This window comes from Cryptomeria japonica, chromosome 1, assembly GCF_030272615.1.
Source record: "Cryptomeria japonica chromosome 1, Sugi_1.0, whole genome shotgun sequence".
In the NCBI taxonomy this organism is placed as follows: Eukaryota; Viridiplantae; Streptophyta; class Pinopsida; order Cupressales; family Cupressaceae; genus Cryptomeria; species Cryptomeria japonica.
In genome coordinates, this window is record NC_081405.1 from 98,647,304 (window position 1) to 98,935,661 (window position 288,358).

A 288,358-nucleotide genomic window follows, 5' to 3' on the forward strand; every position below is an offset into this window, starting at 1 on the left:
GATTAGTGGTTGCTGGAGTAACTGTTGTGGCTTACCATGTGTTCTAGGAGAAGTGGGCATTTGTCCCACACAAAAGAGCTGACTCAAGTTGTATTCTTTAGGACCTTTCTCTGCTACTTTCATCTTAAGCTTTTCTTGCTTGGGTATAGGGGTGTTCGAACTGGCAAGAGAGGCGGGACTTACATATGATGTGGAGGAAATGGCTTCCCTATTATTAGGAACAGTAATCTCTGGCTGATGGTTGATATTATGACAGTATGCAAAGGGATTTGCATCACCCAGGATTGTGATCTCTACACCATTATGTGGGAACTTGATACATTGATGGTAGGTAGATGGAACGGCTTGCATGGCATGTATCCAAGGTCTCCCTAATAATAGATTGTATGGCAGAGGAAGGTCCAGAACCTGACAGATGATGTGCTTTACCACAGGGCCCACTCGGATTGGTAGTACCACAGCTCCTTTGGATGAACGCTCTGCATCATCATAGGCCTTGATGGTGATCTTCTTGCGAGGATCCACTGATTCTATTGCATATCCCAATGCTGTGACCAACTGTAGTGTACAAATGTTTAGGCCTGCTCCATTATCTATCAAGACTCGCTTGATCCTGTGTTGGTTGATAAAGCCTTCAATGTGTAGCGAAGCATTATGAGGTTGTTGGAAGGAAGAGTTGTCACTTTCGGAAAAAGTGAGACAAGGTGATGACTTTAGATTTCCAACCATGGCTTGAAACTGGTCCGTATTCAGGTTTGCAGGGACTGACGCCTCTTGGAGTGCTTGATCCAAGATTGTTTTATGAGATGGCGATAGGCGCAATAGCTCTAAAATGGATATAAGCGCAGGCGTTTTGTCTAATTGTTCCACAAGATTGTACTGCTTTGGGACGGAGGTGGTGCCTTGTGGAGCTGCCTTGATGGTGACCTTGCCACGACGTGTAACAACATTGCAATTTGAGGTGGGATTTTTGAAGGTTATGGTTGCAATTTGTTCACTGGCATCATACAGGTGATTTACAGTATAATTATATGCAGCCTGCGTATAATCAGTGGTATCAGTTTCTCGCCTAGAAGTGGAAGGACCCCTTTCATCTTGTGATGGAAGTGGATTCTTGAACATCTGATGATCATTATTGGTTGTTTTTGGGTCATGTCCTTCAACTTCAATTTCTCCTCGATCAATAAGATCCTGAATGAGATCTTTCAATCGGTGACAATTACTTGTCTTGTGTCCTCTTCCTTGATGGAACTCACAGTGTTCAGTATCTCTCCACCATGCCGGTTTGACCTGAGGCTCATAGTTTGATAGCTTAGGTAGAGTGACCAAATTTTGAGAGAGGAGTTGTCGCAACACTGTTTCAATGGGTTCCCCTAAGGGAGTGTATGTGCGTTTTTGTTTTTGCTGACGAGGTCTAGGTTCATCATGAGACGTGATGTGACCTTGATTGGAAGGAACATTTGTGTTATTCTGAGGTGGAGGATTTTGTCCTGCAAATCGAACCACAGGTTGTGCATTTTGGATAGTCCGAGCATCCACAACTCCATCGTTGACGATATTTTTTTTCTTGTTCCAGAAGTTCGGTTTATCGCTATTGAAGTGCGGGCGAGGACCATCTTTTGGTTCATTAAAGATTTTGATGAGTCCTTTCTTGATGAGTGCCCATTCACACTTTAAACCCTTGGTGATCATATCATTAAAAGAGTTTGTGTCTTTGACATCCAGGTGAAATTCCATTTCTTCGTTTAAGTTGGAAATGAATATTTCCACTAGTTCTCGTTCAGGTAACTGAAGAGAACGTCTGCTAGACATTTGGCGCCATCGTTGCAGGAATACTGAGAATAGTTCACCTGGTTTTTGTTTGGTGTTGCACAGATCAGCCATGGTGATGTCGCGTTCAATATTATAAGAGTAATGAGATAGGAACTTCTGGATGAGTTCCTCAAATGTTCTAATGCCACCTGGTAGTCGGGAAAACCATGACGTGGTTGTTCCTCCCAAACTTTGGGGAAAAAGGCGCATTAGGTATGTGTCTTCATATGCCACTTCAAGACAAGCGGAATGAAATTCTCGGACATGATCACGGGGATCCCCCTTTCCTCTATATTTTTCAAATTTGGGTGTTTCGAATCCTCGTGGAAAGGGTGGCATATAAAGATTCCTATCAAACGGATAGGGACAAATGTCGTTAAGTGAGAATTGATTGGTCTTAACACCACTATGAAGTTGTTGGGCGAGATTCTCGACTTGTTGCCGCAACATCTCCATTTCATTTGGAGGAGGAGGTGGTGGGTTACCTCGAGGAATGTTATATCTGATGTGATCTCTACCTCTTTCCTCCTCATGGTGACTTTGTCTTTCTGATGCTTGTCTTAATTGGGCAAGATCAAAGTCAGAGGGGAGTTTGGCTCCTTCTTGAGCGAGTTTTAAGAAGTGAGCATCCGCATTACTCCTGAGTATTTCGTCAAACAGTCTGTTAAAGAGAGGGTTATGCTGGGCCCTCTCTATTGTTGCAGGAGTGGGAGTATTTGGGTTTTCGTCATTCATATTTCCTCCAAGTGCCTCTTGAAATTCATTGAGATTTTCGTCTTCTTCTTCCTCAATTTCTATTTCTCGTTGCCTTGACCGTGATCGGGTTTGAGCCATTTTGTTTGCAAGTTTTGTGTGAAGTTGATTGAAGATGATGATGAGTTGTCGATGAAATGAAAGATTGATGGTTGGTGATTTGTGTTGTATGGGGATCTCTAGCACTTTAAGGTAGATGTAACCGAAATTCCTTCTTTGAATTGCTTGTTTGTTTTGAGGAGTTTGGATGTGATAAGGTGTAAAGAAATCTGAGATGTGTTACAGATTTTGACTACCTAGTAATGAGAAGATTCACTCATGAACTAGTTTTAACCTGCGTAGAAGTGTCTCTTAGGATGAGCTTATCCTAGATGTAGAAACAATCTAAAAAGTGATGTGATGTGTTTGATTTCAAGCAATATCTAAAAGAGAACTTGGGACAAGAACCTCTTAATGTTTTGAGAGTTGGGACGGATTGATGATGAAGTGATGATGTATGAGTGAGATGATGGATGAAAATGTTTTCAACTTCAATAAAAACTTTGTGTTACAAATGGGACAAACTCTATCTCTTCCCTTTCAGGCGTTGGTGGCACTTCTCGAGCTGTGTTGTAGGTGATACAGATGTTTGGGAAGAAGTTGGGATTTAATCTTTCCTCCTTGATTTTTGTGATAACTCAGAGCTCTATATTGCATAAAAGCTCTACGATTCAATGATTCTAAATCAAACTCGCTTGTTTTACCTTGAAGGTATAGACGCATGCGATGTAGAAAGACTCTATGTGAGACAAAGATTTGTCTATTGAGATAGAAGAATTTCCTTCGTTTGATCAAAGCCTTTGAGCTTAATGGTCTTCTTTTCAAGTTGATATTCTGATGACACTTCTTCTTTCGCAAGATGTGAAGAATGGTCATAAAATTTGTCTCTTTGTTGTTTGCACTTTGTTTTTGGTATTTTTGGTTGTGTTGACAGATGTTGGATGAATACTTTGTTTTTGGGATTGATTTTCTGATTTTTCTTTGACAAGAAAACAAAGCAAGCACCCAAACACAAAATTGTAGCCTCAAAGGCACAAATGAGTATGGGTCTAGATCAACCCAATCCTTGGACCTGTTTTTGACCCTTCCTTTAGATTTATTTTAAGGTGTATTTCCAAAGCCTGAAGTCGACTCAATTTGCACTAGGTCTGTAAAACGAACACACTTCAAACATTTTTTATCCCTAAGGTCAAATGGCCAGTTGTGATAAATTTAGCCCACATCTTGATATTTCTTCGACTTTGGTACTACATACCTTATGAATCCCGCCGTGGCAGGTAAGGATGTGATATACTAAGTCTTGCACGAGCATAACAAATAGATGATCCCTATGATGGGGGAGTCACCACTTTTATCAAGCCACAAGTGACTTTTCAAAAAGCTATGTTTCTACTCAAGGAAATATGTATGGTGAGTATCTTGGGAGCAAAACCATCTATGCTCTTGCACTAAATTATATCGCAAATATCCTCAATCAATAGAACAGGTGGGCTACTACTTAAAGGCATTTAGTCATGTTCGATGTTTTTGGACATAAGTTCATTCTGCAGTGACTCACTTAAGAGCCTTGTAACTGGTGGTGGGGCCCATTTGTCCTTTCGACCAGTTACACTGTAGGAACAGCTATACCCAAGGCTACAGCTTTCGCTCTCACCTGATTTCTATAGCGACTCGAAGGATTTACCGCTCAAGGTCGTTCCCAAGAGTGATGTGTCTCTTGGCAGGCCTCTCTTAAAAAGATAAAATTTTGAGTGTTACTAACACTTTTCTCTTGCACCTAGGACCACGAAAGCCAAGGAAGAGGATAGTGTGTGTTAGAAGTAGGACCACTCGACCAACTCTTTGCACAAATGTGCCAAGCACGAAAAACACTTGTTCTTTTTAATCTATCATTGCAATGTGATCTAACTATTTGGAGATGTTGCTCCAACAATCATGGTGTTCTTTTTAATTTTCAAAGGCAATTGTTTGAGTAAACTAGAATTTGAAAATCCTGGTCAACTTAATGAAAAATACGTTTGCATGAAGTAAAATTGCTTTAAAAATGAGACAAGTTGATTGTGAATTTTATTTGCACCAAAAATAGAAGTGTGGATTGTGAGTTTTATCTTGATGCAAGAAATAAATTTTGCCTTGTTTATTTTAAGCACCAAAACGAAGTTTGTTTCCTAACTTGCAAAAAAAATAAAAATAAAGTTGTTTTTGTGTAAGTTTGTGGTTCTTTTTACCTTGGAACAATGAAATTCTTTTTAAGAGCCCCAAACAAATGTGTGATTCTTTTTTTAAAAGCCCAAATTTGAAATGTGAAGTTAATTTTAAACCAAAATAAAAAGTGAATTCATTTTTAAAACCAACTTCAAAAAACAAGTTAGTAAAAAAATATAAATCTACTTTTTAATCTAATTTAAATCTGCACAAAAGAGAAAAAAAGTTAGTAAAATCCGCCTATTTGGTGGGCTTCTACAAGCCTAATTTTTTTTTTTTTTTTTGGTTACAAGGTGATTTGTACAACGTTTTATTACAATAGCACTAGTCTGCGTTTGAACAGAGGCACTATTTAACACAAACACACTAAAAGAAAGGGAAAGACAAAGAAGGGAAAAGCACTGAAACAGGGTGAATAGCGCCAAAATAATGTCAAACGCACCAAAACAGTGTCAAAAGCGCAACCTGTGTGACATTTTCAACATTCAAACATGTTATTGGTTAAAAAAAAAAAAAAAAAAAAAAAGTTGATCTTTTTGGTGTTTGGATTCACGTCAGGTTCACCAAATGATGCTCTGCAAAAAGGATTAGAAAATCTGTTTGATGGCAACACACACAAGAGCACAAGAAACAAACATTAGTGTTAGCAACAAAAGATTATCCTAAACAGGCATATCAAGAGAGATATTAAGCATGAAATAGAAAGCATATAAACATAGAATAAAATAGCTAATCAAGATGTTCATAGTTGCTCCTCCCTTGTTCCTCTCCTCTCCAAGTCCCAAATGAGTGTAGCTCTCAACAGCTTTTTGCATTATGGATGCTTATGGAGGATTGAGATTTAATATTAAGCTTCAAATATGAAATGAAAAGCTAAATACTATGCTATTGATGCTAAAATGATTGATTTTACCAAAAAGACAAGATTTTAGTTATGCTATGCTAAATGCTCTCTAAAAATGTCTATAGCCTAAATGCATACAAGTTTTCAGGATCTGGATTATGAAGGAATGGGCTCTATTTATAGGAAAAATGGAGCAATGGATGGCCAGGATTGAAAGGTTTAATCAAGGGTCAAGCTTGAAAGTTGGGGATCCATGTGCACAATTTGCACCAATGAAATGGTGACGAGTGTCAACATAAGATTGGGTTGAGAGAAGAGGTTGGAGGCATTAAATGCCTGAGGAGACCTCATGGTTATCTAGAAGGTAAGGGTCAAGCCTAAATTAGGATTACCCACTGGATTAAGAGTTAATGCAAGGATAAACCTTTGTGCAAATGATTAAGAGATAATCATGGTCAAAGCATTAAAGGCTTGATGAGACCCTTGGGTTGGGTAGAGGTTGAGTCAAAACAAATGTTTTAACCATGTGGGAGGGTTTGAGGTAACCATTAATGGTTATTGGAGACTTTGGGGATTAAGTGGTTGAAGGTTGAAAGCCTTCAATGGTTATCAAAGACTTTGAGCCATTTAGTGGTTGAAGGTTGGAAGCTTTCAAAGGTTATCCAAGACTTTGAGACATTTAGTGGTTGAAGGTTGAAAGCCTTTAATGGTTATCAAAGACTTTTAGGCTTTGAGAAGTGACTCCATTTTGCTTAGGAATGTGACAATAATTAGGGGATGGATTAACTTAATTAGGAAGGGGTTAGAAGAATCTAGAAGGGGATTAGATTTTGCAAGTGGATTTGGTGGGTGAGGGAAAATAAGATTTTATTTAAAATAAAAATTCATTTATTTCAATAAATGTGTGCAAGTTGTATTTGGATAAATATTCAAATAAATATTAATTTATTTAAATGAAAAAAAAGGAAGATAAAACATTAAAATGCTTGAAGACTTTGAGGGGAACCATTAAAGGCTTGAAGACTTTAAGGAAAACCATTAAAGTCTTAAGAAGACTATAGAAGGAAGCCATCAAGTTTGAAGACTTTAAAGCCATCAAGTTTGAATACTTTAAGGGAAACCATTAAAGGTTTCAAGTGGGTGAGGATAAATAGGATTTTAAATAAATAATTTATTGAAAATAGTTGTGCAACTTGCTTTTGTAGGAAAATACAAGTGGGTGGAGGATAAAGGTGATTTAAATAAATTATTTATTTAAAATAATTGTGCAACTTGCTTTTGTAGGAAAATACAAGTGGGTGGAGGATAAAGGTGATTTAAATAAATGATTTATTTATTTAAATGTGAGAGGTGGGATTTTGGAGGATTTAAATAAATATTAATTTATTTAAATGTGAGAGAAGATTTAATTAAACAAATATGATTTATTTATTTAATTAATGGTATGAATTTGGTTAAGTGAATTAAATCAAATAAATTGAATAATTTATTTAATTAATAGGAGAAGAGGGTTAAGATGAATTAATTAAATATTAATTTAATTAATTATTAATTGATGGTTAAATAATCAAATAAATACTAAGTATTCATTTAATTAAGTGGACAGATTTATGTGACTACAATATCCAAGTCCAAATGAATATTCATGCATGTTATGTTCTAAAGGAACTTTAATTCCTTGTTCATTTGCGCCACAACCATTTCCACTATAGCCACTCTTAGCCAAAATATGAAAACCACGACCATAACGATTAGCCACTTCAGAAAGAAAAGGTGGTTTTTCATAAGACCAAGAATCAAATTCTTCAGAATTAGAGGTGTGAGGAGAAGAAGTTTGAGAAGCGGCCACAAAATTATTGTTCATAGGTTCAGGTAAGATTGATTGATTTTTAGTTCCTTCCTTCTTTTCAACTTTAAGCTCTCTAGGAGGAACCCTATACTCACCTACAAAGGTGGGATTAAAATCAAGAGATCCCCAATCGTCTTCTACGAGAACCTTCTCAGGATCAAAAGCCTTCTCATGTGTAGATTCAAGTTGAGAAGAATCTTCTTCAGGAACTTCAGACTCATCCAAAGAATTTTGATTATCAGAGGGTGATGATTCATCCATAGGTATCTTGTTTAACGAGTCATCACTAGAAGAGGAAGGCTTAGAAGAACTCCCTTTGGAAGTAGATGTTTGCAAACAAGTTTGAAAATTAGTATCACCTATCAAGGTATATGTCTTATTATTATAAATAACTTTAACTTGTCTATGCAATGTAGAGGGGACAACTTGCATACTGTGAATCCAAGGTCTCCCTAATAACAAGTTGTATGTTAGATTTCCCGACATAACATGGATAGGAGTAGGCAAAGTAACAGGTCCCACTGTGATGGGTAAGGTGATAATACCTAATGAAGACTTAGCCACATTATCAAAGCCTCGAATGGGACGAGAGTCAGGCTCAATAAGGGATGTATCCACATTCATCTTATGCAATAGATTAATGCTACACACATTAAGGCCAGAACCATTATCTACCAGTGTTCGTCTTATAGCAGTGTCATTTATGATAACCACAATCATCAAGGGATCATATTGATGTTTAATTTCACTAGTAGGCAACTCATCTTGAGTAAACACAATTTGAGTTTTAGGATTCATCACAGAGTTAACCAAAGACACTATATTACTAGATGTATTAGGTGGAGGAACATTCACATCTTTCAAGGCATCTTGTAACATTCCATGATGAGCGGAAGAAGTTTGGATCAAATCCCAAAGGGATATCTTAGCAGGGGTAGCTTTAAGTTGTTCTATGAGATCATATTCCTTACCGAGAACTTGTGAAATACGTGGAGCTTGCGGAAGAATTGGTTGGGGATTAGGAAGAGACACTGGAGTAACAGGAGGAAGATTAGGCTGCCTATTATTTCTAGTATTATAAGTATGGGCAACCGCATGATAACTCTCTCTAGTCAGTTGCTTAGCATACTCATAAGGGCTCTTAGTAGAATAACCTCCTTGCACAGTAATAATAGGTTTCTTAGGAGTGCAAAAAGAATCATTAGCATAACCGCCTTGAACCACTAAGATAGGTTTATTTAAAGGTTGAGAATTTTGAGAAGGACAAGCATCTTGGACAGTGAAGAGAGGTTTGTTAGGTGTTTCATTCACATGTATCAAATTGATTAAGGATGGTTTAGAGGAATGAACAAAAGTATTGGAAAAATTATTGATAGTTTTCTCTTGCACTAAAATCTTATCATGGATTAAATCAATTTTAGGAGAGAGACAAGGGGTAGGCATTGATGTTCCAGTAGGAAGAGTAATACTAGGAAAGGTCATATCATCCTCTATCATCAAAGGATCTACATGGGGAATAAACTCTCTAGGAGAAGGATCAACATTACTCTCTAAAGTCTCGCTTTTAAGATTGAGATCTTTGAAAGAGATGTTAACCATCTCGTTTTGAACTAGGGTTTCCTTATGAGTAGAACCAAGTTGAGGAGAGGGAGAATAATTGAGATTCAAGGAAGGTGAGAAACTATCAAGGGAGTTTTTAATCTTGATTTCATCCCCTTTGGCTAGGGTTCTCTCACAAGGTAGAGAATAATCTATACCTTCTTCTAATGGTTCATCCCAAATAGTGAAGTTGTTGAAAGGAGTGTTTGAAGTATTGTCAATTTCGGGAGAGGAGATAACATTGTTTATTAATTCCTCATCCTTAGGAGGGAGAGCATCAATAGATGTGTTAAACTCATCCTCTTTCCTCAAAATATGTTCAATATGATCTTTAGGGGAGAGAGAATTAAGGAAATTGCTTATTATTTCATCTTCTTTCTCTAAGGGATGCTTATGGGTAAGACAAAATTTAGGAGAAGGGTAAGCATTTATCATTAATTCATCATCTCTAGTGGGAATTTTGTTGGAAAAGGAAATGCCATCACTAGGAAATGTAGGGATAATGTCATCTTCTTGCACAAAAGGATCCTCATGAAGGGAGCGTTTTTTAGGAGCCACAAGGTCATCAAAGGCATCATCCAACAAAGCATAATCATATCTATTAAAAGGCTTATCTTTTGATTCAAAAGGAGATATCTCTTCATAGAGGGGATCATTGAAAACAACCATGCTACTAGATTTAGTGGAAGAGTTGATAGGAATGTACCCTTGAGAGGAATCATTCGACTTATCTTTCTCATCACCACGAAATGGCATAGTAACAATGTTTATAAGTTTTTGGTAAAATGAAGGTTTGGTATCTTTAGGTTTCAAAAACTCATCTAAAGCTTCATCTAACTCATAATCATCACAAATATGAACATCTTGCAAATAAAAATCTGACATTTTGAAAAAAATTGCATAAAACTACAATGCAAAGAAACAAAACACACTCTTTCTTTTCCTTCTTCTTTTTTCCCTTTTTTTTTTGTTTTTTTTTTTGTTTTTTTATGAAAATGAAACTTAAATGAAACACACTAAATCTAGATCTAGATCTAACAAATTCAATGCAAGAGAAAGCAATAATAAATTCACGTCGGGTTCACCAAAATGTGTAGGGGAAAAAGCGAGACTAGGCTAACATGTCCTAATCCTACCTTTTGACACACATTACGGAATACGAAAGAGCCTAGAGGTATCACACAATTGGCTACTTCTTTTTGTGGAAGAGAGAGCCACGGGCTACCTATTAGGATTTCTATTCCTTTGTTGTAAATGATAGATAGAATGATGCAAGTTCAATCCCTAACCCCAAAGTGCAAGTATGAACTAATAACAAGATTGCAGAATTGAACTTAAACTATGGAAAGCTGTAAATACAAAGATAAGACAAGAATGCAAATGCATACCCGGAGTCAAAATCTGAGTGGAAATGTTCGGGACGGGGGCGCGGGCACCACTGTCCTGATTCTGCCTCTGGAACTGCCCCCGAAACTGCTGTTTTGCAACCTGGAAAACTGTCGGAAATGCCAAAAATTGCTATCTGTCAGGAGGACCAGGGCGCCCAGGGCCCCTGTCCTAGGGACCAGGGCGCCTAGCGCCCCTGTCCTGGTAGGACCAGGGCGCCCCACGCCCCTGTCCTGGTCTTCTGCTCTGAAACTTGGTGTGAAGTTTTGTCTCCGTCTGCTTCTTCCGGATCTGCAACTTGCGGCGTCGTCTGAATCCCGAAATCTGCACTTATATCTGAAAAGGTGTTTTGGGCGGCTATATAGGGTTTTGCCTTAGTCAAACCCCCGCTTTGGTGATTTCCACCTCCACGAATAGCCAAGTTGTATTGTAAAAGTAATGTGTGTGCAGACCTTGTGTGTGTGCAAGATCTAAAATGCAAGTAAGCAAACTAGAGCAACCTAGAAAGTAAACCCTAATTGCTTGTAAATGACAATGTAAATGCTCCAAATCAAGATGCAAAGTGATCTAAAGCATGAATACAAATGATGTAAGGAAGCTTATGCAAAGACATGAAAACAACATGAAATCATACCCAACCCCAAGGGGGGGTACAAGCCAATCTTCAGTCGGTGATCCCTTATTGTTCTTCAATGCCTTCAAAGCCCTAAATGGATGAATGAAATTGATGGATGCTTGATGGATGAATGTTGAATGTTGTTGAAGTCTTCAAAGATCTGCTCTTTTGCTGCATAGAAGGTCCCTTGAAACCCAAAATTCTTATCCTTTCAAATGAAGAAAGAGAGCTCTTATATATGAAACCCTAGGTCTTAATTTCAACTTTTGGCTGACCTAGAGATTGAATATCCCGCCAATTTCTTGGGGTTAAGCTTTATTTTATGATTGGATCGCGCTCCTAAAATTTCGGGAAAAATGTCCGGGACCATGTGCACGCCGGGCGCCATGGTCCCGACAACTTTTCACCAAATTTTCAGGGCCATCGGATATGATGATTTTAGAGCGAATCCCGAAGTTACAGGTGATTTCGAGATGTTTTGACCCCCGAAATCAAGCCCCCAAGTTCGAAATAGGACCTAATTAGGGTTTTAGATTAAATGATGTATTGGAAGAATAAAATGAAAGGGGCACACTTTAATGAAAAGGGCCCAACTTTATGATATGGGAGATGATAAAATAGAACCTTAGACCTAATTAATTTAATTAGTTAAGTGCTAAAGGGGAAATGCAATGCAAAATGCAAAATGCGCCAAGGCGGGTGCTAAACTAAGTGTGAAATTGTACCACCCTAGCAAGTGCGTACAATTTCCGACGCTACAACTACTAACAGTGAGTCCCCTTCTACATGTATATTTTTTATACCCAGACTTCTTGCAAGAATGAGACCTTATAAAAGGGCTAGTGATTCGCCTATATTATTTGTCCCAATAGGTAAAGAAATTGATTTGGCAACTGAGACAAGGCTTGAAGTGTCTCTTATACACATGCCAGCTCCAGATATTTTCGGGTTGCCTCTAGAGACACCATCAAATTTAAGTTTATGGAAGGAGGGCATAGGCGACAACCATCTAACTAAGGCCCTATCAATTTTGACAGTAGGAGGGACCTTGAGAGGTCCTTTAAAGGGTAAGGATATCCCAGTCCATGTCTTAAGTATAGAGTCATCCCATGAGGTGAAGATGGAAGAGAAATTCTTAGTGTTTTGTACATAAGCATTCATTGATTCTGAAATTGACTTTTCAATGTTAAACTAAACCTCTTGGATAGAAGCTTTCACTTTTTTGAATATCCACTTATTTTGTTCCCACCATAGAGACCAAATGACCACAACTGGTAGGATATGCCAAATGCATGCAAAGAACACTTCTTTATGAAGAATTGATCGTGCTTCAAACAGGTTCCAAACAAAGTCAAGCAGTGGAGTAAAAAAATAGAGTTTAAGGAGCATAGATTGCCAACAATTTTGGGCAAATCAACACTTAAGAAACAAGTGTGTTGTATCTTCTTGTATCTCCCCACACATAACACAAGAGAAAGGTTGATAAATCTGAAGTTTGTCCAACTTTTTGCTAGTTAAAACTTTTTTTTTAAGGACTAACCAAGCAAATCTGCCTTCTCTGGATGGAATCATATTACCCCAACAGAAGGAGTAGGCTCTATAAGGTTTATCAGGCTCATTATGAGACTAAGTTTTAAGGATTGCTTCATAACCAAGTTTAATAGTGTAATTGCCATTATTAGAGGGAGCCCAAATTAACCTGTCCTTTTTTCTTGACATGAAGACCACTCTATCCTTTAGTAGATCTTGAAGAAGCCTCTTCTGATCCAAGGTGATGTGCAGTGTGGAGAAATCTTTCCAGCAAACTTTCCCAGTCATCAATTTCATAGAACAAACAAAATCTATTAATCTACTCCCCCAATTATGAATGAAGATAGGCGTAGTTGTTTGCAACTCAAGGATATTTTGTGGGGGGGGAAGCCACTCCAGGAGTCTTGCCAAAATAAAATCTCTTCTCCATTATGTACCTCCCATGAAATATAAGAAGTAACTATGCTTTTGGAGGAGATCATATAGCTCCACATAGTTAATCCTGATGGAGGATTTTGAATGGTGAATATTCTAAAAGGATTATTTGAGTCTAGAGGTATTTGGATTGCACGAGTTTACACCAATTAGCTCCTGTCTTGGCATACATCTGCCATACTAATTTCCCACCAAAAGCTAAATTCCTCTTAGCCATGTCATGTAAACCAACTCCTCCTGCCTTCTTGTCCACAAACATGTGCTGAAGGGAGATAAGGGGGACCTTCTTTGAATCATCCATGTTACCCCTCCAAAGGAAGTTGCAGATAATTTTGCCAATTTGATCAGTAATGGATTTAGGACCTTTAAGGACAACAATGAAGTAGTTAGGAATGGTTGTAAGAATTGTTTTAATCAGTAAGATGCGGCTAGAGAAAGACAACCACCTTACTTTCCAGGAAGAAACTTTGGCTTTAATCCTATCTATAACATTAGACTAGAATGTTACAACCCATAAAGAATGGGATACCCAAATAAGAACCTGAGAGATCAGTAGTTTCGAAAGCTAGAGTGTGAACAATTCTTCTACTTATGGCTAGCTTAGAGTTAAAGACATAGATCTTCGATTTGTGTTTGTTACCAATTTAATTTTCCAAGGATGGATGATACAATGGACTATTTGAGTGATGCAAAATACTTCACCAAGATTGACCTCAAGAGTGGATATCATCATACCATAATCCAAGAGAGTGATGAATGGAAGATTGCATTTATAGCCCATGAAGGATTGTATGAGTGAATGGTCATACTTTTGGACTCGCTAACACACTTAGTACATTCTTGTGGTTGATGAATGAATTGTTGAAGAAGTTCCTAGGTAATTGTATCATTGTTTATTTAGATGACATTTTGATTTTTAGCAGGACAAGTGAAGAACATATCCAACGCATAAGACAAGTGAAGAACATATCCAACGCATAAGACAAGTGTTCTAGCGACCAAGTGAGGATAAGTTGTTAATCAACGTTAGGAAGTGCATTTTCATGAAGATGGAATTGGTTTATTTGGGGTTTGTGATCTATGTGATTGAAGATGAATGTAGAGGAGGTGAGGGCAATTGTAGAATAGCCTACATTGATAGACATTGGGGAGGTAAGAAATTTTCATGGTTTGGTGAGTTTTTACTAGAAGATCATTAGGAATTTTAGCACCATTTGCACATCAATGATGAAGAAAACAAGGGGAGATCAGAAAGAGTTCAAGTGGATGTCCAGGGCATAGAGGAGCTTTGAATTGTTGAAGCAAAAGTTGATGGAATAACTAGTACTAGCCTTTCTAGATTTCAACAACATATTTTAGGTGGATTTTGATGCCAATGGCAGTGCTATAGGAGTAGTCCTCTATTAGGAAGGAAGGCCAATTTATTATTTAGATGAGAATTTAAATGATGTCTGAAGGAGGTATTCAGTGTATGACTAGGAATTCTATTCCATAATTCAAGTGTTGAAGAAATCGAGACATTACCTATTATCAAAAGAGTTTGTGTTGTATACTAGCCATCAAGCCTGGGTCCAATACCTAAACAATACAAGAGGCACATGCAATGGGTAGATTTCATACAGAGCTACTCATTTTTCCTAAAGCACTAGAGTGGGAAGTCAAACTGGGTTGCGTATGCACTAAGCAGAAGAAGAAACTTGATGATGGAGATGGGGATAACAATAATGGGATTCGATAAGCTAAAACATTTGTATGAAGCTAATCCTAACTTTGCAAAGGATTGAAAAGAAAGTAGAGAACTAGTGGTGACAAGAAAAAGCAAGTGGTTGGATTATTTCACCTAATATGACATTTTGTTCAAAGAGAACTAGTTGTTTATCCCCAGGAGCTCAATGCAAGAGAACCTGAACAAGGAGAGACATGTTGGAGGATTAGAAGGGGATTTTGGCATTGACAAAATTGTAGCCTTGGTGAGTGAGTTTCTTTTGGCTTCAAATCAACAAAGATGTCATAAAGTATGTTCAAGAGTGTAGGACTTGTCAAGTGGCTAAGGGAGCTCATCAAAATACCAGGTTATACCAATCTCTTCGAGTTCCAAAAAAGACTTGGGAGGACATTAGTATGGATTTTGTGTTGGGGTTACCGAGGACTTGAAGAGGACATGAATCCATATTTGTAGTAGTGGACCGATTCTCCAATATGGCGCATTTCATTTCTTGCAGGAAGACTCATGATGTGGTACATATCACTAACCTAATCTTTAGGGAAGTGGTGTGACTGTATTGCCTACCAAATCATCAGATGCTTTAGGAGGACACTATGGAAGAAGATGCAAACAAAATTGGAGTTCAAATCCATATTTTACCCACAAACCGATGGATAGAATGAGGAAATGAATAGAAGCTTTGAGAACTTGCTTAGATGTTTGGTAGGAGACAAAATTGGAAAGTGGGATATGATCATATTGCAGGTAGAATTTGCATACAACAATTCAGTAAATCAGAGTACCAAAAGGAAACCATTTGAGATCTTTACCAAAGTATATCCTAAAGGAGTAGCTGAACTTAGAGATATCAACTCAGAAGATAAGAGGACGTGGATGCAAAAGAGTTTGCAAAACATATGAGATCCATCCACAAGGAACTTAAGAAACAATAGAAGATCGTGAAAGCTAAGTACAAGGAATGAGCGAATACCAAGAGGATGTAAAAGGAGATTGTGGTTAGAGATGAAGTCACGATGAACCTCTAGAAGGAGAGGTTTTTGGTAGGCACGTATAACAAGTTGAAGATGAGGAAGTTTGGGCCTTGCAAGACCATTCAAAAATTTGATTCTAGGAATGCTTATGAAGTGGAGTTACCAAAAGGCATTGACATCTCACTAGTCTTCAACATCTTGGACCTCTACTAATTTCATGGAAAACTAACCAAGGAGGATGACACAAAGACATAATTTCAGGATCAAACGTCGTAACTATCACTGAAGAAGATAGAACATATTCTGGACAAATATACTATTTGCAACACAGATCAATGAATTTAAGAAATATTTGACTAAGTGGAAGGGTAAGCTAGTGTAGCATCGTAAATTATACACCTTTGATTGAGGTGTCCAATTTCACACTCTCTTAGCATTGATTTTAGTATTTCCCATTCCTCTCTACATTATATGACCTTTATTGATTTAAATTAATATTTAATTTAATATTATGAGTCCTATTTCACTTTAACACATTAACACTTTATTATCTGGGCCCTTATTTTAAGTGTGACCTTTACATTTTTTCATTTCATGCTTATATGGGTCTTATATCATTTCAATGTTTAATGCACCTTTTATCCCATCTAAATATTATAACTTTTCATTTAAATTATGTTTTTGGTATCAGGGTCCTATTATCTCACTACCTTGAAAATTTGGACCTTTTTTTTAGGATATAAGTGCTTAGAGTAGCATTGTCTAACACTTTTTGGCTAAAATTTTGGGAGGATTATATGTTGGTCTTACCAATTCTAAAACTATCCTCGATGCAAAAGTATGATAATTCTAAGTCGGCCAAAAGGTGATTTTACTTTGAGATCCTTATATAAGGCGTCCTTCCTAATTTGTTTCATCATCTCTAATTATCATCTCATCATTATGCTATCTTTCCAATTCCAAGTGCAATTATGACTCAAGGAGCAACAAGCTACAAGGAATCTTCTATTATGTTTCAATTATTATTTCATGGCGGATTTTATGAAGATTTATCATGTTATTGCATCCACACATGGATGACTTATCCTAAGAAGTATTGCATCATCAATTGATGATATATCAATTTAGTCAATCATTTCCATTCAAGTATTTTAATTTCAAATCTAGCCTCTACCCTCTCAAGACACAATTTCTATTTCAATTTCAATTCTACTATAGGATTAATTCCAAACTTGGGTTTTGACCTAGAAAAAACCCTATCAACAACATAATTTCTCTTCTTTTGTGTGTAGGTGGTAGGTTTAGAAGACACAATTACAAATTCAGGCAAAGTAGACAAAGACACAAATCCATCTTTTGCAGAGGCAAAAATTAGAGGACAAGGTTGCTAGGAGAACCTATGTCATAAGTGCCAGGGTTTGGGTTTTAGGCATAGATTTCGAGCAACATCTTGATCCTAAAAATATATCTCTTTTGTCCACATCTGACACCCTGAGGACAATGTTTCCTGGAGCACCTATGTCCCACACGCTAGTATTTAGGCTTTAGACATAGGTCCCTCTCTACATCTCTTTCTAGATCCGTACTTTATGTCTACATATATGATCTAAAACTACTTGTGCATGTTGATTCTTATCAGTTTGACATTATTAAGCCTATATCTTATATTTAATTCACATATTTTTCATAGCTCATTTTCAACGCAATCAAGGAGTACTAAATTCACCTTGTGCCCAACCCCTTTCTTATCAAGTTGGAGGTTGATCCTATTGAGTTCATTCTCCTTCTAATGTAATTGTTGTGAAATAGGTTTAGTTCCTAGTTTGCATGCATAAATTAGTGAACCTTAATTACATCCATTACAACTGGCAGAAGATGAAACATGGATATTAGAGACAAAAATTGGGTGATTTGGATCACATTTGAAACCTTACAACATGTGCAATGCACTTTTCAAATAACCCCAAAGGTCTAATGAAGGAGCATCGTAGAGAACTAGAGGTCGGACCTAAAGGTGGGAGCATGTGGAACCTTTATGAACCTTGTGGATCTTGTGCAACATGCCACATGGTAGATATGGGGTAAGACAACCCTCAGATGGGTCTTCACCCATCCACATCAAGTTTTGAACCTTCTTCAACCATTTGGGGCTAATGCACATGTTACTAACAATTAAACCAGGGACCCAAGGAAGGACAACACTAATCATTTCTAGTAATTTATATATAGACACCTTTAACAATATTTAGATAGCAAATTGTAGTTAGGGTGTAGTATCTATGGGAAGGTATATCCAAAATACTATTTTAGTATTTTCTCTGTAATAAGCCTACAGAAACTTGTGCAACAGTATGTGGGTCCAATAGGTCAAATTTATTTGGCATGCGAAGGCATATGGGCATGTAATAATATGTTGTGATCAATAAAAATCATTTTTTTTTTTGCATTCATTATTTGAACATTGATTTATTGTGTGAAGTTTGGTTGCAAGACTAGACAGTCCATTTCAAACTCTCCATCCTTAATTGCATCATGTTATTGCTATAATAGCTCACTTGTATTTCAGTATTTCATCTTTAGAAAACCTCTTGGGAAATACTAAATGCCTAATTAGATTGGTCCACACATTTATATCTATAGATAGACAACCAAAAAAAGGTGATAAATCACATTATCATGCACCTTTAGCACATCCACAACAATGTCAATATATGTACATTAGATTCCAATCTACTTTACATCTAATATTTCTATGATAAAAATGGTGACAAAACCTTTTGAATATGCCTTAGATTTCAACTAGTGGTACCCCTCAATATATACTACTAAACATCATCAACTTTCATTGGAATGAGAAGTAGATAAGGCATGGAAGTTTCTATAGAAAATCTAGAGTGTATATCCACATGTATATTAAATACTCGTGCCAACAATATAAATACAAGGAGTGTCATTCCATACATCATACACTTCAATCCTTTAAAGTTGGTAATAAATCTTAGTTGCACCTTTAGAAGGAATTATTCAAGGGTTTACACTTGAAAATAAATCCCATACACTATTATCCACACATCATTTTGCAATAATTAGCGATAATGCCTTTTTTTCTTAGTCTCCCCAAATACTTAGGCTTGTACTACATATTTAATACTAAACTCCTTAAGCCTTATTTTCCTCCACCCTTAGAATCCACAACATTGTTTGAAATTAGATCATGTGCATTTATATATAATTTTGAGGAATGAAATAACTAACACCACAACCACTTATACTCACTATGATGCATGCCAATTATTTTTTGTAGTAAAGGCTAAACATTATCCTAATTAGAAGAAGTGTAATCTTCAACAACTCCATGTATAGATCCCATAGGTCATTGGAGATGAAATGATGACCATTTATCCTCAAGAAAGGGTGAATAATTTGAACTCTATATCATGTGTCAAGTTCATGAGTACACTTGGTATCACATAAATTTTCTATGCATAATACTTATTGCATATCCAACCACAATGTTGTTCATGCACAACTACACACTCTTTGCATCCATTGTTCATACATGACTATCTTTAACATTGTGTGTCATCACACATACTAAAATAGACTTATGTTTCACCACACATGCATATATTCTTAGATAGATCATACATATGCAACACTTGGTAGCATCCACAACATAAAAAAAATTACCATTTGAGTATGACAATGAGGAATGTCCATTCCACATGTATCATGCAACCATACAATTTCGGCATATGTCAATAAGGACATGAGACATCCCTAACACACCTCTTGGTAATTCATGTAAATATAATCATTGTATATCTTACACAATTCGAGAGGTACTAAAAGATAAATATCTTGATTCTCTACACAAATTTGTATCATATTCATTCATGTTTTTAATGCAAGTAGCATTCATTCATTAGAAGCCTTCAACACCTTGGATGTGTATTTTGTTGATTGTATTATATGTCTCATTTACATATTATATAATATTTCTTAGTAATAATTAATATGCCAAATTATCAACTATACCACATATGATATATATAAATTGCTTAAATAATAGTGCTTAGGAAGAGTCAAGTCACCAAGAATGAATTAGGGTTAGGGAGAATATCAAGTATTTAGGTTGAAAGAAGTATTTTAATTTATATATAGGACATTACCACATGTTGTAATGTCCATTTGGACACTTCTATATCATATAATTGTCTCGAGTGATGCAAATGTGTGAGCATGAATGAAATAAGATATTTGTAGTGTGAAAAATTATGTTTCATTAATATGAGGTGTTTTAGGGGTAATTTGTGTTGCAAGAGGGTTGAAATCACTCAAAGCTATGCTTATTACAAATATACACTAAATTGAGTGTTAAACAATATGAAAAAGTGTGAAGTGTGAATAAAGTGAATGGTAACATGTAATAGCGGGTCTCACTTTTTGGTCTAAGTTGCATAAATCAATATTAAAAAACAACTATATTTTCTCTCAATTATAGCAAATAAATTATTAAGAATTTGAAGATAATGTAAATGAATGATCTATGAAATTTTCAATGTAGATTATATTTCTAAGTTTGCTAAAACTAATATTCTTTCTCAATTTTTGTACAGCCTAAGTTGGCCTAGTGGTGGAGAACTTGTGCTCTTGAAAGAGAGGTCACAAGTTCAAATCCCACAGGGGGTAGGGTATGTACATCTTATCAGCTTCGGCCAATTATCGATAAAAAAAAACAAAAACAATTCTTTCTCATTTTAAAATATTTATTAATAAAGTGTTTCTTATACTTCATACTATGTTTTAACAAGTAATATATTAATTTAATGCGCGCACGCGCGCACGCGCGCACACACACACACACACACACACACACACACACACACACACACACACACACACACACACACATAGTAATTTGTTAATCATAGATCATTAGTATTGGTAGGGAAAACATATATTCTAATTATTTTTGGTAGCATATTTTATTTATTATTATTATTACTTAAATAAAAAATTATAAATTAGACACACACTTTATTGTAAAGTATAACTTATGCTATAATTTTGAAATTGAATTTTTAATTTTGTTGCAAGACAGACACCAATACAAAAAGGCATCTTATTTTTTAATTTTTTATCACTGTTTGCTAATTTTTCATGTGTGTCAAATAGAGGCCTTTATTTTTTATAATGTCATCCTCAAGTAATACGACATACACCAATTAAAATGGGTAAAAAATAGATTAACATGATAGTTTTGATATTTGGACCATGAAAATAATTACATTTATTGTAAAAAACAACTAAAATAAATAACAAAAATAAGCACTAAACATGTACAATTTTTAATATCAAAATTGTGTAGTATGCAATTGTCAACCTTACGACATTTTAAGAATGTCACTTGCTATGAACTTAATCATTTTTCTTTGTGCCTCATATATAAATCATATTATTTTACATAATTTGTTAAATTAACATATGAATCACAAATAAGACACATTAAAAAAGATGTAACTATTTGATATAATTGAATGATACATTTCAAAGGTCCCATAAACATTTAATTTAAAAAAATTAATAGTTATCAAACATGTTGCTACATTATACAATTAAATGATGTATTTTAAAGATCTAATAGTTCTAAATCATTTCAAAAGAACATCAAAAATCATCATCATCATGATCATATACACATACTATTTTGACAAGCAAGATTTAGAAGTTGAAGGTAAGCATGCAAAATAATACTTTATTTACCCATGATTCATTAGTTTGAAGATAAACAAGTATAAGTAATTGAAAGAGGAAAACTATCACCTTACAGAAATAACTAAGCTAATTGGATAATTAAATTAATAAAATAAATAATTAGTTTAGATAAGGGAGATGATTATATATATATACTAAAATTGAATGTAAAAAAAAATATAAAATAAATAAAATATTTAGTACAAAATTTGGTGATGGGAAAAGGTTGTGATAAATGTTATAATTTGTTTTTCTAAATTGACACTTTTTAGGCTTGCTCAAATGAGAATCTTAGATTCTACAAACTGATTATTCTCCTCTTTGATTCATCTATGCACACGAAGACCTAATCCTTGCAAGTGTAAATTTATATTAATGTGCTAACTCAAATTTTAACTCATAGATGCAAATTGACAAGATATAGAATCATTAATTGTGTTAGTATTTTAACATGCATGTTGTTGTAAGGACTAATGAAATTTAAAAAACCTTTTGGAATATGTTGATTTATGAGGGTCACATTCTCTTCAATTGAACTTTTAGATAGACTAACTTTATAACTCTAAGCCAAAATTTAAAGACAACAAGTGAGTGTGTAATGGACATAAGATGATGTATGTTGATAAAATTATCTAACAATGGTTAGTAAAATTGTTTAATTCCATTGTACAAATTCAATGGTTAGTAAAATTGTTTAATTCCATTGTACAAATTGAACTCTATATCTACTCAATACATTCTTCAATGATTTCAAATGAGTGAACGATTATATCTAAATTTAACCAAGCACACAAATCAACACAATCATGCTACGTTATCTTAAATGCTTAACAAACAGAGATGATACAATAAAATTTTTAGTCAAAACTTAAAAGTTAAGGAGATTTAAGTTTGTGAGTACAAAAACGATTAAGATCAACTCCATACTCTCATATATAATTTAGGGTGATAAAAAATCAATATAGAAATCATGATCAATCTCTGGGAATTAGTGTTGATGGGATTGAGATATATGAACGTTATGAGTTGAATTTATGGAAGAATATGTTATTTGAATGCTCATTATTACACTTAAAACAATCTGATCAAAGTAGTACAAAAATATAAAGAAAAAAAGTATAGATAGTGGTTTTCAACATTAACATTATGTATAAATTGCTGAAAGGGAAATGCATTGAAAAACCTATTAAAGGTAAAAATGCAAGGGATGAGGAAACAAAGAGTGAGGTTAGTGGTTTTAAATTTGACTCAGAAACTGAAGGCGAGTCAGAGGAGCTAAGTAAAAAGGGGAGGAACAAGGGAAAGAGGAAGAGGATTGTGGTGGATTCAAATATTTCGGAGTCTGAGGCCGAGTCCTTTGAAGGTAAATTCATCAAAAGAAAGAAAGGTAAAGGTACCGAAAAGCAAACCCAGAGGAAGAAGAACATCAGTAGGGGAGGTAACAAAGATATTAATCAAATTTTGATTGATTCTGATGAGGAGGTAGAGGAAGATAAAAATGATAATGGGCAGGTAAGGAGGGGGATGATATCCTAGTTGTGGGCAACAATGAGGATTTGAATACTCAAGGTCTGCAGAAAGAGGATCAAGAGGACAAAAGGGGCAAATCTAGTGATTGTGTTGGAGAAAATGAGAGTATTAAGGGTTTCTGTGATACCGTCAGCATAATGGTGAAAGACATAGGCAACCTGAGGAGGGATATGAATGTTGTCAAAAGAGCCACGATAGGAGACAAACCTCTGTCTGAAAATGTCAAAGAATTGGTAGTGGCAATTGATAATGCTGAAGCCATTGAAAACATGGTGAGTAAAATTATTGAAACTGAAAAAAAGGTTAAGGAGATGGAAGGAAATAAAGAGGTGAAAGGGATGGAAATTGCTATGAACAATCTGGGCAGCAGAGTTGACAGGATGGAACTCACAGTAAAGAAGATAGCTGAACAAAACTTCCACATTCTCAAAGCCTCGGTGGACAACATGAACATTTTGATTAACAGATTTGATAACATCAAAGATAAAGAGGGAGACAAGGATCAGCTGGACAAAAAAGGTCACAAGAAGAGGACTAGAGCCAACACCAGGAATAAGGGCGACATCAAGGGTCGAGAGCTGGATGATTTAAAGACCTCTGCGAACAACATGAAGCAGATGGTGGTCCACACTGAAGATATCATGAAAAATATCTAGCTGTCTCGGTCTCGGTCGTTGTCTTAGTCTTTGTGTTGTCTTTTTGCTTTCCTTTTGCTGTCTTTTTGTGGTTCTTCATGTTATGTGTGTTGAGATCCCTTTTTGTTCGAGTGGGATTAGTTTTTGTTGTTGGAGTGATCAGGCACGGTTCTTTCAAGCTCTATTGCTCTCTTGATTTGTAAAAGGTTCGGGTTCCTTTCAAAAACCCGTTTTTACTTAATCAAAATATTAACATTATGTTTGAATATATTAAACCAATGCAAGGAAAAGTTTAGAAGTAAAAATTAAGTGTGAATAATAACATTTTATTTACTTGAGATTTATTAATTTGAAATTAAAAGAGATAAGAAAAAGTATACGTAATAAGTTTTTAAATTATTAAACCCTATTGATAATCTTTAACTAGCTATTATTATTACTATTTTCTAACCAATCAAGACTTTTACCCCAAAAAATCTATTAAATACTTTTTTATTGTTGAACAAAAAAAATGTCTAATTTTTTAATAAGACATGATTAAAATATCATTTATCTCAAAGACTAGTAGATCAAAAACTTGAGTTCTTATTACAACCTAAAGACTACTAGATCAAAAACTTGAGTTCTTATTACAACCTATTTATAGATCAAGAAAAAAATCATGATGATTTAATAAATATAAAAATGACAAGGATTTTAAGAGTCTCAAATGTTATTGTCAATTTAATAGAAGCATAACTCATGCAAAGTTAGATCACCATTTAATTTTTTTTATTGGTTCATCACTATTTAAATATTTAATTAATTACTATTATAATTTATTTGTTACGACTGACAAGTGCCTAAAGTACTTATTATTAAACCATTTTTTTATTTTCTTAAATTGATATAAAAAATTATATTGTGTTACATTCTTCATTAATTATATAGCTTTCACTCAGCCTTCACTGAACACTGAATATATTTTATAATTAATTGTAATATTTTATTCATAAATCTGTTTAATTCATATATATGTTACATAATTAGATAGTATTTGATTGTTATAATGGTAAAAAGTAATATTTAATACAAATTTTAATGATTTGATAATGATTATAATTAAAATCTTAGAGAATAATATAAACAAGCAAAAGCATATATGTAATATAAAAAATTTCATCTCAATATTTTATTTGAATAAATAAATAAATTTATTATTTGTTTAGTATAGACATTATTATTTCTATTGTAAGATAATAATTAAAATAAAAAAATATTTGTTGTACATTTAATTGGTCATTATCAATTATTATTTCTAACAAATTACAACAATAAAGAAATATATTTATACATATATTGACATCTATGACTTTTAGCAATTAATTTCAACTTATTAATATAAAAAAAATTCCTTTGACTAAATCAACATAACTAAAAACATCCACTACATCAAAATCACCATAAATTGAACCTATCTTCTCTTATCAAATATATTAAAAAAATACCTAATGTAACACACCATCATAACTCCTTTTTTTGACAATTTATAGATTGTTCATATTACAAGAATCAATGACAAAGGGAGATTAAATCATAAAAGTGCCAGAAGTTCCTAAGTAGTGGTGTTGTCTTCTTTGGCCTTGAAAAGTAAGTGACAATAATGAGCCCTAGGTAGACATGTGATATTTTTATAATAGAGGAGGGGCCTTTAATGTCACAATATATGTGAACTAGCTTTTTCCAAGTCATGAAAGTTGGCCTTATATGGGTACTACCCACTAGTCCTTGTTTTTCTCTGTGTTTCAGAGTCACAAGTGATCTCATGCTTAATAATGACTTGCATGTGGAGTGGGGCCTAAAACAAAGACCTTTATGATACAATAAAATAGTTCCCATGTTGTCTTTTTTTAAGGATTACTGCAACCTCCAAATTAGTATTAGGAGATTTTTTAAGACTAAACTTTTAGTTTATTAGTTGTGATTTCAATGCTACTTGAAATAAATTTGATTTAAAAACGATTACATTTATATATGTATGCATGATTAAATTATTTAAATAATTTAGATAAAAAAAATACATCTTCACTTCCTTTTAAGCTACTAGAATAAAGTGTCGGTTGCAAATAAAAGACTTTAGTTTTGTGGTGGTCAAAAAGATTAAAAGTAAAAGCCTTTGTTTTAGGCTATACTTAGTCAAAAAGATGAAAAGTGAAAATATTCCATTTCACCCCTACGAAGTAGGTACACAATATTCTTACTATCAATCTAGAGAATGTATAACGAGAATTATACTCCCTTTTAGAAGTCTATGAAAGTGGCCTCACTCAATAAAATGAGCATATAAAGAATATACCATAACCAAAACTTTTTTTTCCCTGATTTCTATTGACTAATAAAAAGGAATATTATAAAAATCATTAAAAACAAAAAAAAAATATTATGAGTTTTAATATTGGGATTTCTCTTGGGGTGATCTATGTAGTACATCGGTTAAAACACTTGTTTGGTGAAACTGCCACCAAGGTTCAAATATCTATTGGGCCACTAGGTTTGCAAACTTGGTACTTTCAATTGGTTTGGTGTGCTTGCGAATTTGAACAACAATAGTGTTCGACACCTTAAAAAGTGCTCCATATCGATTAAAAAACATATATTGGGATTTACCCCTTTTGATATTAGGTAATTTTTTTTCGAGGTTTATTGAAATAAAGTTGTATAGGAGCAAAGTGTAAATTTTATAGCATGCATGCTAGATTAATAATGAGCGTTGATTTTTGTTTAAACATTAATAGCCTCTCCCTATAAAAGATGATTATGCTTTGCCAACGAGATGAGAGAATATTGGTTTTAATTTATGGAGCTTTTACAATAAAGTTTTTTAGATTTCATGTTTTTTTTTCGTAGTGAGATTACTGTTGTGAATGTGCATGCATGCACGTTGATTTGCAATTTTTGTGATTTCATGACAAATGTTTGTTAGAGTTACACCAGAATAAGGCACTTTGATAAGATTTTATGATTCTAAGTTATTCATTTTCCTTAGGAGTTTGCATTGACTTTGTGACACTGTGATGTGCTTTAGTTAGGGAAAAGTTTGGTTTATTTCTAGTTCAATTCATGCATGTTACTATTTTAGCATAGTTTTAGATTTACGATTTCTCTCTCCATCCCTATCACTTTTTGTCTTTTTTTTAATAAACTGGTTAGAAATATGATAAGCTAGCAGCAATACATTGAATATTAGATGTTAGATGATGTTTCCAGAATTCATGTTTATTTGAGTCGTGAGCAAGAAAACTCACTTTCAAGGTTTTGATATATTTTAAGTTGCTTTATCAATAAAACCTAACCATAAAAGTGTAGATTCCAAAATACCACCATAATAGGCCATTTGTGAAATTAAAAAAAAATAAAAATTGAGTGTCTAGGGTTGTATACTTAAGGGCATCATCCTAGAGCACTTTCATGATTAAATAACGATGAATAGCAATTTTCATTTACATGTATACAACTTCATGCTCAATTTTAGTTGCATCAAGTGGATTTTAATTCAAGACATTACCCTCCAAAATCCTATATTATTGAGTTTCAATCTTGTTGAAATAATTTTGGAGGTATGATAGTCATCAAGGAAGATTAATGTTTTTCTTTGTACATAACATGTTCTCAATGCTACTCTTTAGCATCACATTGCTTTCTAGATATATATACTTCCAAACAAACATTTTTTCTAGGTAATGAAATACAAAATCAATAGTGAATGTAGTCATACTACAAGACAAAATTGCACTAGTTGGGTTGAAATACCCAAAAAACACACATGCCAAATTGGCTTGTTCAATAATGACACAAATCCCTAAAAGGCTAATATGGAATATAAAAATAAATGTATAACAATTAAAACATATCTCCAAGGTAAAATCCATTTATCAAACCCCTAAGGCCTCCTAGATATCTCTAATATTTGTTGTTATCTACTAGTATTTTCCCATATCTTTAGTTTCACTCAAAAACTAATATTTTGTACATTATGTAAGATTTTTGTTTTGTGCATGTAGTGAAAGTATTTTCATTGTGACAATTTCCCTTTAATTTTGATGATTTTGACATTGGCAAATTGTTGATTTCATGTAAACTAGTAATTTTGTCTTAATAATTTTTGCATGAGTTTACATGTGAATTACTTTGAAAATATAAGTTTCTCTCGTGTTTTCTCTTCTCTTCCATCATATTTAGGTCCATAATTTCCACTACCACCACTCAAAAAATTCCTTGTACAAAGAATGCCAATTTATCTACAAATTTATAAGAAGCAATGAATCTATTTCTGAATTTTTCTCTAACCATTAATCAAACATTTTTCTTAATCAATCCCACTCCCCAACATTTTAATTCCCATGTGTCAACCTACCTTGTGTTGGAGATTCATTAATTATTTGATCACAAGAAAAAATAAGCATCATCAACTTTACTCTATATCTATATAGAATTAAACCAAGTGTAGATTTTCTTATATTGTGTTTTTATTACATTACATCCAAAAATATATTATAGAAATTAAACTAATAGGGTAAAAGCAGTTCTAGTTAGCTAAAGAGGATCATAAAGTGTCTTAGGAACTCTAATTAATTAAGATGTAAGGAATTATGGAGAATGGAAAACTATAAGTAAGCTAGGAGAGCATCTCAAGGAGTTTTCAAAATAACATGCAGACCTTAGAATGACCCTGTAAAACCTACTTAAGTGAATTCATCGCTTACCATAGGAAAAAAGGCTTCATCAAACCTAGAAAAAATATAATTCCTTGATGAAATCATAAACACTCCCTAGTGGAAGTGGCTAAAATATTGCAATGCAAATATAATATGGGATGCAAAGGGATTTGCCATTTGTTCTTAGTTTTTGGATGTTTAGCCTTTTATTTTAAAGGTTGAAGAAGCTATAGGAAAAATACACAATTTTTTCAAGATAAGGTGTCTCAACCTTGCAATCCTAATGTTCATGTTAATATTATGTATGCATTGTTGGAGAAAATATCATTTACTCATGCTTAAACCCAACTTAGGCTTTTATCATTTAATATTTTTGTTTACATTAATATTTGTAGATGGGTATTTGTCTCTACCTACCCTCACATATGATTGAGACACATATCCATATCATGTGATGTCCTAACTATATCATTTATCTTTCTTGGTGAAATACTTATCTCTTTCTCTCTTTCTGTGAAAGTTATTGCAGTCATGATCCTTGCATGGGAGCCTCACTCCAACATGGCATCAGATCCCATTCGATCTTGCATTAGCATTATATTAGGATACCCGCAGTCCCACATTCCCTAAGTGCGAGTATATCCAACTTTTTATATAACCACTCATCCAATCCTCTATTGTGAGCATAAGCTCATGAGGCCAAGGTAGACCCCTCGTGTGTGCGGTGTTATGGTGTGTGCTCCTGGGCACTTTGTGATTGGCTCAGGCTTATTGACTTTGGTGACATTATGCACTTCGAGATTATTTATTTGGAGCTTAGTTGGTGCATCTTTCATTCCAACTCATCAAAGATCATGCCCTACTTAGGCCCCCTATTATTTTTCTCAAATTTCCTAATGTTCCTGCATTTATATATGGTTTTGTTTCTTACTAAGGGAAGACAAGTTGTTTGTATGCATTGGAGCATGTTTTGCCTTCAAACACTTACCATTCTTGTAGGAGATTATTCATTATGGGGGGCTACATAGTCTCTCATTTTTCCTCCTATAGGGGGGCTATCAATTGTATTCTCATGATGGATGTAGTTCTTGGGGGTATTGGCGTTGAGACCTCAATACATCACTTCATTCCTCACTTGTACATAATTTGCATACCTCTATTTTGAAGAGGAGTTTTGTCCCCCAAGGTTTTCTCCTTTTCTCTGTTTGTAAGAGATTAGTTGCATGATTAGTGGTGCATGGGTATCTAACATGCTTTTGTTGTCGAGACCCATATTGCATTTACATAGTAGCATTGCATAGTAATTTCCTCCCTAATTCGCACTTAAGGGGGGTTGTGTGTTGGAGTAAATATTATTTACTCATGCTTAATTCCAACTTAGGCATTTATCATTTAATATTTTAGTTTGCATTGATGTTTGTAGTTGGGTAGTTGTCTCTACTTACCCTCACATTTGATTGACACACATGCCCATATCATGTGATCTCCTACTTAGCACCTTTGCCTTTATAAGAGAGGCTATTGTACACTATTCATCTTCTCAACAATATCATTTATATTTCCTAGTAAAATATTTATCTCTTTTTATGGAAGTTGTTGCAGTCATGATCCTGGCTTGGGAGCCTCGCTCTAACATGCATTACTATTTTATATTTTGTATTTTTAGGTTTCCATTTAGGAAATCCAATCTTCCATTTTGGAGTGGAATAGAATTTTTATTTTAGTGAATTTTCCTCTCACATGAGGATGTAAGCATCCTACTTTTTATCTTGGCATGTTTGGCCATGTATCAACATGTTGGGAGGTGTGTAAAAACACCTTGATGAGTCTTTACAAGGGTTACATTTGAAATATTATTATGATATGTATGATCATGTAGGAGGGAGGTTACATTGAGATTTGATCAATCATGTGATATTATATGAAACTTATCATTAAACATCAAATGTATGGGATAATAAGGATAAATTGGTTGCACTAGTTTGATTAGTCAAATATTATTTATTATATGACATTATGAAAACATGCAAGGAATATGATAATAATAGATGGGGGCATCTTATACATGGAGAGGAATTGGGATTTGATTCCAACTAACTTGGGTGTCACACCTTCTTTGGTCTTGTAAGTGGTTTCCAAAAACATCCCATGGTTTCACCTTGTTATATTTCTATAAATTAGAGTTTGGGCTAGATGTTGGATAAATTGTTTTGCAAGTTATTTCAGTAACAAAGAACCAAAAGGATTTAGAAGGAGAAGTTGTATTGATGTAACTTGTTTGAAAGATTGATAAAATCTTGAATATCTTTAGACATGGATTTTTTTTTCTCATAAGGTTTCCTCGACATATATCTTGTGTTATAGTTTACATTCTATTTGTAGCTATTTTTATTTTTATTTATGATCTATCATTGTTTATAAATTTGGATGCATAAATCTCAACAAACTATTTATTGTTAGGTTATATCATGTTTTTTGAAAAAAATTAAGCAGACATAATATGATTTTCAAGATGAAATCTTGGCTGGAAAATAGTATATAAACACTAGTTTGTAAATATGTAATATCTAATCAGAAAGAAGGGTCCAAAACAGGAGCTTTGGAAGATAGAATCTACTTTAGGGATATTAACTAAGGGTCGTGTCTCTTATTGTATCTATAAGTAGTTAGTATGATCTATTCACCAAAAGAGAATATATAGATGAGATGAGAAATATATAATAAAGATAGAATAATGAAATATAGTGTATTAAGGAGATATAAGCAATATAATACAAATTGATATATGAATACAAATATATCTCAATTCTGATTGATTATGTGTATATGGTATTTTATGATGATTTACAACTAGTATTAGATTCAAAATATCTTTCCTTGCCTCAATAGGATTGAGTTTGGGGTAGAATAGTACAACATGAGGAATACTTTAGGTACAAAACTCTAGTATGCATCAATTAGATTTATTTCTAACATTGGTTTCATTGCAGAGACCCTGCTTAGGTTATATCAAAGTTTACCACTAGATTTTTTTTTTAAATCTCAAAATATTACTGGATCGAGAAATAAAAAACAAATGGTGGAAAACATATGACCAATCATTTTTTTTTGTCTTATTGGTGTCTACCATGCGAGAGGAGGTTAATAACCAAGGGGATGGGAAATGGAAAGGGGGAAAAGGTCCAAAGAGACATATTAGAGGATTTGACCATTAATATAACTTCTATATAATCACCATGGAACACAATATAGGAGTATTGAAACCCCAAATCTTAAACACCCATGACCAAAGGAGACATGAGGAATGAAAGAGGGGTTGAGAAAAATGATTTAGAAAGGAAAGGAAGAATGACTAGCCCTAATGGAGAGAAAAAATGACAAAGACATGTGATGGAAAGAGAAGAAGGACATAGAAGTCAAAGTTAGAGTAAGCCATCGGGTGTTTTTGAGTGCATTGATGTGGGTGTTGTTGTAAAACGAGGAAAATATAGTAGGAAGAAAAAGGAAAAGACACTAGAGAATATGAATTTACTACTAAAAGGATCTGGAAGGTTGTCAATCAAATTTGGAATGATGATACAAAATCAAGAAACTAAAAACTTGCTATTAGAGAAAAGTTGAAACATGCCCTCAAGGATCCTATCCCGTCGAAACCTTCTAGAAAACCTAAACCTAAACCAAACTTAAATAATATCATAATTAAACTAGATGACAGGTTTAAGGAGTTCATAAAAACCTCTAGATAAGGTCTTATATGTTAATGATGGACTATTTGGAAAGGATAATTAACACAAGTATAAGCAAGTTAAAGGAAGAAGAAAGTAACAAGGAAGAAGTTAATTTTAAATTAAGCGTATAGGTGTGACCATTAACCAATAAAATGTCATTTACTAACAAAAGGGTGAAAATAAGTTATTAAGAGTCACAACCCTTGGACTAGGACCCATCCTCGCTTAGGTATAAAAGCAAGAGAGTTGTTTGTTGAAAGTATGTATTGTTGTGGTTGTCATTGGTGTCAAACTTGTTTCAGATAGTTGTTGGTTTGGAATGTCTATGGTGTAGAGATATCTTGCTATGATGGTGTTGAAGTTTTTCTTTTGGTAGTTCCGGAAGTGTTCGGGTCTGAAAAGTGTTTTTGACACTGTTTGATATTGTTATCTTCATTGGTTATGTTTTTAGCATTTTGGATATGTTAGTTTGGTGGTTCGGAAACATCTTTGTGTTCTCTAGATGTTTTGATGTTGTTCATAGCTAGTTGTGATATTCTATGCTAGACTTATCTTTGTGTCTAGATATGATTTGTGGAAGGTAATTTGATGTGTTATGGGTCTCACTGTAGCGTGTGGAGATCCATATTAGAGTTAATTGTATTAGAGGATATGGTTTGACCATTAATTGCTTATATGGATGTGTAGCATGTTGGTATGTTGTTAGTTATATTTTGGTGATTGTGGATCGGTGAATTAATCTTTGAAAGATGTGTTTTGGTCCCCTCTTTCTCCTGGAATGGATCAATGTGTGTGTGTTTTGGCCTAGAAGATATATTTTGGTTTAGACCGACTTGGTTCAAGTTTTGATGTTCTAACTTATATATAAGGAATTGATGATGACGATGATGAGGGTGAAGATCTGTGGAAGAAAGGATGAGAGGAATTATGTGATGTGAAGAGAATCAACAAAATTCAAAGCAAAGAAGAAGATTTGTGATTGAATGATATGCGAGTTGTCTGAGACTATGGCAGATGCATGAGATAGAGTGTTGATAGTTGAGGTCTGAGTTGTGTGTGTTGATTTTGGACGCTTGATGTAGAGTTCACAGATAACTTCATGATCAAGAAATCCTTCTTTTCAATTCATTTATGTATCTTGCCCTGTTGCAGTTAGTTTTAGGTTTGCAAGTCCTCTTTTGTATCTTTCCCCAAGAGTAGTTATCCTTAAAGTACCAATGTTTGATGGCACTAACTATGCCTTTTGAAGTATAAGAATGGAAACCTATTTGTCCTCATTAGGTTGTGATGTCAAGAAGATAGTTAAAAATGGTTAATATCGTTCCCCAAACTCCTCCTACTGACCCTGATGCTAAAAATGAATATGAGTATAATGCTAAAACCAAGCATGCCATCCCAAGTGGTCTAACTGATATAGAGTTTGTCAAGGTTATGCACTATATGTTTGCAAAAGAAACATGGGACAAGCTGCAAAGAATCTATGAAGGAGATGTGACAGTATGCCAATAGAAGTGTCTTGGAGATGACTATCGGAAGATTACAAATAATACCTACAATGTTCCTCAGAATTGTTTCGTTATTGCAAGTGAGATCAAGGACGTTGAACATAACATATGAGATAAAGAAGCATTGTTGAGTGCCCTAACCAATTCAGAGATGACTAATGTGATGGGATTGCAGACTGCTCATGAGATCTGCGAAAAGTTAGAAAATTTGTATGAAGGAGATAAACATGTCAAAGTTGCTAAATTGCAAAGTTTGAAAGGAATGTATGAGATGCTGAAGATGGGAGAAGATGAGAACATATCATCCTTTTTGGCTAAAGTGAACAAGCTTGTCATGAACATCAGATATGTCGGTAGAACTCTTGAAGAAGATAAGATTGTTGCAAAAGTGATAAGATTCTTGCCTCCTACGGGTATGTGCAAGATCATGGTGTGCCAAAACAGGCCCTTAAGTGGCAATGAAATTTCACAAAATCAGAGTTATGCAACTTGACATGAAAATTTGAATAAGTTGTGAACATTATTTTTAAAATATGTAAGAAGAGAATCTATAGAAAATTGAATGTAGTTTCTAAGCTACTAGTTGTTTTTTGGAAAAAAAATCCCTATTTGATGAAAATTTCAAATTTCAATGCAATGGTACTAAAATTTCAGGAAAAAGATAAGAAGTAGACGTATGTCTGACCACCCTAATCACAATCAAATCATAATTTTTTTTTTATAATATTTATAATATAAGTATTAGACTCATGTCCGGATGTGACACATATTTTTTATTTATTTTTTATAAAGTAAATAATTATTTATGAATTTTTTACTACAACTTTTCAAAAATTCAGAAACTCCTACGTCTGACCACCTTAACTTGGTCAAAACCTTATGATTTTTTTTAAAAAAAAATTTCCCTATAGTAGACGGAGCATAGGATGTGATGCATGTTTCAGATTCAAAAAATGTTATACCGTTTGAAAGTTATGAGTGTTTTTCAATCAGTCTATCAATCAAGACCATTGTTTGAATTCTATTAAAAAATAAATAATAATTATTTATTAAAGTCGAAATAAGACAAGCCTTATATTGTTGGGAAGCTGAGAACGTCCTTAAAAAACCCTTTTTGTTTTATCAATGTTGGCTACAAAAAAAGTCGTCAGCCACTAGTGTAAAGTCTGGAAAATCAAGGAATATTGAAAAAACACGTTTTTTCAGTTGACTTTCCAGGCTTGTCACATCCAAGCCAAATCCCAAAGCATTCCTGAGCCGAAATTTAAAAATTGAAATTTTTACAACACAAATCAGATATTCGATTATATTGGATATCTGATTTTAATAAGTAAATTCACTAACTAAATTTACACATAATTTATCTAATGTTTATTAATATATAATATTTTAATATATTAATTTATAAATAAATTAGTATATGATATTAGGGAGAGGGAGAGGGGGGAGTGGAGAGAGAGTGAAGAGAGAGAGAGAGAGAGAGAGAGAGAGAGAGAGAGAGATGGGGGAGAGAGAGAGATTAGGGGAGAGGGGGAGAGAGAGAGATTAAGACACCAAATTGTGTCGTTATGGGTCATATGGTGTCCTAAGGGGTCGTAAGACACAATATGATCCCTTAGGAAACCATAGGACCGTTAGCGACCCAATATGGTGTCATAAGGGGTCATATTGTATCCTAAGGGGTCATATGATGTCTTAAAGGGGTCATATGACAAAATATGACCCATTAGGACACAATATGACTCATAACGACACAATTTGGTGTCTTAAGGGGTCATATGGTGTCCTAAGGGGTTGTAGGACACAATATGACCCCTTAGGACACCATAGGACCCATAACAACCCAATATGGTGTCTTAAGGGGTCATATGGTGTCCTAAGGGGTCGTAGGACACCATAGGACCCCTTATGACACCATATGGTGTTGTTAGGGGTCATATAGTGTCCTAAGGGGTCATATGGTGTCCTAAGGGGTCGTAGGACACAATATGATCCCTTAGGACACTATAGGACCCATAACGACCCAATATGGTGTCTTAAGGGGTCATATGGTGTCCTAAGGGATCGTAGGACACCATAAGACCCCTTATGACACCATATGGTGTTGTTAGGGGTCATATGGTGTCCTAAGGGGTCGTAGGACATAATATGACCCCTTAGGACACCATAGGACCCACAACGACCCAATATGGTGTCATAATGGGTCGTATGGTGTCCTAAGGGGTCATAAGGGTTCATGGGACACCATATAACCCCTAAGGACAACATAAGACCCCTTATGACACCATATGGTGTCGTTAGGGGTCATATGGTGTCCATAGGAGTAATATGGTGTCTTAGAACACCATATGACCCATAACCACACAATATGACCCCTTAGGACACCATAGGACCCAAAGCGACCCAATATGGTGTCATAAGGGGTCATATTGTGTCCTAAGGGGTCATATGATGTCTTAAAGGGTTCATATGACACAATATGACCCATTAGGACACAATATAACCCATAACGACCCAATATGGCCTCTCTCTAAAATGTGACTAATAAAATCAGATATTGGATTTTATCGGATATCCGATTTCTTCGATTGCCATTAATGTGGCAACAGTTAAAAAAAAGGCGACAATGGGAAAAAAGTTTGGGACCACAAATTTATACGTTAACATTGGATATTTGATTTTTGTAAATAAAAAAGAGCCTTGTGGGCCATTTTGTGGATTCCAACGGCCCACAGTCTGCATATTCTGTTTTTTGTCGACGATCACGGGTTTTCAAACAGGTTGAGACAAATTTGTGCTTTTGGGAGATTCTTAAAGTCAAATCTTACATTGTCAATCATTTAGGAGCATCTTTGTGGAGGTAAATGGGGAGTAGTAGTCGTCGGAAGTCTAAACGCAAAAGAAAACTTTCAAATGACCAAATTGAAGTGTATAGAGAAAGAGATAGAGAAGGTCATAGGAAGAGAAGACAAGGTATGTTAAATATTGCTAATGTTACTTCAAGTGAAGAGGAAATTGAATTTTAAAATGTGTCACAAGTTATTGAACATGAAAATGTAGATTTTGAAAGTGAAAAATTTGAAAATGTTGAAATTGTTGAAAGTGATAATGAAAATGCTCAACGTGTGGAAAATTTTGACATAGGAGGTGAAAATATGGAAAACTTTGACATTGAAGGTGGAATTGCTCAACCAAGTGAACCATATGTAACACCTAATTACTTTAGAAATGAAGACCCTCTCATGGATGAAAGACAAATTCCAAATCCAAGACCTTCAAGAACCCCAAAATGGTTATTTGAAATCGATGAGAACATTATTGCGAATCTTGAAGGCAAGAGGTCAACAAGAACCGTTCGGTTGTGTGCTACACAAATTTTCGACCAAAATTTTAGCAATAAGACATTGACCGAGCAATGCCAACTCTTTGTTCAATTGCTAAAGATGATAAAGATGAGACTATTGCTAAACAAATTGAAGATTCGTATGAACAAGAAGAAGAAGAGAAATTCTATTATTGCCAAAAATCTATTTGACGCTCTCAATTCTATTGGAAAGAATACCAAAGAAAGAGATAAGAGAGTCGCTCAAAGAGTGATTACAACCTCCTTAGTAAGCCATCAATTGAGGAAGGCTCGTCAAATGAGACAAACTTGTGTTGATTTTAACATAAATCGTAAAACTTTGGATAGAGCACTTACACTTGCATGAAGACAAAGACTTGACGATCCACTTCAACAAGATACATGAGCTTTGGGTGGGAGGCTTCCACATGTTGATAGAAAGTTGACTGACAATGTGAAGGAGGAGATTCAACAATTTTGGCACTCTAATTCTAATGTGTCATCCAATGTAAAGGACGTTTTGAAATTAAGAATCAACAACCGAGACCGCACACCGCATCCCAAACATTTCTTGGAATCAAGCCAAACAATGTTGTACAATTTTTTTTGTGAAGTACATCCAACTTTGCAAATATCACAAAGGGCCTTTGAATCTTTGAAACCATTTTATTGTGTTCCTCTTAAGATTCACAATACTTGTTGTTGCAAGTACCATGTGGAGTTTTCAATCTACCATGAACTTTTATGTCATATTCGTTCTATGATGCATACTAATGAGATGTTGCAGGAGTGTGGTGCAATGCTATTTCTGAGATCATCAAGAGACTTGCAAGATCTATTTTTATGCCCTAGAGATGATGGCTGCTATTTCTATATAAATGATTGTTTGAATGAGAAGTGCTGAGAATGTGGTGGGTTGTCAAAGTTTGTTTCATGTTTTCATGAGGGCAGCGAATACGAGTTTGGAAAGAATTACGTTGAGAAAAAAAGATATGAGATAGTGAAATATACTTTGAAGAGTGGAGGTGAAGGTTCTAGATGCGAATTAGTCTCAAGAGAAGTGAGTATTGCTGATTTTATTTTGGATTTTAAGGAAAATATTTTCTACAAGTATGCAAGGCACACCCATAGGTCTCAGTGGTTGGATCAAAAGTTCAGGATGTGTAAGAACTCTTTCCCGATTGGCACTATTGTATCGGTGGTTGATTTTGTAGAGAACTATACATTGCAATCACAGAATGAGGTACACTCTCAGTACTACAATTCAATCTAGATTGCTATTTTTGCTCACATTACATATAGACATGCTCCTGATAGTACAAAAGAGGATAGGAAGATAACCAGGGAGTATCATTTTTATATGAGTGATGATAGATCACACTCCTCCGAGTATGTGCAACATTCTTTCGAGAATTTTTTTGAGTTCTTGCATGAGAAAGATATTGCAATTGATCGACATCTCATATGGTTAGATAATTGTACAGGTCAATTCAAGAATGTCCATATGTTTTATTGGTTGAGTAGAATGCATGTAGAGAGGCGTATACCTCATATTTGGTGTTTTTTGAGGCAGGGCATGGGAAGGGGGAGCATGATGGAGCAAGTGCATGTTTGAAGAGAGCTCTAGTTAAGGAGCAATTGAGGATTTCAGGTGAAAATTTCTCTGATGCACGTTCTATTGTTGATTTGTGTAGTTCAACATTGTCACATGGAGGTACTCTTGATTCAATAGTGACCAGATTCTTTTGGTTGGTTGAGGAGGGCACAGTGGGAGATAGATTGGATTGTCAAACAATTAAAGATTCTTCAAATATGCATTCATTTCTCAGCTCAGATGCAAGTACATGAATCATTTGGACACGAGCGTTGGCTTATTTTTTGTCAGAGTTGTGTTCGGTGTGATTGGGATCAGTGCGAGTCAAGTGAGTGGGTTGATACATGGGTTCCCCAATATCTAACTCCTATATCTCAAACAATATCCTTGTCAAACAATGACATGGAAAGTTCACTTGAGTATGACCGTTTATCAGATCTTGTACAACCAGGACATGTTTTTGCAGTTGTTGCACCACAAGGGAATGAAGAGAGATCAACATATTGGTTAACATGATGTGTACAGGGAAAACAAAAGCTAACACAACCAGTGACAGATGATGACGGGTTCACATATCCTACAGGTTCATTTGTTGTCATGGGAACTTGGTTGCGAACATACATGATTAGAAAGAATTGCATACCTGCATTTGAAGACTATGAGAGACACAAAACCATTATAATGCATTCACACCTTATTATAGCTATAAATGTCAAGTTGTGGAAGCATCAAGCAAAACCAAAGACCAAAGAGCTATGGATAGTGACTACTGCTAATCATGAAGCAATACTGGATACTCTTAAGCAAAGAGATGACCCTTCAGGCATACTTGAGTAGTAGGTCTTTAATGGTGCCTTATTTTTTTAATCATGCATTTCATTTCAAACAATGAACATTAAACCTTAATGTTCAAGTTTGTTACGTGTATATTTAGGATGTGTTCAAAATGCAGGTCTATTGATGAACGTTTTTTTTTGGCAACATGGTTTTTGCATGCACATAGCAGGTACACTCGATATAATCGGAAGGGATGTATTTTTGCAACACAACTTATTATCATGCATTTGATGAGCTTTACAATTTTTGTTATTAGAGAACACTATTTGACAATTTTTGATGATATAATTATCACAAAACCTTTATAATCATGCAGGTCTTTTTTTGATGATATACAACAGTATCACATTATCATTTTTGCGTCAACATAGTGGGTTCTATTGATATAATTCGAAGGGACGTATTTTTATGGTATATAATCCCACTTTTTCATTTATTATCATGCATTTCAGTTGAAGTGATTATCATAAAGCCTTTATGTTCATCCGTGCATTTTATGTGTAGACTAACAATTCTTAAAAATACAGGTTCATGCTAGATCATTTGCCGTTGACAAGACCCTCTCTTGGTGATGGTACATATTCCTTTGTGCATTAATGAGATTAAATTTTGTGCATAAACATTAAGTCAAGTGAATGTATTGCTATTTAGAAATGACCATATCTACCATCGTCTTCAACCATGCAGAGAAATGCAGTGAGAAGGGCTTTAATCAACATGCGTCTTTCTTCAAAGTTATGCTTGTATACTTTGCAGAGAAACTGGTAAGTTTCATAATTATACAATCTTGTACGTCTTAAAAATGTTTCAAATGATCTATTTATAATTTGACAAACTGATTTGTATTAAGTGTTATAATTTGTTTCTTGTAGCACATTCATTCCGCATAAAAAGGTTACTTATTTTGGTCTTCATTTATATGCAGGCATTGTTGTACGTAAGCTTTTCTCTTAGGACATGAGGATATCTGATGCAGATGAAGTGGGATGTTGTATTTGTATATGGATGTGAATAGATGTAACTTTGTTATGATGGTATACAATGTCCATGAGAAAATTGGTTTAGTTATATTGATGATATACAATGTATTTGTACATGAGTACATTAGTGTAGCTGTATTGATAATGAAAAGAAATCACATTTTCATATCCCTTCATGGATGTCACATGCAAGTGTAATGGTAATTATGTGTATACAATACATGAAAATATTGATGACCATTATGTGTCTATAGTGTAATGCTTGTTTATCTATATTTTTCATTGAACAAGTTAGGGCCATGGATTCCAAGATATGATTTTGTAGGGACCCCTCTCATGGCCCCATAGGTTCAAATGGATCGTTCGCAGGTACCACAGATTCCGAGTTAGGGCCTGTCAAAGTTTGACAATTTTTAGCACTTAGGGCGCTCAAGGGACGACACCGGTAGGGTATGACCCCATGCGTTCGACTGAGTGGGGGGAAAAAATAGGAGCATGCATAGGGTAATAATGCCTAACTGGACATGTCGGAGCCGACAGTTCATCATCGCGACGAGCATAACAAGAAATTGGCCACGCGACAAGATTCGATTGAATGAGACTGACATTTTTTTCTCCAATAAAAAAATTGCTGCCCTAATAAAACTGTAGGGAAACTTGAAAAACTGAGATAGGCTTTTTTAGGGACCCCTCTCGTGGCCCCATAGGTTCAAACAGATCGTTCGTAGGTGCCACAGATTCTGAGTTAGGGCCCGTCAAAGTTTGACAATTTTAGCACTTAGGGCGCTCAAGGGACGACGCCGGTAGGGTATGACCCTGTGCGTTCGACCGAGTGGAGGGGCAAAATAGGAGCATGCATAGGGCAATAATGCCTAACTGGACATGCCGGAGCCGACGGTTCGTCATCACGATGAACAAAACGAGAAATTAGCCACGAGACAACATTCGAATGAATGAGACTGACAATTTTTTCGCCAACCGAAAAATTGCTGCCATAATAAAACCATAGGGAAACTTGAAAAACCGAGATAGGATTTTGTAGGGACCCCTCTCATGGCCCCATAGGTTCAAACCGATTGTTCTTAGGTGCCATAGATTCCGAGTTAGGGCCCGTCAAAGTTTGATAATTTTAGCACTTAGGGCGCTCAAGGGACGACGCCAGTAGGGTATGACCCCGAACGTTCGACCGAGTGGGGGGGGCAAAATAGGACCATGCATAGGGTAATAATGAATTGTATCAAGTATTGTTCATTAAATGAATTGTATTATATTGTTCATTAAATGAATTGTATTGTTCATTATACAAACAACACTTACGATGAAATGAAATGAATTGTATTGTTAATTGAATAACTGTTATCCCCCTTCTTCTTCTTCTTCTCCTCCTCCTCCTCCTCCTCCTTCTTCATGTAGTCATCAAGGATATGAAGCCAAGAATTATCTATACATATACACAACAAGAATATGAAACTATCAATCTATGTCTAGATGTGTATAATCACTATAAGTTATTTAAACTATTCATTCAATTACCTTTCCCTTGTCTCCAACTGCACTACCAAATCCTAAATCACACTACCTCACACTCGTGTTGCTTGTGCCCTACAAGAGTAAAAAAATATATACATGCAAGTTACTACATAATCTAATTAATACCAATATAAATGATGAGCATGTGTGTACAATAAAATACAAACGACTAGGTGCAATAATATATGTACCATAAAGCTATCAAGGCCAAATGAAATGGCCAACAAGGTGCCCTCCTGAATCTGTCTCAACTCCTCCTCAGTCATCAACTGTTAAATAGACCATGTAAATAAAAATTAGTACTTAATATAGATAGAGTAGGAGAGACCATTGTGAAACTATTTTTGTAGTTATCAACCACACCCCCTCTAACAGTGAGGTATTTCCAGATAGTTACTTAAATTTTTCATGTTTTATGTTAAGACCTTTAGCTGGAAAACCATCTTCCTTTTCTACTATTTTTTTTTGTCTATTGTGTTTCCTTGCACATTTTCAAATGCGCGTGAGAGTCATCTTGAACCAGTTCTAGGGAGGTATCTAGCAGAGGAAGCTTCATAACATTAGAGTTTGTGTTAATATGTTCCAAACATAAATGTAAATAAAAAATTGACAAATATAGCTCAATTTTGAAATGCTTGGCATGAAGTTCCACACAAGCCTTAATGTTTCTAGAACATGTTAGTGTATGCTTTCATCATGGAAAAACATAATGCAGTTGATCATAACTAATGTAACAAAGTTGTATCTTTGAATGCCTTGTTCCTTGATTATAGATCTATGTGCAATTGATTTGAATTGCTTGATTAAAAAATTGGTAGATATGGGTTGGAGTTGATAGGGGTTTGAAATGAGAAATAGACTTGTATCTGTATGCAGCTTGCACCTTTTCGAAATGAACTTTTGAAAAAGTCCAAATTTGGAGAGGAAATTCCTACTATTTGCGAATCCAACATTCATCTTTCAAATTTTAGGTCCAATTTCCATGAATAAGGATTCCCAAGACCCTAGTCCTAGAAAATTGAGACATGAGGAACATCATGAATAAGGGAATGAACCAAATTTATGGAAACATTCTCAAACCTAAGTACAATTAGGCATAAATAAGGCACAACCACTAAAGTGAGTCCAAATCTAGTGTATATTTATAAAGAGATACAACTTATGATGCAATATTTAGCCCCCTCTTAGCAAGAGTATGAAATTATGCTCATGGACTCTTGGGAAAATATGGAGAAGCCAAATATTCTTTCACCAAGATATTGAAGAGTCAATATGACTACAAGTTTGGAAAGGTGGTAGGTCCCAAGACTTATGATATTGTCAATCTACAATATTGAGATAAAAGGGAAGTACAAAGTGAGTAATATGAGGAACATTGGTAACACACATGGAGCATGCAAAACACAAAGTTATGACATTTAGAACTAGCAAGATTCATATATTAGAACTAGGAACCATATAAAAAAGACAAGGCATAGATCTAGGACTAGTAAGATCCTTATATAGTTACTAGGAGTCATGTCAGAGACACATAAAAGCATGATACCCAATTTAGTAAGATCCTCTAATACTTAGTCATAGATCACATTCTAACAACAAATAGAAGGTCATATCTTGGTAACCTAACTAGTCCATGAGTAGTAGCTCAAAATGTTATCAAAGCTAGGTTAGGTTAGGAGCCCCAAGAACCTATAATGTGTCTTATAATGGGTGTTGAAAATATCTACACTCAAGCCAACAATGGAATGGTAAGAAAGGGGGTAATAGCTCAATGGTAGAGAAATTTATTAACAAATAGAATGCCTTAAGTTGGATTCCTAGCTATTTTATGAGTATTAGCTTAACATTTTCATTCGTAAATAACATCTACTCCCACCTCTACCATAGATCCAACTTCCACCATTTCTCCTTCCACAACCTCTAGTCACCTTCATGTACCAAAACCACTAGTGCCACACCTTTAGTACTTACATCCTTCAATTATCATCCACCATATGGCCTATTTATCAAATTTATTTCTTCTACATATAAAAGCCATACGCACAAGATGGAATGACAATTGGTAGATGCAAAAGCCATATTCCACAACCTTTGCTAATATCCTTCCTGCCAGTGCCAAAATGTGAGGTTTGTAACAGGATGTAAAATCCATCAAAGCATAATAGAGATGAGATTTCTAACAAGATGGTAGATCAAACAATGTAGGAAAGCATCGATTAAAAATAAATACAAGATTGCAGTTTATAGAGTTTAGTAAAAGGGGCAATGAACAAACATAACACTACTTTGGAAGGCTGCAGAGATGGTGCGTGGCACAATATAGAGACAGGCTATGCAAGAAACAAGAATAGAAAAGACCATAAATATAACTGCCATAAATATAATTGAAACTCTACCATAAATATAATTGCCATGTGTTTGATCAAATCAATAACTATCTAAAAAATTGAAACGCTGGGGAGAGACATTAAATGTGAAGAGGATTGATGTGCATGGAGATTGTTAATTGCATATTTGAATAAATATTTTATTGTAATCTTTATGTCAGTTCAATTTGTGTGCAAGCTTTACCCTGTTTGGAAGCTGCCATACCATTCAAATATTCATGTATTGGGACCTAATTGTGAAAGTTTGAGGTCCATTGGGAAAAAAGTTGTCATTTTGCCATGACAACTTTTGCATTTCTTGTAGCAACTTCTTAAAAATATGGTTGGAAAGTTAGTTTATGGTGGTTTGAGGTTGTAACCCACTTGGATGGGAATAAATAGGCCTTTGGCATGCCATCCAAGAGTTTTGCTTAATGAAATTGGGGTTTTATGTGCATTTTTCGATGTTTCGGTCTGATTCTCTTCATTTTTCATTGTGAAAATCATCATAATTTGATGGGAAGTCGATTGGATGTGGTAGAGCAGTGAGTTAGCTTCATTTTGTCTTTTTGTGGCATTGAACTTCATTGTGTTTTAAAGAAGATATCATAGTTTTTCCAAAAAATGTCAAAACCTTGCCTAGTGTTTACCGAGAGGAGTAAATAATGTATAGTTTGGTCTCCCATGCATATAAATTCACCCAAATGTGAGGGAATACCTTTGTTCATGCTATGTATCATATTATGTTGTGTGCAGGGCTCCAAATTAGATTTGGTATGTGTTTGGGCATGAGGACAGTCTGATATCTCTATGTATCAGACAGTAAAAGGCAGTAAGAGTGAAGAATTTGGTGGGAAGACCAAGCGATTGGTATTTTGAAGTGGTTGATGACAGAGAGAGGGGTGAGGGGACCCTATGCAACCTTCAGAAGGGTTTGTGGATCAAAACCAAATGAAATAGATTAAATTTTTATGACTGTCCTAAGGGTTTTAATTGTCACAGTCATAGTTTTACTAGTGATATTATTTTTGTTTTGACAGAGTTGTGTTTGTAAACCCAAGTGTGTACATGTAATTGAGTCACGAGATGTCTTAAGACTACATCAATACTTAACAACAACATAGTGTGTATGCACCTAAAATATGAAAGGACTACATATTGGAAGGAGACAATCATCCATACTTATCACAAGCTTCTGCAGCTCATGTATACTCAAGGTGAGTTGCAAAATGACCATCAATGAGTGTGAACCTTGTCTTCACAAATTATGATCAGTTTCCATGATACTTGACCCTATACTCATGGTGTTGGCTCAATTCATATTAGTTTTCCCAAGCCTAGAAGCCAATTAATATATCCAAGGGTGTCTAGAAGAATGGACTGTATGATCATTGACTTTGTATGTTGAAACCATTATACATGCCCCTACCTTTGCATCATACACATGAGTCAAGGATGATAGTGTGGTGTTCAAACATCCTATATGGATATGACACAGGAATCTGTACTAGATAGTGCTAGGTGAAATGTATTTAATATATTAGACTTACAGGGACATATGGGGAAGTTTGCACGTGTGATGATGCCATGAAAGGTCTGATATCCCTATGTATCAGACTGAGAAAACCAGTGAAAGACAAAAAAAATGCATTGAGAAGGAAAAAGGTTGAATTGCCTAATGGTTGGTGTTGAAGTGATGTGTGGGGACCCTGCCAAGTCAAATACCTTGTTGTAGTTTCAAAGGGTGGAAAAAGAATAAGCATTTTATTTACTGTCCTAATAGACCATCCATCATAACAATGATTACCAATGATGTATGTGTTGCAAACAAAGTTCTAGAGGAAGGCTCTTTCTATTGTAATACCAAGTGAGTGTTCAAAGAACTTGTGTAGGGTCCTCCAAGCCTAGAGTAAGGATTTCGAAGCCTAGATATATTGATTTGGCCTTGTGGCCATCAATGAGTGTTGACCCAATAGGAGAAGTCTTGAGACTGACAATTTTGGAAGTGTGGCATTGTTGAGAGCCAACACTTATGTGTGAACCCAGTCTTCACGTATTATGATTAGTTGCCATGATACTTGACCCTATCCTCATGGTGTTGGCTCAATTCATATTAGTGTGTTTTGTTGAAGAAACATGATGTGAGAAGTTTGATGCAGAGGCAAGGGTAGAACTCAGTATTTCATATTAGGACAACCACATTGATTAGGAAAGTCAAATAAGGTCTCTCCAATGTTTAGGATACAAAAGGGCAACATTAGTCATGTAAGTATGCATGAGCATGAGAATGGATAGTTACTTTCCTTTTAGACTAATTTGGACAGTATTGAGAGGATCCTATAAGGATGACTATCACCATACTCTCGATGACTTCACAACATTGATAATAATTCACATTAGACACTCATGGATTACCCCAATTAGACATTAGTCAACTTAAGATATGATACAAGGATTGCATACCACAAAGCCATTAGATATATTTTGAGATGAAAAGAAAGAGTTAAATGGTTTTGGTTCAATTTGCATAATTTCTATGTTCAAGTAATTTAATTTGGTATATTATACTGAAACATGATTTCATAACTAACATTTCAACTTCTATATAACTAGTTCTATAGCTCGATTGTCTTGCCTATGAAGAAAGACCATGTCAGACAATATCAACAAACAACAAAATAAGGAGACAATTTCTAGATTGTGGTCTAACTTGAAAAGAAAAGGTGACGGAAAATGTTATTGTCCTTGCAAAATTTGTAAGGGGTTAAAGACTAGAAGACTTCTAATCAAAACAACTAAGAAACATTGTAGGCTGCATGGTCACATTGAAGGTGGACATGATTATCATCCATTGATAAGTTTTTCATTATATCACTTTAACATTTTATATACATAAGAAATCACTTGATGATGAGATCATGATCATGGTTTATTTATGTTTATCAATTTTATATAGGTCGAGCACCCCATAGCACATGATATGGATCAACACAACCCAGACAATATGGTTTTCAAAGTGGACGAACATGGAGGTGTGAATATCGAAGCTAAAGATAATGATCCCATGGAAGATGACGATCATGAGCCACAAAACACAATTGAAGATGATGGTACAAATACATTGATCCATGACACATTTAGTATTGGCGCAGCTGATCATGATGATGAAGATGACATTGATGTTGTTCATGATGTCCCTCTACTTGAGAAGGCATCTGAGGCCCTTTACGAAGGCTCCCAGACAACTCTTCTCTCCGCTGTATTATTGTTCGTGAACTTGAAGGTTATGAATGATTTATCCAACATAACAATCTCAAGGTATGTCATATATGTCATAATAAATGGTGAATCATGTTGTACCATTAATATTTTTTATATTAGCAAATTATATTTTTTTGCTATAGATTGATAGGTGAGTTTTTGTTACCACCATCAAATATTCTACCTCGCTCATACCGAGAATTATTTGCCATTATGAAAGATATTGGAATGGAGTATCAGGCAATAGATGCTTGTCCCAATGATCATATTATATATCACAAACAACATAAATTTCAAACCGAATGCCTTGAATGTCGTATCAGTAGATATCGAACAGATCAAATAACAAAAAGGGCACCTCGCAAGGTTCTTCGCTATATTCTCATTATTCCATGTATACAATGATTATTCAAGTGCACTAGCTTGACACAATTTATGGATTACCATACACGCAATAGAAGTCGAGATGACATTATTCGAATGCCTGCGGATGGTTCAACATTTATGGACATAGAGGAAAAGTGACCATATTTTAAAGAAGAACCTCGTAATCTCAGACTTTCATTAGCAGCGGACGATGTCAATCCATTTGGAGAGATGAGATATGTTTACCTAGTGTGGCCTGTTTTTGTTATCAACAATAACATTCCTCCATGGATGTCAATAAAGAGGGAGCACATAATGTTGGCAATGATTGTTCCAAGTATTTTATCATTTAAATATAGTCGTCTACATTTAACTATAAATATTGTAGTAAAATGGTCATAATAATTATGTAATGTTTTTGTTCATTCAATTAAGTAAGTACCAAGTTAAAGATATGAATGTATATATCGAGCCTCTTATCGACGAGTTGCTGGAGTTATGAAATGGTGTCACTATGTATGACATCTCTAGACCAATAGGACAAAAACAATTTCAATTCCACACGATGCTTCTATGGACAATACACGATGCCCTAGGGCTAACACATTTTTGTGGTATGGTATAGTGTTCAAGTTGCACATGATAATTATAATTCAAAAAATTAACATATTTAATCGAATTATACATTATCTTGTAGGTCTTCAAACAAAGGGAAATTTTGCATGTCCACTTTGTGGTCCAAAGATGAAATCTCGTCATTCAAAAAGTTTAGGAAAGGTCTCTGATGAGTATAGGCACTTTCTACACAAAAATCATAAGTATCGAAATACTGAAAAATATCTTTTCAATGATAAAGAAGAGAATACATCAAAGCCACGAAGAATGACACCTCACCTGTGGAAGTTGGAATATAATATAATTAATCATCAAGGTAATGCCATTCCATCTAATGGTTTATGTCATAAAACATCTTTTCTATTGTGTTTTGTTTATTGATGACCATGAAGGTCGTGAAGGCATAAATGACCACCTTCTTAAGGGACTAAAAAGTTATCCCCGACAATTTAGTAGGTTGCCCTACTATGAGCAGTTGCAAATTGTGCATTTGTTTGATACTATGCATATTGGAAAGAATATAACAATGAAATTATGAAAAATATTGGATGGAAGGTGTGACAAAGAAAAAATTGTCAAAATTTGTAGTGACATTCAGGATTCCAATCATGCAATGAAAAATGTCATTCAATCAAATAGCCATGGAGACCAGATAAATATAAGTGAGCTTCCTTGGTTATTAACGGACCAACAAAACAATGCTATAAAAGAATTCATACGAAAAATTCGATTTCCCACAGGATTTGCTGTGAACATAAACAATCTCATATCAAAGAAAAGTGAATTTGGGCCAGGGATGAAAATGCATGATTGGCATACCTTCATCAAACCTTCCTACCTTTGAAATTTTCTTTATGTTTCAATTTTTTTTATTAATCAATCCTAAAAGTATGTATATCTAGAATATATATTTTTCGTAACCTTTGATTCATTAGAATTATTCTATAAGACCTAACTTATAACTTTTTTTTCATATGCTAATTTTACTCTCTTTGCTCAGTGGCATTAAATTTTTTGAAAATCCTATATGTGTTTTCATATCTATGTTTAAGATTTCACCCAAAAGTTAGCATTGCTTTGATAACTCCAAATTCATATCTAAGCTCATCCTAAGGTAACATGTTCATAGTCAATCAATAAGCTTTCTCTATGTGATTTCAAGTAAAATATTGATCTATATAGTTAATTTTGTGATTGATTTGAGGGATACATCTTTTGTCAAACCTTAAGAAAATTTTGTTCCATATCCTAGATTTATTTTGTTTTAATTCTCAATGAGTAATTTTCAATAGTAATAAAGCGGTATATATCCTTATATTTCAATGACAAAAGACCAGTTATTTGAATAAATACATATAAACATAAAACATATTATTCAAATCTTATCTATTATAGTTAAATATATATAACGATACCATATTATACATATCCCCATTTATAAATGAACAATAAAGACTTCTTTATTGTATTATATATTCATTATAGCTGATAATGCTTACCAAAAAAAAGAAAGATAAGAGTTTATATGTTGAACCATTCTTAAATAGATATGGTTGCAAATTGCTTTGATATATTATGTATAACGTATTTCTATAACGAATTTTTGTGGTATACTCTTGGATCCAATACTCATGATTTTGGATTTTAGATAGCATGCCTCACTAGATTACTTTGGACTATAGGTGTAGATTCATTGTGGTTTATGCTAAAAGAATTCAAACAATTGTACATAGTTTATGGGTAACTTCACTTAAGAAAATCATGTCTCATCTCAATTATGTTCAATTACATTGTCAATTTGAAGATTTGGTCAAGTTTGAGGTAGGAACTCAAATTCCTCCTTTGTTTTTCAATTGAATTGATTTTAGTTTGTTGCAAATGAATTGTTGAATGAATTAAAGTATTCTTCCAATTTAAATCTCTCCATTTGGATGATTATATGATTTGTATGAACCAAATTTGGAAATTACGAGTATATATGAGGTTATGTTGTTCAATTCTATTTGGGATGTTGAAATGACAAATCGAGGGAGTATTATATTGTTGAGTTGATTACAATTAAATATATATAACGATACCATATTATACATATCCCCATCTATATAATGAACAATAAAGAATTATTCACAGTATTATATATTCATTATAGCTGATAATGCCTACCAAAAAAAAAGATAAGAGTTTATATGTTGAACCATTCTTAAATAGATATGGTTGCAAATTGCTTTGATATATTATGTATAAAAGATTGCTATAACTGAATTTTTGTGCTATACTCTTGGATCCAATACTCATGATTTTGGATTTTAGATAGCATGCCTCACTAGATTAATTTGAAATATAGGTGTAGATTCATTGTGGTTTATGCTAAAAGAATTCAAACAATTATACATAGTTTATGGGTAACTTCACTTAAGAAACTCATGTCTCATCTCTAAGGGTTAAGAACGTTTCCATCAGATCATGTCATTTTTGGGTAACGCTCGATCATGTGTTTCATGTTGGTTAGAAAGTTACAAACCAGAGCAAACAAGGATGCAATCCTGTATTTCATAGTAATGCAACATTTCCAAAGCTATTTCAATATGAAACCAAAAGAACTGGTTTCGGTTAAAAGCTCTATCAAATTTTATTGGCCCTTGTTAATACATTTATAATGATTAGTTGGACGCTCTGGATATTTTGTCATCCTCAACATGGTGAGCTCATCTCTGATTCTTTTCACTTTTAAATGCAATTAGCTCCTAAAGAAGTGGGTCGTATTATTCAGCAAAGTTGTCGTCTCCATGGGTGAAGACCTATGCTGGCTTACAAGTTAACTCTAAGAATATATACAAGGTTCTCATATAATTTTTGATGCTGCCAATAATATTGGTGTAACAAATACTTGAAGGTATCCAAGGGAGAAAGGAAAAAAAATTCCATTGGTTGCATCTCCCCATTAAAGTCTAATAAATGGTAGGACAATTTGAGGTCGTTGATGCATATTTGATCAGTGATCTATCACATAATATATTATAACTTCATTTGCCTTCCTTGTGCTAAACATTTAAGGCATTATTGCACTTTCTAGACAAAATTTTGGGCAACCACATTCAGATTGCGATTGATTTTGCAATCGACAAATTCTTTCAATAGGATTCGATTTATGACTGATTTGCACGTTATATAAGTGTTGTAGAACCTTAAAATTAAAATTACATTCACTCTCTATGTATGGGGATAGTCATGGAGTAGCAACGTATATAAGTGTTGATGATAACACTTGATCTTCTTAGCTAACATTGATTTATAACATTGGTTTATGTTGTCGAAACTCATCCTAAGTATGCCATTAGATGGGTCACAGGCTGAAAAGTTAATCATCCTATCTCCAGTGAATAGGCACTCGTCGAAAAACACCTCCCTTGTGATTGTGGCAACCAAAAGAATATGTAGGCCTTCATGTCTTCTATTTCAACAACTGTTATAATTATAAATATTGTCCAAAACATTTTTCTCTTTGCAGCCTTATAATTTCTTTGGCATTCAATCCTTAGAAATCTTGATCTCTCTTTCATCAACATCCTTGATGGTTCTAGCAAGGGCTTTTACCATGGATTGAGGTTTCATAACTGCTCCTCTTTCATGAATGAAGAAATTACCTTGCCTAAAATGCTTCCATTTTGAGCAGAGAAGTTTTGTCCTTCTAGATTACCCTTTTCTTAATAGATATTTGACCAGACGGTGGGGTTTGTATCTAGTATTTTCTCTTTAAATCACTAAATTGTCGAAGCACTCCTGTTGCTTTTGCTTGAAAAGACATTGTTTCCACCCTTTGCATGAAGTAATGACACCAAATGAAAAGAAAGAAATATAAAGTTAGAAGACTATAGAAATGAAAGAGAAATATCTAGATTATTTTTATTGTTTATTTTTTGAAGAGTATTCACACCATATTTGAAAGGATGGTTTTCTTCAAAATTGTTTCCTTAAAATCAATTCGGGATGACTATTGAGCCTTTACAATATTTCATTTTATGTATTATATTATATCCAAAACCACTAGAATATGGTAAAGATGTAATGAAATGTCAATTTAGATTTTCAACTTGGTACATATAAGAGATTATATAATTGGATAAAAGATTTTAAAAAGTATTTTTATCACCTAGCTTGATGAAATTCTATCATTCATGAATATATATGGTTTCACGTATGGGAACCACTTTAAGAATGTGTCGATTCTATTATCTTATGAACCATTGAAACATTGTTACCAAGTCATCAATTGATCTTCCTTGAAGCTCTTGCCATTTTAATATTTTTAGATTTATATTTGGATAACTTTTTTTTTAATCTTACTAAACAAAAAAAAGAAGAAGATTTGTACAATTTATTAACAAAAGAGTATCCTATCCTCATCATATCAAAATGAACAAAATAAGTTGATATTCATGTGATTTATTTTATTAAATAGGATATTCATGTAGTCTGGAATGCATGATTATCGTTTTTGAATATATGATGAATATATAATAACATGTGACTACTTAGTATGAGATATATACATGTCATTCAATAGGTATATGTCATGTATTGACATAGGATGACACTTTTAACTTTAGTGTTGAAGTTACATGATAAATATCTATACTAAGAACTAAAGAAAATAGATTACATAATAATACAATTTGATGAAGTTGAAATATATGAGATTATCAATTTGGGATATACTTATAAGAAATATGTGCATATATAATAGATAGAGTCATTTCATGTATATATATATAGTAGATAAGTTTTGGTAGCTCCCAAGACTTATGAAAAGAACAAAGAAGAACAAGAACAACTAACTTAGATAAAATAGATAAAGTCATTTCATCTCCTTGATTGGGTTGCTCTTCTTCCATTGGTGCTGTCCCTTCCTTTTCCAGAAAATTGGCTTTAAAGGCTCTTGTATTTGGGTTAGCTAATTCCCTATTAGCACCATTTTTAATAGGTTTACCAGTACTCAGTGGTTCATAGAGTCCTCTTAGGAGTTGGACCATCTCAACCATGGTGCGCCTGATCATATTAGCTTGAAACCAGTGCGCCTCATATTCGCTATACATATCAATGTGGTGTGCTTTACGTCTAGATAATAATCAATTATTTTTTTAAAAAATAAATAGCCGTTGGAATTACGACGGAAACTAAACTTTGCATCGATGATGAAATCGTCAGACCAACAACATTCTCTTCGGTGCAAAGTTTCTGGCTGCCGTCGCAATTCCAATGCCAACTAAACAAACATTCGACAAGGATGTTGTATGTCCGACGACACTTCCTTGTCGGATGGTCGTCGATGCATATTACTGGACCAACGACCAAACCGTCAGACCAACAACATTCTCGTCGGTGCAAGGTTTCAGGTTGTCGTCGAAATTCCGATGCAAACTAAACAAACATCCGACGAGGATGCTGTATGTTCGATGATATTTTTGACCGGAAGAGCGATCATGGCCGCCGTCGGTAGAGTTCATGGTGTCGTCGTAATTCCAACATTCAAAGGCATTGTCGGAAAGTCCGACGATGAGTTTTCGATGACTTCATTTGTCGGCAGTCCAACGAAAAGTAGTCGTAATTCCGACAATCGACCGTCGGAAATTAACCCCGAATGTACTAGTGTGGTAGCAGTGATGCCTTGGACAAAATGTTGAAAAAACAAAAGCATGCCAAGGATATCAGAGGTTTAGGTTGTGGTGTCGGTGAGTGCTCCACTAGCAAGGATGTCTCCCAAAAGGACATTTAGTTTATCTCCTCAAATGGAAATAACAAAGGACAAACCTTCATTGTCAAGAGTGCTCCAAGGAAGAAGTTTGACCTGTAGCACCCCTACCCTAGTCTATTTCTAACCTTGGTTTAATCTGGATTAGTTTATCGTAATATTATGATTAGTGTCAGATGTTTGATTTATCGCATAGCTTTTGATGTGGTTCTCACACTAGTTGTATGCAGGTTATTCAGTGTACCTATTTCGTGATTTTAGTATCGGACTAACGCTTTCATTAGATTTTATAAATGTATGCATGTATGATCTTTTGTTGCAGGAGATTTCAGGTGCGAAGTCGCATGAGTGCGAGGTTCGTCGTCACCTGGTTTTGCAGGTTTGAGTGTACCCCTTTTAACCCCTAGAGTCGGATCAGGTGGTCGTAAGACCTTAGTCGTGCTCTAGTGAGCATCGCCAGTCGTCGTCGGTAATCCCTTCTTGTTTGGGTTTGCGAGTCGTCTGTTTGGTTGACTTCCTCGGTTTGCGTGCCTGGTGTGTTGGTAAATTGATTAATTAGTCCTTAGCATTATTTTGAGTATTTATGCGTTTGTGCAGTGAAGATTAATGGATTAAATTGATTGAGAATTCGTTATGCGTTTTTCGTTGTTAATGAATTGCTCGTTTTAAATTGGAAGTCAATTTGAATTAAATGACTGATTTCGATTATTAAATGCATTTTATTTATGCTGTTGAAAAAGAAAGTTTTGTATGTTATCCCAATAGAATTTAATTGAAAACTGTTGGATTATTATATTAGAAAGGTTAAATTTGTTTAAATGAGGAAATCGAATTTTTAATTGAAATAGCAAGTTATTTTGTTGTTGTATTTAGAAAAGAATTAATTTTGAGTATTATTTTTAAATAAAAGTTTTTATTCCAAAAATGGAATTTTTGGGTCAACTCTTCCATATAACCCAATTTGGGAAAAATTGGAAGGGATGGACATTTTGGAAAGTTTTGGATTGGAGATGGAAAATTGGAGGCTTTGGCAGCTGAGATTGGGATTCTTCAGCCGATCTTGCCAGGAATGCGAGATCAGGTAGGATCCAACTCTCATTTTTAGTTTTTGGTTTAAAATGAAAATGAAGATTTTATCTTGGTTTTGGATTCTCCTTCGAATGCCATGCTTATGATTTGTTTTGGTAAATTAACCAGCTTGGCTGGAAGTGTTTGAGGTGTTGTTAATTCCTCTTTTTCCTTTGGGCGTTTGAAACCCTTGAGTGTTTGTTATGGATGAGCAAAACCATCAAGAAAATGAGACATAAACCCAGTTCGTTTAACCGAACTCATTATAAATCGAAGCTCATGTTTAGTATGCAATTTTGTTGTGGGCGTTCATGTTGTTCCGCACCGAACTGTGTTTTAAAAGAATTATACTAAGTTTCGAACTGTGTTTGTTATTATCTTGCGCTGTGTTAAATGCTCTAAAACCGAATTTTGGGCGAGTTTTGTTTTTTTTAAACGAACTGTTATTAACCGAAATTCTTTATCCTTTTTTTCGTTGGGCGTCGGTGTTTAAACCCGAACTGGGCGGAGGTTTGTGTTAGACGAGCGGAGAGTTGGGGGTTTTCCCTTGCTCCTCCCCCCCGCACGCCCCCCCTCGCGCCTCCCTCCGTCCTCTTGCCTTCTCGCAGCCGTGGTGCCTGCGGCTCACGGCGGTGGCCGCAGGGGCCGCGGTGGCCGCAGGGCGCCGCGACGCCTGCGGGCACCGCCGCGAGCGCCGCCCACGAGGCTTCCCAATGTGGCGGTTGGGGTTAGGGTTACGGCCCAGCCCTCGCCTTATTCCCTTTTTTTTAAAATGCGCGTTTTGTTTTTAAAACATCGTTGTTTAACGTTTTTTTTTATGTATTTTTTTATATAAAAAAAATAAAAAATAAAAAAATGCATATGATATTTAAATGTTATTTTAATGCTTAGTCTTAATTAGATCGTAATTTTGATTAAGAAGGCAATACCTTGATATATGTTAATTTGGATATTAATGAATCCTATAATGGAATTCCTAAGTCAATTACTATTCAAATTCATTTTGGATTATGCACTCCCCTAATTAAGCTTTAAAACTGTTGATTTTTGAAATTGAATATTGTTGCTTATATTCTGATCGATCTTGGATTATTTAATCTAGATCTTACCTTCTAGCTGTTTAGAGCACTTGGCTAACTGAAGTAGTATTGTTTAAAGATAATAGAGAATAATGTATTATTGGAAGATCGTTGAAATACGATATTGTAGAGGTCGGTTTTAGACCAGTGTGTTAATGATGTTTTTGTTGGAGATTAAATATCTTATTTTAATTGTTTAATGGTTGTCTGGATTTGATTAATATGAATTGGTTAAAACTCTTCATGGCTTAATTTGCCTGTTCGATGCTTGAACCTTAGGAGTTAGAAAACCAAGAACAACTTAACCCTTGATGGGATAGATAACTGTAACCTGATTTGGATCTTGTAGAAAACTTGATCGATTTTAATGTTTAAATCAGTTTGAGAAGATATTGTCCTTTCTGTTTATCGCCCTGCGAGTTTAATTTCTGTATTCGCCTTTAATTATGAAATGGCAAGATTGCTTTGTTTAGAAGGACCCTGTCGTATGGATGATTTGGTGTTCCTGTTTCAGTCCTCGAATTTTGAGTTGACTATGGATTGTGATGTTGACTTAGTTGGTTCTATCCTCTTTGTGTGAGTCGAATGATGATTCATGGTTGACCTTAGTTGTCAGGTCTCTAGATAGAGTACCGTCAGTAAGTGATTACCTTTGAGTCGTGTTTGACCAGATGAATGTTTCTCTTCTTGAACTCCGTTCGTCTGACCATGTGTATTCCTTGGTTTGAGTTCGTTTGAGTATAGTCTAGTGTCGTATGGGAAAGTGGCTTTCGATTGGGGGCCGCGCCCAAAGTGGTTGCTGGATAACCCGTCGAAAGTGAGTCTAATAAGTGATAACCTAAGTAGATTAGAAAATAATCTCTAAACAAGATAATGTGCCTCACACATGGGACGAATGCTATCATAGATTCGACATGCTGTGAGAAGGCCTGAAATGGCAAACCATCTTCCTTGTCTTCACGAGAGGATGTGTGGGTCCACATGAGGCTTGGATGGGCCGGAAGTTCGGATTAGGTTGCCAGGGTTACCAGTGTATGGGTCGGGACCTATGAAGACTTGCCATGGTATCCATACCAGGTTGTGTGATGACACTTGTCCCTACGTTCGCTAGTGGGTTGTCGTTTGTCCTGTTTTGAGTACCTTTGTGAGTCGTCCTTTCTGTCTCTGCCCTTGTGAGTGTCGGTTTCATGTTAGACCCTTGGGTGGTGATGGTTCAGTTTTATGGATGCTCTCATGGACTCTTATGTTATTAGCTTTGATTATGTTCAGCTGGATCCTGTTCCGTGTAAGGATCGTTTATGTATTTATTGACCGATGTGGTCGCTTGTATAATGTTTATGTATCGCCTTGATGGCTGGATTGTATAATGTAACCTCTTGTACTCTTAACCTTATTAATTATCAGAAGGGGTCTTGCAGTTGCGCAGACCCGGAGATGTAGCCCTTTAGGGGTGAACTCCGAGATCATTATGGTGTTATGTGATGCGTTCTCTTATGTCTCTTTATTTAGCTTTATCATGTATGATTAATTTATGTTGAATGGTTAAGTGGATAATTGGAATTAACTTTAAATGCTTATATTCAATTCTATCTTGAATGCCATGTTGTTCGAATGCATAATTGGTTGAGATGCGATTTATCGTAATGCATGTGTGAAATCGTCTTTTAAATGTAATAAGTTGGAATATGGAATAATGTATCTTAGAGTAATAATTATACTCAGTGGTTGTTAAGGAATTTAAATATGCTTGGAAAGATCTCTTATGTTATGATGAAATCCTAGTGTGTTAGAACGTTAAATGTATGGTTTGTAATTCTAAATGAAAAGATTGAATGAAGTTTATGAATGGATCTTAAATGATGAATCTTCGCTTGTGAATTACATTTCCCTCTTTTGAAAGGAATTATCCTGAGTATGAATTATTTCGTTGTTAAGATAATTAGCTTTTGGATTAATTGTGTGAGTAAAGTGTATTGTGAAAATTTAAGTAATCTCGTTGGGAAACTCTTTAGGAGTTAGTTGAAGTCTTCCGCTATGTAATCTGAATCCTTGTTATCATGTTGCATCTTATGTGTTGTAACTTTAAAAAAAAAAATTTGCACTCTATTCTTGTTATTTTAGCTTATCCCTTCGGGGTTTCCTGGCGGGGCATTACATTTGGTATCAGAGCCCATGTTGCAAACATTGGGATCTCTGGTGTCGCGTGTGCCCTCTATGTGTGTGTGAGGTGTATCGACCTTATGTGTATGCTTGTCCTCCTTTTGCATGTGAGTGATTGAGCAGACCTTGTCGGGTGTGTAACGTGTGTGTTCACACCTTGTTTTCGCCTTCTTGATGTTGGTGTTTGAGTGCTTATGTGTGCCTTCCCTATTGAGTGTTGTACTCTTTAGACTAACCCATTTGGATTGGTCCGTGCTTGTCTTGAATCTGAAAGAGCAGGTCGTGTTTGTTTTAAATTATGATCTAGCTTAGTGTTGTCCTCTTGAAGGAATAGAATGGCATTTATTGTATGCTTATTTTGTAGAAAATTAAATGATTATCACCATTTCTCTCTTTCCTTCTAGAAATTAAAAGGATTAAGATATGTGTAATTATCTTTGATTTGAGTTCCTTATTTGCAAGAGAGAAAAAGGGTGTGACTTCTTGAACCCTTGTATGAGCTTTATGACGCTTATGTTTTTAGATTATCAAAAGGGCTATGGGTTTAAAAATTTATTTTGGGTGATGGGAGAAAACTACATGTGTATGTTTAAAGAATTTTCCATGTGTATCTTGTAGGAGTAGCATGATTAAATTCTACCTTAGTAAGGTGCATTCTTATGCGAATAGATGAATTATGTGAAACTGCTTGGGTTGTAGAAGTGTTAAAAAGAGCATGTTATTGTAGCTTTGAGAAAGTATTAATGTGTTCCCTGAAGGATTGTTTTAATGTGTTTTCCGAAAGATTGTCTGATGTGTTTCTTTAAACCAGTTGATTGAAGATATATTTTAGCAAATGCTCCATTGAACTCGCTTTTGGGTATGTGTAATTACCTTAATGAGTTAGAAAGTGCGAACGAAAAGCTTGTTTGATGTGCATGCATTAACATATTTATTTGGGTAATCGCTCTTTGCTTATCTTGATCGTAATGTGATCTTCTCTAATAGGTTGCAATTATGACATGTGTCTATATTGTGTTATTTTACGTGAGTGTTCTTAAGAGGTCTTGCATTATCGGAAATATTGCCTCTCTTGATCTCTGCTTTGTTTGTAAACTAGAACCTCCTATTGCAACCATAATTATTGGAAATGTTTATGTTAGGTTGATTTTCATCCTTCTAAATGGTAGCGAAATGGAAAACTGTGTAATTGAAATGATAGGCTTATAGTGAGAAATTTTGTATTATAGTGTGATCTTGATTGATCTTGTGTCTTTGTAGGAAATGGTTTGGCTATCAAACTCTCTTTCCCTTCTCTTTGCCTAATCATAAGAATTTTAGAAATGGTATTGAAGAATGCATTGATTGAAATAGAATGTTTATAAAACATGTGAAATTGTGTGTTTGCCTTTTGGCTTCATAGTGATAGACGAAAGTCTTAAGCTTTAGAGATGAATTTGCTTAGCTAGTAATTTAATTATGAATGCTTAGTGAGATTCGAAAAAGCTATAGGAATGATGTTAATTCCTTATATAATTGTGAATTGTTAATAATTTCAGTACTTGAATCTAGAGTAAACTTGATTTAGTTATTTATATAGAAAGCATAATTGGAATCTTCCTTGTATAGATGTTAGCGTACTGAAAAGTACTCCCCGTAAAAGTGACTAAACCAGTACTGGTGTATTTGTATGTATTGTAAGAAACCAGTGCTTATTATATGTGCCCATGGATTGGTGAAGTAATCAGCCATGGAGGATATGTTGCTTATGAGTATGGGAAACCATACTGTTTATGTGCTGTTGCTTATTTGTTTCCCTGCTGAGTACCAAACCTTGGGTTGTGGGTAACTCAGTATGTTAAGGGGTAGTATTCGAAGCGACCGTTCCTTGAATAGTATGGATTGGCGTACGAGTAATATCGACGCGAAGCGACATTAGCTTCTCTACTTCGAGGAATGATATAGTTGTTCTACTAAACTGTATCAAGGTGTACTCACTACTTTCCCTTTGATGAATCTATTTATAGGTTTATGTGTGTCAGCCTATTCTCTTCCTTATCTGAGCATATAGATGGTAGTTTTTGTGCATATTGTTGGATTCTATTGGAGTATCTGTTGCCTTGTCTTCTTGAGAGGCGTGTTATTATTCTTACATAAGTTGCCAACTGGCCTGTGTTGGTAGACTTGTGGGTAGACCATAGTCATGTATACCTCTGACTTACGGCGAGTATCCTTCTAGATACGTCGCTATGCGGGATGTGGCTTGCGCGTGCTTTTTCCGCGAGGTGCACTACCATGCGGGATACGTCCATTGTGTGTTTTCTCCACTTGGGGTATTGCCATGCCACGTGACGACGTGATGCGGGGTGATGTCGAGGTGCACACCGCCATGCCATGTGGATAGTGTGACTATGTCGCACCACATGATGAGCTACTACAATAGCTAGTCAGTTGTTCCTTCCTTCCTCGTTGGTGGCTAGATGCTAGTCACACAGTGCTGTTATGTGCAGTTGTGATATTCTTTATATTTCTTTGGGGATCAGCAATTTATTTTTCTTTGATTGTGAAGGTTTAGCCACGATCTTGTGATCTTTTGCACTTTGTTTTGGTGTTGAAATTCCGGATTATTTTCTTACCTTATTGTTGGAATTGATGATTTAGTATCTTTATTCATCTGTACTTTGGTGGCTGAACTGGTTTATTCTTATTGTTTTCGGATGCTGGTCTTGTGTCGAGATGTGAAATTCCTCTCCAAGGACGTATGATACGGAATTGGTAGAGTGTGTGCGAGGAAGTAGATATAGGGAACCGTGAGGATAGGGGGCATGTGAGGCTGTGACGCAGCTAGTACCCACTACCTACCTATGTGTGGTGACTATCTCTTGGAGGCTAACCACCTTGTTCAACAAGGGATATTCGCAAAGGTCTTGTATGGAAGGTAGCACCGCTATGGTGTACCTAGCACCATCAAGCCTTTGAGTGAGATATTGGATATTTATGATCATATTGTTGTTCTGAGATCAGGCATAGAGATGCTGATCGTGCATGTTATCATTGACCGAGCATTAGACATGCTCACATGTGGCCTTTTCTGTTATGCATTCCAGTTATGTGGATGGTTATTATTTGTATCATGGAGTAAATTGTGTTAACTTGTCGCTATGTTATGGGACATAGTCTTTGGAAAGGTTATCTTGTGCCTGGCAAGTGTAACCATTGAGTTATTTATGTTGCTCTTACTTTATGAAAGCTAATTTGGTTGTAGAAATTGATATTTTGAGCTAGTTCTATGTTATTAAACCTTATGAAAAAGATGGATTGGTAAAGGAAATTGATCATGATGGCTTGTCTTCTTGTCATTTTTGGGTCGATGATTGTGGTAACCGTTATTTTCCTCTTTGTAATGCTTTAATTGGTGCAATGGAGAGGAAGAATTTCCTGTTTCTCTGCTTTGAGTGTGGATAATTCCTAGAATATTTTAAGGAATGTATGGTTTTAGATGTAGTTTGCCAATGGATAATGGCGTTTGTAAAGGATTTTGCAATAATACTTCATTTATTTATGGAAAGATTTCTATGTGCAATTTGATCTTGTTGATTGAGTTTCAGGGCTGGTGCGTACGACATGTTCTTCATCTAGCCTTACGACTTCCAGGAGTAAGTCGGAACCTAGGGGGGGAGAATGTAGCACCCCTACCCTAGTCTATTTCTAACCTTGGTTTAATCTGGATTAGTTTATCGTAATATTATGATTAGTGTCAGATGTTTGATTTATCGCATAGCTTTTGATGTGGTTCTCACACTAGTTGTATGCAGGTTATTCAGTGTACCTATTTCGTGATTTTAGTATCGGACTAACGCTTTCATTAGATTTTATAAATGTATGCATGTATGATCTTTTGTTGCAGGAGATTTCAGGTGCGAAGTCGCATGAGTGCGAGGTTCGTCGTCACCTGGTTTTGCAGGTTTGAGTGTACCCCTTTTAACCCCTAGAGTCGGATCAGGTGGTCGTAAGACCTTAGTCGACCTTAGTCGTGCTCTAGTGAGCATCGCCAGTCGTCGTCGGTAATCCCTTCTTGTTTGGGTTTGCGAGTCGTCTGTTTGGTTGACTTCCTCGGTTTGCGTGCCTGGTGTGTTGGTAAATTGATTAATTAGTCCTTAGCATTATTTTGAGTATTTATGCGTTTGTGCAGTGAAGATTAATGGATTAAATTGATTGAGAATTCGTTATGCGTTTTTCGTTGTTAATGAATTGCTCGTTTTAAATTGGAAGTCAATTTGAATTAAATGACTGATTTCGATTATTAAATGCATTTTATTTATGCTGTTGAAAAAGAAAGTTTTGTATGTTATCCCAATAGAATTTAATTGAAAACTGTTGGATTATTATATTAGAAAGGTTAAATTTGTTTAAATGAGGAAATCGAATTTTTAATTGAAATAGCAAGTTATTTTGTTGTTGTGTTTAGAAAAGAATTAATTTTGAGTATTATTTTTAAATAAAAGTTTTTATTCCAAAAATGGAATTTTTGGGTCAACTCTTCCATATAACCCAATTTGGGAAAAATTGGAAGGGATGGACATTTTGGAAAGTTTTGGATTGGAGATGGAAAATTGGAGGCTTTGGCAGCTGAGATTGGGGTTCTTCAGCCGATCTTGCCAGGAATGCGAGATCAGGTAGGATCCAACTCTCATTTTTAGTTTTTGGTTTAAAATGAAAATGAAGATTTTATCTTGGTTTTGGATTCTCCTTCGAATGCCATGCTTATGATTTGTTTTGGTAAATTAACCAGCTTGGCTGGAAGTGTTTGAGGTGTTGTTAATTCCTCTTTTTCCTTTGGGCGTTTGAAACCCTTGAGTGTTTGTTATGGATGAGCAAAACCATCAAGAAAATGAGACATAAACCCAGTTCGTTTAACCGAACTCATTATAAATCGAAGCTCATGTTTAGTATGCAATTTTGTTGTGGGCGTTCATGTTGTTCCGCACCGAACTGTGTTTTAAAAGAATTATACTAAGTTTCGAACTGTGTTTGTTATTATCTTGCGCTGTGTTAAATGCTCTAAAACCGAATTTTGGGCGAGTTTTGTTTTTTTTAAACGAACTGTTATTAACCGAAATTCTTTATCCTTTTTTTCGTTGGGCGTCGGTGTTTAAACCCGAACTGGGCGGAGGTTTGTGTTAGACGAGCGGAGAGTTGGGGGTTTTCCCTTGCTCCTCCCCCCCGCACGCCCCCCCTCGCGCCTCCCTCCGTCCTCTTGCCTTCTCGCAGCCGTGGTGCCTGCGGCTCACGGCGGTGGCCGCAGGGGCCGCGGTGGCCGCAGGGCGCCGCGACGCCTGCGGGCACCGCCGCGAGCGCCGCCCACGAGGCTTCCCAATGTGGCGGTTGGGGTTAGGGTTACGACCCAGCCCTCGCCTTATTCCCTTTTTTTTAAAATGCGCGTTTTGTTTTTAAAACATCGTTGTTTAACGTTTTTTTTTATGTATTTTTTTATATAAAAAAAATAAAAAATAAAAAAATGCATATGATATTTAAATGTTATTTTAATGCTTAGTCTTAATTAGATCGTAATTTTGATTAAGAAGGCAATACCTTGATATATGTTAATTTGGATATTAATGAATCCTATAATGGAATTCCTAAGTCAATTACTATTCAAATTCATTTTGTGGATTATGCACTCCCCTAATTAAGCTTTAAAACTGTTGATTTTTGAAATTGAATATTGTTGCTTATATTCTGATCGATCTTGGATTATTTAATCTAGATCTTACCTTCTAGCTGTTTAGAGCACTTGGCTAACTGAAGTAGTATTGTTTAAAGATAATAGAGAATAATGTATTATTGGAAGATCGTTGAAATACGATATTGTAGAGGTCGGTTTTAGACCAGTGTGTTAATGATGTTTTTGTTGGAGATTAAATATCTTATTTTAATTGTTTAATGGTTGTCTGGATTTGATTAATATGAATTGGTTAAAACTCTTCATGGCTTAATTTGCCTGTTCGATGCTTGAACCTTAGGAGTTAGAAAACCAAGAACAACTTAACCCTTGATGGGATAGATAACTGTAACCTGATTTGGATCTTGTAGAAAACTTGATCGATTTTAATGTTTAAATCAGTTTGAGAAGATATTGTCCTTTCTGTTTATCGCCCTGCGAGTTTAATTTCTGTATTCGCCTTTAATTATGAAATGGCAAGATTGCTTTGTTTAGAAGGACCCTGTCGTATGGATGATTTGGTGTTCCTGTTTCAGTCCTCGAATTTTGAGTTGACTATGGATTGTGATGTTGACTTAGTTGGTTCTATCCTCTTTGTGTGAGTCGAATGATGATTCATGGTTGACCTTAGTTGTCAGGTCTCTAGATAGAGTACCGTCAGTAAGTGATTACCTTTGAGTCGTGTTTGACCAGATGAATGTTTCTCTTCTTGAACTCCTTTCGTCTGACCATGTGTATTCCTTGGTTTGAGTTCGTTTGAGTATAGTCTAGTGTCGTATGGGAAAGTGGCTTTCGATTGGGGGCCGCGCCCAAAGTGGCTGCTGGATAACCCGTCGAAAGTGAGTCTAATAAGTGATAACCTAAGTAGATTAGAAAATAATCTCTAAACAAGATAATGTGCCTCACACATGGGACGAATGCTATCATAGATTCGGCATGCTGTGAGAAGGCCTGAAATGGCAAACCATCTTCCTTGTCTTCACGAGAGGATGTGTGGGTCCACATGAGGCTTGGATGGGCCGGAAGTTCGGATTAGGTTGCCAGGGTTACCAGTGTATGGGCCGGGACCTATGAAGACTTGCCATGGTATCCATACCAGGTTGTGTGATGACACTTGTCCCTACGTTCGCTAGTGGGTTGTCGTTTGTCCTGTTTTGAGTACCTTTGTGAGTCGTCCTTTCTGTCTCTGCCCTTGTGAGTGTCGGTTTCATGTTAGACCCTTGGGTGGTGATGGTTCAGTTTTATGGATGCTCTCATGGACTCTTATGTTATTAGCTTTGATTATGTTCAGCTGGATCCTGTTCCGTGTAAGGATCGTTTATGTATTTATTGACCGATGTGGTCGCTTGTATAATGTTTATGTATCGCTTTGATGGCTGGATTGTATAGTGTAACCTCTTGTACTCTTAACCTTATTAATTATCAGAAGGGGTCTTGCAGTTGCGCAGACCCGAAGATGTAGCCCTTTAGGGGTGAACTCCGAGATCATTATGGTGTTATGTGATGCGTTCTCTTATGTCTCTTTATTTAGCTTTATCATGTATGATTAATTTATGTTGAATGGTTAAGTGGATAATTGGAATTAACTTTAAATGCTTATATTCAATTCTATCTTGAATGCCATGTTGTTCGAATGCATAATTGGTTGAGATGCGATTTATCGTAATGCATGTGTGAAATCGTCTTTTAAATGTAATAAGTTGGAATATGGAATAATGTATCTTAGAGTAATAATTATACTCAGTGGTTGTTAAGGAATTTAAATATGCTTGGAAAGATCTCTTATGTTATGATGAAATCCTAGTGTGTTAGAACGTTAAATGTATGGTTTGTAATTCTAAATGAAAAGATTGAATGAAGTTTATGAATGGATCTTAAATGATGAATCTTCGCTTGTGAATTACATTTCCCTCTTTTGAAAGGAATTATCCTGAGTATGAATTATTTCGTTGTTAAGATAATTAGCTTTTGGATTAATTGTGTGAGTAAAGTGTATTGTGAAAATTTAAGTAATCTCGTTGGGAAACTCTTTAGGAGTTAGTTGAAGTCTTCCGCTATGTAATCTGAATCCTTGTTATCATGTTGCATCTTATGTGTTGTAACTTTAAAAAAAAAAATTTGCACTCTATTCTTGTTATTTTAGCTTATCCCTTCGGGGTTTCCTGGCGGGGCATTACATGACCTAACTACAACCAGTGAAGACATGATGAGGATAAAGACCGGTGCTGTAGGAAGGAACAATGCAGATCCCAAAGGAAAAGGGAAGAAAATGAGAAGACTTGATATGCCTTTTGATCTTTTTAGATTCAACATTACCCATGCAGTGGGAGTTCCTGGATGTGTTTGGTCTTTATTAACTAGTTTTGCACATGGATCTTTAGGTTGCAGTTTCTTGGGTTGGTTATGTTGGTGGCATGAGTTTACTGATGGTGTATACCTTCGAGGTATGGGTGATTAGATGGATTAGAACTTGTTGTGGGTGCTATTTTAAGTTGCGTGGGTTTATCAGTTGGATGGGAGCATTCCGTTTGATTATTGTTCTAGCTGGTGGTTTATCTTGTTTTTTGGAGGATTACTTCACGATTGTGTTCTGGTTATGTTCTTTGAAGTTGATGTTGTTGATGCTTTTGTATAGATTGTGAGTGCAGTGGAGTGGTGGCAATATCCTATGGTCTTTTATATCATTGAGATCTTTTGTTTGTGTTCTTTAGACCGGTGCAATTTCACCTTGGCTTGTTCCTTTTCTTCCATAGGTGGCATGCTGGAGGATGGCAAGGTTTGTTGCCTAAGATGGTGGACATCTTGGATGTTATTGCATATATCTTGATGGAACATGAGAGCATGTTTGGGATCTATGTGGTTTCATGGTGCTAGTGATGATGTGGTTTCATTAGACAACTCTTAGTAGTGTAAACCTTGTGATGAGATGACTCTTGTAAGGTCTTCATCAAGCGAGAGATTGTTGGGATTAAGGTGCCTCAACCTTAGGAGTCCCAAGGAAATTGTTTAATTATTTTTAATGGTCCTATGTGCTGATTTTATTTATTTAATGGAATATATTAAGTTTCCAAAGTGCAAAGCTTAATTGCGGGGCCTGATGGCAAGTTGGGTGCAACAAGCTTTGAGGTGAAAGGAAATTGTGACACTTGGCACAAGAAGGGGACTATGGAGAAGTAAAATTCTTAGGAGCTTCTCAAACCCCCTTCCAAGTGACATGTGGCAATTGCATTATTTAGCACGTTTTTGGAAAGATTTTCAGCAAGACCAAATCTTCTACTTGGATAGGCTTGGAGTAAAATGGAAAGTTCCAAATTAGCAAAATGCGTGTTTATCTCATCTTAGATGATTTATGTTTATGGAATAAATAATATTTGTATTAAATATTATTTATGCAAGAGTTATGCAAAATGACATTTCTAATTATATTCACAGATACATTGAATGTGGACACTTGTGGGAGGCTATTGTTTTTTGCATTGTAAACTCTATAAATGTAAGAATCGCTAGAGGAGTTGAGAAGAGAGAGGAGTTCATTTTACAGGGGTTATGCTGTCGAATTTTCTCCAGGATGGAGAAGGATGTAAATCTCCATGTAGAGGCCTAAAGCCTGAAAATTGTATTGTAACTATATATTTGTTGTTGAATAATACAATGGCTCTTTGATTTTGGAGTGTGGGGTTTTTACGTGAAATCGTTTTCCCCACGATAAATCTATGTTCTATTAGATTCTGTCTTTTTCTTCTGTTTTATGATTCTGTGTTGTTTAATCTAAATGTATGCATGTTGTTGAAATTGCTCTTCAATCTTGCAAGATCTAAAATTGCAATCGCTTTCCTCTAAGGGTTAATGTGGGAAATAAATTGTGCCTGATTCTACTTTATGGCATAGTAGTGTGAGTTTGTATTTGATGCTGGATGCACATACTGATCTTAGATGGCTATTCTGGGATGACCAATTTCCCTTCAACAAATTCAATTTACTTTCAACTCGAAAAAATCATAGCACAACATTTTAGTGACTACAAAGGAGAATAACCTTTGAATAAATATATGACACAATTAATGCCAAATTTAATAAATTGCAATATCTTCAATGGATTGAAAATAGATTTCAGCATTCAAAAAATAAATAACAATAATCTTTCATACCATTTCTCTAAGCTAAGTGAAAAAATGCTACATTTCTCTTCTTTTCAAGTGCTACTAAATCTCCGCATTACTTGCATCCAATATATTTCCCACCATGGACTCTAATACCAACACTAGTAAGATGAAAAGTATAGAAACCCACATTACAAAATACTATCAATGAACACTCAAAATTATATTATGTGGAATATTGTGTAAACATTACATAAAATTACTTATTCTCATCTACCTGAATTAATTTTTTTGAGATATTAGCAAAATATTAACATTGGCCCAACAACTAAATTGATAAATACTCACAACAATCTTACTGGAGGTGTTGTTATTGTGTTTTTTAATAGTTTCTCATTAAACAAAAATAGTTAGTTGCATGTCCTTCTCTTACAACATGACTATATCCTAATTCTTTATTTATTTATTGAAAAAATGAAAATTACATGTTAAAAACTTGCAAGAGAACATTAAATAAAATCTAGCAAAGATTACAATATGACAAGCTGAAAACTTAATAAAATATTTAACAATAAAACAACTGAACGTAGACAACATTATACAAAACAACAAATAGAATTCATGACAAGGACCATACAATTTGACATTGAAGCACAAGGATTATTATTTTTTTTTTTCCAACATTCATTTTGCAAAATTTAAGAATGGACATTTATTTTTTATTTGTATATTATGTTGTAGTTGCAAAACTTTAAAAAAATAACAAAAATACTTGAAAATTATCAAGTCACCAAACATGAGCAAAGTTCTCTACTTTTATATTGCCTAGGGTTACCGATGCAAGAAAATAGCTAAAATGAGGAACTAACAAATAAGATTTTATTGAGAATTTATCAATGGGGCACTTCCATACTGAACATGAAGGATGCAAAATGTTTGTTGAAAAGTAAAAGGATCAGTTGCACAACTCCATCAAACAGACTCGTAAATTTCTACATCATTTGCTTCCATATAGCATTGATTTTAAGAGAATAAATAAAAACAAATAGTATTTTAATGACCAACAAAAATAGAAAAGGTAATAAATTTTACATCAACAACAAATAAATTTCATGCTAGCTATCTAAATTTTAGAGTACGAAATTTGAAGGTAACTCCATTTCAATTTGTTTAAATGGATGACAGAAGAAAAAAAAAAAAAGAAGGTATTTTTTAAATGTAAATCTTTGAAATGATGGCCGACCGAACGTCATATCTAACTTCTCATATTGCTACTTGTGACTACAAAATGAGCATCAAATTTATCATATAGTTCTGATCAATTCAACAAGTAAATAGACATCAAATTTAAGCCCAATTAATTGTATGCAAGATAGATTAATGTCTGTCAAATTTAACCTTCAAATGTGTACACTAACAACCAAACTAACATCAAACTTGACTCTTCTATGCTTGGTTGAGTTTGGGTTGCTGGTTATCAATGTTGAATCCTTTGGCAACTGTCTATTTTGGGTTTCAGATCCATGTAAAATCCAAGGGTTTCAGGTCCCGTCAAAACTTGTTGTAAGGGGTTTTAGGTCCCCCCAAAACCTATTTTATCTCTAATAATAAAAAACAAAAAATAAATTTAACTTTTAATACTTGTGTGACTGTCAAAAGAATATCAAATTTATTCGATTGATTTATCTTTGACATGCTAAATGCTAGTCAAATTTAATTCACTAAAGTTAGAAATGATGCTTGGACACACATCAAATTCAAACTCTCTTTTTTGAGATGAAAAATGAACGAATGTCAAATTTGATCTCATACTTTATAGATGATAGCCAATGGGCATCAAATTTAAATGAATACCTTTGGTGATGATGATCATATGGGTGTCCAATTGAAGAATTAAATAATTTAATGACAACCAAATTGACGTGGGCATCAAATTTAAATGAATACCTTTGGTGATGATGATCATATGGGTGTCCAATTGAAGAATTCAATAATTTAATGACAACCAAATTGACGTCAATTTTTACCGACACATGTACTGAGCGATGACAATTAATAACACCAGAATTTCAATATATGACCAATCTAATGAACATTAAATTCACAGGAACCATTAGAAAAATCCCAATGTTACTCTCAGATCACTCAGACTTGTAGACAAATCATTAAAAATATCAGATTTTTAGATTTTTTTATATCTTATTCTTTCTAGATGTAAAGCGGAAAAATCGAACCCTAGTTGTTCCTCCCACTCCACTCCAAGGAGAGAGAAAGGAGGGTCACTAGGGTTGACGGTTTTCACTTGGGAGAGACTTTACATTCAAAAGAGGGGTTGAAACCCACAAGATCCAATCCCACGCAATGCAAGACTGGATTTTAAATGAGTTTCAAGGGTTAAGACATCAAGGATACCCTCTTTTGTAAAGAGTGTAGATAGGAAGATTGAACTAGGAATGCATGTAAAGTAAGAAAGATTCACTTATAAACAGAGATAAGAACACAGGATGAAGCTACGGACTTGAAATTAGCAGTAAAATGTCGAGACGATGCTGTTCTGCAAATTTGAGCGAAAGTTGTCGGGACGATGGCGCCCGGAGTGCACACGGTCCTCCAAAAAATCCACAAAACGAAGGGGGATCTGTTCGTCTCTGCACAAGGATTCCAGATCTTCAATTACAGCCGCGTACCTGCAACCTACACACAGAAAAGAGAGGACGATTGGGGGGTTAGGGATTAGGGGTTTGCCTTTAGGTCAAACCCCGGTTTTGGAATTAACCAAGAAATGAGAATGCTGTAAATGTAAATGTTTGTAATGTAAACAAGTACTGATACCTTGTTGTAAGAATGTTTGTATTCTTACATGCGAAGGTGTAATGAATGTTGTATTTTGTATGTTGTAAGTGATCTCCTCTTCAATGGTTGAATCCTTGTCTTGAATGCAACACCTAGCCTTGAATGGAGACTTAGAATACTCAATTGCCTGAAGGAATGCTTGAATGCTTGAATGTTTGAATGTTGCTTTCGCGTCCTGCTCTTGCTTATTTTCTTCCTCTTTTCTCCTCCCTTTCTAGGAGAGGAAAAGTAGTTTATATACTTGTCAATTAGGGTTGAGAGACTGATTTTTTCGAACTTAGGCCGACCTAGAAACATTATTTTCTGAATTGCAAACTTAAAAACCCGATGCCCAACAAGAGACCGGGCCCAAAATAGGGCCAGGGACCAGGGCGCTGGGCGCCATGGTCCCACCTCTCGGGACAACAGGGTGCAAGGAAGGATCAGGCCAAGGTGCAGAAATATGCAGTTTTTGATGTCGCAAGCAGGTTTCGGGGTCTCCATTCAGGTTCAACGTTGCGCCGACATCGTGAAGACCCAAATGCAGTCGAAATTGCAAGTGTCACAATTTTAGGACGCTACATTTAGCCCCCACTTTAGCGGGAGTATAAGCGTACGCCCATACTTCCGGTAAAGTACAAGGAAACAATGTTGAAAGACTTCCACCACGTCAAGGAGGCAAGATACACCAAGCGCCCAGTGGACTAGGGATCTCACGACTTCGATTGACAAAGTAAAAGGGAAGATCACAAGGGAGAACCATGACTGTCAGTAGTAAGGTTCCCTCACTATGAGTCATGCAAGAAAAATACCAAAATTTTTCGAGGCAAAGCTAAGTTCGCCAAGAAACTTTCAAGTATCTTGAAGAGATATGGACGGGGTGTATGGCCCCCTACGTTAAAGCGATCACACACGCCTCATCGGGGGTGATTGCTTTAAGGTAGTGATACATATAAGAAATGAGAAGGGAAAGGAGCACGTTATCACAAGGATTTAGCCCCCAAGTGTGAGATAAACCCAAGGATAATAGACACAAAACACAAAGCACAAGGTGACTTCGCTTTCCTCGGGGTCAGTATGCTGTATGATCATTCATGTATATCATATGTATGTATGCATAATTGTTCTTCATTCCCCAATCAAGGAAGGTCACCTAGAAGAAGAGAACACATGTGTCTTTTGAGTCAACATGAGAGAGACCAAAAGAGATCTCAATGCTTTGCATCGTCCTCAAGTAGACAACACTAAGGACAACAAATAGAAGAATGAGAATAACACATAGAAGAAGTAACAAAAGAGATCAAGAGAGGAGGAGAGAGTCTGCTATGCTAATGAAACTAGTCTAGCATGTCATCCACCCCCCGATCTTGCTGATCAATATTTCGGGAAGGTAGGAAACACGCTAGAGGAGGACCATCCAACACAGCAGATGGAGCTATCACAAGATCCAAACAAGGGCTATGTTCATGTTCCAAGCCACGTTGTTCTTGTCTAGGAGCTAGGATAAGTGCTTTAGAAAATTCGTTAGATAAATGGTTATCAACATCAACGTATTCATATTCACTATTAGAATGAATAGGAGTAACATTTTCATCATGAATAACATTTTCATCTATATCATCATCAAGATTTATAAAAATACGATCTTTAACTCGCACAGTATCAAGACCATCATGCATCTTATGTTTAGGAGATTTTGGCTCAATTTTCGGCTGAGGAGAAAATGGAATAATACTAGCTGAAGGTGTTTTTGGGGATTGCAAATTTTGAGAAGCAGCTGCCTGAGCTCTAAGACGACGCTTTCGTCGGCGTTCACGTGCAGAACGATTTCGTCTAGTCTTAGTAGGAAGTTGAGAAAAGTGAGGAGGAGGAATGTTCTCATCCTTATCACTTGGGTGTTTAGGTTGTGGTCTCTTAGGTTGAATAATAGGAGAAGAGGAAGGTCTCTTCTCTCCATAAGAGGAAGGAGGAGGAACTGCTCCATATAAAGGAGGAATATTTGGTTTAGGAAGGAGACCAAGTCCATCATGACGAGGAGGTATAGGTCTACCTTTAGAAAATTTATTAGTCATAGACGTAGTCACATTCATAGGGATGGGTTGGGAATTTTCTTGAGGAAAGACATTAGTTTTATCTTTCAAAGGAAGGACTTCCTTCTCAAGAATGATAGGAATATCAAGTTTGGGTGTTCTAGGTTCACTTAGAGATAGGATCATATCTTTTTTCCACTTTTGATAAGATTTGAAAAGATGATCACTCCGCGGTGGAAGGGATTGGAATTGTTTAGGCCAAAAATAATCAATAGGAACGCTAGAAGTTCTTTCAGCTGGTTTAAAGAGGCTATGATTGATAGTAACAATTTCACCATTATGGGGAAATTTCAAACACTTGTGAATAGGAGAAGCAATAGCTTTCATGGAAGATAGCCAAGGATAACCTAGCTTCACACGAAATTGTTCGGATGATGGAATAATAGCAAAGTCCACATCAAGGGGTTTGTTATGGACCTCAATAGGTAATGTAATAGAACCAATTGCAGGAGAAGAAAATGTATCAAATAGTTTCACAACCACATTTGTTTCGTCATAGATCACTTGATTCAATTGCAAAGTAAAAAGAAATTCTTCAGTAATGACATTAACCATACAAGAAGGATCAATAAGCACTCCACGACAAGGTGTATTCTTGACTTTTGCAACTATATATAAAGGACCATTAGGTGCCCTGATAGTTTCACTAGAATCAAATGTGATGGAAGGTTCTTTAGGGATTTTCTGCTGCTCTACAAAGTTAATCACATTCGGAGTCATAGACACAAGATCATCAGGTGAGACAGAGGAATCATTAGTATCAATCACATTAGAGGTATGAGAAGGTAATGGATCAGTAAAAATCTTAAGATTTTGGTTAGGAGGAGCTACAGATGTGTTGCCTTTATCATCCACACCAGAAACAGAGATAGTATTATTATCAATCAAATCTTGAATTTTACCCTTTAAAGCAAAACATTTTTCAGTATCATGCCCAGGTTGACGATGAAATTGACAAAAAGATTTGTTATCAAAATAGGGTGAATTAATCTTTGCAGGATCTATTTGCCTTATAGGAGGAAGAGTAAGCACATTTTGTTCCAATAACTTATTCATAATACTATGCAATGATTCATTCAAAGGAGTAAACTTTCTTTCTTTCTTGAAAAACTTAGAAATAGGAGGCACACCTGATGCTGCATTCACATTGTTGTTGATGATGTTTTCATTGAACTTAATGGACTCTCTGTCCGGTTTAAACTTCCCAAATGGTTGTTGACTACTATCACCCTTATCACTCGGAGCCATAGGATTTGCTTGTTCCATTTGACTCACAGTTAGTTGATAATTGTGAAGAGTTGCGCACAACTGTTGGAAAGAAGTAAACTCAGAAAACAAGAGTTTTTCTCTAATATCTTTTTGTAAATCAGAAATAAAAATTCTTTGAATATCATTGTCAGGTACTGGAAAAGAAATCTGAGCATACAAATGCTTATATCTACCAATGAAATCAGTCACTTTTTCTTTAACACCTTGTTTACAATGCATTAAATCAATCAAAGTAACTTTAGGACTTATATTGTTTTGAAATTGTTGAATAAAAGCGTTTGCAAGTTGTTCGAAAGAAGTAATAGAATAAGAAGGCAACGAGCAATACCATTGTAGGGCTTTATCTCTTAATGTTCTAGTAAACAGTTTAGCAAGCAACCTTTGGTCATAAGCAAAATCGGTACATATTGTTTGAAAGGTCTTAACATGTGTTAGGGGATCACCCTTACCATTATAAAGCTCCAATTGCGGGATTTCAACATAGTTAGGGGGAATAGCTCAAACAATGTCAAGAGAAAGTGGGCTCGCAACATCAAATGTGGGCACACTAAACTTAGATTGATTCATAGAGGCAATTTGTTGCTGTAAAGAAGAGACAGTTTGTGCAAGATTGTTAATGGTCGCTTTAGTCGAAGAGTTCATATTAGACGTGTTAGATTGTGATGGAGGTATTACGTTGTTGAAAGAAGGTATTGATTGAGAGTAAGGTGGTGGGACACTATGATAGTTAGTCATAGGAGATGATTGGAAAGGAGTAACACTACAAGGAGGAATGGAAGGGTTAAATGAATTGCCCCCTTGCGCCAAGTTCATTTGTGGAGATGTAATAGGAACACTCATTGAAGGAATGAATGAAGAAGTTGGATTGAATGAAGGAAGAGGGTTGATTGAAGAGGAAGGATTTCCCCCATGACTGGTGATCATAGGTGGAATGTCTTGTATTGAAGTAGTCATTATGTTTGATGTAAAAGTAGGTATACTAGCAATAGAAGTCGTCAAAGGAATAGAATGATTAACTTGAGTAGGAGGTTGTGTATAACCTAAAGTTTCGGCACAACTTTTCATCAACATCACATTCGAATCCACAATGTGTGCAATACCATGCAAAATATCAATTCCATTCTTATCACTTTGAACCATACGTTTTAGACCCTCAACTAATGAAAGAGCTTGACTATCGGGATATTTTTGAGACATCCATCGCTGAAAATCATCAAATTGGTTATCCAATTTCGAAAGTTGTTCTACAGGGACCTCATGGAGAGCTTCTTCATCATTAAGAGGATTAGAGGAATTACCCATGTCCTCGTTAAAAAGGCCATTCAAATTAGGTTCCATCTCCTCGGTAATTAAACCTTGGAAAGACTTAATTCTAAGGCTTCGTCTAACGGGAATAGTGTAAGTAGGGCTTATTGTTGTAAAACTCATGCACTAAAGAGAGAGAGAAGATTTTGAATTTTAGAGGTAGCAAATTTCAATAAAATCAGCCAATCTCCTAGATTTAAGATGTTAAATACAATCAGGACAATCTCCCGAAATTTCGGAAAAAATGTCAGGGACCGTGGCGAACGGAGTGCACACAGTCCTCGCAACTTTTTTCGAAATTTTCAGGGATGAAAGCTATGATGATTTTAAAGCTAATCTGAAAAAATTGAGTGATTTTACGATCTGTAGATAGGCCAAAATAAAGTTGCAATCTCAAAATTGAACCCTACCAAGATTGTTGAAAAATGCAAAAATTTGAATTTTGAAAAAGAGAGGGAAACTGAAATTTTGAATTTTATGATTTTAGAGGGAATACTAAAAGCAGTGCAAGCTTTGAAATTTAAAAGTTGACTCAATTTCATGCAAAATCCAAATTTGAAAGTGGGAATCAAAGTTGATGCAATTAAACACTTAATTTCTAAAGTCACAAATTGCAAAGCATTGAAATTTCGAATGAATGCCAACACACTTTTCAGATTTAGGACAGTAAGAAACACAATTTTAACAAAAATTTCAATTTCAACAATTTTTGAATGATTATAAGCCTTTATCCAAGCAATCACTAGACCAACTTTGACTTTAATTTTGAAAGTGTTAGAATTGATAAAATCAGCCAAAATTATGGATTTTAGCAAAAAAATACAGTAAGATCTAGCTCCTGAAATTTCAGAAAAAATGTCGGGGACGATGGCGCTCGGGGTGCACACGGTCCTCGCAACTTTTTTCCAAATTTTCAGAGATGAAAGATATTGTGATTTTGTTGCGAAATCCAAAGTTACAGCCGATTTGGAGGTGTTTTGATCAGTGAAATTATCAGTCAAAGGTTGAATCAAGAGGGTTTTAAAAATTAGGGTTTTGACACTTAACCACTTAATTTCCAGAATTAAAGCACAAATATGAATTGACAATTTGCAATAGAAGGGTAGATCTGAAACAAGCATTAACAATTAAACATTTCACAAGCTCAATTACTAAAAAGAAAATTTTAGGGTTTTTATGCAATTAACCTCTTAAAATTTGCAAAAGATCAAACATGGAAATGTAATTAAGGAAGCAAATTTTTTAGATCTAACCATGAATAATCAGAATTAGGATGTTCATGTCGGGTTCACCAAAATGTAAAGCGGAAAAATCGAACCCTAGTTGTTCCTCCCACTCCACTCCAAGGAGAGAGAAAGGAGGGTCACTAGGGTTGACGGTTTTCACTTAGGAGAGACTTTACATTCAAAAGAGGGGTTGAAACCCACAAGATCCAATCCCACGCAATGCAAGACTGGATTTTAAATGAGTTTCAAGGGTTAAGACATCAAGGATACCCTCTTTTGTAAAGAATGTAGATAGGAAGATTGAACTAGGAATGCATGTAAAGTAAGAAAGATTCACTTATAAACAGAGATAGGAACACAAGATGAAGCTACGGACCTGAAATTAGCAGTAAAATGTCGAGACGATGCTGTTCTGCAAATTTGAGCGAAAGTTGTCGGGACGATGGCGCCCGGAGTGCACACGGTCCTCCGAAAAATCCGCAAAACGAAGGGGGATCTGTTCGTCTCTGCACAAGGATTCCAGATCTTCAATTAAAGCCGCGTACCTGCAACCTACACACATAAAAGAGAGGACGATTGGGGGGTTAGGGATTAGGGGTTTGCCTTTAGGTCAAACCCCGGTTTTGGAATTAACCAAGAAATGAGAATGCTGTAAATGTAAATGTTTGTAATGTAAACAAGTACTGATACCTTGTTGTAAGAATGTTTGTATTCTTACATGCGAAGGTGTAATAAATGTTGTATTTTGTATGTTGTAAGTGATCTCCTCTTCAATGGTTGAATCCTTGTCTTGAATGCAACACCTATCCTTGAATGGAGACTTAGAATACTCAATTGCTTGAAGGAATGCTTGAATGCTTGAATGTTTGAATGTTGCTTTCGCGTCCTGCTCTTGCTTATTTTCTTCCTCTTTTCTCCTCCTTTTCTAGGAGAGGAAAAGTAGTTTATATACTTGTCAATTAGGGTTGAGAGACTGATTTTTCCGACCTTAGGCCGACCTAGAAACATTATTTTCCGAATTGCAAACTTAAAGACCCGATGCCCAACAAGAGACCAGGCCCAAAATAGGGCCAGGGAGCAGGGTGCTGGGCACCATGGTCCTGGGGGACCAGGGCGCGCCATGGTCCCACCTCCCGGGACAGCAGGGTGCAAGGAAGGATCAGGCCAAGGTGCAGAAATATGCAGTTTTTGATGTCGCAAGCAGGTTTCGGGGTCTCCATTCAGGTTCAACGTTGCGCCGCCATCGTGAAGACCCAAATGCAGTCGAAATTGCAAGTGTCGCAATTTTAGGACGCTACACTAGATAAAATTATGTCACATTCTTCATTGTTTTGAGAGTATTTTCAGACATTCTTCTAAAGCCCCTTCTTATGCAACTATGACTTTGAATAAAACATACCATTGTGAATGAACTCAATGTTTTATTTATTTCAAGTGAAAATATTCACTGGATTGCCTTGAAGGTTTATACATTCAATACTTTGATATTTAACTCAAGATTCGCAAAGGAATAGTGCCAAGTTTTTTTTTCAATGTTATTTAGATGATATAAGAGAAAATATTGTAGAACATCCCTTTATAGCTTTGTTCATAATATATAGATCTAAAGGCTAAGATGAGTTGACTTGATCAAAATCCTAATTTCATGTTTGATGAAAGGATTTTGACAATACAAACATAAAACATGTTGTTTGTTATTAAATGCAACCGAATTCATGCACAATCTGATTCACATGTTGAGCTGGTCCTAATTGGCCTCTTCTATTACCATGTTTAGCACATAACTTCTTTCTATTCATAATCTTGTCTTCCATTACCATGTTTAACCTTTTTTCTTCTACCTTTTCTTTCCACGTTTTTTTTTGTTTCTATGAAAACTCCTCTATGAGTACTACTCGATAGGACCCTTGTATAGAATGTGAAATATTTTATTTTGAATGAATAGAAAAAAATATTACTTAGAGACTTCCTTTGCGTCATCTTTTAAATGGTTAGTCTAAATGTTGAAGTATATAGTTGATTTAACAATTTTTCCTTATTTGACATCTAGAATTTAGAATTTCTTAAATAAATATATTATGTATTTCTATGCCATGATTTTTTTTATTTGATTGATCATGTGGTCTTAATTCATAATCTTTCTCTTATCTATCTTAATGCCTTCATTTTGTACAAAGTCCAACCGCAATGTGGTATGTCCTAACTTTGTGCTCATCTATATGACTCTTTGGGGCCCTTAGATTGACTCAAATTCAAAGCACATTTCATGATTTTTATGTTCTAATATGGCTCTTACAAACTTATCCTCAATGGAGACTTCCTCCTCAAAGTTGAGCTCCACTAGTCCAACTATAGTAGAATCTACTTCTCGCCCTCAGTAAGATCTTTCAATACAATCACTCTTTTTATCCAAAAAATCTACAACTACGTCTTGTGTAAAAGGTGCTTAACATGTAAGCAAGGTTTGTCACACATGGTGCTCTCCCACATACACTATTTTCCACTCACCACCTTTCTTTGTGAGTCATAGCTCCATTAGTTTGCGATTGATTTGAAAGCATTTGACACAAACTATGTAAGTGGGTCAAATAAACAACTAACTAAAATTCAAGAAGATCAATGAAAAATTAGGAAAACATACTCAATATTTTATTTTGAATAAATGAACATCCTATGGGCCACTCCAAAATAGAAGACATCCAACAAAATTTTACTAGTTGAAACAATTGAGTATAATCATCCATCTTAGAGACTCTTTAAGGTATAGTCTATCTATTTTTATAAAAGTTTGTTTATACTTAAGAACCACTTTATTTACATTCTTGTCTTCAACCATTATTGTATGTATGCTTCATCTCTTCTTAAACCATTACAACCAGTTGTGAGTGACTCAATTTTCTAATGATGTGGAATAGTTTAACATGCATAGCATTCACAATCTAGTTTAACCACAACTTTGAAATAAGTGTAATACAATAGTAAATCCATGAATGGGAGAATGAAAAGTTATCTTTCACCTATCTATCACTAAATCTTCAAGAAACCTAATGCTTCAATTTCCATTATTCCCTAGCTTTTATTGAATTCCACTATAACAATAGTAAAAAGTTTGTAGAGTCAAACGTATTTTATGAGAATGACTTGAAATTTTCTATTTATTAGCCAAAGAATGTCTCCTTCATAATCTAATATCCAACAAGAAGAATTATCCTTTTTGGTAACACATGACACCTCGTGACATAGTCTACCAGTGTAGTTACATAAGGGTTGTTTCTACTATCACTTAAGGAAGAGCCTACTTTAGAATGTGTGTCTATATTTGAGTCTACTTTACTTAGTTCACCAACACATAAGCCTTTACGTGTATCCCAACTAGAAAGAGGAATCTCAATTCAACCTATACTAAAACCAAGGATCCCATCATCTTCATAGTTCATTTTTTTTTTATGACAAGACAAACACCCCATACTACATGTTGTGATCACTAGAAATGACATAAATATAACAATACATAACAAATAAGGTCATTATTATACATGTACACAGTGATTAACTCACACATGGTGCTCAGTTGATAATAGGAAGTGGATGCAACCTTATTGTATGCATCATCCCATTACTTGGTTCACTAATACTCACCCTCCAAATACATCCCAACTAGAAATAGGAATGTCAATGCAATTCTACACTACATTGTAGGTTTCATCCTTCTAGATTTATTCTTAGCTATGTTGACAAGACAAACATCACATAGTAGTTGTCATATCCAAGGTGTGCCTTTCAAAATACAACATATAGATATTAATGATATGTCAACAACTTGCTAAACATTTGATTAAATGGATCATAACTTCTACCACCTCCTTACAACTAGCAAAAATCTGTCTAAACTAGAATAAGGTAGCTCATACACACATCATAGGTACACATAATGGTTAAGTCATGCATATATCACATGTTCACATAGTGATATGCTACAAAAGTCATAGGGAAACAATATACTAAGATGTAATAACCAAAATAAATCATGTTTTATATCATTAGTATGCTCTTTTTAGTGTTTGAGATAAGGTTCTTACACTACTAATGATAAAAGAAAGTATTATAAAAGTAATAATGAATAATTAAAATGTACATTTATTTCACTTTTGATATCACAATTTCTTTTTACTTTGAGAATTTCAACATGCATATAATATGAACTATATAAAATATAATTCATTTACACACATCATAAGTACACATAGTGGTTAAGTCATGCATACATCTTATGTTCATATAGTATGCCACAAAAATCATAGGAAAACAATATGCTAAGATGTCATAGCAAAAAGAAATCATGTTTTATATCACTAGTGTGTTATTTTTAGTGTTTGAGATAAGGTTCTTACATTACTAATGATAAATGAAATAATTATAACTAGAACTATAATAAATAAGTAAAATGTGCTTTTATTTTCACCTCTGAATTCACAATTTCTTAAATTTACTTTGAGAATTTCAACATGCATATAATATGAACTATATGGAATATTATTTATTCACACATCATAGGCACACATAGTGATATGCCACAAAGGCAATAGGGAAACAATATGCTCAGATGTAACAAAAAAAATCATGTTTTATATATATCACTAATATATTCTTATTAGTGTTTGAGATAAGACTCTTACACTACTAATGATAAACAAACTAATTATAATTAAAACTATAATTTCTTTTTGATTTGAGAATTTCAACATGCATATAATATTATTTATTTTAAATGAATATATTTACACAAACTTCTCTTAGCTTCAAGATTTTTTTTTCAAACACTACTAACAAGGCCAACCACGTGAAGGTGGAAGCTTGTTTGGCCTCCCCTAATTGACCTAAGACAACCACAAAACACCACAACACACAAATACACACAATACTACATATGACACAACATGACACAATATATTTTGTTTTAATTATAATAAAAAATATTTACATAGTGTTAATATTTTGAGCCAAAATGTGTTTTTAAATAATTATGGTGAAATTCTTATGCTCTCTAAATGATATTTTTATAGTGAGTAAATTTTTTTTTTGCATTATTTTATTAACAATTCTTTTGAAATATTCATAAAGCATTTAAAAAGGGGCTTATGTTTTTTTTTTAAAATTAGAGGCATTCCTCATGACCCAACCCAACACATGTTCGATTTACTTTGGTCTTACTTATTGTCAAGTTGGGGTCAAGAAGAAATTGAGATGAAGAAATAATTATCAAATGTGCATTATTTTAATAACAATTCATATTTTTTTATATATGTATTCATAAAACATTTAGGAATGACGGTTATGTTTTTTTTTAACCTCTATAGTATTCTCGTGACCGCTTCAAGACCCGTCTGCATTACTTTGGTTTTACTTACTGTCAAGTTAGGGTCAAGAAGGAGCTGAGGCGAAGGAAAGGGGCATATGTTGTGAGGTGAAAGAAGGGGGCTAAAATTTATTTCAGAATTGTGATTTTAAATTTAGTGTTGAGATCAAAATTAATAAATTCTTAAATAAAACATAAACTAAAAAAATGAGACAAACTTAAAAAAAATGGTCTTTGCCTATTAAGAATTGGGCTTATGTTCTTTTTAAAATTAGAGGCGTTTCCCATGACCCAACTCAACGCTTGTCCACCTTACTTTGGTCTTACTTACTGCCAAGTTGGGGTTGGGAAAGAGTTGAGGTGAAAGAAGGGGGCTTATATTGTGAGGGTTATTTATAATTATCAATTGTGCATTATTTTAGTAACAATTCATTTTTTTTTAAAATATTCATAAAACATTTATGAAATGAGGCTTATATTGTTTTTACCTCTATAGTATCTTCGTGACCCAGCCCAAAACCCGTCTGCCTTACCTTGGACTTACTACCAAGTTAGGGCCAAGGATCTAAAGAGAAAGTAGAGAGTAACATTTATTTTCAGAATTGTGATTTTTTAAATTTAGTGTTGAGATCAAAATTAATAAATTCTTAAATAAAATGTAAACTAAAAATAATGCAAAAAAAAATGAGACACAAATCTTAAATACTTTTTTTAAATATTCATAAAACATTTATGAAGGGACCTAACGCTTTTTTTTTTAATCTCTAAGGTATCCCTGTGACACAATCTAAAACTCATTTGCCTTGCCAAAAAGAGGGCTTATGTTGCGAGGATTATTTATAATTATTGATTGTGCATCATTTTAGTGACAATCCATACATTTTTTAAAACTATTCATAAAACATTTAAAAAAAGGGCTTATCTTTTTTTTTAACCTCTAGAGTATCTCCGCAACCCAGCCCAAGGCTCACTGCCAAGTTAGGGTTAAGAAAGAGTTGAGACGAAGGAAGGTGGTAAAATTTATTTTCAGTATTGTGATTTTTAAATTTAGTGTTGAAATCAAAATTAATAAATTCTTAAACAAAACATAAACTAAAAAAATGCAAAGAAAACGAAACATCTTAAAAAATGGTTTTGGCTTATGAAAAATGGGGGATTATGTTTTTTTTTTAACCTCTAGAGTATAGCAGTAATCTAGCCCAAAGCATGTTTGCCTTACCTTGGTCTTATTTACTGTTAAGTTAGGGTTAAGAAAAAGTTGAGGCGAAGAAAGGGGGTAAAATTTATTTTCAGTATTGTGATTTTTAAATTTAGTGTTGACATCAAAATTAATAATTTTTTTAAAATAAAATATAAAACTAAGAAAATGCAAAGAAAACGAGACACATCTTAAAAAATGGTTTTGGTCTATTAAAAGGTGGGATATATATATATATATATATATATATATATATATATATATATATATATATATATATATATATATATATATATATATTAGAGACATTCTCTACGACCCAACTCAACGTCTGTCCGCCTTACCTTGGTTTTACTTACTGCCAAGTTGGGGTCAGGAAAGAGTTGAGGTGAACCAAGGGGGACTTATATTGCGAGGGTTATTTATAATTATCAATTGTTTATTATTTTAGTTACAATTCAAACATTTTTTAAAACATTCGTAAAACATTTACGAAGGGGGATTATATATTTTTTACCCTCTAGAATATCTGCATGACCTAGCTCAAGGCACGTCTGCCTTACCTTGGTCTTACTTACTACCAAGTTGGGTCAAGAAAGAGCTGAGGCGAAGGAAGCAGTGTAAAATTTACTGTCAGAATTATGATTTTTAAATTCATTGTTGAGATCAAAATTAAAATTGTTTTTAAATAAAACGTAAACTAAAAAAACGTAAAAAAAATGAAACACACATTAAGAAATTTTCTTGGTCTATTGAAAAGGGGGATTTAAAAAAAAAATTAGAGGCATTTCCCATGAGTCAGCCCAACGCTTGTCCGCCTCACCTTGGTCTTACTTACTGTCAAGTTGGGGTCAGGAAGGAGTTGAGGTGAAGTAGAGGGGCTCTTGTTGCGACGGTTATTTATAATATCGATTGTGCATTATTTAAGTAACAATTCATACTTTTTTTTTTAAATATTCATAAAACATTTAGGAAAGGGGGTTATGTATTTTTTTTTACATCTAAAGTATCCTCGTGATCCAGCACAATACTCGTCTGCCTTACCTTGGTCTTACTTACTGCCAAGTTGAGGTCAACACAGAGTTGAGGTGAAGGAAAGGGGCAAAATTTATTTTCAGAATTGTGATTTTTAAATTTAGAGTTGAAGTCAAAATTAATAAATTTTTAAATAAAACATAAACTAAAAAAAAATGCAAATAAAACGAGACACAAACATTAAACACAGGGTTGAGGTGAAGGAAAGGGGCAAAATTTATTTTTAGAATTGTGATTTTTAAATTTAGAGTTGAAATCAAAATTAATAAATTTTTAAATAAAACGTAAACTAAAAAAAATGCAAATAAAACGAGACACAAACATTAAATAATGGTTTTGACCTATTAATAAGGGGGGATTATGATTTTTTTAAAAATTAGAGGCATTCCCCATGACTTAGACCAATGAATGTCCATCTTGCCTTGGTCTTATTTACTGTCAATTTGGAGTAAGGAATGATTTGAGACGAACGAAATGGGATTATGTTGCGAGGGTTATTTATAATTATCGATTGTGCATTATTTTAATATCAATTCAAACCTTTATTTAAATATTCATAAAACATTTATAAAGGAGGCTTATGTTTTTTTTTGTTTTTTTTTACCTCTAAGGTATCTCTGTGACACAGCCTAAAACTCGTTTGCCTTACCTTGGTCTTAGTTGTTGTCAAGTTGGGATAAAAAAGGAGCCGAGACGAAAAAATGTGATAAAATTTATTTTCGGAATTGTGATTTTTAAATTTAGTGTTGAAATTAAAATTAATAAATTTAAATTTTTAAATAAAACGTAAACTGAAAAAAATGCAAATAAAACGAGATAAAAACCTTAAATAATGGTTTTGGCCTATTCAAAAAAATAAGGGGTTATATTATTATTTTTAATTAGAGGTATTCCCCACGATTCAACCCAACCCAATGCTTGTCCTTCTTACTTTGGTCTTATTTACTGTCAAGTTGAGGTCAGGAAGGAGTTGAGGCGAAGGAAGGGGGCTTATGTTGCAAAAGTTATTTATAATTGTCGAGTGTGCATTATTTTAGTAGCAATTCAAACTTTAAAAAAAAAAAAATATTCATAAAATATTTAAGAAATGTTCGTCTTACCTTGGTCTTACTTATTGTCAAGTTGAGGTTGGGAAGGAGTTGAGGCAAAAAAGGGGCTTATGTTACGAAGATTATTTATAATTATTGATTGTGCATTATTTTAGTGACAATTCATATATTTTTTTAAACTATTCATAAAACATTTAAAAATAGAGCTTATCTTTTTTTTTAACCTCTAGAGTATCCCCACAACCCAGCCAAGGTCCATCTGTCTTACCTTGGTCTTATTTACTGCCAAGTTAGGGTTAAGAAAGAGTTGAAACGAAAGAAGGGGTAAAATTTATTTTCAGTATTGTGATTTTTAAATTTAGTGTTGAGATCAAAATTAATAAATTCTTAAACAAAATATAAACTAAAAAAATGCAAAGAAGATGAGACATTTTAAAAAATGGTTTTGGCTTATGAAAAATGGGGGATTATGTTTTTAAATATCCATAAAACATTTAAAAATGGGACTTATGTTTTTTTTTAACCTCTTGAATACACTTGTAATCCAGCCCAAGGCACGTCTGTCTTACTCAGGTCTTATTTACTGTCAAGTTAGGGTTACGAAATAGTTGAGGCGAAGGAAGGGGGTAAAATTTATTTTCAGTATTGTAAATTTTAAATTTAGTGTTGATATCAAAATTAATAAATTTTTTAAATAAAACGTAAACTAAGAAAATGCAAAAAAAAACGAGACACATCTTAAAAAATGGTTTTAGTTTATTAAAAGGTGGGATTATGTTTTTTTTTTTTGAAATTAGATGCATTCTCCACAACCCAGCCCAACGTCTGTCTGCCTTACTTTGGTCTTACTTTCTGCCAAGTTGGAGTCAGGAAAGAGTTGAGGTGAAGCAAATGAGGACTTATGCTGCGAGGGTTATTTATAAATTAAAATTGTTCATTATTTTAGTAACAATTCAAACATTTTTTAAAACATTCGTAAAATATTTAGGAAGGGATATTATATTGTTTTTATCCTTTAAAGTATCTCTGTGACATAGCTCAAGGCCCGTCTGCTTTACCTTGGTTTTACTTACTGACAAGTTGGGATCAAGAAATAGCTGAGGCGAAGGAAGTGGTGTAAAATTTATTATCAGAATTATGATTTTTAAATTCATTGTTGAGATCAAAATTAAAATTATTTTAAAATAAAACGTGAACTAAAAAAATGTAAAAAAAATGAAACACGCATTAAAAAATGGTCTTGGTCTACTGAAAAGGGGATTTTTTATAAAAAAAATTAGAGGCATTTCCCACGAGTCAGCCCAACGCTTGTCCGCCTTACCTTGGTCTTACTTCCTGTCAAGTTGGGGTTAGGAATGAGTTGAGGTGAAGTAGAGAGGCTCTTGTTGCGAAGGTTATTTATAATATCGATTGTTCATTATTTAAGTAACAATTCATACTTTTTAAAAATATTCATAAAACATTTAGGAAAAGGGGTTATGTATTTTTTTTACATCTAAAGTATCCCCGTGATCCAACACAATACCCGTCTGCCTTACCTTGGTCTTACTGCCAAGTTGGGGTCAACAAAAGAGATAAGGCGAAGGAAGCGATGCAAAATTTATTATTATTAGAATTATGCTTTTTAAATTCATTGTTTAGATCAAAATTAAAATTGTTTTTAAATAAAACGTAAACTAAAAAAACGTAAAAAAAACGAAACACACATTAAAAAATGGTTTTGGTCTATTGAAAATGAGGATTTAAAAAAAAAAAAATTAGAGGCATTTCCCATGATTCAGCCCAACGTTTCTCCGCCTTACCTTGGTCTTACTTACTGCCAAGTTGGGGTAATGAATGAGTTGAGGTGAAATAGAGAGACTCTTGTTGCGAAGGTTATTTATAATATGGATTGTACATTATTTAAGTAACAATTCATACTGTTTAAAAAATATTCATAAAACATTTAAGAAAGGGGGTTATATATATTTTTTTACATCTAAAGTATCCTCGTGATCCAGCACAATACCCGTCTGCCTTACCTTGGTCTTACTTACTGCCAAGTTGGGGTCAAGATAGAGTTGAGGCGAAGGAAAGGGGCAAAATTTATTTTTAAAATTGTGATTTTTAAATTTAGAGCTGAAATCAATTAATAAAATTTTAAATAAAACGTAAACTAAAAAAAATGCAAATAAAACGAGACACAAATATTAAATAATGGTCTTGACCTATTAATAAGGGGGGATTATGATTTTTTTAAAAATTAAAGGCATTCTTCATGACTTAAACCAACGAATGTCTGTCTTACCTTAGTCTTATTTACTGTCAATTTGGAGTAAGCAATGATTTGAGGCGAACGAAAAGGGATTATGTTGCGAGGGTAATTTATAATTATCAATTGTGCATTATTTTAATAACAATTCAAACCTTTATTTAAATATTCATAAAACATTTATGAAGGAGGCTTATGATTTTTTGTTTTTCTTACCTCTAAGGTATCTCTGTAACACAGTATAAAACTCATTTGCCTTACCTTGGTCTTAGTTGTTGTCAAGTTGGGATAAAAAAGGAGCCGAGACGAAAGAAGGTGATAAAATTTATTTTCAGAATTGTGATTTTTAAATTTAGTGTTAAGATCAAAATTAATAAATTTAAATTTTTAAATAAAACGTAAACTGAAAAAAAATGCAAATAAAACGAAACAAAAACCTTAAATAATGGTTTTGGCCTATTAAGAAAAATAGGGAGTTATATTATTATTTTTAATTAGAGGCATTCCCCACGATCCAACCCAACCCAACACTTGTCTGCCTTACTTTGGTTTTACTTACTGCCAAGTTGAGGTTGGGAAGGAGTTGAGGCGAAAGAAGGGGGCTTATGTTGCAAAAGTTATTTATAATTGTCGATTGTGCATTATTTTACTAGCAATTCAAACTTTTTTTTATAAAATATTCATAAAACATTTAAGAAATGTTCGTCTTACCTTGGTCTTACTTCCTGTCAAGTTGAGGTCAAAAAAGAGCTGAGGCGAAAGAAGCAGTGTAAAATTTATTATCAGAATTATGATTTTTAAATTCATTGTTGAGATCAAAATTAAAATTATTTAAAAAAAAAACGTAAAAAAAAAGAAACACATTAAAAAATGGTCTTGGTCTATTGAAAAGGGGGATTTAAAAAAAAAAATTAGAGGCATTTCCTACGAGTGAGCTCAAGGCTTGTCCTCCTTACCTTGGTCTTACTTACAACCAATTTGGGCTCAGTAAGGAGTTGAGGTGAAGTAGAGAGGCCCTTGTTGCGAAGGTTATTTATAATATCGATTGTGCATTATTTAAGTAACAATTCATACTTTTTAAAAAATATTCATAAAACATTTAGGAAAGAGGGTTATGTATTTTTTTTTACATCTATAGTATCACCGTGATCCAGCATAATACCCGTCTGCCTTACCTTGGTCTTACTTACTGCCAAGTTGGGGTCAAGACAAAGTTGAGGCGGAGAAAAGAGACAATTTAAATTCATTGTTGAGATCCAAATTAAAATTATTTTTAAATAAAACGTAAACTAAAAACGAAACACATTAAAAAATGGTCTTGGTCTGTTGAAAAGGGGATTTTTTATAATAAAAAAGTTAGAGGCATTTCCTACGAGTCAGCCCAACACTTGTCTGTCGTACCTTGGTCTTACTTACTGCCAAGTTGAGGTCAGGAATGAGTTGAGGTGAAGTAGAGAGGCTCTTGTTGCGAAAGTTATTTATAATATCGATTGTTCATTATTTAAATAACAATTCATATTTTTAAAAAAATATTCATAAAGCATTTAAAAAAGAGGGTTATGTATTTTTTTTACATCTAAAGTATCTCCGTGATCCAGCACAATACCCGTCTGCCAAGGATAACTTTAAGAAACCCCCCCTCGAGCAACTATGTAAAATCCTGGTGAATCAGACATTATTTTCGGGGGGAAATTTTCATATCGATGGTGAAATTTTTTTTTAAATGACGAAAAAATTATTTTTTATTGGCGATTTTTTTCTAGTGTGCGAAAATGCCATAAATTTCTGGCGAATAATACCTTGTTCTATGGGGAAAATATTTATTGTGGGAGGCGAATAATTATTGTTAAAAGGAACAAATATATAATTGTATGAGCGAAAATTTTTACTCCGAAGGAAAAATTATTTAAATGTATTGGCGATTTTTATCCACCGCTTGAAAATTATTTAAATGTATTGGCGATTTTTATCTACCGCTTGAAAAAATTTTAATTTGTTTTGGCGAATATTTTGTTATTTATGGTATAATATATAATTCATTGGCGATTTCATAAATTCATTGCCATTAATAGACAAGGCACATCACATCACATCAGTACATCACATCACATAATACATTGAGTCCGGACTCTGCACGATGTATCAATAAGCGCGACCTCTTTGACACGTAAAGGGTGACACATACCTAAAATCTATCAATGATTTTAAACCGTTCGATGATCGTATATCAATGGCTGAAGTTTTATTTCGGCCCAATTTTCTGAAGAGAACATAGCTCACCAGAAAGTGCCCGGAATGGAATTGGATTCAATAGATACGTATCAAATGTCATGAATCACGATCAATAATTTCGTTCATTTAATATATATCTTTTCACTTACGGCAATCCACTATGTCCCCACGACTTCCAATGTGATACTTGCCAATTTGGTACTGGTTCATAGCTATTTCCAATTTCGCACACTCGTGCATTTATGGGAAAGATTTGCAGAGATACGAAAGATTTTAAAAAATTTATAGCAGTTAATACTGTTAAAGAAGTAATTATTACAATCAAGAGCTTCAACAATTTATATACGATCTCTGCTTCTTTCATCTTCAATTAGCCTTTGCCATTTAGTAGATAAATTGTCAGAGCTCACGGTATTTTAGGTTTATAGGCTCACTGCTCAGGTTGTTTAATTTGTTAATCTGTTTTCTCAAGATGGACACTCCCATCCGCTTGAGAAGCATTTCTGCAGAGGACCAGAGGGCCTTTCTAGGCTCCGTTAGAGACCCAACCCTCCAATCAGTCTGCAAGGAGGTTGGGTCGTTCACCAATGAAGCTGTGCGGATGGTGCTGGGCAAAGAATTTCTACGAAACGAAAATAGGTACCGTGTTAACACGAACCTTATATCTCGCTTCTTAGCGTCTCTTCTGGACTTGGGAGGAGATAAGGTGGATATGCTGATGCTGTTGAGGAAGGTTTTTAAGGAAGACTTCCTCGGAGATGACATTACTCTTGTCATTCTTGCAGAAGTAGGGTGGGGATCCCTTGGGCGAGTGATTTATCCAAGCTTCTCCTCCCTGACCAAACACTGTCAGTGGCCAGGCAACCGTTTCTCCTAAACTTGAATACGGAGCAGCTGACGCGTCACAGAAAATGGGCATGGATTGGCAGGGACTTCCTCCGGAAATGGTTCCTTCTGGACGACTTTCCAAACTACATGTGGCTTGAAGAATTCTCTCAGCTTATGCTGTCTGAAGAATTCTACATGGAAGGAGGGTCAGATTCATAGGGAAAAATTGTAAACAATTCCACTACCTATAGTTTTTTTTTCCTATGTCCTTGAACTCTAACAGGCTGAGTGCCAGAGGCTCACTCATTTTGGCTTTTAAGTTTTTGGGGGACTCAAGTCTCTAACGAAAAAATTGTAAATTTCAAAAGCATAAATAATTTAATGATAATTTTTCAAATTCCAGTTTGTTTCACTTTGTCTCTTACATTCTTATGGATATAAAAATACTTTCTATAATTCTATTTCATTTTTATTAATTAATTTCTTTCAAATGCTTTTTGTATATGAGCTACGTTATTTCAATTATTTGTTAAACAATGGAAATAAATTTAATACCGTGATCTTTTTATGTAATGCTATAAAAAAAAAAAATTCAATTCGTTCCATTAATTATTTGTACATTGATTATGGTTGATTATAATTTTATAAATATATACTATTACTTTATAGTAATTCAAAATACAAAATTTTAAAAGTTGCAAGATACAAAAGTTTATCGGTCAAGGTTTTTTCATTCAATTAATTGAAACGTTTCAAGATACAAAATTTGTCCACAACTTATAGCAAGCAGACAAAAAAACTAGTTCATTGCCAATAGGCTGTTCACTCAGTCTCACTATCCCCCTGGTCCTCCCAGTCTCTTCCCTCCTCAGAGGTCGATGCTTTGGCTTTCCCTTTTGCCGCTTCAGCTTTCATTTTTGGAATGCAGTTTAGGAACCCGAAGTCGGGGTCGCCCTCCAAGCTTGCCAGTAGCTGTATGGCCCTTTCTTCTTCAGCCCTATCTCTCAATGCCCTACTAACCTCCATCCTTGCCACCACATGCAAAGCATTCAGGACTTCATCCACCCTCGTTAATTTAACAAAGAGTTTCATCGCTTCCCACCCCACTCGGACTCGTTCATGACACTGGTATTTGATTTCATCCTCTGGGCCACGAATAAAAGGAAGCAATTCCTCCTGGTCGTCCCCTTCCATAATTCGAATGCCAACTCCCGGCACCACCCACTCCAAGATTGAATCCAGGTTAATCAAAAACTCCCCATCAATCAATTTGACCAATGTGAGTTTTACCTTTTTCACCTCTGGTTCGAATTCACAGGCCCACGCCATAATTAGAGAGTAAACCTCCATGTTAGTTCGATACCGATGACTGATATGTGCCACCTCCTCCGCAAGCGTCAGTCGAGCTGCCGCCCACAACTTCTCCTCCTTAAACCTGAATAGTCCTTGCATTCGTTTATCAGATACTTTGCCCAAAAAGGGCACCAATTTCTTATCTGTTCGAAGTGTGAAATTGGCCTCCATTGTCTTACAGAAGGTATGACTCTACGAACTACCAACTACAGATTTGTTCTGCACTTGCAGCTGCTTCAAAGTAAAAAGTGGTACACAGATGAAAAGGTAAAAAAATCTGCCTCCGTCTTAACTCTTATAGGCCGAGTAATGAATGTGCACAATAAGACATTAATGCCATGAGATCAGGAAAAAGATTTCCTGCCATCCTCCCCTTCCTCCTTTCGTGCAGCATGCCGCAAACAACTTCTTGTGCAACAATTAATCGCCACCTTGGCATTTGTACTTTCCAAATTTTCTCGCCTTAACAGGTTGAGGACTGCAGTTGCACATTTTTAAAAATTAATAGACTAAATTTATGTTGAAATTTTATATATATTTTTAAACTATTTTTGAAAATGATATATCATAAACATATTTTCAAAGAATTTTGTTAAACGTTAAATTAATATTTTAGATTTAATATTGAATGTTTTCTTTTTAATATTAAATTTTTACCTTTCAAATTGCATATCAAAATTTATATTTTTATTTAGTTATTTGTTTTATTCTAGAAACTAAGTTTCATGTTTAATACTATTTTTGAATTTAAAATTTTTTCAAATAATATTAACATTATTTTTAATAGTTATCTCAAACTATTGCCCAATGCCCGGAATTGAATATTTTAAATTTAATTAAATAGAATTAAGTGAAAGTCTATACTTATAGTCTATGACTCTATAGACTATAAATCTTTTTTTCGGGCGGAATTTTAAAATGATTTAGTAGACTTTAAAAACAGACCAGAAAAGTAACACGAGTATGGTGACGTGCCAGAAAAAATGGTAGAAGTCGTGGGACCCACTTCATTGAAAAATAGGTACCATCGACTGTTGGATGAACAAAGATCAATGGCTAGGATGGATTTCGGCCCGAATGTGGGAAGCGAACACCTTTCTAAGAACTTCGCCCGGAATTGGACATTTTAAATTTAATTAAATATAATTAAGTCTAAAAATCTCTTTTTTAGACGAAATTTTAAAATGATTAAATAGACTAAAAATCAAACCGGAAAAGTGACACGAGTATGGTGACGTGCCAGAAAAATGGCAGAAGTCGTGGGACCCACTACATCTTAAAATAGGTACCATCGACCGTTGGATGAACAAAGATCAACGACTAGGGTGGATTTCGGCCCGAATGTGGGAAGTGAACACATTTGGGAGAACTTCGCCCGGAGTTGGACATTTTAAATGTAATTAAATACAATTAAGTCTATAAAGCTTTTTTTCGGGCGGAGGTTTAAAATGATTAAATAGACTAAAAATCAAACTGGAAAAGTGACACGAGTATGGTGACGTGCCTGAAAACTGACAGAAGTGATGGGACCCATGACAACTGACAACAAGTACCATCGTCTGTTGGATGAGCAAAGATCAACGGCTTAGGGTGGATTTCGGCTCGAATGTGGGAAGTAAACACATTTGGGAGAACGTCGCCCGGAATTGAAACGTTTTAAATTTAATTAAATATAAGTAAGTCTGTAAAACACTTTTTCGGATGGAAGTTTAAAATGATTAAACAGACTTAAAAAACACACCCGTAAAGTCACAACAGGTACCTTGGTCCCTCGTCCGTTGGATGAGCAAAGATCAACGACTTAGGGTGGATTTCGGCCCGAATGTGGGAAGTGAACACATTTGGGAGAACTTCGCCCGGAATTGAACGTATTACATTTAATGTCCTTAGAAATTCAGAATTTATACTTAAGTATTGAATGTTTTGTCCTTCGACATCGAATAGTTATTAATAATAATTAATAAAATTACAACATGATTCTTAATGTCCTCAGAATTTATACTGAAGTAATGAATGTTTTGTCCTTCGACATCGAAAAGTTATTAATAGTAATTAATAAAATTACAACATGATTCTTGATATTTTGCCCTTTAGGTTTTACTTTTCTACTTTTTAGAGTTTTCAAAATAAGAGACTCGTAAATCATAATCGTCTTTCATTTCTTGGATAAACCTGTAAATTGAGGGAGATTCAGAAACAGCTATTAGATTGAGGAATGCAAGTTGCAACAGAGACTGTCTGCGCCAATCTAGTGAAATAGAAATTCCAATTTCCGGGTAAAATCTAGAACACCTACATCCCGCCTTTTTTGCTTTTGGTAATCTCGTGGTCCAATTTGAGGGTTAGCATTTTCAGGTTTTTATCTAGCTGCCTAGCATTATTTTGAACTATTAACAATAATAGTGATGGGAAAAATGGGAAGCAGTAGTTCAACAAGAAGCCAAGTGAAAAACAAAATGTACCATAACCTAACCGAACTGGTTAAAACACTAGGTTTCACTGATGAATACCATGATATTTATGACCCTGCTATCCATGGTGAAAAGCGTATCATAGATATTAGATATACATTGTCTAGTAAGGCGACAGATGCATCCAGGGCAAAATTTACTGTTTTCAACCTAATGTTACAATAAAAAACAAATAAAATCGCATCGTGAGATGTTGGATTGGGAAGCATGGTGTTACCTGAAGTATTCCCTTGCCCTGATTTTGTCATGGTCTGCGCCGAAAATTATGATGAAGATAAAAAAGCAATTGTCAATAAAAATACAAAAGAGGAAATTCTATCCATAAACGAGGGAGAATTTGCTCGTTTGCTAAACCTAGGATTTGAAGCCCAAAATTCAAACGTCCAAATGGACCTTGAAAAGCTGGCAGAGAATTATGAGAGTCTTGATCCAAGTTGCAGAGATTCATTTATCAAAGGTCTAATAAAGATTGGTACTAGTATTGTGTTGGATCAGAATCATAAGCCTCCTTATAATTCTAAATTTTTTGTTCCATGGGTTGGGGATACTATTTCCTTGCTGTCGTTTTGCCTGGGATTGGAAAATGATAGGGAAGTGGGTGCAAGCCTTCTTGATATGATTTATAATATCCATTGTGCAAGTCAGCCAGTAAGATATAATTTTATTGATCACATTGTAAAATCCATGCAAAAACAATTACTTATGATCAAAAAAGGTTCCTATAAGACATTTAGGTTTTCATCCTACTTGTGCTATCTCCTTCTATCCAAGTATCGTGCAATATTTGAGAACAACAAGCTTCAGATTGTGAGCTATAAGATTGATGAGAAGATTGGGAAGAGAACAGATTGTCCAATATATGATTGGAGCCCAAAGATAAGGATGCATGATAATAGAAAGAACTACAACCATTTTGTAGACTTCTTTTTGGCACCAATGTATAGTGAAATTACAAGCACTCCAATGCCTAGGTTGCCTATGTCTTGTAGAGATTGCATTCAACTCGGAATTCAAATAAAATTGGCTGACTGGTTCTTCATCGAAGAATTCACTGTGTTAAGGTTTTACAGATCGGCAGTAAAACCATACAGACTTCCAATACATGTGACAGAGAGGGTATTTGCATTAGAGTATGTACGGCAATTGGAGAGCACAGATAGGCACTTCTATGGTCAGCAAAAGAAAAGCATATTTCCTTCCTTGCCTTTCTCATGTAGAGGGTTCACATTTGAGAGAAAAGCATTCATTGTGGCACATGATTTCTTGACGGTTTTTAACTTTGGTGACGAGGGTCTCTGGCAGTATGATCCAATCGATGTAGTTCAAGCAAGGCTTAAGAAAAATGGGAACTCTTCAGCGTTATGTCAACTTGAAAGTAAACCATTGCTAGAAAAGCTTAGAAACAAGGACTCCTGAGATGAGGTTAAAAAAGAGATGGAGAAAATTGCAACTGACATTAACATTTCAACAGAAGAAATTTCATCACAAATTATGGAGGGCCAGGGCATCCAAAATAGGAGGTCCTACAATTTCTACATAAAATATGCTAATCCATCTAAGAAAACTATTCCCAAATCAATTCTGCACGAATGTAAAGAGAATTATTGGACTCAAACCAAAATAAATGATTTTTGGACTATGAGGAGGAATTTCGATGAACCAAAGACAAGTGCAGAATTTGATAGCATCGACGAGGATGAAGAGTTTAGCAAATTGTGGAATATGGAGCATCCCACAACATCATATGATAGGAGTGAAGATGTTGATCAGTATGACCCTGAGGTTGAGCCCACTCAAACAACTACTACAGTCCCTAAAATATTAGGTGCAGTCAATGAGACAATGAAAGAGAAATATATCAAAGGGTCAAGCATTGTGGAAAAAATGGGATTTGAAGGTGATGGTCTAGGTCCCAGAGGAGAGGGCATTTGGTATCCACTTTAGGTACAAAATCCATCAGGGTCAAAATCAAAAGGTCCTTATAGACTAGTCGTTGGACTTGATTCTTCAGATTCATCAGGGATAGGTACTACTCATTACCCTCAGGGTCCACCTACATTTGTTTCTGGTTCAAATCCACAACCACCACCACATCATGGTATTCCCATTGGTGGTGAATTAAGGGCCACTACCACTGGTGGGGAATCTGGGGATAGTATTCTTATTATTGTTTAGTCAAGTGCCGCTATGATTGGTGTTGGACAAGGGCAACAACAAAATATCTCTCACAAGAGGCCACTAGAGGTAGATACTCAATCTCATACTATTGAGAATCTTATATCAAGTGCCACTGACACTACAAATCAATCATTTGCAGCTTCAGATCACACACCTCAAAAGACTATGAAATCTACACATGAAAGTGTCAGTGGGAGTGGGACAACATTAGGAACTGTTGTTGGTAATCCTATTTCTGGTCAAGCATTAGTTAAAACCACATGAATAAGTGGAACTGGAGCCTATGGTATTCCTATGTCACCTTTCAAACATTCAATTGTTTTAGCAAGCCCAGATTTTCAATTTCATGATTACTATGAAAAATTTGAACACTCGACAAAAGCAAATAAAGAAAAAAAGAAATCATTTCATAGGAATTCCGTGTCTGAAGTTGTAAACGAACAACCTGCAAGGAACAAGGTATTTCCAACATATGACCCACAGAAAGATATGATGGAGTTCATGGTTGTTATGCCCCCGGGCCCATCTAAAGATAAAAATCCACCACACAGTCAAATAGATCCCTCTCAATTTCAAGTTAGCACCCTCCAAATGGATTTCTCCAAAGTACATAATGTGGACAAAATTAGTGTGTCAAAAAGGACTAACGAAGTGGTCTACACTTCACTGCTAAAGGTGGAGAGAGAAAAAAATAAACTGGAGAAACAAATAGAAAAGTTACAGGCAGACCTGGAAAACGAGAAATCAAGGAGGAAAGCAGTAGATAGCAAGTGCAATAAATTACAGAAAAGGATAAAAAATTCGGGCTCTGTAGTAGAAATTGCAGAGCAGGACAAGAAGGATGCAAAATTGAAGGACCTGACACAAAAACTGGCTCAAAGCAATAATAAAATTGTTGAGGAAAAAGCCAGTTTTCAAAAATTATACAAAAGTTATGAGTCTGCTGCCGCCGAAATGAAAAAATTACAGGACCTATTGGATCATGGGAAGGAAAAAGAAAAACATTTGCAAGAGGAAGTAGAGGAAGAAAGAAAAAAATGTGCACAAATGAAAGAAGACCTGCACAATGCAAATGATAAAATAAAAACTTTGGATGATAGATTGAAAGATAATATGAAAAATACAACGAAGTATATACCAGAAAACATTTGGCGGCAAATAATGCAGAGGAGTGAGAAGTTGTGTAAATGGTTTCAATTGACTGAAAGTATGAGACAATTTTTTTTAAATCAAAGGGCACTATGAGAAGAGCACACATGTTTATTCAAAAGAGGAAATGGCAAAAAAGATTCTGAAAGTAGTTTACAGTTCCAGTGACAGCTACTTGGCATCCAAGGGAATTAAGTGCCGCATTGATGCCACAATTAAGACATCATCTATCATTCAAAAATGCCAGAAGCTAAGGGAAACATCAGAAGTTATGGACAGTTGTGGAAAAAAGATAATGAAGCTGCAAGAAAAGAAAAATAATTTGATTAAACTTGGTTTGCCTAAGCCTGTTGACACAGAAAATAAATTCATTGGAGAAGAAGCTTACAAAAAAATCATGGAGAAAAAAATGAAGTCTGATTTAGACTTGCTTCCAAAGGACACAACTCCCAAAAGCTTTCTGGAATTCATCCAACCATTTACAACTCCAAATTCGCTATTAGATGAAACAGTGATGTCAAGTAAATCTTCTAAATATGGAATGTTGACGAAGTTGGAGTTGACTTTCCATAGTTTACAGAATATTGATCTTCCATCAGACGAAGAGTAGAGCACCCTACAAAAACTGGCACAGAATTCTTAAGAATCATAGTATGTATTGCACAATTTTCTTCTTTTATTCTTAATTTCAAGGTTTTTTTTTTTTTTTTTTTTTTTTTTTCTGTTTGCTATTTTGCTAATCCAGCCTATGAATCTAATTTATGAACAGGAAAAAAACAACACTCGCTATTGTTATTTTGCTAATCCAGCCTATGAATCTATGATGCACAATGCAAAACTTCAGCCAGTAAATTTGTTTTCTCAAATTCTCCCTTGCTTTAACATTTATGCATTTATCTATTTCTGATTAGTAGGTTTTAGGCACTGCTACAGCTATTATCTATGTTTAATTTGTCATGACTCATGGCGTGAATTAATATTTAATTTTGAACTTTGTTTTTTGAACAGGAGACATCAAACATGTAGCAGATGTTAAATTGCTAATACGGCCTGTGATGACCATATAAATATGTGCTGAGCTTGTGATTTTGATGTTCAGTGTTTACATGTTGCAAAATTGCAATTCGACCTGAAGCTGTTGTTGCTCCCTTGTTTCTATAAAAGGGAATTCAGGGTCATTTGCAATTTTGCAAAGGGTTCTGAAACTTTGTATTCACTTTTGCATGGACATTGGAGAATCACACAGGAGTTGTTGTTGCTTTCTTGTTTCTATAAAAGGGAATTCAGGGTCATTTGCAAAGGGTTCTGAAACTTTGTATTCACTTTTGCAATTGGCATGTAGAATCACACAGATTGGTGTATTACTATTGAATGAATTGTATCATATGGCTATATTTTGAAAGAATTAATGAAAATCTAAGTTTTCGACATGTGTATTACTATTGAATGAAATTTATCATATGGTTTTGAAATATATCACACAGATTTGAGACTCAAACATGTATAAATAAACAATAAACATCTCTGTATCAATAAACACATTATGGTTTTTTTTATTATGCTATTTTAAATCTGGAAATAGAAAGTTGAAAAATAAAATTACAAATCAATATTAAATTCTAATTGCAAAAAGTAATATGCTTTTGTAATATGAATGATGAGATACAGTAATAAGATTAATAAATACCAATCTCTTACAGTTGTCATTCATCCTCATCAAATTTAGAGCTTTCTTAATTCTCGTCTGTGGTTTCTTTACTCTGAGTCTGAGTCTGCATATCTTCGCCGAACTGCATCTCAATGCTACCAATAGGTCCACTAGTCCCACTGGCACTTTGGTTTGAAGTGTTGCCCAAACCTCTTCTTTCACATTTGGACCTCCAGATTTGCAGTGCCCTATCGTAAGGAAAAGTGTGGACATTATACCTAGATGTATAGAGCCTCAAGCAATTTTTCAAATTTTTGTCTAGTTTGTTTCTTAGCTTTGATTTTAGGAACCCCAAAGCACTAAAAACTCTCTCATCTTCCACCGAACCCAATATCATGGTAAGACATAAAGCAACAAGCTTCACATATTCTGGCATTGAATCACGCAAGGATGTGTTCTCAGCTATATATTTCCAAACCCTTGTTACTGATCCCTCTTCATGGGGGTTCTCCATTTTGGCATATTGTTGTTTCATAGTGTATGCAAAACGAGCTGATTGCTCTTGAAGATGAGTTTCTTCTAATATTCCATTTATAGTTACTCCATTCAATTCTCTGGATATGCAAAATTGTTTTATCAAAGTCAGTAGCTTACTTCGAAAATCAGATGCACTGTTGAGGCTCCAATAATGAAGAAACATAATAGACATGGCTTCGAGTAGGTTGTCAGGAGGGAATCTGCTTCTAATTTCTGAGGGAAGATCATATGCAATTTTCTTCACAGAAGTAGTTACAGTCTCAACAATCTTGTCAAAATCTTCCTTTGTAATTCTTTCTAGTTTTTTCCTGGGGCGCTTTCCTGGTTCCTCGGGGTCAACCGTGGCATAGAAATGCATTGGTATCTCAACTCCCCGTACATTGGCACATACCTCCCCGTCTGCACCGATTTGTAAAAAGTTATCAGGATTGTTCAAATCTGTGAGTGTCCACCACTTAACAAATTTTTCATCAGATAGTGTTGGTTGATTTCGATAGAGATTGTCGAGGGTCATGCATGTCATCTTACGCAGTGTAGCATATTCTGCAATATACAGAGCTCTTTTTTGGGCAGCCTTCATAATATTCCTCATTTCCTCTAGCATGGGCAGAAGAGTTGCTAAAGTTAAGAGTGTCTCTAAATTACTTAACCTGCCAAGAAGTTCAGGAAATTTCGATTGATCTGATTCGTCGCGAGTTGTGTGAAATAGTCCAATCAAGGATGGATATTCTGAAAACACTCGATGCACTAGACCATCCAAAGAGATCCATCTGGTATCATTATCCTTGAGAAGCTTGTTCCCATCAGTTAATCCATCAGCAAAGTGTTGAAATTCCATAAATCGCTTGGGACTTCGACAGAAGTGTGAGTAGAGCTCTCTGATTAAAATTTCAATTTTTTTAACCGAAACAAACTTGCTCACAATTCCAAAAGCTAGATTCATTCTGTGAGCCATGCAATGAATTGCAATAATGTAGGTGCAAATGAAGTTTCAATCTTTGTACAAAGACCGTACCTGTGACCTTGCATTACTAAAGCTCCATCTGCTCCAACACAAACCAATTTTTTGGCTACCGTCATGTCATCCATACCTCCATATTCAATTAAACTTCTCTTTACTAGTTGAAATAAATTTTTCGCTGTCACACTCTCCTTCATTTTAGCAACAGATAGTAGATGAGGTTGGCGGGTATGATTCTCTACAGTATAAACATGCATGGATACCCATGAAGTATTGTCTACTGCCGTAACTTTGTCTAAAGAAAATGCAATGAAGTTTGACTCTCTTATTTTTTCCTGTACATCTTCTATTTCAACCTTAGCAAGACAACTTGCCCATTCCCATCCACTGTTTACTGACCAGTGTCTATTAGGATAGTTAGGAACTTTCAAAAAGTGTAATAAACCACTAGTTGATGGGAAATCTGTCATAGCACGCCCTCTGCTCAAAATATGAAAAACAATGCTTAACTGAACAATTTTTCCCAGTTGTTCTATTTGCATTGCTTTTCCAAAAACAGCTTCAATAGAACCTTTAACTTCAGCAGACTTCATCTATAATTTCTCATGAAAATAATACTCTTCGGCATTCCTTACATGCTTACATTCATCTTTTGTTTTCCATCTTATCACTGATTTTTCAACCCTGTCTATCATTTGTTTTTCATAAACTTTACCCATATGCTTTTCTATGATGTCAAATTTTAGCTGCAACTTAATTTCCTTCTTATTTTTCCAAGTGCAAATCTTACACCTGCATTCTATTGGAGGCTCGCCTTCAATTGGATTCTCCACTGGTTCAATGAATGGATACTTCGATGCCCAATTAATTTGAAAATTCCTGACTGACATATCCCACTCCCGATCCTTTTTTGATTGTGGTTCACCGTTTTTTGATATGGTTTTTCTTTTCCCCTTCCGTGCATTATCATCAATGGAATTATCACCCAAGTCGATTATATCATTCCGGCTAACTTGGGTATCTACCAAATAATCTTCTTCAAGATCATCCTGATCTGAGATATCAGGTTCGTCGCCATCTTCAACATGCGGTGCAGGTGGCGAATTTTGTACTTGTACTTGTAATGATGTACCTTCCTGATTTTCACCAGTACCACAATCTTTTCCAATGCCAAAGTACGAAGACAACGTTCTGCTTTTTGTTGGCCTCTCCTAGCCTTCCCTACATTCAGGTTTCCTACCCCTCTTCTTGTTCGACATCTCCAACAAAATAAAGGCTGCCAAAAAAATATCAATTTGCTGAAGAAGCAATAATAGACTATAATGTATAATATACCACTTCAAAAATATGATCGCTCACCTTTAGGCTTTAGGTAACTAGCAGTCGCCAATACAGTCAACAACAATGATTTTCCTTGGTCTGAAACTTCTCTATTGATCAGAATTCAGAGCCTAGAACCCACCAGATTGTGTTGAGATAGATCTGATCTTTGCATGTATTTATACCAATCCTTATATAGTGAATTCCGCGGGAATTTACCAGTATACAAATATTTGGCGAATCCCGTGTAATTATAACACGACTTATGTAATTTTTGAGGTGATTATAGGTCGTCCAAATACGACTTATGTAATTTTTGAGGCGATTATAGGTCGTCCAAATACGACTTACGTAATTTTCGAGGCGATTATAGGTCATCCAAATAATAAGCAAATAACGAATACAATATAGTTGGCGAAAGTTGGGGTGACTGGAGACATGCGTCAGCAAGATGTTGGGCGAATTGGGTCCCCCTGGATAACAAATCTTCACATGCCTATAGGCGAATTAAGGTCATCTATTAAGGCAACCTCGGAGAGTGTAGGCGAAATAATTAAATTTACCGTGTGTCCACCATATATTGTATTGGCGAAATCATCGCATAGAAACATTTAATTGCATAAAACATATGGTGATCGGACTATGACGTTGATGGAAATTGATAATGTTCTGGTGACATGGCCACCCCCAGACGGTACAAAATATTCGCCATTTCTGACGTGAAAAATTCGCCATTGGCGAATATTCGCCACTAAAGTAATTTTTACCGTCTGCCTTACCTTGGTCTTACTTACTGCCAAGTTGGGGTCAAGAAAGAGCTAAGGCGAAGGAAGCGATGTAAAATTTATTATTATCAGAATTATGATTTTTAAATTCATTGCTCAGATCAAAATTAAAATTCTTTTTAAATAAAACATAAACTAAAAAAATGTTAAAAAAACGAAACACACATTAAAAAATGGTCTTGGTCTACTGAAAAGGGGGATTTTGTTTTTAAAAAAATTAGAGGCATTTCTTACGATTCAGCCCAATGTTTGTCCGCCTTACCTTGATCTTACTTATTACCAAGTTGGGGTTAAGAATGAGTTGAGGTTAAGAATGAGTTGAGGTGAAGTAGAGAGGCTCTTATTGTGAAGGTTATTTATAATATCGATTGTGCATTATTTAAGTAACAATTCATACTTTTTAAAAAATATTCATAAAACGTTTAAGAAAGACGATTATGTATTTTTTTTTTACATCTAAAGTATCCCCATGATCTAGCACAATACCCGTTTGTCTTACCTTGGTCTTACTTACTACCAAGCTGGGGTCAAGACAGAGTTGAGGTGAAGGATAGGGGCAAAATTTATTTTCAAAATTGTGATTTTTAAATTTAGAGTTGAAGTCAAAAATTAATAAATTTTTAAATAATACGTAAACTAAAAAAAATGCAAATAAAACGAGACACAAACTTCAAATAATGGTCTTGACCTATTAATGAGGGGGGATTATGATTTTTTTTAAAATTAAAGGCATTTTTCATGACTTAAACCAACGAATGTCTGTCTTACCTTAGTTTTATTAACTGTCAATTTGGAGTAAGGAATGATTTGAGGCGAACGAAATGGGATTATGTTGCGAGGGTTATTTATAATTATTGATTGTGCATTATTTTAATAACAATTCAAACCTTTATTTAAATATTCATAAAACATTTATGAAGGAAGCTTATGTTTTTTTGTTTTTTTCACCTTTAAATTATCTTTGTGACACAACCTAAAACTCATTTGCCTTACCTTGGTCTTAGTTGTTGTCAAGTTGGGATAAAAAATGAACCGAAAGAAAAGATGGTGATAAAATTTATTTTCGGAATTGTGATTTTTAAATTTAGTGTTGAAATCAAAATTAATAAATTTAAATTTTTAAAAAATTGAAAAAAATGCAAACAAAACGAGACAAAAACCTTAAATAATGGTTTTGGCCTATTAAGAAAAATAGGGGGTTATATTATTATTTTTAATTAGAAGCATTCTCCACGACCCAACCCAACCCAACCCAACGCTTGTTCGCCTTACTTTGGTTTACTTACTGTCAAGTTGAGATTGAGAAGGAGTTGAGGCGACGGAAGGGGGCTTATGTTGCAAAAGTTATTTATAATTGTTGATTGTGCATTATTTTAGTAGCAACTCAAATTTTTAAAAAAAAAAAATTCATAAAACATTGAGGAAATGTTCGTCTTACCTTGGTCTTATTTACTATCAAGTTGGGTCAAAAAAGAGTTGAGGCAAAAGAAGCGGTGTAAAATTTATTATCAGAATTATGATTTTTAAATTCATTGTTGAGATCAAAATTAAAATGATTTTTAAATAAAACGTAAACAAAAAAAACGTAAAAAAAACGAAACACACATTAAAAAATGGTCTTGGTCTATTGAAAATGGAGATTTAAAAAAAAAAATTAGAGGCATTTCCCACAAGTGAGCTCAACGCTTGTCCTCCTTACCTTGGATCTTACTTACAACCAATTTGGGCTCAGTAAGGAGTTGAGGTGAAGTAGAAAGACTCTTGTTGCGAAGGTTATTTATAATATCGATTGTGCATTATTTAAGTAACAATTCATATTTTTTTTAAAATATTCATAAAACATTTAAGAAAGAGGGTTATGTATTTTTTTTTACATCTATAGTATCACCGTGATCCAGCACAATACCCGTCTGCCTTATCTTGGTCTTACTTACTGCCAAGTTGGGGTCAAGACAAAGTTGAGGCGAAGAAAAGGGATAAAATTTAAATTCATTGTTGAGATCCAAATTAAAATTATTTTTAAATAAACGTCTAAAAAAATGAAACACACATTAAAAAATGGTCTTGGTCTATTGAAAAGGGGTTTTTTAATAAAAAAAATTAGAGGAATTTTCCACGAGTCAGTCCAACGCTTGTCCGTCTTACCTTGGTCTTACTTACTGCCAAGTTGGGGTCAAGAATGAGTTGAAGTGAAGTAGAGAGATTTTTGTTGTGAAAGTTATTTATAATATTGATTATTCATTATTTAAGTAACAATTCATATTTTTTTAAAAATATTCATAAAACATTTAGGAAAAGGGGTTAGGTAATTTTTTTTTACATCTAAAGTATCCCCGTGATCCAGCACAATATTCGTCTGCCTTACCTTGGTCTTACTTGCTATCAAGTTGGGGTCAAGAAAGATCTAAGGCGAAGGAAGTGATGTTAAATTTATTATTATCAGAATTATGATTTTTAAATTCATTGTTCAGATTAAAATTAAAATTGTTTTTAAATAAAACGTAAACTAAAAAAACGTAAAAAAAATGAAACACACATTAAAAAATGGTCTTGCTCTATTGAAAAGGGGGATTTAAAAAAAAAAAAATTAAAGCATTTCCCACGATTCAGCCCAACGTTTCTTCGTCTTACCTTGGTCTTATTTACTGCCAAGTTGAAGTCAGGAATGAGTTGAGGTGAAATAAAGAGGCTTTTGTTGCGAAGGTTATTTATAATATGGATTATGCATTATTTAAGTAACAATTCATACTTTTTAAAAAATATTCATTAAACATTTAACAAAAGGGGTTATATATATTTTTTTACATCTAAAGTATCCTCGTGATCCAGCACAATACCCGTCTGCCTTACCTTGGTCTTACTTACAACCAAGTTGGGGTCAAGACAGAGTTGAAGCAAAGGAAAGGGAAAAAAATTATTTTCAAAATTGTGATTTTTAAATTTAGAGTTGAAGTCAAAATTAATAAATTTTAAAATAAAATGTAAACTAAGAAAAATGCAAATAAAACGAGACACAAACATTAAATAATGGTCTTGACCTATTAATAAGGGGGGATTATGATTTTTTTGAAAATTAAAGGCATTTTTCATGACTTAAACCAACGAATGTTTGTCTTACGTTAGTCTTATTTACTGTCAATTTGGAGTAAACAATGATTTGAGGCGAACGAAAGAGGATTGTTGCGAGGGTTATTTATAATTATCGATTGTGCATTATTTTAATAATAATTCAAACCTTTATTTAAATATTCATAAAACATTTATGAAGGAAGCTTATATTTTTTTGTTTTTTTTTACCTCTAAGATATCTCTGTGACACAGCGTAAAACTCGTTTGCCTTACCTTGGTCTTAGTTGTTGTCAAGTTGGGAAAAAAAAGGAGCCGATACAAAAGAAGGTGATAAAATTTATTTTCGGAATTGTGATTTTTAAATTTAGTGTTGAGATCAAAATTAATAAATTTAAATTTTTAAATAAAACGTAAACTTAAAAAAATGCAAATAAAACGAGACAAAAACTTTAAATAATGGTTTTGGCCTATTAAGAAAAATAAGGAGTTATATTATTATTTTTAATTAGAGGCATTCCCCACGACCCAACCCAACGCTTGTCCGCCTTACTTTGGTTTTACTTACTGTCAAGTTGAGGTTGGGAAGGAGTTGAGGTGAAAGAAGGGGGCTTATGTTGCAAAAGTTATATATAATTGTCGATTGTACATTATTTTAGTAGCAATTCAGACTTTTTAAAAAAAAATATTCATAAAACATTGAAGAAATGTTCGAACCTTGGTCTTACTTACTGTCAAGTTGGGGTCAAAAAAGAGTTTAGACGAAAAAAGTGGTGTAAAATTTATTATCAGAATTATGATTTTTAAATTCATTGTTGAAATCAAAATTAAAATTATTTTTAAATAAAACGTAAACAAAAAAAACGTAAAAAAAAATGAAACACACATTAAAAAAATGGTCTTGGTCTAATGAAAAGGGAGATTTTAAAAAAAAAGATTAGAGGCATTTCCCACGAGTGAGCTCAATGCTTGTCCTCCTTACCTTGGATCTTACTTACAACCAAGTTGGGCTCAGTAAGGAGTCGAGGTGAAGTAGAGAGGCTCTTGTTGCGAAGGTTATTTATAATACCAATTGTGCATTATTTAAGTAACAATTCATACTTTTTAAAAAATATTTATAAAACATTTAAGAAAGAGTGTTATGTATTTTTTTTTACTTCTATAGTATCCCCGTGATCCAGCACAATACCCGTCTGCCTTACTTTAGTCTTACTGCCAAGTTGGGGTCAAGACAAAGTTGAGGCGAAAAAAATGGACAAAATTTAAATTCATTGTTGAGATCAAAATTAAAAATTATTTTTAAATAAAACGTAAACTAAAAAAATGAAACACACATTAAAAAATGGTCTTGGTCTATTGAAAATGAGATTTTTTATAAAAAAAAATTAGAGGCATTTCCCACGTGTCAGCCCAACGCTTGTCTACCTTGTCTTGGTCTTACTTACTACCAAGTTGGGGTTAGGAATGAGTTAAGGTGGAGTAGAGAGGCTCTTGTTGCGAAGGTTATTTATAATATCGATTGTTCATTATTTAAGTAACAATTAATATTTTTATAAAAATGTTCATAAAAAATTTAGGAAAGGGGGTTATGTATTTTTTTTTACATCTAAAGTATCCCCGTGATCTAGCACAATACCCGTTTGCCTTACTTTAGTATTACTTACTGCCAAGTTGAGGTCAAAACAAAGTTGAGGCGAAAAAAAAAGGACAAAATTTAAATTGATTGTTGAGATCAAAATTAAAATTATTTTTAAATAAAACGTAAACTAAAAAAACGAAACACAAATTAAAAAATGGTCTTGGTTTATTGAAAATGAGATTTTTTATAAAAAAAAATTATTGGCATTTCCCACGTGTCAGCCCAACGCTTGTCCGTCTTACCTTGGTCTTACTTACTGCCAAGTTGGGATCAGGAATGAGTTGAGGTGAAGTAGAGAAGCTCTTGTTGCGAAGGTTATTTATAATAAAGATTGTGCATTATTTAAGTAACAATTCATATTTTTTTAAAAATATTCATAAAAAATTTAGGAAAGCGGGTTGTGTATTTTTTTTTACATCTAAAGTATCCCTGTGATCAAGCACAATACCCGTCTGCCTTACCTTGGTCTTACTTACTGCCAAGTTGGGGTCAAGAAAGAGTTAAGGCGAAAGAAGCGATGTAAAATTTATTATTATCCGAATTATGATTTTTAAATTCATTGTTCAGATTAAAATTAAAATTGTTTTTAAATAAAATGTAAAAAAAATCGAAACACATTAAAAAATAGTAAAAAAAATGAAACACACATTAAAAAATTGTCTTGGTCTACTAAAAAGGGGATTTAAAAAAAAAAAATTAGAGGCATTTCCCATGATTCAGCCCAACGTTTGTCCGCCTTACCTTGGTCTTACTTACTGCCAAGTTGGAGTCAAGAATGAGTTGAAGTGAAATAGAAAGACTCTTGTTGCGAAGGTTATTTATAATATCGATTGTGCATTATTTAAATAACAATTTATACTTTCTAAAAAAATTCATAAAACATTTAAGAAAAGGGGTTATGTATTTTTTTACATCTAAAGTATCCCCGTGATCCGGCACAATACCCGTCTGCCTTACCTTGGTCTTACTTACTGCCAAGTTGGGGTCAAAACAGAGTTGAGGTGAAAGAAAGGGACATAATTTATTTTCAAAATTGTGATTTTTAAATTTAGAATTGAAGTCAAATTAATAAATTTTTAAATAATACGTAAACTAAAATTAATGCAAATAAAACGAGACACAAACATTAAATAATGGTCTTGACCTATTAATTTGGAGTAAGGAATGATTTGAGGCGAACGAAAGGGGATTATGTTGCGAAGGTTATTTATAATTATCGATTGTGTATTATTTTAATAACAATTCAAACCTTTATTTAAATATTTATAAAACTTTATGAAGGAGGCTTATGGTTTTTTTTTTATTTCTAAAGTATCTTTGTGACACAGCCTAAAACTCGTTTGCCTTACTTTAGTCTTAGTTGTTGTCAAGTTGGAATAAAAAATGAGCCGAGACGAAAGAAGGTGACAAAATTTATTTTCGAAATTGTGATTTTTAAATTTAGTGTTGAGATCAAAATTAATAAATTTAAATTTTAAAAAAAAATGTAAACTGAAAAAAATGCAAATAAAACGAGACAAAAACCTTAAATAATGGTTTTGGCCTATTAAGAAAAATAGGGGGTTATATTATTATTTTTAATTAGAAGCATTCTCCATGACCCAACCCAACGCTTGTCTGCCTTATTTTGGTTTACTTACTGTCAAGTTGAAGTTGGGAAGGAGTTGAGGTGAAGGAAGGGGGCTTATGTTGCAAAAGTTATTTATAATTGTCGATTGTGCATTATTTTAGTAGCTATTCAAACTTTTAAAAAAAAAATATTCATAAAACATTTAAGAAATGTTCGTCTTACCTTGGTCTTATTTACTATCAAGTTGGGGTAAAAAAAGAGCTGAGGCAAAAGAAGCGGTGTAAAATTTATTATCAGAATTACGATTTTTAAATTCATTGTTGAGATCAAAATTAAAATGATTTTTAAATAAAACATAATAAAAAAAAAATGTATAAAAAAACGAAACACATTAAAAAATGGTCTTGGTCTATTGAAAATGGGGATTTAAAAAAAAAAAATTAGAGGCATTTCCCACGAGTGAGCTCAACGCTTGTCCTCCTTACCTTGATCTTACTTACAACCAAGTTGGGCTGACTAAGAAGTTGAGGTGAAATAGAAAGACTCTTGCTGCGAAGGTTATTTATAATATCGATTGTGCATTACTTAAGTAACAATTCATACTTTTTAAAAAATATTTATAAAACAATTAGGAAAGAGGGTTATGTATTTTTTTTTACATCTATAGTATCACCGTGATCCAGCACAATACCCATTTGCCTTAGCTTGGTCTTACTTACTGCCAAGTTGGAGTCAAGACAAAGTTGAGGCGAAGAAAAGGGATAAAATTTAAATTCATTGTTGAGATCCAGATTAAAATTATTTTTAAATAAAACGTAAACTAAAAAACGAAACACACATTAAAAAATGGTCTTGGTCTATTGAAAATGGGGATTTAAAAAAAAAAAATTAGAGGCATTTCCCACGAGTGAGCTCAACGCTTGTCCTCCTTACCTTGATCTTACTTACAACCAAGTTGGGCTGACTAAGAAGTTGAGGTGAAATAGAAAGACTCTTGCTGCGAAGGTTATTTATAATATCGATTGTGCATTACTTAAGTAACAATTCATACTTTTTAAAAAATATTTATAAAACAATTAGGAAAGAGGGTTATGTATTTTTTTTTACATCTATAGTATCACCGTGATCCAGCACAATACCCGTTTGCCTTAGCTTGGTCTTACTTACTGCCAAGTTGGAGTCAAGACAAAGTTGAGGCGAAGAAAAGGGATAAAATTTAAATTCATTGTTGAGATCCAGATTAAAATTATTTTTAAATAAAACGTAAACTAAAAAACGAAACACACATTAAAAAATGGTCTTGGTCTATTGAAAAGAAGATTTTTTATAAAAAAAATTAGAGGTATTTCCCACGAGTCAGCTCAACGCTTGTCCGCCTTACCTTGGTCTTACTTACTGCCAAGTTGGGGTCAGGATGAGTTGAAGTGAAGTAGAGAGGCTCTTGTTGCGAAGGTTATTTATAATATCGATTGTTCATTATTTAAGTAACAATTCATATTTTTTTTTAAATATTCATAAAACATTTAAGAAAGGGGGTTATGTATTTTTTTTTACATCTAAAGTATCCCCGTGATCCAGCACAATATCCGTCTGCGTTACCTTAGTCTTACTTACTGCCAAGTTGGGGTCAAGAAAAATCTAAGGCGAAAGAAGCGATGTAAAATTTATTATTATCAGAATTATGATTTTTAAATTCATTGTTCAGATTAAAATTAAAATTGTTTTTAAATAAAACATAAACTAAAAAAAGGTAAAAAAAATGAAACACACATTAAAAAATGGTTTTGGCCTATTGAAATGGAGGATTTAAAAAAAATAAAATTAGAAGCATTTCCCACGATTCAGCCCAACGTTTCTCTGCCTTACCTTGGTCTTACTTACTGCCAAATTGGCGTTTGAAATGAGTTGAGGTGAAATAGAGAGACTTTTGTTGCGAAGGTTATTTATAATATGGATTGTGCATTATTTAAGTAACAATTCATACTTTTTAAAAAATATTTTTAAAACATTTAACAAAGGGGGTTATGTAATTTTTTTTACATCTAAAGTATCCCCGTGATCCAGCACAATACCCGTCTTCCTTACCTTGGTCTTACTTACTGCCAAGTTTGGATCAAGACAGAGTTGAGGCAAAGAAAGGGGGCAAAATTTATTTTTAAAATTGTGATTTTTAAATTTAGAGTTGAAGTCAAAATTAATAAATTTTTAAATAAAACGTAAACTAAAAACAAAGTAAATAAAACGAAACACAAATATTAAATAATGGTCGTGACCTATTAATAAGGGGGGATTATGATTTTTTTTTAAATTAAAAGCATTCTTAATGACTTAAACCAATGAATGTCTGTCTTACCTTAGTCTTATTTACTGTCAATTTGGAGTAGGCAATGATTTGAGGCGAACGAAAGGGAATTATGTTGCGAGTGTTATTTATAATTATCAATTGTGCATTATTTTAATAATAATTCAAACTTTTATTTAAATATTCATAAAACATTTATGAAGGAAGCTTAAGTTTTTTTGTTTTTTTTACCTCTAAGGTATCTCTGTGACACAGCCTATAACTCATTTGCCTTACCTTGGTCTTAGTTGTTGTCAAGTTGGGAAAAAAAAAGAGCCGATATGAAAGAAGGTGATAAAATTTATTTTCGGAATTGTGATTTTTAAATTTAGTGTTGAGATCAAAATTAATAAATTTAAATTTTTAAATAAAACGTAAACTAAAAAAAATGCAAATAAAACGAGACAAAAACCTTAAATAATGGTTTTGGCCTATTAAGAAAAATAAGGAGTTGTCCGTCTTACTTTGGTTTTACTTACTGTCAAGTGGAGGTTGAGAAGGAGTTGAGGCAAAAGAAGGGGACTTATGTTGCAAAAGTTATTTATAATTGTCGATTGTGCATTATTTTAGTAGCAATTCAAACTTTAAAAAAAAAAAATATTCATAAAACATTTAAAAAATGTTGGTCTTACCTTGGTCTTACTTACTGTCAAATTGGGATCAAAAAAAAGTTGAGACGAAGGAAGCGGTGTAAAATTTATTATCAGAATTATGATTTTTAAATTCATTGTTGAAATCAAAATTAAAATTATTTTTAAATAAAACGTAAACCAAAAAAACGTAAAAAAAAATGAAACACACATTAAAAAATGGTCTTGGTCTAATGAAAAGGGGGATTTTAAAAAAAAAGATTAAAGACATTTCCCACGAGTGAGCTCAACGCTTGTCCTCCTTACCTTGGTCTTACTTACAACCAAGTTGTGCTCAGTAAGGAGTTGAGGTGAAGTAGAGAGGCTCTTGTTGCGAAGGCTAATTATAATATCGATTGTGCATTATTTAAGTAACAATTTATATTTTTTTAAAAATATTCATAAAACATTTAAGAAAGAGTGCTATGTATTTTTTTTTACTTCTATAGTATCTTCGTGATCCAGCACAATACCCGTCTGCCTTACTTTAGTCTGTCTTACTACCAAGTTGGGGTCAAGATAAAGTTGAGGCGAAAAAAATGGACAAAATTTAAATTCATTGTTGAGATCCAAATTAAAATTATTTTTAAATAAAACGTAAACTAAAAAAACGAAACACACATTAAAAAATGGTCTTGGTCTATTGAAAAGGGGATTTTTTATAAAAAAAATTAGAGGCATTTCCCACGAGTCAGCCCAATGCTTGTCCGTCGTACCTTGGTCTTACTTATTGCCAAGTTGGGGTCATGAATCACTTGAGATGAAGTAGAGAGGCTTTTGTTGTGAATGTTATTTATAATATCGATTGTTCATTATTTAAGTAACAATTCATATTTTTTTTAAAATATTCATAAAAAATTTAGGAAAGGGGGTTATGTATTTTGTTTTACATCTAAAATATCTCCGTGATCCAGCACAATACCCCTCTGTCTTACCTTGGTCTTACTTACTACCAAGTTGGGGTCAAGAAAGAGCTAAGGCGAAAGAAACGATGTAAAATTTATTATTATCAGAATTATGATTTTTAAATTCATTGTTTAAATCAAAATTAAAATTGTTTTTAAATAGAACTTAAAAAAAATGAAGCACACATTAAAAAATGGTCTTGGTCTATTGAAAATGAGATTTAAAAAAAATAAAATTAGAGACATTTCCCACGATTCAGCCCAATGTTTGTCTGTTTTACATTGGTCTTACTTACTGCCAAGTTGGGGTCAAGAATGAGTTGAAGTGAAGTAGAAAGACTCTTGTTGCGAAGATTATTTATAATATCGATTGTGCATTATTTAAGTAACAGTTTATAATTTTTTTAAAATATTCATAAAACATTTAAGAAAGGGGTTATGTATTTTTTTTACATCTAAAGTATCCCCGTGATCCAGCACAATACCCGTCTGTCTTACCTTGGTCTTACTTACTACTAAGTTGGAGTCAAGACAGAGTTGAGGCGAAAGAAATGGGCAAAATTTATTTTCAAAATTGTGATTTTTAAATTTAGAGTTGAAGTCAAAATTAATAAATTTTTAAATAAAACGTAAACTTAAATTAATGCAAAAAAAACAGAGACAAAAACATTAAATAATGGTCTTGACCTATTAATAAGGGGGGGATTATGATTTTTTTTAAAATTAAAGGCATTCTTCATGACTTAAACTAACGAAAATCTGTCTTACCTTAGTCTTATTACTGTCAATTTGGAGTAAGGAATGATTTGAGGCGAACGAAAGGGGATTATGTTGCGAGGGTTATTTATAATTATCGATTGTGTATTATTTTAATAACAATTCAAACTTTTATTTAAATATTCATAAAACATTTATGAAGGAGGCTTATGTTTTTTTGTTTTTTGTTTACCTCTAAAGTATCTTTGTGACACAGCCTAAAACTCGTTTGCCTAACTTTGGTCTTAGTTGTTGTCAAGTTAGAATTAAAAATGAGTTGAAACGAAAGAAAATGATAAAATTTATTTTCGAAATAGTGATTTTTAAATTTAGTGTTGAGATCAAAATCAATAAATTTAAATTTTTAAATAAAACGTAAACTAAAAAAAATGCAAATAAAACGAGACAAAGACCTTAAATAATGGTTTTGGCCTATTAAGAAAAATAGGGGGTTATATTATTATTTTTAATTAGAGACATTCTCCACGACCCAACCCAACCAAACGCTTGTCCGCCTTACTTTGGTTACTAGTTGTCAAGTTGAGGTTGGGAAGGAGTTGAGACATTATTTTAATAGCAATTCAAACTTTTTAAAAAAAAATATTCATAAAACATTTAGGAAATGTTCGTCTTACCTTGGTCTTATTTATTGTCAAGTTGGGGTCAAAAAAGAGCTAAGACGAAAGTAGCAGTGTAAAATTTATTATCAAAATTACGATTTTTAAATTCATTGTTGAGATCAAAATTAAAATGATTTTTAAATAAAACGTAAACAAAAAAAATGTAAAAAAAAATGAAACACATTAAAAAATGGTCTTGCTCTATTGAAAATGGGGATTTAAAAAAAAAGAATTATAGGCATTTACAACGAGTGAGCTCAACGCTTGTCCTCCTTACCTTGATCTTACTTACAATCAAATTGGGCTCAGTAAAGAGATGAGGTGAAGTAGAGATACTCTTGTTGCGAAAGTTATTTATAATATCGATTGTGCATTATTTAAGTAACAATTCATACTTTTTAAAAAATATTCATAAAACATTTAAGAAATGGGGTTATGTATTTTTTTTTACATCTAAAGTATCTTCGTGATCCAGCACAATACGAGTCTGCCTTACCTTGGTCTTACTTATTGCCAAGTTGGGGTCAAGACAAAGTTGAGGCAAAGAAAAAGGACAATTTAAATTCATTGTTGAGATCCGAATTAAAATTATTTTTAAATAAAACGTAAACAAAAAACGAAACACATTAAAAAATGGTCTTGGTCTATTGAAAAAGGGATTTTTTATAATAAAAGAATTAGAGGCATTTCCTACGAGTCAGCCCAACACTTGTCCGCCGTACCTTGGTCTTACTTACTGCCAAGTTGGGGTCAGGAATGAGTTGAGGTGAAGTAGAGAGGCTCTTATTGCGAAGGTTATTTATAATATCGATTGTGCATTATTTAAGTAACAATTTATACTTTTTTAAAAATATTCATAAAACATTTAAAAAAGGGGGTTATGTATTTTTTTTGCATCTAAAGTATCCCCGTGATCCAGCACAATACCCGTCTGTTTTACCTTGGTCTTACTTGCTGCCAAGTTGGGATCAAAAATGAGTTGAAGCGAAAGAAAGGGGCATAATTTATTTTCAAAATTGTGAATTTTTAAATTTAGAGTTGAAGTCAATTAATAAATTTTTAAATAAAACGTAAACTAAAATTAATGCAAATAAAACGAGACACAAACATTAAATAATGGTCTTGACCTATTAATTTGGAGTAAGGAATGATTTGAGGCAAACGAAAGGGGATTATGTTGCGAGGGTTATTTATAATTATCGATTGTGTATTATTTTAATAACAATTCAAACCTTTATTTAAATATTTATAAAACATTTTTTTTTAATATTCACTATCGTGGAATCTGGAGGTGTCCTCGCCGAAGCGAGACTAATCCCCTAGTGTGTACGACCCGCTCACAAGGTAGCAACACACACAGAGTTAACACAGTCGGGGGACTCGAACTCAAGAACATGGGGAGCATACCCACGCCTTAAGTTGCGATCCACGACCGGGCGAGCTAGGGCCGAAGCCCTATATTTATAAAACATTTATGAAGGAGGCTTATGTTTTTTTGTTTTTTTTTACTCTAAAGTATTTTTGTGACACAGCTTAAAACTCGTTTGCCTTACTTTGGTCTTAGTTGTTGTCAAATTGGAATAAAAAATGAGCCGAGACGAAAGAAGGTGATAAAATTTATTTTCGAAATTGTGATTCTTAAATTTAGTGTTGAAATCAAAATTAATAAATTTAAATTTTTAAATAAAACGTAAACTGAAAAAAATGCAAATAAAACGAGACAAAAACCTTAAATAATGGTTTTGGCCTATTAAGAAAAATAGGGGGTTATATTATTATTTTTAATTAAAAGCATTCTCCACAACCCAACCCAACCCAATGGTTGTTCGCCTTACTTTGGTTTACTTACTGTCAAGTTGAGATTGGGAAGGAGTTGAGGCGAAGGAAAGGGACTTATGTTGCAAAAGTTATTTATAATTGTCGATTGTGCATTATTTTAGCAGCTATTCAAACTTTTTTTTTTTAAATATTCATAAAAAATTTAAGAAATGTTCGTCTTACCTTTGTCTTATTAACTGTCAAGTTGGGGTAAAAAAAGAGCTGAAGCGAAAGAAACGGTGTAAAATTTATTATCAGAATTACGATTTTTAAATTCATTGTTGAGATCAAAATTAAAATGATTTTTAAATAAAACGTAAACAAAAAAAACCTAAAAAAAACCGAAACACACATTAAAAAATGGTCTTGGTCTATTGAAAATAAGATTTAAAAAAAAAAATTAGAGGCATTTCCCACAAGTGAGTTCAACGCTTGTCCTCCTTACCTTGGATCTTACTTACAACCAAGTTGGGCTCAGTAAGGAGTTGAGGTGAAGTAGAGAGACTCTTGTTGCGAAGGTTATTTATAATATCGATTGTGCATTATTTAAGTAACAACTCATACTTTTTAAAAAATATTCATAAAACATTTAAGAAAGAGGGTTATGTATTTCTTTTTACATCTATAGTATCATTGTGATCCATCACAATACCCGTCTGCCTTACCTTGGTCTTACTTACTGCCAAGTTGGGGTCAAAACAAAGTTGAGGCGAAGAAAATGGATAAAATTTAAATTCATTGTTGAGATCCAAATAAAAATTATTTTTAAATAAAACGTAAACTAAACAAATGAAACACACATTAAAAAATAGTTTTGGTCTATTGAAAAGGGGGATTAAAAAAAATAAAAATTAAAGGCATTTCCCACAATTTAGCGCAACGTTTCTCCACCTTACCTTGGTCTTACTTACTGCCAAGTTGGGGTCAGTAATGAGTTGAGGTGAAATAGAGAGACTTTTGTTGCGAAGGTTATTTATAATATGGATTGTGCATTATTTAAGTAACAATTCATACTTTTAAAAAATATTCATAAAACATTTAACAAAGGGGGTTATGTAAATTTTTTTACATCTAAAGTATCCCCGTGATCCAGCACAATAACCGTCTGTCTTACCTTGGTCTTACTTACTGCCAAGTTGGGGTCAAGAAAGAGCTAAGGCGAAGGAAGCAATGTAAAATTTATTATTATCAGAATTAAGATTTTTAAATTCATTGTTCAGATCAAAATTAAAATTGTTTTTAAATAAAACGTAAACTAAAGAAACGTAAACAAAACGAAACACATTAAAAAATGGTCTTGGTCTATTGAAAGGGGGATTTTTGAAAAAAAAAATTAGAGGCATTTCCCACGATTCAGCGCAACGTTTCTCCACCCTACCTTGGTCTTACTTACTGCCAAGTTGGGGTCAGGAATGAGTTGAGGTGAAATAGAGAGGATTTTGTTGCGAAGGTTATTTATAATATGGATTGTGCATTATTTAAGTAACAATTCATACTTTTTAAAAAATATTCATAAAACATTTAACAAAAGGGGTTATGTATTTTTTTTTACATCTAAAGTATCCCCGTGATCCATCACAATACCCGTCTGCCTTACCTTGGTCTTACTTACTGCCAAGTTGGGGTCAAGACAGAGTTGAGGCGAAGGAAAGGGGCAAAATTTATTTTCAAACTTGTGATTTTTAAATTTAAAGTTGAAGTTAAAATTAATAATTTTTTAAACAAAACGTAAACTAAAAAAAATGCAAATAAAACGAGACACAAACATTAATTAATGGTTTTGACCTATTAATAACGGAGGATTATGATTTTTTTAAAAATTAAAGGCATTTTTCATGACTTAAACCAACAAATGTCTGTCTTACCTTAATCTTAATACTATCAATTTGGAGTAAGGAATGATTTGAGGCGAACGAAAGGGGATTATCCTACCTACATTATAATATCGATTGTTCATTATTTAAGTAACAATTCATATTTTTTTAAAAATATTCATAAAACATTTAAGAAAGCGGGTTATGTATTTTTTTTTACATCTAAAGTTTCCCCGTGATCCAGCACAATATCCGTCTGCCTTACCTTAGTCTTACTTACTGCCAAGTTGGGGTCAAGAAAGATCTAAAGCGAAGGAAGCGATGTAAAATATATTATTATCAGAATTATGATTTTTAAATTCATTGTTCATATCAAAATTAAAATTGTTTTTAAATAAAATGTAAACTAAAGAAACGTAAACAAAACGAAACACATTAAAAAATGGTATTGGTGTATTGAAAAGGAGGATTTAAAAAAAATAAAATTATAGGCATTTCCCACGATTCAGCCCAACGTTTCTCCGCCTTACCTTGGTCTTACTTACTGCCAAGTTGGGGTCAAAAATGAGTTGAGGTGAAATAAAGAGGATTTTGTTGCGAAGGTTATTTATAATATGGATTGTGCATTATTTAAATAACAATTCATACTTTTTTTAAAATATTCATAAAACATTTAAGAAAGGGGGTTATGTATTTTTTTCTACATCTAAAGTATCCCCGTGATCCATCACAATACCCGTCTGCCTTACCTTGGTCTTACTTACTGCCAAGTTGGGGTCAAGACAGAGTTGAGGCGAAGGAAAGGGGCAAAAATTATTTTCAAACTTGTGATTTTTAAATTTAAAGTTGAAATCAAAATTAATAATTTTTTAAATAAAACGTAAACTAAAAAAATGCAAATAAAACGAGACACAAACATTAAGTAATGGTTTTGACCTATTAATAAGGGGGGATTATGATTTTTTTTTAAATTAAAGCCATTTTTCATGACTTAAACCAACGAATGTCTATCTTACCTTAATCTTAATACTGTCAATTTGGAGTAAGGAATGATTTGAGGCGAACGAAAGGGGATTATCCTACCTACATTATAATATTGATTGTTCATTATTTAAGTAACAATTCATATTTTTTTAAAAATATTCATAAAACATTTAGGAAAGCGGGTTATGTATTTTTTTTTACATCTAAAGTTTCCCCGTGATCCAGCACAATATCCGTCTGCCTTACCTTGGTCTTACTTACTGCCAACTTGGGGTCAAGAAAGAGCTAAGGCGAAGGAAGCGATGTAAAATTTATTATTATCAGAATTAAGATTTTTAAATTCATTGTTCAGATCAAAATTAAAATTGTTTTTAAATAAAACGTAAACAAAAGAAACGTAAACAAAACGAAACACATTAAAAAATGGTCTTGGTCTATTGAAAGGGGGATTTTTGAAAAAAAAAAATTAGAGGCATTTCTCACGATTCAGCGCAACGTTTCTCCGCCCTACCTTGGTCTTACTTACTACCAAGTTGGGGTCAGGAATGAGTTGAGGTGAAATAGAGAAGATTTTGTTGCGAAGGTTATTTATAATATGGATTGTGCATTATTTAAGTAACAATTCATACTTTTAAAAAAATATTCATAAAACATTTAACAAAGGGGGTTATGTATTTTTTTTTACATTTAAAGTATCCTCGTGATCCATCACAATACCCGTCTGCCTTACCTTGGTCTTACTTACTGCCAAGTTGGGGTCAAGACAGTGTTGAGGCAAAGTAAATGGGCAAAATTTATTTTCAAAATTGTGATTTTTAAATTTAAAGTTGAAGTCAAAATTAATAAATTTTAAAATAAAACGTAAACTAAAAAAAATGCAAATAAAACGAGACACAAATATTAAATAATGGTCTTGACCTATTAATAAAGGGGGATTATGATTTTTTTTTAAATTAAAGGCATTTTTCATGACTTAAATCAACGAATGTTTGTTTTACCTTAATCTTATTTACTATGAATTTGGAGTAAGTTGATTTAAGGCGAACGAAAGAGGATTATGTTGCGAGGGTTATTTATAATTATCGATTGTGCATTAATTTAATAATAATTCAAACCTTTATTTAAATATTCATAAAACATTTATGAAGGAAGCTTACGTTTTTTTTTTTTAATCTCTAAGGTATCTCTGTGACACAGCCTAAAACTCATTTGTCTTACCTTGGTCTTAGTTGTTGTCAAGTTGAGAAAAAAAAAAAGGAGCTGATATGAAAGAAGGTGATAAAATTTATTTTCGGAATTGTGATTTTTAAATTTAGTGTTGAAATCAAAATTAATAAATTTAAATTTTTAAATAAAACGTAAACTGAAAAAAATGCTAATAAAACGAGACAAAAACCTTAAATAATGATTTTGGCCTATTAAGAAAAATAAGGAGTTATATTATTACTTTTAATTAGAGGCGTTCCCCACGACCCAACGCCTCTCCACCTTACTTTGGTTTTACTTACTGTAAAGTTGAGGTTGGGAAGGAGTTGAGGCGAAAGAAGGGGGCTTATGTTGCAAAAGCTATTTATAATTGTCGATTGTGCATTATTTTAGTAGCAATTCAAACTTTTAAAAAAAAATATTCATAAAACATTTAAGAAATGTTCGTCTTACCTTGGTCTTACTTAATGTCAAGTTGAGGTCAAAAAAGAGCTGAGACGAAAAAAGCGGTGTAAAATTTATTATTAGAATTATGATTTTTAAATTCATTATTGAAATCAAAATTAAAATTATTTTTAAATAAAACGTAAACAAAAAAAACGTAAAAAAAGATGAAACACACATTAAAAAATGGTCTTGGTCTAATGAAAAGGGGGATTTTTTAAAAAAAGATTAGAGGCATTTCCCACGAGTGAGCTCAACGCTTGTCCTCCTTACCTTAGATCTTACTTACAACCAAGTTGAGCTCAGTAAGGAGTTGAGGTGAAGTAGAGAGGCTCTTGTTGCGAAGGTTATTTATAATATCGATTGTGCATTATTTAAGTAACAATTCATACTTTTTAAAAAATATTCATAAAACATTTAAGAAAGAGTGCTATGTATTTTTTTTTACTTCTATAGTATCGCCGTGATCGAGCACAATACTCGTCTGTCTTACTTTAGTCTTACTTACTGTCAAGTTGGAGTCAAGACAAAGTTGAGGCGAAAAAAAAGGACAATTTAAATTCATTGTTGACATCAAAATTAAAATTATTTTTAAATAAAACGTAAACTAAAAAAACGAAACACACATTAAAAAATGGTCTTGATCTATTGAAAAGGGGATTTTTTATAAAAAAAAATTAGAGGCATTTCCCACATGTCAGCCCAACGCTTGTCTGCCTTGTCTTGGTCTTCCTTACTATCAAGTTGGGGTCAGGATTGTGAGTTGGGGTTAAGTAGAGAGGCTCTTGTTGCGAAGACTATTTATAATATTGATTGTTCATTATTTAAGTAACAATTCATATTTTTTTTAAAATATTCATAAAAAATTTAGGAAAGCAGGTTTTGTATTTTTTTTTACATTTAAAGTATCCCCGTGATCCAACACAATACCCGTCTGTCTTACTTTAGTCTTACTTACTGCCAAGTTGAGGTCAAGACAAAGTTGAGGCGAAAAAAGGGACAATTTAAATTCATTGTTGAGATCAAAATTAAAATTATTTTTAAATAAAACGTAAACTAAAAAAACGAAACACATTAAAAAATGGTTTTGGTTTATTGAAAAGGAGATTTTTTAGAAAAAAAAAATTAGAAGCATTTCCCACGTGTCAGCCCAACGCTTGTCTGTCTTACCTTGGTCTTACTTACTGCTAAGTTGGGGTCATGAATGAGTTGAGGTGAAGTAGAGAGGCTCTTGTTGCGAAGGTTATTTATAATATGGATTGTGCATTATTTAAGTAACAATTCATATTTTTTTAAAAATATTCATAAAAAATTTAGGAAAGCGGGTTATGTATTTTTTTTTACATTTAAAGTATCCCCGTGACCCAGCACAATACTCGTCTGCCTTACCTCGGTCTTACTTACTGCCAAGTTGCAAGAAAGAGCTAAGGCGAAAGAAGCAATGTAAAATTTATTATTATCAGAATTATGATTTTTAAATTCTTTGTTCAGATCAAAATTAAAATTGTTTTTGAATAAAACGTAAAAAAAACGAAACACATTAAAAAATGGTAAAAAAAATGAAACACACATTAAAAAATGGTCTTGGTCTATTGAAAAAGGATTTAAAAAAAGAAAAATTAGACGCATTTCCTACGATTCAGCCCAAAGTTTGTCTGCCTTACCTTAGTCTTAATTACTGCCAAGTTGGGGTCAAGAATGAGTTGAAGTGAAGTAGAAAGGCTCTTATTGCGAAGGTTATTTATAATATCGATTGTGCATTATTTAAGTAACAATTTATATTTTTTTTTAAATATTCATAAAACATTTAAGAAAGGGGGTTATGTATTTTTTTTGCATCTAAAGTATCCCCGTGATCCAGCACAATACCCGTCTGCTTTACCTTGGTCTTACTTGCTGCCAAGTTGGGATCAAAAATGAGTTGAAGCAAAAGAAAGGGGCATAATTTATTTTCAAAATTGTGAATATTTAAACTTAGAGTATAAGTCAAAATTAATAAATTTTTAAATAAAACGTAAACTAAAATTAATGCAAATAAAACGAGACACAAACATTAAATAATGGTCTTGACCTATTAATTTGGAGTAAGGAATGATTTGAGGCAAACGAAAGGGGATTATGTTGCGAGGGTTATTTATAATTATCGATTGTGTATTATTTTAATAACAATTCAAACCTTTATTTAAATATTTATAAAACATTTTTTTTTTATATTCACTATCGTGGAATCTGGAGGTGTCCTCGCCGAAGCGAGACTAATCCCCTAGTGTGTACGACCCGCTCACAAGGTAGCAACACACACAGAGTTAACACAGTCGGGGACTCGAACTCAAGACCATGGGGAGCATACCCACGCCTTAAGTTGCGATCCACGACCAGGCGAGCTAGGGCCGAAGCCCTATATTTATAAAACATTTATGAAGGAGGCTTATGTTTTTTTGTTTTTTTTTTACTCTAAATTATCTTTGTGACACAGCTTAAAACTCGTTTGCCTTACTTTGGTCTTAGTTGTTGTCAAATTGGAATAAAAAATGAGCCGAGACGAAAGAAGGTGATAAAATTTATTTTCGAAATTGTGATTCTTAAATTTAGTGTTGAAATCAAAATTAATAAATTTAAATTTTTAAATAAAACATAAACTGAAAAAAATGCAAATAAAACGAGACAAAAACCTTAAATAATGGTTTTGGCCTATTAAGAAAAATAGGGGGTTATATTATTATTTTTAATTAAAAGCATTCTCCACAACCCAACCGAACCCAATGCTTGTTCGCCTTACTTTGGTTTACTTACTGTCAAGTTGAGATTGGGAACGAGTTGAGGCGAAGGAAGGGGGCTTATGTTGCAAAAGTTATTTATAATTGTCGATTGTGCATTATTTTAATAGCTATTCAAACTTTTTTTTTTAAATATTAATAAAAAATTTAGGAAATGTTTGTCTTACTTTTGTCTTATTAACTGTCAAGTTGGGGTAAAAAAAGAGCTGAAGCGAAAGAAATGGTGTAAAATTTATTATCAGAATTACGATTTTTAAATTCATTGTTGAGATCAAAATTAAAATGATTTTTAAATAAAACGTAAACAAAAAAAACCATTAAAAAAACCGAAACACACATTAAAAAATGGTCTTGGTCTATTGAAAATAAGATTTAAAAAAAAAAAATTAGAGGCATTTCCCACAAGTGAGCTCAACGCTTGTCCTCCTTACCTTGGATCTTACTTACAACCAAGTTGGGCTCAATAAGGAGTTGAGGTGAAGTAGATAGACTCTTGTTGCGAAGGTTATTTATAATATCGATTGTGCATTATTTAAGTAACAACTCATACTTTTTAAAAAATATTCATAAAACATTTAAAAAAGAGGGTTATGTATTTCTTTTTACATCTATAGTATCACCGCGATCCATCACAATACCCGTCTGCCTTACCTTGGTCTTACTGCCAAGTTGGGGTCAAAACAAAGTTGAGGCGAAGAAAATGGATAAAATTTAAATTCATTGTTGAGATCCAAATAAAAATTATTTTTAAATAAAACGTAAACTAAACAAATGAAACACACATTAAAAAATAGTTTTGGTCTATTGAAAAGGGGGATTTAAAAAAATAAAAATTAAAGGCATTTCCCACAATTTAGCGCAACGTTTCTCCACCTTACCTTAGTCTTACTTACTGCCAAGTTGGGGTCAGTAATGAGTTGAGGTGAAATAGAGAGGCTTTTGTTGCGAAGGTTATTTATAATATGGATTGTGCATTATTTAAGTAACAATTCATACTTTTAAAAAATATTCATAAAACATTTAACAAAGGGGGTTATGTAAATTTTTTTACATCTAAAGTATCCCCGTGATCCAGCACAATAACCGTCTGTCTTACCTTGGTCTTACTTACTGCCAAGTTGGGGTCAAGAAAGACTTAAGGCGAAGGAAGCGATGCAAAATTTATTATTATCAGAATTAAGATTTTTAAATTCATTGTTCAGATCAAAATTAAAATTGTTTTTAAATAAAACGTAAACTAAAGAAACGTAAACAAAACGAAACACATTAAAAAATGGTATTGATCTATTGAAAGGGGGATTTTTGAAAAAAAAAATTAGAGGCATTTCCCACGATTCAGCGCAACGTTTCTCCGCCCTACCTTGGTCTTACTTACTGCCAAGTTGGGGTCAGGAATGAGTTGAGGTGAAGTAGAGAGGATTTTGTTGCGAAGGTTATTTATAATATGGATTGTGCATTATTTAAGTAACAATTCATACTTTTTAAAAAATATTCATAAAACATTTAACAAAAGGGGTTATGTATTTTTTTTTACATCTAAAGTATCCCCGTGAGCCATCACAATACCCGTCTGCCTTACCTTGGTCTTACTTACTGCCAAGTTGGGGTCAAGACAGAGTTGAGGCGAAGGAAAGGGGCAAAATTTATTTTCAAACTTGTGATTTTTAAATTTAAAGTTGAAGTTCAAATTAATAATTTTTTAAACAAAACGTAAACTAAAAAAAATGCAAATAAAACGAGACACAAACATTAATTAATGGTTTTGACCTATTAATAACGGGGGATTATGATTTTCTTTAAAATTAAAGGCATTTTTCATGACTTAAACCAACGAATGTTTGTCTTACCTTAATCTTAATACTATCAATTTGGAGTAAGGAATGATTTGAGGCGAACGAAAGGGGATTATCCTACCTACATTATAATATCGATTGTTCATTATTTAAGTAACAATTCATTTTTTTAAAAAATATTCATAAAACATTTAGGAAAGCGGGTTATGTATTTTTTTTTACATCTAAAGTTTCACGGTCTAAAGTTTCCCCGTGATCCAGCACAATATCCGTCTGCCTTACCTTGGTCTTACTTACTGCCAAGTTGGGGTCAAGAAAGATCTAAGGCGAAGGAAGCGATGTAAAATTTATTATTATCAGAATTATGATTTTTAAATTCATTGTTCATATCAAAATTAAAATTGTTTTTAAATAAAACGTAAACTAAAGAAACGTAAACAAAACGAAACACATTAAAAAATGGTCTTGGTCTATTGAAAGGGGGATTTTTGAAAAAAAAAATCAGAAGCATTTCCCACGATTCAGCGCAATGTTTCTCCGCCCTACCTTGGTCTTACTTACTGCTAAGTTGGGGTCAGGAATGAGTTGAGGTGAAATAGAGAGGATTTTGTTGCGAAAGTTATTTATAATATGGATTGTGCATTATTTAAGTAACAATTCATACTTTTTAAAAAATATTCATAAAACATTTAACAAAAGGGGTTATGTATTTTTTTTTACATCTAAAGTATCCCCGTGATCCATCACAATACCCGTCTGCCTTACCTTGGTCTTACTTACTGCCAAGTTGGGGTCAAGACAGAGTTGAGGCGAAAGAAAAGGGCAAAATTTATTTTCAAACTTGTGATTTTTAAATTTAAAGTTGAAGTTAAAATTAATAATTTTTTAAATAAAACGTAAACTAAAAAAAATGCAAATAAAACGAGACACAAACATTAAGTAATGGTTTTGACCTATTAATAACGGGGGATTATGATTTTTTTTTAAATTAAAGGCATTTTTCATGACTTAAACCAACGAATGTCTGTCTTATCTTAATCTTAATACTGTCAATTTGGAGTAAGGAATGATTTGAGGCGAACGAAAGGGGATTATCCTACCTACATTATAATATCGATTGTTCATTATTTAAGTAACAATTCATATTTTTTTAAAAATATTCATAAAACATTTAGGAAAGCGGGTTATGTATTTTTTTTTACATCTAAAGTTTCCCTGTGATCCAGCACAATACCCGTCTGCCTTACATTGGTCTTACTTACTGCCAAGTTGCGGTCAAAAAAGATTTAAGGCGAAGGAAGCGATGTAAAATTTATTATTATCAGAATTATGATTTTTAAATTCATTGTTCATATCAAAATTAAAATTGTTTTTAAATAAAACATAAACTAAAGAAACGTAAACAAAACGAAACACATTAAAAAATGGTATTGGTCTATTGAAAAGGAGGATTTAAAAAAAAAAAAATTATAGGCATTTCCCACGATTCAGCCCAACGTTTCTCCGTCTTACTTACTGCCAAGTTGGGGTCAAGACAGAGTTGAGGCGAAGGAAAGGGGCAAAATTTATTTTCAAACTTGTGATTTTTAAATGTAAAGTTGAAGTCAAAATTAATAATTTTTTAAATAAAACGTAAACTAAAAAAAATGCAAATAAAACGAGACACAAACATTAAGCAATGGTTTTGACCTATTAATAAGGGGGGGTTATGATTTTTTTTTAAATTAAAGCCATTTTTCATGACTTAAACCAATGAATGCATGTCTTACCTTAATCTTAATACTGTCAATTTGGAGTAAGGAATGATTTGAGACGAACGAAAGGGGATTATCCTACCTACATTATAATATCGATTGTTCATTATTTAAGTAACAATTCATTTTTTTTTTTAAATGTTCATAAAACATTTAGGAAAGCGGGTTATGTATTTTTTTTTACATCTAAAGTTTCCCCGTGATCCAGCACAATATCCGTCTGCCTTACCTTGGTCTTACTTACTGCCAAGTTGGGGTCAAGAAAGACTTAAGGCGAAGGAAGCGATGTAAAATTTATTATTATCAGAATTAAGATTTTTAAATTCATTATTCAGATCAAAATTAAAATTGTTTTTAAATAAAACGTAAACTAAAGAAACGTAAACAAAACGAAACACATTAAAAAATGGTCTTGGTCTATTGAAAGGGGGATTTTTGAAAAAAAAAATTAGAGGCATTTCCCACGATTCAGCGCAACGTTTCTCCGCCCTACCTTGGTCTTACTTACTGCCAAGTTGGGGTCAGGAATGAGTTGAGGTGAAATAGAGAGGATTTTGTTGCGAAGGTTATTTATAATATGGATTGTGCATTATTTAAGTAACAATTCATACTTTTTAAAAAATATTCATAAAACATTTAACAAAGAGGGTTATTTTTTTTTTTTTACATCTAAAGTATCCCCGTGATCCATCACAATACCCGTCTGCCTTACCTTGGTCTTACTTACTGCCAAGTTGGGGTCAAGACAGAGTTGAGGCGAAGGAAAGGGGCAAAATTTATTTTCAAACTTGTGATTTTTAAATTTAAAGTTGAAGTTAAAATTAATAATTTTTTAAATAAAACGTAAACTAAAAAAAATGCAAATAAAACGAGACACAAACATTAAGTAATGGTTTTGACCTATTAATAACGAGGGATTATGATTTTTTTTTAAAATTAAAGGCATTTTTCATGACTTAAACCAACGAATGTCTGTCTTACCTTAATCTTAATACTGTCAATTTGGAGTAAGGAATGATTTGAGGCGAACGAAAGGGGATTATCCTACCTACATTATAATATCGATTGTTCATTATTTAAGTAACAATTCATATTTTTAAAAAAATATTCATAAAACATTTCGGAAAGCGGGTTATGTATTTTTTTTTACATCTAAAGTTTCCCCGTGATCCAGTACAATATCTGTTTGCCTTACCTTGGTCTTACTTAGTGTCAAGTTGGGGTCAAGAAAGATCTAAGGCAAAGGAAGCGATGTAAAATTTATTATTATCAGAATTATGATTTTTAAATTCATTGTTCATATCAAAATTAAAATTGTTTTTAAATAAAACGTAAACTAAAGAAACGTAAACAAAACGAAACACATTAAAAAATGGTATTGGTCTATTGAAAAGGAGGTTTTTAAAAAAAAAAATTATAGGCATTTCCCACGATTCAGCCTAACGTTTCTCCGCCTTACCTTGGTCTTACTTACTGCCAAGTTGGGGTCAAAAATGAGTTGAGGTGAAATAGAGAGGATTTTGTTGCGAAGGTTATTTATAATATGGATTGTGCATTATTTAAGTAACAATTCATATTTTTAAAAAAATATTCATAAAACATTTAACAAAAGGGGTTATGTATTTTTTTTTACATCTAAAGTATCCCCGTGATCCATCACAATACCCGTCTGCCTTACCTTGATCTTACTTACTGCCAAGTTGGGGTCGAGACAGAGTTGAGGCGAAGGAAAGGGGCAAAATTTATTTTCAAACTTGTGATTTTTAAATTTAAAGTTGAAGTCAAAATTCATAATTTTTTAAATAAAACATAAACTAAAAAAAATGCAAATAAAACGATACACAAACATTAAGTAATGGTTTTGACCTATTAATATGGGGGGATTATGATTTTTTTTTAAATTAAAGGCATTTTTCATGACTTAAACTAACGAATGTCTGTCTTACCTTAATCTTAATACTGTCAATTTGGAGTAAAGAATGATTTGAGGCGAACGAAAGGGAATTATCCTACCTACATTATAATATCGATTGTTCATTATTTAAGTAACAATTCATATTTTTTTTTAAATATTCATAAAACATTTAAGAAAGCGGGTTATATATTTTTTTTTACATCTAAAGTTTCCCAGTGATCCAGCACAATATCCGTCTGCCTTACCTTGGTCTTACTTATTGCCAAGTTGGGGTCAAGAAAAATCTAAGGCGAAGGAAGCGATGTAAAATTTATTATTATCAGAATTATGATTTTTAAATTCATTGTTCAGATCAAAATTAAAATTGTTTTTAAATAAAACGTAAACAAAACGAAGCACATTAAAAAATGGTATTGGTCTATTGAAAAGGAGGATATAAAAAAAAAAAATTAGAAGCATTTCCCACGATTCAGCCCAACGTTTCTCCGTCTTACCTTGGTCTTACTTACTGCCAAGCTGGGATCAAAAATGAGTTGAGGTGAAATAGAAAAGCTTTTGTTGCGAAGGTTATTTATAATATGGATTGTGCATTATTTAAGTAACAATTCATACTTTTAAAAAAATATTCATAAAACATTTAACAAAGGGGGTTATGTATTTTTTTTTACATCTAAAGTATCTTCGTGATCCAGCACAATACCCGTCTGCCTTACCTTGGTCTTACTTACTGTCAAGTTGGGGTCAAGACAGAGTTGAGGCAAAGTAAAGGGGCAAAATTTATTTTCAAAATTGTGATTTTTAAATTTAGAGTTGAAGTCAAAATTAATAAGTTTTAAAATAAAAGGTAAACAAAAAAAAATGCAAATAAAACGAGACACAAATATTAAATAATGGTCTTGACCTATTAATAAGGGGGGATTATGATTTTTTTTTAAATTAAAGGCATTTTTCTTAACTTAAACCAGCCAATGTTTGTTTTACCTTAGTCTTATTTAATTGTCAATTTGGAGTAAGTTGATTTAAGGCGAACGAAAGAGGATTATGTTGCGAGGGTTATTTATAATTATCGATTGTGCATTAATTTAATAATAATTCAAACCTTTATTTAAATATTCATAAAACATTTATGAAGGAAGCTTACGTTTTTTTGTTTTTTTATCTCTAAGGTATCTCTGTGACACAGCGTAAAACTCATTTGTCTTACCTTGGTCTTAGTTGTTGTCAATTTGAGAAAAAAAAAAAAAGGAGCTGATATGAAAGAAGGTGATAAAATTTATTTTCCTAATTGTGATTTTTAAATTTAGTGTTGAAATCAAATTTAATAAATTTAAATTTTTAAATAAAACGTAAACTGAAAAAAATGCAAATAAAACGAGACAAAAACCTTAAATAATGGTTTTGGCCTATTAAGAAAAATAAGGAGTTATATTATTACTTTTAATTAGAGGCATTCCCCACGACCCAACGCCTCTCCACCTTACTTTGGTTTTACTTACTGTCAAGTTGAGGTTGGGAAGGAGTTGAGGCGAAAGAAGGGGGCTTATGTTGCAAAAGTTATTTATAATTGTCGATTGTGCATTATTTTAGTAGCAATTCAAACTTTAAAAAAAAATATATTCATAAAACATTTAAGAAATGTTCGTCTTACCTTAGTCTTACTTACTGTCAAGTTGAGGTCAAAAAAGAGTTGAGACGAAAAAAGCGGTGTAAAATTTATTATTAGAATTATGATTTTTAAATTCATTATTGAAATCAAAATTAAAATTATTTTTAAATAAAACGTAAAAAAAAATGAAACACACATTAAAAAATGGTCTTGGTCTAATGAAAAGGGGGATTTTTAAAAAAAAGATTAGAGGCATTTGCCACGAGTGAGCTCAACGCTTGTCCTCCTTACTTTAGATCTTACTTACAACCAAGTTGAGCTCAGTAAGGAGTTGAGGTGAAGTAGAGAGGCTCTTGTTGCGAAGGTTATTTATAATATCGATTGTGCATTATTTAAGTAACAATTCATACTTTTTAAAAAATATTCATAAAACATTTAAGAAAGAGTGCTATGTATTTTTTTTTTACTTCTATAGTATCCCCGTGATCGAGCACAATACCCGTCTGTCTTACTTTAGTCTTACTTACTGTCAAGTTGGAGTCAAGACAAAGTTGAGGCGAAAAAAAAGGACAATTTAAATTCATTGTTGACATCAAAATTAAAATTATTTTTAAATAAAACGTAAACTAAAAAAATGAAACACACATTAAAAAATGGTCTTGATCTATTGAAAAGGGGATTTTTTATAAAAAAAAATTAGAGACATTTCCCACGTGTCAGCCCAACGCTTGTCCGCCTTGTCTTGGTCTTACTTAGTATCAAGTTGGGGTCAGGATTGAGTTGAGGTTAAGTAGAGAGGCTCTTATTGCGAAGACTATTTATAATATTGATTGTTTATTATTTAAGTAACAATTCATTTTTTTTTTTAAATATTCATAAAAAATTTAAGAAAGCGGGTTTTGTATTTTTTTTTACATCTAAAGTATCCCCGTGATCCAACACAATACCCGTCTGTCTTATTTTAGTCTTACTTACTGCCAAGTTGAGGTCAAGACAAAGTTGAGGCGAAAAAAAGGGACAATTTAAATTCATTGTTGAGATCAAAATTAAAATTATTTTTAAATAAAACGTAAACTAAAAAAATGAAAGACATTAAAAAATGGTCTTGGTTTATTGAAAAGGAGATTTTTTATAAAAAAAAATTAGAAGCATTTCCCACGTGTCAGCCCAACACTTGTTTGTCTTACCTTGGTCTTACTTACTGCTAAGTTGGGGTCATGAATGAGTTGAGGTGAAGTAGAGACGCTCTTGTTGCGAAGGTTATTTATAATATGGATTGTGCATTATTTAAGTAACAATTCATTTTTTTTTTTAAATATTCATAAAAAATTTAGGAAAGCGGGTTAAGTATTTTTTTTTACATTTAAAGTATCCCCGTGATCCAACATAATACTCGTCTGCCTTACCTCGGTCTTACTTACTGCCAAGTTGCGATCAAGAAAGAGCTAAGGCGAAAGAAGCGATGTAAAATTTATTATTATCAAAATTATGATTTTTAAATTCTTTGTTCAGATCAAAATTAAAATTGTTTTTAAATAAAACGTAAAAAAAACGAAACACATTAAAAAATGGTAAAAAAAATGAAACACACATTAAAAAATGGTCTTGGTCTATTGAAAAAGGATTTAAAAAAAGAAAAATTAGATGCATTTCCTACGATTCAGCCCAACGTTTGTCCGCCTTACCTTAGTCTTAATTACTGCCCAGTTGGGGTCAAGAATGAGTTGAAGTGAAGTAGAAAGGCTCTTATTGCGAAGATTATTTATAATATCGATTGTGCATTATTTAAGTAACAATTTATACTTTTTTAAAAATATTCATAAAACATTTAAGAAAGGGGGTTATGTATTTTTTTTGCATCTAAAGTATCCCCGTGATCCAGCACAATACCCGTCTGCTTTACCTTGGTCTTACTTGCTGCCAAGTTGGGATCAAAAATGAGTTGAAGCGAAAGAAAGGGGCATAATTTATTTTCAAAATTGTGAATTTTTAAATGTAGAGTTGAAGTCAAAATTAATAAATTTTTAAATAAAACGTAAACTAAAATTAATGCAAATAAAACGAGACACAAACATTAAATAATGGTCTCGACCTATTAATTTGGAGTAAGGAATGATTTGAGGCAAACGAAAGGGGATTATGTTGCGAGGGTTATTTATAATTATCGATTGTGTATTATTTTAATAACAATTCAAACCTTTATTTAAATATTTATAAAACATTTTTTTTTTATATTCACTATCGTGGAATCTGGAGGTGTCCTCGCCGAAGCGAGACTAATCCCCTAGTGTGTACGACCCGCTCACAAGGTAGCAACACACAGAGTTAACACAGTCGAGGACTCGAACTCAAGACCATGGGGAGCATACCCACGCCTTAAGTTGTGATCCACGACCGGGCGAGCTAGGGCCGAAGCCCTATATTTATAAAACATTTATGAAGGAGGCTTATGTTTTTTTGTTTTTTTTTACTCTAAAGTATCTTTGTGACACAGCTTAAAACTCGTTTGCCTTACTTTGGTCTTAGTTGTTGTCAAATTGGAATAAAAAATGAGCCGAGACGAAAGAAGGTGATAAAATTTATTTTCGAAATTGTGATTCTTAAATTTAGTGTTGAAATCAAAATTAATAAATTTAAATTTTTAAATAAAACGTAAACTGAAAAAAATGCAAATAAAATGAGACAAAAACCTTAAATAATGGTTTTGGCCTATTAAGAAAAATAGGGGGTTATATTATTATTTTTAATTAAAAGCATTCTCCACAACCCAACCCAACCCAATGCTTGTTCGCCTTACTTTGGTTTACTTACTGTCAAGTTGAGATTGGGAAGGAGTTGAGGCGAAGGAAGGGGGCTTATGTTGCAAAAGTTATCTATAATTGTCGATTGTGCATTATTTTAGTAGCTATTCAAACTTTTTTTTTTTAAATATTCATAAAAAATTTAGGAAATGTTCGTCTTACCTTTGTCTTATTAACTGTCAAGTTGGGGTAAAAAAAGAGCTGAAGCGAAAGAAACGGTGTAAAATTTATTATCAGAATTACGATTTTTAAATTCATTGTTGAGATCAAAATTAAAATGATTTTTAAATAAAACGTAAACAAAAAAAACTTAAAAAAAACCGAAACACACATTAAAAAATGGTCTTGGTCTATTGAAAATAAGATTTTTTTTAAAAAAATTAGAGGCATTTCCCACAAGTGAGCTTAGCGCTTGTCCTCCTTACCATGGATCTTACTTACATCCAAGTTGGGCTCAGTAAGGAGTCGAGGTGAAGTAGAGAGACTCTTGTTGCGAAGGTTATTTATAATATCAATTGTGCATTATTTAAGTAACAACTCATACTTTTTAAGAAATATTCATAAAACATTCAAGAAAGAGGGTTATGTATTTCTTTTTGAATCTATAGTATCACCGTGATCCATCACAATATCTGTCTGCCTTACCTTGGTCTTACTTACTGCCAAGTTGGGGTCAAAACAAAGTTGAGGCGAAGAAAATGGATAAAATTTAAATTCGTTATTGAGATCCAAATTAAAATTATTTTTAAATAAAACGTAAATTAAACAAATGAAACACATTAAAAAATAGTTTTGGTCTATTGAAAAGGGGATTTAAAAAAATAAAAATTAAAGGCATTTCCCACAATTTAGCGCAACGTTTCTCCGCCTTACCTTGGTCTTACTTACTGCCAAGTTGGGGTCAGTAATGAGTTGAGGTGAAATAGAGAGGCTTTTGTTGCGAAGGTTATTTATAATATGGATTGTGCATTATTTAAATAACAATTCATATTTTTTTAAAAATATTCATAAAACATTTAACAAAGGGGGTTATGTAAATTTTTTTACATCTAAAGTATCCCCGTGATCCAGCACAATAACCGTCTGCCTTACCTTGGTCTTACTTACTGCCAAGTTGGGGTCAAGAAAGAGCTAAGGCGAAGGAAGCGATGTAAAATTTATTATTATCAGAATTAAGATTTTTAAATTCATTGTTCAGATCAAAATTAAAATTGTTTTTAAATAAAACGTAAACTAAAGAAACGTAAACAAAACGAAACACATTAAAAAATGGTCTTGGTCTATTGAAAGGGGGATTTTTGAAAAAAAAAATTAGAGGCATTTCCCACGATTCAGCGCAGTGTTTCTCCGCCCTACCTTGGTCTTACTTACTGCCAAGTTGTGGTCAGGAATGAGTTGAGGTGAAATAGAGAGGATTTTGTTGCGAAGGTTATTTATAATATGGATTGTGCATTATTTAAATAACAATTCATACTTTTTAAAAAATATTCATAAAACATTTAACAAAGGGGGTTATGTATTTTTTTTTACATCTAAAGTATCCCCGTGATCCATCACAATACCCGTCTGCCTTACCTTGGTCTTACTTACTGCCAAGTTGGGGTCAAGACAGAGTTGAGGCGAAGGAAAGGGGCAAAATTTATTTTCAAACTTGTGATTTTTAAATTTAAAGTTGAAGTTCAAATTAATAATTTTTTAAACAAAACGTAAACTAAAAAAAATGCAAATAAAACGAGACACAAACATTAATTAATGGTTTTGACCTATTAATAACGGGGGATTATGATTTTCTTTAAAATTAAAGGCATTTTTCATGACTTAAACCAACGAATGTTTGTCTTACCTTAATCTTAATACTATCAATTTGGAGTAAGGAATGATTTGAGGCGAACGAAAGGGGATTATCCTACCTACATTATAATATCGATTGTTCATTATTTAAGTAACAATTCATTTTTTAAAAAAATATTCATAAAACATTTAGGAAAGCGGGTTATGTATTTTTTTTTACATCTAAAGTTTCCCCGTGATCCAACACAATAGTCGTCTGCCTTACCTTGGTCTTACTTACTGCCAAGTTGAGGTCAAGAAAGATCTAAGGCGAAGGAAGCGATGTAAAATTTATTATTATCAGAATTAAGATTTTTAAATTCATTGTTCATATCAAAATTAAAATTGTTTTTAAATAAAACGTAAACTAAAGAAACGTAAACAAAACGAAACACATTAAAAAATGGTATTGGTCTATTGAAAAAGAGGATTTAAAAAAAAAAAATTATAGGCATTTCCCACAATTCAGCCCAACGTTTCTCCGCCTTACCTTGGTCTTACTTACTGCCAAGTTGGGGTCAAAAAATGAGTTGAGGTGAAATAGAGAGGATTTTGTTGCGAAGGTTATTTATAATATGGATTGTGCATTATTTAAGTAACAATTCATACTTTTTTAAAAATATTCATAAAACATTTAAAAAAGGGGGTTATGTATTTTTTTTTACATTTAAAGTATCCCCGTGATCCATCACAATACCCGTCTGCCTTACCTTGGTCTTACTTACTGCCAAGTTGGGGTCAAGACAGAGTTGAGGCGAAGGAAAGGGGCAAAATTTATTTTCAAACTTGTGATTTTTAAATTTAAAGTTGAAGTCAAAATTAATAATTTTTTAAATCAAACGTAAACTACAAAAAATGCAAATAAAACGAGACACAAACATTAAGTAATGGTTTTGACCTATTAATAAGGGGGGATTATGATTTTTTAAATTAAAGGCATTTTTCATGACTTAAACCAACGAATGTCTGTCTTACCTTAATCTTAATCCTGTCAATTTGGAGTAAGGAATGATTTGAGGCGAACGAAAGGGGATTATCCTACCTACATTATAATATCGATTGTTCATTATTTAAGTAACAATTCATTTTTTTTTTTAAATGTTCATAAAACATTTAGGAAAGCGGGTTATGTATTTTTTTTTACATCTAAAGTTTCCCCGTGATCCAGCACAATATCTGTCTGCCTTACCTTGGTCTTACTTACTGCCAAGTTGGGGTCAAGAAAGATCTAAGGCGAAGGAAGCGATGTAAAATTTATTATTATCAGAATTAAGATTTTTAAATTCATTGTTTAGATCAAAATTAAGATTGTTTTTAAATAAAACGTAAACTAAAGAAACGTAAACAAAACGAAACACATTAAAAAATGGTCTTGGTCTATTGAAAGGGGGATTTTTGAAAAAAAAAATTAGAGGCATTTCCAATGATTCAGCGCAACGTTTCTCCGCCCTACCTTGGTCTTACTTACTGCCAAGTTGGGGTCAGGAATGAGTTGAGGTGAAATAAAGAGGATTTTGTTGCGAATGTTATTTATAATATGGATTGTGCATTATTTAAGTAACAATTCATACTTTAAAAAAAATATTCATAAAACATTTAACAAAGGGGGTTATGTATTTTTTTTTACATCTAAAGTATCCCCGTGATCCATCACAATACCCGTCTGCCTTACCTTGGTCTTACTTACTGCCAAGTTGGGGTCAAGACAGAGTTGAGGCGAAGGAAAGGGGCAAAATTTATTTTCAAACTTGTGATTTTTAAATTTAAAGTTGAAGTTAAAATTAATAATTTTTTAAATAAAACGTAAACTAAAAAAATGCAAATAAAACGAGACACAAATATTAAGTAATGGTTTTGACCTATTAATAAGGGGGGATTATGATTTTTTTTTTAAATTAAAGGCATTTTTCATGACTTAAACCATCGAATGTCTGTCTTACCTTAATCTTAATACTGTCAATTTGGAGTAAGGAATGATTTGATGCGAACGAAAGGGGATTATCCTACCTACATTATAATATCGATTTTTCGTTATTTAAGTAACAATTCATATTTTTTTAAAAATATTCATAAAACATTTAGGAGAGCGGGTTATGTATTTTTTTTTACATCTAAAATTTCCCCGTGATTCAGCACAATATCCGTCTGCCTTACCTTGATCTTACTTACTGCCTAGTTGGGGTCAAGAAATATCTAAGGCGAAGGAAGCGATGTAAAATTTATTATTATCAAAATTATGATTTTTAAATTCATTGTTCATATCAAAATTAAAATTGTTTTTAAATAAAACGTAAACTAAAGAAACGTAAACAAAACGAAACACATTAAAAAATGGTATTGGTCTATTGAAAAGGAGAATTTAAAAAAAAAAAATTAGAGGCATTTCCCACGATTCAGCCCAACGTTTCTCCGCCTTACCTTGGTCTTACTTACTGCCAAATTGGGGTCAAAAATGAGTTGAGGTGAAATAGAGAGGATTTTGTTGCGAAGGTTATTTATAATATGAATTGTGCATTATTTAAGTAACAATTCATACGTTTTAAAAAATATTCATAAAACATTTAACAAAGGGGGTTATGTATTTTTTTTACATCTAAAGTATCCCCGTGATCCATCACAATACCCGTCTGTCTTACCTTGGTCTTACTTACTGCCAAGTTGGGGTCAAGACAGAGTTGAGGCGAAGGAAAGGGGCAAAATTTATTTTCAAACTTGTGATTTTTAAATTTAAAGTTGAAGTCAAAATTAATAATTTTTTAAATAAAATGTAAACTAAAAAAAATGCAAATAAAACGAGACACAAACATTAAGTAATGGTTTTGACCTATTAATAACGGGGGATTATGATTTTTTTTAAAATTAAAGGCATTTTTCATGACTTAAACCAATGAATGTCTGTCTTACCTTAATCTTAATACTGTCAATTTGGAGTAAGGAATGATTTGAGGCGAACGAAAGGGGATTATCCTACCTACATTATAATATCGATTGTTTATTATTTAAGTAACAATTCATATGTTTTTAAAAATATTCATAAAACATTTAGGAAAGCGGGTTATGTATTTTTTTTTATATCTAAAGTTTCCCCGTGATCCAGCACAATATCCGTCTACCTTACCTTGGTCTTACTTACTGTCAAGTTGGGGTCAAGAAAGATCTAAGGCGAAGGAAGCGATGTAAAATTTATTATTATCAGAATTATGATTTTTAAATTCATTGTTCAGATCCAATTTAAAATTGTTTTTAAATAAAACGTAAACGAAAGAAACGTAAGCAAAACGAAACACATTAAAAAATGGTATTGGTCTATTGAAAAGGAGGATTTAAAAAAAAAAAAATTAGAGGCATTTCCCACGATTCAGCCCAACGTTTCTCCGTCTTACCTTTGTCTTACTTACTGCCAAGCTGGGGTCAAAAATGAGTTGAGGTGAAATAGAGAGGCTTTTGTTGCGAAGGTTATTTATAATATGGATTGTGCATTATTTAAGTAACTATTCATACTTTTAAAAAAATATTCATAAAACATTTAACAAAGGGGGTTATGTATTTTTTTTTACATCTAAAGTATCCCCTTGATCCAGCACAATACCCGTCTGCCTTACCTTGGTCTTACTTACTGCCAAGTTGGGATCAAGACAGAGTTGAGGCAAAGTAAAGGGGCAAAATTTATTTTCAAAATTGTGATTTTTAAATTTAGAGTTGAAGTCAAAATTAATAAATTTGAAAATAAAACGTAAACTAAAAAAAATGGAAAATAAAACGAGACACAAATATTAAATAATGGTTTTGACCTATTAATAAGGGGGGATTATGATTTTTTTTTAAATTAAAGGCATTTTTCATAACTTAAACCAACCAATGTTTGTTTTACCTTAGTCTTATTTACTGTCAATTTGGAGTAAGTTGATTTAAGGCGAACGAAAGAGGATTATGTTGCGAGGGTTATTTATAATTATCGATTGTGCATTAATTTAATAATAATTCAAACCTTTATTTAAATATTCATAAAACATCTATGAAGGAAGCTTACGTTTTTTTGTTTTTTTATCTCTAAGGTATCTTTGTGACACAGCCTAAAACTCATTTGTCTTACCTTGGTCTTAGTTGTTGTCAAGTTGAAAAAAAAAAAAAAGGAGCTGATATGAAAGATGGTGATAAAATTTATTTTCGGAATTGTGATTTTTAAATTTAGTGTTGAAATCAAAATTAATAAATTTAAATTTTTAAATAAAACGTAAACTGAAAAAAATGCAAATAAAACGAGACAAAAACCTTAAATAATGGTTTTGGCCTATTAAGAAAAATAAGGAGTTATATTATTACTTTTAATTAGAGGCATTCCCCACGACCCAATGCCTCTCCACCTTACTTTGGTTTTACTTACTGTCAAGTTGAGGTTGGGAAGGAGTTGAGGCGAAAGAAGGGGGCTTATGTTGCAAAAGCTATTTATAATTGTCGATTGTGCATTATTTTAGTAGCAATTCAAACTTTAAAAAAAAAAATATTCATAAAACATTTAAGAAATGTTCGTCTTACCTTGGTCTTACTTACTGTCAAGTTGAGGTCAAAAAAGAGCTGAGACGAAAAAAGCGGTGTAAAATTTATTATTAGAATTATGATTTTTAAATTCATTATTGAAATCAAAATTAAAATTATTTTTAAATAAAACGTAAACAAAAAAAACGTAAAAAAAAACGAAACACATTAAAAAATGGTCTTGGTCTAATGAAAAGGGGGATTTTTAAAAAAAAGATTAGAGGCATTTCCCACGAGTGAGCTCAACGCTTGTCCTCCTTACTTTAGATCTTACTTACAACCAAGTTGAGCTCAGTAAGGAGTTGAGGTGAAGTAGAGAGGCTCTTGTTGCGAAGGTTATTTATAATATCGATTGTGCATTATTCAAGTAACAATTCATACTTTTTTAAAAATATTCATAAAACATTTAAGAAAGAGTGCTATGTATTTTTTTTTACTTCTATAGTATCCCCGTGATCGAGCACAATACCCGTCTGTCTTACTTTAGTCTTACTTACTGTCAAGTTGGAGTCAAGACAAAGTTGAGGCGAAAAAAAATGACAATTTAAATTCATTGTTGACATCAAAATTAAAATTATTTTTAAATAAAACGTAAACTAAAAAAATGAAACACACATTAAAAAATGGTCTTGATCTATTGAAAAGGGGATTTTTTATAAAAAAAAATTAGAGGCATTTCTCAAGTGTTAGCCCAACGCTTGTCTGCCTTGTCTTGCTCTTACTTACTATCAAGTTGGGGTCAGGATTGAGTTGGGGTTAAGTAGAGAGGCTCTTGTTGCGAAGACTATTTATAATATTGATTGTTCATTATTTAAGTAACAATTCATATTTTTTTAAAAATATTCATAAAAAATTTAGGAAAGCGGGTTTTGTATTTTTTTTTACATCTAAAGTATCCCCGTGATCCAATACAATACCCGTTTGTCTTACTTTAGTCTTACTTACTGCCAAGTTGAGGTCAAGACAAAGTTGAGGCGAAAAAAAGGGACAATTTAAATTCATTGTTGAGATCAAAATTAAAATTATTTTTAAATAAAACGTAAACTAAAAAAACGAAACACATTAAAAAATGGTCTTGGTTTATTGAAAAGGAGATTTTTTATAAAAAAAAAATTAGAAGCATTTCCCACGTGTCAGCCCACCGCTTGTCTATCTTACCTTGGTCTTACTTACTGCTAAGTTGGGGTCATGAATGAGTTGAGGTGAAGTAGAGAGGCTCTTGTTGCGAAGGTTAATTATAATATGGATTGTGCATTATTTAAGTAACAATTCATATTTTTTTAAAAATATTCATAAAAAATTTAGGAAAACGGGTTATATATTTTTTTTTTACATTTAAAGTATCCCCGTGATCCAGCACAATACTCGTATGCCTTACCTCGGTCTTACTTACTGCCAAGTTGGGATCAAGAAAGAGCTAAGGCGAAAGAAGCGATGTAAAATTTATTATTATCAGAATTATGATTTTTAAATTTTTTGTTCAGATCAAAATTAAAATTGTTTTTAAATAAAACGTAAAAAAAATGAAACACATTAAAAAATGGTAAAAAAAATGAAACACATTAAAAAATGGTTTTGGTCTATTGAAAAAGGATTTAAAAAAAGAAAAATTAGACGCATTTCCTACGATTCAGCCCAACGTTTGTCCGCCTTACCTTAGTCTTAATTACTGTCAAGTTGGGATCAAGAATGAGTTGAAGTGAAGTAGAAAGGCTCTTATTGCGAAGGTTATTTATAATATTGATTGTGCATTATTTAAGTAACAATTTATACTTTTTTAAAAATATTCATAAAACATTTAAGAAAGGGGGTTATGTATTTTTTTTGCATCTAAAGTATCCCCATGATCTAGCACAATACCCGTCTGCTTTACCTTGGTCTTACTTGTTGCCAAGTTGGGATCAAAAATGAGTTGAAGCGAAAGAAAGGGGCATAATTTATTTTCAAAATTGTGAATTTTTAAATTTAGAGTTGAAGTCAAAATTAATAAATTTTTAAATAAAACGTAAACTAAAATTAATGCAAATAAAACGAGACACAAACATTAAATAATGGTCTTGACCTATTAATTTGGAGTAAGGAATGATTTGAGGCACACGAAAGGGGATTATGTTGCGAGGGTTATTTATAATTATCGATTGTGTATTATTCTAATAACAATTCAAACCTTTATTTAAATATTTATAAAACATTTTTTTTTTATATTCACTATCGTGGAATCTGGAGGTGTCCTCGCCGAAGGGAGACTAATCCCCTAGTGTGTACGACCCGCTCACAAGGTAGCAACACACACAGAGTTAACACAGTCGGGGATTCGAACTCAAGACCATGGGGAGCATACCCACGCTTTAAGTTGCGATCCACAATCGGGCGAGCTAGGGCCGACGCCCTATATTTATAAAACATTTATGAAGGAGGCTTATGTTTTTTTCTTTTTTTTTACTCTAAAGTATCTTTGTGACACAGCTTAAAACTCGTTTGCCTTACTTTTGTCTTAGTTGTTGTCAAATTGGAATAAAAAATGAGCCGAGACGAAAGAAGGTGATAAAATGTATTTTCGAAATTGTGATTCTTAAATTTAGTGTTGAAATCAAAATTAATAAATTTAAATTTTTAAATAAAACGTAAACTGAAAAAAATGCAAATAAAACGAGACAAAAACCTTAAATAATGGTTTTGGCCTATTAAGAAAAATAGGGGGTTATATTATTATTTTTAATTAAAAGCATTCTCCACAACCCAACCCAACCCAATGCTTGTTCGCCTTACTTTGGTTTACTTACTGTCAAGTTGAGATTGGGAACGAGTTGAGGCGAAGGAAGGGGGCTTATGTTGCAAAAGTTATTTATAATTGTCGATTGTGCATTATTTTAGTAGCTATTCAAACTTCTTTTTTTTAAAATATTCATAAAAAATTTAGGAAATGTTCGTCTTACCTTTGTCTTATTAACTGTCAAGTTGGGGTAAATAAAGAGCTGAAGCGAAAGAAACGGTGTAAAATTTATTATCAGAATTACGATTTTTAAATTCATTGTTGAGATCAAAATTAAAATGATTTTTAAATAAAACGTAAAAAAAAAAAACCTAAAAAAAATTGAAACACACATTGAAAAATGGTCTTGGTCTATTGAAAATAAGATTTTTTTAAAAAAAATTAGAGGCATTTCCCATAAGTGAGCTCAACGCTTGTCCTCCTTACCTTGGATTTTACTTACAACCAAGTTGGGCTCAGTAAGGAGTTGAGGTGAAGTAGAGAGACTCTTGTTGCGAAGGTTATTTATAATATCGATTGTGCATTATTTAAGTAACAACTCATACTTTTAAAAAAATATTCATAAAACATTTAAAAAAGAGGGTTATGTATTTCTTTTTACATCTATAGTATCACTGTGATCCATCACAATACCCGTCTGCCTTACCTTGGTCTTACTTACTGCCAAGTTGGGGTCAAAACAAAGTTGAGGCGAAGAAAATGGATAAAATTTAAATTCATTGTTGAGATCCAAATTAAAATTATTTTTAAATAAAACGTAAACTAAACAAATGAAACACACATTAAAAAATAGTTTTAGTCTATTGAAAAGGGGGATTTAAAAAAATAAAAATTAAAGGCATTTCACACAATTTAGCGCAACATTTCTCCGCTTTACCTTGGTCTTACTTACTGCCAAGTTGGGGTCAGTAATGAGTTGAGGTGAAATAGAGAGGCACAATATCCGGGTTATGTATTTTTTTTTACATCTAAAGTTTCCCCGTGATCCAGCACAATATCTGTCTGCCTTACCTTGGTCTTACTTACTGCCAAGTTGGGGTCAAGAAAGAGCTAAGGCGAAGGAAGCGATGTAAAATTTATTATTATCAGAATTAAGATTTTTAAATTCATTGTTCAGATCAAAATTAAAATTGTTTTTAAATAAAACGTAAACTAAAGAAACGTAAACAAAACGAAACACATTAAAAAATGGTCTTGGTCTATTGAAAGAGGGATTTTTGAAAAAAAAAATTAGAGGCATTTCCCACGATTCAGCGCAACGTTTCTTCGCCCTACCCTGGTCTTACTTACTGCCAAGTTGGGGTCAGGAATGAGTTGAGGTGAAATAGAGAGGATTTTGTTGCGAAGGTTATTTATAATATGGATTGTGCATTATTTAAGTAACAATTCATACTTTTTAAAAAATATTCATAAAACATTTAACAAAGGGGGTTATGTATTTTTTTTTACATCTAAAGTATCTCCGTGATCCATCACAATACTCGTCTATCTTACCTTGGTCTTACTTACTGCCAAGTTGGGGTCAAGACAGAGTTGAGGCGAAGGAAAGGGGCAAAATTTATTTTCAAACTTGTGATTTTTAAATTTAAAGTTGAAGTTAAAATTAACAATTTTTTAAATAAAACGTATACTAAAAAAAATGTCAATAAAACGAGACACAAACATTAAGTAATGGTTTTGACCTATTAATGAGGGGGGATTATGATTTTTTTTAAAATTAAAGGAATTTTTCATGACTTAAACCAATGAATGTCTGTCTTACCTTAATCTTAATATTGTCAATTTGGAGTAAGGAATGATTTGAGGCGGGCGAAAGGGGATTATCCTACCTACATTATAATATCGATTGTTCATTATTTAAGTAACAATTCATATTTTTTTAAAAATATTCATAAAACATTTAGAAAAGCGGGTTATGTATTTTTTTTTACATCTAAAGTTTCCCCGTGATCCAGCACAATATCCGTCTGCCTTACCTTGATCTTACTTACTGCCAAGTTGGGGTCAAGAAATATCTAAGGCGAAGGAAGCGATGTAAAATTTATTATTATCAGAATTATGATTTTTAAATTCATTGTTCATATCAAAATTAAAATTGTTTTTAAATAAAACGTAAACTAAAGAAACGTAAACAAAACGAAACACATTAAAAAATGGTATTGGTCTATTGAAAAGGAGGATTTAAAAAAAAAAATTAGAGGCATCTCCCACGATTCAGCCCAACGTTTCTCCGCCTTACCTTGGTCTTACTTACTGCCAAGTTGGGGTCAAAAATGAGTTGAAGTGAAATAAAGAGGATTTTGTTGCGAAGGTTATTTATAATATGGATTGTGCATTATTTAAGTAACAATTCATACTTTTTAAAAAATATTCATAAAACATTTAAGAAAGGGGGTTATGTATTTTTTTTGCATCTAAAGTATCTCCGTGATCCAGCACAATACCCGTCTGCTTTACCTTGGTCTTACTTGATGCCAAGTTGGGATCAAAAATGAGTTGAAGCGAAAGAAAGGGGCATAATTTATTTTCAAAATTGTGAATTTTTAAATTTAGAGTTGAAGTCAAAATTAATAAATTTTTAAATAAAACGTAAACTAAAATTAATGCAAATAAAACGAGACACAAACATTAAATAATTGTCTTGACCTATTAATTTGGAGTAAGGAATGATTTGAGGCAAACGAAAGGGGATTATGTTGCGAGGGTTATTTATAATTATCGATTGTGTATTATTTTAATAACAATTCAAACCTTTATTTAAATATTTATAAAAGATTTATGAAGGAGGCTTATGTTTTTTTGTTTTTTTGTTTTTTTTACTCTAAAGTATCTTTGTGACACAGCCTAAAACTCGTTTGCCTTACTTTGGTCTTAGTTTTTGTCAAATTGGAATAAAAAATGAGCCGAGACGAAAGAAGGTGATAAAATTTATTTTCGAAATTGTGATTTTTAAATTTAGTGTTGAAATCAAAATTAATAAATTTAAATTTTTAAATAAAACATAAACTGAAAAAAATGCAAATAAAACGAGACAAAAACCTTAAATAATGGTTTTGGCCTATTAAGAAAAATAGGGGGTTATATTATTATTTTTAATTAAAAGCATTCTCCACAACCCAACCCAACCCAACCCAACGCTTGTTCGCCTTACTTTGGTTTACTTACTGTCAAGTTGAGGTTGGGAAGGAGTTGAGGCGAAAGAAGGGGGCTTATGTTGCAAAAGTTATTTATAATTGTCAATTGTGCATTATTTTAGTAGCTATTCAAACTTTTTTTTTTTAAATATTTATAAAAAATTTAAGAAATGTTCGTCTTACCTTTGTCTTATTAACTGTCAAGTTGGGGTCAAAAAAGAGCTGAAGCGAAAGAAACGGTGTAAAATTTATTATCAGAATTACGATTTTTAAATTCATTGTTGAGATCAAAATTAAAATGATTTTTAAATAAAACGTAAACAAAAAAAACCTAAAAAAAAACGAAACACACATTAAAAAATGGTCTTGGTCTATTGAAAATAAGATTTAAAAAAAAAAAAATTAGAGGCATTTCCCACAAGTGAGCTCAATGTTTGTCCTCCTTACCTTGGATTTTACTTACAACCAAGTTGGGCTCAGTAAGGAGTTGAGGTGAAGTAGAGAGACTCTTGTTGCGAAGGTTATTTATAATATCGATTGTGCATTATTTAAGTAACAATTCATACTTTTAAAAAAATATTCATAAAACATTTAAGAAAGAGGGTTATGTATTTCTTTTTACATCTATAGTATCACCGTGATCCATCACAATACCTGTCTGCCTTACCTTGGTCTTACTTACTGCCAAGTTGGGGTCAAAACAAAGTTGAGGCGAAGAAAATGGATAAAATTTAAATTCATTGTTGAGATCCAAATTAAAATTATTTTTAAATAAAACGTAAACTAAACAAATGAAACACACATTAAAAAATAGTTTTCGCCTATTGAAAATGGGGATTTAAAAAAATTAAAATTTAAAAGCATTTCCCACAATTTAGCGCAACGTTTCTCCGCCTTACCTTGGTCTTACTTACTGCCAAGTTGGGGTCAATAATGAGTTGAGGTGAAATAGAGAGGCTTTTGTTGCGAAGGTTATTTATAATATGGATTGTGCATTATTTAAGTAACAATTCATACTTTTTAAAAAAATATTCATAAAATATTTAACAAAAAGGGTTATGTAATTTTTTATACATCTAAAGTATCCCTGTGATCCAGCACAATACCCGTCTACCTTACCTTGGTCTTACTTACTGCCAAGTTTGGGTGAAGACAGAGTTGAGGCAAAGAAAGGGGGCAAAATTTACTTTCAAAATTGTGATTTTTAAATTTAGAGTTGAAGTCAAAAATAATAAATTTTTAAATAAAACGTAAACTAAAAACAAAGTAAATAAAACGAAACACAAACATTAAATAATGGTCGTGACCTATTAATAAGGGGGGATTATGATTTTTTTTTAAATTAAAAGCATTCTTAATGACTTAAACCAATGAATGTGTGTCTTACCTTAGTCTTATTTACTGTCAATTTGGAGTAGGCAATGATTTGAGGCGAACGAAAGGGAATTATGTTGCGAGTGTTATTTATAATTATCAATTGTGCATTATTTTAATAATAATTCAAACCCTTATTTAAATATTCATAAGACATTTATGAAGGAAGCTTATGCTTTTTTGTTTTTTTACCTCTAAGGTATCTCTGTGACACAGCCTAAAACTCATTTGCCTTACCTTGGTCTTAGTTGTTGTCAAGTTGGGAAAAAAAAAAAGAGCCGATACGAAAGAAGGTGATAAAATTTATTTTCGAAATTGTGATTTTTAAATTTAGTGTTGAAATCAAAATTAATAAATTTAAATTTTTAAATAAAAGGTAAACTAAAAAAAATGCAAATAAAATGAGACAAAAACCTTAAATAGTGGTTTTGGCCTATTAAGAAAAATAAGGAGTTATATTATTATTTTTAATTAGAGGCATTCCCCACAACCCAACACTTGTCCGCCTTACTTTGGTTTCACTTACTGTCAAGTTGAGGTTGGGAAGGAGTTGAGGCGAAATAAGGAGGCTTATGTTGCAAAAGTTATTTATAATTGTCAATTGTGCATTATTTTAGTAGCAATTCAAAAAAAAAATTTAAAATATTCATAAAACATTTAAGAAATGTTCGTTTTACCTTGGTCTTACTCACTGTCAAGTTAGGGTCAAAAAAGAGCTAGGACGAAGGAAGCGGTGTAAAATTTATTATCAAAATTATGATTTTTAAATTCATTGTTGAAATCAAAATTAAAATTATTTTTAAATAAAACGTAAACAAAAAAAACAAAAAAAAAAACAAAACACACATTAAAAAATGGTCTTGGTCTAATGAAAAGGGGGATTTAAAAAAAAAAAGATTAGAGGTATTTCCCACGAGTGAGCTCAATGCTTGTTCTCCTTACCTTGGTCTTACTTACAACCAAATTGGGCTTAGTAAGGAGTTGAGGTGAAGTAGAGAGGCTCTTGTTGCGAAGGCTAATTATAATATCGATTGTGCATTATTTAAGTAACAATTCATACTTTTTAAAAAATATTCATAAAACATTTAAGAAAGAGTGTTATGTATTTTTTTTTACTTCTATAGTATCCTCGTGATTCAGCACAATACCTGTCTGCCTTACTTTAGTCTTACTCACTGCCAAGTTGGGGTCAAGACAAAGTTGAGGCGAAAAAAAGGGACAAAATTTAAATTCATTGTTGAGATCTAAATTAAAATTATTTTTAAATAAAAAATAAACTAAAAAAACAAAACATACATTAAAAAATTGTCTTGGTCTATTGAAAAGGGGATTTTTTATAAAAAAATTAGAAGCATTTTCCACGAGTCAGCCCAACGCTTGTCCGTCGTACCTTGGTCTTACTTACTGCCAAGTTGGGGTCAGGAATGACTTGAGGTGAAGTAGAGAGGCTCTTGTTGCGAAGGTTATTTATAATATCGATTGTTCATTATTTTAGTAACAATTCATATTTTTTTAAAAATATTCATAAAAAATTTAAGAAAGAGGGTTATGTATTTTTTTTTACATCTAAAGTATCCCCGTGATTCAGCATAATACTCGTCTGCCTTACCTTGGTCTTACTTACTGCCAAGTTGGGATTAAGAAAGAGCTAAGGCAAAAGAAGCGATGTAAAATTTATTATTATCAGAATTATAATTTTTAAATTCATTGTTCAGATCAAAATCAAAATTGTTTTTAAATAAAAACGTAAAAAAAACGAAACACACATTAAAAAATGGTCTTGGTCTATTGAAAATGGGATTTAAAAAAAATAAAAATTAGAGACATTTCCCACGATTCAGCCTAACGTTTGTCCGTCTTACCTTGGTCTTACTTGCTACCAAGTTGGAGTCAAAAATGAGTTGAGGTGAAATAGAAAGACTCTTGTTGCGAAAATTATTTATAATATCAATTGTGCATTATTTAAGTAACAATTTATACTTTTTAAAAAATATTCATAAAACATTTAAGAAAGGGGGTTATGTATTTTTTTTACATCTAAAGTATCCTCGTGATCCAACACAATACTCGTCTACCTTACCTTGGTCTTACTTACTGCCAAGTTGGAGTCAAGACAGAGTTGAGGCGAAAGAAATGGGCAAAATTTATTTTCAAAATTGTGATTTTTAAATTTAAAGTTGAAGTCAAAATTAATAAATTTTTAAATAAAACGTAAACTAAAATTAATGCAAATAAAACAAGACACAAACATTAAATAATGGTCTTTACTTATTAATAAGGGGGGATTATGATTTTTTTTAAAATTAAAGACATTTTTCATGACTTAAACCAACGAATGTTTGTCTTACTTTAGTCTTATTACTGTCAATTTGGAGTAAGGAATGATTTGAGGCGAACGAAAGGGGATTATGTTGCGAGGGTTATTTATAATTATTGATTGTGTATTATTTTAATAACAATTCAAACCTTTATTTAAATATTCATAAAACATTTATGAAGGAAGCTTATGTTTTTTTGTTTTTTTAAACCTCTAAAGTATCTTTGTGACACAGTTTAAAACTCGTTTGCCTAACTTTGGTCTTAGTTGTTGTCAAGTTGGAATTAAAAATGAATCAAGACGAAAGGAGGTGATAAAATTTATTTTCGTAATAGTTATTTTTAAATTTAGTGTTGAGATCAAAATTAATAAATTTAAATTTTTAAATAAAACGTAAACTAAAAAAAATGCAAATAAAACAAGACAAAAACCTTAAATAATGGTTTTGGCCTATTAAGAAAAATAGGGGGTTATATTATTATTTTTAATTAGAGACATTCTCCACGACCCAACCCAACCCAACGCTTGTCCGCTTTACTTTGGTTACTTACTGTCAAGTTGAGGCGAAAAAGAGGGCTTATGTTGCAAAAGTTATTTATAATTGTCGATTGTGCATTATTTTAGTAGCAATTCAAACTTTAAAAAAAAAAATATTCATAAAATATTTAGGAAATGTTCGTCTTACCTTGGTCTTATTTACTGTCAAGTTGGGGTCAAAAAAGAGCTGAGGCGAAAGAAACGGTGTAAAATTTATTATTCGAATTATGATTTTTAAATTCATTGTTGAGATCAAAATTTAAATGATTTTTAAATAAGACATAAACAAAAAAAAGGTAAAAAAAAAATGAAACACACATTAAAAAATGGTCTTACTCTATTGAAAATGGGGATTTTTTAAAAAAGAATTAGAGGCATTTCCCACGAGTGAGCTCAACACTTGTCCTCCTTACCTTGGTCTTACTTACAACCAAGTTGGGCTCAGTAAGGAGTTGAGGTGAAGTAGAGAGACTCTTGTTGCGAAGGTTATTTATAATATCGATTGTGCATTATTTAAGTAACAATTCATACTTTTTGAAAAATATTCATAAAACATTTAGGAATGAGGGTTATGTATTTTTTTTTACATCTATAGTATCACCGTGATCCAGCACAATACCCGTCTGCCTTACCTTGGTCTTACTTACTGCCAAGTTAGGGTCGAGACAAAGCTGAGGTGAAGAAAATGGACAAAATTTAAATATTCATTGTTGAGATCCAAATTAAAATTATTTTTAAATAAAACGTAAACTAAAAAAATGAAACACATTAAAAAATAGTCTTGGTCTATTGAAAAGGGGGATTTAAAAAAAAAAAACATTAGAGGCATTTCCCACAATTCAGCGCAACGTTTCTTCGCCTTACCTTGGTCGGTCTTACTGTCAAGTTGGGGTCAGTAATGAGTTGAGGTGAAATAGAGAGGCTTTTGTTACGAAGGTTATTTATAATATGGATTGTGCATTATTTAAGTAACAATTCATACTTTTTTAAAAATATTCATAAAACATTTAACAAAGGGAGTTATGTAAAAATTTTTACATCTAAAGTATCCCCATGATCCAGCACAATACTCGTCTGCCTTACCTTAGTCTTACTTACTGCCAAGTTGGGGTCAAGAAAGAGCTAAGGCGAAGGAAGCGATGTAAAATTTATTATTATCAGAATTAAGATTTTTAAATTCATTGTTCAGATCAAAATTAAAATTGTTTTTAAATAAAACGTAAACTAAAGAAACGTAAACAAAACGAAACACATTAAAAAATGGTCTTGGTCTATTGAAAGGGGGATTTAAAAAAAAAAAAATTAGAGGCATTTCCCACGATTCAGCGCATTGTTTCTCCGCCCTACCTTGGTCTTACTTACTGCCAAGTTGGGGTCAGGAATGAGTTGAGGTGAAATAGAGAGGATTTTGTTGCGAAGGTTATTTATAATATGGATTGTGCATTATTTAAGTAACAATTTATACTTTTTAAAAAATATTCATAAAACATTTAAGAAAAGGGGTTATGTATTTTTTTTTATATCTAAAGTATCCCCATGATCCATCACAATACCCGTCTGCCTTACCTTGGTCTTACTTACTGCCAAGTTGGGGTCAAGACAGAGTTGAGGCGAAGGAAAGGGGCAAAATTTATTTTCGAACTTGTGATTTTTAAATTTAAAGTTGAAGTCAAAATTAATAAATTTTTAAATAAAACGTAAACTAAAAAAAATGCAAATAAAAGGAGACAAACATTAAGTAATGGTCTTGACCTATTAATAAGGGGGGATTATGATTTTTTTTTAAATTAAAGGCATTTTTCATGACTTAAACCAACGAATGTCTGTCTTACCTTAATCTTAATACTGTCAATTTGGAGTAAGGAATGATTTGAGGCGAACGAAAGGGGATTATGTTGTGAGGGTTATTTATAATTATCGATTGTGTATTATTTTAATGACAATTCAAACCTTTATTTAAATATTCATAAAGCATTTATGAAGAAGGCTTGTGTTTTTTTATACCTCTAATGTATCTTTGTGACACAACTTAAAACTCGTTTGCCTTACCTTGGTCTTAGTTGTTGTCAAGTTGGAATAAAAAATGAGCCGAGACGAAAAAAGGTGATAAAATTTATTTTCGGAATTGTGATTTTTAAATTTAGTGTTGAGATCAAAATTAATAAATTTAAATTTTTAAATAAAGCGTAAATTGAAAAAAAAAAACAAATAAAACGAGACAAAAACCTTAAATAATGGTTTTGGCTTATTAAGAAAAATAGGGGGTTATATTATTATTTTTAATTAGAGGCATTCTCCACGACCCAACCCAACCCAACGCTTGTCTGCCTTACTTTTACTCTCCCTAGAGTAAAAGTTGAATACTTCAGGAAGAAACTTGGTATGATTGAAATGTAAGTTATTGAAATAATTTCTAAATTTCTATTGTATTAATATAAATAAAGATGTTTTAAGTGTAAACTCTTTTGTCATATGTGTGACTCTATGACTTATGGGCCTACCCTGTGTACATTATTGAAAGGTGACGATCTTTCAAATAATGAACCCCTGTATTGGTCATTGTAAGGTGACAACTTTACAGGATCTATCCACTATCATGATGAATATCATGTGACTTGATATTCATGGACACATCATGATAGTTTATATCTCTTGGGCTTAGTGATAGATATCATGAGACTTGATATCAGTTGAATAGCATTATGCTTCTTATGAGATGATCATGGTGGGTATTATGTGACGTAATATCCATGGACATGCCATGACCTGTTATGATAGACATCATGAGACGTGATGTCAGTGCACATATCATAACTAGGATGTTTATGTGAAGAATGTCATGTGACTTGATGTTCTTAATGCATCCTTCAATATCACGAGTTAGGTGATATCTCCATACTTAATCATCTTCCCTAGCTAAGAGGGAGTGTTGATGAATTATAGCATCGGTCAGACGTTGGAATGACGAATTAATATGAATCCTACATAAACATGTATGTATGTATGTATGTATGTCAATCCACCATGTGAACTGACATACATACACACATACTTCATTCTTGTGTAAATAAAACATAATCATATTTCATGTCGTCTTTGTATGCCTGAACGAATCTCCATTCTGATCTATATGTGATCAGATCCTTGTCTTTTCTCTTGCCTTGAGTCGTGGAAGGATATCCAAGGCTTAATACATCCAACGAGTTCAAGGTTGCATGATCGTATTGATTGATCAAACATTCATGTTCGCATTTATTAATATCGAACTTATAAATAAATTGGCGGTTGTGTTTGTGAATTAGTTAAACGATAGTTAACAAATCTTTAGGCAAACACATCCCTTGGGACATGTTGTGTGTGGACATGCCTACACGTTGTGGAGACATGTCCCCACATAACGTGCCCCTATTGAAGATATAAAAACAAACCGATTTCAAAGGAGATAATAATAGAAATCGAAAATTATGCTCTCCATTGAATCAACAAATACAGTGTTAGAAATTAAACTCCAGCACCATTAACATATTGTTGACTTTCATCTTGAAGGATTAGAATTCTCGATATTAAATCTGCACATTGAACAAATAATATTTATCTGATATAAATTTAATCCTATTTTAACATTATTAATATGCCCACTTCAACTATAGCCGAGGATAACAATTAATTTCAGTTCCAGAAGAAATCGAATAATAATTTTAAAAGGCACACAAAAAAAAACGCAGCTTGTATACTGAATATGATGTTTGAAATAATTGCTTTCCACTTCTTGTTGTTGCACAGACGCGTCTACAAAAATAATAAATATATGCATATGTATAGGAGCTAAAAGGTCCTCCACTCTCCTTTTGAACGGACATGCATTGAAAAGTCAATACGCAACCTTGGCTATTTCCAAATAAACATACAACTACCCGAACACTTCCAGCGATGCAAGAATACAAATCCGATTGAATACAAATCCGATTTTGAATAAATAAAGAATGTCTCCACCACACATCATATACACGAAATAAACAAAACCGTGCCTCAAAAGAATATAGAGAGAATTAAAAGACATCTGACTTTCGTCAGACACAGAATTAAAAATGTCGCTTGCACTTCACAAAATATTATAGACAAAACATTACACTAGAAAAGTCCACCTAATGATGTGTCATGTCAAACAGACTTGACAACCAAGTAGGATGCATTATGGCACAAAAACAATTCCTTTGAAGAATATTAAAGAGAGCACAAGGAAATTCGAAAGAATTAGATAAGAAGCACTCGGTTGATGTTGTGGCAAAGTAGTGTATGACAAAGTTGTTGACCATGACAAGTAGGCACACAACCAGTTGATACAGACAACCAGGCAGCTCAAGCAAGCACACACACACACCTCAAGCACCTCAAGCAACTCAACCAAAATTGCAAAAATCTAGTGAATAAACAGTAGCTCAAAAAGCACTTCAAACTTGGTCCAATTTTATTTTGAGTGATCCTCTAGCTTGAAAGACACAAGCTTGTCAACGACCACTTGACATCAATGACAAAATTTCTAACACAAATTTGAGTCAGGTGGACTCCTTTGGAAACCCTAATCTGTGAGGTCCTCATCAATTTTCATGCACCATGCCCGAGGAGCCTGTTTTAAACCAAAGAGTGCTTTCACCAGTTTGAGCACCTGGTGTTCTTTTCTGGTAACCTTGAATCCAGAAGGTTGTGTCATGTAGACTTTTTCCTGTAATTCACCATTCAGGAAGGCACTCTTGACATCCATCTGATGGACCTTCCAACCACACTAAGTTGTCGTGGCTAGGACTAATCTGATGGTGCTCATCTTTGTTGTCAGAGCAAAGGTCTCCTCGTAATCAATTCATTCTCGTTGAGAGAAGCCTTTGGCAACGAGACGAGCCTTGTACTTATCCAAAGTACCATCTGCCTTGTATTTGACCTTATCGACCCATTTGCATCCAATGGGTTTCTTCCCTGGAGGAAGATCTAACAAAACCCAAGTGTTGTTTTTCAACAGACTATGGTGCTCACTAGCCATAGCTTGTCCCACTCAAGTATCCCTTTCGCCTCTATGTATGTCTGAGGCTCATACACACTGTGAATGTTGGCCATGAGAGCAAAGTTGACCAAATCAGGATGTTTGCTCTTATTTCGAGCAGTTCTACTCTCAATGAGCTCATCATCATGAAGATCTCCAATAGTCTTAAGCCCACCATTTAGGCCAAAGAGTAGAAGTGCTAACATTAGATGCAAGAGGTGCAACATGATTAGGTTCATCAAACAGAAGATCGTAGGAATCCTAAGGAAAATCAGGTGGGAGAGCTTCTTGTCAAGGTGACCCTGCAGGAGATGGAACTGGTACGAGAAATGGAACGGTTGGAGTTCTCCCATCAGGTGGATCTAATGGAAGACGAACACCCAAGTCTGAAGCCTTCAATGGCTGATCCTTTGGATCCAAAACTGGAGAGCTGAAACGACCCTCGTTCCTCATCAAAAACCACATCACAACTAAAGATGAGACAATTTGGCTTGATGTCAATCAACCGGTAGGCCTTGTGAGTATCACTGTAGCCGGCTAGCATAAGCTTTTGGCTCATGATATCCAACTTGGTGTGTTTAGCATTAGGGATCCAAACATAAGCAGTGTTGCCAAAAACTTTCGAATGACTAATTTTGGGCTTGTGGCCTGACCAGGGCTCTTCCGAAGTCGTCTTCTTCACAACCACAGTAGGAGACCGATTCAGAAGATAGACAACAGTGTTAATTGCTTCAGCCCAAAATTTCTTGGGAGCACTCTTGTGTTCAAGCATAGACCGAACCATTTCAGTTATCATGCAGTTTTGTTGCTCAACGACACCATTTTGCTGAGGGGTGTAGGGTGTTGAGTTGATGTTTGATCCAATGGTGTTCACAGAAATGAGAGAAAGCAGAAAAACAGAACTCCCCCCATTGTCTGACCTGAGAGTTATAATTTGTTCACCAGACTCTTTTTCTACTAAGGCTTTGAACTTTTGAAATAAACCAAACACCTCTGATTTTTGTTGAAGAAAATACACCCACATTTTTCGACTGAAATCGTCAACAAAAAGCAAAAAATACCTAGACCCATTAATAGGAATATTCATCGGTCCACAGATCTCAGCAGGGACCAATTGTAGTACCTTAGAAGCCCTCCAAGAGACTCTAGGTTTGGATCTCCAACAGTCCAATGACAAGATCTTCTTGAACAAGCTGAGAAAGATAGTACACATTTAAGTGCCCATTTCGCTGATGTCAAAGTGTACTAACAGAGGAGCGCTTGGCTGCCATGGCAAGCTCCTAAGAATCACCAAAATCAACTAGTCTAAAAACACCATGATTGTAAAGAACCCCTACGAGTTCTAACCCAAAATTTGCATCATAAATCTTACAAACATAGCATTGGCATTCCAACAAATACTTGTTAGTGGTCACTGACTGTAATATTCACCATTCCACTAGTTCTAATTCAACATTTGATACAAACAAAAGAGTACTGTTCATGCACTTAATCAGACACTTGACTGATCATTATTTTCAGAACCAAACATTGAATCCTCGGAGGCATTATGGCGAACACTAATCAGATCTCCCTATGCAGCATCAACTGAAACTTCATCACAATTTATCAGTCATTGTGTTCAAAGATTTGGTCAAACAGTAGACATTCATTAAAAACTCTGAGCAATTCATCAAACAATTGTATTATCTAATCATTCTCATCTCATCAAATGTATTGCAGAGACATAACATCAAACACTTTGCATGAAGACCTTATCGGCAAGGAAATCACAGTTCAATGCTCATATTCAACCTTATGAATTTCACTGTAAAAAACAATTGTAAACCCCTGTCTATACTGTCCTCAAATTTTCAGTTGTCTCTTAGGCATTTCGTCAATCAGTTGGTGTGCAGGGTCTGAGCTGGAATTTCTGAGTTCTTATCAGTCTGATTTATGATTGAGTTTCGGTGCCAATCTTCATATAAGCCTCTAAGGTTCACAAAAACACATTGCAGTTGAATCTACTAATCCACTCAATTTGCTAGATGGTTACACAGCTGAATGTTCTAAAATTAACTGTCACATAACAAATATATTGCATACAGTCCCAAACAACCAGAGATAACATCATCTCTTCTTATACTAACATTTAAGAAAACTCATAACATGAAAGCTAACATTCAGTCCTTATTCCTTATTGAGCAATTTGTCAAACAATTGACAGACCTAGTCACTGCATTGCAGACTCGTTTGGTTGCTCCGAACTGCTGTTATGGCTCCTCTATGCTAGCACAGTAGACCACGGTCACTTCCAGAATTGTATGATTCAATTCTGATACATTATATGACTGTTGCAGAACCTACACTGTGTTCATGGACCTGTATGGCAATCTCCAGTCATGCACGTCACCCTAGCGTGATTTCCAAACAGTACGGCACTGCTGCAAGGAATCTTGAACATGCACGGCAATCTTGAAACTCAATGCTCAGTCTGTTCACTATTGTTGAAGATGATCCACATTACTGTAGCGGTTCATTATTCACACCACTGTAGCGAATGTAGCGAATTACTATTCACGCCACTGTAGCGAATTACTATTCACGCCACTGTAGCAATTCACTATTCACGGTGCATGATAATCCTCCCAATGCTTTCTTATTTTTTAAAATCTCCCAGACCTGGTCTTTCACAGACGTGAGAAATGTCACAATTGAGGGGCCACGTCCTCAAATGCCATTAAAACTCCAGAGAATACCTCCAGATAAAACAAACTCCCAAAAAAACACAATTACCAAGATGTCCTCTTAAACATTAAAGCTCTCATTTATAACTTGGTATTGGCACGATTCTCAATGTACCACAAATGTGGGATTAAACAAGTTACAATAAAATAATAGTATCCCCCTTATGTCTCCTCATTAAAGGGATCTTTTAATTTTTCCCTTTAAACATTAATCCCAGCATTAATAAAACATTAAAATTAAATATTTAAATTTAACTTTAGAAACCTTAAATTTAATCGCCCAATAAATTAATGGCTCGTTAAATTTTCAAACCTGATGACAAATATTGACCACCGTAAATATTGGCAATATAAAATGCATCAAATATTTCCTGTCACTGAGCCACAACTAACTTACTATAAATAGTAAGTATATGGAAACCTTGCCAAACAACTCCGATTAGCCTGAAACTGAAATTGCCTAGGCCAAGTCCCTTTCTGATCCCTGTAAAGTTCTGGTTAGCCCTTGGGACCAAGACAAAACGGGCTAACAACACATCATCTAATGTCAGGCTAAAATGGGGACATTACAATGATCCTCAAGACCCACGACAATAGTAGACTGAGACTCTCGATTAATAATACTACACTGATGTGAACTGAAAGTCACGTCGAGCCAAGGTGAATGTCTAAGTATCTGATTGATTGAGAGAAGGTTGAGTTCCATTCCTAGAACATAGTACACATTGAGGAAAATCAATTTCCTCCCTCCAGACTGAATTTACACATTGCCCTTTTCAACAACACTGTAGTCTTCCCCCCCTCCAAAAATAACAGAATCTGATTAAGGCTGAAACTCAATGAACCAATCCCGACAATGAGTGAAGTGGCATGAGGCACCTGAATCTATATACCAATCAGAAGACTTCACATGGTTTGTGGGTCTTTTAGCCACGAAGGCATAAAAGGCAAACTCATTCTACTCAATGTGCTCTGCTACATTAGCTTTAGGTTGTGAACCACTTTGCTTGGACTAGGCAGCCAAGCATTTACGACACTCAAGTTTCATATGACCATAGTTATGGCATAATTGCACTTAACACTTTTTTTCTTCGAGACTTCTGATGACGGAGCAGATGGTTTCTGCTAAGAAGACTAAAATTTGCCTTTATCTTCATGAGAGGATTTGGCTACGAAAGCTTGTTTTGTAAAGGATGAACTGGTACTACTGCCAAACTATTGCTTCCACCGATCCTACTGCAGAAGTTTGGTGCAAAGATCAACGAATTTGAGATCAACACCAGTTGAGGTGATGTTGAATATTTTGACAAAATGCTCATAAGACTTCGGCAAACTCTTGAATGTGATGACAACCATGTCCTCCTCACTTCTAACTGATCATGGATGTCCTTGATTTGATTGAGATGCTCCTGAAAGGATTTTCGCTCATCTGTGACTATAGAGAAGAGCATATTTTTCAGAAAGAAGGCTTTGCTCTTATTAGAACATCTCATGCAACGTCTTAAGATGCTCCCATGTCTCAGCAGCTATTTTGTCGGTCGGGATCTGAGGAAGTTGATCGTTGGTCACATATAGCTTAATGAGCATGACAGCTTCACGATTTTGCTCATCAAACTTGGTCTGATTAGGATTGACTGCAGAGGGATGGGTGGCCTTTCCAAGAAACAACTGATCGATGACATAATACTCAAAAAATTGTGAGCATCCGCTACTTCTAGGTATTGCAGTTTCTGTCGTCGAATTTCTGACTTCCATCAAGCAGAATATTTGTCAAGGATGCCATCACGAGATCTGAGGTCAAGGATGGTTGACCGAATGACTACAGGAATATCAAGGTAGGAGGTTATCAACACCTGAAATCACGTAAACGCGACACATAATGTATAAAATTGAGGCCAAAAGTCGGCACAAATTTCGAGGCAGATAAAAGAAATCTGCTTGCACAGATCCAATGTACGGAGTTTTGAAGACCTAGAACAATCTGCCAAAAAACCCAGAAAATATCAAACAATTGTTTCTGTAATTCAGATGCCCTCGCCACAGAAAGAAAAAAAAAAAAAAAAAGAGGGTTGAATGGAAACCCTAGGCGACATGAACAGAGGCAAAAAGAACTCCGTCAAGCTGGGGGGTCGCCATGCTAACAAAAAAACCCTCAACGGGCAAAAACAGGGCGTGAAAATACACCCTCGCATCGGAAAACAACCTACAGGGGCGTGAAAAACAGATGGAAATGGGTGCCGGAAAACATTGTTGAAAACAAACGCAAAGTGCACGAGAAAAACCCTTTCGTTGCTTCCCACAAACCCACAAAAAATACAGACACAAAAGGAACTGGCGCCACCAATCGTCGCCGAAGACCTTGGGAGACGTCTGGGCGTCTTCCCTCTCGAGAGAGACATGCAGATGTCTCTTGAGGGACGGGGAGATGTCTCTCAAGGGATGGGGAGACACCCAGACGTCTCTCGTCACCCCACAGAAATGCAATGCGTAAAAGTTAAATTTTTTTAAAATGCGGCTTTTGGGGGGGTTAAGGGTTACCTAATTGGACGTGGGTCCCACCCTTTCCCCCAAAACAACACAAAACCATGTTTTTTTGTTAATTTCACTCTCATTTTGAAAGACTGATTTTCATTTTTTTTCCAGCAAGCTGAAGAGGAGGAAAAACTTGAAGAAGATTGATTGAAGGGGTCAAAAAAGTGATTGCAAGTGTGATAGGAGCTAGAAGAAGCAAGAAGAAGAGGAAGAAGAAGATTCTACTGCATTTTGGAGAGATTTTTCAAGCACAAGGTAGGGTTTTTCAACTTTTTCTTGTTTTTTTGGTTTTATTTTCTTATTTTCATTGTTCAATGTCATTTTTGGATTTATTTTTTCATTCATCATTTTGCCATCAAGATTTAACATCAAATCTCATTTTGAGATGAATAGGGAAAAAAAAAATTGTTAAACTAGGCTGATTTTATTTATATTTTTATTTTGTGAAATGCAGAATTTCACAATGAGCTCCCAAGGCATGAGTGAAGATGAGATGAAAATCCATTCTCGTAGTGGGAATGATTCAGAATATGAACCTGAAAATGAGGGGGGTGACCATGGGGCTGATCCTGGACCCCAATCTAGTTCTATGGCGAGTGCACCAGCTAGTACAGGTTGCCCTACAGAGTTGTTGGCACCGTATGCTAGGGGTCATTTTGATCCTAAGTCTCCTCTCAAACAGTTTGCTTCAAGAATATCAATACAAGGCACATCACATTCAAGCGGGGGAACAAGGAAGTGGAAGTGCAACATTTGTGACATTGAATGGTCTGGTAGCATTAGTAGGGTGAATGCACACTTTCTTTTTTGGAGAGGAAAAGGTGTGAGACATGGTAAGTTTTTGGAGGAAGCTAAAAATATACAATACAGAATTGAGTTTAACAGGCTTTGGGGGGTTCCAAATGACACAAATATTTCAATGCCTACTACTTTGTTTTCTAGGGCAGCCCTTCAACACAGCCAGAATCCGCCACATACTTCTCATGCTTCGCAGATGGCAGGAATGATGTTTGGATCTCCATCCACTTCCACTTCTACTACCGCCAGGGCAGGGAAACGTAGGTTGAGGACACCATAGAGTAGCCCCATTGCTAATATGTTTAATGTGCAGCTAAGAGATGAGATAGATGAATCCATTGGCAAGTTCTTCTTTGCCAATGGCATTCCATTTCATGTTACACGATCTCCTTATTATAGGGAGATGATGGCTATGGTGGCAAAGGGAGGACCATCTTATGTGCCACCAGGGGAGACGAAAATGAGGACCTCGATCTTGGATAAATGCTATTCCAAGATCAATATTTTGATGGAAAAGATGAAGGCATGTTGAGTGGCATCAAGGTGCAACATAGTTATGGATGGGTGGACGGACATTAGCCATCGTCCACTCATTAACGTCATGGTCACATGTGCAGAGGGCCCATACTTCCTTAGAGTAGTTGATTGTACAGGGCATCGTAAAGATGCTGATTTCCAGTTTCAGGTCCTCAGGGAGGTTATTGAGGAGGTTGGGCCACAAAATGTGGTCCAAGTACTGATAGATGCAGCCCATGTGTGTATAGCAACAAGGAGACTCGTTGAGGCAAACTATAGACACATTTGGTCGACTCCATATTGTGTGCATGCCATGAACAATGCACTCAAGGACATGGGGAAGATTGACTAGATTAGAGGATTGGTCACCAATGTGAGAGATGTGCAAATGTTTATTTGCAACCACCACACTTCACATGCACTCTTCAAAACCTTCGCGAAGGAGTTCTTGAAACCTGTTGAGACTAGATATGCATCCTATTTCATTCTCTTGGAGAGAATGATTGAGTTGCAAGAGGCATTGCAACTCACGGTTATGACAAATGAGTGGAATAGGTGGGCTGAGGCCAAGACAGAGTAGGGGAAAAGGGTGAAGAAGATAGTGAAGAGTGATGTGTTTTGGACTGATACGAAATACATTGTCTCCATCATTCCTCCAGTATTCTAGGTGATCAAATATGGGGATGGGGATGCACCTAACCTTGGAGAGGTGTATGAGTGCATTGACTCTATGCTTGACCAGATGAGGGTTGTTGTGCGAGTGAAGGACCTCTCTCTAGCATTCTACAATGAGCAAATATGGCCTATCATTCAGCATAGATGGGACACTTTGAACACTCCTTTGCATATTGATTGAAGGCTAGATCGGGTAGAGTGACACCGATTCAGGATGATGAGGTGAAGGTGGGTTTCTTTAGGTACGTAGAGAAGATGTTTGATTCCAGAGATACCAGCACAATTCGCACTGAGTGGGGAAGATTTTCCACTCTTAGAGGTTATTCAAATGCGGCAAAGATGGATATAGACACTATGGCACTGGAGGACCCACTTTTGTGGTGGAATTGTCATGACCCGAAATCTTTAACCACCACTCTAGCCATCCATCTGCTATCCCAGGTTTCCAGTTCTTCAGATGCTGAGAGGAACTAGTCTACATATAGCTTCATCCACTCTCTTAAGAGCAACAAACTTACCTCTAAGAGAGGAGAGAAGCTTGTGGCTATACACAGTGCTTTGCATCTCACGGACCACAAGACACTTGTGTACAAGGAGAGTCTAGCGGCATGATGGGATGTAGAGCCAGAGGAGCCTTCACAGACTGATGAGGATGATCCTACCACTTCAGATGCATGGCTAGTTGGTGTGAACTTGAGGGATCTTGATCTTGAGGAGTCAAACAGTTCCAGTGAGGAGGAGTTCGCAGCTGATTAGAGGCCTCCATTAGCTACATTTTGAGTTTTGTCATTTTGTCTTTGACTCTAGTCTCTTTTGTAATGCTATTGCTACACGTATTTGTATTTGGCTACTCATTGTAATGATGAATCATGTAATCATCTTTATTATTATAGACTTTGTAGGCATCAAATATTCATATTTTCGTTTTCTTTTTTAGATATACTAGAAATCTCCAATTTGACAATTTCATTTGTCAAATTTTATTTAGCAATTACTAATTAGCAATTAGCATTGAAGAAATCTTGGTATTTAGATTACTAACAACAAAACTCTCAAAGTAATCCTGTCCAGAATAAATTGAGGAAAAAATGATTATAAATTGAATGGAGGAAAACATATATCAGAAAATGATCATCTAGAAAGAGACACTATTGGAAGATTGATTTTCAAGAAAAAGAGGATTCAAAATTTTGGATATGCAACCGTCAACAGGTTTAAACAAAAAAACACTACTGAAGCTCATATGGTGAACTATTACAAAGCTAGATATATGCATCAAGAGCTTCTATATTGTGAATGATAGACTTACTTTTACTGTTCCATTAGCTTTCTTGGAATATAACTAGGACCTCACCTAATATTATCTCTGAAATTAAATAGGGCTGACTGCGAAAGTTTGAAAGCATTGCTGATTTTGATAGAAACTGATAAATTACTGTGTTTTTTACAAAATGAGGAGAACCTCCACTTATCAAATGTGAAGTCAGACAGGGATATATGTAACGATTTGAATTTAAAGATCCAAAAGGAAGATGTGCAAAGGGCCAAGTGATCATGCAAAGAAGAGAAGAACCTGAGAGAAACTTATTCAGGTCTCGAACACATGAAAGAAAAGAACTTAACAAAAGAGAGAACTTAGGTGGACATAAACTTGCACACGAAATTGAATTATGTATGCCTCTCAAAGTATGCATGAAATATAGATTTTGACTTATGCTCTCAAAAAGACATGACTATGCATAAGTGAGAAACAATCAAAGAGTAAAAACAAAAGAGAACATACATGTAACATGCCCCCAATATGAACTGGAGTTGCTTTTGCCTCAATCTCCAAACCAATAGGAGCAGCCCGAAGATGACTGATACTAAGATCCACTCCTGCAACTGGTTGGAATCCACAAACCACAAAAGCACCAAGACTTCCAAGACTCTCAGCAATGAAGGCTGATATACCTCCATGAAGAACTCCATGTGCCTGTCAGAAACACAGTGGTCTGAAAGTGAAGAAACAAACATAAAGGAAGATTCTACAAATGCTGTGTATCAACATGTTACTCTACTACTGGCAAAAGTCTTTGCATAAATGGTAGATAATATGACCACACAACTGGAAAGTTAATAATCAAGCAATCATTCATGATAAAATATAAATCTCAGCAAGCAGAAAGTCACATGTTTTCCATAACTTTAAAGTCCTGTCCTCACCTATATTAATGTGCCAATCAGACAATCATCTGTAATAAAATGCATATCTTATTATCTTGTAAAATATCTTGGATAAGATCTAAAAGATGGCATGTCCGTCAAGGGTAATAAACTGGAGAGATTCCATACAGGCTTGTTTTCCTAGCTCTATTATTTCCACGTACTGTGAACTCTTCATAATGTACAAAATTTAATTCTTTACCGGCCTCCAAGCTGTGTCAAACCTTTTTTGGATCACTCCAGGGCAGAATTGCTTTTGTTGACCATCTAGAACTCCCCAAATGCTTCCTTTGCTTCCTATATATCATCCGCTAATTGTTTTTGTGTATTTTTGCTTAATATTTGACTTTTCTACCCTAAGTTACAACTTCACCACTCGATTTAGGCGGCGATCTTTTACTCTTGCAAGCAGCAACTTCACACAAAGCAACAAACTCATCCAGTTTATCCAAACAAGTGATTAGCTTCAAAAATACAAGTTTCCCTTCAGTTCTTCCTCCAATTGTGAGTATTTTAGATCTGTTTATCATGACTTTGATTCCAAATCACTAGGGGTTTTACAAATAAACAATTCTTTGCCATTTCACAAGTGCAAACTTTGAGAAGCAATAAAACAACAGCCCACTGTAATGCTTTCCTGATACCTTTGTTTATCTACAAATCAGCTATTTTTCAGCTATATCCCTATCTTATTTTATAAAAGCCCTGCCTTACTTTGGAGATAGACCCATTCTCTGGCTATTGCAAGTAATGGGGGGAAACAAGCTGAATCTTGAAGCTCTAAGAACACTACTGCCAACTTCATTTTAGAATTTGCTCTATACTTGCAGCAACCCACCTCCAAGAATGGAAGTGTATTGTTTTAGTTAAATTTTGATATTTCTTTGACAGTTTAGGAAAATTTACCTATAAAATATTGTCTGAATTAACATAGATTTAATTTATTAGTTTCAAGTTCAACTTTTGAATTCGCTAGAATGAAAAAGTTCAAAGAAGAAGACTCTCTAAATTGAAAAGCATATACTCTCAAGAAACAACATAGAAAGAGAAACAATACAGAAAGAAAACTTAGATACCCAAGAGGATCGAACTATAGTGATTTCCTGGGAACCCTCTGAGATTTTTCAAAGGTAAGCTCTAAGGGCACATTGGGGTTTTTCTCAATGGAGTTTTAGTTACCTTCAACAACACCTTTAAAAATTAATTCAATGGCAAGATTCAAACATTAATCTGGCAAAAAAGCTTCAAAGCTTTGAATTAAAGTTCTCTTATTTGCATTAAAAAAGAAGCAATTTATTTCTTGTTGGAAAAGAGGGTATGCATATCTTCTTGTGATAAAGTGATTGAAAAGTGCCTATTTTGTTATTGTTTGTTTTGCTTTTATTGAAAATACCAAAAGAAGAAATTAGTTTTCTTGTTTTCACTGCTCTGCACAAAATCCATAAAAGCAAATTTCTTGCTTAGAGAAAGATTAGGATAATTGCATTCATTTAACTGATTAACTTTATTAAATAATATTATCATTTATATTAATTAGTTAGTTATTTTATCTGGTTATCCCATAATAATACAAAAACAAAACAAATTGTATTTAGTAAATTTAGAATCATTTAGTTTTATTTAAAAATTTGATTAGATCAATTCATTTTAATTGCTTAATTAAATTAAAAAAAATAAAATCTTATATAAAAAACAAAAGAACCTTTAAAAACAATACAATAAACTCTTATATAGGTCAATCTGGTCATCCCTTACAAGGGCCACTCTTGAAACTCAAACCAATCCAAAAGAAAGAAATGATGATGCACAGAAATTGTTCCCACTTGCAAACAAAGAAGCTGAACCTTGATTCTTCCTAAAAATAATGGTGATGCTCCTTCATCTCACAGATGAAAGAAATTGAATCAAACAAGAGTGTTACCGCTTTACTTTCATCTCACACATGAAAGGAATCAAACCTCAATATTAAATCATAATGATGGAAATTAGGCATTAGATAATGCGAATATTATTAATTCACACATATCCTAAGGCTGACCACAAGTCAATGGTCATGGGAAAATTAATCCCATAGGGGCATACCAAGTGTTCAATCTCTAAGTCCACCTCTGCTATGCAAGTCCATCTCCTGCATCCTATGAATGCAAAAGATCAACAAATCAATTGAATCTTGGAAAGAGATTACTTTATATTCAAACGTATTGAAAATATATAATAATGCTCTTAAAAGCATCAAAGTATATATCCATGTGAAGATCTCTGAACAAACATTATAATATGCTTTAACAACGGACCTGACCAAAGTTTGGATACAAAATTTATGACTTTTGTAAAGTTCAAAACAGCCTTGTGATAGCCATATGGATATCAAATTAAGCTGAATATATAGAGCCCTAAATGGATGAATATTTCACTGAACAAAAACAGAACCCCTAATAGTTTTTTGTGAAATTTTCAGATCGATAGGCAAATTTGCCTAATTTGCATATGCACCCGATAGAGCAAGATTCTTTTGAATCAGTGTTGGGCATTTCAACTCTAATACACTGAAGAATTTACTAACCACATGTAACAAAAACAAAGTGTTTTTGCTCAAATCAAATTATAGAAATGAATTATTTCAAAACAAAGGGAGTAAATGAAATAATGAAGAATTGGAGAGAAAGCCATGATGCCCCTAGACACCAAATCATTGTGAATAAGATGAAATGATGAGAGAAATAGGATAGGCCTACTTGGTCAAGGCACATATCCCAAAATTAATGTTACACATTGTTGTGACCTTTTCACACATCGCCCCAATGCTAACGGGGACCCCCTCTTTGCTGGCTTTCTGCGTTGTTAGGTTAGGGTTTTGGCTACTTAGTGGGCAATTTTGCGTTTCCCGTGCCCGAGTCTCAGAGTTTTGATCATGCCTAGTGCCGTCTAGGGTTTTTGAAGTTATAGGATCATGTTGCAAACGTTGATATTTTAATGATCCTAAGTTTTGTCTAAGTGTAGACCTTTCGAGCTTTATCGTGTTTTTAAACACGCGCATCAGTGATTTTAAAGTGCCAAGGTATTCACAGACCTTTTGGAGTTGTTTTCTCGCTCCTGAGGTATTATTTAAATTGATTTTACACTTTATTCCAATATTTTCCTAGCGTTTTGCTCATATTTTTGGAAAATTTGCCTAAGTCCAGTTTAAATTTAATGTTTCTAAGCGATTTTGAGTGGTTAAAATGATAAAATCCTAAGGGAAATTCTATTCCAAGGGTTAAAGGGTCAAATTCCACGCTAGAGGTGTTTTTCCCCTCACATTCCAGACTACCCAACCAATTCCCACACACAAAATCCATACTACACATGGGTTTCCCATGAAATCCATACTGTCTACTATTTTCCCCCACTGTTTATCCATACCCAAATCGATTTTTCCCTCGAAGTGCTAAAATTTGGCTAACTGTCAAGATTTATCTAGACTGCCATCGATTTTTCCAAATTTGGCATTTTTTGGTGAAAGTTAGCGATTTTATGTTTGGAGGCTTAGGCGATATTTTCCTCCATCATTTCCTTGCTACCCAGACCTCCATTGTTGCAGATCAAGGCTGCCATTGACAACATTTTCAGAATTTTAGTATGGCGCCATAGTTGGAAAAATCCGATTTTGCTTTGGGAGTGGTTTGGTGCCACATTTTGGTGGATTTTCATGCATTCTTGGTGGCTGCCATCATCTTCAGCCTGCTGATTCGCTTCAGATCTGAGGTTTGCTTCAAATTTTGACCTCCATTAATGGCCGCCATTAATTTTCAGACTTAAGTTTTTATTGCCCAGCCAATTCCAACTTAGGCAATTTGCATTTGGAGGTATTTTGTGGAGTTTTTTATGCATTTTCAGAACCATCTTATCGCTGTTGCAGGTCTGAAAACTCCATTGTTAGCCAGTTGTCCTCAGAAATTTTCATTTCTAGCCACCTAACCATTTTGGCGATTTTGCTTGGAGATGATTCCTTGGCCATTTTTCATCATTTTCAGGGATTTTTAACTACTTTGCAAGGTGCTGGTAAGTCTGAAGTATTCAATTTTCAGACTTGTCCTCAGAAATTAAATTTTTACCAGCCACACTTACATTCCTGAGTATGATTATTCTCATCATTAGAGCAGATTTTTATCGAGTTTATGCACATTTTTTAAGATTACAACATGTTTTAAAAGTCTGATTTTCAGGTTGTCTTCAGAATTGTTAACCTCCATTGTTAGACATTCATTGTGTGAAAACACAACCTTTCACACCTTTCCTTAGTCATCATTTATCCGGTATACTCCTCTGCATTTTACCTTGCATATTTTCTAAACATAAGGAGGTATTCATGAATTTTATGGAAGGTTTCCATGCCTTAGTGTTGTCACACTTTGAACTTAATTGCTAAATTTACCAAGTGTATGGATTATTTTCCCGACTCCATGCTCTAAATTAGCTAAAATCTTTAGAAAGTCGGGAATTTTATTAAGAGCATTGTTTATTTTCCTAAGTCTAACTTCGAGCTTCGTACAGATGCAATGTCAAAGTCAAGATATAAGGAAAGGAAAGAATTATTGAAGATGTTGGAGACTGGATTCTATCTAGAGCTCAGGATTTCATCCAGATGGAAGGAGATCACTGATACAAAAATGAATTTCCTAGACTTCGACCAGATGCAGCGTCGGATGTTCAAAGTCGGAGATCAAGTTCATTCCCCAGCATATGCGACTATTATGAAAAGTGGCATTTTCCATGCCGCTAGATTTCCACAGTCCATACAGTGCAGTGACCTTATCCTGGAGTGTGCACGATGTTACGATCCGCTCACAAGAATGATTAAGACTCCCAAGGGCTTTGTCATCGCCTACCTTGCTGACGATGCTATTGCACAGGTATTCGGAATTCCACGCGGAATAGATATGAAGGATGTGACCAAGGAGGATTATGCAGAAAGATACACGAAGAAGATGGGTGTATGCAAGAATTTAATTAACAAAGAGTGGATGATTGAGCCTAGGTCTCATCATTCCAAGGCTCCCAAGACACTCATGTGCATAGATTTTAAGGAGGAATATAGTTATTTGATATTCCTACTCAACAGAGTGATGGGGATGCCGCAGGGAGCAATATTTGATGGATGGATGTTCTACTTCATCCAGGATTGTCTTAGAGGAACACTAATAAATTGGTCGAAGATTATAAGTGACAACCTGGATTTTCAGCTGAGGAATGTAGAGCGGTCCAGGTCATTCGCCATGACTTCTTACTTGGTGTACCTGCTTGCACAGTTTGTTTCATATAGAGGATTAATATGCAAAGGTGAAGTTGGGAATGGGCAAGGACAGTTCAAGAGTCATGAATGCTACCCTCAGTTGAGCATGCATAGAATTGAAGACTATAAGAGAGTGAATGATGCATTCACTATGTACATCACACGGATGCTGCAAGGCAGAATCCACAAAAGATTGTCTAAGGAGGCAACAGAGTTAATAGAAAAATATAGATCGTGGTATATACAGTTTCCCACTTTCACATACCTAAGGACTCATGGGTTTCAATCCGAACCCTACAGACTTCCTAGGTATCCAACCGACAGAATGATATTGTTGGAAGTGGTAAGACAGCTTCTAGAGTTCGATGTCATCCAAAGAGAGAAGCATAGGACGGGAATGACATTCCCTATTTCAATTGGGAAGACGTCAGAGGTTTGCCAGTCCGCCATAGCCGCCAGCACTGCGAGTGAGGAGCTTGCATTCTATCGATTTGCTACCTATAAGAAGAGAGAAATATTTGATCCAGACAAGAAGGTCAGAAGGATCAGGGGAGAGAAGTTCACTCACAAAGTTGACATAGAGGATTATTGGGCTAACCTAATGGATGAGCAAGCAGTGAAGAGAAGAATGTGGTCCAGAATGTCCGTGGATTTTATGAGGAAGTGTGGACTTTTCCTCATTCTTGATCAAGTATTAGATGACGGAGATCATACATATCCACAATATGAGAGTGAAATGAAGAAGGCAATCCTATTGCCTAATTGGTCAGAGTCAAAAGAGATTGACCTGAATATATTGATAAGAGAGGTCTTGAATTTCTCCCGCCTATGGGTGGATATGCAGATGAATAAGTTAGATGACATGGGTGTTCCCTTCACTTACGAAAGGATGAAGCCGGAATAGTCTACTTCCGAGGATGATCAAAGGACTAACAGTGATGTCAGGATTCATGCAGACGAAGAGAGTCAAGCTCCCAAGAGAAGGATGAACATGTCAGGAGAAGTCAAGGCCAGAGGGAAGAAGATTGAGGAGGTAAAAAAAAGAAACAGAAGACTATCATTTCGCCTATCATTCCTTCACACCCTCCCAGTGTCTCATCAATCGAAGTGATTGAAGTAACAGAACAAAACAAGGAGACTCAGCAGTGTTCCAACATAGTGATACTACCAGAAAATATTCAGGAATTCCATGCCACAGCGACATCTGCACCTCCTGATGAGAATAATGATCAGCCGGAATCCCCTACTGTCCTTTTGGAAGTTAGTTTGGGAAATGAGGTATATGATTGGACCAAGAATAATCCTGATGATAATGATGATGTTGTTTCGGCATTGAAAGGACTTGATCGAGAAATATGTCTCGATGATGGTATGGAGATGGCTGCCATTCCTGAATGGCTGATGAGAAGTATGGAGAAAAGTAAACAAATGATAGAGGTACAGCTTATTGATGATATTGATGACTACCTAGCTAGGAGTGCTAAGGGGAAGGAGCCCAAGAGAGCGGAGATTTTGTCACACATAGCTAGAGATGAGACAGGAATGAGGATTGCGCAGATTGTTGTTCCTATTGCAGGCATGACAGCAGACATGGCTACTCCTATGGATTTCCAGATCACTTCAGTCGCCCTTGGTCGTACATCTAGAAAACAGGAATTCCAGGAGATTGGTGAAAACCTCCAAGCAATCGATGCGAGGTTAGGCAGAGAGGTTGCAGAGAAAGAAACGTATCGAGAAGAAAATATTAGACGCAAAGAGTATATTGCAGGGACAAGGCATGGAAATCCCACCCTTATTTCCCCTATTGCAGTTAACCATGGAATACATTCACACTGTGAGGTAGCGAGAGGTACACACTCGGAGGTGGAAAAGTGGATTGAGAGCACAAGAAAGCAGGCAGATGATTTCCTCACTCAGTTTGTCCATGCATTTGATAGGACAACAGGGCTTGTATTCAGAATCCAGTATTTGGAGGGAGTTTGGGAATAATTCCGGCCTATCCAAGAGATGACTATTCCGCGCCTCCAGGCTTTGAAGAAGATTCCTAATTCCACCTTGGTCAGCGAGAACATTGTGCACAATGGAGACAGATACGATTTCTATGGCTGGTATTGTTCATTAGCCGTGAAAAATCAACTTATGAGAACGCCCAATCGAGTTGTATGGAGATGGAAGGATTAATTCAGGACATTCAGATGAAGATCCTTGCCTCGATTGAGGAATTATTGGGTGTTGATGTTAGTGATGCTAGTGGTTTACACTTAGCCGAATTAAGAGACAAGATGAAATTTATGTATTTTTGCCAGTTGGACTCTTTGAAGAAGAGTCGGATAGATGACTTGGTCTCTTTGTTGATTCATGTTCATAGTTCGCAGAAGCTCATGCCAGAATGGGAGAACACTATGAATGCTTGCTCGGATTCACTGGACGTGATTTATTTACAGCAGGATACCTTGCCTGGCATTTCCATGGAGTTAGATTCAGTATTAGTTAGATTCTTGGAGTATGCTAGGAGAGAGAGAGAGATGCAGGGAGGAATCTTTTGGAAGATTCCCTATTTGATGACTAGGTATCTTTTCATTGGGTCATATGTTTGTGGCACCATTTTTTATGTAACCCTAATTAGGGCAATTCTAGGGTTTTGTTGGCATGATCTCAACTCCTCCAAGTTAGATTAGAATTTAGATTAGAATTTATTTTCATGTATGTTAGATTGAGTGGAAAATTTGTTGAATTTATTTGTGTGGAATCCTTAGTCCATACCACTAGCCTCTTGCCGCTGGTAAGTGCGCCTTGTGTGGTCATCTGGAATTTGAGTAAGCATAACTTCAACTATTACGCGTCCGTTGACAAGCATCAACTTTGATGGTGTCTACATTTGATGGTGATAGCCTGAAAATCTTTAAGTATACGTTAGACGATTGCACTAAGCTTGTGTCAATACCTGATTGTGAGACCTTGTCTAGTTTGATTCTACTAAATCCATTCATCATTTCCTACATTCCTAGGTTTAGAATAGACTTCCTAAACCCTATTCCTTTTGTCCTTTTTTTAGTAAGAAGTAAATCCAAAGCCATATTGATAAATCTTAAGTTGTCAACACACCTATTCCGCATCATTCATAATAATCCAAACATTTGCGTAAGTCCCCAAGTGAACACAGCAATTCACATCAACCACTGAACTTACCCACTCGTCAAGACCTGACATGTAGAAACCTTGGAATCATTTTAGTTGATCTCATTCTTAGCATCTAAGGTGATTTTGTTCAAGAGAGGGTAAATTATCTTGGTAATTTATTCTGTAATGTTATGTGCGTAAAACACACATCAACACACATGTAGGCCAGTTAATAAGTGTGATCTGACTAACATATGTAGGCCCTATGCGAGGTACCGTTGTGACCATTTAACACATCGCCCCATCAAGATGGCGAGCCCCATTTTTTTGCTCAGGTCCTAGTCTCTTCATCTAATATCTCCCTCTCACAGGTGAAATGAGTGTTTGTAGCTTCTAGATATCATGGGAGTCAAGTTGATCATGAGTTCAACCGAAGAGTGTGAAAGATTGCAAGTTATTAATACTTTAAGTGCTCGAGGTTGAAGGCGAAAACTTTAAATGCTCCTCATGAGGAGAGAAATTCACTTTCAATGCCCTTAATTGAGAGCAAAGTTGTTCCATAAGCCTTATCTTGCAAGTTTGAATGGAAAGAGTGAAGCAAGGTGAGTGAGCAAACACATAGTGTTCAATTTCAATCCACTTCATGTGTGTAGCATTTGGAGTGAAATTCTTCCGAACACTTCATAATGAACATAGCATCACACATCAAAGTTGAGAGTGTGAGTGAAAGTGAGCAAAGGTGAGTCAGAGTTCCGATTTGAAAGTCACTTCATGTTCAAGGCGAGGATAGTGAACTTCAGGTCTTGAGGATGGAGAGCGAATTTCCCCTAGGAGCCTTGTTTGAGTGTGTGTTTTATGTTGAATTTGAGCGTTTGAATGAGGATAACTTGAAAAACCTAAGGATTGAATTGATGAAAAAATGAAGTGATTGGAAGAAAGTTTGTTTGAAACGAACTTCATGATCAAGCCTGGGAGAGCGAACTTCAAGTTCAAGCCTGGGGGTGCGAACTTCATGTGCAAGCCTGGAAGATCGAACTTCACGTGCTTGCCTAAAGGAGCGAACTTCATGAGAATGAGTTTGAGAGAGAACTTCATAAGATGGCCTCCAAGAGCGAACTTCATATACAAAGGTAGTGAAGTGAAATTCATTTCATGTATTCCTAAGTGAGAGCGAATTTCGTTCATATGCCCGAGAGATGATGTGAGAGTATTTACCTTGAGCCAATCTGATTTTGAGTTGAAAGCAAACTTCATCTTCAAGCATATAGGAGCGAACTTCATGAATTAAAGGAGGGGAGCGAACTTCATCTTCAAGCCTACAAGAGCGAACTTCATGAATTAAAGGAGGGGAGTGAACTTCATACAAAAGCGAACTTCATGATTTAAGGTAGAGGAGCGAACTTCATGAATTGAGTTAGGAGAGCAAATTTCCTTGAAATTTCAATGCACTTTAAAGATTAACTAAACACTACTTTGACACCCAAAAACAAAATCCAAATTTGAAAGATGTAAGTCAGCCAGCATTAAAAGGTGATTTGTAATTTTATTTCTATCAAAACCAAGTCAGCCTTTATAGGAAAAGGCACAACCCCCTGCCTTGATTGCCTATAAGAAGGAATTCGAACCTTCATTTCAAACCATCAAATCAAACAGACTTCTCTATCTCTTGAGCGAATTTCATCAGAAAAGGCGAATTTTATTAGCAATATTAGCAATCTCGGTCAGCATCGAAAGTAAATTCAGTCATTGGAGGTGCAGGTTCAGTGATCAAGCAAGGCGAATTCCATCACTAAGCAGGGAAATTCACCAAAGAGAGCGAATTTGCTCAGGGAGGAGATATATTCACAGTGAACTACATCAGTATCACACCAAATTCGTCCTCAAGAGAACTGAATTCACCCTTCACAAGGCGAAATTATCCAGTTACAGCGAACTCTTGGACATTAGCATTCACCTCATCGATCAGATTTAAGGTCAAATATGAAAAATCAGAGGTAAAGGCATCACTTTGATTGATAAAGGATCAGGTACAGGTCTGATTAAAGTCAGATATTGATTGTCTTAACACATTAGACCTCCTTGTTTCATTGAGAAAGTGCAGATAAGAGTAAAATCAGTTTTATTTAGCATTCAATTTCATATTCATTCAGATGTAAGATTGATTTAGATCAATATCATAGGTAGCCTACTAAGCGAATAGGCTTCATTGTATCAACATTTCACATACCTTTCACCATTATCCTAACTTACATATCTCTTATAGGTGAAAGATGGCGGCTCCTAAACCAAATAAAACCATGACCCATCAAGCACTCATCAAGGAAGACTCGAGGAATGGTGCATTAGAAACCAGGATCACGTCTCATTGGAGCAAAATAGGAGACACCAATCTCGGGAAATTCGACACCAAGAAGTTCCGGAACCCGTTGTACACGAGTGAACCTACTGCTACAGCAAAGAAGATGATTGATAGTGGGATCATAAATGCAGCTGGCTTTCCTCCTGTGGTACAATGCTATGAGTTAATCGTTGAATGTGCTCAGCATTATGATTTTCCCTCAAGAAGAATATTGGCGAAGGATGGAATAGTACTTGCATATCTCTCAGAGACCGCAATCGGTGAAGCATTTCATCTACCTGAGCCTAAGGACATGGTCTACATAAGTGTGGAGGGAGCCAAGTCCGCCTACGACAGTGATCCAAAAGCTTGTTCAAAGATCATCGACAAGTTTTGAATAAATAAGAGTAGAGGTGGTAAAAGCAGATGGCCTGACAAATTACATAGAGTGGACTTCAAAGATGAATTCAAAGACTTCATCACCCTACTTAATCGAGTGGTTGGTGCACCCGAGGCTTCATATTTCGAGGACTGGATGTTATAATTCATAGAGACGGTTACTCATGGCAAGGATGCAATCAATTGGGTGAGGTTCATCAGCAATAGACGGTTGATGCGCACTAGAACATTCTACATGAGCTCCTATGTCATAGATAGGGGTATAGTCGGAAGAAGACCAGGAGAAATAAAAGTGCATGAATGTTATACGCAGCTTCATCATCCGCCTAAACAACACTAGGAAAGTGAATGATGCATTCACTATGCACATCACAAGGGCGCTTTGAGGAGGACTTCAGCAAAGACTCTCCAAAAGCACAAGCATTGGATCAACAGCATGGTGCATGGTTCATCCAATTCCCTAAGTTCACTTATATCAAAGTTCAAGGATGTCCTTCTCCTCCCTACATGTTGCCACGCTACCCGACAGACATAGTGGTTCTACTTGAGGTGGTGAGACAATTGGTGGCATATGTCAAGGCATACAGGCATAAGCATGGAACCAATGTTTATTTTCTTATTACGCTTGGAGACTCTATTGAAGTGTGTCGTTCCTTTCAGGTAGCTGAGGATGCCGAGAAAGAGTTAGCACTCTATTCACTCAAGCCATTCACTCCCAGAGATCACACTTTGATCCATATAATAATGTAAAAGGAATTTTGGGAAAGAAGTATCGACACCAATGGCAATTGGAGGACTGTTGGATGAACATTCAAGATGATGTAGAAGTGAAGAAAAAGATGTATTCTAGACTGCCTCTTGATTTCATCAGGAAATGTAAGTTGTTCAATGTTGCTGATCAAGTCCAGGATAGTGGCAAATATCTTCAATCAGCCTATGCCAAAGAAAGCAAGGAGATCAACATCAATTGGGTTGACATGGAGGACGTAGATTTGAAGGAGTTAATGAAACAAGTCTTGGAATACACTCGCATATGGATAGACATACAACATCACAAATTGAAAAAGAAAAACATAACAATGACATTCCATTAGAAGCGAGGAAAGAAGGTGAAGACGAAGCAGGCACGAGCGGGGGTGCTTCTCAACCATCTCACTCGAGAGGTACGAAGAGAAAAGAAGATTGTGGAGAAAAGAAATCATCAAGGAAAAAGCAAAAATCAAGTTCCAGTCGTCCCTCCTCTAGGCATGCAGAAGAGCTGAACCAAAATGAAAGACACGATGAACAGAGGGTAGAGAAGGAATTGAGTCAAGGAGCAAATGAATCAATGGAATCCACAGTTCACGATGATAAAGGCAAAGAGAAATCATCACAAGGACAAGAAGATCTCACCCATCACATTCGAGAGATCGAAGGAGATGAAGAAGACAATGATGAGACTACTTCACCACCTAGAGATGAGCAAGTGCATGAAGAAACACAGGTTCAAGAAGGGAGATCCTCTATTCCTGAATGGCTTAAGGAAAGACTAGCCCAAGAAGTGATAGTAGTTGATGAAGAACCAACATACGACATCGGGAGCCTTCTAAGCCGGACTCGAGAAGTCACCGAGAAAAGGAAAGCTACAAAGATGTCCACGGTGATTAGAGATGATTTGAGATCTAGGAAATTGCAAATAGCTACTCCAAGGGTTGATAAGTATGAAGGTGAGATCACAGCAGATGAGTATGATATGGAGACTATTGACTTGGGTCCACTCACCTCCGAGCATGCCATAGGTGATGCAAATGATTCATTGAAGGCAATTAATGATATGCTAAGAGCCGAAGTAGAAAAGAATTGAAGGTTAGAAAAGGAGATAAGTGCGTGGAGGAACTACTTCCAACAATTCCAGGAACCATTGAGACATTAGAGTCCAACAGCTACACCACCACCCTTGCTTCCTGCGGGAATCAGTTGATCATATTGGAGAAGATGAGGAATTCGGCACAATTGATGGATACATAGATAGAAGACTCGTATACCAAAGTTCGTAAGTTCATGAAGGGCATAATGAAGACACTTGACACAGTCATAAAAGTCCTTGCAAGAACTCATGTTCTCATAAAGGCCTTTGAAGCATTTGCTCATGCCTGAGTTGTTATCATTCCAGTATTGCAAGTAATAAGGAAAACACCCAGGGAAGTCTTATCAAGAGAGAAGATAAGAAGAGAAGGATCTATGCCCAGCTTTCTACAATGGAGTAGTCTACTTAGCACGAAGAAGATCATTTTTGAAGAGATTGGAAACGGGTGCAGTCAAGTTCAAGATGATATGCATCGTATTCATGATAAGATAGTAGAAGTAGCACAAATCATTTTGGAGAGGAAGATTGATCCTCGGATGATTATAGAAGTCAGAGAGTTGCAAGAAAGAGAAAATTATCTTTCATGGGATTGATGGAATGATCACAAAAGGACAGTTGGATGATACGCTTGAACTCGTAGTGTTAGCCAGCAAGACTCAAGAGCTCGAACCTGAATGGGAGAACGCCATCATCAAAGCTTTCGATGAAGTCATGCACATGGAGGAACAGTTGAAGTCTCTACCCGAAATGCCAATGACTGAGATAGAGGGCATAGTGAGCAGATTCATTGAATATGCCAGAAGGGAAGGAGAGAAAGGAAACAAGATTCTAGAAGACAACTCATTATGATCCTACTTGGCAATTCATTTTCTCATTGGAGGATGCTTCCTTGATTTTCGTGCCAAGACATGTTATTTTCTCATTGGTTGATTTCATGATAATGCTTATCTAGATAGGGTTCCATTTGTATCAAACCATAATTAGGGTTTAGGTGGCAAAATCTTGGCCTTTGATCTTCATTTGATCTAGACCCTTCATTGTATTTGGGAGTACTATATAAACTCCACTCATTTCATTTGTAAAGAGTTAGAAAGTTAGATATCAGCTAGAGAGATTAGATATTAGCTATAAGAGATAGCGTTCAAGAGTGATAAGAGAAGGATTTGAAGAATTGTTGTTATTTGGCTTTTGGATTAATAAAACATTGAAGTTATGGTGTTTCTATTCAATCTTTGATATTAGTTTAAGTATTTAGAATGAATGATGGAATGTTGTACTTGATTTATTGTGAAACTCATAATCCATACCACTAGCCTCTTGCTGATTGTAAGCATGCCTTTTGTGGTCAACTAGAATCATTGAAAGTGCTCAAGTTCAATTGTTACTCAATCATGGGTATGCATTCTAGTGATGGTGTTTATGCTTAGTAACGATTTGAAAATCTCCAAACATCCTTAGAAGATTGCACTAGTTTTGGTGGAGTTGTTCTTGTATGGCGATGCTAAGACTAGTAGAGTTTCACTTATGTCGTCCCGCATCCATTCATTCCTAGGATAGCTTAGAACCTCTCAATCCTCATCTTTTGCCATTTTTTTAAATAAGCATCCAGTAGTAGGAGGAAAGAACTTCATTGCATATCATCCGCAAAGTACTTCATAAGTCTCTTCATACAAAAAAGGCCCCTTGATGAAACGGCAATCACAACGACCACTCGTTCTTATCCACACGTCAAGACCTGACATTTATGAACCTTGGAGTTGTCTCAAGTGATCCTTAAGCCAATCTTCAGCATTTGGGAAGCTTTGTTCAAGAGAGGATAAGATACTTTTGGGTATTTTATTTTGTGTTCGTATGTGCGTAAAAACACATCAACAGGTACAAGGTACCAAAATAAGAGAATACGTAACCCAAAGGTGTGCCAGATTTTTATAATTCAATAGGAAGCATAATAAAAAGGCCCAAGTCAAGATTACAATCTCCATCAACTTCTACATAGTAGCTTCATGCCACTCACTCTAACTAAAGAAAATTGTGCAACAGAAGCATCCAAATTAGGATACTTCGGCACTACATCTCAATGCCTCACCACCCATCCTTGTACTCAACTTGCTTGTGTGATATGAAGCACAAGTTAGAATGCACATACACTAAATCATTTGCCTTTTGGATACCAATTGGCTACACTCAAATAAGTGGAAAAAAGAAGTATCTACTCCATTTTTGCTTAGCTAAAGAGGAACTTGCAACCTATTGCAGCAAAGTCAATACAAAATTACAAATTACAAACTATAAAGGTAAAGGTGGCCAAGGAATTTCAAAAATAAAGAGAATTATTTTTTTTACATACCCATGACACAACTTGAATAGCAAGAAGCTGTAAATGGTGCCTCAGTAATGGAGGCTATAAATGTATTTGTGCTTATCCCAAAGAATGTTAAGGTTGTGACTTGTTCAAGCCATGAAATTTCTAAACTGTCCAACTATATCCTCTATATCTAAATCAAGGACGAGTTCAATAAATGCTGCCTTATACCCATAACTAACCACAACAGTCCAATAGGGTGGCACCCTCTAGGCAAAGAGAGTATCTCTATGCTCTAATATTTTGGAGTCAAAGCAAAGGTAAGGAGATGCAAGAGGGAGTTATTTTGTTTTACTGTCAGATTCAAATTTGATCCACCTACTTGTAAAATGTTTCAAAAGGGGTGAGCTTTTCTGTTGCTATAATGCCCCTTATTTACTCGAAAATTGAGTCGATAGTGATCTAATTGTCAACCAAACTTGGCTAATTTGTATCAATAAATCTATCATACTTGTGATGAATTCAATGAACATCAACAAGTAATCCACAAAAGCCCATCAATTATCATCCAGTATAAGCACTTTGCCTTTTTGGACCCTCTTTGTGTTTGATTGTCTCCATATAAACAAAAGTTTTGGCTAACCATGGTGCACAATGTCTCTCACACCTTCACATGTTGTCTCAAGATGATTATGTGCAAGGCAAATTGCACATTAGAAACCTATTGGGATATTAAAAAAAATATATCAATTTCTAAGTTGTTTCAAAAAATTTAAATTAAAAAATCTACTTTGTTTTTTAATTTAACATTTAATAAACAAATTAGATAACATAGAAATTAGATCAAAAAACAAAACTAAATTCAATAAAAAATTCTACTATAGTAAGTTACATTCAACAACTCAACTTCATTAAAAACATGCAGATGGCTTTTGATTTATACGATAATTGGTTACAAACCTATAAATCTCATTAGCCTTTCTATAAACTATAAACTAGGTTTATGCATTTAAATTGGTTGCAAAACTTTTGCATAATCACATTGAGTGGATAAAAAATTAAAAAACAAAGTAGATCATGTAAAAAGTATAAATTACACATTAAAATCTAAATTAAATAAGAATAAAAGATAATTTTACCATATTAGCTTCAGTCACTTCAACTTTGAAAGGATTTAATGGTGGCTTATGAAATATGATGATTTATCAAATAAATCTAAATATCATTACCCTCTATATAAACTTATTTTATACATTAAATTTGGTTGCCCAACTTTTTGATCAAATTAAGTCAATGGCAACATATGATGTAGTACAATATATGTGCCTGCATCTTGTCTCAACCAACAAACCCCACAGTTCCAAAAAATTGAGGCCAGCCAAACTCAATAGGTTCTTGCAATATAAAAATAATAGGCTATTCCCACGAAATAGCCCATTTTCTTTCTTTTGTACTAATTATTAAAACAAATCAGATAAAATAAGTCTAAATGGCTGCAATAATATGAACAAACAATTATCTAAGCTATCAACAACTAGAACAAAACGCTAGGAAGTGATAATGAATCTTTAAAACTGAGAAATGTAAATGGTAATGGCTACTAGAAAGGAACTACAAAAAGGAAAGTTTGCACTTGGTGTTTGTGTAATGTCTCCTTTTCTAAGCAACATGAGATGAGTAGGGGTTGACCTAACATTTGAGTTCCCGTAGGTCAACGGTTTGGTTAGGGGACTCATTTTGACGGTCACAAAGCTTTGCAGGGGCTCTGTGAGCCGTTTTGGACCTTCAGACAATAGTTCCTACTTTTTAGGGACGTCTCCTATTTTTTAGGGAGAACTGACAGTTCACTGGATGACCACTCGGGGGACCAGGGAGCATTGCAAGATCCTTTTGAGCAGTTGCAAGTGTTTGAAGAGAGGTTCCTATTTTTTAGGGTGAGTCCCTACTTTTTAGGAGGAACTGTCAGTTGGCTTGCAGGACTCGGACAACATCGGTGATCACAGTGCTCCAAACAGAATTCAAATCTGAGTCGTGGATTTCATTTTATGAATAAATTAGGAAATATTAAAATATAACCTAAGTTGGATTAAATAAATAATAATAAAGTGATTGTATTATCACTTTATATTAATAAAGTGGCCCCTTGGCACATTTTTCTATAAGTTATAACTTAAATATGTGGCCATTTTTAATGAGGAATTAGACCCTCAATGGGTCAAACCACTTAGGGAAAATATTTTTTTAATAAAAATAAACATATTAACATGTTGGCATTGTGTTGTCATTGATGTCAACTGGTATGGGTTGACTACCAGTATGAAAGATGTATGTTCCACACTGTCATGGACGAGTACAGGATGAGATATCTTTGATATCAACTTGTGTTGCAGAATACCGGTAAGGTAAGGAAGAGAATATCATTCAAAAGAATGATCACTGGAATCACCGGTACACAAGTTAGTGCCTAACTTGTGTGGATGAGATGAATAGGTTGCCAGTACAATGCATCACCGGTAAGAAAAGGATGTCAACTGGTAAGTGATGTGTTGACATGGAGAAGACAGATCAACCACGTGAGTAGCTGCCAACCGGCAAAGCTCATGACCACTGAACAAGCAAGATGGGCAAGGTGCTTGAGTTGTTGTTTGTGATGAAGAGGCGGAATGCTACCTAAATCACATCAACACAGGAGGAGAAGGATGAACAGATCATCAGTATACTATGAGGTTGCAGAAGAGCAGGACTCCCACCGGATGAAGATCTAGTCATCATGAGAAGCAATGACTGACAGTGAATGTGCCCACACCGGATCACATGTGCATGTTTGAAGGTTTCTTGCACAAACAAAGAAGCCACATGAGTGCACTGCAGGATGTAGATGACAAGGACTCATTCCCACCAGTAAGTGGAGCTTATCTCCTATTATGCATAGTGTGCATCATAGTTCCATGAGATAAGGTAGATGAGGCAATGGCAGGTGTTTGAAGGCTTACACCGGATCTACCGGTGAATCAAAGGAATGCCTTAAGTGCATGAAATCAAGGATATGCACTGGACTGACTGAGAAGACATGTTGAGATGCTGATACAGATGAAGAGTGATGAGTTTGTCACTTTGACAAACCGGTTGAGATATGGTCCGAGCTGATCAGGGAGAAGGCAAGGCTGAGCAGATGGAGCCTGTGGAAGGTTGATGGCATGGTGTCATCAAGAGTGTTTACCGGTATGTAAGTCCACTGGTAATATGGACAAGGTGCAGATGCAAAAGACTCCCCATCTAATGAAGTTGTGCATAAGGCAGGTTAGCAAGAGTGCTGACCGATTGAGTAATCCATCGGAAGAGAAGCAGGGTGCAAGGTTGATGACAGACCGGTTTGAGGGTTTAACCGGCAGGGTTAGTAAACTGGTTGAGTGTCTGATCGGTGATTCCTGAACCGACAAACTGATCCAAGTTGGCAGTTGGTCGACTTGGATGCCACGAAGAGATGAAGTGGCAAGAATGCAGAGGTTGGTGGAGTGTCGTGTAGAGATAGGTGTCTCTACAGGTGTGCATTTAATATGGATCCCGTGATTTGTGGATCGGATCAAAAGAGTGCGGCTCGAAGAAAGAATGACAAAGGAAAATCAGGGAGTTGTTGGCGCCTGGATCAAAGCAAGAAAATTAGTGTGTCAGAAGACCTCGAGAAGGAAATAGCAGAGGTAATAATGGCGTTTTGATAGATGCAGGTCGAGATGCAGGGTCGTGTTTTCTATATTTGGAAAACGTGAATTGGAAGGCACGACAATGGCGGAGATGTACAGTTGGTTGTTAGGGAGATTAGATCAAACAAGATCTTATTGGATTTGGTTTGCCTCGAGGTTGAGGAGGAAACCCTAACCCCTGAGATTTGAATTGGCTTTTGGCGGGAAAACCAGGCTATAAATATGCAAGCCAAAGATATTGATAGTGTTGCTGAAGAGAGGAAGATAGTGTTGTTGTAAAGTGATTAAGTGTTACTTCTGCATGTGAAAGCAAATCAGTCAAGTGCTCAACAAGTATCTAAGAAGACTGAGGGTGAAGGAGAACCGGGTTGAAGTGTTCAACCGGTAGTAGTGCAGAACCGGTAGTGTCCATACCGGCAGAACAGAAGTGAAGGAAGTTGCAGAGAAGGCAGACACAGAACCGACAGAGTATAGTATCGGTAAAGAGCAGAGCAGAGAGGAGGAGATCCAGTAGAGCATAACAGAGGAGAGGTAAACCGGTAGAGTTTACGGGCAAGCAAAGTAGCAGATGAGAGCAGCAGAAGAGTGAACCGATGTATAAGAGATGGTGTCTCACCAACAGAGTAAGGTATATGAAATGGTTACAAGACTCACTTGTAACAGAATAACTACTTTTGTATTTGAATGTTTATTGTGATCACTGGGTTGTAGCTTGGTGTTGGGGTTGTAGCTCCTTTGGGTTGTAGCCCATAAATCAGTTAGGGGTTGGTGCTCCTTGGGTTGGTGCCCTAAATCAGGGGTTGTAGCTCCTTGAGTTGTAGCCCTAAACATTGTAACAGAGATTTTATTGTCAGGATGGATTGGAACAGTAAACTCCAGCAGCATTGCTCACAGAGGTTTTTCCCTTCTTAGGTTTTCCTCGTACATACAAGTGTTTTGTGATGTCCCTCTATGTGTTTACATTTGTGGTGGTCTCTCCTCTAACCGGTAAGTTTGTATTGTGTTAGATCTCATAACCAGTATGCACACATAAGTTAGTTAAAGGGAAAAAGATTAAGAACCATTGATTCACCCCCCTCTCAATGGTGCATTGTGTCTAACAATTGGTATCAGAGCATAGGTTCCCTATTTATCAAGCTTTCTCTCGCTTGGGTTGATTCTGGCTTAAGAACACAATGGTCCGTTTAGTGTCAATCCCAACTCCAATGTTCAATGGGTCTAACTATTCCATTTGGAGTTATAGAATGGAAGTTCACTTATCCTCTCTAGAGTATGATGTATGGATGTTTGTTGTAAATGGCTGCCCTGGTAAAGTTAGTCCTCCCACCGATTCAGATGTAGAAAGAAGAAACCAGTGCAATGAAGCAGCAATGAATGCTATACTTTGTGGGTTAACAGATGATGTTTCCTCACAGGTGGACAGATGCAGATCGGCAAAAAGCTTATGGGAGAGATTGAATAAGCTCTATGGAAATGCATCTACTACTGCAGAACTGGCTTGTGATGAAAGGATGAGAAATGCACCTCATGAATCTGTAGATGATGAAGGCAGATCTGCCAGCAGCCGCAACAATGATGATGAAAGAACCCATCTCTTCATGGCTCAAGAATCAGAAGATGAGAGGCACACATCTTAGACTGATCATGCAGATCACTCCTACCGGCAAGATGTGTTTGGCAGTGAAGGTGAAAAAGGAGACAAGGCAGATAGATCTAGCCATCAAGATCAATTTGATAGTGAAGGTGAAGAAGAAGAGGAAGCAAAAGTTGATCTTGAAGGAGAGCTTGTAAATGCACTTGAAGAACTCAACAGAGTAAGAAAGGAATACAAGCTATTCAAGAATGCTGCTATAGTGGAGCAGAACCGGTTGATCAAATGCCTTGAAGAATCTGAGAAAAGCATCTCAGAGGTGATGACTCACAAGGAAGACACCAGGGAGTGTCAGTGTAGTGATCTAGCTTCTGACCTAGAGGTAAAAGATAAAGAATATCTACAACAGTGATGGCAGCAGTGATGCCTTGGACAAAATGTTGAAGAAGCAAAAGCATGCCAAGGACACTGAAGGTTTAGGTAGTGGTGTCGGTGAATGTTCCACTTGCAAGAATGTCCCCCATAATGACATTCTGTTTGTCTCAAATGGAGAAAACAAAGGCCAAACCTTCACAGTGAGAAATACTCCCCGGAAGAAGATTGATCTAAACACAACCAGTGAGGACTCGCAAACAAGAAAGAAGAACCGAGCTGCAAGAAGGAGGAGCAATGCAGATCCCAAAGGCAAAGGGAAGATGGGAGAAGACAGCTTCACCGGAAGCGAGAAAATGAGAAAACAACAAAGAGGACCTCCTACCAGCAGAGGACAAAGAAATGCTACCACCCACAGGGCAAGACAAGTGTGGAAGCAGAAAGGATCAGATGAAGGAAATACAAAGAATGGACAACCAAGGATCCATCCTCAAAGGAGGAGAAATGGAGATGCCCAACCGGTAAGATCTCCCCAAGCATGGCAAAATAAATTTGTAAGTCATATGCCATCCTTTACCGGTTATTGTTTTGCATGTAATAATTATGGCCATAGGGCAGAGGGCTGTAGAAAGATATCTAGAAGAAATAATCTAGGATCTCATAGATATCATGCATATGAGCAAAATGTATCAAGGAGTAGATACATGCATGTTCCCTCTCCCGGTTATGTAAATATTATTTGTCATAACTACAAAGGAATTGGCCATAGAGTGTTTGATTGCAGGAAGAGGAACTTGCAGTCATATGGAGGCCAATATAACAACTATGCTCTGCAGAAAAGTGGGTACAAACCATATGGAAGTCAGAGACCTGCATGGAACCAAAGGAGGAATATCCCTGCATGAGCAAGAAGTCCACTGGTTTCGGTTGCTAGACACAGCAACATGACCAAGAGAAGATGGTCAAATCGGTACGTTAAGAGATTCCCCAATCATGAAGTTGGGATGAATGTTGTGTTGCTTCTATAGCACTGCTTATGTGTGTGATGCAAAATCCGGAAATGGAAGAACCCATCAGCAGAAGAAGGAAAGACCTGCTCCCAAACCTGAAAATGGGAAGAAGAATAAGACCAAGTAGGTATGGAGGAAGAAGACCATGGACCGGCACTATGCATTCAATGCACAGGTGATATCTCCTAAGGCTTAGAGGAGATGCAAGATATTAGGGGCAGTAATACACTGAACTCATCATTCACCCCCTCAGTGAAGAAGAACACTTGGAAGATCAAGGTGTTGCTGGTATGAAGGATGAAAATGAGAAGATAAGTGTGTGTAGTGGTTGCTTTGGCTACACACCTTGAGATCAATGTTGGATCACTACTGCTGTGTAAAAGTATGAGGAGACAACATTTGGAATCAAATGCCAACTGACACAAAATGTCAGGAGTCACAGGAAGGTGCTCCGGTAGTGATGATGGACCGATACAAGAAACCGGTTTGTGTAGGATGTTACCGGCATGAATGCTAACAGATACTTGCAAGTTATGTAAGTCAATGAGGTTGGAGATCATTGCAATAGCCCCGGTAGCATGGAATGGGATTTTATGTCTCAGGTGGTGTTGATGAGGACCTGAATGACATATGATTGGCCCGGTTATTGATCAGGCAAGCATGCATGTCTTTGGGCTAACCGGTTTAATTTATGGCATGGTGATGTCATTGTATGGCATTGTGTGGTTTCAAGATCATGTCATAGGCTGTGGTGAAATAATGGAGTTGAAAGATCATCAGATGATCACAGTTGCACAGCTCAACCGGTACATGGAGATGATTGAAGCCCCGGTCTTGGACCTGATCGGAGATAAGGACCTGAGATGTATGACTCAGGGGGAGTTCAAGTGGTTATGATGCAAGGTCGGCATGCTTGAACTTGAAAATGTAATTGCACTGATTGCCCAAACTGCAGATGATGGAAGTTGCAATAGGAATACCCAAGAGAGTTTCATTGTTATGGGTATCTACTTGTCTTTTGGCTGGTTGTATTGATAGTACAATCACACTTGATTCTAAAGAAATTTGGGATCAAATGGGAGGTGATGCAGTTTGACTGATAGGTGAGTAGTATTCACTGACACACATCCCTCCACAATTAAGTATTTTAACAAATGGTATACAATTTGCATGCTCAATTGGTGTCAGTTGATGAGTGAGTCCTCCATCTCAAGTGTTGTGACTTAAGAAGATGTAACAATTTGTAACAATTGACATCAAAGGAGAGACATCCGATAAAGAAAAAGGGGGAGAAAGAATTTTGTCAGTGCCTGGTAAATGCAAGGAGGAATGACACCCTGACAGTGCCCTTTGTCATTGTTGTCAAAGGGGGAGAAGGATTTTGTAGTATACAGCATACTACATGTGTTGAGAATCCATGGATTACAAAAAGGGAGAGAGAGATTATGTAGTATGTCGGATACTACATGTGTTGACATCAATGCCAAAGGGGAAGATTGTTGGCATTGTGTTGTCATTGATGTCAATCGGTATGGGTTGACTACCGGTATGAAAGATGTATGTGCAACACTGTCATGGAGGAGTACTGGATGAGATATCTTTGATATCACCTTGTGTTGCAGAATACCGATAAGGTAAGGAAGAGAATATCATTCAGAAGAATGATCACTGGAATCACCAGTACACAAGTTAGGGCCTAACTTGTGTGGATGAGATGAATAGGTTACCGGTACAGTGCATCACTGGTAAGGAAAGGATGTCAACTGATAAGTGATGTGTTGACATGGAGAAGACAGATCAACCACGTGAGTAGCTGCCAACCGGCAAAGCTCGTGACAGTGAACAAGCAAGATGGGCAAGGCGCTTGAGCTGTTATTTGTGATGAAGAGGCGGAATGCTACCTAAATCACATCAACACAGGCGGAGAAGGATGAACAGGTCATCAGTATACTATGAGGTTGCAGAACAACAGGACTCCCACCGAATGAAGATGCAGTCATCATGAGAAGCAATGACTGACAGTGAATGTGCCCACACCGGATCACATATGCCTGTTTGAAGGTTTGCTGCACAAACAAGGAAGCCACGCGAGTGCACTGCAGGATGTAGATGACAAGGGCTCATTCCCACCAGTAAGTGGAGCTTATCTCCTATTATGCATAGTGTGCATCATAGTTCCATGAGATAAGGTAGATGAGGCAATGGCAGGTGTTTGAAGGCTTACACCGGATCTACCGGTGAACCAAAGGAATGCCTTAAGTGCATGAAATAAGGGATATGCACTGGACTAACTGAAAAGGCATGTTGAGATGACGGTACAGATGAAGAGTGATGAGTTTGTCACTTTGACAAACTGGTTGAGATATGGTTTGACCTGATCAAGGAGAAGGCAACGCTGAGAAGATGGAGTCTGTGGAAGGTTGATGACATGGTGTCATCAAGAGTGTTTACCGGTATGTAAGTCCACCAGTAATATGGACAAGGTGCAGATGCAAAAGACTCCGCATCTGAAGTTGTGCATAAGGCAGGTTAGCAAGAGTGTTGACCGATTGAGTAGTCCACTGGAAGAGAAGCAGAGTGCAAGGTTGATGACAGACCGGTTTGAGGGTTTAACCGGCAGGGTTAGTAAACCGATAGAAGAGAAGAACCGGTTGAGTGTCTGATCAGTGATTCCTGAATCGACACACCGATCCAAGCTGGCAGTTAGTCGACTTGGATGCCACGAAGAGATGAAGTGGCAAGCATGCAGAGGTCAGTGGAGTGTCGTGTAGAGATAGGTGTCTCTACAGGTGTGCATTTAATATGGATCCCGTGATTTGTGGATCGGATCAGAAGAGTGCGGCTCGAAGAAAGAATGACAGAGGAAAATCAGGGAGTTGTTGGCGCCTAGATCAAAGCAAGAAAATCAGTGTGTCAGAAGTCCTCGAGAAGGAAACAGCAGAGGTAATAATGGCGTTTTGACAGATGCAGGTCGAGATGCAGGGTCGTGTTTTCTATATGTACAGTTGGTTGTTTTGGAGATCAGATCGGACAAGATCTAATTGGATTTGGTTTGCCTTGAGGTTGATGAGGAAACCCTAACCGCCTAAGATTTGAATTGGCTTTTGGCAGGAAAATCAGGCTATAAATATGCAAGCCAAAGATATTGATAGTGATGTTGAAGAGAGGAAGATAGTGCTGTTGTAAAGTGATTAAGTGTTACTTCTGCATGTGAAAGCAAATCAGTCAAGTGTTCAACGAGTATCTGAGAAGAGACTGAGGATGAGGGAGAACCGGGTTGAAGTGTTCAACCGGTAGCAGTGCAGAACCGGTAGTGTCCATACCGGCAGAGCAGAAGTGAAGGAAGTTGCAGAGAAGGCAGACACAGAACCGACAAAGTATAGTATCGATAAAGAGAAGAGCAGAGAGGAGGAGATCCAGTAGAGCAGAACAGAGGAGAGGTAAACCGGTAGAGTTTACGAGCAAGCAAAGTAGCAGATGAGAGCAGCAAAAGAGTTTACGGGCAAGCAAAGTAGCAGATGAGAGCAGCAAAAGAGTGAACCGGTGTAGAAGAGAAGGTGTCTCACCAACAGAGTAAGGTATATGAAATGGTTACAAGACTCACTTGTAACAGAATAACTACTTTTGTATTTGAATGTTTATTGTGATCACTAAGTTGTAGCTCGGTGCAGGGGTTGTAGCTCCTTTGGGTTGTAGCCCATAAATCAGTTAGGGGTTGGTGCTCCTTGGGTTGGTGCCCTAAATCAGGGTTTGGTGCTCCTTGGGTTGGTGCCCTAAATTAGGGGTTGTAGCTCCTTGGGTTGTAGTCCTAAACATTGTAACAGAGATTTTATTGTGAGGCTGGATTGGAGCAGTAGATTCCAGCAGCATTGCTCACCGAGGTTTTTCCCATCTTGGGTTTTCCTCGTACATACTGGTGTTGTGTGATGTCCCTCTGTTTGTGTTTACATTTGTGGTGGTCTCTCCTCTAAACGGTAAGTCTACATTGTGTTAGATCTCATAATCAATATGCACACATAAGTTAGTTAAAGGGAAAAAGATTAAGAACCACTGATTCACCCCCCTCTCAGTGGTGTATTGTGTCTAACATTTTAATGATGCCAAAAGTCCAACCCTAACCCCAAATTCAAATTAGGGTTTGAGGAATGTTAAAAGAGCATTTGGGAGCTCATTTTTGGATTATGTGATTGAGAATTTTTTAGAAGAAAACTATTTTGCAGGTTTGCAACGAATTTTGCAGGTGTGTGGATTGGAATTGGGGACATAGACCTCCATTTCGGAGAGAAAGAAGGAAAACCCTTTCATATTTTGTCAATTTGGAATGTTGGGAAAGCTTGTATCTATCCAAAAAGGGAATTAATCAGAAGAATTTTGACACTTACAGCAGCAATTGAATATGAGAATCAGAACTGAGCAGTTAGAGGGCAGATTTTGGTGAAATTATGCAATTTGTGGCCAGCCATGTCTTTCCTAGCCTAGCCATACACTTCTAGCTTGCCTGGGGTTTCAATAAAAATAATCTGGAGGGTTTACATCTGGTTTTTTTGTGCAAATTTCATTGTCAGCATTACGAATAAAGAATAAAATCAGTCTTTCAGGTTTATGATGTCCTTGGAGTGAGTTATGAGCAAATCAGTGGGGAAAATTGGTCATTTTCAGTGAAGTCTCCTGGGAGCCTGAAGGAAATAGCAGCAACTTCATCTATTCATGCAAGATTTGTTTTTGAAAATTATTAGTTGGGAGAATAAAACTCATTGGAGCAATTAGGACTCATTGGAAGCTCCTGTAGCAGCATCTAGATTCATTTAAGTCAATAAAGCAGCCCTCCAGGCAAGGCGTGGGACTCCCGCTAGGCTAATTTTGGCATATCATTGTTGAATTCCACTATTTGTTGGCATTTGTTAATTGTTGTTAGTAAATCAGTCAATCTGAAATTTAATTGCAGTCATTAGTTTATCTTTTATCATTGTTATTCAATTGCATTGTCTAAATTCCAAGGCATATATATTGCAAAAAACACAAAAAAAGCATAAAACCACAAAAAACAAAAATATAAAACCAAATTTTCTCTACCGCTGACCAAAGAAATCAGAATCAGAAAATTAAGGCAGATTGCTACATTCAGTAGTTGGCATCTTTTGGTTTGTGAACTTTGTGACTAGAAATGTGTTGTGTAGTTCCTGGATATGCTCTGTGGTGATTTTGGAGACTTTTTTAGAACATTTTGGAAACAAGAGTGTGGTTGCACCCAACCCTGGGTGTGTCAACACCCCAAGCTAGGCACGAGGGACCTCCTTGGGTGCTAGTGCTCTTGTCAAGTATGGATATGAAACTTTCAAAGCTACTCTATAGTTAATATTATCTATAGGCTTTATTTCTCATGTGGAGTCCTCTATTCACTCCAAATCTCTTTGTATCTACTTTAAAGCATGGGGACAAAAAACAATTGGTTACTGTGTTTGGGTGACTGCCTCAATCAGTCCCGTAGGAGGTACATTTCAACCAAACAACAGCATTGATATAGGTTAGGTGCTTGTTGATTGTGGTGTATGCTCAATAATAGTGCTCAAAATGACAAAACCCTGAGAGGCAAATTAAATACAAAAGTGTGCAAAGTGATGGGCTCAAATGGGTAATGGTAGTGATCACAAAAGATTATTAAAGAGTGTAAAGGTTTTGCATTTGGGGGTGATAATGCAAGCAGCTTTTTGGTGGCCATGGCTATGGAATGAACTCTCTCATAGTTCACAAACTCGGAACTCAACTTGGACTCAAAAGAACAGAAAAATTTGGAAACAACAAAATCTCATCATCTTAAAAAAATACTTAAATTTCATAAAATGTACAAATGTTATACAAAATGTTTCAAATGGATCTAGAACTTATTGAGAAATTGTTTTTAATGCGGGTGTGTACAAAACCACATCATCATGCAAATACAACAGCTAGCTCATAATCATTATGAATTTATGATGACTATCTTTGAAAATCATTATCATAAATTGCATAGTTACAAATTATGAGATTTTACAATTTTCTCTTCCCCATTATAGTAAAATATTAGGGAAAGGGTCTAATCTTCACAATCAGCTGCAACTCCTCACTTGGCCTAGTAGGCTGCACCTATGATGACACCATGATACTAGATGGCAGTGAGTCCTCTACCTCATGTTGGACATCATCTACAATGATGTCTTCCAATCTAAACTCTCCTACTTCTATTGCATTTACAGCTTGCCTCTTGAAATCAGCAATACCATCCTTTGTAAACATATGGGTCTCCTCATCCAGTGCAATCCAATCACTATAGGGATTGATATCATCTAAAGCTCTTGTGTAAACATGTCTAGCCAAAGATTGTATTTCACAAAAGCTATGTCATTGGGGCATTGTTGAATCAATTTATTTTGATTCTTCATGTGAATGGACTAAAACAAACTCCAATTATGCTCACATCTAAAAGTCTTACAAGGTTGAGACAAAATTCAAAAATTTGCAAGTAAGCACTATTACCAATTGTAATTAACTTGCACTAGTAAAGACTCTATTTTTTGTTACCTAGTGTCTCTATGGATCTCCTTCAAAAAGCTAGTGTCGAAAAAAAGAGCTTTTGTTTAGCTTTCTTGTAATTTTGCAATTAAGTCCCTTACCTCAACCTTAGGTGTCATTCTCTTAATGCATGTTGAGAGGCGCTACATAACCTCCCCTTTAATATCTATGAAGCTATCGAACTAGAAAATCTTAGGGTTGAAGTACTTCCCTGCTGTATAAAAGATGGGTTAGTGGAGTTGATTGTTTCACCTCCAATCAATGATCTCCCAAATGTGATCACATATGTGTCTCTATTCCCTTGTAATAGTTTTTGATGGCCTCTTTGGCCCTATCCATGGCCCCATAAATGTATCCCTTTGGGTTTTGACGATTTAATTCCCCGTTCTACATTTTGCACCTCCAATCAATGATCTCTCAAATGGGATCAAATTTGTCTCTATTCCCTTTGTAATAGTTTTGGATGGCCTTTTTGGCCCTATCCATGGCCCCATATATGTATCCCTTTGGGTTTTGATGCCCATCTGAAGAGCACACAAGCAATATTGTGAGGGGGAAATGGGTGGTGAATCGGTATTGCAGATTTTTAAACTAATTAAAACTTGAAACCACATAAAACATGAAAAGAGAAATCATCAAGACACATACACCAAATTTCTCATGGAAAACCCTTTCGGGTAAAAAACCACAGCATCAAATAGCTTTCATTAACATAAATGGGCACCAACAATAATTACAAAAGTGAGCTACAAGTCACACATAGAGCACCAACTTAGTAATTTGTATATCAAGACTAGACTACTTATCATCTCTACACACCACTTTTTCTTTCCTTTCAACTGAGATGGATTTCACACACAGCCCCCTGATAAGGTACTTTTGAATATATATATATATATATACACACACACACTAGACTTATTCAATATCCACAACTAAGACTTTTAACAATGCACCCGAAAAGTGTCCTTGTTGGCTTCAGTAGTATCATATATATACACACACACTAGACTTATTCAATATCCACAACTAAGACTTTTAACAATGCACCTGAAAAGTGTCCTTGTTGGCTTCAGTAGTATCGAATTAATGTATCATTTTATGCAACTAACACACTCAAAAATCATATATCCCCAAAGGAGACACGTCACTTCTACCTGCAACAAAACCTCAAAAAGAGTCTTAAAAAACAAAATGATAAAATAATAGGTTGAAAACAAATCTCAGAAAATACCCAAGAACTCTTGGCAAGCTTCCATTCCAAAAATGTTAACAGCAACCTTCAGCATTGATTCCTAAGGCTCATATTATGGTGGAAGTCTCCCAAGGCAATGGTGAAAGAAAAGATTTTCATGTAATTAACCCAGTCATTCTTCAAGCTTCTCTAAAAGGAAAACGCCCACATATACTGGTTTATGGCAATCCAAAAATATTAAAAAAAATACCTCTAAGAATCATCTCCCATACTTCTTAAACATGACTCCAATGGATAATAAGCATCTGCAAAAGGTTTAATAAAACCCAACCAGGTTTCACCACTGTTTTTTTTTAAAAGCAGCCCACGATATATTCTCCATCTCAAAAGAAAACGTTTTTTTATTGAATCCGTATTAAAAAGACGACCTTTCTTCAAACACAAAACAATTAATTCTAACAATCCTGTCTTTACCCGCACTACCCCAATTTTCAGCAGCGTTGCACTTTTTTAGAGTGCACCTATACCAGACTTCGCCAGATGTAAGGAAATTTGTCTCCAAACGTAACAATCATTGCTGCCAATATTTCAAACCCAACAACCACATTCTTCAAAATACAATTCTCTTTTTAAAAAACCGTTGAAAACTTCATCCACGTCACAGCAAAGGAAACGCGTAGGCTAGGCTTGAAATAGACTTTTCAAAAGCAAATCTCACTTCCATCAAAAATACCAAACTTAGAAAAAGCGTTATATACTAATAACATGCCACTCCAAAAAAGAGAATAACCACAACCTCCAATCCTTAAAATCTGACACTTTCTAGAAACCGTGAGTACTTGGAATGAAGGCATATTAAGATTTTCTGCCATGAGTCAAAGACAATCACTGCCCAAAGTAATCGTGCCAATATTAGCCAGCTAGTCTTCAAGAAACCACCTCCAACCGATGGCATGGCAAATAAAACTGACTTGGCAAACAAGAAGACAAGCAAGCAGCTAGGTGAAGTAGACACACCAGCAAGTGAAGCAAACAGCCAAGCAGCTGAAGCAACCAAGTAAGCAGCTGAAGCAGGCAACCAGCCAGCTCAACCAAACACCCAAGCACCTCAACCAACCAACCAAACAGCAACCAGCCAGCTCAACCAAGCACCCAAGCACCTCAACCAACCAACCAGGCAGTTGAAGCAGGAAACCAAATCGCTGAAGCAACCAACCAAGCACCTCAAGCAACTCAAGCTGATTTTCTATTACTTAGAGTAATCGTTTGAGATTTATATGACCTTGATCATCAGCCTTTGAAATCAATGACAAAATATCCAACACCATACACTAAGGGCATAACCATCATCAAAAGCTCTAACATGTACAAGTACACACAAGTTAAAGTTACAAACTTAAAATGAAAGTAAATAATTTCAAAATTTTAAAAAAAGAACTCAATTTGAAATCTAAATTGAAGTTTGAAGTTACCTTGACAATCTCTATAGCTATTTTTTCAAAAAGATTATCAAAAATTGTCTTTGTGATCTTCTCTCCATCAGCCTTTTTTGAATATTTTAAGTTTAGCCATGCTTGACTCACAACTATCTATTTCAATGATGGCAACACGCTAATAATGTTTTGTGATTTTAAAAAGTTAGTTGCAAACCTTGTGAAACCCAATCACACAAACTCTTTCCCCTTGGTGTGTTCTTGGTGTGTTCTCTCATCAAGTTGAGAACCCAAGAGTGATTATAAATATATTATGTGATGATTCTTGAATCTTCTTCAATCTCAGCCAATCAAGTTTTCCTATGTCCTCCAAAAGAAGATCAAGGAAATGTGTTCTATGAGGAGTTCAAAAAAATGATGGATGCCTCTCCTAAAACAATTTTCTAGCCACCATGTATGTTGTCGCATTGTCAGTGACAACTTACACCACTTTCTCTATGCCCACATCTAAGACAACCTCCTCCAACATTAAACTCAAAGTGTTTACATTCTTTATTTTGTTAGAAACATCAACTGACTTCAAAAAACCATATCAACATTTGAAGCCACCTAAAAGATTGATGAAGGTGGAGTTCCTTCCATTGATCCACCCATTTGAAAGAATAGTGCATTCAACCCTTTTGCCATAGGCTCTTTTGTTGTTCCAAAATTGACTTTGCATCTACAAATACATCTTGATGCAACTTTCCACTAAGGTTCTTTGAAGAGGGCACCTTGTATCCTTTCTTTGCAACTATAAATGTTGTCACCAAATTTTCACAATACACAATACAACCATTCACCACGTTAAAGAGAATCTTGTTGTACAAAAATTAGAAATTTGCACTCCTTACCTACTTCTAGGTGTACCTCCTTCTTCCACCTTGTACCTTGCAACAAAGGTTGTGGTCTAGGTACAATGCAAGGAAAAAAAAGTTGTCTAACCAAGCTCTAATTGAATTGGATAAGGTGGATGAACCCCATATGCATGCACCACAACTAAAGCCCACAATGCTTATCATATCTACCTCCGTTTCAATTGGCATGTCAATATCATTGGCTACTTATGTCTTCACCATCTCTATTTGATCCTCATCTGACAATGCAAGCATGCCTACATCTCTCATTTTGCCTCCTTTGTGGTTTTCTCACACAACTAGGCATTGCAACAAGGTATGTAAGTAATATGGTACTTGAAGTGGTTGATGCCTCCATTAAATTTCTTTGAGCATACAAGACAAACCACACTCCCTTATACCAGTTACATTACAGCATATTTCCAAGTAGAGTAGTGTCTTCCAACGTGACATCTATTTAAAATAGAGTGAACTATTGTAGCAACAATACAAACTTCATGCACAAGTTTTAATGTTCATGTATTAACCAAATATGATAATGGAAAAGGTAAAGCACACAAAATCAACAAACCACAGAAGGAAAAAACACCACCAGCAAAGAGAGTCCCAGGTATGTATTAATCTTTACAAACAAGAATTACATTTGTGAAACACACTTTTCTCTAAATTCCAATATCATTCTAGCAAGACCTATAAACTTGCAAACTTCTCATCCAAATCACTACACCTAGGCTGCAATTTGTATGCAAATGTAGAACAAAAAACTATAAATGGTTTCCAATATAATGGAATCAAACTGTGAGTCATCTAGTCTACATGAAAAAGATACATCATCACGTGTCTAGAAGTTACAAGCATCTTTCCAAAAGCTTCAAGACTTTTCTCATGAACTTGGTTATCCAACTTTACTAAAGTACAAAAACAGTCCACAAAATAACAACACCCCAAGTCCAAAAACACAACCAACTTTTTACACATCATCACAATTTTTTTTCCATCACAGATTGACATGATTGGAAAAAAAATGAATTAACCTAAGAACCCAAAATTTCTCTGCATGCTTCTATGAAACTTGTCACTACAATTGCTCAAAGATACTCAAAGGGTGCAAAAACACTATGTGTGGAAGATGTGTGAGCATGAGGGGTTTATAAATAAGTTTTTTCTTGCTTACCCAAAGCTATGATAGGAAATTTGGAGCTGATAGCTTCTATCCTTCTATCTATCATTTGATGAGGTAGAGAGTGAAGAATGCCCATCAATGTCACCTCTTTCCCCTCATGCTGAAAACTAAACTCCATGGTCTGATAATTTTGAGAAATTTCACCCAATGAATATAACCATTAAACTCCAAGAACTATGTCAAATGTCAGTCCCACCTAAGCCAATAACATAAACATCGTCACAAATTGTGTGCTCATCAATGAAGATGTTAAGATTATTGATATTCTTCTTACAAGGGATGGTAAACCCATCAGCCACCATGGCATTGAAGCCTTCAAATTCATCTGCATGTAGATCCCTTTTTACCACTAATCCCTTGTCAATGTAATTGTGAGTAGCACCACCATCAAGAAGTACTATAACTCTACATCCACAAAAAACTCGTTGAAATTTGAAGGTATACAATGGTGTGCCAAAAAGAGAAGCAAGTGTACCTCCCTTAGTACCTGTTGTGACCATTTCACACATCGCCCCATTGCAAATGGGGACCCCTGCTTTTTGCTTTCTAGGGTTTGTCTTTTTAGGTCTTTTAGGGTTTTGTCTGTTAGCCTTTGCATTTTGAGTGTCGCCAAGGGGATCACCTGGATAGCAGGTCCTGCTTGAGTGATGTCCTGATCCTGAAATTTGGCTAAGTCCGGAATGTCCTGATCCTGAAATTTGACTAAGTCTGGAAAACTGAAAATCTTCCAAAAACTAGATTTTGCAATATAGCTCCTGGAGGTCTGAAACCACTCTCAAACATCCTTAACTTTGGTGGAGATTAGATACACAACTTTATCCATGCAGATTGTCCGAGTTCACAAGACCAGGGCAGTGTCGAGTTCACGAGACAGAGGAGCATGATGAAATGCATTGCTTGAAGTACTTATCAAAGATGGAATCGGCAGTGCAGGGAAAAATCTTCTTTTGGGATGTCCCCAAGCCAGAAACAGAAGAAGGCAGCTTCAATGTCCCAGAGAGCAAGGATCCTCTTCTAAGCTTCATGTGGATGATCACGAGTCAGCTCATTTTGAATGGTGAAATGCATTTAGAGAACATATTGCTACCATTGTGGTGTAGAATTCACAACTCACCTCACTCTGAATTTACTTGCTCAATATGTGAAATGGCTATCAATCAAGTCAGAAACCAGTTTGGAATGCCAACTTTGTCCGAGGAAGAATGTATGGTTAACAGATCTTGGGGTGCACATCTCGCAGTTGAATTCAGGAGAACCTATGAACAAGACATCGTTCCAGCATCTGATTGTGAGAAGGATCAGTTGTATGTTGACGATACAAATACACCTGAGGAACAATGTATTACAGTGGATAGCCCGCCATGCCTTGCACCTGAAAAGGAATACCATGAAACAAAAGTTGAAGAATCAGTTGAGAATACTCAAACAGTAATAAAGGAAGATCCAGGAGTTGAGCAAGCAATTAAAGGAGAAGATGACTCATTCTTTGAAGAATTCTCGTTTATGCTACAAAAGGGGATCCTTGAGATTGAATTGTAGGATGTTTCAAATGGCCTCATTGAAGAAGACAATCAAGTTGAGATGTTGAACAAAGAAATACAGATCATCATAAGTGAGACCAGGTATGAAGAACAATTCAAAGGGGTGCTTGAAGATTTCATCACCATTATGCTATTTGAGGAAGCATTGAAAGATCTTGTAGAGGAAACACAAGTGGAATCACTGCCAAATTTTTTTCTAGATAAGCAAGTTACTGTGAGTGATATGATCCATCACCAGCTCCGACCTCCTGAGACTATGCTTGAAGACCAGACATCACCTGAGATTATCTTTGATCGACTAGAGGAAACGTTTGAGGCTCAATCCATCAGGGAGTGCTTGGTTTTTGAGGATATGCTAACAAAATTTCATGAAGATGCCTGGTTTATGCAAGATGTCTCAGTGAAAGCAAAGAATGTTGAGCTATTCAAAGGGGCGCTGGGCTTGTTTCTAGAAGAACTTCCAAATCAGGACCAACATACTGCAAATGCTCGTGGAATGATTCACCATCAATGGCGACCTCCTGAGGCAACTGGTGACCTTGCTTCCGATAATACAGTTCCGTCTAAGCCAGAAATATGCCAGGTTGTCTCTTTCCTTAATCCTAGCTTTGAAAGTTATTATGATTTTGATTATGGGGATTTTGGGAAAACAACTTGCATCTGGATTGATCATGGTCCTAACGAATTACCCCAGTTGATCATTTTGAGTGAAAATTTGCCTGAGTATGAGAGATGCATGGTGAGAGTTTGCCTTTCTGTATTTAAGGATGAATTTGCTCGGTTGAGAACCATCACGTTTTCCATGCTCCTGTTGCACAACCTGAGAAATCATGTGAAGTCATGTATATATTTTGTTTCTTTGAGTTGTGATGAGTCTAGGAGTCTTGTATATAGGTTTAGAGTAGGTTTTCTTTTCGTGTCTTTAGTTAGAAGTCTTTTGAGCCTTGTTCTTAATTTGCCTTGAGTCAACTCATGATCTAGTGTGGCTCAGTTAATTTAGTTGTTTGCTTTCTTTCGTTGGCTTTTGGTGTGCGCTTTAGCTTAGTTTGCCTTGGGTCAGTCTGTCGGTCGTTTGCTTTAGTTTAGGTGTCTTGAGTGGGAGCCTCCATCTTGTGAGAAAGGCGTCTGTGTTGTTGCTCACATACTGGCAATATCTTGGATCTTATGTTAGACTCATTTCTTAGATATCTATTCATGAAGCGCTCAGAATCCGAGGTTGTTCCTCTCCAGCTTTATCATCTAATTAGGACCTGTATTTGACTTGGAAGGGAATCATTTTCTGTATCTTGATGCCGACATTTGTTGATTACTATATCTCCACACATAAATAGACTCCGAGTCATTATGGTTTTCAGGCAAAGCTGTGATTGGTGAAAAATCTAAAATCTAACTTCAGTGCCACCGCAATCCTCAAACCCTAGTAAGCTTCACTACTTACGAGCCAAAGGAATTGACGAAATGAAAAAGCAATATCAAAGGGAAAAAATGAGAAAAATGAAAAGAAAAATGAAATGAAATGAAATATCAAAATTGGCTAACGGGAATATATGGATAACTCCATCAGGGCTATAGAAGCCTGGTTGGCAATGGAGCAATGTTCGTGAGCTTGCGGTGATAACCTCGTCGGGACTATGGACGTCTGACTGGCAGCGAGGCTCTATCCAGGATGCATTTGAGGTTCAGATAAACTACGTAGCTAGTCACAGGGGAACCTGAAGGTCATAAATGTCTTGTCGAGAGGAATGAATACACTTGCACACACCTGGGTAATCAAAGACTAAGCATTTTGATATGGTTAGGGATTCTTCTTCTACTTTGAGTGCATTTTCTAGTCTCTTGATAAGTTGGGTTGAATTTTCCAGAGGTTCTAAGTGTCAATTGAGCCTTTATCTCTGAAATGTTCAGGAACATTTATTCAAGGTGGCGCTAAATGTTGTGACCATTTCACACATCGCCCCATTGCAAATGGGGACCCCTTCTTTTTGCTTTCTAGGGTTTGTCTTTTTAGGTCTTTTAGGGTTTTGTCTGTTAGCCTTTGCATTTTGAGTGTCGCCAAGGTGATCACCTGGATAGCAGGTCCTGCTTGAGTGATGTCCTGATCCTGAAATTTGGCTAAGTCCGGAATGTCCTGATCCTGAAATTTGACTAAGTCTGGAAAACTGAAAATCTTCCAAAAACTAGATTTTGCAATATAGCTCCTAGAGGTCTGAAACCACTCTCAAACATCCTGAAAGTATATATGGAATATACCTCACTTATACTTAAATGTTATATTCCATAAAATTATCCTGACGAAGAGTCTAAAAATGTCAAATTTCGCTCCTGACCCTTCCAGAGGGTCCAAAGCGAATTTCGCTCCTGGCCCTTCCAAAGGGTCCAGAGCGAAAATCTCCATAAGGCATTCTAGTTTGACCCAAACTTAGAACCAACTCGTTCCCAAGCATCTTTGAGGGCAAAACACTTGTTTGGATGGAAAAATGTGAAAATGAAGTCAGGATTTTGGCCAAGATTAGGAATTTCGCTCCTGAGCCTTCCAGAGGGTCCAGAGCGAAATTCATCATAAACTTCATTTGCCACCTTGTTTGAGCTTGGAACCTTGTTCCTGGCCTTGAAAATGATCTAACCTTGTCCTGTGAAATGATTTCAAACTTGAAAATTGAGTAGTTTAGCCTGGGATGAAGATTTCGCTCCTGACCCTTCCAGAGGGTCCAGAGCGAAAATCTTATTTGAGCTTATTTGTCACTAATTTTGGCTAAATTTTTATGTGCAGGGTCTCCTAGAAGGAAGATTGGATGTCACCTGATGCATTTGGAGGTTTGAAAGCATGAAAAATGGTGAATTTTGGGCAACAAAGGTAAATTCGCTCCTAATCCTTGCTGAAGGCCCAGGACGAAATTTTGAATTTCCCTTATTTTGTAGTGAAAAAGAACAAGTCTTAAAACATGAGTGAAATAAAGACATCTCCCTTTACCCACCTGAGAAAGTGTCAATTTGAAAAAGTGAAGGATTTTGTTGAAAACTTAAAATTCGCTCTTGACCCTTGCTGAGGGTCCAGGGCGAAAATCTTGTGGGAGATGTTTTTTCCTCAGTTGTGGTTGAATTGAAATGCCAAAGGTATGATGAATAGTGAGATGAACTTAATAGAGCCCCTAATTCACTTGAAGATGAAGGAATTTTGCCCAGAGGAGGAAATTCGCTCTTGACCCTTACTGAGGGTCCAGGGCGAAATTCTTTATAAACACAGTATTTTACCTCTCTTGGACATAAAATCATATTCATAGCATATCACAGGGTGAGATCTTACTTGACAAAGAGGTTTCAAAGTGAAAAGTAGAACATTTTGGTTAAAATTGCAAAATTCGCTCCTGACCCTCTCAAGAGGCCCAGAGCGAAATTCTAAAAAACACCTCTTTCTTGCAAAGACAAAATGATTTTTATGGTTGGAGTGAAGGTGAAAAGGTATGTTTTATCCTGTGAAGACAATATGGATGGCCAACAAAGGAGCAATCAAGCTAAATAAGGAAAATCGCCCTTGACCCTTGTTGAGGGCCCAGGGCGAAAAACCTAAAATTGGACTTTTCCTCCAGAATTGAGCGAAGTTAGGCCTAGGTATAAGCTTGAAACGATGTTTGAATTGATTTAAAGTGAAAAGGGATTGTTAAGAATGAAGGTTTTAAGGATAAGGAGGAAAATCGCTCCTGACCCTTCCTGAGGGTCCAGGGCGAAATTTCCAAGTTCTCCCCTTTTTTTGCAAAATTAAGACAAGATCTTGCTATTCATGATTTGGATGGGAGGGAGGCATGATGTTCTTTGCCTTAGAAGTGATGTCAAGTTAAAAGCATGAAGAAATATGCCTAAAACTCAAAATTCGCTCCTGACCCTTCCAGAGGGTCCAGGGCGAAAATATCAAAAAATCTATTATTCAACCTTGTTTGATTGAGTCTAAGGCAAATTACAAGATTGAGAATACAAAGGCATGGAAATTTGCAAATATTGGTTGAGAAAATTTCAATTTTATCTAGTGAGCAAGTCTAGACAAGGGGTTCAAACCATCACTGTGGATATCTTGATGCTTAAGGAGTCTTGATCAAGCTTTAACATTCCTAAGCTAGCCTATAGCCTTTCATTAAATTTGCCTATTTCAAGACATTTGGAAAACTAAAGAAAGTTCGCATAAATTAAGGCATTCATAATTTGATTAATTAAATTCTAAGCCTTAAAACAAATGAAAAAACCCACCTTTGAAGCCTTGAAATTAATTTTCAAATTTTAAATGAAGGTGAGCACTCAAATACATTTATTTGCTTTTACAAGCAAGTCGGCCTCCTTTTAAGTGGGATTTTATCTTATTTTAAAGCTAATTTGCCAAGTCGGCCATCCTTCAAAAAGGGGGGTTTTATTTCATTTTTATTTCCTTTTGTCAAGTCGGCCTCAACAAGAATCAAGGTGAGCGCTCTATATAATGGGAGAGGTTCTTTAGCAAATTCAAATCATTCTTGCATTATCTCTCATGCGAATTTAAAGAGCATATTTGGAGGTGCGAAATTGGGCAAGCTGAAGGATAATTTCCAGATTTTGGAAGGTGCTGGAAGGCGATTTTTTGCCAAGTGTGGAGACTAAAGAAGGTGAAATTCATTTTGAAGGCTAATGGAGGCGTAATTCATCCAAGGGAGGACTATAATCTAAGCCTTGTCCATCAAAATCCGATCTTCTTTCATCATTTTTCAAGGTTTTATAGTTAGGCTTTAAAAAAAGGAGGTATGAAGAATCATTTTGAAGTTCTTATTTAAGATTTATTTTGATTTCATTGCCATTAATTTAGAAAAATGAAGAATTCTGGATTTATCATGACATTTTCAAATTAATATCTTGAATCTTCCCTTTGGAGAGTCTTAATTTCATGCTTTAGGGTTTGATGCTCAAAGACTAACTTTAATCTTTTGTGTAGGCATCAAATGGAGACCCCGGAGTTGGAAGATCAACCACTTTGCGGACTCTCATCAAGGAAGATCAAGGCATCGACAAGGGCGACCTTCTCCATCTATCTTCCAATCTAGCATTCCAAGGCAAGGTACATCATCATCCTACACATGAAAGACAAAAGAAGTCAAAGAAAGGGTTCGTTGAAGAAGCAAACAATTTCAGCATCGAATTGGATATCTACCAAGTTGCAAGTATCAGACAAGGTGGCATCCTAGTCATCACTCCTTCAATCAGATTGGTCCACCTCAGCATGTCCAGATTCAATGTACCTAACTCATTAAAGGTGGCACAAACTTCGATGTACCTACCCAGCTATCCATTGGTCGAATATTCCAGAGAAGACATGTGTCCAATAATACAATTATTTCATTGGTCAGAATTGAGTTTGTTGTAACAAACCCTAATTAGGGTTTTCATTGTAGAATCTTGGCCATTGATCTCAAATTGATCTTAGCCATTGAATTGTATTAAGGGCACTATATAAGCCTCGGCTCTTCATTTGTAAAGGCTAATAGAAAATAGTTAGTGAATAGGAGTCAGTAATAAAGAGTAGTTAGAAGAGGAATAGTTAGCTAATAGTGGATGGTCAGTTGATAGAATAGCAATTAGAGTAGAATATAAAGAGAAGGCAAAGATTGTTGCCAAGATGTTGTTGTAAAAGACTTGTAAAACTTCATTGAAGAAATGGTGAAATTTATGGGTTGATTCAACAATTTGCATGGTCTCTATACTTCTCAGTTTTGATTTCATGTTATTAGATGAGTGGAAGAAATGTATTTGACTGATGGTGAAATTCGTATATCCATACTACTAGCAGTTTGTTGATTGCAGACTTGCCTTGTGTAGTCAACTGGAATCATTCAGCTTAAGCTTAACTTCAATTGTCGCTTCTTCATTGATATGCATCAGCTTGATGGTGTCTATGCCTGCAGTGATGATCTGAACATCATAAAGCTTTCCTTCGAAGATCGCACTAACCTTGTGGAGATGGTCCTGGGATGTCGAAACAAGACTTAGTTAGAATTTCATCAAAGATCATTCATTGCTCCTACATTCTTAGTGTTAGGATTAGATCCTTTCCTCGCCCTCGTCTTTTTTCCTTTTTTTTTCAAATCAAAGCTAGTAAAATCCTGTGTTCCAGCAATATTCAAAGCAAATCAGACGTTTAGGTCGTCAAATGTAAGTCCCCTTGTGATTCCAGCAAATCACATCATACCACAGAGAGCTTATCCACACGTAGAGATCCTACAATAAAGAACCTTGAAGCCATCCTGATTGATCCTTTTCCGCGATATCTTCAGCATTCAGAGGCTTTATTCAAGAGAGGATAAGGTACCATTTGGGTATTTTATTCTGTGTTTGGCTGTGTACAAAAAACACATCAACAATACCCTCATCCGAGATCCCATTGTTGATCTTGATCTTTTCCCAAATCTGCTAGATCTATAGTCTCTTTCTCCTCATTAGAAATCGCCTCAACATAAAGTATCTTCCCCTTTCCAAGACATCTATGACCTTATAGTTACCTACATTGGAAACACATCTTCTTCCTTCTAAGTTCTTCCCTAGATTCATCTTCTTTGTTTGTCTTGGATGGTAAACTCCTAAGAGGCTGAATTTGAGGTTCTTCTTTTTGAAAGGGCTTCTTTTGTTGTCTTGCATGTGAATCCTCTAAATTAAATTTACGCTTAGGTGTAAAAAACTACTTGTGAAATGTTTTTCTTATTGCATCATGCAGTGTAGGTGGTTCAAATGCCTTAACCCAACCACATAGTGGCTCTATCAATCCTTCCACAAATTGAATAATCAATCTAGGATCAAAAATATCGATGACCAAATATGAGAGTTTCAGGAATTCAAATACATAGTCTCTTCCTTCTAAATTCTTCCCATTGTTGATGTTGTTTTCTTCCCAAATCTGTTGGATCTATATCTCTTCCTCCTCATTAGAAATCACCTCAACATGATGTATCTTCCCGTTTCCAAGACACCCATGACTTGGAGTCCACAATTCCTACATTGGAAATATGACTTCTTCCCTCTATGTTCTTCCTTAGATTAGTCTTCTTTGTTTGTCTTGGATGGTAAGCTCCGATGAGGTTGAATTTAAGATACTATTCTTTGAAAGGGCTTCTTTTGTTGTCTTGCATGTGAATCCTCTAATTGAATTTACCCTTTGGGGTAGAAAACTCCATGTTACGTGCTCTTCTTATTGCATCACGCAAAGTAGGTGGGTCAAATGCTTTCACCCAACAACATGGTAGCTCTGTCAATCCTTCCACAAATCGAACAATCAATCTATGCTCTGAAACATTAATGACTATAACTGCGAGTTTTTAGAATTCAAATACATAGGAGTCAAGTGATTCTGTTGAAAATGTAGCTAGGTCATATCCCTTGATTGGGCCAACCTACCTTGGTAAATTTTAATGTGGCCTTCGGCCTTAAAATTTATTGTGTATGGGCCTATTTGGGATATTGTGTAACTTGTAAATTCAATAGGTCAGGACCTATTAATATGTAACTTGTAAAGTGTTATTGGTTAGGTCCTAACCAATGTAACTTGTGATATTGGTCTGACCCTATAATGGTGAATGTAACTTGTGGCTATAAATGGGTCTGACCCTATAATGTAGCTTGTGAATTTGTAATTTGGCACCAAAGCCTACCTAGGCATAAGGGTTAAGGGCATGTATATAAAGGAAGTGACTTGAGGTCACAAGTGAAATAACTCAAGCGAATATCATCTGCCTTAATGTGATCTGTTCTGCTCCAAAGATCAGCAAACTACATTCTGAAGTTAGCGATCTAATCATAGGTGCCAGCGAATCTCATCTAGAGATCATATTCAGTGAATTATCTCCCTAGCTGCAATCAGCGAGTTTGTTCTGCACATTATCAGCGATCTAGAACAGCAAATTAACTTGGATCATCATCCAAGTATAGCGAATTCTTGTTGAGAAGTGGAGGACATTATACCAGGTTGACGTATCATCTTCGAGGGCAGGCAAACCCTTGCTAAGACAGTGAATTGATAAAACCTTCAGTGTACTGTGGCATCTACAACAAGATAAGTTGTTCTTGTTGTCCAAGTTGTATATCTATCATTGAGATTGGTTCAATATAATCTAAGATATTAGTTGTTGGATTTTTCACCTCCAAGAGGGAGGTTTTCCCAAGGTATCATCATGTTATATGTTTACTTTACTTTGCATTCTTATTTCCGTTAATTACTGCTAATCTGATCACTAAAACTAACAGATTCCACCTATTTCAACTATGCCAACTCTCAAGATTGCACCTCCAGTTCCTTTTTATCAAACTATCAATCAATCTCCATGTGAAATCTACATAAGTGATATTGTCATGTCCCAAGGTCACCAAACCATGTGTGATGAACCCTTGTTGGTTCAACTCTTCAACCTGCTGTAATTTGTAGATCTTCTTTGTAATTTTGATTATTAAGATGGTCTTTCAGAAATAGACAAAAGTTGCAGAAGAGGATTTCTTTAATTTGCAACACATATTGAAATAATACATGAATTTAATCAACTAAAACAATAAATTGGAGAATTTATAAGCATACCCGTAGGTCCTTAGCCAATTTATTGAAATGAAAGATTAAATCAGCAATTTACAAAGTTCTAATTTTTATTCTGAAACAATTCAGATCTGCTCTTATTTAATACTAAGACACCCAAACAGTGGAAGATGGCGCCAATAAATGAGCAAGTTGTGTGTTTGGGAAAGGAAACCTCCAAACCATAGAAAAATTAACAACAAAACAGTAAATAGGGAAACCTACAACAAATTTGCCTGTAAGAAGCCAAATCTGCCCCAATTCAATTCAATTTGACTTTTGAATGAAGCCAACCAAGCTGCAACAATTCGATTGATCTTTCACAATCTCAAAGCTACTGAATTTTGAAGAATGCACGCTCTCCAAAATAGGTCCAAACCCTAGCCGCCATAGCCAAGTGCTCTGAAGAAATGTCAAATGCTCAATATCAATGAATGAGGTTTAATTTCTATCTTGGCTGCCTAAATACCCTAAAGGTGCAATTTTTGGCAATTAGGGATTTAAAAATTATAATTTGCTTTTAGGGTTTCCAACTTAACCCTAAACGCAACGCCTAGCTTAGGAGATATTAAATTTTCACTTAAATAAATTTAAGTGATGCACTTTGTGATTTTATATTAATATTTCATTAAAATATTAATTGCATGTGGAACCACTTAAAAATTAATATCTCTCTCATTATTGCTCGGAAACTGAATCTATTAGAAGCTAGGGCCACAGTTCGCCATGCCAATGAAAATAGGACCATGTCTATTTTTAGCAATTTTTCCCTAATAATTAGGAAATCCTCATAAAGTGTCAGAAACTGATGAAACGAAGACCAAAACTGAACTCAACACTAAACTAGAACAAATAGACAGACCACTCCTCAAGATACTGCATTACTAACCCCTTTATCCATACCATGTTAGCCTACAAGGGTCCAAAAATAGGCTAACTCCTCAAACCCAAGTCCCTGACTAGGATGGGGACATTACATCATGGTACCACCACTCTTGAGCCTCCCTATCCAAATGAAGTGAGGCATACTTAATGGTTTTTTTCCTAACATGGGGTTAAGTTGGAGTCTAATTTATGAACCCATGAACATGTAGTACACTTGTTGGAACCATCGTAGCTAGGAATGGACAACTTGCCCACTCTACGTTGCAACTCCTAGATAGGTCCTTGTCCCCTCTCTCCTCTAAGCCTATCCCTGTACTTCACTTGGCAAAAATCTCCAAGGGCATGGTTGCATGAAATTCATCACCTAATATTAGTGTTGTTCTACTAGCTGCCCTGGAGTTCTTGGTAGGAATATTAGTGTTACTTGCCTCTCCATGGTTGCCATTGTTTCCATTGTTGTCATTATTACCTACATTATTCTAGTTGGCATTATTGTTTTGCACCGTTTGAGTGATCAAATGAATCAATTGTTGTCCTCTAGCCAAGTCATTTAAAATTTGCATAATACTAGAATTTTGTCGATCATCCTCGAAATGATAATTGAATGTTCTTACTATTGAATAATTACAAAGGAGACGAAGGCTCCTTAAATGAGCAAATACAAAAGATCTTTCCACAATAAAAACAATTGAGAAATAAAGACAAACAGAAACATTCTAAAAAGAAACTAAATGACTAAGATGACCATTATAGCAAGATTACAATATTACTTAATACCCTCCCTTAATGGTCATTCTACTAACTACCCTACAAAAGACTTGACATAATCTACTGGTCATTTGGCCATGAATGCATATAAGGTTGACTCCTCTTCAAAACACAGTGTGACATGAGATTGTTGCTGAGATCCTCCTTGGTTGGACTTCTAATCAGCCAACCACTTTCTGTAGAACTTCTTGATATGACCAAATTTACCACAATAGTGAACCTTTGAATGCCTCCAACATGATGTTGGGTAACGAAGTCATCCCTCCCTCTATCTAGAGGCACGAAAACCAAGACAAAAATAATAGCTTCTTAAATACCTTCATACGTTTGAAAAACAACAATTTTCCCAAAAATCATGAAAAGCAGAACACCCACAATTTTGTAAAATATTCATCAAAAACTTTTGCAGAAGAACATCGTTCGCCCTAGAAACCCTAGGTGCAACCCACAAGAAGTTGTAAGAAACCACGATTTTGTGGAAAAATCGTCAAACCCTCGATTCGATGCTGACATCACACACGATTTTGTGAAAAAATCAGCAAAAACCTTTGTTTTGTGGAAAACCCACAACCACGATTTTTAGGAAAAATCATGAAAAAAACCTGCTGTAATGTCCCTACTAGTTAGAGATCACTGTCCTGCAAAACAGATTGTTACAAATACAACAAAAATACATATATAACTAATCTAACTTGCAATTTAGCCTTAAAATACTTAATTAACACTAATCACAATTCTTATCTAATAAAAAGGATACGAATACCATACGGAGATATGTCCTTAGGCGGCTGTGAAGCTCGCCTTCTTGGAACCCATCTTGGTTCCAAGCCATCCAGGAAATCGAAGGTGAATTTGATTCCTGTCTTGGATGTAATTTCTTACACCCAAGCCATCCAGAAAATCAAAGGTTAATTCGATTCCTGTCTTGGATGTAACTACTTACACCCAAGCCATCCAGGAAATCGAAGGTTAACTCGATTCCTATCTTGGGTGTAATTTCTTACACCCAAGCCATCCAAGGAAGACCATATGTCAATTCCTTGCCTTGGATGATGCATCTCATCATCCAAGTCTACCAGAGGGGACCGGCCAAATCCGTCTCTTCTTGGATGAGCTTTGTCAACCAAGGCATACATATATGCATATAGATATTCAGTATATACTGCCTACCAGGGATTATCATAATCCCTGAATTAGACTATCGGGATTTCCTCCCAATAGCCTCCATCATATAATCACATTATTGTCATTCATTGATATCCAACATTTCATAACCATTCATATTATCAATATCATCTAATTTATAATTCATATTATCATTATTATTTAAATTATAATCTTGTGACATACACATTGAGATATAATTCTGTAACATACACATTGTAATAATGACGACATAATTCTGTAACATACACATTATAATAATCATGACATAATTCTGAAACCTACACATTATAATAATCATGACATTACTATCAAAACTACAAGTATATTTATATGTGTGTGTGTGGCACACACATCCACACACATATACGTACCTTCAGTGTCTCCGCTATCTTCCCCCTTTCTCTTGCCTCTGCCTACGCAGCTATCCTTTCTAATCAATGGTGATCTCACTAGATATTTTTGATTCCTTACCTTTATATCTCTCAATATGAAGGAGAGGTCACACCTCTTCTTCATGTATGCCCTTTGGCAAGAGACATACCCTTTCACCATTAGCACCCTTTGAAAGAGTGCAACTCTTCATTATTTCTACCCTTTGAAAGGGACACAACCTTTCATAATCAGATCTGCACTTCTCATTTCCAATTTATCCTCCCTCTCAAATGAGGTTCTCTTCTCTTTTTTATATCTCATTGTTGAGGGAGTCACAACTTTTCCTTTCATGTCTTTTGACTTTTCATTAACTTAATTAATTTTTAATTATATTATTTTATATTTTAATTTAATTTTTAATGTTTTATGTTGAGGTTATTAATTCCTCCTTTAGTCACTCGATCCTTCTAATATAATCAATTTGCTTATATATAAATTGCTGGGTGAAGATGCACAGCAAATGATCTTTATAAATTACATAGCAATTGTAATATCCTGATTTCACACGTATATTTTCTGCATTCCACAAACAGATATATATGTGTTAGAAGAGAACAGCATAACCCTCTATATCGTAAACACTAAATTTACATCAGCCTCTCCTATGACGTATATGTCTGATCACTATTGGTCTCTCACAACCACACGCCTAGCAATTGCCCCCGATAGAAGATAAATACTCGTTCAATTTCGGTGAGGGGTTGTGACCTCAATCGGGGTGGCATACCAAATGCGGAGGTGCGATGTGTAATCACTGATAGGCAAACAAGACATAATACGTGCTAACTAAACATAAATAATTAATGAAATCAATGTGCATATTGGTGATTAGAATGATATATATATTATTAAATGTTGAAGGCCTTAAGGCCAATTTAACATTCAATTTTATCCGATTGAAGCTATAAATCATCAACATTTTAATTTTATTATTATCATTTATTATTAAATTCTATTTCGAAGTGGGGACATTACAGTCCACCCCTCCCAAATTTGCTTGTCCTCAAGCAATGTCGATTTTAACTTTCCCAAACTAAGTCATCTACCAAATGAATCAAAACACGAGGCATACACATGAAAAACACGAAGCATACACATGGATAATTGCAAACACGAAGCGTACACGTGAATACACGTATTGTCGAATTTCTTCTTATTGACTGGAATGATCAATGATTACCCTACAGGATGGCAGGATCATAGCTCTGATACCACTATAATGTCCCTACTAGTTAGAGATCATTGTCCTGCAAAACAGATTATTACAAATACAACAAATATACATATATAACTAATCTAACTTGCAATTTAACCTTAAAATACTTAATTAACACTAATCACAATTCTTATCTAATAAAAAGGATACGGAGATATGTCCTTAGGCGGCTATGAAGCTCGCCTTCTTGGAACCCATTTTGGTTCCAAGCCATCCAGGAAATCGAAGGTGAATTCGAATCCTATCTTGGATGTAATTTCTTACACCCAAGCCATCTAGGAAATCAAAGGTTGATTCGATTCCTGTCTTGGATGTAACTACTTACACCCAAGCCATCCAGGAAATCGAAGGTTAATTCGATTCCTGTCTTGGGTGTAATTTCTTACACCCAAGCCATCCAAGGAAGACCATAGGTCAATTCCTTGCCTTGGATGATGCATCTCATCATCCAAGTCTACCAAAGGGGACCGGCCAGATCCGTCTCTTCTTGGATGAACTTTGTCAGCCAAGCCATACATATATGCATATAGATATTCAGTATATACTGCCTACCAGGGATTATCATTATCCTTGAATTTGACTATCGGGATTTCCTCCCAATAGCCTCCATCATATAATCACGTTATTGTCATTCATTGATATCCAGCATTTCATAACCATTCATATTATCAATATCATCTAATTTATAATTCATATTATCATTATTATTTAAATTATAATCTTGTGACATACACATTGAGATATAATTTTGTAACATACACATTGTAATAATGACGACATAATTCTGTAGCATACACATTATAATAATCATGACATAATTCTGAAACCTACACATTATAATAATAATGACATAATTCTGAAACCTACACATTATAATAATCATGACATTACTATCAAAACTACAAGTATATTTATATGTGTGTGTGGCACACACATCCACACACATGTACGTACCTTCGGTGTCTCCGCTATCTTCCCCCTTTCTCTTGCCTCTGCCTACGCAGCTATCCTTTCTAATCAATGGTGATCTCACTAGATGTTTTTGATTCCTTACCTTTATATCTCTCAATATGAAGGAGAGGTCACACCTCTTCATCATGTATGCCCTTTGGCAAGAGACATACCCTTTCATCATTAGCACCCTTTGAAAGAGTGCAACTCTTCATTATTTCTACCCTTTGAAAGGGACACAACCTTTCGTAATCAGATCTGCACTTCCCATTTCCAATTTATCCTCCCTCTCAAATGAGGTTCTCTTCTCTTTTTTATATCTCATTGTTGAGGGAGTCACAACTTTTCATTTCATGTCTTTTGACTTTTCATTAACTTAATTAATTTTCAAATAGTCATATTTAATTATATTATTTTATATTTTAATTTAATTTTTAATGTTTTAATTTTATTATTATCATTTATTATTAAATTCTATTTCGAAGTGGGGACATTACACCTGCCAAACCCTCCATGATTTGTTTTTGGAGAAAATAATCAAACAACCCACCATTATTTTTTTTGTTAAAAAATCATGATTATTTTGGAAAAAAATTTTAAAAACCATGATTTACAAAACAAAATTGTTTCAAAAAACTTCTAGAAATTTCTAGGTAAGTGAGCCACGAATTTGCTTACTAAAAAAAAAAAGAACCAAGGTTCTAATAACATGAAATGATAATTGAATGTTCTTATTACTGAATAAGTACAAAGGAGACGAAGGCTCCTTAAATAAGCAAATACAAAAGATCTTTCCATAATAGAAACGATTGAAAATAGAAGACATGAACAGAAACATTCTAAAAAAGAAACTAAATGACTAAAATGACCATCATAGCAATATTACAATATTACTTTAATAATCCCTATCACCCATCTTTCCTGCAGCTCTCTTGCCAAACAAATCTGCAATAGCAATTTCTTCTTCAATCTTTGGTTGTTCTGATGGATCATTTGGTCTTTGTTTGCCTCACTGGGTAAACAGAAGGAATACAGTAGTAATGCAGAAATAAACAATGCAATAACAGCATGAATACGAGAATAAGCTTTCCATTAATAACTTAAGAGTGTATACAATGTTCATAGTATTATCTGTCGTAAAACAACACATCCTTCAATACCGCAGGTGGTACAATATATAACAGCCGAAGGGGTGCGACACAACCGTCGCGACTCCAACTACCTACCCGTCGGCTAACTAACTACTAACAAATGACATTACTACCAAAACATAAGATATACATATTTCCCGACAACATCATCCCCCCCAAAAAAGAAGTCGTCTCCGACGACTAACCACAAAAATGGAGACAATGCAACCCATACAAAATATACATCCAAGACAAAACTAAAGAGGGGGCTGGGGAAGCGTCCCTGAAGTAGAAGGCTGAGATGCCAGTGTCCGGGCCGCCAAGCGGGCGCGGAGCTCATAAACCTGCTGAGTACGTGCAGTCACATCACGCTCCGCCACCAACACTTTCTCCAAAGCCATCTTCACCATATGCACGGCTTCCAGCAACTCCTCTTTCGTATCCGATGTCTCCGTCATACAAACCAATCGATCCTGCAAAAGGCTCCTCTCAGCAGTGACTGCATCCAACTCCTGTTGTACGAGGCTCCGCACACTCTGCTCCGCCGAAAGGTGAGTCTCCACCTCAGCCTTCTCTGCTCGGGCCATCTCAAGCTGCGCCAACAACTGGGCCCTCTCTGCTGCCCACGAGTCTTGCTGACTGGCCACATCCCTCTCCAACTCGACTCGAGCAGCCTCGCCGAACCGCAAACTCATGCTGCGTACGCCTTAATGCATAGTAGGCGTCTTAGTAGACCTGGTTAATCTCTCGGACGACTGCCATCACCCGACTCTCCACAATGGGCTGACGCACAATCCAAGCCTGTAGCATCTCATCCATCTTAGTAGTCGGCCATCCCGGAGACTCAAAGCATGTAGCAAAGGCTGCGGGGCAGCCCACCCGCATAAACTGTAGGACCCTCTCTAACTCCACCACAACCTGTTGCAATGCTCGCGTCTGGGCCGTGGCCACCACTCACCTACCCCTCGTCACCATGTCAACTAAATAGGCCTCAATGTCCTCCCCCTCTTGCTCCGAAGGCTGTGACCGTGACGGAAGTGGCATCTATGTAAGAGCGCCAAGGGGTAACTCAGAAGTCTCTGTCGGAACCGATACTGCCGCATCCTGTTGTTATGAGGGTACCTCCTCCGCCACTAGAGGTGTAGCATCCCCCTGCTCCTGGATGGCAGAGACGACCTCTCCTGCCTCGTTCCCAACTGCTGGTACATGTGTCTCGCCAGAGGAATCGTCCAAGTCTACTACCTCAGCGCGAGTCTCTCGACAAGGTGAGAATACAGCCGCTCCCACCGGTTGTACCAATGTCATATGAAATCGCTGCGTCAGCTAGCTCTCCATAGCCACTACCGGCGGGTCTGCATTGGGGATCCCCTGGACTCTCTGCATCTCTACGACCGGGGGATGTGTCGCCATAGCCATGGGCTCCTCCAACAAAGAGGTAGAAACAGTCACCACTGCCTCAGTCCCAACAACATCCAACCGCACCTGAGGCTCCGTATCAACCACCTCCCTCAGTCCCTGCTCCTCATCTACCACTACCCGATGCAGCGACTCCTCCGTACGCGACTTTGCCATGTCTTCGGTAAGTGCCTCCGTGGTTGGGGCCGGTCTCGAAGGTGTTGCTCAATCCTGCGGAGGTGATGCTACCTGTCGCTGGATGGGGCAAAGTGCAACTGGCGTGCGGCTCTACCCAAATGTCGGAATAAAGGTGCCTCCCACTCCAGATGACATCACAGGTGTGCCCATCGGTAGCAAGGGTAGGGCGAAAAGGACCCTCTCCTCCGTCGCCCTGCTGCTATCATCCTCCTCATCCTCCGCTTCTGAATCCTCTGTACTACTGGAAGTCTCCCTCCCATTATCAGGTTCCCCTGAGGCCGTATCTACCGTTTGTTTTCACTTCGCGAAAGAGTGCCCAATGTCCAGGTGTCTCCAATACATGATAGGAAGCTCACTCGCTGCCAACGGTCCCTGTGACCGTACCTCCAACTTTGCCTTCGGCACTGCTTCCCGCGTGGCCTCCAAGAACAGTCCTATAGCATAGTGGGGCATATAGAATGTGCGATGCTGCATCGTCAAGAACTCATACATGGGCTCTGCTAGCAACGCAGCCCAATCGTACACAATGTTGTTCATAAGCCCGTTCATGAGCATAATCTGAGGGAGGGCGATGTCCGACGCCCTACCCGATCCCGTCAACCTGCTCTTAATGACATCCATAATGCACCACCAGTGGCCCTCTGCAACAAAGGTCTTACGGATTCCTCGTCCCTTCGTGGCATTAGCCACACTGTCCAGCTCTGTTGTCGTCAAGTTCCTGGATACTAATTTAATCCAATAGTCCTTCTCCTCACGCTTCATCTTCTTAGCCTTCAACTCGATTTTCCTGCCCTGTCTGCCTGGGATGCCGAATACTCTGGTAAAGTCCACCGCTTTTAAGGATATGGTGACATCCCTCCCGAGGTACTCAAAAGCACTCGTGCGTGTGTCTATCAAAGGTGTCCACCATGAACCGTAGGGCACCCTCATACTCGCGGATAGGAAACACGGGCATTCGAATAGCCCACTACACTTTTGCCTTACGAAGGTTTTGCTTCACTAAATCATTGTCGGGAGTGTCCTGCCACCATTTCAGGCATTCCAACCCATTCAAGCCCTCGAAGGTCATATTTTGAGGTGTTAATGTATTTTTCCCACTTATGGCAGGTTGTGGTGCTTTCTGCTTTTTCTTCTGACTTGCGCTGGCATCCATTGTGTCACCTGTCACACGCACGTTTGACGACAAGACCTTGGTATTTCTATCCATCTGGCTGCTATTGGAGGAAGCCTGCAACTGCCTCTTCCAACTCCGTTTCCCAGCCGACTCCATTAATTTCCCTTGTAACTGATTTCTTGGTTACAGTCGTACGGTTGCGTAACCACCTAAACTACCTCCTGGGTGGCTGTGTATGCCTTCCCTGTGCTTGCGCGCTGCGTTGTCGGCGTTGTGCGTTGGTTTTATGTTTGCGTTTGGGAGGGGTTGCTACGTGTGCGTGTGTTTTATGGTCCCACCCCACGGTGGTTCCACCGCCGGTGTTGCCACCGCATGGTGGCCCCACCGTCGGTGTCGCCACCGCACGGTGATCCCAATGTCATTCTTTTTTTTTTTGTTCAATTTTAATAATACTGTCAAACACCTTGATTGGAGGGTCCAGGTTCCCTCCGTTCGCGGTAAACCTTCAATTTGGACCCGTTCACGGCTTCGGTCACTTCGCGGTCGTTCAATGTCCACAGCCGAACCGATCCATTTGCTGCGACTTCGCGAACTTTGTAAGGTCCTAGCCACCTCACTTTAAATTTTCTAGGTTTAATTTCGTTTCGCCCATTATATTTCAACACGAGTTGTCCTGGGGTGAACTTCATTCGCTTTAGGTGCTTATCGTGCCACAACTTCCTCCTCTACTGCGTCGTCTTGGGTGCCCACTGAGCCATCATCCACTTCTCATCAAGTTTATTCAGAGCATAAAGTCGCTCCCTCAGGCTCTCCATATCACCGAGTCTATTTTCTATTGCAATACGAAGACTCGGTACCATGAATTCGACAGGCACCACTGCTTCCTGACCATACATAAGTTGGAAGGGAGTTTGTCCCGTAGTCACTTTGTACGTCGTGCGGTAAGCCCATAACACGGAGGGTAACTTCTCTTCCCAATCTTCCCCTTCGACCCCGCACGACTTATAAATGACTCCTACAAGGATCTTGTTTGTAGCCTCCACCTGCCCGTTGGCTCGAGGGTAGTAACGGCTCGACAGAGAATGGAAGATCTTAAATTCTGTCATGAGCAACTTAATAACATGGTTGACAAAATGGCCCCCTCAGTCACTCGTCAACTGCATGGGGATGCCATAACGAGTGATGATTTGCTCATAAATAAATCTGGCTGTACTCACCGCCAAGTTATCGAGTAGGGCCCGTTCTTCTACCCACTTAGTCAAATATTTCATGGCTACCACGATGTATCTGCACCGCCTAGCACGGCTGACTTTGAGTGGTCCGACAAAGTCCAACCCCCATCGTTCAAATAATTCCTGCGCGTGCGAGGGGTTGAGCGGCATAAAGTCTCGCTTTAATGGTTTCCCAGCCCTTTGGCACGTGTCGCAACCAACAACCCATTCTCGGGCATCATTATATAGCGTGGGCCACCACAAGCCCGCGAGTAGCACCTTCTGTGCAGTAGTGTCTGGTCCCATGTGTCCCCCCGCCGGTCCTTCATGCGCCTCCTGGAGAACTCTTGGCACCTCCTCCTCCATCACACATCTTCTGAGTATTTGATCCGGTCCCATCTTATATAATAGTCCATTGATCAGTTGGAATGTTCGACTTCGTAAAACCAGTTTCCTTCGTTCTCCTGGTAGCATGTCTGGCGGAAAGACTGAAGTAGAAAGATACTCCCCGATGGCTGTGTACCATGATGGAAATGCAGCAATTTGGAATAAGTGGGCATCTGGAAAATCATCGTTCACCCCTTCCGCTAGTTCTCCTGACTTTATGCGTGATAATTGGTCCGCTATCACATGGCTTTTCCCAGGCTGCACGATAATAGTGAACGTAAACTCTTGCAGCAAGAGTAGCCATCGACTAATCCTTCCTTGAATTATCGGCTTGTTGACCAAGTACATGAGGCCTTGATGGTCTACGTAGAATGTGAATGGTGTCGCCAACAGATAGTGTCTGAATTTTTGTACCACATAGATCATCCCCAATGCCTCCTGCTCTGTTGTGCTGTAATTTTTCTCCGCTTTGGATAACAGTCTACTAGCAAAATAGACGGGATGATCCAACCCGTGATCTCCCACTTGGGCCAGTGTGGCACCGATCGCAAAGTTTGAAGCATCCACATGGACATGGAACTCCCTGTCCCAGTTGGGGTACGCAAGGATGGGGGCAGCTACCAGCCTCGTCTTCAATTCCTCAAATGCTTCACTCTCTGGGGTCCCCCAGGTGTACGGCTCACCCTTGCGAGTAAGCTTGTCCAAGGGGTGGGATATTTGTGCGAAGTTTTTTATGAACCTTCTATAGTAGCCGATATGGCCCAGGAAGGACTTTACCCCGGTGAAATCCGTAGGAGGCTCCATCTCCACGATCACCCGTATTTTGTCTGGGTCCGTCTTCAGACCTGCTTTGCATACAATGTGCCCAAGCAATTTGCCTTGTGGTACCATAAATCGACATTTTTTTGGATTAAGGGCCAACCTTGTCCTTCGGCATCTCTCCAAGCACTCTTTGAGGGCTACCAAATGCATATCTTGCCCGCTATAGATGGACCAGTCGTCGAGGAAGGCTTTAAAATTCCCTACCGACATCTTGTCGAATATGTGTAGTATAATTAGCTGGAATGTTGCAGGTGCATTGCATAGGCCGAATGGCATCCGGTTGTATGCATAGACACCATCTTCGACCACGAAGGAGGTCTTCAATTTATCTTCCTCGGCGATTGAGATCTGGTTATATCCGGAGAATCCATCCATAAACGAGTACATCTCATGGCCGGCCACCTCCTCCAGTATGTTGTCCGTAAACGGGATTGGGAAAGGGTCTTTAATCGTAACTGCATTGAGACATCAGAAGTCCACACAAATCCTTATTTGGTTAGCCTCCTTTAATGAAATGACTATGGGCGACACCCATTCACTTGTCTGTACTTTAAAAATGATACCGGCCTCCAGCATTTTTTCTATCTCGTCGTTCACCCACGCTGCATAGTTGCGGTTCATCCAGTACGGTCTCTTTTGTATAGGCCGGGCTCCGGGTACCAACAGGATGCGGTGCACACACAATTCGGGAGGTACCCCCTTCAAGTCTTTATACGTCCATGCAAAGACGTCTTTAAACTCCAGAAATATTTTGAAGGCCGATGTCTTCAGCACAGGATCCCAGTCATCCCCTACTAATATATTCTATGGGTCCTCCTCCTTTCCCAGGTTTGTTGCCTTCAGCTTGGACTCTTCAAATTATATTGGCTTGTCTTTCTCGAACTAATGGTGCGGGTGCCTCGTCCACTCGGACTTCCCCCTCCTTATATTCTCTGTATTCTGGAGGGAAGACCTCTGGATCGGCGGGCTCCTCTATCTGCAACATGTTGCTATGAAAAAGTTCGTAGTCCTCCATTTGCCAATGGAAGAGCCCGTTGAGTGAGCACACCTCATCTTCAGAACATCCCTCCAATTCGAGCACCCCTTCACTGTTCAGCTCCATCGCGTTCTTGCCCTTGCTTTCGTCGGGACCCCCTTCCCATTTATTAGAGTCCTCTGAGTCCGAGTCGGAAGAGGCAAGCTCTTCGCCGACATCTTGGGTCCGTAGGTCAATGATATATTTACGCCCTCCCTTCTCCATGGAGAGTGTATTTTTCTTCCAGTTATGGTTCACCCTCGCGGTGATCAACCACACTCTCCCCAGGATAGCGTCATAGCCTTTCTTTTTCAAAGGAATAACTACAAAATCTAACAGGAAGGGCTACGTACCAATTGTCACTTGCTAGGCCATCAATATGCCGAGTGGCTTGATGTCATTTTGGTCGGCTCCTACTAGATTAAATGTGGATGGCCACAGGGTGGGTTTCCCCAGCCTCTTCCATGTCTCTTCTGGTAGTACATTCACTCCAGCACCTCCGTCCACAATGGTGTCCTTCAGAATGGTCCCAAGGATGCCCATTTCTACCATGGATGGGTGTCTACCACTATTCAAGGATAGTAACATCAGGTCGGTCGAAGGGCTGATGGGAACCTCCACTTGTGGTGCACTCGAAGGTACGTGTGCGGTGCTTAGCACATTGCTGAGGATGGCAGTCCTCAAATGTGGCATGGAGTCTAGAAGGTCTTTTACCTTTATCGGTACCTCCATCTGCAAGACTTGCCCAATAATATATTCTTTTCCGCTTTCAGGCGGGTTGAGGGACTCATCATCTCCGTGTTCTTCCGTCCTTCTATCGCCATCTCCTGTTCAATGTCGGCCTTCGCCTCCCACAGTCTCTCCTTCTCTGTGCGGGGTCGGGATACGTTGCCTTCTTCGCCCGCGCGCGAGTGATCGCCAATACTTCGCCCGTCTTCTCAATATTGAGGAGATTCACCCCCTGTTTAGGACATTTTGTGTCATCGTGGTCACCGGGGCCGCACCATCTACATAGGCTCTGGGGGGTTTCAATATTCTGGCACTCCCGAGCGAAGTGCCCCCATTGGTTGCAGGCCTAACATTGAATTATTGGCCACCCTTTCACGTCATACTGCATTCTACTCCGATTGTTGTTGTTGTTGTTGTTGCCTCTCCCTCCTCTTCGGTTACCTCTATAACCACCGGATGATGCAGTGGCGTCGGCTTGCGGCTGGGCGGAGCCCATTGCTGCGGACAGTGAGGGTTGCTCTTGCGCAAAGAATACTTGGTTCCCTTTTGTTTTCATGTTGTAGGGACACTCTTTGACGACGTGTCCCAACATTTGGCAAATTTCACAGAATGCCTTCTTCGGGCAGGTGCCTTTTTTGTGACCTTCCTTACAATCAGTGCACCACACGTCTTCATTTTTACTCGTGCTTCCTTTCATGTTCTTAAATTCTTTCAACATATGGTGCATATCCTTTTGAAGAGCTTGCACCTTCTTACTTGATGATTCATCACTGCTGCTTTCTCCCGAGGACTCCTCTTCTGTAGAGGACTTGTCTTTTTTCTTCCACGATATTTTGCCTTCACTTTCCAGATCCATCGCGCGGTTGTATGCGTCATCGTATGATGTGGGTGGTACAATTTTCATCTTCCTCCGCAAGGATGACCGCAACCCTTCCACGAACCATCTCTTCTTTAGTCTGTCAATCGGTTGGTTCTCCATCTTCCCCAGTAACTCTTTTAATCGTCGGCTGTATGTTCGCACTATCTCGTGCTTTCCCTGCTTTGTGCTTAATATCTCCGCCACGATCTCATTATCATATCAAAGGAGTCGAAACTCCGTCTCGAAAGCTTTCTGTAGTTCATCCCATGTTCCCACCTTTACTTTATCCACATCAGAGTACCAATCAATGGCTACCCCTCTCGGGGTGGCAGGGAACTGAACCACCCAATCCGCTTTGTCAACCACCCCATTGGCTAACCATATTGTTTCACATGTACGACAGTGCCGTATGGGGTCATCGTTGCCATCTTCGTTGAATTTGGGCAACTTCTGTTTGCCCGCCATCGATGGGGGTCGTCTCCCCGGAGGTGGTTGTGGCTGTGTTTGTGCCCCTGCACCGCTCCCTCCGGCGCCGGTGGTTTGTCCTGCGTGGGTGACTGGGGGTACGGTTTTTTGCTTGCCGTGTGTCGCACTGTTGTGACGTTTTCACACATCGCCCCATTGCAAATGGGGACCCATGTTTTTTGCTCGTTTTGCTCGTTTTCGCTTTGCTTTTTAGGGTTTTGGTTTAGTTTGTCAGTTGTCTGGATTAGGGTCAAGCCTTAAGGTTTTTCATTTTGACGTTTTTAGGCCAGAATCCAGTCAGTCTTGAGAGCTTTTTGAGCTTCCTTTTGTAGGATGCAAATTTTGAATGAAGTAAATTCGCCAGAATGGTCTATTTTCAATTGGAATTTTGAGTGCAGAGTCTAAATTTGTCTAAGTGTTGATGATGAAATAAGAATTTTGTCCAATTGAGTAATTTTGACTAAATTTTGAGTTTTTTGATTTTTGATCCTGGGCATTGGGAATGATTTGTTTTTGCCTTGTGAAGTGATTAAATGTGTGAAAACTTGATATTTTGGCCTGTAGGAGCAAAATCGCTCCTGTCCCTCAGTGAAGGACCGGAGCTCGTTTTCAAAAATCTCACTGTCTCTGCAGGGTCAAGATGAATTTCGAATTGGAAGTGATAGAGAAAGGCGTGATCTTTCCGTTGAATATAAATTGAAGAATTTCACGAACACGGAAATGCCTCAAGGAGCAAAATCGCTCCTGTCCATCAGTGAAGGACCGGAGCTCAAAATCAAATATTACTTTGTCCTTGCAGGATTTTAACAACTTGATGATTTGAAGAGGTCCAAGGTGATGTGTTTTATCAAATGAATATAACTTGAAGTGCCGTCGTGAAGGAGAATGACCCAAAATGCAAAAATCGCTTCTGTCCCTCTCCAAGGGACCAGGGCGAAATCCATTTGTAGCTCCCGTCCCTCTCCCAGGGACCAGAGCGAAGTTCTTCATAAGGCATGTTTTAGGCGAAGATCAAGCAAGTTTTAGGTTTGAAGGCAAGAAAGGAGGCGAATTGAACCCATTGAAGACAAATTGAAGATTATGAAACGTCAACAAGGGACCCAAATGCCTAAGTTCGCTCCTGTCCCTCAGTCAGGGACCAGAGCGATTTTTACCTTAGACAAATTTCTTGCCAAGTTACAGTGAATTCCAAGGCATGGATGAGTGGAAGGAGGTACAACAAGACCAATGAAGATAAATTTTGAAGTTAGCAAGGTGAGATGAAGCCTACAAGAGCAAGATCGCTCCTGTCCCTCACCAAGGGACCAGGGCGAAATTTTGATTATCTTGCCTTCCACTTAAGTTCAGGACCACTTCAAGTCAAGGTGAAGGGTGGCAAAGGCGTTTCGAAGCATCTCAATCAAGCACAAAGTTACAAGGACCGCCAAAATGAAGGATTTGCACTTAAATACCTAAGTTCGCTCCTGTCCCTCAGGCAGGGACCAGAGCGAAATTTCCATAAAGGCCTAGATTTTGAAAGTTGATCACGTTTCAAGTGTCCAAGGGGATCAAAAGGACTTTATTTTACACGATGAAAACGGTGGCAAATTAATGGAAGCAAGGACAAGTCCAAGACATTCAAGTTCGCTTCTGTCCCTCTCCAAGGGACCAGAGCGATATTTATCATAGTGGCCAAATCTCTCAAAAATCACGTTAAGAAAAGATCATGCGAGGTGGTAAAGGGTCTAAGGTGTCTTAAGGGGATGATATACAAAGGTTTCAAACGTCGAAAGATTATCAATTGAGCCAAAGAGGCTATATCGCTCCTGTCCTTTGGACAAGGACCAAAGCGATTTTTATTAAAACACTCATGTTCCTTCAAAATCATGACAATACAAGGACACACAAGATCAAGGACATTATTTAAGAGGCAATGAACGAGGAACCAAGGTTGAAAGATGACGCATTTTGACTAGGGCTTCAAGTTCGCTCCTGTCCCTCTCCAAGGGACCAGGGCGATGATCCTTCAAACATCCATACGCCTTGTGGAAGTCAAGTAGGACAAGCGTGGAATGAAAGAATAGCATTGTTTATCCTTTACAATGAAGATTGAAGTTCGAAGTTACAAAGGTCAAGGAGAAAACACTAGGATCGCTCCTGTCCCTCTCCAAGGGACCAGGGCGATAATGGTCATAAAAGGCATTTGTTCACATAAGCAAGACACTCAAGCTCGAAGGACCCAACGAAAGTGGCAAATTCAACGTGGAGATGAAGACTTTGAACGTTAAAATTGCAAGAATCAAGACCAAGATGATGGATCACTCCTGTCCTTCAGTCAGGGACCAGGGCGATGAGGTTTGTATTTTTTCATCTTCCCATTTTGGCTCCAAAACAAACAATTGAATTTATTTTAAATGCTAAATTCGATAGGTTTTGAAAATTTAATTAAGTGGCATTTAAAAATAACGCATAACATTTATTAATTAATTTTGCCTATTAAAAATTTAAAAAAATTAATTATAAAGGCATAAAGTTAATTAATTATAAAATAAAATGGGGCGCTTGATTTAAAATTTGTTTCATTTTACAAAGGTCGGCCTTTAAGTTTATTTTAAATTTGCCTTATTCACCAAAGTCGGCCTAGGGTCAATATGAAGGTGAGCGCCTATAAAAGGAGGTGTTTATTTCATTTTTAAATCATTATTCAAGCATCCTCTTTCATATGCGATTTGGAGTATACAAAGGAAGTGCGAAATTATCATTCAAGAGGAGGAGCGAATTTCAATAGGAAGGCACAAGCATTATCAAAGGAGTTCGAGTTTCAAGTTAGGCGAACTTGCCAAGGACATTGAAGAACACATCAAAGACTCCAAGGGTGGCGAATTGATAAAGAGGACGTTCCTTATCCTTGAAGATTGCGTCAAGGCCATCTAACGTTAATTTTGCCTAGGCAAATTCTTTGTTTTGCATGTTAGAATTAAGCTCTCAAGAGAGGTATGGCGATATGGATTTATTGTTTTGATTTTGAACGTTGATCGTCATAGCTTAAGTTTTGAATTTTGAAATTTTGAATTCCCCTAGCCCAATCGTTTTTTAGGAAATAATAACTCAAGGATTTATTATGAAGTTTCCTAAAAATTAATCTAATCTATGTTATATATTGCAAAATCATGTTGCTAATTTTGAAATGTTGTGTAGGCATCAAATGGAGATCTCATCAGGGAAAATCAAGCCGGATCAAGGACGGTCTTCGCCGGGACGATCAAGCCAGGACAGGGGCGACCTCTCTCAATCCAGCGTTCCAAGGCGAGGTACATCATCATCCTGCACATCAAGGACACAAGGAGTTAGAACAAGGGCTCGTTGAAGAAGTAAATAGTTCCAGATGAATTAATTAAAGCAAGCTTCTCAACAACATCAAGTTGAATATCTACCAAGTTACAAGTGTCAAATGAGGTGGCGTCCTAGTTATCATTTCTCCAATCAGTGAGGTCCACCTCAGCATGTCCAGATTCAATGTACTTAACTCATGGAAGGTGGCACAAACTCCGATGTACCTACCCCGACTATCCATTGGTGGAATTTTCTAGAGAGGACATGTGTCCAAGCAATACAATTTTATCATTGGTCAAGCATTAAATGTTATGTAATGGTTGTAACAAACCCTAATTAGGGTTTTCATTGTAAAATCTTGGCCATTGATCTCGAGTTGATCTAAGCCATCAAATTGTATTGTGGGCACTATATAAGCCCTGACATTTCATTTTGTAAGGAGATTAGAGAGAGTTGTAAATAGAAAGCAGTTAGTAGATAGAAAGCAGTTAGTAGATAGAGAGTAGTTAGAAATTGATAGAATAGTAATTAGAGTAGAATAGGAGGACAAGGCAAGAAATTGTTGCCATTGATTGTAAACAAACTCCATTTTCATTGAAGTAATGGTGAAGTGTGTCGTTTCTTGCAATTTGCATGGTTTCTTGTTGAGTCTTCAATCCTAGATGGTAGATGATTAGATGAATGGAGGAAATGCGATTGATTAATGGTGGAATTCGTATATCCATACTACTAGCAGTTTGTTGATTGCAGACTTGCCTTGTGTAGTCAACTGGAATCATTCAGCTTAAGCTCAATTTCAATTTGTCGCTTCTTCATTGATATGCATCAACTTGATGGTGTCTATGCCTGCGGTGATGATTTGAACATCATAAAGCTTCCCTTAGAAGATCGCACTAGCCTTGTGGAGATGGTCCATTGATGTCAAAACAAGACCTAGTTAGAGTTTCATCAAAAATCAAATCATTGCTCCTACATTCTTAGTATTAGGATTAGATCTTCTCTTCGCCCTCATCCTTTTTCCATTTTTTCAAATCTAAGCCAGTAAGAGCCTGTGTTCCAGCAAAGCAGATCGGAAGTTCAATCATCAGATGTAAGTCCCCTTGTGATTCCAGCAAATCACATCATACCACTAGAGCTTATCCACACGTAGAGACCCTACTAACCAGAACATTGGAGTCATCCTAACTGATCCTTCATGCGAATCTTCAGCAGTTAGAGACTTTATTCAAGAGAGGATAAGATGCCTTTGGGTATTTTATTCTGTGTATGATTGTGTACAAAATACACGTCAACACGCACCTACAGCCGTACGGTTGTCCTCCCCTTCGTTCTCACCCGCGCCCACTCCTGGCTCCCTTTGGTGATCCTCACTTCGTGGCATAAGGGATAAGTTTCTGAACTGATCCCGGGTCTCTTCGACTAGATTCCTTTGTAACCTTGTTTCCTCCAGAAACTCTTCGTGGCTTCTCACCCTACGGTGTTCTAGCGACGCATAGAAATTTCCCTCAGCTTCTACACCCTCTATGACACCTCCTTGGTTCCCTTCGAGCAACCCCTCGGCAAGTCGTCCTTCGGCAAGTTGCCTCAGCCTCCGTCTACGTTCTACTCGTTGTTCCAGAATCAAGGCCCTCTGCGTGGCCTCCCACTCGTTCGTTTTTGCTTTCTTATTTCTATCTTTGTTTAATAGGTTGGGCATTAATTCGCGTATATTTCAATAAATAACAACACATAAAACCAGAACACTCCTTTATTAATTTATTTCATCAGATACAACTTGTGTCAATATTATGACACCTTTATTTGAATATAGAATGTTCTTTCATCCCTTTGGGATTCAGGGTTCAATTCCCTCTTGGCCTCATGTCATCCCGCTCCCCTTCCCGACGGCTGCTTTCTTCGTACTGTTGGAGGATTTGTTGGCGTCGCTCTTCCTGGGCAATCTCCTCCAAGCGAGTTCGTTTTGCCAGTGATGCCTACGCAAGCAACTGGGGGAGGTGGTTCATCAACCGATTTACTGTCGGGCTAACTTCTAGTGTTGTCCACACGGCACTTGGTGGGATTTCAGTCTCCATGGCCTCTCTTCGGACGTAGGTCTCAATGGCTACCTGGAGCAGGATTGAAAATTCCCTCGTCGCAGTGTCTTCCCCATTGTAGAGCTCTGTTTGCGTGTCGTCGGCCTCTGGGTTTATCTCACCAACGAGTAGGCCCATCGTGTCCATGCGCCATCCGCTCCTTCCTTTCCCGAGTATGTCTAGGCAACAGCGCCAAATGTTTGCCTCACTGGGTAAACAAAAGGAATACAGCAGTAATGCAGAAATAAACAATGCAATAACAGCATGAATACGAGAATAAGCTTTCCATTAATAACTTAGAGTGTATACAATGTTCATAGTATTATCTGTCGTAAAACAACACATCCTTCAATACCCGCAAGTGCTACAATATATAACAGCCGAAGGGGTGCGACACAACCGTCGTGACTCCAACTACCTACCCATCGGCTAACTAACTACTAACACTAAAAAATACACATATGAGAACCCCCCTGCTGCATAAGAGATTTTTGTTATCATAAACTTGCACAAATCCCCACTGGCTGGCATGATACATCCCTCTAATACCATTGTCATAATAGGGAAAGAAATTTTGTACCAAACTAGCAATAATTCTAAAGAAATTTTGCTTGTAAGCAACTAAATTGCAAATATAATTCTATATTGCTTTGATTCAATTTTTGCATAATAGATTGTTTGCTCAATTTTTGTTTCTGATAACAAATTTCTCTTACAAAATATGAAACATTGCATACCATTAATACCACATGATAAATATGGGGATGACCCCACAATGCAGTGGTTAGCTGCGAGCCTCCTACATGGGAGGTTTTGGGTTCAAGTCTACTCGACTAGTTCTTAGCTCCAAGAAAAAGCTGAAAAAATACCGCTTTGGCTGTGACTTATCAAAAAAAAAAAAAAAACACATTATAAATATATTGGCATTACTGTTCAACAATTACATCAGAAAATACTTAACCAATTTGAGTACATAATAAAATATTATTCCTGACCTTATAGATTGACCAAACAACAACTTCCAAAATCCATCCAAGCTGGACAGATCCCCAAAGCATGTATGGCTCCTTCCTTACAAGGTACAGCAACCTTTGGATTTGTACAGCAACTCACTAAGATGAAACGATTCCCTTTATGAGTGGTGACTGCACCTTAACAAGGGAAGGTTGGGATCTTGGGCATAATTAATACTTTATAGGTGGCAACTACTCACAAAGTTGTGCCCAATGTTTGACTATTGCTATTGACTTCAAGACCTTCCATGTCACCCCCTTAGCCTCCCTAAATCATACAGCACTCTTCTAAATTACATAGACCAACAAGAATATTCCTTAGATAGATGTGTAAGGCTTTTAAGCTTCATATAGTACAATTCGACCCTTGGTAAAGTGCAACGTTGGCATTAATAGAATTTAAAGATTGCCACAGCGGATTATTTTAGGATTAAAGCCTCCTTTTCAACACATTGACCTTTATTTGTCTTTAATAAATGGTACGACTGATGCAACCTTTTTCCCATGTTTGCTGCATTGAATATTCTTCATGTGCCTACATGGTCTTTTAACCTACTACACCAGACCTGGATTCATTGCGTAGTGTTGTCTGCGGATTCTAAAAAAGGCTTTTAAGCCTTAAACACGGAGCTTTGACCCCTTGGATAATATTTTGAAATGGTACAACACTTTTATAACTGAATATGGCATACGACTGGGAACCACTCCATTGTACAAAATTTGATTTTTAGACCTGGATTCATTGCGTAGTGTTGTCTGGGGATTCTAAAAAAGGCTTTTAAGCCTTAAACACAGAGCTTTGACCCCTTGGATAATATTTTGAAATGGTACAACACTTTTATAACTGAATATTGTTGAGACATGGACCAGCTAAGACTCGAACCTAGAACCTTCCAACGCTGCTGGAGTGCTCTACCACTGAGCTACTGGCCCTTCTTGGACCAGTCCATCGTTGGTCCAGGTGTGGCTTATTTCCAACACCAACACCCCCCCTTAAGCCACACCTCTCGTGTGCTTGGGGCTCCTAGCTTGGACCTGGCTCTGATACCATGTTGAGACATGGACCAGCTAGGACTCGAACCTAGGACCTTCCAACGCTGCTGGAGTGCTCTACCACTGAGCTACTGGCCCTTCTTGGACCAGTCCATCGTTGGTCAGGGTGTGGCTTATTTCCAACACCAACAAATATGGCATACGACTGGGAACCAATCCATTGTACAAAATTTAATTTTTTTTTTTAATTTTTTTTAAATGCACACAAAGAATCCCTAAAACTTGCAAATAACCACAAATCCTCTATTTTCACACAGTTCATGACTCCAACTGAATCAAGCCATATTGGCTACGACGGAATCTTACACCACTGAAACCAATCTTTTCCTAAGGGTTTTTTTCTTGCAGTGATAGAAATCTGCTCAAGTCCATAGCTGAGGTTTTAATGAAATATCAAATGCTCTAAATCCCCAAATGAATCCCTTCATCATCTTTTTATAATCTGTAATATACTCCCTACTTCTTTTTTTGAAATAGTTTAATACTGCAACCAATGGAAAACTATAAAATGCACCAGAGTCATTAACCCAACTGCGGTTATAAGGAGTTTCAATGACAAATATGAAGCATATAATCAAATAGACATATTTGCAATAACACCTAGATAATCATATAACCGATAAAACAGTTTATGAAATACACACAAGCTGCAATTAAATTTTAGAACTGATAAAGAGTTTGAACAGCAACATATAAATGGAATATACAATACCCAAATGGCTAAATCAACTCAAAATGATAACACAAACATACCCATTTGCTTCTGTAATAAATAAGTCTGATAAAAGACTGAAAACAACAAACTATAACTCCAATGGTCTCAAAACATCTGCAAAACCTAGCTACTCCAACTCCAAATTACCAGTTGTGAGTAAAAGGCTATGAAGCATCCCAAAATCTGCAAGAAATGCCTCCAAACCCTAGGCAACTAGGTTCCAGGAATCCACGTCCCTCTTCCCAGACTGTCAGCCTGCTAAGGGTTTAGCACGGCCAGCAATACAGGGCAAAAATTCTGATTCCAGACTCTTCAAATCTGCAATAATCCCTTTCACAAATCTGTCCAGCAATCTCCAGAATATTTATCAAGCAATCTCTATGTTTTGCTCCTCTAATACACTTGTTTCACAATCTGAAAATCTCTTCAATGAATCCCAAGCGTAGTTCCTGAATGAAACCACCTGCAAATCAGCCAGAAAAGATCTTTCACTTCCACAGCTGATGTCCTCTATGAGGATTTTCATCCTCACAAAGCCCTTGGATGAACGAAGTTCAAACCAACAACAACCTATTATCAAATCTCAAGCATAAGTTTAAGTTACCGGATTCTTCTAGTTTAGCTCAGGTCCTGGTACTGAAACTGTTCAGGTACTGGTATAGTTCAGGTTCTTCTTAGGCATGTCTTGGATTCTTCCTGGGTACTTGGGTTCTCTATGGGTCCTTCTATGAAGAAGCCACAGAGAACCCAAGCATCCAGGAAGTACCAAGGGTCGTACCCAAGCATAGTTTCATAAACTAAAACCTCAGTTTCACTCCCACAACTTTGTGACAGCATTTTTTATCAGAATATGCCAGCAGGCAAGCAATTAAATATTATTTCAGTTGCTTTTGCGAGCTATACATATGAACACAGGGTTAGTAAACTTTTTATCAGCAATACTGAGATTGATTTCAGTTGATTTACATTATGCATACGTAGCAGCTGTGTGCTTATGTTTTGTGAAATCACTTTCCTTGTGTTGTTAATGATTTGGCATTCTGTCAAATGTTTGAAAAATGAAATTAATCCAGCTTCTACACTTGACAAAGCTAGTGTTAGTGGCAATCCAATTGATTGTGGTTCAAATGAAATTGAACCAAATGTTGATATTGACCTTGACTCTTCCGATGAAGAACATGAATATTAGAATCAATTATAATTTTTGCAAATTATGAATGAGATATCAAAATATTCTATTTTTTGATATTTATTGGCAATTATGGATTTATGAGTATCACTCTTATTGTAGTTATACAATGATATAGTCTATAATGTTTGAACATACATACATACATACAAAAATATATATATGTTTGTATGTATGTATGTATGGACATACCCATACCCAAGTAAAAAAAATTGCCATACCCACGAATCCGTACCCGTACCCGAATTGGTAACTTAGGCATAAGTTGCAAATGAGCTCACACAGCTATTTTATTTTCTCTTCCAAAACCCCACACCCACCTTGCAAGAATAAAATATTTACTTTATTTTTAATTCCCTTATGTCTCCCATTTTGGTCACCCCACTTTAAAACACAACATTAATTTAACTTATCCTTATGTCCCCATGGCATCCAGCTTATAAAATCACCTTTAATATTTTAAATAACACTGAGTTAAATATTTAACTTAACTTTATATCATTAGCATCACTTAAAATAACATCTCTTATTGTAGATAATCGCCAATCAACATTAAATGCATAAACTGACTCTGTCGGGGTGTAACCGATGCTGAGTGACAAGGTCAGTGCCAAAACAGTGACTTACTAATACTAGCCATAACTAACAAAGTGTTCGAAAACATCCCAAAAAGTGTATTTATGAATCTTCTAACGATCTGAGCTCAAAGCAACACCTAGAAAAGGCCATATAAGTTGAACTACAGGTCTCCAAAACCTTAAGAGTTTCCTAATCCAACACCTTAGCCTACAGAAACCCCAAGGAGTAGACCAACAAATACCAATTATCAATAGCTTAGGAAGGAGACATTACATAATCTACTCTGGAACTTTCTAGAAAAAGTCACTTTAAATAATAATTAATAATTGAAATTCTTTTCCCTCCACAAAAATGAGTATATTATTTTATTGTTGGTCCCCAACTGAAGTCATAAAAATATTCATGATAATAATTAACTAAATGCAAGTCGCCTAAAAATATCAATTTAAGACTACTTTATTTAATTAATTAAATTATCTCCTTTCCACTCACCAAGACGAAAAAGGGGACATTACAACATAGGGCATAGCAAATAGGGCAACAATTGAGGAATGTATTTTGGGCATTTGGATACATTTAGCAAACCAAAACTGGTATCTAGTACAAGTACGTGCTTGAGGCAAGTCCAAATTCTTGGAGATTGAGAAGTGATTTGTTTTGGCTAAAGAAACTATTTACCATAAAAGTAGCGATTATAAGTGTCATCCTAATGAAAGCAAGAAACAAGGTATATTTCTAATCTAAGTGTACAAGAAATATAATAAAAGAAAACGTTTTATCCTTTCTAGATAAGAATAAAACAAAATTAAGTTTTTCCTTATCTATGTGTATTTTTTCCTAATAATTCTACATTCATTCCCTAAACTAAAAAACTAGTGATTTGCTTTATGAAAAGAAACTAGCAAGAATAAGAGGAAAAGAGGTGTGTCCCTAATTTTGAAGGTTGCCAAAGGTGTCATGGGCTGGAGGAGAGGTGCGCAAACTGATGTAGGCAATTTCAAAGCTTTCTAAGTATGAAAACACAAATTGCTACAGTATCTCAATATTAAAAACCATAAGTTTTCAAGAGGTTGAGAAACACAAACTAGCAAAGTTCCAGAATAATTATGGTCACATCTATTTGTGGTAGAGACTTTAGAATTTCAATAGTATCCATTTGCAATATGGATTTCAAATTTTTGGAGCAAGTACATGTCATTTTGTGGATGACCACGATGCTTGCATAATTTGAATCCAAAGCTTGTGCATTGAAAAGTAATACCAAACTTGTATCTAGGACAGAAGAAAAGATTAGGATCACTGATGCAGAGCACGGTGGTTGTCTTCTAACCAACTCGAACAACACTTTGCCAAAATCCTAACACTTCAAATAAAGTGATTTTCTTCACAATTTGACACTAGGCCTTATAGGACAGTAAACAAGGTTTTTCTAGCATAATATCCCAACCAGGTCTCAAATCCAGAATCTGCTCACCATTTAGGATACCCTTTTTGGCATTTGACAACATATCTTGAAATACACAGGGGTTACTTTGGAGTGAAAGGCTCAAAAATTGACTGTCCTATTTCTCCACTAGGCCTAATTAGCACAGCAAATTGGGTTTTCTGGTCATAATTTTCAGTGCAAGCACGACATCAAAAATGTAAACATAGTTTTAGACACCCATTTGGACCTTATACAACATATATCAGAACCAAGGTAGGCTACTTTGTATGGAATGCTTCAAAACTTGACTGTTCCACTTCTTGACTAGACTTAATTAGACAAACATGCATGCAAAATAAAAGAACAGTCACCTATAACTTTCACAAATCAAAAAATTAGGCCAATCACACCGGTGAGACTGAAAAGGACCTTATTACAGACCTTTCCTCAAATTATTATCAAAATCCAACGGTGGAATTCAGAGTTATGTCGTTTTTCCCAAACTGATAACCCTAGGTAGAGTTCCAGGCAGCCTGCACTAAAATTGTCATAACTTTCTCCAAACTTAATGAAATTCAACCAAATCAAAACCAAATGAAAGGTAACTCATTTATCTTTCCAACCATACCACGTTCACGTTGTAAAAAATGCCATACATATCCATACCCATCAAGAAAACAGAAAAGAAGCATTCAGAAAATGCAGGAAAATAGAATTTTATTGCTTCCCATCTTTACAAAACCTCCAAAAACCCCACTGTTTTCAAACATACAAGACCTTTTTAAACCTTTTTCAACAGATCCTCAACAGTCACTAACTACCTTTCAATTAACAACCAGTTAATTTCCCACTTTGAGCAACATTGACTCTTCATATTCCACATTGTGCAATTTTACAGCATTTGCAACATTGACATTTTAATAACAACTAAACACTTCCACTCACCTAATGACCTAACTTAAAATCCAACACACATAACATGGTTTTAAATGACCTTATTACATGGAAGAACATCAAACAAAACCAAAATGCTAATTTTGAACCTGCTAAACCTAGGGTGCTCCTGCACCAATTACTTCAAAGCATACCTTGGTCAAACCCTTGTTTGGTGCATTTCAAACCTACGACAGTCAATTGAGTTTGGAGTGTGTGTATTTTCCTAGTGTACTCTATGCTAAGAAAATAAATATGGTTGAAGAAAACTATAAATCTCCGAAGCTTCTGTAGTGTGTGAACAGTGCTTGTGTGCGGAAGGAAAAGAGGAAATGAAGATCACTAGGTTGTCAATGGGAAAAGAGGAAGTAAATTAATAATAGAAATGTCAAGACTATAGAGAGGAGCTATTAGAAAGCTACAAAAGTCGCAAGAAGCAAATAAGAAGAAAATTTGTAGAGAATGTTTAAAAAAAAGAATAGAAGAAGCAATGTGAATGATTCATGTCTCTTTCAACAACTAAAACGACATTTTATAAACGAATTGAAAAGGCCATTGGGAAAACACAAAAAAGCAACAACCATTAATTTTGTTTATTGGAAAAGATAATAACTAAGATTTGGACATTTTACAGTTTGTTTGAATATTTAGGACAACCACAAATGCAGTGGAGTCCAGACTATAACACATTTGCCCTAGCATCCAACTAAGGATAAGTTGAAATTGATGTCTTGAAAATAGTTGAGGTACATGAAATGTAGATCTTAACAACTTGGTGAGAGTAGTAATAGGCTCAAGGAATAAGTTGAATGAGTCCTCGAACATACTACTAGAATAAACACTAAACGAAGTGCTGAACATAGAGGAGAAATTGCAAAGTAGGCAATTTTCAACTCTACACCTAGCAAGTACATCTATCACATAAAAGATCATCTTTCTTAAAGATTTTATCATGGTAAGTGCAATCATTCTTATCACTTAACACTATGCACATGGCCAAACTATTGCAAGAAATAATTTCATTTAAGTAGGATTCTATTGATAGAGTTCTTGAAACAAATAGCTTCTATGACTTATTTATTATCATATTACATCCAAAAATTAATCTCACATTGGTCAGAAGGATTGGTCTATAGCAACATGTATACTCCAATCAACAATGATCTTTATGCCAATGGGGGTAATGCCACAATGGAAGTTGTTAAAATACTTGTCATTGATGTCAAATGATTACAGGCTGCACAAAGAATTTACGCAAGGTTTTATATTCTCAGAAATATTTTTAGAACAATCATATTTCTGAAGTATACAGAGAATCTGAAAATTTCTTTACCTCCAGGATTCCACGTTTTTTATCTATGCATTTGAAATCTGGTCTGAGTATGTGTGACTGCACAGCGAATGTGGAATGATTGTGATTGTCTCGGCATCAATTATTTGTTATCTGATTAAAATCTTTTTGTGTATGTCTGATCTCATTTGGCTATGTCTGCAGACTTCTTGTATCGAATGCACAGAAAATAGGTTTCAGAAAATAATGAATTTCAAACCTTAATGAAGAAGAGAAGATCGTTGCTCTTAAGTCTTTTATTTGTTTGTATCTTCTTGATTCAAAATAATTAAAGTCTCTCGTTTTTGTTTCAAGAAGGTGCGATGCTTTTATAAGAAGGTAGATTGTTGATAAATAATCCACGATGAAAAGAAGGTTGAGTGGCAGTTGGCGGTTGGAGATTGGTTACAACTACTTGTAACTTCCTAAACTATATACACTTAGCCAACCACTTGAGGCGTATATATATATATATACACTTTGATTCGAATGGAGAGTTAGAGGTGTGTAGTGTATGCTGATGTACATATCAATAAAAAGGGCGTTGTTGTGATAAATACGATTTTCATATTGCTGTGAGAAAGAATGCCTACTTTGTAAAGAGAAGAATGAAGAATCATAATGCTGTCATGGAATAGAAGATATCGTGTTGTTGTGAAACGTTTCATTGGTGTCCAAGTGCTATAAAAGGTTTTGAAAAGAGTCTTATACTTCATCAGTGGTTCGAATTAAAGAATTCTGCATTACTAAAGGCTATTGACAGAGAAAGTGCCATTAATGTCTGAGTATAATTGATCTGAAAATAACCATCTTGTAACAAAGTTATTTCAGGAGTTGGTGCTCTAAGTTTCTTGAGTCGGTGCTTAAATCATTGTATTGTGTATTTGGAGGGTTGGTGCCCTCATAAGAACTTTGATTGAGTTGGTGCTATCATATAGATAGGGGTTTGGTGACTCCTTAGGGTTGGTGCCCTTAAACATTGTACTTGAAGTTTCAATCATTTCTCACCGTGGTTTTCCCATCCTAGGTTTCCACGTAAATCTTGTGCATTGTCTTTATTGTGCATCTCTTTTAATTCATTTCAGTTTTCAGATTGAAGCATGATATGAGTTAAAGTTATTTAAGAATTAATTTGATAAGAATTGAAATTATATTTACTACTGATCCACCACCCCCCACCTCTCAATAGTAAACATGTGTTCTACAGAAGTAAGTGGCCCCCTACTAACATAATGGTTAATTGGATATAGATTAGTATGTGTGATTGCTTGACTCCCCTGTTCCTCTTCTATGGCCTAAAAATTCCAAAAATGTCTCTTCATACAAGCTTCTAAAAATATGCCTTTACCCTCAAATTGGATCTCCTAAAATACTTAAATTTTGAACCGCTTCTATAACTAAAAAATTCTCATATCTCCTATCCTCATAGAAATATTAGTGAAGACAACTATGAGGTGATCATGTAGGCATTGCTAAATTTATGATCATGATTGATGACGTAGGAATAATCCAGGTCAAAGATATAGTTATTGTTATGAGCTCAAGTTGTGGCTCCATAATGCAATAATACTGCATTTAAGCTTACACAAGATGAAACCAAGAAGGCATGCCTTGGTTGGGAGTCCTACAAACACAAGACTTTTATCTTCTTTTCTCTAATCTAGTCCTCTTTTCTGTGTGCACATCATACTGTAAAAATGCCAACGAAAAATAAAATAGAAATGATTTTATTACCATACACAAAATCAAAATAACCTAAAGCCAAGATTGTATTGAAACATCGAGGATTGTAATATCAAATCCGTGCAACTGTAGCTTTCTTCTGAAACATAAACCATCGATTGTCACAGCTCTTTTAAATGCATAAGAAATTTTTCACTCTTCATACAAAAAATGTCAATTCGAAAAACATTTGATTAATAGTTTTATTTGAAATTCATGTACTTTTGCCAGTCTTTACCTCTTGAAAAATGACAACCCTCCAGACATTGATGGACTTACCCCAGATGTCACTTACTACAGGCCAAGCAATCACTCTCTGCCCCGCACACCCCTCCCCCTTACACCCGCCCCCGGCCCAAACTACAAAACATAGATAATCCATCCTTCGTATCTTCTTTAGGTGTTGTGCATCTGCTAGTTTCCCGCTAAGTTGATATGAATTAGCTCATAATTGGGCTATAATCATATTAAATTTCTTACGTGAGTGTTTTTATGTTTCTCCTAGTTGAGGTAAATTTGTTGCAGTAGCATTTGTCCTTTTCATTCCAAATTTCTTTGTCCACAATTATAACCTCAACTTCTCTCTTGCATAACCTTCTGACATCTTGATCAATAATTGGACATTTGTGTAAAACACCCCACTCATTCAATAATGAAAAAAAAGAAAGGAAAAGAAAAAAGATTGCCAGAGTTTATAGGTGTGATTTTAAGTTCAAAGAGGTTGGAATAGCCCACAATCTCAAAAAACACTGGATCCAATGTTTTCCGCAATGAGAAACATACAATCCTTCAAACGATTAATATGAAATTATGGTCATAGATTGAAGCACCTAATCGTACCTGAGCGGACCTTTCTGAAACCACAAAGCGGCCTTGAATGCATGTGGGTGTCACGATTTCCAATTCAAAACCAATGAATTCCATCACTTGTAGTGGCCTGTGTCAATTTGAAGCATTTATGTCTCTTTTTCCTGCTAAACCCTTAAACACCAAAACATCCTCCTCCTTTTAACAAAAGCATATAAAAGATTACCTGAGATCGAAACCTTCTGGGCATATCACTCTCTTTTTATCTCCTCCTTTTGCCATGTGAAAGCAGAGTTTAGTTTTCAAAAACAAGAGAACCAATTATTTACAATCCCTACAGCTTTTAAAATTCGGAGGATCTTCTATGCTAGTGGTCAAATTTGCATCCTTTAAAGACCTTCAAGAGCTCTGCCACCGGCACAACTTTTCCAAGAACTAGATTAACCCGTCAAAGAATGAAAGATGATCTTTAAAAAAGAAAAATGTCGCATAAATTTTGTACTGACATTGAAGAAGACACCACAAACATGTACAACTGGTATTTTCAACGAATGAAAAAACTGTAGATGTAAGGTTCAATGAGCCCGCTGAAAAGTAGGGAAATTATGAAATTATGAGGAATGATACAAAATGTTTACTGTAACGGATATATTTTTTATAATAGTAAATATCAATAGATGTAAAGGATATATTTTTTTCAATAGTGCTGCTAAATCAGAGTAGATAAAAAACAGATATAAATATAGAGGAGGAGATAGGAGGAGATGGAAAGGGGAAGAAATAGATAGAGAGAGATTAAAATAGAGAGATAGAGGTAAAGAAATTAGGGAGATGTAGAGAGGAGATAAAGATAGAGAGGTAGAGAGGAAGAAATAAAGAGATAAAGAAATTGATAAATATATGAGGGAAGAGATAGATGTAAGGAAGAGGGAGAGGGAGAAAGAGAAATATATGAGAGATAAGTAGAGAGGGTGAGAGGAAAGAAGAGGAGGGAGCTCAATATGTAGAGAGGTAGAGGAAGAGTTATTATTAAATATAATATATAATTATAATATTTTTAAATGAATTTGCAGTATATAAAATATAAGATATAATAATAATATAAGTTGTATTATATAAAATATTATTTGGACTAATAGAATTCTTAATTAAAACATTAATATCATAACATCCACATAATTTTTTGTCTTTGAATCCATCAAAGGAAGAAAGTTAACTATGTATTATATTTTATATAAGGCAAATTAATTTTTAAAATAACAATATACTTATATTCATGATGTATATTATATTTTACTTATAATAGAAAATAATAAATTTAAATAAATTATAAGATAATTAATATAAAGTATTTTTAAGTAATACACATTAACTCATATATAATAAAATTATATGTTCATCATGAACAAGTGTGATTTTTATATTGTTCATGGCTTGTGTGGAGTGGATATATTAAATTATGATGTATTTTTTATATGCCTTGTGATGTTAAATAATAATATGTGTGTATGACAAATTAAAAAAAAATGGAATTGAATTGGATGGAGGATTTGCAGATCGGGGAACACGACAGAACTTTACACAGCCACGACCTGGAAAAAGACCTTGGCAAAAGCCAAGCAAGGCTTGGGAGGATCGGGATAGGTTTTTTTCATTCCCACAAGCAATGGGGGGAGGCAGTGTCAGTGCGAGACTCCAAATATTTGAGAAAAGAGAATCTTAGAGCCTAAGGGCATCGCAATAGGGAGTATAGCCCGAAAACAATATGGCAGCATTGCCAAGAAAAAGAATGGCGACCGAGAAGAAATGCTTAGAAGTCGAGGAAGTCCCCGGAACGAAAAGAGGGTATGAGAACGGAGAAAGTGTCGTTGATGATAGATAACAAAAGCTGGAACGACTCTGTGACCTTTTTCCGGGAGAGGAATTATTTGTAAAATGTTTTGGGGATTGGCCTTCGGTGGGAAAGATGAAAGGTTGGTGTACTGAGAATTGGAAATGCAAAATCGAAATCAAAACCCTTCCAAATGGGTTTTTCTTGATAATCACAGAAAACAGTAAGGATAAGCAAGGAATTTTAAATAACGGACCCTTTTTCATGGGAGGAAAGGGTTTGTATGTTAGGGATTAGGAGCCTAACTTCAACCCAATGCTAGCTCCAATTGAAGAGGTACCTGTTTGGCTCAGATTATATAACCTTCCCAGAGAATATTGGAATGAAGAGTTCTTCCAAACTTTAGGTAACAAACTGGGTTTCTACATCAAAGCGGATGAGGCTATTGAGTCCAAAGACTTTAGCATGTATGCACGAATATGTATTGGATGGAAACCCCATTACCCACTTCCAGAACAAGTGGAGATCATAACAAATGCAGGATAGTGGCTCCAAAAAATCAAGGTGGAAGAATCTAATGAAATCTGCAAGCATTGTAAAAAAGAAGGACATTCGGAGGAAACTTGCTTAATAGGCCCTAAAGGGAAAACTGTGGAGACAACGATAGAAGATGAGGTGACCTACTATGCGAACAAGGTTAGTACAAGAAAGGAGATGAGGTCCAACGAGGATATGATCCAAGCTATGCAAAACCCTTTCGTGCAGGGGGAGGTCTCGACGTCTCTCAATAATACCACCCAGGAGGTGGAAGAGACTATAACAGAAGTTGCTCTTATCAACAAACATAGGGAGGCCGCAGGTTGGGTAGAAGATGTCATTGCAAGAGTCGAGAAAACAGTTGATATTTTAGATGAGGTTAACATCGGGGCCTTTCCTCTGGTGGAAACAGGAGTCGGTTTGGAGACTCTACAGCACTCGGAGAAGGGTAATGACTCGAGGTCTGATAAGGAGGAAACCAAAGACAATAGAGAATCTGATGGAGCCGATGAGGAAGATGAATGGGCATGGATGGATGAGGAAGACATTATGGAAACCAGAACAATAGAGCAAACAAAGCCTGTAAGTACCAAGGTACGGATAGGGGAAAAGAGATCGAGAAGCAGAAAGTCAAATCAGTTCAAGATTGCAATGGCTGGTAGTGCCAAAGGCCAAAGTAACTTGACAGTAGGGAAGGGTGTCACCCTTCCTGAAGGACAATGAAAATCATAACCTGGAATGTCAGGGGTTGTAATGCCCCTGACAAACGCTGATTGATCAAACGAGGGTTGGATCAATTAAGGCCAGATGTAGTTTTCTTACAAGAGACAAAGATGAACAAAGTGGAAGTGAGGACACTCATGGGATCTTGGAAGCAGTGGACGATGGTCTTTGTGAATTCGGAGGGAGTGTCGGGAGCACTGGGTATCCTCTGGAATGCAAATAATCACAAGGTGGAGGAAGTTTCTACCTCCAATATGTGGCAGGTATGTAAGGTTCACTCCTACCCTCTAAATGCTAATTTCACATTAATCAATGTCTATGGACCATCAAAATCCAATTTTCAAAGAAATTTTTGGAGATCCCTGTCCTCCCTCATTCGAGATCTAGATGGGAGCGTTTTGATTATTGGGGGTGATTTCAATGCTTTATTGGAACTGAGTGATAAATCGGGGGGGCAAGGGAGGACTCTCTACAAACCAAGTAAATTTTCAAAATTTTGTGGCGGATAATGGACTCAGGGAAATCAAATCTAAGGAAGGACAGTTTACATGGTCTAATCGAAGGATCTTAGGACAACATGTTGTAGAGAAGCTAGACTATTTTTTCTTGGGAGGGCCATGGGCGGAAACCAATCTCCTTTTCGCCTCAAATATCCATCCAATGGCTGCTTCAGATCATCTACCAGTTGAGCTCACTATAGCCTTTGATGGCCCCCCCATCAAATGCCCTTTCAAATTTGAAAAAATGTGGTTGAGGGATAAAATCCTAAGGGATTTAATCAATGAATGGTGGTCAGGGGCTCTAGAGGTGTGTGGAACTAAGGCCTTTGTTTTTGTTAAGAAGTTGTAGTTTATTAAGTCAAAAATTAAAGAGTGGAACTGAATCAAGTTTGGCAATATTTTTGCTAATAAAAGAGATCTGGAGGATAGGCTAGCGATCTTGCAAGAAGATATAATATAAAAGGGGATGACATCTGAGATGTTTCGACAGGAGCGAGAACTCAAAGAACAATATAGTGAAGTGCTAGCTCGAGAGGAGATTTAATGGAGACAAAAATCGAGAGAGTGTTGGTTACAGGAAGGGGACAAAAATACAAAGGTTTTTCATAACTCGGTTAAGGTGAGAAGATCCAGGAACAAAATCACAACCATCTAAAACAGTGAGAATGTCTTATTAGACAATGTGGAGGATATTAATAAAGAGGTAGTTGAGTTCTTTCTGGCATTACTATCCAAGGATAACGGATACAATTTGGAGCACCAACAAAATGGTTTAAGTGTTATCCCAGAGCTGATAACAGTGCGCAAAATCAGGCACTGATGAAACCCATTCAATTTGAGGAGGTTCAAAGTGCGGTTTTCAGTATGGAAGGTGATAAAGCACCAGGGCCGGATGGTTTCCCGACCTTTTTCTACCAAACTTTCTGGGAGATTGTAGGAAATAAGGTTTGGGCAGTAGTGGAGGAATCTCGAGGCAGGGAAAGTGTTGCAAAGGAGCTTAATTGCACACTAATTGCCCTTATATCCAAGGTGGAGCACCCTGCTAATTTTAATGAATTCAGGCCAATTTCCTTGTGCAACACCATTTACAAAGTGATAACTAAAGTGATCTCAAATAGAATAAAACCTTTGCTGAGTCTTATTATCTCAGAAGAATAGAGTGGCTTTGTCCCAGGCAAGTCGATCGTGGAAGGAATAATAATTGCCCATGAGGCCATCCACACAGTCCGTCAAGCAAAAGTGGATCGAATGATGATTAAATTAGATATTAGAAAAGCTTATGACATGGTAGATAGGGAATTTCTTCTCCAGGTCTTGCAGAGGTTTGGCTTCTCCAAAGAATGGATTAGCTGGATACAGGCTTGTATAGGGGGGGTGTGGACTTCTATATTGGTCAATGGTAGCCCACAAGGCTTCTTTCAAACCACACAGGGTCTTAGACAAGGAGACCCTTTATCGCCTTTCCTATTCTTTATATTAGCAGAAGTCCTGGGAAGACTAATTTGATCACAACAACAACGAGGAAGATGGAAAGGGATTAAAATTGCGAAAGGGATGGATCCAGTTACTCATCAGCAATTTGTGGATGATACCCTACTGTGTGGACAGTCTTCACTTCAAGAGGCCCGAGTGATTAGAAAGACTATAGATGTTTCCTACAGAGCAAGTGGTCAGCAGGTTAACTAGACCAAATCAGAAGCTATTTTCTTTAATACAGAGGTTGACAGACAACAAGTAATTTCCAATATCCTAGGGGTTAGAATTGGTATCCTTCTTGGAAAGTTTCTGGGTACCCCCTTATTTGGTGGGAAGAACGGCCCTACCCTGTGGAACAACCTTATTGATTCTTGTGCAAACCGCCTTGAAGATTGGAAGAGTAAATGGCTTACTCTCTCTAGGCGGATCATGCTACTCAAAGCGGTCCTCTCTGCCCTCCCCATATTCTCCATGACAGCCCTAAAGATTCCGAAGAAGGTGATAAATTGTATAAACATGGGGATGAGAAAATTTTTGTGGAATGGCAAAGAAACAAATGACAAAATCCCTTTGGTTGCGTGGGATAAAGTCTGCCAAGACAAAATGGCAGGGGGAGTAGGACTGAGAAACTGGAAACTTTTAAATGAAGCAATGGGGGCAAAAGTGATTTGGTAGATCTATGCTCAACCGAACCAGAAATGGGTACAAATTTTAAAACACAAGTATCTAGATCAGATGAGCAGGGAACGAATATTCACAATCACCACCTTACCAAAAGGCTCAGCCATATGGAACTTTATTACCTCATGCAGACATGTCATCACTGAACACATCACTTGGGAAATAGGTAATGGGACAATGGCCAATTTCTGGACAGATTCATGGGAAGGAAGACCAGTTCTTTCAGATAGGCAAGATATTGAGAATATTAAATAGGTTACTAAAATCCAGTGGGGAGAAAAGGTAGGAGATTTTCTATTGAAAAGCAAGGTAATGGCCAATTTCTGGACAGATTCATGGGAAGGAAGACCAGTTCTTTCAGATAGGCAAGATATTGAGAATATTAAATAGGTTACTAAAATCCAGTGGGGAGAAAAGGTAGGAGATTTTCTATTGAAAAGCAAGGTAATGGCCAATTTCTGGACAGATTCATGGGAAGGAAGACCAGTTCTTTCAGATAGGCAAGATATTGAGAATATTAAATAGGTTACTAAAATCCAGTGGGGAGAAAAGGTAGGAGATTTTCTATTGAAAATCAAGGTCCAGGGGGTAGATATGTGTGAATGGAAAGATGTAGAAAATCTACCATTACCAGCAAATCAAAAAGAGTTGTTAAAAGGGATCATGCAGGAGTACACCCCTATGTTGTCTGCAAAGGAAGACACTATGAGATGGTGTGGTTCAAAATCGGGGCAGTACTCAGTGAAGATTGGTTACAACATTCTTGATAAAATGGAAGAAAGAAAGGAATGGCCAACAAAACTTATGTGGAGCTCCCCAATTCTACCAAAAGCGGGAGTCTTCACATGGCTAACTCTGAAAAAGTGCATCCTGACAAGGGAAAGACTGCGCAGACTGGGCTTTTTGGGCCCGTTCAGATGCATAATGTGCAAGAAGGTAGAGGAATCCCTGGATTACTTGCTTCTACAATGTGAGGAAGCACAAACGGTTTGGAGATTCCTTTTAGGGAAGCTATGATGGATGGCTCCTCTACCTAATACAGTCCTTGACCTTTTCTATAGCTGGAATATACTGAGTTGTAGATCAGTCTTTTCCAGTCTATGGATAGTGGTGCCATCCCTGGTAATATGGGAGATTTGGAAGGAAAGAAACAAAAGGCTATTCCAAGAGAAAGAAGAGTCAATGGAGAGTTTGTTATTAAGAGTTGAAAGAGCAATAGCTGAATCCGTCTCAGCGGCAGCTAGGAACCATAACCTGGCAAAAAACCCCTACACTAGTGAGGACAGAATGATTCAAACCAATTGGCAATCATGAATTGCCAACCTGTTAATGGGTCTCTGAGGGTTAACCCCCATTTAGAAAAAGAAGAGGCTAAATGGGAACCGCCAACTAAGGAGTGGATAAAAATAAACTTTGATGGGGCATCTAAGGGAAATCCGGGAACCTCGGGAGTGGGAGTAGTCACAAGAAATGATAAAGGGGTCATCCTTTTCAAGGGTGCAAGACGATTGCAGGATGGAACAAATAATGAAGCAGAGGTACAGGCGGCACTAATGGCCACTGAATTGGCTGTAAATATGAAAATCCCAAAGTTGCACCTGGAAGGAGACTCCCAAGTGATTATCAACACAATAGGGAAGGGTAACACCCCTTCATGGAAATTATCCCATTGGGTGGAGATCATCCGAGAAAAACTCAACTCCTTTGAGGAGTTTCGAGTCTCCCATGTCAGGCGAGGTGCCAATGCAGTGGAAGACCTCCTATCCAAAATCAGATGTGACATGACAAGCCAAATGGCCAAGTGGTGGAAGGGAGATGGTAGTGTGTGGAAGTGGAATTAATGCAGTCTTAGAAGCGTGAAAAAATCAATAAGCACGCAAGACAGCCTGTAAGGACAAGTACGCCTTTTCAAAGGCACTGCAATTAATGAGTTACCGAGCGCAAAGTATCTGTTTGAGACAATGGCAGAGGACAATAAATCTGTCATGAAATCTTTTTCTATTTATATCATTGATTATGCATTTATGACCTTTCGCAAATGACGTCGAAGGAATTTCTATTTGGTCTATGAGCAATGTATCATCAAAGAATCGGATTAATGAGGATTTTTATGTCTTTTGCAGTGTAGTGTGTGGAGTAAACAATTTTTGAGCAGGTTCAATGGAGGCGAATTTTACCCTAAGAACAGAGAAGAAACTGGTTCCTTTTCTGGGAATGGTGTTGGACAAAAGAATGCAAGGACTCTTCAAATACAAGGAAGAGAAACTGTGGAGTGCAGCGCGTCTAATGTTGGGGAAGGAGTTGGTGCACATTCACTTCAGGTACAGGATGAATATGGAGGTTTATTCCTTGATTATGGCCTGGGCTTGCGAATTTGAACCTGAGGTGGAAAAAATTAAGCTCACTATGACAAAGCTGATTGGCGGGGACTATTTGATCAACCTTGACTCCATTTTGGAGTGGGTGATCCCTCAAACTGGAATCCACATTCGAGAAGGAGATGTCGAGGAGGAGATATTACCCTTCGTTCGAGGGCCGGAGAATCGAATAAAGGAGCAATGCAGAGAGAGCTCGCATAGGCTGGGAAGCCATGAAGCTCTGCGTCAGACTAATAAGAACAAATGAGGTACTGAAAGCCCTCAAGGTGGTGGCATGCATGGAGGTGGGGAGAGAATTGCGAGACCGATTTGAGGAAGGGTGGGCGGTCCAGTTTTTAGCAAGTCTAGAGGGAGACCCAAACTTTGGGAATTTGGATTACACCCCGAAGATGAAGACCAAAGCAGCCAAAGGAAAAGCTCTGGCAGACATTGCAGATGAGGAGGAGAAGCAGACGAACCAGAGTGATACCGATTGAGTGGATACGGTGCTAAAAATCCTTTTTGCTTTCTGCTATTTGCTGGTTTTTTAAAAAATAATATTTTATGGATTACTGTAATATATAGTGCAGAAACGTACAGTACTGGTTTTATTTCCATTTTAGCTTGAACGCTCTTCATAGTAGGCTAGGACTGTTAGTTTTTTGGGCCAATGTTGAAATCTGTATGGCCTCAGATTATTGTAGCTCTTTTTCTTGGAAACCAATATATAACAAAAATTACCGATCAAAAATAAATAAAAAATTATATGTTCATTATTATCAATAAAAATAATAAAAAATAAATTATAATATATATAATTAATTAATCTTTTTTATATTAATATATAATGAATATCATTAAGTTTTGAAATATCAATAAAGTTATAAACAAAAGATAAAAAAATAAGGATTTAATAAAGTTTGTGCACTAATTAAACTAATGAAAAAATAGATATAAAATGAGCTGCATTGTATCTATATAATCATTATTATCACTAATAATTATATTCTAAAAACAGATGTCTCCAAATTGTTCTTTCATACTCGTGCCCACACTGAACTGAACATATAATGTAATCTCTTTTATTAATAAATATATTATACGGTTACCGCCCATTATCTATAAAAAAAATGTTTCCAAATCTAATTGAGAAAAATAAATTAATATAAATACATTAATAAAATGATATAATATGCAAAAATCCATTACAAAGTGAAACAAAATGATATATAAAATTGATGTTGACTAGATGAATTATTTTAAATTTATACTAACATGATTATAAAATTATCATGTTTCCAATAATATTTGAAAGTAACCACTCCAAGAGTTTACATGAGATTTTTTATTAAAATAAAATTCATAAATATAAAATCACTTTATTCACAAAATCAGTCTTTATGCATAGATGTTTAATATCAAATATTATTTCCAAGATGTTGATATTAACCTCTAAAAATAAAACGAACTCATTTCACTGATTTTTGAAGTTATAAATGCCCTAAAACACTCTATTATATTCAATCAATTTTTTTTATCATTTTGCCATTACTATAATCTAAATCTTTAAATACTATTGTTAATTTTTAACTATGATGTACAACACTTGAGATCGATGTGACTGATAGACAAGTACGAAAAAAATGATGATGCAACATGGATGCAGTCATTTATGACTACAATAAGCTATGTGTACGAATGAATGGAGAGTGGAGATCTTTTGAATCGTCTTGCATCCTTTCTTATTCATTTTGAAACCATTTGATTTGTAAATGCAGGTAGTCCATTTCAAATAAGAGATGCCTTCGGCATAATAATAACTAGCAGTTGCACCCTGGTGTGCAATGGGTATGTTGAAAGAAGTGTGTAAGGTGAATTAGTAGAAACATTGGTCTATTTTTTTGCATATAATTGGGTAATACATGAGGTCACTAGGTAGGTCATAATGTTGTTTGTGCAACAAATTTCAGCTTCATATTAACTATGCATCCACTTACAATGATCCAATCATAATTGAAACAAAACCTTTAAATTGAGAAGAAAATCAAGTTTCATTACCAACAGAATATGGTGAGAGCAAGAGAGAGGTTGAGATAGTGCTAGAAGGAGGGAGAGATAGAGGGGGGGGAAGCGAGATGGAGATGGGTAAAGAGATAAAGATAGAGAATAAGGAGAGGAATATGGAGAGGAGGAAAGAAATATGGAGAGATAAAAAGGAGAGGGGAGAGGAATAGATAAAGATGGGGAAAAAAGAGAGAAAGGGAGAGATAAAAAGATAGAGATAGTAAGTGATATATAAAGAGAGGGAGAGATATAGTGGTAGAGAGAGATAAAGATAACTAGATAGAGATAGAGGGATAGATGAAAGACGTTATAAGGAGAGATAGATATAGAGAGGAAAAGAGATATAGATATATAGAGGTCTAAAAAGAGGGAGGAGAGAGAGACAGGGAGAGATATGGATGGATAAAAGGAGGCATGTCTATAAATATAGGGAGAGAGAGGAAGATATAGGTAGAGATGAAGATAGAGTGAGAGAGGCAAAGGGAAAATAGATAGATATAGAGAGAGGTAGAGGGAGATAGAAAAATAGAAAGATAGGGGGATATAGAGGAAGAGATAGAGAAATCTATAAGGGAGAGGGAGAGATACATATAAATAGATGGTGAGATAGAGTGAAAGATAGATATCTAAGGACATATAGAGAGAGGGGGAGAGGGGGGGAGATAAAGAGATTGACAAACAAAGATATCTAGGGATAGACAAATAGATATGGAAAGAGGGTGAGAGAAATAGGGGGAGATAGAGGGAGTGATGCACATTTATTGGAAGAGAAATAGAGAGATGTAGAGATATACAAGAAGAGAAAGAGAGAGACGAATAGAGATAAAGAGATGGATAGGGGATAAGGAGTGAATGAGTGTGTGTGTGTGTGTGTGTGTGTGTGTGTGTGTGTGTGTGTGTGTGAGAGAGAGAGAGAGAGAGAGAGAGAGAGAGAGAGAGAGAAATAGATAGAAGAAGATATATCATACAAGAAAGATGGAGTGAATAAGAGAGAGAGGTGGAGATAATGATATATAGATTCAGAGGGGGATATAGATGTATGGAGATAGAGATAGGGGGCAAGAGTGAGAGAGAAAGAAGGCGATAAAGACAAGTAATAGACAAAAAGGTTTAGACCTTGGAAAGAGGGAGAGTGATAGGGGGAGAAAATAGAGAGATAAAAATGACAGAGATAGGAAGGGAGAAATAGGGAGTGTATTAGTATATACATTAGAAAGAGTAGAAGTAGAGAGATATAAAAGAGGGAGTGATGGTAAGAGAGGAAGAGAGGGAGAGATAAGATAGAAAGAGAGAGAGAGAGGGATGTATAGGGATATAAAGGAGAGAGAGAATAAATATAACTCATAAAATATAAAGGTGGTGAGAGAGAGGAAGAGATGGAAGGAGATAGAAAGGGGAGAGGAGACATAGAGATAGAAAGAGGACAGCTATGAGAGAGGGGGAGATAGAAAGATAAAGATATAGGAAATGATATGTAAAGAGGTAGAGAGGGATAGAGAGAGAGAGAGAGTAGGAGAGATGAAGTAAGAGGACTGTATAAGATCTAGAGATAGAGATGAAGATAGCAAGGGAGAGGGAGAAATGGGGAGTATGTGTTTGTGTGGGCGAGAGAGATATAGAGATAGAGATAGGGAAGGAGAAATATGGAATGTGTGTGAGTGATATATATATATATATATATATATATAGAGAGAGAGAGAGAGAGAGAGAGAGAGAGAGAGAGAGAGAGAGAGAGAGAGAGAGAGAGAGAGAGAGAGAGAGAGAGAGAGTTATAAATAGATATAGTGAGGGAGATAGAGGACATAGAAGTAGAGATATATAAAAAGAGGGAGTGAGAGGGAGAGATAGAGGGGGCAAAGAGAGAGATATAGGGAGAGGTAAGGAGATATAGATGAAGATAATAATCAAATGACATGTTACCCTTAGTATAACTCTTCAAGGACACAACTATCTATAAATTATTGGTATGAAGTGACTAATCAATACTTAGTTGCTCTCTCTTGCTCGCTTTCTCTAAATGTTTAATTTAGGTTTTCAGTTGAAATTTATTTTATTATATTAATAAAAATAAATTTCAAATATTTAATTCCTCTACAATAATCAAAATTTTAATAGGACAAAAATACAAGTTAGATTAATTCTAATATCTTTTAATTATTATTTGTAATTCCATAAGAAGATATAAATAATTAGAATTAAATTTTAACTTAATAAATAAATAATCTTAAAAGAAAAAGTAGAAGAATTAGAATAAATTAAAAAATAGAATATCTAATAGAAGAAGGTAACATTAAAAATGTTCTCATCAAAGAAAATAGTAATAAAAGAAATATTTTAATTCTAAATATGATTATTTTACAATAACTAACATTATGATAAGACAAGTAATTATCAATTAAATTATTTTTAATAATTCTTAATTATTATTCGTAATTTCATAAAAAGACATAAATAACTAAATTGAATTTTACAGGTAATGAAAAATAATCATTAAAAGAGAAAATAAAAATGAATTAGAATAAAGCTAATTAATTTTTTTAATTGTGTATTTTTCTTTGTAGAAACTTAATAATATATTTATTTTCCTACTTTTTCTTTTTCTTTTTAAGAAACTTAGAAAACAAGATAGAATATCTTAATAAAATAAATAATATTGAAAAAATATTCCTATTATATTTTTTCTTTTATGAATATTTTTTTTCTAATTCATAATATTTAAATATTTTTTATTTTCTTTTTATCATAAAAGATATCTTTTTAAAATTAATATAAATTTAAGTATGTGGTTGTGATTAATTCTATAGTATTGCATCCTTCTCCTCAAATTTGAATCGTTATTTCACAAAGTAAATGGAAAACTTCATATTTAATTTTTTGTCATAAAAGATATCTTTTCTAAAATTAATAGAAGTTTAAGTATGTGGTTGTGATTAATTCTATAGTCTTGCATCCTTCTCCTCATATTTGACTTGTTGATTTGACAAAGTGAGTGGAAAACTTCATATAGGGTATGCATTCGGCATAATTATGTCATTCATGCAGATCCCACTAGAATTTTTAAAATTATTTAACTGCTTTGTTTGTACAAGCAGTAGACTTTCATTTATTAAATGTACAAAAATAAGATTTTTTGTTTGAAAAATTGAAAATTTTATCCATTATTTTCGATATGATCCAATGAGAATAAAGAAAAGTGATATTTTTATAATTATATAAAATATAAAATAATAATCAATGTCATGATGGTTTTTCCAAGAAGGAATGCATTTCATAACTACTAATAATTACAAAAATGTAGATGACTACAAGATTGGAAATAAAGTCTTAGTAATTTTCATCAAGAATCTCATAGTTTTTGCAAATTTCAAAGAGTGCAATCTTTAGGTTCATGTCAGTGTCAAATGCATTTCATAACCATTGATAATTACAAAAATGTAGATGACTATAAGATTGGAAATAAAATAGGAGTAATTTTCATGGAAAATCTTATTAAACTAATTTATTAATTTTATCTTTCATATCTAAAATTAAAAGTTCCTACTTTGTAATTATTAATTTTTTAAATAATTATCTATAATAAAATTGCATGTAAGAAATATTAATAATAAATCACAAATAAATCTGTATCGATTCCACATAAATAAATTTAATATCTTTTTAACAAAACTTAATATTAAAATCCAATATATAATTTTTAAAATATTTTTGTCCCTTTTTTTATAAAGATGTTTTTAAAGATATAGGCCTATGTACTAGAAAAAATACATTCCAAGTTCTTTATGCCATTAGGCAATACTATTGTAATGAAAATTCATTTGTTGTGCTTATATAGTTATTTAAAAAAATTATTTAGACCAATGAAAAGCAATTATTAATTTTTTTTAATTTATTTTATAGTATAGATGCACATTTGTTAACATTATAATTTACAAAAACTATTTTTGTTGCAAACGATTGGCTAATATCATTTTGCCTCTTATAGGCGGGTTTCTCGGAACAACCCATAATCTTAGGTTTTTCAGAATCACCATGCATTTTAAAATTATTTACCTTCTTTAATTTGAGTTTCTAAAATACTTATAAATGACACAATCTTGTGAATCTAAAATAAGTGCTTAAATTTTAACTTCATTATTTGTTGTAATAGGTAGTTCTTTTAAGTTAACCTATAAACAAGATTTTTATATATATATATATATATATATATATATATATATATATATATATATATATATATATATATATATATATATATATATATATATATATATATATATATATTTTAAAAATATGTATTATATTTAAAATGTTCTTTAATTTATAATCAAAATAAACTAAATTTCAATAATATTTTTTTGGCAAAAAAGATAAATATCCATATTAATTTAATCTTTTATTTAATTTAAACATAATAATTTATTAAATTTAATATGAAAGTAAACAAATAGAAGAAGGATAAATATTATGGACTTTTCTAACAATTTATTTTTGAAAAAATTAATATTTTAAAACAAATTTAATAGTATTAATATTTTTTTATCTATAGCTTTTAATTATTTAATTACATAAAAATAAATAATTATTTTTAATTTAATTATTTTTAATTTAATTATTTTTAATTTGTATTTCTTATTTAATTTAAACACAATAATTTATCAAATTTAATATGATATTAGACAATCTTTCTAAACAGCCCACAACATTGCCTCATTAAAACATTTAATTTCTCCTTCATCCCAACCTATCTATACTTCCTTTTGATTAGTATCTTCATACTAGTATTCTCTTTGTAAACACTTTTCCCTTCAAATATCTCAAGTGTTATAACTATTATAAGCTCTTATATTTATATGTCTACTATCTATGATAATAAAATCCAAAATAGATTAGTAGATCCTTTTCTCGTCCACTTTCCATTTACATTATAATTAGCTTGTCTTATTTTTTCAATGATAAGTAAGTAGTTATTTTTCATACCCATGTTATATTGATCACACGAATGTTCTCAATCTTTTCATTATATCTAACTTTCAATTTTCTAAGGATTAACCCGGTACACTGTAGAAACCAAGGGTTAGATGTAACATAATCCTCATAAATTGAGAATGAAATTACCATAGAATTTTAACTTGATCTTTAACTTCCTCTTTTCTCTTGACCAAGCTCGTAAGAGTATTTTTACTGTAGACCTAAACAACAAATGAAATAGGGTATTTTGTGCTCCCGTTCAAGGCTTTTCACCCATTGAACCAATGATCCTATAATCAAGGTTCCCTTACTTCACAATTTGTCTAAGAGGACGAGGATCAAATGCTTTAGTTTGATTGTCCCTCCTACCATTACTTGGTATCGTATCTCTATAGCAGACTTATGAGGAATTAGTTTCAGTGAGATTCCTGTAGGAATTATATATATATATATATATATATATATATATATATATATATATATATATATATATATATATATATATATATATATATATATATATATATATATATATATAAACAAATATAAGTCACTTTGTTGTTGCATTTGCTAAAATGTTAATTAGTATACGACATTTGGAGGCAAGTACTATTTCAACTACAAATCAAGAGGCAAGTACTCGCCACTATGTGGCACTTGTTTTTTTCAATGTAAAAAAGTTATGACAAAGATGATAATGAATGTAACCCTTAAATAGAGGCAAAGAGGATAAAGTGGGAGGAGCCCAACACATGAATGATGTTTATAATGACATGAATTTGTAGCATATTTTATTTATTTAATTAATAATTATTGTTACTGTATAAGTAAATTTGAAGCTTAATAAAATATCTTGTTGGATAAGATGGAGTCGTACACGTGGGAAACTCATGAGAATAAAGTGATTGTTGAGGAAACAAAAATTAATTATTTTATGTCTCAGAAGTTGACTTTGAGGAGTCAATTAAAGAAAGCTATAGTTCGGTGAAGTGACAATTTAAAAAATAAAATAAAATTGAATATGCAACGTCAGTTATCAATAGAGTCACAGATAAATAACATTTTTCTTATTATAAAAATATGAAAAAAAAATCAAAACTATACAAATCCAAAAAAATATTCTAAAATATTGTAAAATGATTGGCCAACCCATAAAACAAATTGAATCTTATAGATCCGTTAGTTAACTGCCTAATTTCTAACCACCAAAATGCCTCTTGACCTCTCTCTCTTCAATATAAATTTTTATAAAAGATTTAATTTGTAAGAAGGAATTCATACATAAATTAAGAACATTGAATATAAGAATGTCAAAATTAGATGTGCAATTTGATTGTCATAATTTATATATTTATAAGATTATGTTCAAATTCTTTTGAAAGAAAAAGAAAAAGAAATGTCCCCTTTCTAACCTCACCCATCCCTAGTAGTCAATTCCTTAATCCCATGTATAAGAGCTTCCTCTCATAGAAATAAAGTCACAAGGTGAGTCTCCCTAGCCCATATGATCCTTAATCTTATGTCATTAATTGCATTGTATGAATTCTCAAAGAAGAAAATTTGAAAGCAAGAAAATATTGTGATCACACCAATAAAGAAAATGGCTATAAGGTCATAAAATCTTAGTTTTACATATGGACGACCTTCTTCACATGCTACCCTAGCATATTCATCGCCAACGAGAGGTTTGAACCTCCTAACAAGATAATTAAATATGCAGATTTGGACACCTTTGTCTTATCATTCTTATGCACTCATTTACCTATGCCTACCATAAAATCTATACATCTATCAATGTTAGCAGCTATCAATCAGATATTTAACACCAACAATGTTTGTGCAATATCATGCCATAGAGATGATTCAGTGCCTCAAAAATTCTTCACATTAAGTTAACCTCTCTCACACAAGCATACAGGTTTTGGTTGCTAAAAGTACAAATGGACATCTTCAATTTACATGCTCCACTTTTATACGATATACTTCTAACACTTCTCTTTTCATTTAAGAAACTCCTATCCATATTTGAACATGGATAATGTTTGGGTAGTCTGATCTATCCTACGCCTATAAGAAAATTTAATTAAGAAGCTACTAGCAGCTAAGTAGACCCATTCATTAACTTGTATCATATTTTTGTTCTATTGGATGGCAAGAGTTAGAAATATGGATGGTAGAGGATAAGGAAATGTATGGGTGGAAGAGAGGAGTTAGAGAAGGTTAATGTACATGCTAAGTATATGATATTGTTTTAGTGAAATAGGTAATGGATTGTAGTGTTGAAAATCAATTTACTGATAAAGAAACTAATAATGATAATTGTTTTTACAGTTGAAGGTTTTGATAACTTTGTAAAATATTCATACATAAACATATATGTTTTTGTATTCTATATCTTCACGAATGTGTAAGAAGTACTATACACGCTTAATGTGGTGCATGTGGAATATTAAAAATCCTATTTGCATTTTCTTCATGATTTAAAGAAATGCAATTAATAATGAAACTTTGCACCTTTGTAAAGAGCTATGTTACTTTATTCTAGAATGGGAGATTACTGTTGCAGAAATTTCACGTAGCTAAGATTTAATGTCGTGACTGGCAATAAGTGCAGGGTGAATTGAGCCCAAGATCCAAGAAAGGGGAAATAAAACATATCTATTTTCGAAGACATGGAGTATTTGTTATAACCACGGAAATGGAGAATAATATCTCTTATCAGACGATCAGATGTTTTTTTATAGTTATAAATAAAGAAATTGTGGAAACTCTATAGTTGCCCAATTTTACATGAATGAGACCCCCCACCTATTTTTGATGGCCCAATCCAAATTTACTTACCAATTGTACTCGGGTTGAGTATGAAACGGGTCGGAGTATGGGCATAGCTACCCCATCATCCGACCAAGTCAATATCGAGCCCTAGGGGTGGGTGGGTGGAGGTAAAATAGCGGTTACCTTCTCCAAGAGAGAATGCTTGCTACTTCGAAGCAACTCCAATTACAAATTCATGTCTAACATAAAGCTAGGAACCAACTTGGCCATGCTTTGCAGGGAAAATCTTATTCTCAAATAACTATTGGTGATGAATCAATATATTTTAGAGAGCATAATTTTATGTTTTCAATATCAGCTTGTCAAAGTTTACAAAGGACAGATATAATGCTTATGTTATTACTATAATGGATAGCTCATAGTGAACTGTTAAGATAACCGGAGAACAATTGAGAGGGGGAGGTGAATCAATTGTTAATAAATTATATGAATTAAAGAACTTAAAACTTTTTACTGGAATAACTGATAAAACATTAAAGCATAATTGAAAACCAGAGAACCAATACCATGCAACCATAACACATAACACCATGATTTATACGTGGAAAACCCGGTAAAGGGAAAAACCATGCTGGAAAACCCTACCCATAGTCAGATGATACTTCTGCAAAAAGTATATGATTACAATAGGGGCCTACACATGCAGGAAGACGCACTGCCTAGAGCACACTGCTCATCACAATGGAGTCTCACTGACTACAGAAGAGGCCAACCACCTTAAAATATTTGGACAACAATCCAAAAAGAAGAATTGTCTGTGATAGCATCAAGCATGCCAGATTAAAGTTTTAGTTAAGCTCAATACCGGAGGTCTAAAACCTCTTACATAAACCCAACTCGATCACCTATGATTGACCAAATCCTCTGTACAAATGATTATTACATTATTCGCTCGTTATCCATGATTGACAATCAGATCTTACATATATTTATACCAACTTGGGACCTAACCAATTAGGTCGGCCACCCAAATGATAATTCAATAGATCCATTACATAATCTTGAAATAAAATCATAAAACATGTCGGCCTAAGGCCAAACAAACATCATCCAATCAATAAAATATCCTGGAAGCGCATCGGAGGATCCACCAACACGTTACATGAAATCGGTCCATAACCTAGATAGCACTGGACCTAAATTAGATCCACACATTCCAAAGCAATGACACCAATCAGTTGAGGCACAGACACAGTCACCATCAACATCCTGAATCCCTTCTAGAAGTTGCACCAACACCACTTATGCATTACATCATTTAGATCTTCAGTAAAGCTCTGTTGGTGAAACCCTTACCGGACCTATAAAGTAGGCTTACTAGAACATAAGATAGCATTTGATCACCAATTCAATACCAATTGACTGAAACATACTTCAGAAGAATATTAACCATCCATACAAACTTATTCCATCATCCAGATCATACTGATGACAATCAACTGATAATCTTCCCAATCCAATCCTTCCACCGGAAGCCGGTAAACAACCATAACAACTAGTTTTGACATCAATGCAACACATAATCAATTCCATCATATGGCCAACAATCTCCCCCTTTGGCATTGATGGCAACACTAGATGTGAAAAACATCCAAGTGCCAAGAAATGCCAAACAAGTCTCCCCTATGGAAGATAGCCAATAATCTCCCATAAAATGATATAGCAATGATGCTCTAAACCAAATCTGAATCAAAAGACCAAATACTGCCAAACTCCACCTAAGGAGTGCAATCAATCTAAAAAATAAATAGCAATGGTTTTTCACATATATTCCTCCCCCTTTGATAGCAATTCCAAAGATATGACATAGATATCAAACAGAATATGAAAACTCTAAATCTCAAGGCTAACTACTCCCCCTGAGTAGTATCATTATTTCATCAATCCAGAGCAAAAGATAGCTTTGATAATACATACTAGACTGATGCACCTCTGCATCATTTAAGTCTCTACCGGAGGGGTGGAAACCCCCAATCCGTCTCTCAAATACTCAAATGATTCCCGGGACAAAGTTTTAGTGAATATGTCTGCTATTTGTTCTTTAGTGTTCACATAAACCAATTTGACCTCTTTTGCTTCCACCTTTTCCTTCAAAAAGTTATACTTGATTGATATATGCTTAGTCTTGGAGTGAAATACTGGATTCTTGGATATGTCAATAGTTGTAGAGTTATCACAATGAATAACAATCGGATCATTACAACTCACTTGTATATCCTTCAACATCTGCTTCATCCATAGAACTTGAGTGTAATTAGCTGCGGTTGCAACATATTTAGTTTTAGTAGTAGATAAAGAAATGCATGACTGCTTCTTGTTGATCCATGAAACCAACTTCTTCCCAAGAAATAATGCTCCACCGGATGTGCTCTTTCAGTCATCAAAATCACTTGCCCAATCTGCATCTCTATATGCACATAAAGTAAAGTCATCATATTTAGGGTACCATAAACCATATTCAATTGTTCCTTGCAAATATTAGAATATCCTTTTTATTGCACTTTCATGATTTTATCTTGGATTACTTTGAAATCTTGATACAATACTGACTGCATTCTTTATATCTAGTCTAGTCTAAGTTAAATATAGAAAACCACCAATCATGGATTTATATCTTGTAAAATTTACTGAAGGGGATACATCTTTAATTGACAAATTTTCACTTGTAACCATAGGAGTACTAACTGGTTTAAAATTTTCCATACCAAATTTCTTCAATAATTCCCTTAGATACTTAGTTCAATAGATAAAAATGCCTTTGTCAGTCTGAGTAATCTGCAAACCTAGAAAAAATGTTATTTCTCCAGTAATAGACATTTCAAATTCACTTTGCATACTATCAGAGAATTCCATGTATAATTTTTGTTCACCTCCAAAAATGATATCATCAACAAATACTTCAATAATCAGAATATCATCATTAGTAATCTTATAATATAGGTTACTATCAGCATTACCTTTTATAAAATCAACCTTCAAAAGATACTTATCCAACCTTGCATACCAAGCTCTAGCAGCCTGTTTTAATCCATATAGGGCTTTCCTTAATCTACAAACCATATTTTTGGCATTTGTCCATAAAAATCCATTAGGTTGCTCAGTAAAGAATTCCTCTTCAATTTCTCCATTTAGAAATGCACACTTAACATCCATTTGTTAGACCTTGTAGTTTTTATAGGCTGCATAAGCAAGAAATAGTCTAACAACTTCAATTCTAGCTACGGATGCAAAAGTTTCACCATAATCAATTCCTTCCTTCTGAGAAAATCCTTTGCAGACCAATCTAGCCTCGTTTCTTACAACTTGTCCATCCTCATTTAGTTTGTTTCTAAAAACACATTTAGTTCCAATAACATTCTTATTTTTAGGCCGGGGAACCAAAGTCTAAGTATTGTTCTTTTCTATCTGATCTAATTCATCTTCCATAGCTTTCATCCAACATTCATCTTTGCAAGCTTCAACTATTGATGTTGATTCAATCTAAGAAATGCAACATATCTCTTGATTTGCCAATATTCTCCTTGTTATAACTCTCTTGTTTTTGTCTCCAATGATCTGATTTTTAGACTGATTTAGCCTTACATACGTTGGTGTTTTCTGATTTTCAGGTTCTCTATGCTTCTCTTCAGTTACAATTGAGTTTTTGATGATGTCAGGGTAATTGGTTCAGTATTTTGTTCTAGTATAGGCATTACTAGATCAGTTATGATCATTTCCACTACCAATTCATTGTCCTAAGATTTAACTTGGTCTTTATGCTGCTAATCCACTTTCACATTAGTGCTCTCCATAATTCTCTGCAATCTTTTGTTATAACATCTATATGCTTTGCTTTTAGTTGAATAACCAAAAAATATTCCTAAATCACATCTAGGGTCAAACTTTCCAATGGAATCATCTCTTTTGATATAACACTTACTTCCAAAGATTCTAAAATACTTAAGAGTAGGGGAATGACCAAACCATAATTCATAAGGTGTCTTACCGGTATCTCCTTTGATATGAAATCTTTTGAATGTATAAACCACTGTACTTACTGCTTCTCTCCAATAGATATGAGGCAAATTAGCTTCCATCATCATGGTTTTGGCTGCATCCAAAATGGTTTTGTTCTTTCTTTCCACAATGTCATTCTACTGAGGTGTCCGGGGTGTAGATAATTGTCTCCTAATGCCATTTTTCTCACAATATTTGTTGAATTCACCGAATGTGAATTCACCACCTTGATCTGATCTCAGACACTTGATTTTCATTCCTGTCTTTGTCTTAACCATAGCTTTAAAGATCTTGAATTTCTTAAAGGATTCAAATTTCTCCCTTAGAAAAGCAACCCACATCATTCTAAAATAGTCATCAATGATCAACATGAAATATATATCTCCTTGAAAGCTTCTTGTATTACCAGGACCACCTAGGTCAATATGAATCAAATCAAGAATATAATTGGATTTATCAGGTATTCTCTTAAAAGAAGTTTTGATTTGCTTATCCATTTGACATTCCTTACATACCGGATTATGAGGCTTCATAATCTTAGGTAAATATCTAACTTCCTTAGTTGAACTGATATTTACAATGCAATCAAAATTTACATGACACAACTGTTGGCATATGTGCAGAGTTTGATGACATGATGGGATTGTATGTTGTCATTGATGTCAATATGCTGAAGTATGAACCGGTATATTGAAGTAAGCAAACTGGCAAGAGAATCGGTATGATGGTATGAACCGATATATGCAAAAAGGTGAACCGATATGTTGGAATGTGAACCAGTATATGCAAAGTTTGTATCAGGGTTTCATTTTATATGACTACCGGTTGGTAGTCTCAGCTTCAGGGTTTTCAGTTGATGCATTCCAAGTCTGTGTGATTCGACCGATAACATCCTATGATGAGTTAGCATTGAAATAAAGATTAGATCATGTTGCCACGTCAGCCTTGTGCGCGTGAAGAATTTCCTTGAGGATATTGCATGAAGAAGATTGATTCTATCTACCTCGGGAATGTGCAAAATCTTAGTAAACGGTGGAGAACGCGTGATGGGTTATCAGCTTTCAGAAGCGGTAAAGAACGAACGATGCAAAATGTCTTGAGATTTGTTCAAGATTGTTTTACCCTATGTAATGTGTTTAAACGACCAGGATTGGATCGACTGTATTGTTAACCTAGATGCTTAGGGTTTTAGGTTTTTGCCACCGACCTAATTGTTGTCTATAAGGTCGATGATGTTTCTCATTTGAAGTTGTTGGCAAATGAATGTATGTGAAGTGATTCTTGCCAGACCAAAGGAGTGAGTAGAGATATGTAGAGTGTGATTGCAGATGTAAAGGAACTGAAGTGAATCTGCCTTGGCATTTAGTGCTGTTATCAGATCAGTGTATTACCTGTTGACTTCTAACCATTTCAGCAGTTGGAAAATCCCTTTACCGGGTAGCTTTAACAGGCTTTTTGTAAATCCTTTAATAGGGTGACTCAAAATCATTGAGTTCTTCAAATCCTCTAACGAGGTAACCTTTAACAGGGTTTTAACCTCTAACCAGGTATTTAGCCATCCCTTAACCGAGTGATCCCTAGCAGGATCAGTTCTTAGCAGAACTTGTTGTAAAGTCTTTAACCGGACTAGGCTCCTAACAGAGCAGACTTCATAAGAGTTCAAGAACAACTTGTGGGTATTCATCCCCACCATGGTTTTTCCCAATTAGGTTTCCACGTGAAAAATCAGTGTGTTATGTGTGATGTTTTAATGTTTTCTATTAAGTGGTAAAAGCATGCTGAGCCAATGGTCATTATATTTCTGATGCATTACCTGCATAAGCATATGGGTGAAGTTGAGACGAGATCTTAGGTTTTGAGAAGATCTAGATGTTACCAGTTTATGTCTTTCACAGTCATACTGTGCTTTATCGATAGTGCTTTGATTTAGATCGGTGATACTGTTTGTCAGTTAGTGCAGTCTTTGCAGTTTAAGTTGTTTAAGAAGTTTTTGTGTGTATCGATTCACCCCCCCCCTCTCAGTACCTGTTGGGTATTTACTGTTCATTATTATTCATCAACAACCTCTTATGCCATAGCCAACTTTCATCAATATGTGCAATCAAACATGTATTTTCACTGGAGTTCAAATGAAAGATGTTACCTTTTGTCTGTGTACCGGTTGCAATCTCCAATCCTGATTTACTAATGATTTTTCACTTTCCATCCTTGAATTGTAATTGAGATCCTCTGTCTACCAAATGCCCTACACTCAAAATATTATGCTTTAGACATTCAACATAATAGACATTATTAGTGTTATTCTTACCATCCAATGAAATGGTTCCTCTTCCTTTGATCATGCATGCTTTGTTATTACCAAATCTGACTTGATCATCATCAAATTCTTGTAGGGTTAGAGACTTTTTTTTGTCACCTGTCATATGATGAGAACATCCACTGTCTATTACCCATTCATCTTTGTCTTCAAATTTTGTTACAAGGGCCTTTTCCTCATTTTTGATAACTGGTTCTGAATCATCTTCCTTCATAGCATAAAATACCCAGTCTCTTCCATTTCCAGATCCACTAGCTGAATCTCCTATTAGTTCTTCCTCTGAGTCATCAATTACTCCTTCCTCATCAGCATAGTAGCATGATTTTTTTTTGTTTCTCCTATACTTATGCTTGATCTGATATTTAGGGTTATGCTTAAAAGATCTTCTTTCTATTTCTTCCAATTTTGAATTCCTTTCAGGATATCTAGATGCAAAATGACCTATCTTATTACATGCAAAACATTTGAAAGGAGATTTTCCTTCATACTTACTTCTTGTCGGACCTTTAGGTATCCTTCTAGCAAATAGGGCTTCAAGTTGCTCAAGCTCTTCATCTTCTTTCCTAATCTCTTCCAATTCCTTTGCATACAAAACTTTCCAATCTTGCTTGTTGGTTGATGATGTAGATGCCTTAAATGTAGTATCAAGATTTGCAGCTCTTGGAGGACCAAATTATTCAAGCTCAAAAGAATATATTTTCCCAACAAGAGTATCTCTATTGATAGACGAATTAGGCATGGTTCTTAACTCATTAACTATAGTTACCTTCATCTTATATGTCGCTGGAAAAACCCTTAATACTTTTGAAATAATCTCTTCCTCACTCAAAGATCCACCACAACAATGAATTCCTAATACGATTTCATTTACCCTTTTCATGAATGCATAAATAATTTCATCTTCCTCCATATTCAATCTTTCATATCTTACCCAGTAACATTCAAGTTTTGCATTTTTAACAGTGGGATCACCTTCATTCAGAGTCTCCAACTTATCCCATATAGCTTTCGCCAATGGTTTATCTGATAGTCTCATGATTTGCTGATTTGATAAGGCCCTTAAGAGGGCTTCTCTAGCTCTACAATATTTTTCAATGTTCTTTTCCAAGTCCATCGGTGCAAGATTGCCAGATTTCGGAACATGAGGAGTGTAACCTTTCTGAGTTATTTCCCAAATTTCCTTTCTAATGCATCTTAAATGAGTCTCCATTTGAATCTTCCATACTCCATAGTTTGTTCCATCAAGCCTAGGGTTGTCCTTCCAGTAAACAGTAGTTGAACTATTAGTTGCCATAGGATCTTCGTCAAGTAGTTAAGCTTCTGCAAAAGGAGGACCACGCTCTGATACCAATTGTTAGGATAACCAGAGAACAACTAAGAGGGGGGAGGGAGGGCTGTGAATCAGTTGTTAACGAATTATGTGAATTAAAGCACTTAAAACCTTTTACCAGAATAATTGATAAAGCATTAAAGCATAATTGACAACCAAAGAATCAATACCATGCAACCATAACACATAACACCATGATTTATAAGTGGAAAACCTGGTAAAGGGAAAAACCATGATGGGAAACCCTACCCACAGTCAGATGATACTTCTGTAGAAAGTATATGATTACAATAGGGGCATGCACATGCAAGAAGGAACACAGCCTAGAGCGCACTACTCATCACAATAGAGTCTCACTAACTATAGAAGAGGCCAACCACCTTAAAATATTTGGACAACAATCTAGAAAGAAGAATTGCCCGTGATAGTATCAAACATGTCAGATTACAATTCCGGTTAAGCTCAATACCGGGGGTCTAAATCTCTTACATAAACCCAACTCGATCACCCATGATCGATCAAATTCTCTACACAAATGATTATTACATTATTCGCTCCTTGCCCATGATCTACAATGAGATCTTACATATATTTATACCAACTCAAGACCTAACCAATTAGGTTGGCCACCCAAGTGATAATTCAATAGATCCATTACATAATCCTGAAATAAAATCACAAAACATGTCAGCCTAAGGCCAAACAAACATCATCCAATCAATAAAACATCCTAGAAGCACATCAGAGGATCCACCAACATGTTACATGAAACCGGTCCATAACCTATATAGCACCAAACCTAAATTAGATCCACACACACCAAAGAAATGACACCAATCAGTCAAGGCACAAACACAATCACCATCAGCATCATGAATCCCTTCTAGAAGCTGCACCAACACCACTTATGCATTACATCAAAGATCTTCAATAAAGCTCTGTTAGTGAAACCCTTACCAGACCTATAATGCAGGCTTACTAGAACATAAGATAGTATCTGATCATCAAGTCAATACCAACTGACTGAAACATACTTCAAAAGCATACAAACCATCCATACAAACTTATTCCATCATCCAGATCACACCGGTGACAATCAACTAATAATCTTCCCAATCCAATCCTTGTACTGGAAGCTGGTAAACAACCATAACAACTAGTGTTGACATCAATGACAAAACATCAATGCAACACATAATAAATTCCATCATATGGCCAACATGAAAAGTGTTAGGAACATTGTGTTATGTAACAACAAAAAAATGCACCCATGCAAAGAGATATACTTATTTTTTCAACAAGATGGACTATTGAAATAAGCAAAAGAAAAAAAATTGAATTCAATATCCATAAGTTACCATTTTGTATTTTATTTTATTTTTAAATAATAAAATGGAAGCTTTTCTAACATTTGAATGTTTTTTCCCCCCATTTTTTGAGCCTAGAAGCTCACTACATAGGCCAATAGGGTATTAAAGAATTAAAAAAAATGTGTTTTTAAAATTTCATAGAGTAGGTATTGCGGTTGCACATAAAAAAAAAATAGAACCAGTTGGTTTCTCTTGTTTAAAAAATCGATCTACAACCTCATAGGAAGAAAATAGGAATGAATTAAGGCATGACAAACAAATTAAATGACATGTTGGGCATTAGACAACAAGAAGGTGGGCGCATGACATATAAGGATGACTTAATTTCCACATTTGGCATTTATTTTATGTATATGTGGCTTCTCTTTGACACATATTTATGATTATAAATAGAGCGATCGATCTTCCCCATTTTTTCTCTCTTCACCAATTACATTACAAAACAAAGAATAGGATTGTCATTGCAACATGCCAGATAAGTTTTGAAGGCTACAAAGTTTTTTTTTTTTTTGAAAAGCACTAAGTATTACATTGTATATGATGGCTGAGCCTAACACCCAACAGAGAATTAGGCCTTTGCTCTGGACAGAAGAAACAAATTTATCATCAGGAAAAATGGAAAATAGGTGTATTTTTCCATGATTTGGGTTTCAGTATTGATGTTTTTGCACACTATTACCACGTGTTAGTCCACTTCTTTTGATCTATTTCAAATCTTCCTAATTTTAGGGTTTCTTCTTGTATGATTTCTGAATTTAGTAAACCATATTTTTCTCCCATGTACATGACACATGGGTAGACAAGAGTATGTCCATTTAGAAAAAGAGTGAATATTTGCAGTGATGAAATAGGAATGAGTTAGGTCTATAAGAATTTGACAAATATAGCCAAGATCTAGAGCTCAATGAATAGTAAAAAGAGACAAAATATTTGATGAGAATAAATTGTATTCTATCAATATGCAAATATTAATTAACGGTATCATCAAAAGTTACATACAATGTGATAGACTTATAAAGCATTGAAAGGGGGGAGTGAATCAGTGATAGCAAAAACAATACCAATTTAAACACAGAATGGTAAAAATAGTTAACCAGTTTACTTAAAATTATGCATGCAATCCAAAGTGATTAGAAAACAACAGGTGGTGTGATCTAGAAATAGCACATTTTGCCGGTATAGATCCTCTTCTGCTCACTCAATACTGCATCACTGACATACTCTGCAACTTCTTCAATAAATCGCATCAACTTATCACTTGTATCTTCGCATTATTAAAAATAGTTCATCACAATGTTATTTTATAGACATTAGATTTCATGTCAGCTCAGAAACCTCATCACAATTTCCTAGGTGCAGTGTATCTAGACAATCTTTCATAACACATTAGAGATTACAGCCAAATCTGTCAGTTAGGGATAACTCATCACACCTAGTGATAACTCATCACACAATCAGTGAAGCCAATTGGAACACCGATACCGGTTAAGAGTTAATCTCTTCCAACTCATAGACTGATTGTCCTCCATTCGCTTCCTTGTTGATCTCTGCGGTATCTCTAAACTGGTGTCAGTGAAAATGACCAAAACCAATGTCATTCCTACATATACCGGTTGTCTACATATACTGGTTAGACACCTTCAAACCGGTCGAACTTCTCTATACAAATGATACTGGTTTGCAATACTAAGACTTAGGAGTAGTACCGGTTTGTCTTAACTAAGATGACTATGACAATGTGAACATATGTGTGTGTATATGTGCCATCAATGACAACACATAAAGTCATCCATTACAAAAATCATCATCAAGCCAAAAATCTACCCCTTTGGCATTGATGGCAACACTTAGAAAATTTTACAACTTTACAATTAAGTGTGCTTACAAAAAATTGTACATACAAATTTATACCCCCCCTTAATAGTACATACAAATTTTTCACAACACATACATATTTCTACTCCCCCTTTGACAACAATGCCAAATTGAAAAGTAAAATACATATATATTATATCAAAATTTGCATCAAAAACTACATATACATAAATATAAGAGTTTTTCAAGGAGTGTTCACTGCAATTTTTAAGAAAATGTCACTGAAAGTAATCTTCATTTGAGTAAAACCATTATCCCATGTTTCTAATAATGTTTTAGTGATCTCAATAGTTGTCATAACTTGTGCAGTGAATTCTTCCATTGCATCCATTGTGCTCATTTATGGGGTCGATGAAACCGCTTCTGCATCCTTGTATGTCCGTTGTAAGATGTCCACTTTAGGTCTCAACTAGTTCTTTAGTTCTTTCAAGGATTTGAGTCTCTTAGCCTATTCACAATCATAAAAATCTAACTGATATTGCAAAACATCAACTAATTTACCAAATTCCAAGGTTGAATCCTGAAATGGTATGTAATCATTACATATCTTCTCTAGTTCCTTTTCTATCTCTTCTCACCTCTTCTTCAAATCAGAATAGAAAAATGAAACGTTAGATAAATAGGCCAAAATCCTTCCTCCAGTTTCAACAACAGTTCTCAAAAGACCTTTATTTATAGATAAAGCAATTTTCCCTTTATCATTATCTGTCAATAATTGCTCTCCCCTCTTCTTTCTATAATTATTTTTAGCTAAGGTTTGGGCTACTTCTTCAAGTGTTTTTAGTTGGTCAGTAGCATAAAAAACCAACTATCCAAGCTTGCCAACAGGGGTAGTCAAATTGCCAGTGTCAGTTTCTGGTAGGAGACTTGACAAGATGTCAACAACAGTTTGTATAGTTTCTACTTCTTTTCTCTGCTCTTTTAACCTTTTCTTTTGAGCCTGAGATTTCATAACAGAAGCAATCTCCATGAGTTCAGATGCACTCATATTATCTACATCTATAGGTCCTTTGATGCTTATTGAGTCATCCTCATCATCAGTTTGTTGCTTCGAATTTGCTTTTTACTTTTCAACCGTTTTCTTTGCTATCTTCTCCTTTGTTTTCTCTTTCTCTTCATCCTTTTTCTTTTCATTTTCTTCACTTCAACTTCTTTCTCTACCTCCATTTATTTCTCCTATGTAACTATAGTAACCGGTGGTAGTTGATTTTCAACTTGGTGTTCTTTTTCAGGTTGCGTTTGAATATCCACACTAGGTTCATTGACTGGTGTTTCAGCTGCTTTCTGTGTATCAGTAATGATCGATTGTTGTACAATTTCCTTAACTGGTTCAATGATATTACCAGTTGTATCAATAATGTCCTGGATTTATTCAGTATCATCGACAAAGAAAATAACCAGTGGAGAAGTTGTCTCATCCTTATTCTTAATAGGATAGACAACATTCGATGTAATAATTTCTTCTTCATCTAGCTCCCGTGGAGCTCCAGTGTCTGTTTGGTCAGTTTTATTTTTATGAGACTTCAATTGCTCATGCATCCTTTGAATGTCTTTAGCTATCTGATGATTATAATCTTCAACAGATTGAATCTTTCCAGCCAATAACTTCAATCTTCTTGACTTAGGATGAAATTGTTCTTTGAAATTATCAAGCAATGCTAATAATTCATCTCTAGATAACTCAGGAAAATATTGAATGAAAACTCTCTCAATAATTTCTTGATCCTATTCTACAACCATTTTCCACTTATTTGCAATAATAGAATACAAAGAATCAGAAATTTCCTTTTCAATATCATGAGGCAACCGATTTTATTGACACAAATGCTTGATTACCTCTTGAACAATTTATTGTTTCTGTCCATCATCAAATGAATCAAAATACTCTTTTACATTATCAAACTGTTTCCTCCCTAATGTTTTTAATGTCCTCTCAAAATCAGTCACAGGATTGTATGATGTAACATTAATAAGAGTACTTTGCTTTAATATGTCTCCTACTGGTTTGGCTTTCTTACTAGTCACTTTCATCTTCTTTTTTTCCTCTTTAGTGTCAGTATCCTCAGATTATGCTTGAAGAATGAGTTGTCTACCTCTCTTCTTTGTTGCAGTCTGCTTCTTTGCATATACTTCGAGTACCGGTTCCTTTTTGACTTGAATACTTCTTGTCACCCTTGTACCGGTGGTCACTGAAGGTGCTTACTCAACTTTCTTCTTTTTCTCTTTGGCACTACTGGGTTGAGCAGGTGCAATCTATTCTTGGAAAGTTCCTAGTCTTTTATTCTTCTTATCCTTGGGAGATGCCAAAATTTTGTTGGCATAACCGATTAATAAGTCATAGTTGACTTCATAACTCATTTCTTCCATCTCTTCTTCCTTGGGTTCAACGACCTCCATAAGGCAAAAGTCAATGGTAACTATGAAACATATGTATTTTGCAAAGTGTTTCACCACTTCATCAAGTAGCCTTAATCTCATGCTCATATTCTTTTGAAATTCATTAAAATATCTATTCAAGGCAATAGGAAATGTGTTCTTCATAGCCTTAATACTGTTCTTAATTTGGGTTGTAACCGGTATGTCCTTTGACCATTGAATGTCACCAATTCCTGGTAAGAAATTCTAAAAGTTAAAAAATAGACCAATCAACAATTGACCATAATTGAAATTTTGACTATTGTCACTCTTGATTGATTTTAAGTTCAACATCAGTTGGCTTCTCATTGCCTCACATAAGTCATAATCTGCATTCTCTTCTATCATTTTGTAGGTTGCATGCACAATAGCAGATGGAACACTGTTCATCATGTTGGAATGGAATATTTGATAGCCAATCACCATAGTTTCATATCTGATTGCTAGATCTTTAATGTTGTTGACTAAAATCACACGACCGTCAGCGGTGGTCTGAGTCAGTGCAATCACAATATCTTTTGAAATTATCCTCAATTTTGGTACTTCACCAGTTTGCCAGAAACCAGTCACTACATGAATTGCTTCCTTTGTGATTGTGTGCGGCCTGTCAAGATACATATTCTCTCCATGCACATGACTAAGGATTATCCTAACATGCTCTTCCTCAAAATCCTCAATAAAATATGCTGCATTATGAAAACCCTTTTCATAAACCCTAATGTACTCGAGTTTGATTTTCTTGCTCTTATCACACAAATATTTGAGTTGTGAATAGATAGACAGTGATCCTAGATCCTCAAATTATAGTCTATATAGTTGGATAAATCACCTTTGACCATAACACCATCAGGAACTTGAGACAATGCATTATATGATTCTATTTTGTTTGATTCCATAGACTCCATAGCTTCAATAGTAATCATAAGTCTCTCTGCTTGTGTAGATGATGATGCCATTCTAGATAATCTTGACTTAAGAGAAATTAACAAAAGAATACCTTATTACCTTCATGTTGACAGGGTTTCCGGTTGATCTCTCAAATGCACACCCATTTCACCTTCTCTTATCTTCGAATCCAATTGAGCTTTTGATCCGCAACACAAATCTGTTCACAATCAGCTAACAACTCTCTTCTTTGCTCTACAGGTTCTCAAAAAAAATTCTTCAAATGCAAGTAGGGTAAAAATAACTTGGTAAAACTTACTTTTATAAACTTACCCACTACATTCATTGCACAACCGATAGGGTAACAAACCCTAATATATCACTTAACAAACTCACTTATACCGATAGGTATATAACTGGTTGGTAATCCTTTGAAAACCAATAGACAATGATATCAAGAATTCTCATAAAACAACTTGAAATGCAAAACTCTCTTATCATACATTCTTCAAGGGTTCTAGAATTAGATTTACCGCTATGCTCCACTTAGGCTTGTTGAAAAGCTTAGTTCACCGGTGCAGGATTCTCCACACTAGGTGAAGGGTTAGATTCTTCTGCAGGCTTGTCCTCACTCTTCTTCTTCCAGATTTTGTTCATCTCCGCTCTGGTTTCCTCAACATCGACCTTCTGCTTACCTTTCTAATCTTCAGAGTGGTTAACCAGTTTATTCTTCCTGGTTCTACAAAACTTTGTCATGTGTCCTGGTTTGTGACAATGATAGTAGGCCATCCCAAATGCTCTCCAAGGTCATGCATTACCTCTTCCAGTTCTTCTTCTACAGTTCATAGCCACATGTCCATAATTATTGAAAATGGTGCAAATCACATTTGTTACCTTTTCCATTTCATATCGACCGAACCAGTTGACACAGGGTTTCTGCCAATTCATGTTACTCCGATTTTCATAGGTCCTTCTCTAGTCACCATTAGGTCTTGGATTCATGTGAGGTGCCAAATTGTTTGCTACATATCTGAATTCAACTGATCTATGTCCATACATGTTGCATGTGTAACAATGACCTTCAAATCTTCTAGACACATATATAGCATTTGCATTATAGCTTATGTTCACATTATGTTTGCTTCTACACACATTAGCAGTATGTCCAGGTTTGTGACAGATAAATCAAATAGGTTTGAAATCTTTCTTACCGGTAGGTTGTTTAGCCTTAGGAGTAGTTTTACCTTTGTGCACGTTGCTCTTTGTACCAGAAGATTCTCCTTTCTCAAATGTATTAAAACCTTGTCCAGATGTGTCACCTTTCATCCTCTGAGATTGGATCTTCTCATCCAGCATAGAAGAACTCTTATTGAACTTTCGAAGCTTTCCATTGGCCTAAGTGAGCTCTTTGGTAAGATCTTCATTGTTCTTTGTCAGAATCTCTCTTTTTAACTTGTGAAGCTTTAAATCTAACCCTCAGGGTTTCAAGTTCTTCCTTGGTTGCATCAAGCACTCTAGCCATCTCTGATACTAATTGATAGACTTATAAAGCACTAAGAGGGGGGGGGGGGGGTGAATCAGTAATAGCAAAAACAATACCAATTTAAACACAGACTGGTAAAAACATTTAACCAGTTTACTTAAAACTATGCATGCAATCCAAAGTGATTAGAAAACAATAGGTAGTGTGATATACAAATAACACATCTTGCTAGTATAGATCCTCTTCTTCTCACTCAATACTTCATCACTGACATACTCTACAACTCCTTCAAAAAATCACATCAACTTATCACTTGTATCTTCGCATTATTAAAAATAGCTTATCACAATGTCATTTTATAGACATTAGATTTCATGTCGGCTCAGAAACCTCATCATAATTTCCTAGGTGCAATGTATCTGGACAATCTTTCATAACACATTAGAGATTACCGCCAAATCTGTTGGTTAGGGATAACTCATCACACAAGCAGTGAAGCTAGTTGGAACACTGATACTGGTTAAGAGTTAACCTCTTCCAACTCATAGACCGATTGTCCTCCATTTGCTTCCTTGTTGATCTTCGTAGTATCTCTACACTGGTGTCAGTGAAAATGACCAAAACCAATGTCATTCTTGCATATACCAGTTGTCTACATATACTGATTAGACACCTTCAAACCAGTTGGACTTCTCTATACAAATGATACCGGTTTGCAATACTAAGACTTAGGAGTAGTATCGGTTTCTCTTATCTAAGATGACTAACATGTGTGTGTGTATATGTGTCATCAATGAAAACACATAAATTCATCCATTACAAAAATCATCATCAAGCCAACACAACATAGATGAGCTTTCTTATAAAGGCAAGGCTAAGAGACAAGAGAGCACACAATGATGACATGTGGCTCAATGAGATGCAAGGGTAGGTAGGAGAAATAGTAAAATATTCCACATGAAGTGGATCACCCACCGAAGGTGGAATTATCACTACACAATAAGTGGATGTGATAAATCGATAACAATATCACACCATAAAGGTGGAAAATCTCCTACATACACACTCCCAATGTATTCACATCTCCCTAAGTGTCTCGTATGCAAACTACTATGTTATGCATGTACCTAAGTAAACTTAAGTAAAGTATAATTATATCCAACATGAATAAATAATTACACCAACACCGCCCCTTAAGTGCAACTTAGGGAAATGCACTTAAGTCTACAATGCAAAAAACTAATGCAAGATGGGTCCCAACTACAAGGCCATGTTCGGTACCAATGTACAAATGCAAATGCAATCTTACATAAAGCGGGGACAAAGAGAAAAACCCAATGAGAAAAAAACCTTCCCCCAAAAGAGAGATACAAACTATATACAAAGGAACTCTCAAAGAACTATGAGAAGGACAAAACCCCATGTCAGGAAAAAGTCCCCCCCATATGAGAGAAGAAGAGAGACCAAGTAGCCCCCCCTCAATGTAGAATTGACACCAATTGTAGATGCTCGAAACCAAATGAAGAAACTGCTCCATGATCATCGAACAACATTCCTCCCTTTGGGAAGAAACAAAACCAAAGGTGTATCCATGAAGTCTCCCCAATCATGAAGGGAAGATGTAGGAAAAAAACTCATGATGTATGGAGTCTCTGAAAACTGATCAAGTTTCCCCATGTTGATGTTGAAAGTTACCCCCTCCAAAGGTGGTGTATTGATCCACACTGCTGAAAAAGGCACTCCAAGATCTAGTGGAGATGAATGTAGAATAATATCCAAATACTCACATGTCTCCTCTAAGGAAAGGTTTACTTTAGTGGTGAATATTCGCCAATGGTGAATATTTCACGGTGGCGACCTAGAAAATGGTGAATATATTGTATTGATAGGGGGTGGCCATGTCACCCGAACTTTATAAATATTCATCAAATGCATGGCCCAATTGCCTATTATTTTATGTAATTAATTATATCTCTATCAAGATTTCACCAATAGAATCTACGTTTTCCACACGGTAAATTCAATATTTTTGCCTACACTTTCTAAGGTTGTCTTAATAGACTACCATAATTCACCAATAGCCATATAAATATTTATTGGATAGGAGGACCCAATTCACCTGGAATTTTGTGGAAGCATGTCTCAAATCACCCTAATTTTTGCCAACTCTATTATAATTGCCAATTAATTGGACGACCCATAATCGCCTCGAAAATTATACAAGACGTGTTATAGTTGAGCGTGATTCACCAAATATTTGTATACCATATAAAATTCTTGCCTAAATCGCCAAATAAGGATTGGTATAAATATAGTCAAAGATTAGATTTATCTCTACACAATTTGGTCGGTTCTGAGCTCTCAATTTGGATCACTAGCGAAGTTTTAGACCAGGAACAACCATTGTTGTTGACTGCATTGGCGACTGCTAGTGATCTAAAGGTAAGTGATCATAGTTTTGAAGTGTTATAATATTATTTTGAATTCATCTCTATTTGTTTGCACGGTTGATTTTATTCTGTATTTCTCTCAGGAACTTACACAAAAATTTGAATTTGAAGCGACTTTCTTGCACCCCCAAATCTGGATTCTAATTTTTGAATCTCCCTGGTTAATTGGTTACTCCAAAGTCTAATCTCCTTTAATTTCAATAGATTCTTTAAAGGGAAAAACCATGGTTAAAATTTGTTTCTTTTTTTAAAATTTATTTTAATAAAAATATTCATTTATTAAAACCTTTCATTCCTGACAGTGCTCACATGTGTGTCAAAGTCCATTCCGAGGACTTTTTGAAGAAACCCATGTCCTTCATAACTTCAGCCTGGAATAGAGGTTATGTCGTCGATTAAAATTAATTAAGTATAGACTTAGAGTTAATTAAGTATACAATTTATAATACTTAATTAATTATTAGACAATGCTCAGACCTATCTCTATTTCGATGACTTTTTGAAGAAACCTTTGTCCTTCAGAACTTCGGGCCGAAATAGAGCTTATGTCATTGATCTCCGATCATCCAATGGTCATTAAGTTGATTGATTAATCTAATATTTAAATCTAAGTAATAAAAATAAATTTATAAACAATAAAATATAATAAAAATTAAAATTAATGACTTTCATATTTTACCCCGTCGTGCACTTCCTTTGATAAAATTTGATAAAAGTTTTTTGGCATTTTGCTCCTTTTTTCCCCTGTAGGGATACGGTTTTGAAATTTTTCCTAAGTCCTAAGTTGTTTAAATTTTCCCTAAGCGATCACCTTCCTCCTTTCTATTTTGATGTTGATTGGTTGAGGCAGTTAATGGGGTCCTTAGTTATGACTTTAAGTGTTTAAAACCATGTGTTTATTGGTGCCTCGTACTAAGACATAAATTTCTTTACGGGTTAAATTTTGTTCATGAGTCACTTATTGTTTTATCTAAGGTGTAAATTATCCCAATGCTCAAAGTTCCTATGACCCCTCAAACATTAAGTTTAAGCGGCCATGTGCTGAATTATTTTACTTAAGTGACGACCTTCCCTCTACCCGGCAAGGCCTTTCATAAGAAGCAAAATATGTTGCAGGGAAGGGGGAAAATATTTGTGGTTCTATCTTGTATGCTTCCCCACACCCCCATGTGGTTATTCCAATGGTAGAAATGATGCCTCGGGAGAGAGGGATAAGCTTGTTTCATTCAGAGTATCATCACCCCTCTACCCCACAAGAATATTTGAATGGTTAAGTAAAATGTGAGGGGTAGTGGGGCCATGTTTTGTGCCACCCAAAAGACTTTCCACTCGCCCCCGCACGGTCTTCGACATAAGCTAAAAATTTGTGTGGGCTAGAGGGATATGCTTATTGTTAATCTTCTTAATGTTCAAGATCAAGATGCCCATTCACCTTAACTCTGCAGCCTTGTTGCACACATGGCACATGGGCCTTGCTGACATTAGGCTCTTCTTAAGTGGACCAATAAGATTATGCATGTTGGAGGTCAAAGGACACGTCGGAAAGGGTTGGCCCAATCTATCCTCCTCGTTAATTAAGTATACAATTTATAATAGTTAATTAGACAATGCTCAAATGTATCTCTATTCTGGCAACTTTTTGAAGAAACCTTTGTCCTTCAGAACTTCAGACCGAAATAGAGCTTATGTCATTGATTTGCGATCATCCAATGGTCATTAAGTTGATTAATTAATTAATTATAGACTTATAGTTAACTAGCACTTGTAGCTCATTATATGGATAGCTGAAAGAAAATTAAAGATAAAATTTAATGTAGTTTAATATTACAAGTGAATAAATTAATCTAGTATTTAAATCCAAGTAATGAATAAATTTAAAATAAAAAATTGCCCCAATCACACTTATAGAGGTGGAATTAATGCCGAATAATGCAGATTGATTGTAGAAAAAGATCGGACAATACATTGATGGTAGAGCATTGATGAGCTTGGCTCTCGACGACGCAGTAGGACGTGAGGAGTATTGATTATTTATTCATTTCTGGTGGTCGTTTCTATTAAATATGTTTAAGAGTTCTTTGAGAGAGAGTGTTGTAGAGACTAGGGGATAATATTGAATTGAAGGGGTATCGACATTGTTGTAGAGGGAACATGGAAGCCAGTTTCACATTCAAAATGGAGAAGAAATTGGTGCCCTTCATGGGCAAAGTGTCAGATAAGAGGTTGAAGGGAATATTATTGTTAAAGGATGAAAGACTTGTTGATACGGTGAAGCTCTTGTTGGGAGAGGATATTGTCCATATTAGTCACAAATATAGGACTAATATGGAAATCTATTCCCTTATTGTTGCGTGGGGATCAAATTTTAAGAGGAAGCAGACAAGGTGAAGAGGGCCTTGCAAACTTTAATTGTGGAAAAATACTTGGGAGGGATGGATTCAATTTGGGAGTGGGTTGTTCCGGGAGTGGGTTTCATCATTTCTGAAGGGTCAGTGGAGCCTGCGGACCCACTACCCTTTATTCGCTGGCAAGAGGATGAGATGAAAGCGAGATGCAAAGAGCTTGCAAGAAGAAGATGGGAGGCAATCAAAAATTTTGTAGAATTAATGCGGATAGATGATGTTCTCCAAGTGGCACACCAAGTGGAAATGGTGGAGGTTTGTCAAGACTTGAGGCCAAGGGAGCACACAAAGGAGGCGATGAGAAAGTTGGAAGAGTTCAAGGATGATCCAAAATACAACAGCTAAATGTTTGGTATTTTTTCTTAGTATGTTCTTGTAATAGGTTGTGGAAAGCAAATGTATATGTTGATATACTGAATTTTGTTAAACTTTTAAACTGTTATATTTTTTAATACTGCTCTGTCGTAATTATATTTTGGAAGTGATGCAGTCGGGGAGTATTAGGGTTTGTTTCAGAGTTGGCTTCGGTGGTGGTGGGTATAGATAGATGGATTGGATGAAGGTTATATGATGACTCCAATCTTTTTGTAATATTTTTTGAAGCTTTAAATCAATAAAATATCATATTATCTACTGGTAGGTCCAGAAAGTGACAATCTGATAAACCCTAACAATAAATAGTTGTGCAAGGCCAACACCCATTATAATATATACCCCCAAAATAAAGAAATATTCACCAAAATAAATCATTTGAACAATTTTTTTTAATAAGTGAATAGATGGGTAGGGACAACACCCATTATATTAAGATTAAAAAAAAAGATACAACAGTATTTGGCTTGTAGCTGTAAAATCTCCAGGCCAGTATTCATGAAAACTTTGGTTTAGAGACACAAAAGCTTCCATGAATGTGAACTGCCTTATGAGCCATGCCAATATCGCACATTTGTGGTTATTGATGCAGAGAATACCAAGATACAAGATTCTCATTGCATTTCCTGGTAGGGGAGAACTTTGAGAGTTTTGATCAAGCAGGGATGCTTGACTCCAAAACCACATCTCCTATGTCTTCATCCAACTTTCTCTTTGCATTCTACCCATTATAAGTGGGGCACGATGGTTGCCAAAGAGATCAGAATTATTTGCAACTGCAGCTAAAGCTTGTAGTTGCACTCAAACCTTTTAATAACCCTCTGATTATCTTTGGCTATTTTAATAGCCCTCTAGCTACAAGGTAAATCATCATTTTGCTTTACTTCATGACATCTGCAAACCGTCAGCCATATCTCCTTATGCTAGAATTCAATTGCACCTTCTATGCACTTCATTTTAAAACCTTTGCAAGCAAGGCAACAACACTTCCTAAAAACTTATCTCTAGAAAATGTCTATCTTCTACATTCTGAAATGTTGCATGTGAATGATATAACTTCTATCTTCTACATTCTGAAATACAACATGCAAATAATGATCCTATTTCTTGATTTGCGAAGTGGTAACAATTGGCTATCAGGTCTATACTCTGGATTATTCCACATACTGTATTAATCTATGTGAGATGAACTTTTCTCTCATTCCACAAGAAAGATTTCATTCCAATAGTCCTGACACCTGTACACAACTCACATAGCTCAACACAGATTAATAATGGTAGCTTCTCATTGAATATTAAATATGTGCTATCCTCCATATTTTTCTTCCTCTGACACAAGCAATGTTTTGAGTTGTCTATGCAAAATGATAGCAGAGAATCCTCGATCAAGATTTCATATGTGCCAAAAAGCAACTTTCTAAAAGATTTCATACAGACATGCAGGACACAAACAACTAAGATGTGATGTGTTTTCTATATTAGTTTTTTTCTCCAATTAGTAATGGAAGATTAGACTTAATTATTCTATAATTTTTATGTGATTGAAAAACATTCACTAATGTAATTATTATTTTCCCCCAAAAATAATGAATGATTCGCCTTAATTTTCCACATTTTTCATCCAATATGAACAAAATCGCCAATGTAATTATTATTTTTCCCCCAAAATAATGAAATATTCGCCTTAATTTTTCAAAAAAAATCACGTAAAAGAAAAAGATTCGCCAATAAAAAAAAATTTCCCAAAAAGAATGAAAAATTTGCCTTAATTTTCATACAATTCTTATGCAACAGAGAAAAATTCACCAACGGGATTTGATATTTTTCCCCTATTAAAAAAAAAAATCGTCAGAAAAAATTAATATTTTCCCCCAAAATATTGAAAGATTCTCCAGAATTTTACACCTTTACCCAGGGGGGGGGGTTCTTAAAGTTATCCGTACTCTAAGGATAAAGAGACCTCCTCTAAATATTTTACATAAGAATCCACAATCATGTCAACCTCATAAGAATGATCATGTAGAGAATGTACAAGAGGGTTAAAGTGTTCCCTCACAACAATCAAAGAAGGATCATCTTCATCAAAGAGAAGATGAATATCATCAATGATGTCTCCCAAATATACAATGTAGGACTCTATAAACAAACCTGCAATATCTATCAAGTAGTCATCCCAATGAAATGAAGTTGGAAGACAAGGAATATCCTAGTACACTGAATCACAAGAAGGCAAAATTATCACAACATCTGCATCGTCAAGTACAATAGGTGGCGTGATATCAATAGGAGGAGATGAAATGCAAGGCTCAAGAATGGGGTCACATGTGAGAACACCCAAGTTCAAGTACCCAAAGTTCTCCTCGATATCTGAATCATCAACATATGAAGAATCAACCTCATCAATAGGACCAAAATGTGAAAAGGAGTACAACTAAGATGCATAATCCACCACCCTAGTTGCAATGATATCTCTACTCTCCAAGTCTCTAATGATAATTGATTCAGGTGTGAACTCCGCAATTTTCCTTGTCGCCCCATGTGTGATTTGATATATATAAAAAAGATTGTTTATCAAATGAGGTACACACAACACATCATTGAAGGAATAATCCCCAATGGTAATAGATCCTTTCCCAATCACATCCATGTATGTATGATTTCCCATCAAAATCTGTTGCATGTGGCAAGGCTCAAATGAAGAGAACATAGACTATGAAGATGCCATATGATGAGAAGCCCCTGAATCTAGAAGTCATCTCCCTGAATCATGACTTGTAGTAGCACAAAGAGCTTATCCCTTTCCTTTTGACTCAAAAGTGTGATCCTTCCCTTTATCCTTTTCTTTGGAAGAACAAGCCGAAGTAGACATTCTAGAAGGCAAACTAATTTTTCTCTTCTCAAGAAGATGTTTCAATTCATCAATATCCTTCTTGTAACAACATTGTTCATCATGTCCCGACTTCTTACAATATGCACAAAAAAGAATGTCCTTATATGATTTCCTCTCAGGTGAGGATGTAGAATCACCTTGTTGTGGAGAGGAGGATTGTGCTCCATCTTGTTGTGGCTTTGGCTTGGACTACTTTTGGTGGTTGCCTTTCCCTTTATTAGCCACCAAAGCTTGTGACTTTGAAGATTTGAGAATCCCCATCTAGGTCAACTTAGATTGCTCAAGAATCAACATCTTCATGAATGCATCAAAGGATGGTGGAGCTTAGGAGGCACCTTTAGCCAAGTGATGGGTGTGAAAGATAGACACAAAGGCTGGATAATTTGATGGAAGTTTGTCCAACAAGTTGTAAACCAATTGAGCATCCTTTTTGTCAATGCCACAATCCTTAAGCTTTGCTCTCAGCTCATTTGCTTTTGTGACATAATCTTGGATTGTATCAAAAACCTTGGGATCCAGTGTTGTGAGTTCACTATCAATCTTGTAGCCCTTAATATCATCAACTTGACCATACAATTTTGCATAAATATCCCAAGCCTCTTTGACTGTGGTACACTTCTCAATGTGAAAGATGAAGTCATCTGATACATACTTTTTCAATGTTCCAAGTGCCATAGAATTTTTCACGAGCCATTCAACTTGAGCATTAGTATCAACCTTAGGATTAGGTGGTGGTGTTATTGTTCCATTTACATAATGAATGAGTCCTTTTTCCATTAACTTACTCCATGCTTTAATTTTCCATGATGCATAATTATGTGGAGTTAAAAGTGGAAATTTAGGAGAACCCATAGTAGAAAAATGAAAAAACACAAGATAGAGAGAGACACAATCACACAAAACACTCCCCCAAATTACTCAATCAAGAAACCCCCCCCCCAAAAAAAATAAAAAAATAAAAAAATGATGATTTGGCACTTTATACTTAGTGCGTGTACAATGGCCACTTGCAAAACAAGGCAAGGTGGAATTCTGATTTCAACTTTACAACTACCTTAAATAGGCTATAAGAGACCCAAAAAAACACTACAAGTGATCTAAACTAATATCCAAACAAAGTACAAGTACCAAATAGGCCAAAAATGACCAAATACTGAAAGTACAATTTCTACTCAAAATCACTACAAACTGATAGCAGATTATGAAAGTAGACAAAAAATCATGCACTTTCAAAAAACTGACACTTGAAAAGGAGGTCGTATGACTCTAAACAAAGCCTTTGATGTTGTAAAATTAAGGATTGGATAGGTACATTCATCAAAAACTGCAAATTGTGAAAAATTTGTCCATCAAAATAAAAAAATTCCTCCACCACTGTGAAGAGAACAAAAAAATATACAAAATCAAAAGAAATTGCACCAAAAAAGGACCTAAAATGAGCAAGTTATGGCCTCTTGAAGTCGAACTACAAAATTAAAAAGCCAAATGAGAGGGGGCTACAAATTTTTCAAAAAAAAAGACGATGCAGTGCTAATGTAAGCATTTGACGTGCTTAAATTTGATACTCGTCTGGCCATCGCGAGAACTTCACACCCGCTTGCACGGTTGTCTATACCATATGGACATGGTGACATAGATGAATGGGATGATTCCACATGTTGTATGGTTGTACAAAATGTTGATTGTATGTGATGGCTTGTTGATGACATGGCATGCACGTCAAATCTGCGTGGCAACTTGTTGGCAGGTGACATGGCATGTTTGTCAAATCAGAGAAGGCCACGTGGAAGTTTGGATCCTACATGTCAACAGATGATGTGGCTGAAAGTGTGTAAATCTAGACCTGTCACTGGTTGACACATGGCACTGTGTCACTCACGTGGCTAGTGATGTGGCATCCGACTGGGCAAATAACAAGTTGTCACATGGCAACAGTGGTAAGTGTGGGCTTGGTGGGGACTGGTAGGGATGCTGACGAAGCTCAGCTAGCCGTCAGGGAGGGAGGTACCTGGGAGAAAACGATGGGTGCCCAGCGAGAGATGGAGCAACCAATAGGGAGCCAGAAAGTACAAATATCAGCGGCTCTGCAAAAATCAAATTTGTCGGTACGGTCTTCGAGATCTGTAGGGTGGGAGGCCTACCATGGGTACAGTTTGCAAAGAGAAGATTTTGTGTACGAGTGGTCGTGGGGGGGTTTAAACACCCACCCCCCCCCCAAAAAAAAAAAAAAAAAAATAATAACCTTACTTAAGTTGACTTAGGTAAATGCATAACATTGCAGTTTGCATATGAGACACTTAGGGATGTGCATACATTGGGAGTTTGTATGTAGGAGAAATTCCACCTTCTATGGTGTGATATTGTTGTTACTTTATCATATCCACTTATTGTGGGATGATAATTCCACTTTCGATGGGTGATCCACCTCATGTGGAATATTTTACTATTTCCCCTACCTACCCTTGCATCTCATTGAGCCACATGTCATCTTTGTGTGCTATCTTGTCTCTTAGCCCTACCTTTATAAGCAGACTCATCTACATTGTATGTAATTCTAATGATCCAATTGATCTCATTTTGCTATTGATTAAAATATAGTTTATTCTTATCAATCTATTTTTTCTTTCTATTGTGCTATTCATTCTGCCCTAGATCTTGGCTATTTTCAACAAATTCTCACATGGTATCAGAGCTCAATGAATAGTACAAAGAGAGACAAAATATTTGATGAGAATAAACTGTATTCTATCAATATGCAAATACTAATCAATTGGATCATCAAAAGTTACATACAATGTAAATGAGCTTGCCTATAAAGGCAAGGCTAAGAGACAAGAGAGCACACAATGATGACATATAGTTCAATGAGATGCAACGATAGGTAAGGGTAGGTAGGAGAAATAGTAAAATATTCCACATGAGGTATATCACCCACCGAAGGTGGAATTATCACTCCACAATAAGTGGATATGATGAAGTAATAACAATATCACACCATAAAAGGTAGAAATTCTCCTACATACACACTCCCAATGTATACACATCTCCCTAGTCTCATATGCAAACTACTATGTTATGCATGTACCTAAGTAAACTTAAGTAAAGTGTAATTATATCCAACATGAATAAATAATTACACCAACAAGGTCAAACCCTTAATTTTTCCATTTTTTCATTTTTTGTAAATTTATAGATAATCAATGAGATCAATAAAGTACCCAAAATAATTTATTTTCAGAAAATGGCTTCAAAATTTCAAGTGTTTAACTTAACATAGATTATGAAATGCATGTATATAGTATTTTTCTCCCTAGTTTTGATATATTTATGGTGAGTAGTTTGATCCTTGTGTAGTCAGGAATGTGCAAGTAGGGTTTATACGATTTCACATTTTGATGAAACTTCCATCCTAGCTCTTTTCACATCTACCCATCTCAACTTTTTTCCTGAGATACATTAATTTATGTTTAACTTCTAAATCTAATTTTTTTAATGTCTATTTAGGTTCTGGGCTGGGAATAGTCTTGTTTGTAATACAAAGATTGCATTCCTGGGGGATATTTTTTGTGGTAAGGGTAGTGTTAATTGGGATGAAGAGGGGTCAAAGCAGACATCTTCCAAAATGAAGTTTATGAAGCTAGGATCCCAACCAAACATATTTCAGGCAGAGGGTAATATTAGGTTAGGAATGATCATACTAGAGCTTCAAAAATAAATTTTGACTACACAAGTGGTACTCCATATTGCCTTAGAGGGGAAAAAAATTCAGCTATTTAGATTGTGTAGTGCTTATGGTAGAGGAGAATGTGTTGTACTGCATTCTGCTAATTAGAGACTCCTCCAGAATAGTTTCAAAGTGGAATTTAGCTACAAGGTTTTGTGTTGTTACTTCTTGGACAAACGTTTGGAGAGGGGTTGATTATTGGTAAATTTAATTATGAAATATTTTTAAAAAATTCTTTAAAAAAATTTGTTTATTAGTTTTGCATCAGTGACACAGATTGATGACCTCTTTCTTTCTATTCTTACTCCCCATCTCAACCTCTATTTTTATAAGCTAAACCAGTGATAAATTTTGTATTTTTTTATTGTATGTCCTTCTAATTGGATCTCAAAATCAATCATTTTTTATTTATTTTTGGTTGCATGTCTGCAAAAGGTACATTGTTAATAGAGTTAATCTTTGGAATTGACAATTTTTGCTATGGTCTTCAAGGTATTCAAAAGATAAAATAGCATTTACGCTTGAGATTTTTGATAGGCAAAGATGTTTGCTTCTCATTGAGTAAAGCAGACCATCTATATTTACACATTTTCTTCATTCTAGAAATATCACAACTATGGTTCGGTAGTTTTCAACGCAATTGTTAAAGAAATATAATTTAGAGAATGATATCAACTCTGCAATTTCTTTTTTCCTAAAAAATTCATCGAAGAGGCAAAATGTATATAATAAAAACACAAAAAGAAGATAACAATGAGTAAAAAAACATATAATACCCTCTTGAACCTCTTTTCTGGCCATGAATTTTTAACTCCTCATTGTGTATCTTTGTGGATCCTAATCCCCCCAGTGGGACCATGTCCTTTAGAGCTTGAGACCAACAAAAAGAAAAAAAAAGTGGGAAAAAGGACCCCCAAAAAAATGCACAATAGACAAAGAAATGAGAAAAAAATTACTTACAAAAGGACTAAATAGTTGGTTGCTCGTAGTGCAGCTTGTATCTTTTTGTTTATCAAAGAATTTTCTCTCACCCATTAGGTGAAGGCTCAATTGACTAGAACCTAATCTACTACGACAACCAGGAAAATGATCCCTTGAAGCATCACAACCATTATCAAACTAGAGTCCTCAAAAACAGACTTTAACAAGACGTTTATGACAAAATGTCCTAGCTAGCTTCTCAGCTGTCCAATTGAAAAGAACAATAACAAATTGTTGACGTGGCAATAGATCCGACAACCACTAGAACCTTCCAAATAAAACTTTGGTAGGTAAATGAGCCAATTAAAGAGAGTTATGTCAGGTCATTGGGTGAAGTGACAATTTAAAAAATAAAATAAATATGAATTATGCAACGATTGTTACCAATAGAATCACAGATAAACAACATTTTTCTTATTATAAATATATAAAAAAATTAAAACTATACAAACGCAAACAAATATTCTTAAATACTATAAAATGATTGGCAAGCTTATAAAACAAATTAAATCTAATGGATGCATTAGTTACCTGCCTCTCAACAGAAACTAATAAGGGATGTAATGCTTCAAGTTCTTGCCAAATAGTGTTATAGAAAGGAGAGAGATGTTCAAGGGGTGAGTAAAAAGGTATGTGAAAAAATAGAGATAGAAAGAGGGAGATAATGAAAAAATGGGAGATGGAGAGATAGAAAGATAAAGATATAGGAGGTGATAAATAGAGAGTAGAGATAAGTAGATATATACATATAGAGATGAAGAGAGAGGGAGGGAGGAAACAAAGAGTTTGTGTGTGAATGAGTACTATTAGTTATAAAATGATTTGAAATATATTTTTTTGTTGTAATTTACATGAAATGAGCTAAAGAATTATAAATAAATATTTAAAAAGAGTTAAAGACATGCCTATATTTAATTAAAGAATATGAATAAATAATACAAATAGTATATTTAATTACATATTTTTGTTTAATAATGTATATTATTAAGCATGATATATAATAATAAATATAAATCTTATTTATATAAAAACACAAATAAATAACAAATACATCATATATTTAGCGTAAATAAAATATAATTTTAAATAAAAATAAATTTAATAGTTAAAATTATATGTAAATATTATTAAATTGAAATATTGAAATTATTATATAATATGTGATATTGCATTGTATCTTTTATTTCCTACAAATAAAAATATATATTAGTTTTTGGCAATATGGAGAATGGCTCTTGCGAAGGGTGCAGGCAATTTCACTGGGAATACATGCCATGGAACGATCATGTTCCAGTGTGAATTACAGAACCCTCGGTGGCATTCCATGGACATATCAACAATGGGGACCTCGATCAACTGTTTCATCTGCATAACCCACAACTAAGAAGAGCAGTCAAAGATGTCATTGGTGAGGAGATTTTGTCCCCTCAAGCCAAAATAATTCTATTTCCCCACCAACTTCTCAGTTCTTTTATGTCCAATGCTCTTGACCTCTTGCAATTGACCCCTCTGCTCGAAGTAGTGTTTTTTAAGTTGGTAAGGCATAATGTGCTTGCTCCTACCTCGTTCCATGAAGCCCTGGTCAATTATAATCTATGGCAGGGGTCGACTCTCTTAGGGGGCCTATTTCCATGACATTTTATCCAATCCATCCATGCATACATGGTGCTTTATGACAGAATCAAGCATGCCCTTGAAAGGCAAAAATTTTGTCATGTGAAGAATGGTTTGCAACAATTTGGCAAACAACTGGATGAGCATATCGTGCACAGAGTCAAAATCAAAGTTGGGGCTCTCATGGTGATCTTGGAACTAGAAAATGTTGATCCCAACCTACCAATTTCACAACCAAAGGAAAGGGGTTGGGCTTCACATAGGGTGCCTGATGGGATGGTGTTAGGGATAGATTAGCCTAGTCTATGCTCTTGGATCCTTCCCTTGGATCACCTGGTGTTCTCTTCACACCCTAGGGTCTCTAGGACTTCCCTTGCTTGATTAATCCCCTGACCTTGCCCAATCCACCCACCAATGCGTTGTAATGCTGCTCCTAAGGTCTCACCTACTCATGAGACTCAAAACCCCTTACTATGGCTAATAAGGGCTTGGCTTGTCCTACTACTTCCTAGGTCTTAGAAAGGTTAGGTTGGGTCTATTTCATGGTTTTTCCACCCATTCATGTGCCCCCAAGAGGTTTCAAGATTCCAACCCCTTACCGATTTCACTATTTTGTGTTTTTGCCTACAAAATAGGGCTACAAGGATTTTGACCAATTAGGCCTCCTACCCGGTCCTTTAGGGCTCCCTCTCACAAACGATGCACAAACTACCCAAACTCCCAAAATGGACTACCATTCATTTGGAAAGGGATCAAGGATTTCTCTAGTTTTGGGCCTCCAAGTGGCCGTACAGTGCCTTGGGCGAATTTTGGGGTTTTTAAAGGGTTTTGTGAGGGTTTTATGGTCTGCCTGGGTCACAGTGTATGTTTTGTGTTTTAGCCACCTTGTATGGATTGGTGGAGGCTCCTCCTTCACACCAGTGGTGCTTCACACACTCCTCTACACCTCCTCTAAAGGGTGCACTCTTCTCTGACCAACCTTGCTCTCCAAGACCTCTGCAACTTAACCCTTCCTAGCCGGGCACTGTTCAGTCTCGCCTAGGATTGGGTCTTTTGATGGTCTCCCTGAATTTTAAAGGGCCCTGCTTGCTTTGTAGTATATTACAAGGTCTTCACTCTCATTCCCCATGGTTTCATGGTGGTTCCACAATGGGGAATGGAGTCATGATTCCATTTGCACAAACCAGTCCAAAACTGGACAATGAGAAGACAAC

General features: G+C 35.4%; 1 protein-coding gene, 1 long non-coding RNA gene and 1 other non-coding gene across 6 annotated transcripts; all 3 read right to left on the minus strand.

Annotated features, from left to right (window-relative positions):
• Positions 1-41,728: 41,728 nt before the first annotated feature.
• On the minus strand, positions 41,729-42,171 carry LOC131876647 (uncharacterized). Its single transcript, XR_009372810.1, has 3 exons — positions 42,090-42,171; positions 41,902-41,970; positions 41,729-41,809 (listed from the first exon to the last, which is right to left on the minus strand). It is a non-coding gene; the product is annotated as an uncharacterized LOC131876647 (long non-coding RNA).
• A 38,083-nt stretch (positions 42,172-80,254) lies between these two features.
• LOC131041968 (1,4-dihydroxy-2-naphthoyl-CoA thioesterase 1-like) lies at positions 80,255-239,674 on the minus strand. Of its 4 annotated transcripts, none has more exons than XM_057975247.2 (4): positions 239,295-239,674; positions 239,102-239,198; positions 164,441-164,632; positions 80,255-80,482 (listed from the first exon to the last, which is right to left on the minus strand). In XM_057975247.2, the coding sequence occupies exons 1-4, from the start codon at positions 239,348-239,350 to the stop codon at positions 80,420-80,422; spliced, it is 408 nt and encodes a 135-aa protein (XP_057831230.1). In that variant the 5' UTR covers positions 239,351-239,674; the 3' UTR covers positions 80,255-80,419. The 4 variants fall into 4 exon arrangements, with proteins under 4 accessions (XP_057831230.1, XP_057831231.2, XP_057831232.1 ...); XM_057975248.2 differs by lacking the exon at positions 80,255-80,482 and adding an exon at positions 80,519-80,862 and having other exon boundaries at positions 239,295-239,673; XM_057975249.2 differs by lacking the exon at positions 80,255-80,482 and adding an exon at positions 164,039-164,230 and having other exon boundaries at positions 239,295-239,672.
• TRNAA-AGC (transfer RNA alanine (anticodon AGC)) lies at positions 230,375-230,445 on the minus strand. The gene has a single exon. It is a non-coding gene; the product is annotated as a tRNA-Ala (tRNA).
• Positions 239,675-288,358: the final 48,684 nt, after the last annotated feature.

What these genes read in the sequence shown, in the direction of transcription:
- LOC131041968 (XM_057975246.2), bottom strand. Translation starts at nt 239,350, where the DNA reads ATGGCAAAAGGAGGAGATAAAAAGAGAGTGATATGCCCAGAAGGTTTC. An exon ending in CCAGAAGGTTTCGATCTCAG is followed by an intron (nt 239,199 to 239,294) that starts GTAATCTTTTAT and finishes AAATTGACACAG; the next exon opens with GCCACTACAAGTGATGGAAT. An exon ending in TTTCAGAAAGGTCCGCTCAG is followed by an intron (nt 164,633 to 239,101) that starts GTACGATTAGGT and finishes TGTTTCTGACAG; the next exon opens with GCACATGGAGTTCTTCATGG.